At 40.3% G+C, this 288,358-nt stretch overlaps 4 protein-coding genes and 1 long non-coding RNA gene across 17 annotated transcripts in view; 2 read left to right on the top strand and 3 right to left on the bottom strand.

Moving 5' to 3' along the window:
- LOC308066821 (uncharacterized protein) overlaps nucleotides 1-26,505 on the top strand; it is a 26,632-nt gene extending 127 nt beyond the window's left edge. Inside the window, exons 1-6 of one of the 12 annotated variants that reach the window (XM_080394634.1) lie at nucleotides 1-9,225; nucleotides 10,275-10,345; nucleotides 11,043-11,096; nucleotides 12,923-12,982; nucleotides 13,184-13,729; nucleotides 26,383-26,505. The exon at nucleotides 1-9,225 is cut by the window's left edge and continues 127 nt beyond it. In XM_080394634.1, coding sequence (XP_080250760.1) covers nucleotides 9,120-9,225; nucleotides 10,275-10,345; nucleotides 11,043-11,096; nucleotides 12,923-12,982; nucleotides 13,184-13,723 — 831 coding nt within the window. In that variant the 5' untranslated portion in view covers nucleotides 1-9,119 and the 3' untranslated portion in view covers nucleotides 13,724-13,729; nucleotides 26,383-26,505. Of the gene's footprint in view, nucleotides 9,362-10,274; nucleotides 10,346-11,042; nucleotides 11,097-12,922; nucleotides 12,983-13,183; nucleotides 14,902-26,382 lie in introns of those variants that run through there. The other 11 variants (XM_080394633.1, XM_080394632.1, XM_080394630.1 and 8 more) reach the window with 11 other exon arrangements.
- Nucleotides 15,040-61,017, bottom strand: DYNC1H1 (dynein cytoplasmic 1 heavy chain 1). Its single transcript, XM_080394540.1, has 78 exons — nucleotides 60,650-61,017; nucleotides 57,930-58,017; nucleotides 57,196-57,369; nucleotides 56,721-56,976; nucleotides 55,637-55,823; nucleotides 55,187-55,458; nucleotides 54,822-55,049; nucleotides 53,263-54,339; nucleotides 52,796-52,975; nucleotides 52,034-52,183; nucleotides 51,637-51,783; nucleotides 51,349-51,489; nucleotides 51,032-51,208; nucleotides 50,813-50,923; nucleotides 50,611-50,730; nucleotides 50,155-50,394; nucleotides 49,481-49,636; nucleotides 49,009-49,122; nucleotides 48,491-48,601; nucleotides 48,201-48,410; nucleotides 47,655-47,801; nucleotides 47,266-47,432; nucleotides 46,415-46,588; nucleotides 45,501-45,666; nucleotides 45,230-45,418; nucleotides 44,951-45,145; nucleotides 43,383-43,665; nucleotides 43,005-43,105; nucleotides 41,324-41,483; nucleotides 40,873-41,116; nucleotides 40,508-40,691; nucleotides 39,819-40,031; nucleotides 39,400-39,638; nucleotides 39,135-39,291; nucleotides 38,510-38,737; nucleotides 37,977-38,207; nucleotides 37,708-37,848; nucleotides 37,219-37,452; nucleotides 36,430-36,636; nucleotides 36,216-36,337; nucleotides 35,669-35,834; nucleotides 35,280-35,443; nucleotides 34,859-34,988; nucleotides 33,963-34,096; nucleotides 33,582-33,696; nucleotides 33,295-33,456; nucleotides 33,004-33,218; nucleotides 32,713-32,917; nucleotides 32,400-32,573; nucleotides 32,180-32,299; nucleotides 31,913-32,033; nucleotides 31,100-31,295; nucleotides 30,333-30,450; nucleotides 29,230-29,445; nucleotides 28,460-28,672; nucleotides 28,161-28,288; nucleotides 27,586-27,739; nucleotides 26,646-26,792; nucleotides 26,414-26,564; nucleotides 25,955-26,208; nucleotides 25,649-25,783; nucleotides 25,463-25,557; nucleotides 25,195-25,369; nucleotides 23,719-23,794; nucleotides 22,124-22,284; nucleotides 21,741-21,852; nucleotides 21,603-21,663; nucleotides 21,099-21,222; nucleotides 20,652-20,765; nucleotides 20,206-20,376; nucleotides 19,778-19,995; nucleotides 19,491-19,594; nucleotides 18,874-19,085; nucleotides 17,865-18,018; nucleotides 16,921-17,063; nucleotides 16,344-16,512; nucleotides 15,872-15,999; nucleotides 15,040-15,424 (listed from the first exon to the last, which is right to left on the bottom strand). Exons 1-78 carry the CDS (start codon nucleotides 60,921-60,923, stop codon nucleotides 15,296-15,298), a joined length of 13,959 nt encoding a protein of 4,652 aa, XP_080250666.1. The 5' UTR covers nucleotides 60,924-61,017; the 3' UTR covers nucleotides 15,040-15,295.
- A 4,550-nt stretch (nucleotides 61,018-65,567) lies between these two features.
- Nucleotides 65,568-154,647, bottom strand: PPP2R5C (protein phosphatase 2 regulatory subunit B'gamma). 2 transcript variants are annotated; one of them, XM_080394589.1, is made up of 16 exons: nucleotides 154,516-154,647; nucleotides 152,841-152,906; nucleotides 137,417-137,576; nucleotides 99,125-99,324; nucleotides 90,611-90,721; nucleotides 89,895-89,987; nucleotides 89,668-89,798; nucleotides 87,258-87,317; nucleotides 84,252-84,360; nucleotides 82,057-82,110; nucleotides 79,337-79,507; nucleotides 78,121-78,248; nucleotides 76,485-76,586; nucleotides 74,176-74,248; nucleotides 71,740-71,856; nucleotides 65,568-68,510 (listed from the first exon to the last, which is right to left on the bottom strand). In XM_080394589.1, exons 1-16 carry the CDS (start codon nucleotides 154,540-154,542, stop codon nucleotides 68,379-68,381), a joined length of 1,734 nt encoding a protein of 577 aa, XP_080250715.1. In that variant the 5' UTR covers nucleotides 154,543-154,647; the 3' UTR covers nucleotides 65,568-68,378. The 2 variants fall into 2 exon arrangements, with proteins under 2 accessions (XP_080250715.1, XP_080250716.1); XM_080394590.1 differs by lacking the exons at nucleotides 137,417-137,576; nucleotides 152,841-152,906; nucleotides 154,516-154,647 and adding an exon at nucleotides 121,229-121,434.
- Nucleotides 154,648-155,139: 492 nt separating this feature from the next.
- On the top strand, nucleotides 155,140-207,492 carry LOC308066827. Its single transcript, XR_013929336.1, has 2 exons — nucleotides 155,140-178,776; nucleotides 203,541-207,492. It is a non-coding gene; the product is annotated as an uncharacterized lncRNA (long non-coding RNA).
- An 11,368-nt stretch (nucleotides 207,493-218,860) lies between these two features.
- Nucleotides 218,861-223,113, bottom strand: DIO3 (iodothyronine deiodinase 3). Its single transcript, XM_080394644.1, has one exon. It carries the CDS (start codon nucleotides 221,876-221,878, stop codon nucleotides 221,054-221,056), a length of 825 nt encoding a protein of 274 aa, XP_080250770.1. The 5' UTR covers nucleotides 221,879-223,113; the 3' UTR covers nucleotides 218,861-221,053.
- Between the last annotated feature and the right edge of the window lie 65,245 nt (nucleotides 223,114-288,358).

The following is a 288,358-nucleotide window of genomic DNA, read 5'->3' as shown; positions in this document are numbered from 1 at the left end:
GGTGGTCAGCACTACCTCACCAGGCGGTCAGGGGGCTCCTGGGCTGTCCTGTGTTCAGTGTTCCTTGGGCTTGATCTTCAAAGGACTAGTAAAGGGAGAGTTAGTAGCCAAGGTCAGCAACTTCCACTGCCTGCTGGGCACCTGGTGCCAATGAGATGGCCTGCAGTGACTTGGGGACAGTTAAAACATCTGCCTGGTACTTGGCAGCAAGCCTGAGTTTAATGAACATGTTGGGGAGGAGTGAGGGGGTAAAGGCAGGTTGAGCATCCTGTACTGTGCTTTTGTTGAGTCTTAATTTTCTTCCCCTTTCCATTTCTTTCCGTAACACAATTTGAGCTGTTTTCCAAGGTAAAGTACCTTGCATATGTTAATTGAACAATGACTTACAAAGTGGGTGTAATTTACTACATGGTGTTAAAGAGATGTACTAGCTCTGGGTTTGTAGCACCCACCTTGATGGTAAAAATGCTTTGGCTCTGTGTGAGATGGGCTCTTTGCATCCTGGGCAATGTCTTCCTGGGAGCCAACACTGGTGACTGGGGTTGTGTTAACCGGGTTACCCAGCCTCAGTAGGGAGATCCAGCAGTAACTGAAAATGGATGCTACTTGTCCTTGCTCAGTCGGCATCTCACCTTTAAGTAAGGAAACATGCTGTTCAAAAACAACCTCCTACAGCTCCCAGCGCTTTACACGCGCTGTTAGGTACCTGGAGTTTGTCAGCCTGTTCCAGCCCCTGGTGACCTAGAGGAGTTGCCTCATGGCACCTACAAATTAGCTCGGACTCCTGGCTCCCCGCGTGTGGGGCACTTGTCTTCCACACCTGCCATTCCATGTCCTTAAATGTCCAAAAGCAGGTCAAATTAAGGATGGCAGAAGAGATGGGTGCTTACCGTGTTGGTGACAGCAGGGAGCGAGGTGAGGTAAAGCAATGGCAAAACGTGGAAATCATTTACTCAGGCAGTGAGGGGAGAGATGTTCCCTCTGCACCACAGCTCGGGCTGGGCAAGATGAACTTCAGCATTGCTCTTGCTTGTTCCATTCCCGGCAGCAGGACTAGGGTGCAATGTCTTCATGTCCCATTACCCTGTACCATAGCAATGAATGTCGCCATGGTAATGAGGATGACATCGAAAGGGACGCAGGCTTCCAGCTTGTGACAGGAGTTGCACAGTTCAAACATGTCAGTACTGACTGGCAGTTGGTGTGCATGAACGAAGTGGTGGCCAGAAGGTAAATGCTTGTGTCTTACGCTGGTAATGCCCTGCTGGTGTGCTGCCTTTTTGTTGAGGTAGTAAGGACACCGTTACTGCAAGTTCTCTTGCTCGGCTACCTGTTGTAGCAGTTCAGAGTCTTTGGACAGTAGGTAAAGGTGTTGCAGAGCACCGCGGTGGCCTTGGGGAAAGGCTGGGTGCACTAATAACTTCTTTTCAGGGCTCTGTGTCCCTGCCAAGAGGCCCATGGTGCCATACTGTTCGGGGCTTACAAGGTCATTCTTCTAAGTAAGAAACACAACAAACTTCAGCAAAGGGTTGGGAACTGATCCTAAAATAAGTTTCTCCTTATTTGAGCTGCAGGACAGTGGAACTGTCCACTTGGAATTCCAAGTGATGACAACGTGGCACAGCTCGGGGGTACGCTCTCCTTGCCTCCCGGTTTAGAGCTTAGACTGCTGATGATCAGAGGTTTCATTAAAGCTCATCAGAAAATTTTTCCTGTTGATGGTCGTCTTTTGCAATCAGACCGGGGTTAAGGCATTAGGATCCTGAATGTGGAGGTACTTGATTCTACTGCTTTCTCTGGAGAGGAAGCCTATTCTCTGTTTGGTTTGGATTTTTGAAACTTGGGAGCTAACGTGCTGGTGCCTCCGTTGCTCTAATGAAAGGCTCCCACCACTGTGTGCCACACAGTCTAATAAATTTTGGATGGCAGCAGAAAGGGAAAAATAGCTTTCATTGTCCTAGAAATGGCGACAGTCAATTGAACCTGATGGATTTCCAAATATGACGAGGAAAGGAGCAGAAAAAAAATAACACTGGTAATTTCTGTGCTGTGATGAATGGGGGGGGCGGGGGGGGGCGACTGCATTTTTTTGTGAAACAAAAATGCATCTAGAACGCGGTACTCATAGCCCCTGTACATAAACGCTATAGCATTCATGGCCAAGGATGTGTCTTGCCCATGAGGAGTTTTTTCATGCATTTTGCATTCATTTACAGCTATGAAGTGTCTGTTCATTCATGTTCTTAGTTTGTTTCTGGAGGTCTTAATTTGGCAGTAGAAGCCTTGGCAAATAGGTCAGATGGTTCTGCCTGTGCATTGATTAATCAGTATTTGCTTAATAGTGAGGGCACCCTAAAGAAAGAGTAACTTTAATTTCAAATCTGTTTGTATGTTTGTGGCGCCTCATTATGTAGTGATCTCGCTTGATTGTTCCTTATTTTCAACAAAACAAACTTTACCTAGGAAACGTCTGAATAAGTCACACTGGACAATTAGAAGTAATCTCAGACAAAGATCTGGTTTTGTTCTAGGAAATTGTATAAAACACTGGATTTTTTTAAAAAATAAGGCTAAAAAAAGAACTGGTGAGTACCACACCCATCTGAAGTGTGGCTGGTGCAAGGAGGACCAGATGTATCCGAGGAGCATCCAGTATCCTTGGCAGCAGCAGTGGGAAGAGGACATGGAGACACGTGTTCTTTCCTATCAAGGTGCTGTTTCACAGGGTGAGGAGGAGGAGGGTGCAGGGCAGAGGGTGTTTGGCTTTACACTGCACACGGTTCTCCTGATTCAAACCATTAACCAAGCATTTAATTATTAGTGCTTTAAAATACACTTGTTTCCAAGTATATTTAACTATGTCGGTTTTTTCTTACCTATTTATGACTGATTGTAAATGATACTGTTGAGTTGCCCATCTATACTGGAAAAAAACATAGTCCATAATAGCTCCTAAAGCAAAAAAACCTCATTTTTCCCCTGAGGAGAGGCCTTTTCAGGTACTGTTCCACTAGTTTTTCCTGAAGCAGTACTTTCAAAAGCTGTTAACAGGCTTCTGTTGCAAAGTAGAAGTTACATCAAAAGATGCGCAGAGATTTCTGAAACGCTAACTGTGATAGTCTCTCCTGCAAAGTGCTACTGGGGCTTGTGCTCTTGCTTGCTAAAATGTTGTCCAGCATTCCTGCTTTGCTTTTGCTGGCCCCTGTGGGAGGCAGTTTTGCACGCTGGAAGTCTGGGAAACCTCCCACCCAGCTGCATCTCAGCGATTCCTTCGGTGGGAAACGGACCTGGCAGCACAGAACGTGCCTCGCTCATTTGGAGTAATTGTATTTTAGTTGTTACTTGCTTATGGTGGTTGCTCAGGAGATGCACCACGTCACGCAGATCGTGGTATGAGTTTTGCTAGCAGTAAGCATCAGAAAGGAGTTGATCCTCTACTGATGCACAGTGTGCTGGAGGCAGTAGAATTGGGAGATGTTTTCCCTTTAGAAGTTCCACAACTTACTCTTACACCTGGAAACAGCCCTGCCAGTTACAGAGTCCCACAGTGATACTTACATGGAGCCAGAAAATGGTTTTCAAACACCAATGGAAGTAACTGGAAAGGAGACAGCTGCTTTTCCATTAAAATTATTGGAATCATATGAACTGTCTTGGAAATCTAGAACTACTGCAGAGTTTGAATGGCCCCGGATGCTTCAATGCCCTTCACCCATGAGTACTGAGCCTTATAGATCTGTGGGATTTCTGGAGAACTCTTACTACAGCTGCTCTGCTACCAGAGTGGTGACGTGTGTGAACTAGAAGCAAACATTTCCAATTCTAGAATGTGCTGGTGAAAAATTAAGGGAAAAATCCCTTTGTGTGCCCTGAAGTAGGTATGGCTGCTGCTATACTAACACTAACACCAATAATAGTAACAATAGTAATAGTAGTAGTTGTAGTAATAGTAATATCGTTGTCATCATCATCATCTACAATACTTGGTCCTGTCATTAATGTACTGTGAAATGTCTGAAGTTATTCTAAGGTTCCTTTGTCCAGTGGTTTAAGTTGTGTAGTAGAATTAAAACTTCAAACCCATTGTTACAGATAGGGCTGGGTCTTGCTTACTTCGTGAAATCCCGTGGTAGATCCATGCCGAATCTAGGCAACTGCAACGAAAGGCCTTATCAGTTTTAGATGATTGAGAAGGACAAAGTCCATCTCACTGTCCCAATTATTGCTGTTTCTGTTAGAATCTTAAAAGAAGTGCTGGTTGATGGGGTTGGGAAGACAAGGCTTCGGGGAAGAGCCACCCCCTCCTTCAGATTTCTGGGTTTTTTCCAGGGAAACAAAAGCACAGGTACAGCTAGATAGGGAAATACTGTGGGTTTTTTTTCTTTCTTTCTTTCTTTCTTTTTTTTTAATTAAGAATAATGCAGTAGGTGACATGTTGAAGTATGACTGGGATGTTCTTGTTGCCTTCTCTCCCAGGTTGTTCCTGAGGCATTTGAGTGAGGCTGTACCTTTACAGCGTGCTGACCATGGCTCGCTTTCTTCAGGTTCTTCAGTGGATGAGCTGGAGAGTTTGCCATGCTAATCCCTTCTGGAGTTAATAACTTAAGTGCAATTGCTGCATTTTATCAGTTTGGTACAATAGATTATTTTAGTCGTTTTCTGGAAGTGTATATATTAATTTTGGTCAGAGCTTATGTATGCGAGGCAGATCTGAAAACGAAGCATTAAGGAATTAGGAATTACACCCTTTGGTCCCGTGGTGTGCTGTCCATGTGGTCATAAAAGGTATCTGGCATTTGACAGTGCCCTGAGAGGAGAGGCATCTTTTATTTTGCTACTGTAAGTTATGCAAATATGTCTGTATGCAGCATCTTCATTCCCAAGCCTGCAGAGCGCACTGAGAAATCAGCCCAGCAGCCAGACGGTGGCTTATCGGGTAGGTGGGATGGTGTGTGTCAGCCTTCAGTTCCACTTCACAGGCTGCTTCCTTCAGGTGATGCAATTCATGGTGGATCTGAGCTAAGAGAAGGAGCGTACAGAGGCCATTCAAAAGAAAAAAAGAAAAAAATAATCATCGTGTTAGTCACGTATAACTGGGGTTTTAAGAAAGGGAGGATGCATATATTCACACTCCGATCACCTTCCTGGCCTCCTCAGTGTCCTAATTACAAGATCCCAGTCTTGTACCCAAAGAAGTGGCTGAGGGAACAGAGGCAGCCAAAATGCCTTACTTCTACAGCCTCAAAAGAGGGGGTGTGGCTGCCCCAGGGACATCACTATAAAATACTTCATCTTCAGAACAGCATCGCCTGTCAAAGAAATCTATGGGTGACTCTTCAGTATTCATGAACAAACTTGGAAGTAAAACAGCAATGGTCCAGCCTCTCTAAATGCCAGCATGGCTTCCTGGGCTATTAATACTCTGCTACAGTGAGAAGTTTGGGGGTTTGCTGGGGATTTTTTTGAGAAAACGCAGTACCTTTCTTCCTTGGCCAGCTGTGATGTTGCAAAAGCAGAGTGAAGAAAACGGACATTGCAGCTACGTTTTGCAAATGGGGAAACAAGGTTTAAAAAGGGCTTTTTCCAGGGTCTATGATTCCATGCATCAAGACGCAAAGTCAAGAACTGAAGCTGTTGTTTTCTAACCTCCAGTTCAGGTCTCCAGGTGATGCTGTTCCTTACATGTGAGAGAAAACTAAGGATCTTAACAACTCCTTATGGTTTCTGTACCATGTAATACCCAGTATTTCGGATATGTTTCCTGGGGAACATTCAGAACAGCTGCCTCTGAATATAGCACTTCTGTACTCACAGACTGGAGGCACCAAGGACATTTGTCTCCCACACCCTTCTGTCGTGCATCGCAGGGAGAAGACTTCACGAAGGTAAGGATGGGATGTTATTATGTGGAAACAGCCATGAGTACAGGAATTCAAAGGCTGCCCTCTCTCTTCTTCTTTTTGTGAAGAATTAACAGCCATATATTGGCAATACTAGGTGCAGTAGCACTTTTTGAGGCAAACTGTGGGAATGAGGAGACTGCAGCAGCAGTTGTACTTTGGCCGTACCTCCAGTCATATACCGCACTGTATGTACAAATATATATGAAGTAAATGATAAAAGCCAATTTCTGTTCTGCAAAGCAGCTGTAAACTGTGCTTTTACTGTCTTTGCTCACAACTTGATTTTAATAGGAAGTGGAGTCTATAAGGTTTCCTACACTGGTCATAGGCAAAAACACACAGTGTGAGAGAGACCTTGCAGTTTCTGCAGCCTCTTGTTTCCAACTTCCCACAGCGCTCTCAGGCTTGACTGAAATGTTCTTGATCACTGTTTGGTGGTGGGTTGGCCATATGGCCAACCAGCTGCAGATCTTCATTCTCTGATCTGCACTTGCTTCATCTGATGAACTTAATTTGGATTAAGTGTCTTGTTTGGATTGCTCCCTATTGCAAATGAAGTAAAACCCCTTTTACCACAATACAGTCCCACCTTGCATTTAAAAAAAAAAACACAAACGTTGTGTGTGTGAAAGATGCAACTCCTAATATCTAAATAGCACAAGCAATACTGGTGTTGGGCTTCATTGCCAAACAGCAACTCCAACAGTATTTGAGAATTAACATTTAGAGATAGGCATTGCCCCCCAAAGACAACTCGTAGTAAGACGTGTGTGCTTCTGCCAAGCCCTCTGCCAAAATTAGTAGAAAGATCTCTGCTCATTCTGATCCTGCCTGTAGGTACCCTGAGAATAACCTTTCTTGTCTTTGGCTGGCAGCTGGAAGCGGACCAGCAGCAGGAGCAGATGAGTGCCGACAGCCACAGAGCCCCTGGGATGTGTGGGGGCTGTCCGGAGGCAGGGTGATGCTGGTCTGAGAGTAAAGGGAGAAAAAACCACTAGGAGGTGTCAACTGGGCTCTTTGGGCAGGGTGGAAAACTGTTATGGAAGGGCTGTGACTTTAATTCAAAAGGCTCATCTTGCTTCATCTTGACCTTCAGAGATTGGGAGTTCATTCAGTTTTGGGATTTTTTTCCTAAAAGTTCACCACCTTCTGTCCCCGTGCAGAAAAAGTATTATTTGCCTGATTGCTTTGGTTTCAGCCCCCAAACCCCAGCTGAAGCACCCAGGAGGCTGCAGAGTTGCACTTGGAAAGCCAAAAGCCCCAGTTTGTCCCCTACCCTTTGCATTTCTTATGGTGGGAGGTTTGGCTGGAACAAGATATCTGTGACTCAGATACGGTTCGCTGTGAATCAGTTCCCTGTTCACGGCTCGCAGATGCAATCTGCAGCTAAATGATAATCATTTCCATTGACTAATGGGAGATATTCGAGATTATCAATTAATAATTCAACATAAACTGCCACCTAAATCTGCTCCCGAAGACGGCAATCATGGCTGTTCTGCGGGCAGAAGGCGAGACATAGCCCTTCCCTGATGGACATGTGACCTCAGGCAGCCGCTGCTCCAGCTGTAGTGCTGGCTCTGCTGCCCCGGCCCCAGAGCTTTAAGGGGTTTTTTCATCTTGGACAAATGAGATTTTTACATTTTTTTCCTCTAGCACATTTCACAGCAGACAATCCAGTACATTTGGTCTCTATATGTAGAAGTCAATGGTATTTCAAATGGCAGGGGGATTAGTTTTTTAAGGAATTAGAGAGATGCAATTGTCATTTATTAGATGGAAGTTAAAACAGCGAGGCTGAACTGATCTGCTGAGAGAGGTTTCCACGGTGCTGGCCTCCGAGGGCACCCTGTGAAGCGGTGGGGGACAAGGAGCAATGACACCGTTGGGAACAAGAGAAGCATGTTACCTAAATTCCCAGCTGGCCAGAAAGCCTGGGCTCGGGGGAAATCAGAGCTACCTGGGGCTGGCGCAGGGTCTGTGCAACATCAAGTGCTTTTCCCAAGGTGACGAGGACAGCCAAAGCACCGAGCAGCCGTACAGCAACGAAGGGCTCCAGCAGGCATTTCTGTGCCTCTGAAACCCTCTGGCCACCCTTCTTGGACATACTGCACCAAGCAGGTACAGCTGAAAGCCGCCCCAGCTTGGTGACAGCATTGTGTGTGTGCTTTAAAAAGCAGAATCCCAAAACCTTCCTTGGAAATCTGTCACCTTCCCATAGCTCTACTGCCCGGCCCCTTACAGCCAGGTGTTGGCAGTGGGTTCCTCATGCACACCATGGCCTGGCCTCCACGTCACCGTCACAGTTCCATCTGCAATCCCTCACAGACCAGCAGTCCTCTTGAGCCCCAGGCGCTGGCGCCTGGTTACTCACAGCTGTTGCCCATAAAGCATCAGTAGCTACCGGTGGACAGGCTCTTGTGGGAGCAAGTACCCCAGGCCACCTGTGTGGATTAAGGATGACGATTGTAGGTGCTCATTCAGCTCAGGTGGCTCTGCAGGCACCACACAGTGCTTCTCAGCTCCCACCTTGGGGGCGTGTGGGATGTTTTTGGCTGCTGTGCTCTGCTTGGAAAGTGGCTGGAGAATCCAGAGAAGGGGGAAGAACCATCAGATGGTGCTGGCATGGGTAAAGAAGGTAAGGAGATGGAAAAGGAGGTGTCTGGGAAGAAAAGAGGCGTATGGGATAGGGCCCAGCTTAGCCGGAGGCAGAAATGGGGTGGAAGGCTTGTGGAGTCTGAGCTGCTCCCGCTGTCACCTCCCCAGGGACTTGTTCCTGGTGCCTTTTCAGAGCAACAACCCACTGCTGGCTTCAAAGTGAGATGCTTGTTTGACTAAGGCTTTTATAAGTATTTTAAAATTAATCTAAAAATATAGTACCTTCTGTGTTGTGTGGGAGGACTAAGAAAGCCAGATAGGAAGGAAATAATGGGAAGGACAGGACTCGATCTGAAAAAGTAAAAAGGATTAGTTCCTCATTTCCCTATAAAAGGGAGAAGGGAATGGATGGCCTTTAAGGGGTCAAATCAGATCTGTGTCTTTGTGAAAAATGGGCCTGATTCTTAGTTCTCTGGTCAATCTGAAAAAAAATTACTATACCTGGTATTTAAAAATAGCAAAATTGTTGTTCCTTTTCTCAGTGAGTGATGGCCAGTAAGGGTGGTGGTATCTAAGCCCTCCAAATCACACCTGATGGATTGTAAGTGATTAAGAGAGATGCTCAGAAAGCGTTGTGTGCCCAACTGCATCCATCTGTCCAGCAGACGGGAGGTCACCTGCTGCAGCACTCTCCGAGTAGCCCGGCTGCCTCTGGAGGGGCGGGGTGGGTGTCCCTCTGAGTACTGATATCTTCTGCCAGCCTGAAAGTTGCGTGAATGACACGGGGCTACAGGACATAAATCTGTGGGAGCAGAGGGGGAGCATCGCATCAGGCCTGGCAGGCTCAGCTGTAGATGGGTGTGCGTGTCTGTGTGTACATGTGCTCTCTCTATATATACACACATCACACCTAGAGAAATGTGGTGCCTGGAGGGCTCAAGCTGCCGTGCTGTTCCGTCTGCATTTCTGCTGTAGACCTCCATGCAGCTGGCTCTGCTGAGCGCGCTGTGAAGGGCCACCTGGAGCCTCCAGCAGTGGCCCCAAGTGCTGTCGCAGGAGGACTTCACTCCCTTTTTTGCCTTGTTTCACTCCCATCTTTTTCAAACGGGTGCAACCCCCAGGCTGAGGGAGCTGGGGTGGGGGCGGGGTGGCCGGGGCCAGAGCTATAAAGCTGGAGGCAGGTGAAGGTGCCGGGAGCAGGATGGCAGCAGCTGGGAGCAGGATGGCCACAGCTGAGAAGAGGCAGCAGCGGAGGAAGAGGCGTGGGGCTGGGCAGCCCATGGAGGGTAGGGGGCTGAAGGCAGAACCTGCAGCAGGATCCTGGAGGGGGGGTACACACACTGAATACCCAGGTGGGAGGGCTGGGATGGAGGGCTGATTCTCAGCATGGCTTTGCATTTGTCCCTCTCTGGTATGATTTGGTGTCCTGAGTAGAAATACCTGTCTGAAGAGTCAGAAAACTTGTAGTGCCTTTAACGAAAAAAGGGGAAATGAAAAAAAATTCCACTTTACAGAGTATAAGCTTCTTTTCTAAAAAAAATTAAATATTTATAACACTGTGCGAAGGGCCAGTGAATCAGGTCGTCGTTATGGTAGAGGCCAGCGGCTTTTTCCTGTTTGTTTTTTAAACAGAAACTGCTTGTTTGAGAACTTAACACAGACTTTGTAAAGGATTGAACAACCTTTCTAGCATGAAGGGAGTTACTATGTCCGGGCAATTTATCTACAAGAAGATTTTCTCTAATGTGCTCTCCTACCCTCTGCCTGTTTCAGTAGATGCTCAGGAGATGAAGGATTCTGTTAAAATCCCAGGCTACATAGAAAGACTGGCACATAAATACATGGTAACTTTTTTTTTTCTAATTGCTGCTTTTCTATCTCCCTGTTGAAATATAATTTAAAAAGTGTTAGTTGCTTTGCAATTAGCCTGATAGGGCAGCTAGGTCTGCTAGAAAGTATATGAATGTATATGCTAGAGTGTATGAAGAACAGGTGAGAATGGATTAATTCAAATGGTGTCACCTGCAAAGGAACAAAAAGGGAGGGAGGAAGTTATTCCACTTCTGTGCTACCACGGGGGGAATAAGGGTGAGGGGGGGGAGCTGCTTGTTTGTGCAAGGTCTCTGTAGTAAGAGCTTCAGAAAAAATGAGAATGTAGTTTTAATTCTTTATCTGCAGTTACATTTCTGAGACAGAGGCCCACCAAAGGCAAAGAAGCAAATCGAACCTCAGTGCAAATCAAAAAACACATTTCCTGAAGTTATTTACAAACACAAACTGTTCCTAGCAAACACAAGCCATGTTCTGGATAGCTTCCCATTGTATTTTTGGGGGGGGGCAGGACACTTCCATTTTTCCCTTATGTCTTACTTGCACAACCCACCAGCACAAGTGTGGGATATTTGGAAGGACAAGCTGGCTTCAGAGGGGAAAGCTTTGGAGAAACACAGCATCTACAGTTTGCGCTAGAACTTCAGCTTCAGCCCAAAGCTGTGGTTATGTCTACTTTGAGTAGCATTTCTTTCCCTTCCTCCCCTGCAGCAGAAGTGCGTGGTGGAGTCGAGCACAGAGTCCGAGTCTGAATCCAGCGTGGAGGTAAGGACCAGCTCTTTGAAGTGTTTTGATGGTGATGGGATTCCCTGATGGGCAACCAACTCCTCCTTCAGCCTTAGCAGAGGGAGGTCCCAAAGTGCGGTACCTGGGGTTGTTTGTTTTGTGACCCTAAAAGGAACAGCAGAAACCCCCCAACAAGGCCAAACCCAGCACCATTCTACCCATCAGGCTCTTCCTTACAACTGTGATTAATTTTAGCGAAATTGATTCTGGGGGGCTGAGGCAGGAAAGCGTCAGCGTTTCAGGTAGGCAAATGTAGCACAAGCGCTTCCCTGCTAAGGAGCGCTTAAAGCTGAACTGGGTTGTTCCTGGTGGTTAACGTTCAGCAGCTCCTGGTCTGGTGGGATTTCTACAGCTCTGGGTGGAGACCCTCTGCCTTCTGACTGTCTGTTTTGGGTGAGATTAAGAGAGCGTCTCTGTTGCTGTGGCAGTTAGTTATGAATATGGGTAACTTCCTGAACTTTGTTCTGTCAAACCAGTGTGTTTAATGTTGATGAAAAAAGACCCGATTCTGGAGTGGAGAACTAAATTTCTAGGTAAAAGTCTTCAGAACTGATGCTTGCTGTTAGTCCATGTGGATCGCTGCCCTCGGTGGCTTACAGAAGCCACTTTACCTTCCAGAAAGCACAGGGGAAAGTGGAGTTGTCCATGTTCTCCTGGGAGAAACAAGGCTGGAAGTCCAGCTGTCTGGCTGGGCTGGGTGGAAGAGGGGCTTGCAAAGGTGCCAGCCTGGATGAGGAGCTGGTTGCTTTCCCCGAGGGTGTTGAGGCAGGTGCCAGCTCGGGACTTAGGAGAAGCAGAAGCTGCTTTTCTTCACTGCCCAGCACTACCTGCTGGCTTTGTGGGGGTGTCTCTGTGTCCTTGAACTAGCGCAGGAATTGCAGATGGGCTTGGACTTCAGTTCCTCTGCTAAAGCCTTAGGTTCCTGTGGTGGGAAGTCCAGATTTGCCCAGCTCTATTTTGCCTCAGCTGTGCTCAGACTCTCCCTCTTCCCCACTGAAAGCAGGCATGGCAAGGACTGGGAGCTTGTTCTCCAAGCAGCTGTGCTGGCTCTTTCAAAAGGAGCACTTTCCTTGCATGGACCCTTTTTTCCCCTTTGTGTGAGTGCCTTGTACCTGTGGTTTGCTTTTAAAAGGCAGTCTCTCTACAGGGCACTGTTTGTTTTTTTGTTGGTTTTTTTTGTGTTTGTTTTTTTTTTTTTTTTTTTTTTTCTTTTTAATAGACCCAGACTAAAAGCACTGTTTCTGAATGATGTGGTTCTCAAGTGCAAATTCATGCAGAAAGTTCTTTGTCCAGGTTTGGACAAGTCCATGTTTAACCACATGGGGAAAAGAAGCCTGAAACCTCAGTGTTACAACAGCGATACTGAGACTGACCAAAAGGACTTGGTTTGTGTTAGTTACAGAACTCTCCAAAGGACAGCAGATTCGTAATCCAGCTAGTAAGGAATAATTTCAGATCATCCCTGTGTAAAAAGAACAAAAAGGAACCTGTGTTGGAGGGAAGCTCTCTAAACTCTGTAGCTTGTCTATTAGCTAAATGCCAATTTGGTTTACTTTTCTGGTAGTAAGGTATAAAATTACTAATTGTTCTCTTTATAGTGATGTTTTAAGTGTAGTAAGACTTGCCATAGCTCTCCTAAGTCCCTCTATTTTAGGCTGACTTTAAAAATTGGACTGAAATACACTATCTTTTAACAAAGGGGACAATCTGGCTTCCTCTTAAGATTTTTAGCTACTCTGGTTTTGCTTTGAGCAATAGTTCATAGGATGGTGCTTTATAAACCTATGTTAACCTCTCTTAAATAGGTTGTGCCTAGCCCACTTGCTGGAGGACTCAAGAAAGCAAGGGACCGCAGGGGACTGGAAGTAAGTGTGGCTGTGATGCAGCAGCCTTGTTCTCAGTGCAGCACCCAGAAATCAAAATATTAGGTGGGAATGTGTGTAAACCCAAAAATACCTATAGTAAGTCTGTGACTGATGTTGAAAGTGGTTTTGAAGTCTACTGTACGTTGGCTTTTTTAAAATGGAAAAATGAGCATCTGCCACATTTAGAGACCTTTATTTTAGTTTTTAGATCCTTATGATGGTGATTCAGAAGATGCATCCATTCATTCCGACTGTAGCTTGAATTCCTTAAATAGCAGAAAAGTCGCACCATGGGTGAACAGTACCCCAGGAGCAGTGGCTTTGGAGGATGCCGATACTTCAGAAGATGGAGAGTCCACCCCGAAACCTCCAGACTGGCTCTGCCCAGAAACAAGTGTCAGCAAAATTCAGGCAGTAAACGACTGTACAGCACCCCTGGAACTCCCTAGCCAAGAGAAGGATTTCCCCATAGGCCTGTTGCAATCATCTGAACTGCCTAGAGCCCCAGAAGCAGGTACCCCCATGTGGCTGACACCTGACTGCTCCTCACTGACCGGTATTAACCCTTCACCCTCCGCAGATCTCCTTGCAAGCCCAAGTGACAGTGCTCCACAATCCATACTAGCAGCTGACTGCGATGGCTCAATGGCCAAACAGCCCTTAATTAAAAGAAAACAAGGGATTCCCATTCCAGAGGCTGCTAGTGAAAAACTAAGAAGAAAGAAACTCCGTGCAACTTAATCTGAGGTATGAATAAATCGTTGGACAAACGTTTCTGAAGAATGAATCTGGTAGAGATTTTTTTTTGCAGATGGTACCTGAACTGAACAAGCTTTAAGCAAAAGTAGCTCAAGCCTGTTACAAATGCAGGGCGTATTTTATGTGAACTTTAAGTGAAAACTAGCTAAGGTATGTCCACAGAATCACAGCAAACTTCACACCTTTGATGCCCAGGGCCTCTTGAAGCATCAGCCTAACTCCTGTATCTAGTACAAGGAGGCACCTGCTCAGTTTCAGTGTAATTTCAAAACAAGCATTACAAGGGTTTGTTGAGGAGGGAAGGAAGAACGACTGTGTGGTTTCAATTAGTTTTTGATAGCTATAGCTTACCTCCCACCTGCTTCATGTCAGTGTTTGGTGTTTCATGTCCGACCTACTCTACTGCGCCAGAGGAGGGGAGCAGGTGTGAGGTGAGTATCTTACAGGTTTGGCTACAACCAACTGAACTGCATTAAGCTGAGCGGACTCAGTTCCTCAGAACTGGGTATGTGAACCACAAGCAGCTGAGAAAGATTACATGATGCACGGGTCTGGGATTCATTCTTCATAAGGTAATAAAACCAGCCAGGACAGTTCAACCTACAGAGATTAGCTATAGAAAACAGTATGGAGACAGCAAGAATTCTCTGTTTCAGTAACTAGTAGGCATCAGCTGAAACAAGTATGTGAGGTAGGCAGAGATGATAATTTTTCTTCCTACATGTGCCTGTGCTGTAGAACCACTTGCCACAGAAAAAATGAGTTAAAGAGTTGATGCAGGTTCAGAGAGTCACCGTGTTCGCTCCTGAGATTTGTTTTGCAATTGAAAGGCTGAGCACCTGTCTTATTCATATGCATCTTTGAACACTTGGTCTCTGTTACAGAGGACACTTCCGACAGCATGGTCAGAAGGGTAGAAACGCTTACCCCAGTGAATTTAGGCTCAAGAGAAAGCAAGCGAATACCCAAACCATTACAGCAACCCAAGCAACTAGCAGGAACTCCCAGCTCCCCTAATTTGGTAACAGTTAGTCACATACGAGTCTCTGAAATAATACTGTAATGTCTTGTTTAAGCATTTAATACTATCCTCCTGGGCATAAGCTTCCAGGAAGCACGCTAGCTTCTGAATGTATCGCAACAGCTGTCTAAACGCAGGTTACTTAAAAGCAAGGTTAACAATATATCTGACTACCAACTTATTGCTTGTTATTCTCTGTAAAGATCATGGGTACTGTTTTTCCAGACCAAAAAACCATTATCACTGTAAGAATTATATTTCCAGAAACAGTCAGAAGTCTTGCTATAGGTTTTATTTCATGTAACATGATCCATCAGATATCACACCTACCACTAACCATCTAAGAATCTCATCCAATTTTCTGCTGAAGAAATGTAGCCTATCAGCTTTCCAATGCACTGCCCCCTTTCTTTCTAGTCAACTTAACACAAATCCATCTGACAACCTAACCTAACCGGGTTACAAAAGTACAGGTGAATACTACATAGAAGACTGACAATTACTACAGTATTAACCAGTCAGAAAAAAACTTTTCACTCTGTGCAGAGGACTGCAACACCACGTTCATAGAAGCTACGGGGGTCTTCCTTGGTAGCTATTTCGAAGTCAACTGTGAAAATCAGATCAGCACGAGTGAAGTTCAGATAAACTGGTAAAGTAACCTGGGGAAAAACACAAATATAGAAAAAGTTATGTAAGGTAGCTGAAGAGTGTAAGGCGTTTCCATAATATATATATTACGGTGTTTAAGAGATGGGAATTTAGTCTCAGATAACTCAATACTCGGAATATGAGGAAAAAAACCCCAGGCTTAAAATTTACCTGAAGCACAGCCTTAGTTATAGGTATAAATTCAAGTTTTGGTCTAAACAACATTAGTACTTTTGGATGCCTCTCCTTACCTAACTACAAAGGAAAGACCTAGTCAGCACTAGTGCTGTTTGCTGCTAGCCTGGAATTTAGGTACTAACTGACACTGAGAATATTAGAAAAGAACAATTTGATTTATGGTACTAGATAAAAGCATCTGTAAAGCTTCAGGAAAAAAAATGCTAGGTCTATCTAATTATGAGAGTTATTTGTGTATAATTACCTTTATCGATACTTACAACATTTGCTTTTTTATCAGCATTTGTTTGCTTGATCCAGCGAAGCTGTGTAATGGGCAGTACAGTTGAAATAGCATTTGAAAGTGACAGCTTGTTGTTACTGCATGTAGCTCCCTGAAGCTTCAGGCCTGTAAATTGAAACACAATTTAGAGTTCCATGAGCTTTCATGTACCATTTATGGGCTAAGTCCACTAAATGAGAGGTATTTCATACAGCAAAACAAAGAGGTTGTAGCATATCAACTATGCAACACTGCTTAGATACCGAGCTGTGTCTGGAGATTTATTAGCATTGGAAGTACTTCCCTACTAACTAATCAAGCTAATCTTTAATACACACTTCCTGAAGTTGTTTAACTTTTGCAATGATACCGTCTTTTTCACTTGATAGTAAATAGGCTATATCAAAAGCTTCTGAGAACATTTTAGAGCAAGAACCCCTTCTGTAGGAGAGTGTGTTCAGTAAGTTTACCTGTGACTCCGAAACTGCATGCATCCAGTACTGCGTTCTGTGTAGTTGTAACGTTGACCTCAAGACAAAGTTCTTCGAGAGACCAACTGTTTGCTTGGGCAACATACTGTCTTGTAGCAGTAATATACGCCTCTGGTACAAAGAGGCCGCCAAGGCACACGTGGATGTTCTATTTGAGGGGGGGAAATTTTTAAAATAAATAAATCAAGCCGCAGTATTAATTAATAATTATCAATGTTTTTACTTCAGCAATCTATTTACATTAGAATTTTCCTGCTTCTACTGAAACGCTGTGTTTTTCACACAGAGGAAACAAGCTAAATGGCTTTTTGCTCTAAGGCTACGTCTTCTGTTACTCTGATATACTGTTTCCCTTTAACCTGTGTGAATGGTTAGCCCGCTAAGCCTCTCCACCTTGAGATCACGAGATACTCAACAGAATTTCCAAGCACATTTCAGAGAACATTGACTGAAGTTGTTTTCCCGAGGAACTATTCAGAAGCCTTGATGTGAAGACTCCATGAAGTAGTTACACAGGTCCACTGATAACCTCTAAAAGAAGATGGCATGGAGATACCTTTAGTTCTTTTGCTCCACCAGAAGCAGCAGCTTGGGAAATATTCTGCAGCTGTTTAATGCGCTCACTGAAGTCAGACACCCACTGAATAACAGTCATACCAGCTGGTACTGTGTAATGAGACCAGCTACGAGGCAAAATACCTATGAAAAATGTGATTAGAATTAAGTTTTGTTTGCATACAAGCTGGAATTACATGCAATTTTGACACTTAACTTTTTCTCCCAATATCCATTTGAGACCTGGACCAGGATATCAGCCTCCGTCTTAAAAAGTCTCCTTTGTAAGTAAAAGCACTTTCAAAGATTACAAAGCAGATGGCCTCCAGGTCTACTTTTTTATTCAAAATGCCTTCCAGTTACAGAAACCCCTCAACAGCAACTTCAGTTACACACAGCTATGTACTGCAGTAACTGATCTTCCAAGTTTTCATGAAGATCTGAGCTCTTCAGCAAAAACCTGAAGAGCTTAAATATCTGTTTCAGGAAAGGCTTTTGTTCAAAGCAGACGGCAGATCCTCACGTATTACTAGAAGCAGGATGTCTGTGAAAATTCCACATTTATGTAGAATCTTGAAACAGAAGTTTACAGAACCTGAATATTTTCTATGAGATTTCACAGCAGCAGTATTACTCGCTTTGTGGTGTAAATAACTGCTCCGTCACAATTCAGAGACTGAAAGAATTTAGTAAGATTTCAGCTTAGAAATTAAGCTGCTGATATAAACTGTACAAAAAAAGCCTAATATTAGCTACCTCAGCCTGAAATCCCAAACCAACTGGAATGTTATGCTTGACTCAGAAGTATTGCTTGTGTCAAACAGTAAAGTCTATCCCAATTTTCCTGCATTTTTTTTTTCTAAGCTGCTGAGCATAATAGCTTCTAAGTTACAGAGTGCAAGAGGCAAAGAGAGCACCGGGAGATGCTAATTTGAATTGCCATACCTTTCACCAGTTCATTTATAAGTGTACGCAAATAATTGGTTTGTTTCTTTTTTCCTTCGCACACTTGAACCACATCTGCAAGGTCCTGACGAACATCCTGGAGCAGCTTAGCTCCCATCTTCACCTCTCTCTCAAAAAATCGGAACAAAGGATCCTGATTGTCAAAACATTGAAAGTAAGTTGCAGATCAAAGTTCTTGCTGGAAAACTGCTACAAAAAGCAACCCCAAAATCCTGGATGGACTGACCAGCGACACTGTGACTACAAGCATCAAACGTGAAGATGCAGTCTGTGGTGCAGAAAGCAACTGTGGAGAGTGTTTTACAACCAACAATCTCCTCTCCCTTGGAGAAGCAAGGAAGTGGAAGTCCAGTTGAACAATTAATGCAGACTACCTGCTGCACTCCTTCCAATCAACTCTGGATTTCTTTCCATCAGCAACAAAAGGTTCTCACCTACTATCCCAGGGAAAGTCTTCAGAAGCAGTTAGGCACTCATGACCGCATAGTGGGGGAGCTTATTCCCCAGTTGGCGTTTAGGGTACTACTGTCCAGATCTCTAAAGTTTCCTCCAGCCCTTGCACTTTCTGTTCCCGGTCAGCAGAAACTGCTGCCCTATCCCCCTCACCGACCGCCACTAAACTTTAGTAGTAATTAATGCACACAGGCTGTAAAGGCACTACCACAAGTAGCAGTCAAGTGCTACAAGTACGACAGGAAGCACTTGTTTCTTGCTCACAGAGAAGCTTCAGAACTGGTACCCTTGATGATAAACAGTTTGCCATTGTATTTCTTCAAATAAGCCCCAGAAGACATAAGCCAACTTAAGACCATTTCAAGAAACCCAGCGGGGCGTTACATAGCTACGGCAGTCGGAGTCAGTACTGACACAGGTTCCACTGTCCCTCCCCAACAGTTAAATTAGTAATTGCAAATCACAACGCACTTGCTCCAATGCACCCCAGCTTACGCACTTTGTGTGCCCACATTAGATAACAATTAGTTCTTACCTTAATGTTTTCCACAGTCCGCTTCAGATGGTTTAGAGTTTGTGGGATAAGATGAAGCCAGTTAGAGGCTGTGGTATGCAGTGTTCTCATCCAGGCCGGGCGACCATCTGATGTGGAATCAGTTCTTGTCTTCTTCTCAGTTTCTGCATAAGCTAGATCATCCTCATCCTCTAGCATCTGCATTTTCAGCATTTTACTGATCATATCTATGCCTAAACCAGAAGATAGGCTGTTAGTCAGAGAAGCAGTAGCATCAAGATGAAAACATCCTACTACATGCAAGAACTAGGACTTTTCTTTTTCCCTAACCTGGAGTCTAGACCTAAGATTCAGAGCTGCCTAGCTGTAGGTGGCTCTGGAGCTGACAATAAAGCTTTCCAGAATCAAGATGAGAGCTTGAACTCTGGAAAGCTGAATGTAACTTTCCTTAATTCACAAGCTTCCCATCGGTTTTTGGATTACTCAACTGTCTTACTTTGCAGAAGTTAAAGCAACTATGTTGAGGGAGGAGGAGAAAGCCATTAACTCTTAAGCAGGATTTGTATTTCTTTTCTGCTTTTTAGTTAAAATGGTGGCCTGGTAATCTATGCTAGACACTGTTAAAGTTCTGGTTTTACCCTGTGTAGTGAGAAGAACCTTCTCTGCATTATTTGGCAGGCCCAGCCATGACGGCGTTTGTGTATCTGGTAGCATCTCAACCCACTGGACAAATTCTTCACGCCTGCAAGTCAGAATTTTAATAGTCATTAGAAGGCTTCCTCTAGTAGAATGGCAATGTAATTCTTTGCCTGAGACAAATGTTTACACAGCTAAATTCCAGCACAGAGATACAGGTTAGGGTTCTTTTTTAAATTTAAAAGAAGAGAAGCTGTACATAGAGATCAGGATAAGGAAAAAATTATACCTGATTCCATCCGGCATCTGAATATCTTTGTGCCCATCAACTTTGCAAGCCAGTTTGAATTCACTATCAAAACTTAAAGTAGTGAACAGACGTTCCAAGAAAGTGTTTAACAAACGCTGATCAAATTCATTATCAATACGACCTCCATAGATAGACTGTGCCATCAGTGTCTTCAACGCCGACCAGGGGATTTTATCAGGTGAAATGTTTTGGCGACCCTATAAATAACATACAATGTAACGAGCAGGAAACAATCCTTTTCACATCGCTGCTTGATTGAGGAATCAAATTCAAGAACTAAGTTAAATTGCCATCAGGTTATTTGTGCCTACTCATTTAATTTACTAAATGTTTCCAGAACAGACTGTTTTACTGAAGATCTTAAGTAATTAGGTATTACCTATACCTAAGTCCACAACACTACTTGCCTTTGCTGTATCATCCAACCATGTATCTACTGTGTCACAAGCAGATCTCAGATCAGATTCTCCAAATTCATACTTCTTGGACCAACCCAACGGAGCGTAGCGCAAGCGCTCTTGGATAATGGCATGGAACCAGGCAAGGAGGAAATACAAACGAGCACGCTCATTGGGAGACTAGGAAGAGGAGAGGAAAAAAAAATGCAACTGTTACTCCAGTGAACTTACAGCAACCAAAGCCTGCTAAAAAGGCTAGAAAGTATCAGGTTTAGTGCTAGATTGCTACCAAAACTGAGTATGTTCTACCAACAGAAGCAGCAAGTACTACTTTACTTCCATAAGAAAAAAAGAATTCTTCGTACATCTTAGAAGCTGAGCTTTTATCATTTAAGGTAGTATTTTAATGAACACATTCTTCCATTTTCTTTCATCTACATAAACCACAGCCTTACCTTGCACATTCTAGAAACTGGAATGCTACTGAAAGTCCTCAGCATATTTGCCTTTACGCCAGGAGGAGGTTCAAACACAAAGATACGGCCAGCACGCAGCAAATTCACTGGTACCTAGAAAAGAGCAATAAATTCAAACCCATCTCCTTTAGCCTTCACCAAATTAAATCCCTCTAAGGGCACAGTTTGCAATAGCTTTAAAACCTCATTGTGAGCACACACAGCCTTTCTTTTGGAGGGTAGGGGAAGCAGCAAAAGGAACGGTATGAAATTTCCAGCTACACTGAAGTTATCAGAAACCAAGGCTATTAACTATCGTGACAGGCATGTATTCTCCTTTTTCTTTACTGCAGAAAAGTAGTCAGGAGAAAACCTTCCCCAGGTAGCACTCTTGGCTCTGCAAGCTGGTTACTCTACCAAGAGAATCAGATTTCAAATCAGCGTTACCTTCGGATTAATCTCCATGGTAAGGAAGAGTCTGAAGCAAGCATGGGGCTGCAGGGAATGTAGCTTCTTTTCTAGCTGCATAAGCCAGCCAGGAGCCAGGTGAACGTTCTTCAGCATCACCCATCTGTGAAGTTTTGAAACAGAACAAGTGCTTTTTAGTGTACAGCTTATGGATCCTGGCTATAATCACCACAAAGAGTAACAAGTCATCTTATCAATACTACAGATCTTCCTCTTTTAAACCTGTCTTCTACATAGAATCAGTTACAGTTAGTACTGTAAATGGGCTAACTTTCCTCTTTTGCAGATATAACCTATTTTTCTTGAAAATACTTAAATTAGAAGTTGTAAACAGCTGTGCTGAAGTTACTACAATTTTAGTTCAGAAGATAGTCCCAATTATTTTTTTTTACTCACAGTTTTATCTATATAGCCAGAAGGTTACCTCCCTCCCTTCACCTTTCTGCTAGGTAGTATTCTAGCTAAAAGGGAGACAGAACTTACCTTCCAGATTTCACTGCTGTGTTTATTGCTTTATCTGCTTGGTTAAACCCTTCAGCAGAACCTAAAAGACAGGAGAGTTGCTAAAGCTCTTCCTGCTAAACATTTATGCTTCTGTGACGAAAGAAGGTATGCTCTTACCAATAGCAATAGAAGTAATCTGTGTATTCTGCTCGGCTGCAAGGTCTTCAACATGACCACTGGCATCATAACCAGGCACTGAGCACATCAGCACAGGGGTATTAGGTTTCACCTGTTGTCCAAGAAGTTTAAAAGGATACCAATCAGTCACTACAGGAATATGAGAACGCAGTAAGCTCAGTCTTTCTTCCCTCTAGCCAGCTGAAGACATCATGCTACTTTTAGTTTTATGTTAAAAAATGGGAAAATCCACTCCTCCTATCATGGGAAGAAGGGTAAGGGGAAGAAACGTCCTGGTGGATAGCTTTACTTGCTGTGGAACTCACCAAGGTGGCACTATGCATCACCTCAGGACTTTAGCCTTTCAAAAACAAGCAGGTTACCTCTGTATCTACGATGTGTGTCAGATCTAAAGGCTGCTCCATAATGGACATGAAAGATTCTCCAAGATTTGTTGAAACAAAGGTATGTGCCATTGCCAACAAACGATCTGGCCGGAAGGCCTGGATCAGAAGCAAGCGATGAATGGCCTGTCCAATAGGACCTGAAAAGAGGAAATAGGATTAGATGGACAGGTAGGAAAACCACCCTCAACACCGTCCTCTCTTTCAGTCTCCATTCAACTTTTCCCACCTTGTTCTCAGGACTAGTTATTTAGGAAGTTAATCATCCCTTTGAAAGATCTGTTGCAACGTTTTAATGGAATGCTTATATTCTGTCTTCACTTTGACAGTCAAAAGAAACTCACCATCTCCAGTTGGTAAGTTCTGTGACATTTTCTTTACCTGCTCAATTGGTCATGTTATGAGCCCTTTCAAAGCATACTTTGACATGATGCTTTTGGATTCTACCGAAATGCTACTGGTTTTAAAAAATCTACAGTCTTTAAGTATTGCCATGAAGTGATTTTAACTTCCAGGGACAACAGATCTCTCCACATCTTCTCACTCATTCAATAATCGGCCGTTCTGCTAGACTTCAAAGTATTATATACTTGTCTGGCATGGATAGGACACAAGGGAATGGGATGAAGTTGCGTCAGGGGAAGTTCAGATCGGACATGAGGAGAAAGTTCTTCACTGAGAGGGTGGTCAGTCACTGGAACAGGCTCCACAGGGCAGTGGTGACAGCACCAAGCCCGTCAATTCAAGGAGCATCTGCATGATGCTCTTAGTAAGAGGGTAAAGTTCTAGGTAGTCCTGCAGGGAGTAGGGAGTTGAACTTCATGATCAGTATGGGTCCCTTCCAACTTGAGACAGTCTGTGATTCTATGATAGGACAGATAACCTAGAGTTGCTTCAGGTAATGGTCAAGCAGCTTTACGGTAGCTAGTAAATACAAGCTTAGAATCCTTAATTTAGAAAACCACCTACAGGAATAAGCCCTGAACGATCACAGATGGCAAACGCTTCCTAATGTTACCTTTCAAAGACAGGGGAGGAACTGAAGGGCAACAGTTACCATAAGTTCTAACTCTTAACAAATTAGCACTAACAACTAATGCAGCATGAATTAAGACTTCATGCTCAGATAAAACTGCAGGAGGAAGCATTCCAGCAGACCAGTCCTGTCCTCAGAAAATCTGTGTCTTGGAACTTAAGAGTACTGAGCTCCTCCAGATTTGCATTGACTAAGGTTAATCCAAACTATTATGTAATTTAATGAGATTGTAGGAATACATTTAATGTTCAGTGGAAGACCAGATCACAGGTTAAGGTGCAGGAACTAGGTGTAGTAACTATTGCTTACAGAAGTTTGTTGGTTTTTGATTGTGGGGTTGTTCTTTTTTTCCTTTTCAAAACAAAAAACCTGAACAAACCACCAGACTTGAGGTTCTTCCCCAATCCCAACTTTGTGATTTTCCCAGTCATTAAGGTCCAAGTTAAAGTTCTACTTTAGAATTGCTTTAAAACCACTGTAATTCTACTTATGATTAGTAAAGTAGGATTGGTGTGGACAATTGCGCAACTTAACTTACTTGCAGGTTTTTCTTCAGTCCAAAGGTATGGTACAGTCTGCTCTGGTGAACTGCTATCCAGCCAGATACAGAATTGCTATATTGAAAGAAAATGCAAAAAACTTGAAATGGAGTTTCAATGGTGTCAAAAATCTGCTGCAAAGTGCAGGTCCTGTTCATGACGCAACAGAGATATTCGATCTCAGCCCTTCAAATCCAGAATTTAATGTACTGCAGAAGTGTTCAGCTACATGCCAGCTTTCAGTAGGAAACTAACAAATCTAAGGGCTGAACTTGGTACAGTCCAAGCTCTACTAGCCTTGGATTTGCAAACAAATCTTTAAAAAATTCTAAGTAGCAGCTAAATATTTAAACAATGAAATGCACAAGTTCACTAAATGGCAAAAATCTTAAGCTCCTATCTTATTCTCTATCTACAGAATAAAAATTTAGATTGAGTATTAGATGAAGCATTTGAGCTTCCATCTAAGTCTTGAGAAATAAAACCAGGCTAACACTGTTAAACAGAAATGCTATTCATATTAATGAAATAAAGTATAATGTTAAGCTTAGCTCCAAATATTGTCCAACATTCAACGCTGATTTTTTCCAAGGCTTCTAGATATGTGTGGCTTGAGTGGTTCATATATAAACGGTTTGACCCCTGAGCAAGGCTATAATTTGACCAGCACATTTAGTAAGTTCTTGACTTTTCTTTTTTACCCTCTATGTTCTGTTCTTGTTTCTTTTGAACAAAAGCCCACATGTAAACCTCAAGTTATGCTTTGTTTATTATGCTTTCTTTACATGTGTCCAAACACTTCACTGATACCCCCTAATTCTGCATTGCCTCCAGTACCCCTGATTCTACAGATCTCTACTGTAAAGTCCCAGCCAGAGCTATACGTTATTTTACCTGACGCTGAAGAGTGAGGAAAATTAGATGTAGCAAAGAGAATTCAACTTTTACTAGAAAAACCAGGCAGGGCAACAAAACAGGTACTATTTAAGATACGGACATATTTTGGAACATACAGTTTTTGCAATACTTCGGGCGTGAGAAGGAGCAAAGTGTTCAGCAGCTGAGAACTATCCAAGTTTATTCCAAATAGTAATGTCCAAGAGCCCACCATAATGATGTTATGTATGGCTAGGGCTGCTCCTTCTCTACCGCATAGCTATCCCACGCAATGATACAGACAGGCAGTAACAGACTTTCTGCTACCACAGGAAACAAAGCTGACCAAAAAGTCCAACGGAAGAAGCTGCTTCCAAGGCTGAGTGATGAAAAATGTTGCTATTTACAACTCAAAGTTTCATAGCTGGACTACAAATGAAGAAAGAACATTCATTTCCACAACAACTACAACTAGTTAATCTGTAAGGCTTCCCCTCATACTAGGAGGCCTTACTGTAAGCATGAAGCTCTTAAAGCAGACACCTAAAAAGCTTAACCAGGCGAGTTTAGCGCAGAAACAAACCCTAGCCAACATTTACCTCATCAGCTTGAACTTTTGAAACAAGGTCCTTAAATGCAGGAAGGCAGCTCAACCTCATCATTGCTTCAGTTTGCTCTACAGTCAAGCCATTGATTTTTGGGAGAGATGCAGTGTTCAGAACAATCTCTTTCCCTCTCAAGAAGTGCTGGAATTCTGCATCATATGTAGGCTCCCTAAAGTTAAAAGGAAAAGACTACTTTAGCTGGTGCCTTCAAGACATCCCTCCCATTTTTAACTAAAAGCGAAGCAAGAAAACAGATGTTTACCCAATAGTGCCTTTCAGTTTAATCCTGGCCAACAGCATAGCAAACGTTATATGATCTTGATGCAGCATGCCGCGTGCCACTCTGTTGAAAGCCACCTACCAACAAAACAGTGAAGTTAGTAAGCGTAAGAGGTCTCGAACTCTTACCCTTCAAAAATGATTAAAAAATTACATTAAAAAACTGAACCTGAAAGAGATCCTTTGTGATGATTGAGAGACGATGAGTATGGTCTGTAATTCCCTTCAGATTTGGGTTCTCATACAAGACATTGTGATAGATGTCCAAGAAAAACTGGAGAGAGTATTGGTACAGGAAATGTATCTGAAAGACAAAAGAGTTTGTTTTTTCTCTCTAGAGTCCCGCTGTTTGATAGTCAAGGGCTCATGCCTACCAAATTGCAATACGGCATCTAGGGCTGGAATTAGGCAGCGTCTATTTAGCTTTGAACAGTAAATAAATGAAACTTCTGGTAGGAAGAAAAACTCATCCTACCTGTTTTAGGGACTCCATAGTAAAGTAGATACTGCTGCATGCTGTAGAAAGAGGCAAGTACTGCTGAGAAACAGTCTCCACTTCTTGCATGACAATATCGGTCTCTTCGACTTTTCTGGTGACCTCTGCTGCTTCCTTCTTCAGGTTCTCAAGAGTAGTAATGATGGTGTCATCATCCAGGATACGTCCCTTCACTTCATTAAGCGCCTGTAGTAGGGATTTTTCTAACTGACGCAAGCGCAACTGAAATTCACCTTAATAAAAAGAAAAATTAGGTTACATACTGTATAATGTGTTTGTTTTTAAGAATTTTATGACATGTATACTTTGCCATTGGACATCCTGAAAAGGCAAGAATATTAACTGTAAAGATATTTCACTGAGTATTTCTACAGCTACAGTAATACCACTGTATTCTTTTAAAACAGGAGGAAGTTACTTTGATTTTGGTAAACATACCCTGAAGCTTGAGGAGGTCTGAGCGTTTTTCGTCAACATCTGGTCTTTCCGCTTTCAGGACTTCATTCAGACACTGGCTCTGTAAGCTGCTGCGAGTTACTGTAAAGTTCACAAATGTAACACGAGAGCAGAGGTCTGGTGGGAATTCAACCTACCACAGGAAACGTGAAAAACTCTATCAGCTCTCTGACATACCACTTCTACAAACAAGACAGCCTTTTGTTTTACTTACTGTTGGATCTCTGGTGGAGAGGAAGATAACGAAGGATGGTGACAAATCAATATCTTGGTCTCCCAGAGTAATGAGAACTCTGCCTCCAGTCCTCCGGACTTCACGATTCAGAACAGGATTCAGAACTGGGTCATAGCTCTCCACATCCTAGAAGCAGAGAGGTGTTAGGAGATTCTGTTGCTTTCAAGTGTCTCAAGCTAAAAACCTGATCTAGCTGGGGCTTAAAGCTCTGGTAAGAAATCAATTTGCAGTTGGTTTAGAATACGGATCACACTCAGAAGGTATTTCCACTTTACATTTGTAGTTGAGCTACACAAACACAGAGTTCAGGCTATTACTGTACAAAATCTGAGAAGGGGAGTATTACTAATGGTCATAATTGTGTTAGTTCTAGTGCATAATTAACCCTATTCTAAGCAGCACTAGCAGTTACTGTTCTCATCTGTGAGCTAATCCTTCAGTTTTGCCATTTCTATACTAAGAAACAAAAAGATATATCCATCTCAAGTGAAAGTCAACTATTGCTACAGTTGCCTGTTTCTCTGCATTACTGACACTTCCTACTGCTACTCAGAGTAGATTTAATTCTAGATAACTAGCCATATTAGGTGCTATTACCTATAACTAGAAATAGCTTATGGAAATAAAGAAACAGACAAGTTGCAAGTTGTTTTGTAGAGTAGAAGTAAAGAAAGACCATTTCAAGATAAAAGCATTTGATCTTGAAATGGTGGACAAAGGAAATACCTTCTTTTGATTGTGTATCTCACTAATCATATTCTTCTCAGGACTAAGACCTCACTCTGTATTAGTTTACTTGTTAAGTTGTGGTTCAAAAATAAAGTTGTTTGCATCTTACTAACAGAACAACTGCAAACTTTTCTAGTACACAGGGCAGAATTCAAGAATTGTGAAGTTCCTACTTGATCATGCAACTGACCTGGACGAGAAGTGGGTTACCAAATCTCAAGGCACTTTCCAAGTTCTTTCTGAAAGCGTCATCCAAGAAACTAGTACGAGTTATCTTACGGTCTTTATATTCATTCATGATAAACTCTGTAGCTTGCCCAGAGGGATCGATGATCAATGGATACCTAAGTCAGTAATAAAACTCTTTCATTACTTGGCTTTTGACTGCAGACAGCCTCTAAGCAGTTTTATGAACTTAGGTTGCACTGTTAGTCACAACTATAAAGCTTACACACTGAAGGAATAAGTCGGCCAGGTTCAAAGACTTATTTCGGTTCAGGGTTTTGAAAGGTAAGTCTGTGTTTGGGCAACAAAATAGCTTCAGTTTAAGCCAATTTATCTTAACAGCTAGGCGTGACAAAAATGACAAGCAAAGATGAGTGAGCCTTTACGTTTACACATGGTTGAGAAGCTTTTACAAACATCAGAAGTTCTCACAACAGCAAAACAGTGCTTTGAAAGAGTTACTGCGATTCTTTGACAGGTGCAAAATCCTGCCTGCTGTGAGAATGCTGCTTTAGAATTCTACACCTTAGAATGAATTACCTATTAAACCGCTTGAGCATGATGGCGTTCTCAGTGCACAGGTCGTCTGCCGGTAGAGAACTTGCTTGCCAACGAAGCCGCTCATCTGCATTGGAAAGGTACTCTGTCCTTGCAATATCTGTACGGAACTGCAAGAAGTACACACATGGTTAGTATTTGACCGGAAGACATTTAGTGTAAATGCAGCTCTACAAGGTATTCTTTTCCAATAGCTCCATTCTTTACTTGACAATCTTACCGCTTTTTTAACTGTTGCAGTAAACTGTTTTACAGTTAACTTAGCACAACTGTATCTTTACCTGGATATTTGCTTGCTGCAAATGGTGAGACCACGTAGTGAACAGATTCTGACGCATCTGCTGATCAAAGTAGCCAGCATAGGCAATAAAAGCTCCTGAAAGTAAGCAATCTCCTGCAATAGTGGACATCTGGTTCTTGAAAGTTTCACTTGTCTTCTCCCACCTTTCCCGTTCAGCAGACAGGCTCTTTAGAAGAGCTGTGCTACGGTTTACCTAGAAATAAGTGGTGTAGACTCTTTAGATGAATTGTTGTAGTATTACAAGTCTCTCAGGACACTTAAATATTGACTCAAGGCCCAAGTTAAATTTAAAAACTAATTTTGTGTTTCTCCACTTCAGTGTTAGTTTATTATGCTGTTTTTAACTTTATCTTGATGAACTCAGAAGTGCCAAGTACTAGCATCATAGCGACATGCTAATGATTAGATCAAGTATATAGGGAAATTCTTCCCCCACTGCCCTCCCACCTTCCAAAAGAAGTCCAGTTAAGACACTACAGTTACACCACATCCGTATCTGTTTCCAAAGGTTTTCTACTTATTTTAAGCCTTATGTTAACCGTCTTGTTAATCAACTAGCAACATGAGTTGGTATTTCTAACTCCAGTCAGGTTTCATTAGCTTAACAAGCTTTGTGACATCCAGAGACAAAACAGCTCAAATGCACCACAGGGAAGCAACCAAGTCCACACTCACAAGTTTGAGGAATGGTTCAATTTCTGACTGCCAAACTTTAAAGAACGGAGAATTATTGATATATAGAAGTCTTACTTTTGCTTCTACAGCAGCCAAGTCTGCCTTAATAGCTTGAGCCTCCGAAATCAGTACCGCATATTCTTCTTTGTAACGGGCAATACTGGCTTCAAGATCACGAATCATCTGCTCCACTTCATTGGCTTTCTGTTGGTTGTCTTTGGCATCATCCTCCAGCTTCTGCAGTTCATTGCGTAGAGGTTCCACTCTTTTCAACATATCAGCATAGTTCAGCTGTAAACAGCAAATAGGCCCTTTATACTTTCTGAAGTGACATGTATTAACAAGAACCACAGCATTCAGTTGTATACTACCAACTGCAGCTTATCAAACTTAGGTACTTGTAACCTGTGTAAGAATTAATAGCTACTTAACAAAAGCTTAGGATTGTTTATCAAGCCTTAAGACTCTAGTTTAAACCAAGCACAGACACATAAGTAATTGCTTTTTGCAAGAACCTTTTACTGCTCTGTAGATTTACAGGCAGTCACCTGAAAGGTTGAGACCACATTAAGTAGTGTACAGCACTGTTCTGCATAAATACTTGACTGGGGGTGTCCATGTCAGTATCGTGCTAATCTACCTTTATTAGTAAAGAACTGATTATAGCTAAGCAACACAACAATTAGGATGGGGCCTGGCAAGACCGAAGCTAAACAGTCTCTCCCCATCGGGCCATTCATAGCAGGCACACTTTTAACAAGCCAAGCATTCCTTTAGGAAACTAGTCAAGTATTTAGAAGTCCAGCTAGAAGACTCTGACAGAGCTGCCTGTGAGCATACTCCACTAAGGCAAGACAAAACTTAGGCAACCTCTATTAAGAGGATGGCATTTTCCACTTGAGAACTGTATTGTCCTGCAGAATGACGCTACATACAGAAAGGATCTGCTGTTGTTTACTGTAAACCTGAAGTTTCTCAGCACAACTGGCCATTAGTTTTCTAGCACAGTACTACAGAGCCCAGAAGCATTCATCTGAAACATCTACCCATTTCTTTGAAGCAAAATATCTTCCAATATTTAGTTGTATAGAGGCAAATTCAGAGCCTTTAGACACTGTATACGCCTTCAGGATCAGTCTTTCCACCTTGCATTTGCTTCCCTGCACTACTGACTTTACCTGTGCAATTGCCCATTTCACCATAGGTCCACAGGCCAGTGATGCTCTGTTTACAATTTCATAGTTGTAACTTGGATTTGACAGGTAATTTTTCTTCATCTTCTCCCGGATAGCATCACTGCAAGGGAAATGTTTTTAGAGATAGCATGAATACACTGTATGGCAGCACACAGGTGTTCAGCATCCCTTTATCTGGCCTGCCTCCCACAGCTGACATGAACATTTACTAGTAGTTTTGTTGACTGGTAGCTGGTATGTTTTAATTAGTTCAAGATGCTGTTTCAGAAATTACAGCTTACAGGTGATAAAAGGCATTTAACAATATTTTAAGATTATCCACTCACAAACTGCTTAACTCTGCTCAGAAAAATTTGGAGTTGGAAGGGAATTCAGGTGTCTTTAGCTTGACAGTCTCGCTCAGATTAAAAGCCAGCTAGGAAGTCAGCCTGGATAAAGCCATCAGCAAGCTGGTCTGCTGTTGCTACAAAACTACTTTCAATTAGTAATGTGGCTTTGGACAGCAACACACTGCTTTGCAACCACACCTTGAAGTTACTCAACAGCAGCTGTTTTGCCCCAGTTTGCATGACACACCTTTGCTTCAGCAGTACATTTCCTGTACCACCTACACATCCACTACATGCAGGAATAATTTAGTCTCAAAGTCAAGTGCTATCAAAGCAATCACACAGAGTAAAGTCCAATTAAGACCATCCATATCTTTGTAAATACTTTAGTCATATAAATAAATTACACTTGCACTTTACCTGATTTCCTCAGCAGAGAAGTTAACAATGGTTGGAATGAAGTTCTCTCTCATGATGATGGAACGTATTTGTTTCCAGTCAGTTGTACTTTCACCTAGTAGTAGGCAGATGGACTCCAGTGCTAGCTTAACTGCTGCAGGTGGATTAGCCATAGAACGGACCTCTACCAGGTGCTGTTTCTTTATTGACTTCACAGCTAGCCAGTGCCAGGAAGATGATGAGCGTTGATTGGGAAGAAAACAAACAGTTAGCAAAGCCCATTAAAGTACCCTGGATTTGTGAAAATGCTTCAAGATTCTCAAAAAGAATCTGAGGTTATTAGAGAAGCGGATACCAGTGGGTAACATTCAAACCACTGCTACATAAGACAGGCTTCTCTCTGTGAACAGTCAACTTGCCAGCTGGCCACAGGCAACTTCTGCTGCTGCCTAAAGTGATTCACTTAAAGCAGTAATTCCTCTATCCAGTTTAACGAGTGGACAGCTTGATTGTATGCTGTCTGTGCAGCGATAAGGCATCAGTGGTCTCTCTGATTATGACTTTTTATGAATACAAGCTGAATAACTAACTAGAGCTGTTCTGCCAGAAACAAAGCCACAAGCCATAAAAGGAGTACCAAGTATCAGGTCAGTACTACAAACAGCACAAAGGCACAACTCAGGGACCAGGTATTTCCTCAGCACTGTTCAGCTCCACGCTATGCATGCCCCTTCGTTAGACAGTACCAGCTTGGACTACAACAGAAGACATTCTCTCATAGACTTCAGTTTTAGATCCAAGCCCACAGTGTGATCTCTTCAGGTGCTAACATACCATTCTGAGCTTCAATGACAGCAGGCTCCACCTTGTCCAGATCTTCTTTCACACTCATCTGCTTGTCTGCAATGACCTCCTGCTGCTTGTGCAGCTGTTCCTGAATCTCCTGGCTCATGACCTAGAAGGAAATTTCAAACAAAATACTGCTTTTCAGAAGCAGGAACTTCTTCCCGTACTTGTTCTGCAGGCTCTGTTGTTTGTTTTTTTTTTTTTTTGGGGGGGGGGAGGAATTTACTATGCACAGAGATTAACAAAGTTTTTTACCTTTTTCTTCTCAGCTTCCTGCTGATCTTTCACCATCTTTTTTAACTTGTCGTTGGCTGCTGCATTCTTCACCTCCAGTTCCTGACTCTTTATTCTTAGGTCACGCCTCAATTCTTCCACCTAAGACAGATTGTAAGATGAGAGAGAGTACTTATATTAGGCATGGAGATCTATTTAACCACTTCAGCCTTATAAAGGGCGAAGTTTTAAAGGTATGTACCTGATCAACGGTTTCTTTGATTTTTCTAAGACCAACATTCAAATGCATTTGCTGTTCCTCCAATTCACTTCGTTTCTCATTGAACAAGTTGGCATAATGATTGATGAAGTCCAAATAGTGGCGAGGTGTGATTGCCATGGTTCTGCCTCCTCGTTTTGCCAGACGAGCATTAGCCTTTAGGGAAGAAGAAGTTGTAGATTATGCATTGTTTTTACATGTACTTGGATGCCAAAGATCATAGTTTTTAGGAAACTGGTGCACGATGCTGTGACCTAGAGATCAATGTAAGTTAAGCAGTGTAATAGCAACATACCTGATGAAGAGTCTGATGAACAAACACACAACTATTAACAATAGCTTCCCTGTGTGACGGTGGTTGTGGTAGCTTATCATACACAACTGGCATGTAATCGGGCACAATATAATTTGGTTTCTCAAGATCCATTTTACTTGTGAACTCTTTGCCCACTTGGTACAATGCCTCAGTTGACCAGTCTCCAAACCAGTTCAAAACACATCTGAAATACAAAGCATTTGTCAATGCTTCCCAAAGATTACTGTTTTAACAGTACTTGTAACACATGCTTGAATATACAGCGATTACCTGTTGAAGAGCGCAGGAGAGGTAGCTGCCCTGTCCTTCAGGCCCTCAGAAGATGGATTCATAGTGAACACAACATGGAGATTGCGAATAACTTGGCTGGTGAACCATTTGTAGAGTTCCTCATGTGAATCTAACATTAAACCTTCTTTCTGTGCTCCTTCTTTACATTGAGTCATGAGGGTAGCATATTCATCTCCTTCAAAGAGACCAGGAACCTAATTCAAAACATAGTTTTGTTGTAGCTTATAATTGTAAAAAGGTGCTTAAAGTATTTACTTAAAATCTTCTTACCTCTCCATTGGCTAGTAGAGTGTTCATTCTCTCCAGGAAACCAGAATCCAACACATTTGACTCATCCATTATAAAAGCTATTTTTTCATTTTTACAGCCAGAACGTCTCAATACTGTCCTAAGGTCTTCATCAAAATCTTCACCTGTATATTTTCTGTGAACCTAGTAAGATTTAACATTTGTTATGAACGTTTCAGTTTAGCTTTAATGGGGTTTTTTAGGGGTTGATATTTAACAAGTGTGAGTTTTGACTAACAGGCTTTTAAAAGGTAAACTAGCACACCAACCTTAATTTGGTAGACACTCAAGCCATTCATCCAGGCAACAAATCTTGAAAGGGTTGTTTTCCCTGCTCCACTGACTCCAATAAGCAGCAAGTGGCCCTGTGGCTGTCGGAAGATTCTGGAAAAGAACATAACCAAGTATGTTTGACAAGTGTCAGCAACTTACTGAGGCTCTTTCCTTGAACACCTAAACTTTCAAATTGGTACCAAAACTGACACACCTTTCCAGACAGAACCCTGCTAGCTGAAGGCCAGCGGTACATCATCTATGGACAACAATGCGGTCACACTCCATTCTGACTTACCCTGTACTCAGGCTACTCTGTTTTAGAAAAAAGTCTCTAAATACTATTTATACAAGCAGTAACTGAAGTCTGAACTTACCGGTCAATTCTTAACACATGATCCAAGACTTCATTGAACAGAACAAGTGGTACATCAAGTTCTTCTTCATAAAAGACTTTAAGCCTAGCTTTCACATAGTCTCTTAATTCTTCTTGATCCACTGGAATATAATCCTAGAAGAACCAGCATGGAATTTAAGACTAAGGGAATTTTTCTTAGGGATCAGTTTATGAGTAGATGAAAGCAGAACTATTAAAATACTTAAAGTAGCAATCCTCTACAAAAGCTTAAGAATGCTGTACTCAATTTAACTCACACAGGAAGATGTCCACAGCCTAGAGTTCCACAGATTGCAGCATGGGGTTTAAACAGTATCTATTGAACCTACCATAGGATGAGTCAGTGACGCCAGTCACAGCCAAATGACAGACTTACTCCCCCCCCCCCCGCTGCTGTATTTTAAACAGCCTTTTCTAGCCACTTGCCTTTGGTCATAAAGATGAGTAGCAGGCTACATGGACTTCTAACTTGACCCTGCAGGATTTCTATGGGTTGCCCAGCAGGATCACTTCAGATTGCAAAAGAGAGCCCACCACAAAATGTAGAATACTAGTATTGTTTAAGGGTCAACGCCTTATCCAAGAGATTCCATAAGCAGTAACTGTCAGCAACTTTCTGGGACTGTTACAGTGTTCTTCAGAAATATTATTTAATACTGCCTTTATGTACTGTGGTAGATCTTGCAATGGCATCCCTGGCATAACAGCTATTAAGTTTGTGGTAGAGTTCACTTCAGATAATCACAGTGAGAACTTCTTGGAGATCAGTTTAACGAAGTGATAAGCACCAATTATCATGTTAATATAGTTATAAGAGCTGCATCATTCAGTTGCTCCCTTAATTAAAAAAAAAAATTAAGCAAACTACTTATTTACCTTTGACAGCCAGTTGCTGTATAAGATAGGTCTGCTCATAGCTTTTTCTTTGTCAATATTGGGGAAGTGTTTCAGAGCAACCATATCAATGTTCTCATCAGTCCAGCGTCTCTCCTCATCTTCTACAAGTCTGGATAAAGAAACAAGTCAGTAACTACAACCCTCTGAAATGGGAGGATGTAATCACACCACATGGCAGTGCTATGACTAAAGTATGTTTCTGCTTTGCACAGATACTACTCCGAACAGTATCAAGTTAGAGCGAAGGGAAATATTCTCATTTGTATTCCAGCTATTTAACATAATGCACACTTCAGTTTGGTCTTCTAATGAAAGTTGGCAAGGAGTGGGGAAAATTAATTTTGAACCTTTTCTTTTTTTTAATTTTCTTTTTCCCCTCTCCATCTCACGTTTATTTTACCTGTCTTGGAAGAGACGTAAGGCTTCATGGGCCCAAATCCTGATAAGGCCTTCAACTGGTAAAGTTTCTAGCGGTCTTAATGCTTCAAATATACCTCTCACCCATCGAGTCATTTCACGAGGTGAATAGATGTAGTGTGGCTGGGTGTCTTGAGTGAATCTCTCCTAAAAATTTAAACTTTGTTAGTTACTTAATTCCAAAGTTGCACCGTACTTTTTGCAGGCCTTAGCACTGCAAGATACTACTTTGCGAGCGTCATTCAGTGGCTTTTGCCAGAATGCAAGTTCTTGTATATGTGTCATTTATGTGAAAGCCAAACAATGTATCTTAAATGATCCAGCATAAAAGGAAGACTTCTAATTAGCTTGGGGTTGTATTTAATAAGTTACCTGAGACATTGTGTAGAACTCTACCATAGCAGCAGTGAGAGGTTCTGCATACGTGCGAAGCGATGGGATCAGCCTTAGCATGGCACGATTGAATGTTCCATATATCTGAGTAAGTGAAGCTGGTCCAGGATAGTCCACATAAACCACAGGAACATGTCGTAAAAATCTGAAAGATTAGCATATGACACAGTACAGAAAGTCAAATTACAGTCTGTATTACTTTCACTATCTTTTGCCAAAATTAAATAACTGCTTGATTCAAAATTATCAGCAGTAACTGCAACTGGTTTGATTGCTCCTTAGCGACTTGGACTAAAAAGCATTCTGAAGTACCCACAGCATTTCAGACAGGTTATTCAAGAAGTGTAACAGTGAGTCCCCTGGCTGGCTGTCAGGGTAACAACCAACTAGCAGTTAGTTCAAAAGCAAGGAACACCATTTCAGCGCAGCTGGTGTTAAACAAGTGTATTAAGAACAGGTTACACAGTCAATGCTTCAATTTTGACCCCTATTCTGTTGCTGTATAGGAGTTTAGTAGATACATTACCTATGTGAAAGAGGTTTTCTTCCAGGATCAGTAGGTGGATTACATGCGCCAACAAACTGAATTCTCTCCAGCTTCACCCACGTCTGGTCTGATGTACGATAGAAACCTCCATGTTCCACCATCTGGGGGGGGGGGAGGGGGGAAGTATCAGTGGGACACTGTATTTCTCTGAAAATAACTGTTACAATATAGTTGATTACAAAGAAAAACAAACCTGTCTAATGAAGGATATGACTCTCTGTGTGCCATACTTATCCATATCTGGCAAGTTGATTTCATCGCAGAATAGCACCAGCCACTTCCCTAACTGCACAGGAGCCAGCACCACTCCATTAGGTGTACGCCTGTACTCACAGTAGTGATCAAAAGTTTTCAAGAGCAGTTCTGGAGTGGTAGCACTAGAAAAGTTGAGTCCAACCACCTTAAAAAGACAACAGTGAAAAGAAATAGCTTAAATGTATTGAGGCTTGAAAAGAGCACACATCAAGAGTCTTGAAAACAGGTAAGTTTGGCTTTCCACAGTGTAAGTACATATACCATCTGTATTTCAGGTTACTGTCTGTGTACTGTTTGCTGCCAGCTGCAGGTTCTCCATTTACCATGCAGCAACGCCTCCTGCCCAACCTTGTACTTAGAACATCACAGCTTCACGTTAAGTGTTACTCCACCTAAATACACCGAAAGATGAGAGCTTAAATATTACCACAGATTTTAAAATACTAAGTAGAGGAATCCTCCTGTATTACTGAAGTGGCAAAGGCAAGAAACAGCTTTTAGATTAAGGATCTTGAGACATAAATTTAGATGCTGCTCAATGTAATTTTTATTTTTTGCTGTGTATACACATGACTGACTGAGGTGGAGTATCACTGAATTCTGGCTAGCATATCATTTCCATGCTAAATCAAGACTGCTTTAATCTTTATGGATATTAGAGACTTGTTACTATTCCCTAATTCACACATGTGCACGTGCACACATACACACACATTCTCTTGTGTACCTCCATGTCAGGCAGAGCTCTGAGAGCACTGAAGAGGGTCATGGTCTTTCCAGAACCTGGTGGGCCACACAGTACTAGAGGTTTGTGTTCTGCCAACCAAGTATACAGCAATGCTTCATGGCGAACCGTATCTAGGGTTGGTACTACAACATCAGGAGCTGCGACTTTGTGTGTTTCAACCTCAATTTGAGGAACCTTGGATTGCCATGGCACCCATTCACCTGTAATGGACACCTAGGAGCACAAAACCAAGATCAATTCAGAAAAGGAATACAGCTCAACCTCAGTTAAAATTTTTTTTTAAACCACAGAATAGTTTGTGGCATCAAATTTGATTTGTTTATTTAAACAGGCAGCTTGTTCACTGAACTGTGAAGCTATAGAATTTAAGATAAGTCTAGCGTTTTATTTTCCAGTTTCATCTCCAAAATGTAAAGCAAGCTTCTAAGGACACAAGGGTGCAACTCTTCTAGCATAAGAAAGGTTTACCTCGTAGTCAATTATAGGTATGTTGGGTGCAGTCGGCAGTGGCACAGTGGTGATTCTCCTGATGTATTCTCCCAGCTCTGCTCTCATTTTCAAACGACTGTCTCCAGAAAGAGACCAGAGTATTGCATAGACCAGGTACCTCTGTAAGAAGCAGCGAAAGCAGCTCTTGGTTTTGCGAGTAATGGATCACAACTTAACAATAAATAAAACCCAGCTGGCTGCAGTGACACATCAAACACTGCAGTCACTTAGCAGCATTTTGTATTTACCTGGATGTAACGCTCTAGTTGATCTATCTGCATTGGAAAGTCTGGATGATTGGCATTGTACTGGGCTACGTTGCGGCAAGCTTGATGCAACATGGAGAACAGAGAACCAAGACAGCGCAAGCGGGTGAGATCCATAATATGCTCCAACTTGAAAGCATGTTCAAGTGCTTTAGTTACCAGGCCGTTAGATGTGAAATACGGCTGCATTATTGTTGCAGCATCTCTCTGAATCTGTTGGGGGAGACAAACACTGTTCAAAGCACTCGCTTCTCATTTGATTACCAGGCAGCGGGAAATAAATTTTGTTTAAGGTTTGAAGTGCCTCATATTTGAATATTCTTCTAATCATGGTTATTGGTTATAAAAATGGTTGTAAGGTTCTACAACATGGTTATAAAAGAAAAAAAAAAAGTAAATAGGTGGTCAGTTTTTCCATGACAGGCTGCCATAGATGTTAAGTACTCCATACTACTTCTGATATGAGCGTTCTTACTACATCATTACTACATTACATAATGTAATCTAAGTTATACCTGCAACATTGGGGATGCTGCTTCTTCTCCTTCATCTTCTTTGCCCTTTCGCCTTCGCTGAGCTTCCTCCTCACCTTCATCCAGAGGAATGCTTCTCAGTCTAGCCAGGAAGTTATTGAATATCATGTCTGTACTGAGAACATCCTCACTGAACCAGACCATGCCACACCTTGACACAGTAGCCAAAGTGGCATATTTCAGATCCTGTACCTCAAACATGATGCGCACCTGAAGAGCAGAGATTTAAAATAAAATAGTTTGAAGTAAAATCCCCCCAAACAAAAGTAAAACAAAACAAAAAACTATCCCCCAAAAGCCTTTAAAAATAAATTAACTTGTATTTAGCTTCTGAATAGTGAACAGCAGCATTTAACTATCCTAAGGTAAGTTCATCACTATTAACTGTTACCGTAGACTTTTACATAATCCACAAAGTTTGTCTTACAGGGTCAAAGTATAATGTGAAATGTCTGTTTTCGCAAAAGCTCTTAACTCCAGCAAACCACTACCTGAGATGAGCATTACTCTACTTGTAATAAGAAAGAGGGACAGCACTAGTATGTTTTAAGGTAAAAGCAACAAATTTATAGGACAGCAAGTAAACATGTAAAAGAAGTAGCATTACATTTGGTGGAAGGCTGAGACGTTCTCCATTTGGCAGAGTCAGTAGTTTGTTGTCATCCAAAACAGAGTTCAAGTTCTCAACCCATTCAGGGTCTACATCACCATCAAAGATTATCCACTGACGTTTTTGCAGTTCACCTCTCACATTGTCTATGATTCTATTAAAGAAAATATTTATTTCAGTGGAGAACAAAGACTTGGTAAGGCCAAATTATTAATGGCACTAATGTACTGTCTACTTCTCATTTGCACTATTTAAGACTCACTTTCTCAGGACATGCGTAAACAGGCCATCTGTCCATTCTCTGGTGTTTGGATCCAAAGTACCATAAAGGTGATCTTTGCTGATTGCTTTTGGATCTATAATATGAGCAACACCTTCCACACCCTCCAGCCGTTCAAGGGCTTTCAGAAGTACTCTCCAAGCCATACTCTTTCCACTTCCAGAGGGACCAACCATCATCAATCCATGATTTATCTGTGTAATCTGATACAGCTGAAGAACCTGTCACAGAAGAAATGATGTACCAATTAAGTCTTAACTTCAGCAGTCAATTTAAGCTTCTATGTGGTGCTCACTTCAGAGAAAGAAAAGAGGAAAAAGCTTTCTACCCTTTCATAACAAAAAAGGAAGTTTAGTCTTATGCATGAACTTCAATTCCACATTTTCAGTTTTATATTTTACCTTTTCAACCCACATGCCACCAACTTCTTCTCCATCACCATAGGTAAGGTACATTTCCTGACACACTTTCTTAAGCTCCTCTCGCAAGGCTGTCATCTCCCCACGATGATACTGTACTCCAGGGAATACATCAGAAAGGAGACTGAACAGCAATGGAATGTCTTCTGCAACCAGTTTTGGTACCATAGTTTCACACACGCTTTGGATCAGGATCTGCAGAGAAAGTCACGTTTTGGTTAAGCTTTTTTTCTTAAGTTTGCTTTACTGAACGCATCTGACAAGGAATACTTCAGTAAATACTGAGAAAGCACAAGACCAGGGTGGTCTTGGTATAAAGAATCATTAGTGGGGTTTCAACTTCGAAACCACACAATGATCTCCTATTGATTTTCAGTTTATACAACTGTAGTTTCTTACGTCTCTTCACCACACTTTGAGTATTAAATGCCGAGGAACTGAGCAGCAAATGAGTGTTATGAATATACTACTTCATAAGAACAAGTCTTTCACCATGATTCAGGACTCCTAAGACATGCTCAACTTGGTGCTTCTAAGGTACCAAATTCCTACCTTTTGTAACATTACCATTTAGTGTGAAGCCATGCAAGCAAAGTAAACACTGTAGGGTCATTTGCTTTGTTTAGTATGCTTCCTGTACTTTATCACAGCAGAGTTCACAAACACATTACCTCTTGTTCTGGTAAGTTCTCAGCAATTTCTCCCTCATCAACAACTTCACCACGCTCTTCTTTCTCCCGCTTTATCTTCTGAATCCTCTCCCTCTTCACATTACCTGCACTAACCAGCACACTCTTCAGTGCTCTCAAGCCAAAATCATAGTGACTTTGGGAGGACAGCTGTTCATCACAAAGCCTAAGAAGCAAAAGAGACAAAACACAATTTGATTCTCTATAGGGACCAACACAACACTCGGTAAATGCCACTATTTACTTGAAATGATTGCTGCACAACATGCTTAGTGAGTTGCACAGAGCATTACAGCTTTGAACAATAAGCTCTATTTTTACTGACTGGAGCCAAACTTGTTACTCACTTGAAGAATGGTACTATCTTATTGGCAAGCACTTCAGCTGTACGGAAACCTTGGGAGTACAACATGACCTGGGCAATCAACTGACGGTCTGGTTTTGTCATTGCCAAGCTACGGAACAATTTCTTCAAATTGTCAGGCAGATTTGATCTGCCTGCATAGCCAGGATTCATGGTGATGAAGATAGCCATGTCAGGGCTCACTTTGACTTGTTTGTTCAGCAGCTCACAAGTAATAGGTGTTGCAGCTGAAAAAGAGAATGCATTTAGTTACACCTGAGCCAGCAATCAATCGCCCTGAGAACAGAAGGCATACTTTCACTTCAAGGTTTTACATTTTGATAGAAAATGGCTTCTTCCTTGTATTGTTTGGGAGAAATATAACTGAGCAACAAAACAGCATGAAGGACATTAGAGATGCTGTACAACACTATTAGGAACAAACAATTACATACTCTTGTCATAGTTGGGGTTGGAATGCTCTCGCAAGGCTTCCTGGATGCACTGAACTTGCTGTGACACAGCAGAGAGCATACGCTCCTCCAGTCTGTTGAACTCATCAAAGCAGCCCCACGCACCTACTTGGCAAAGTCCCACAAAGATGCGTCCCATTGCCTGCACACACAGGGGGAAAATTCACTGAAGCTGCATGATCATTCTTGCCTGTGCATAGGCAAAGACAGCAGAACGGAGCACTTCATACAATGCATTCAAAGCAGGAAGGAGCTACATTTACATGCAGGTTACCACCTTTATAGTACTGTAAGAGTTATAAAAGGGTTCTAACTTTCAGATGTTCACTGCTTCACAGAATCACAAAATCACAAAAATGATCACAGCTTCCTATTACTACATACTGTACTGCCATGTATTCACAAAACAGTCAAGGTAAGTCCACTGCATAAGGTTTTGTTTGCTGATACTATTAATACCAAGTGCAGTTCTAGTCCTTCATGACAAGGAGGATACTAGGATCACAAAATATTTCAGAAGAACAAATTGGATGGCCACAGTATGATGAGGCTTCCACCAGAAGGAACAACCTTTAAGGTAGGATTCTGCAAAGGCGACATGAAGGAACGTGATGGAGGCCTAAAAGCCACTGGTTTAGGATAAATAGGAATCAACTGTTCACTGTCTTTTCCACTACAAGAAGTAAGGAGTCATTAAAAAAGACAAAAGAAGATGCTCCTTCATAAAATGCATAGTAATGCAGCAGAACTCTTTGGTAAAGAATGCTATAGAAGCAAGTGTGCATATGGATTTAAGGGGAAAAGTGAGTACCCAGAGGAAGATTCACTGGAGCATGAACAGAGTAACCCGTTTCAGCTTGGAATCTCTTGATCCTCACAACTATCAGAGGCAGGAAGGGAACTGGGGGCAAGGAAGGAGTATCATACACCATCTGCAACCTTAGTACTCCCTAGGTATTTTCTTACCGGTCACCACTACAGGCTTTGGCCCTAGGGCTGATCAAATGGACTCCTGGTCTGACTGAAATACAGCTGTACAGAAAAAAACCCAAACCAATGGGCAACCTGGCAGAGTCCATTAAGTATCATGATTCCTTGTCCAGGTTTTATATTATTTTTTATATATACACCTGACTCAGGTTTTTATTTTGACATGTTTGCTGTGTTAAGAGTTTACAGAAGCATTTCATCTGGTTCTCAGTTTGAAGATGTCATTAATTTTGAAATATCTGGGTAAGCTTTCTTAGTTTAGAAGAATCTTTCACATGCTGAGGCAAACTCCCGTTCTGTCGCAAAGGATAATTTGTGTTAGTCTCACACTCTCATTTGTTCTCCAGTAAATCAGTACTATCAATACAAACTGAGCAGTTTAAGTTCCTTTCCTAAGTCAGACAGTCTTAAGCCCCTGCCCTGCACTTCCTTTCCCTCCGTTTGCTGCTATAGAATTACCTGTTCTAAAAAACCAGAACCCCTCTCCCACCAGTGTTCTTCCACACTTTTGCTTTAGGCATTTTTGGCTACAGAGCGTTTATATGACCTATAGATACTGGCTCAGTTAAGGCTTACAGACAGTCATCTTGACCATAATCACTGCTGGTTGTCTCAGAGTTCTGAAGAGATTCCTATTGCTTGTTAGTAAGGACTAAATTTTTTAACAGCTTACCTGGAAGTCAAATGTTTCATCGCAGTTGAAAACCAACACAAAGCGACCAAGCTGATGTCCAAGAGCCTTAACAGATTCTGTTTTACCAGTACCAGCAGGACCTATTTTTGAAGTGAGACAGACACGCTTCAGTATTTACCATCTGAGGAGGTACCACTGCCTACTCATGTAACCTGCCAGCATGATGATTCTGATGGTCCCCAGCAAGAGGGTTCAGTGAAACCTAAAACTGTCTTAACTTCCCCCAGCAGGCTGTTTTGTTCCTCAGTATCTTAGCTGTAAGTGTTCTGCCTGTTTACATATAAAGCTATTCTCTCTAATATGTAAAGAGTTTATACACTTGTCTCAAGTTTTTACTGTGCTACAGTACAAACTTACCAAATGGTGATCCTCCAAGTCTTGCCTCCAGGGCTTGTGTCATTGTCAGGTAACAGCGGTCAGTAAGAGGAGTCTGTACTAGCTTATCTTGAACACCTAGGTACTCAAAACCATAGTTGAATTTGGCATTTGCCATCTGAATGGAGAGCTGTTGCAACACATCTGTCTGTTTTGGGTCAAAGTAGAACCGCATTTGGCTGAGCCACTCAAAGGATTTGGAGTTGTCGATCTTGCTTTTGATCAGTGATCTTGTAACATCTCTCTGGTGCACCAACTCAGTGATCTGGAGAACAAAGTAACTCTTTTGACCCCAGCAATACAAGCCACTGCTAATAAAACTAGGAATCCTACAGCTTCCCAGATTATCACTGTGAACTGCTACCACTTCAAAATCATGACCTACCAACAGTCTCTGCCTTAAAATCTGTTGCTACAGAAACAAAATGAACAATGTTGACTGCTCTTGTTAAGGACTTGCCTAGCTTTCAGTGAAGCACTCTGGGCCATTTACTCTGTAAATCCATTACACCACTGAACTAGGTATTTTACTTGCCAGAAACTACGAAGACAAGTACTCCTAACACAGACCAGGTATTTCCCTCTGAAAATCAAGAGAAGTAACCCGGGATGATTTTAAGTCACCCCACCCAATCCTTATCTACAAACAAAAGCATATAATAATTACAATAATGAGCAGCTTAATGAAGTATTTTACATTTGAATGAAAGTCAGTAATGTCTGTATTTGGAAGAGCTAGTCTGAAGATCAATTCAGTAAGCTAGCCTATAATATGCTACCATGCACTAAGCTAACTAGAGTGAAAAACTATCACCGCCTACAGAATCAGGGCTTGATGTAGTTGCTTAAATTGCATGTAACTTTTTCCTAGAGGAAAAATAAGTCTTTTCATTTGGCCTGGTTTTGGCTGGAATGGAGTGCATTTTCTTCTTAGTAGCTAGTGCAGTGCTGTGTTTTGGATTTGGTGCGAGAACAATGTTGACACCGGTAATACACTGATCTTTTCAGTTGCTGCTAGGTAAAGTTTATTCTAGGTCAAGGGCTTTTCACCTTCTCAGGCACTGCCAGTAAGCAGGCTGGAGAGGCACAAGAAGTTGGGAGGGGACACAGCCAGGGCAGCTGACCTGAACTAGCCAAAGGGATATTCCATACCATATGACATCAGGCTGGTATATATAAGCTGGGGGAAGAAGAAGGAAGGGGGGGACATTTGGCGTTATGGCGTTTGTTTTCCCAAGTAACTGTTACATGTGATGGAGCCCAGCTTTCCTGGAGATGGCTGAGCTGCCTGCCCATGGGAAGTAATGAGTAAACTCCTTGGTTTGCTTTGCTTATGTGTGCGGCTTTTGCTTTACCTATTAAACTGTCTTTATCTTAACCCATGAGTTTTCTCACTTTTACTCTTCTGATTCTCTCCCCCATCCCACCAAAGGGGGAGTGACCAAGCGGCTGTGTGGTGCTTGGTTGCTGGCTGGGGTTAAATCACATCACCGTTAAACTTCAAAAATCCTCACCTGCAAACCAAGAAGAGGAAAGGAAGTTTTACTTACCAAATGCTCCAGTTTCCTTCTGCGAAGAGGTGGCTGCTCCATGAGCACAGAGTCTGCCAGGACATTGAGTGTGACCTCAACATTAGCCAGCACAGAATGGAGAGGACTGTTGTCTCCAACTCCACCCATACCATTGAGGGCCGACTCAACATTCTCAGACCACGCAATCTGGGCTGACAGGACAACAAGCTGAGCCTGTGTAACAAAAATCCTTGTCAGACAGTTTTTCCTCACAGAAGTAACCAAGCTGCGGCGTGCTTAAGTGTTCCCTAATGATACCTGGTACTTGTCAATCCAAGAGATGTAGACTGCTGGGTCAATTGAAGTTGCTTTTCCAAAGATTTCGACTTCAGTAACAGATTCTGCAAGCAATTTAGCAAGGGTGACTCTCATTTCTTTTTCAACAAGAGTGAGCCACTCATTGATCTTGGGGTGTTCCGTGATGGAGACAGGTGTTTTGAACAGCACCTGCAAGTATTAGGTTTAAATCAGCCCACGTTCACTTATTTTCAGAACTTTATTTAAGAAGAAAGAAACACTGCAGCTGTACCTCCTCTCCTTCACGTGAGGATATCCCAAGAACCACAGAATTATCTTCATTGAGAATAATGCTAGAAACACCAGCAAACATCTTCTTGAAGTGTTTCTGCAGCTTAGCAACATTTTTGCTGTTTCCAATGATTTCAAGCAAGTCTTCATCACCAACAAAATAAAACCTAATAATTACATAAAATTAGATCTATATCAGAACTCCAACTATCACTTTTAATTTATTTATGCTTCAAAGATGGTCACTATATGGGAGTAACTAACACTCATTTCCCCAACACTGCAAGAACACACAAACCATCGATTTGCTGAAGTTATACTTAATTTCTAGGATTAAGTCTCAGTTCACAAGGTTCTGTACCACACAAAGTGTACACATGCTCTGTACTATGGATTATTTCCTTCACCTACCCATCCCTGAAATACCCACAGTAGAGCCTGGGATTGAATTAAGTCTATTAAGGCAGGGAGAAAGAACTCCCACTCAGTACCTCCCTCACCCTTTCTCTCTCATGTGAAGTGACAAACTAGTTGAGGACTACAGGTAAGTCAGAACCAATGCCTTGAACACTGGATTGTGACAGTTTAGACACTATCCTTAAATCCAATGCCAGAATTGAGCTGTTCCAAATAGAACCTGTAAGTTTACAGAAATCAGCTAGTGGTTCCCTAAGCAGTGTATGAATCCTAAAACCAGCCACAAATGAGCAAGTAAGGGAAGTTTTAGTCCCACTTCCTGAGAAGTAGCTAATAACTGAATTCTGTATTTAGACAACACAGATTTAAATGTTTGTAACATCTTACATATGTGCAGTACATAAAAACCGGCAGGGGCTTTACAAAACAGTACACCATTTCCTGCACAGAAACAGCCAACTACTTTACTTCAAGAGTCAATTAAAGTAAACTTCTTACCGAGGGAAAGAGGACCTCTCCCTTTCCAAGTATTCTCCCAGTGCCTTCTGTATCTTCCCAAGCAAGTCTGCCAGTCTCTCTAATGACCTCTGCACACCCTGAATGTTAAGAACGTCCATCACAAGCGGAGATTTGGACACCTTCTTCATGAGCGCCAAAAATTCAGTGCTGATGCTGCAAGTAAAATAGCACAGTACATAGTGCAAACTCAGTAACCACAGACCTGCAGGAACACCACAGTTACTTGTCTCTAAATGACCACTTCCTCTCTAATTGTTGTGGTTGCCCTAGGGAACACAAGGCTAAATTCCTCAAAATAGCTCTTCATCTACCTCAAGTCCACAACAACATAACCTAACTTCTTTGCAACATTTGATCAATGAATTCCACCCCTGAAGAGATGCATACGTCTCATTCTTTGACCTGACTGGAAGTGTGTGGAATGAATAAGGATGACCAGAGCAACTTAAAGCAGAGGAAGAAAATTACATTTGAAAGGTGATACTAAAGGCTGTGGCAACAGGAATCATTCTGCTTGTTGCAGCCACAATGCCAGAAAAATCCTTGAGATAGTTGACTGGAACTAATAAGAAAAAACATCTGAATTCCAATCACCTTCTAAAAATTTCACACCAGCCTTTTTGTGCCATAGTTGCCTACGTGCACCTCTTGCCATATTTGTTTGCTTGATGAACTTACACCTACAGCAGGGCTGTAATCCAGCCGGACGAGGTAAGAATACAGTTAGCATTTCAGCTTCGAGAGTGCCACATGGAAATCATCAAGTTGCAGGCCTGCTCACACAGTGCCCCATGAGGGGCAAGAATAGAGCAAGGCAATTAAAAAGTTACCTCTGGAACCGCTGGGTCTCCACAGGCAGCAAGTGCTTGATGTCTGCACTACCAGTAAAGATACCCTCCAGGTAGACCCATCGCCTTTGGACATCTATCCAGACATCAAAGAGTGCCATGATACGGTTCAGCTTATCTTCCCAGCTAAGGGCATCTTCCTCAAACACCTGAAGTTTAAATGTTGCATTAATATTCATTTTAATAGTATCAGGAGCCTGACTGCTAATTATTCGTGAAAACAGTTCTTTAAGAGTTACAAAGGACGCACCCACAAGTAATTGTCTGTCAACTTAAACAGTGAATACAGTCCCTGCTGGTAAGTATCTAAACTAAATAAGAAGGGAGGGTGAAATTAAATGAAGATTCTTTAGCTTTGTTCTCCGTTTTACCTTATAGTATGGTGACAGCTTCATAGCTGAGACGCTGTTAATGTGCTCTTTTACTTTGTTGAAAAGGTCATCCCATCCACGAATTAAACGACATTTGTTCTGGTAATTGACCAAATCCAGTTCGTAAGTGTTCCACACTTCTCTTATCTAAGAAAAAAACGTTTAAGGTACGACATCAATAATTTCTGCTCCAACATAGTTTCGAAGTAGTATTACAGTAATCAGATTTTACTTTTTGTACCCAAGTAACCCAGGTTTATGTTCAGGCTTTTGTTAAAAATATCGAGAACATGATGCAGTTAGGTAAAACTTACAATAAGGTGGTGTCTTTTCAAGTCATTATCAAGGACTGCTTTTCCCAAATTATCCAAGTTGCATCAGAGGAAGCTTACACAGCTTTAAGCTGTTCCCCAAAACAGCATGCCTTGGAGTCTCAGCACACGTAGCAACAGCTTAGACTGACAAATTTACTACACAAGTGTCAGCCACCCAACAGCAAGCCTTTGATATGTTATTATGAGCATACAAACAAAAGCTGATACTAGCCTGTTTCAAGAACTCTTCCAGAGCCATCTCTCCCTGAGCCACGAGCAGTACATCTTTGACGATTGCTTCATTCCTCTGTAAATCAACATCCCAGATCTGACCGAGCGTCAATTCTGAGACAACCCAGTTAACGTGAAGTCTTTTCATCAGTTGTTTCCAGTGACGATCTTTAAGTGCCTCGGATTTCAGTTCAATAACTAACATGTTTATCTATAGAAGACAAGAAAGCCAATTAGAACCTTCAACCTGAACTACCAAATACATGCATTTTAAAAGTTAGTATAACTTACCTTCATGTAGCCCTTCAAAAGTCTCTGAACATACTCATAGGAGGCATACTGTCGCAAGCGGGCAGGGAAGTTTTTCAGTTGGTTCAGTAGGCCATCCAAGTTTTGTCGAAGCTGTCAGTAACACAGAAGTAATGAAATCTTTCTCTGCAAGTGCTGTGCACACAGTTGTACCAGTTTAAAGTTGACTACTTTTAAAGAAATCTCTCACAAACAAGGTATTATCGACAGTACAGCTCTTTTAGTGTTGTATGCATTTGTGTGAGGCAGTCCAATCTCCATTTCGAAACTGCTGGAATTGCATAAATCTCCTGAAAAATTACTTAAGTTGTGACAAACCCTGTGAATTTTTCTTAGCTTAGCATGAGAAGAAACATGCTCACAAGATACTGAGAAAGATAGTTGCACACTGAAAACTATCTGGAACATGACAATCCAGCAGGTCTATCTCAAGGGGTCTAGTTCCTCATCTGCACATACTTGCCGTAGTTACATTGTTTATGTATAGAGAAGTGAAGTACCTTGCGAGGCTGTACTGAAACCCAGGGTTGCTCTTTCATTTGATCAATCTGTTCCCAGACCTTAGAGAGTTCAGACCAGACGCCTTTGAGATCCTGCAACTCTTCAAGGGCCACCTATAGTAAAGAATGTTATCAAACATCAGCAGTTATTCCTCACTTCTTCGAAGTCATTAAAGTGGGGGAGTTACACAGAATACTTAAGGTGTCAAAAACCTCTAGATAGTTTGCCAATTCAACACAACTACAATAGCAAGTGACCCAGAAGAGATTTTTGCATCTCAGGCCATGTAACAGCTTCACAAGACAGTCAAGGAGGAGATCACAGGCTCTTAAGGCTAGAACTGAAGAACTGTGGAAATTATGTTGTGACACTAGTACACTGCAGGGCTACAAGTCACCCTCTTAAGGGAGAGAGATGGAACTGAAATATTTTTATCTGAAACTGACAAGAAGTTGTGCGAGCAGTTTGTACCTGGACACGCTCTTCACTGCCACTGAGTAGTCCTGTATCTGTTAATTCCAGAGCTTCCTTGGCCTTTGCACACTTCTCACGATCATCCTTCAGCCTACCGAATTTTCCTTCATAAATGGTAAGAGCTTGAAGAGCCTCTTCTGGACGCAGGTTTCCCTAAAGTTTGCATGGGATACATCAATCTAAAATTCCTACAATCAAGCTGAAGCCAAATTAAAAACAAGTACTAAACACCCACTGTTGATTTGTCTCATTATTCTTCCATTTCCAGTTTGCTAGCAATAAGGCTACATACTAATCCATTACAAATCTCATCCCACTTCTTTGTGCAATTTTTAGCCTTATTAAATAGCACTTGGCGGGGAGTGGGGGTGGAAGGGCAAAAAAGCAGCTTGCTTCTGAATCCTCCTACATGTATGTCCCTCGTTTCAGCCAAAGTAACTTAAGCAATCTTGCATTCTGCACTTAAGAGGCCTGTATTTTAAAGGTAAATTTCCCTCTACCACTGCCCCCCTATCAACACACTGCCAAGTTATTATAGAACCCTCAAAAAGACTTTTACCATCATCTAAAATTAAAAACTGCAAAGCGGCATAAAAATAAACTGCCTACTACTTATTGAATGCAGAGAATCTACCTCGTCTGCTGAATGAGTATTAATCATCACTGCTTACTGTTACTGGCTTTGTTTTCTCCCAGTCTGTTAGCAAGTCAGTTGTTCGACTCTCCACTGCACGATCCTCTTGAACTATCTTCATCTGCAAATTTGCTACTTGTTGTTGAATGGCAGAATCCTTTCTACGCATTATGTCATTAAAGGCACCCCATTCTCCTTCAATGTTGTCAATATACAGCCAAGAGGATGGAAACTGGAACCTTTGCTTCTCAAGCAAGCGCTGACCATTGCGATAAAGCTACAAGAGACAGCAGTTGTAAGTTAAAAAGACGAAACTACTTACGTCGCAGGGTGAAATACTCAAAATATTTTAACAAGCACTCACTATAAAGCTCACAGGATTCCTCAGGATATGAAGTTCAAGTCTGCTCTCAGGAGAACTTGAATACCATGAAGCTGCATTTTAAGAGCTAAGCCTGACATTTCCAGAAGAAACCTTAACAAGACAACATACCTCAACTTGTTTTTCAAACTGCTTGATTTTACGTTTCAAGGACTGCACGTATGTGATGAATGTCACTGCATCTGATGTGCTGGCAGTGTCCACTGAATGCTGCTCCAGTTCTTGACGGGACTGTTTGGGGTACAAATTAATGTTTTAGAAGTCTAAAACAGTTGATCTGAAAGTGAAAAACTGGAATTTGGACTGGTCTTACCTTTGAAATTTGTGAATGAAACTCTGTCATATTCTGACCAAGCATTTGGCCAAATTTGCTGAGCACCTCCTTGTGCCAGGAGTCATACTTCAAGTTCACCTTTGATTGTACCTATAATTAAGTTACATAATAGTTATCTGTCGGCCTTCCTATTTTCTGTCATACACCCAATTCTGAAATTTAACACATCTACCACAAACAGTAATTACAATTTCTTACCTTGCCATAGTCTATGACAACAGGTCCAAATTCCTTTCTGGTTTCTGCATTGTCAAACGTTCCTCTTGCCTTTCTTATCTGAACCAAAAGGGCTTGCCACTTATTCAGGTCTTCTCCAAGTCGGTTGTATATGTTTTCAGCCTGCATATCCCACAGACACTGGTACTGCAGCCAAACCTAATTAGGGTATTTCACAAACAGTGTTCAGAATTTCTCCAGTACATTCCAAGAGACATGCATCCCCCCGACCCCCTGAAAACTGGGAGAAAAGCCCACATTCATTTTAGTTGTAGCATCACGTGGTGTCAGCCTCCTACCTTGACATACTGTTCCACTTCAGTCACAATTCCCATGACAGCAGAGTATGACTCCTCCAGAGCAGCGGGGCCATCTGGCATCCTTGTCAAAGCATTACGATAGAATTTCTCTTCCTCAGACAGCTCATAATGCACTCCGACCTAATAACCACAATTATGCATGTGATACACATTAATTTCTAGGGCACTCAGACTAATTCCTAGAGGAACACACTAAGATAATCAAGCACAATTAATTGCAAAGTGAAAATGATTGCTCTGACTTAGATACAGCTTCTTTATACTTACCTGGTATCTCTGACTTTGAATTCTTGGTAGTGACAGGATTACCATCTTCCAAGAAAACATTTCTTGATAAAGTTTGTATCTACACTCTTCAATTGGCGGATTCAAGTATATCACCTGATTAGTTATTCTTAGTTCATGCACAATGTTCTGCAGAAAAAGTAAACATACTCAAGTTTTACTGGCAGACACTACTGCATGTAAACAATTTTGGACTTCAGGAAGAAGCACACAGTTTTGAGGAACAAATGCGCACTTAAATGGGGCAAGGCAAGTATTCCTCCAAAACCAGATGCAGAAGAAATACTTATCTCCCATGTAAGTGCCAGGTGTAATTCTTGCGTTAAGTAATTGACAATAATGAAAAAACCCAACAAAATAACCCCGTAACAAAACTTACTTTGATCTTGGGTTCGCCACCAGGCTTATGGCTCACTTGAGGAGCATCTGTATCCATGTCAACTTCCGCTTTGTCATCTGCTTGTCCAAGAAGAACTTGGGTCCAGGCCCTCAATCCAGCTTGCAAACGAACACCCAGGATTCTTTCAATCTAAAGAAAGCAAGCCACATTAGAGGAAAAAGCTGCATATTCACTGCATAAAGATCTCTGCTACCGAAATACTCTGATACCAGGAAAACTACGAGGCCTCAAAAAACCAAGTGCACTTTTAGCACTTATTTGAAGAGGTTTAGGAGTTTTGATAAATTTAAACTGAGTATCAATTCAAAGCTGTTCCTGTCCCCATGGACTTCAATGGAATTAAAACATTTTTTAACTGCTTTGAAGTTGGCCTAGCCAATAACCTGACACTTATCTCAATAGGCAGAACCAAACAATATGAAGGCAGTAAGTCTTTGCTATCAGCATAGCAAATTTGCACCACCCTTTATCTACCTCAGTCCCCAGCACCTTTCTAGGCAGTCAATCTACAGCAAACTGTTTTCTTTAAAGGACAAAACTCCCCTTGAATTAATTGATCCCAAAAGTCAACAGCTAAAGACAAACAGGTCTTGAATCTTCTGCATACAGAAAACACTAAATTTTTCAGAGAATGGGGACAGAATTCTCCCTGGTGATTAAGAAGCGTATAATCAAAAGACATTCTGCACCCAACTAAAACGTTTCCTCTAAATACATACTACTCCTTGGTCTCAAACCTACCTCCATATCCAACTTATTAACCCAGATTGGCAAATTTGAATATGAATGAAGATTTAAGTCATCCACAGCTTTCTGAACCCTGTTCAAGATTTCAGAGAAAGTCTTGTGATCATACATGCATGTTTCTAATGATCTCACTTCCAGGTCTATTTTCTCTTCGATAATGAGCAGATCATCCACCTAAAATGGTTTAGGGAAGATGAGATGTTTAGTTTGACAGGTTAGACAGAGGCAACAATAATTACACAGTATGTTTAGTCATTTCTCTTTCTTCAAATGCATCAAGTCTATCAATTTTAATAGTACTAACAGCTCTATTTGGCTGGCCAATTTGTGCCAACTCCATCAGCTACTTCACCAAAGAGCTAAAGAACAAGTCATCTGCTACCCAATTCCACTTTTGGTTAACCACACATTACTGAAGCATAAATGTAACAATTTTTCAGAATTTTTAAGATAAAACAAACCTTTTCCTGGAAACTGAAGACCGTCTCGGCTAAGCGCTGTACGTATGGATCAAGTTTGTATGATTCCCACACAAGTGCAATTCCTTCTGCAATCAAAGCCTGCACCTCTTTCTTCAAGCCAGCAACCAGAAGTGAGATAGTATTGCGCTCTTCTACTTTCTCACATGTTCGTTCATATGTACGGACACTTTCAATGAGAGAAATAGCAAATGGATAGAGCTGGTTTGCTTGGTGAGCTTTGTTGACAATTGCTAGTGGAACACGGAAACCAAGCCACTTCAGGTTCCGAACTTCTTTTGAAAGTGTAATTATTTCTGGGAGGAAGTTGACTTTCAGTTTCAGGACGTTTCCAGTTCGACCTCTAACACGAGTGCTTTCAATGGTGAAAATCCGACCAGACACACCAAGGTTGCGTTGCTGAACTTTTCTTGCCCAGTCATCAAAGATCTCCTGAGTATTGAGCTTCATGCGAAAGCTATCTCCATCCTGCTTTAGCTTCTGACCTTCTACATGGTTCTCCCAGCCTTTGCCAAGGACATCCTCAACCCGCTTCATGTAAGCGGTGAGCTGTCTGTCAATCTGTTTTGCCCAAATTATAGACCCAGACACAGGAGGCAAGTCACGGACATGACTCATTTTACAAGCTTGACTTTGTGGGTATTGTACTTTAAATTTGTCATGAAGAGACTCAATATCATCTTTTACACGCTGGATCAATTGCGTTTGGTATTCACGAATGGCACCGCGAATGTGAGGTCTGACAAACAAGGCATTAAACCGAGAGAAGATTCTGAACATTTCATTGGCGTTCTTTGCTGTACCAAGCTGGTCTCTCAAACGGGCAGTTATTCGTGTTTCAACTCTATCAATTCTTTCATCATATCGTTTCATTGCTGCCTCCCAGGCTTCTGTACCTTCTTTGGAAACATCTAACCCATCTACTTCCTTAACATTCTCGTAAGCAAGATTGACTTCTTCAATCGCATTAGCATCAGCAGCATCAAAAAGGACTTCTGCTACTTTCATATCCTGTGGTTCAGGTACCTCTCCTTGATTTTGCTGGGCAACAGCAGTTACCTGCATTAGAATCACAGTTTAGCAAGTTCAAAATCTACCGACAAACAGCTACTGTTCTAACAAACATTGCAAAACCCCCTACGAATTAGTACCAAATCCTTAACAAACTTTCAGTCGTGTTTCAGATTTAAGTTTCTACTAGGAATGGGGCAACAGTTACTTCACAAACTTCCACTACTGTGCAGCATAATCTCATTTTCCATTGTGGTTTAGCCAAGCTTGAGTATTTACATGCTTATTAATCTCCATGTTATGTCTGGACTTGCTGTGTCTACTCACATGAGCATGGTCACGCAATAGGTCATGTACGTCAGAACAAAAGCTAAACCTATTGGCGAGGGTTCAAAACTAGACTGACTTTGTAATCAGACAGCAAATCCAAATGTAACATTAGTTTTGTGTCAGTAACTTTTTAAAGCAACAGTGAACACTCTTGAAGAAGCCACACAGATTTTCTGTGTGATGATGACCAAGAGCAGTACCTGAGGTCGCAAGACTCTCACAATAACTGCCCTCAGCTGCTCATGCTGACGCCTGAATTTCCTCATCTGATCAAGGCGACCTTGGAGTTTCCTATGAGCAGGATTGATACGCCACACCATCTTCAGGTTCTCTTCCCTTTTTCTTTTCACAATATCTCTCAGCAGAACTTGTAGCTTCTCATACTCATCATCCCAGGTTTGGAATACTTCAAAGCACGCAACCATTACCTGAAGAGAGTTTTAGAACAGGAACTTTAGCTCCCAAATTAAATGCTTCCTGAAAGTCACTATTCAATGCAAAAATACAGCTCCCAGTGCCACAATGCAAAAATACAGCCACCAGCGTTGCAAAACCATGAACATACCTTTTCAAATTCTTCATAGGCAACATGCATCAGTTTTCTGGTTCCCAACACTTTAAGAAGCTGAGAGCTCAGATCTCTAGAAATAGCCTCCACTAAACGCAATGCCCTCTGGATTGGGTATTTTGTGTTTCTGATTTTTCTCAAATGGGTAAATATTGCAACAAGGGCCTGCCTTATTTTGTCCAGCTCAGTAGCAGACAGCAAATCATTCAGTGGAAAGTCTTTCATCAGTGGATTATAGTCATTCACGGTTTCCAGAGCCTGTTTTAGACCTAAATGTAATAGAAAAGATTTTGAATATCACTTTCCATTTCATTAATCAAATCCGTAGCTTAACTAGACCAAGATTACTCTGAACAGCATTCTCCTTTGTACCACAATGTTCAAGTTTTGTAACAGCTCAACTTCTGTAGGACACTTGTGAAAAATTTTATTGAAGAGACATTTTACCTGTGTCTGTATCGAAGCTGACAGTTGCATGAAAACGTTTGCCATGTTTTAGAATATCCAGAGTCAGAAGAACTTCTGGGCTTTCACGTTTTTCCTGAATGCGATACAGAGCCCGTTCCAAATTTAACCAGAAGCTTATCTCCTGTAATGCAGTGCCTGATGCAGGATCTCGATCTAATTTGGTCACCTTAAAAGTAAGAGTAAGGATGGAGGAAAAGCATTTAATTTAAATACTTCAACTGTAAAAACTCATTCTGTTACTAAGTGTAATTGAAAAACATAACATCTAGGTTTTAATAAGCCAACCTCAAACAGTTTTGGCACTCATTCTGTGACAAGTGTAGGAACTGCAGTGCAACAAGAGTCAAAATTTAATTCCAGTGGTCCTCAAAGTTGGTTTTAGGACCCTCATGTAACATCTTCAGCATAGTCTAAAAAGGTTATTGGTCCATTTTCTTGATCACTACCTGCAGTCTGGTTAATGACAGATGAGCCAAGCCAGGAAACGAACGTTTTATGCTCTGGAGTAAGAAAAGCCACCACTGTTCCACGAGCAGTAGGTGTTTACTGTGCCCATGGAGGAAAAAAAGTCATAATAGTATCTGAGATGCTATTTCTGAGTAACTGCAGAACAGCAGAGTTCTTTTGAAAACAGGCAGGAGTACAAGACAGGACTGGAGCAACTGTACTGAAGTGGTTGTGGATGCACCTGAGGAACTGACAAAACAAATGAACAAGTCCCGTTTCTCTCAATCTGCTGTAAAGATTTGAAGAATAGTTAAAAAATTCACTATGTTACTGCCAGTTACTTGAGTCTATTACAATAGAGATAAAATAGTCATGCTCTCAGCTACTTGTAAAACAATTTAGACTGGCCTCTACATTAGGCTTAGTTTAGCCTATAGTTAGTCTAATTTAGACTAGCATCTCTGGTGACTCAGAAAACTGGTCTCAATTCTTCAGAGTAGCCTGCACAGAGCACTGTCCTAACAGTTAAAACTGTGAGGAAGACACACAGTACTACACAGAAGTTCTTATCACATAGTCTACCACTTGGTGGTTGGTTTTTTCTTCTTTCTTTTACCTTTTGTATTTCTCTAATCCAGCGGTTGACACCAGACTGTAGCTGATTCAGGAATAACGGATCCTCAGCCTTCTCACCAAAATCTGTAACCTTTGGTTTTTCTCCACGCTCGTAACACTGCTTGGCAACATTAGTAATGGTTGCATGAATTGGCAGGCTGATCTCTGGAATTTCAATATTCTGCTGCAGATGCAAGAGGCCCATTTCAAGTTCTGCAATCTTTTTCTCAACTGAAGGAGCCATCTTATCTCCGTCCCTGAAAAAGCACAGATGTTTTCACGTAAGAAGCCAAATCAAAAACCATACACAACACATTCAAAGCCACCTGAACTACTTCCCCATAGTCAGCAACAGCATCATATGCAACTGTGTACTTAAAACAATTCCACATGACTTGCTTTGAACAGTCACTGTTATATTTTTCATTAAACACTTAAATTAATTAGCTTGAAGTGCAGCATTTATACAGCATTACCTGTCTGCTTTGCCAGATTCTCTGATGTAGGACTTGAAAAATGGAGCAACAGCATTGCTAATGAAAGAGTGCAATGTTTCATATGGAGAATCTTCACTGAGAGTGAGCACCCTCAGCTGGGAAGACACTGGTTTGTCAGCATCAATCACTGGTGTACGCTTAATGAATGCCAGGCTGCAGAACAGAGAAAAGGGTTACCCACTCAACGTCTGGGAACTGAAGCGACAGTTAGAACAGCTTTAATCTGACTGCAGGTTTAGCTCACAGAAGTCAAATGCTAACCTGCACCATCACACTTCATAATCTTTCTTCTAAGAGACCTGAACACAAGTCTTCCCATAAATACATCTTCACACTTCAGTAATCAAACTTTGCTATCAAAAAGGACTCTGCAATATGGGCACACTTAAGAGGCACACATCTGATGCAGCTTCAGTCACATATGTATTAAGGTGATAAATATTTACGAGTCAGACATGACCAATGATTATCAAACCCAAGTTGTGTATGTCACATTTCAGAGCTAAAATCCTAAATCCATTTGCCTCAGCCTCGTGACACACCCTTGTTTTATCAGAGGTCCACCTTGACAAGCTATTACTCCACCTGAATAAAAACACTGCATGAAGCACTAGGTAAAACGGAGGTAAATTTGTAGGTAAAGTAGGTAAATCTGCTTGTGTAGGTTTTGCATCCATAGGGTAGAAATGTCAAGATCTATTTTACTAACTCACCTGTTTGATTTTATTCCATAATGAATGTCAGTGCTGATACTGTAGGAAATGAACTCTTTTTCCTCTTCTCCTTCATCTCCCACATCCTCTGCAAGAAATATGCCACGTAATAAATTTTTCTTTTTCCGCTCTCTTAACCATCTTCTGTTATTATCAGACTATTTTCTAACTTTTAATTTCTACACCAACCTTACTTAACTGAATGAAGTTAAATTTAGCTTTGTAATATCCCCCAGATTCAGATTGAGAGTGGGTTCACTGTTTTTTATCAAAACTCCATGAATTTTTCTAGGTTGCTATAAAAAATTATAAAACATTACAACAGGCAAATTATAATTCACATTCTGAAAGCCAAACCTTCTGCAATACAGAATGCACATCGACCTGTAGAGATATGCCAGGATAACTACACTTCAGTGAGACCTTTAGGCAACTGCTAAAGCTGTTTTCTTTTAAAGTTTGCTTTGTTTATTTTCAGACTTTTTCATTGGAAGTGATTTGGAAATTACATCTCTGGACAAAAAAATCTTCCGACAAAACAAAAACTCAAGCCGTGGGAAGTACTCAGGCATCACTCCAGCCAATGTATCACAGATGATGTAATTGCTGGGGATGCAGGCAGTTGTGCTGCAATGCAGTGATTCTGTGCAGGTTACTCCCTGCTGGGGGACACACTGACTGGGCACATTACAGTGGACTCTCATTCCTTTCATTTGGTGCTTCATAGAAGACACAACCTTAGGGTGTGACGTTTGTGATCCCGAGCACTGTAAGCCTGATCACAAAACAACACTGCACTAGACACCACAGGAACCCATAGGAAAGCTGTTGGCAGGCTTAGCTAGAATGACACCACATAGCAGTTTTTGTTACTCAGAAATATAGCTTCTGTTTTATTGTATTTGTAATCAACAATTTACTTCATATTATCTAGTCCATGCACAAATTGGTTTTAATAGTGTCAGAGAAAACTGCATCTCCATTGCCGCTGGAGGATCCGAATCTGTTAAGTCTGAAGACCGGTTGTCAATCAGAAAATCCACTCTTCCCAAATAACTGCTATTAAACCAAGACATTGATGGAAAACCCTTCTGCTGATAGTAAATTAGTACTCAGCTTTTAGAACATGTAGTATGTATCTCAATTAATTTTTTCCCAAATGACTGCTATTAAACCAAAAGACATTGATGGAGATCCCTTCTGCCAATAGTAAATTGTACTCTGCTTCTAGAACATGTAGTAAGTATCTCAATTCATTTTTAACCATACGTATATAACAATATCTATGTGACAAGCCTGGAGCTAACTGATCACCACTATCCTTCATTACTTCCAACCCAAACAAAGGACATCCGACCTCATGAGACTGACAAAAAGGAAATTTAGAAATCATCTCCACAACCCATTAGCATCCAATGGATTTTCTTTAATTTTTGTTAAAACCTGAAGAATGAATTCACACAGATTGTTGGGGTTTCCCCCCCCCCCCCAGGAAATTCTACTGATATCCCTGCAAAAAAAGATGTCTCATGCTTTGGAAGAGGAAGGAGAATAATCAGTGGAAATAAGCGTAAGATCAGCAAAGGGGTATTTTAAGCAACACTTTAAGTTCACAGTGAATAGACAGCGAGCGGAAGAACCTTCTTCATGTCCCCCTCAGTGTACAGCAACTGCAGGGCATGTCCCGTACCTTACCCTGGGGCTGCTCCCGTGTTAAATAATGCTGTATGAGGTGACGGTAGTAACACCTGATGTACATCCACCGGCACCGAACCAACAGTGCACCGGGGGCAGAGATCCAGAGGTTTATTAAAATTTTGCAAGCTCAGACCGGCAGAGCACATAGCCATATACAAGCTGCAGGTCTCGTTTTATAATAAGAGTCTGTTATTAATGAAATCTAGATATATTTTATTATTGTCCGTTAGGCTGGATCCCGTGACAGCAAGTGCCTGTTCAGCAAGGGATTTCTTGGCAGTATAAAGCCATTTTCGAAACGGACAGACTGGGTGACAGCGGCAGGTAAGTAGCAGAGATGTTTTTCCAGCCGGTGCCAGTTTCGCCGCAGTATTTCACGCAGCGTTTGAGGAGGTTTCCGAGCGCCGTGGCCACCCGGCCCCGCACACCCAACACAGCCGCCGCAGGGCCTACGCCCGCAGTTACGCCCTTCGCAGCCTCGCTAACTGGCCGTAGCGCAACGCCTTTTACCGGCCTATTCCGCTGGGGTTTGCGTTTGGTTTTTTTAAAATTTTCTCCAGGGTTTTGGGTGTTTTTTTTAAGTTTGTTGTGTTCCAGGCCGGCTGCCGGCCTTGCCAAGGCGGCCATTTCCGCAGCAGAACGGAGCCGCCGCAGGGAGCGCCTGCAGCCCCCTGACGGCGCGGCTACACTCGCGGCGCACGGAGCCCCCGCCCGCCGGACAACGCGCACCGGGCCCGCCGGGCCATGCGGGGCCGCCCGCTGATGCGGGCCCTCGCGGCCGCCGCCCTCGCCTAAGAGCGCGCCCCTCGGAGCGGCCGCCCGCGCAGTGCCCGCCCCGGGCCGTGCCGCAGCGCTGCGGGCCGGCGCCCCCCGAGCGAGGCCGTGCGTGAGGCGGGGGCCCCGCAGCCCCTCGGCCGGGCAGGGGAGCGCGGCGGCCCCTCCCACCCCGCGGCAGGGCGGCGGCTCGCGGCGGGCACCGCCGCCATCTTGGTAGCGCGGCCGCCGCCCGGCGCCGGCCTCACCTTTGAGGGTGGAGCGCTCCACCAGCACCGTGTGGACCTGCGGGTCGGAGAGGAACTTGCGCATATGCTCCACGGCGCCCTTCTCCTCCAGCGCCGCCTCCAGCACCGCCGGCGCTTCGCCGCCGTCCTCCAGCAGCAGCGGCACCAGCTTGCGCAGGTGCTTCTGCAGCACCGACACGTCGGCCACGTTCTGCACCGCCGAGCCCGACACCTCCATGCCGCCTTCCTCGCCGCCGGGGCCGCCGCCCCCGCCGCCGCCGCCGGAGTCGGACATACCGAGCAGGGACCGCAGCAGGCGTGCCGCGCTCCGCCCGCCCCGGCACTGGCCCGCCCGCCGCGCTGCGAGCGGCGCCGCGCCCCGCCGGGCAGCCTGGGAAGGGCGGCCCCGCCCCGCCCCGCCCCGGGGGCGGCTCCCGCGCCGGCCCTGCCCGCCGCCCGGCAGCTCCGCAATGCGGCCGCGGCGGCCCCGCCCGCCCGTGTGTGGCAGGGGGCTTGTTCCTGCCATCGCTGGCGGGAGGCGAGCGCGGCGGCTGAGCTCCTAGGGACACGGGAGAGAGAGGGACAAACCGCCCCCGCGTCGCTGCCCCCTGCGGCCTGGCAGCACAGCCCAGGCGAGGCCTCTCCTGCCACTGCAGGGCCTCACTCGTCCAAAGAAGAAAAACGCGTATTCCGTGTGAAAAATAAAGCCAGAAGCCATAAGAACAGGTAGCACAAATGACATTTTGCCCTTCAGAAAGAAAGCATCAGGCCTGCTCCCTCATCACCATCAGGGGCTGATGACACGGCTTCTCAGGGAAGGGCACCCCCCCCCTCCCTTTTGCCATGAGTGCTTTGTACACCCTTTGTACACCCAGCTCATCCCGCTCGCCACCCTGTTTACTTCGATGAATCCAGCACCCGAACCATTAACCCCAGTCTTCTGTGAGACCGTTTCCCAAAAGCCTAGGACATAAAGCACACAGAAGGGACTGAAAGCACAGTGCTGAGCAGCAGATTTTCCCTTCAACATCTTTCTTTTTAAAAAATCTTTAGATCTTTCATAGATGCCACATATGTGCCTGCTGTATCCCAGTGTATGCGTTTGATCTCAGCTCTCGGTTTAGCTCACTGCTGCCGAGATGGAGACTCTGTTCCCCCTTGACCACGCTGGTCCCCTCCCTCCCCCTGGTCCTGGCTGGTATTTGGATGTTTCTGGGAGAGGGGAGGCGGCAGGGAAGTTCCAGAGCAACTCCACTGACTCCCAAGAAGTACCCTGCTGCTGCTAAGGTGACCCACAGACTGAAAACTCCAGTTTTTGTTCATATGAAGGTGGAAAAGGAGTTGTCTCCCTAAAAATAAAAACAAGCAACCGAACCATACAGAACTGCCTCTGAACCCCACATCCATTTCCTCAGATGGATACGCAGGCAAACGCACAGAGACCCTCAGGCCCAGGGTCTGTTCAGAGATGCGCTGCACAAGACGCAAGGATGCTGGGGTAGGACACCCTGCCTGACAAGGAAGCCCTGACCTGTAAGCCACTACACACATGTAACTTGGCATTGAAGCGTGTTTGTCCAGCTACGATACCAGGAATCCAGAAAGCCCAGCCATATAGCCCAGCCCCTCTGTTTCTACCAGGAAAAAAGCATGCTTATGCTTAAGCAGGCTCCTAAGGGGTTTAGGAGTCTGGTTTAACTTTGAAAAACACGCTGATTTCTTAAGTAATACAAATCTCAAACCTTGTCTGTTCAGCAACCAAGTTTCAACCACAAGCACCAGAACTGATCAAGATTGTTCATAGAAAACTGATCAAAACCATTTCACTCCCATCCTAGCCTTGTTGGAAAGGCAAATTATTTTTTTTTAATGAAGAAAAATAGTGGTAGATACTCCTCTATTATATATACAGAATATAGTTACTGAGGCAGTGTTTAATACAACCCTCACCTATTTTTTCCCCAAAGTGTAGTTTGCTCACACACTATCATTCTTTTACACGCAAGTTGTATTTTAGGATTACATTTCATATGAAAAAAACAAAAGCGCTACCTTTGCTAGGCTGTCTGTATTCCACGAAGGCTACCCCATACCTGGTCCTGCCCGACTGCTTTCCAATGGAGGGAGAATTATCTACTTACATCCATGCAGTGTGTCTGTATAGGCCAAGCACCCCAAACCCCACAGGTTAAATGAACACCCTAGCCTTCAGGATGCTCATTAAAAGCACTGATAATGCTCTTAAGCAACCTAGATATGCCTTGAGTGTAACTCAGATTCTCTTAGGAGGTTAGCTCAAGCTGTGGTTCCATGGGCTAGCATGCTCATCCTTCTGAACAGCTGTCATCTGCTGCACCAAAGTGTCACAGAATCTGCGTAGCTTACAAAGCAAGATACAGCATTTATTACTGTAAAATGGCTGCCAGGAAAAAAACTATGAGCAAGGAAAGTAAGGAGAAGAAAGCAGAAGAGAGAGCAAATATGAATTCAAGTAATTATTTCTATACCACTGCTGCTGAATTGCAGAGAAAGTAAGGTCACAAACCCCCAAGTCTCATGTTACTGTAGGTTTTAAAAACAGAAATATTCCATGTGCAACAATACACTATGGTATAAAGAGTACGTCTAGGATTCTGATGTTTAAATGCCAGGCTACCTGCAACTAAAAGCCAATGTAGATAAGACACTGTATTCCTTTAACCACTTCCACCTCACCTACTGAGCCAAAGGGAGGGGAAGATGTAAATTAAGTTAAAGGAAATCAAAGCAAAGACAAGACAGACTAGCTTTTTGCAGTTCTCATGTTCACTTAAGACTACGGAGAGAGAAAAGGCTTTAGCTTGCTCAATCACGGTGAAAAATCATTTGCCTTGATCTACCTCTAGTTAACTATGAATGTCCTTTTCTTGGATACACAGAGGACCTGGCCCTTCTCATAAGTATGTGAGAAGCCACTGAAATCAGCCATCCAAAAGACAAGATTGCCAGTATGACACATTTCCCCTATAATTTAACTAAAAATGAGTACTTCAGCGAATCAGAGTAAGAACTAGCACTTGTCAAGACAGAAAAGATTTGCTCCTGGCAAATGCCATACAACATATGTAGACAGAAAACCTCTTGCATAAGTTATAAAAGAAACAACTTCATTAAAAAACAAACAGAAAAAAAGATAGTCTTTTTCCTATATTTAACAATGATTTGCAAGTATTTGAGACCAAAACCAAAGCAAATAACCCAAACAAGTAAAAATCAGAGCAAATCACTTGTTTTTCCATCTTTAATCCTCTTGCATCTCTAATTCTGCAGCCAGAGTACTAGAGAAATTACTATGGCAAGGGTTTTACACTTGCATGAACCCCCTTACTGTGGTCCTTTGGATCACAAAAAAGCCTAAAATAGCTTGGGGCAATTGTGAATACCCTTCTCAGAACAGTGGAGGCCCTCTCTCAACACCACAGGGCTGATGCTTATGAAACTTCATGTTTTGTGTGTGCAGTCCTCCACCCGTGCGGGAGCGAATGCAGTCCCAGTATGACTGGGTTCTGAGAAAGCCAGCTGCAGTCATGCTGCTCTTCAATTATGTGAGGAAGGAATAATGTATTATCTTCTTTAGCTCCACAGTAGATCTTCCCTTGGGGAATTTTTCATACAAAATTTTTAACTATATCAAAGTTTTATTTCATAAGGTAAAGACAGCCCAAGCCAAGTCTCACCATATAAAAGAAACCATAATCCAGAGAGATGGTGATATAGTAATCAGAATGGCAATTTCTTAATTAGCTACATGCAGTCAGAGTCTCCACAATCGTCCACAGTAAGGACAAGACTCAAGGAGCAGAAATGCTCCACTTTTAGGTGGGTGGTCCATAATGGCATCCAGAACAATGCTCGGAATAACCTGGAATCATAGCTCTCCCCTTTACGTACACTTGTACTAAAGTAGTTTCCATACAGCACACCAACAAACCTCCAAACACAAGCATACTTGTGCTACACTAGCACTTTCCTTTCCACTTAGAAAAAGCCAAATCAAGCAAGCAATGCCAAAAAAAGTTGCTGGTCAAAGCTCCTGAGCTTAATAACCTTAAAAAGAAAGGATTAAAGTTCACTTCCTGAACATGCTTGCAACTCTGCAAGGGATTATGTAGAAAAATATCACTACTGTCAGTACTTTAAATCATCGTATTTTGAGAGGCATTTGACCCTGATTTTGTAAACTGTATGACTGAACCCTCAGTTGTTCCAATATCTAGTTTTTGATTCACAATTCAGCTTAGGAGCTCATGTGATGAGTTTACTTCTGAGCTCATGTAGAAAACTATTTCTTTCAGCATGCAAAGGCTTGATTTATACCTCAAATCTTACATTTCTAACTCATCAGTAGTCAGATACTGACCACAGGCTTACAACTGCACTCCAACCCCCCACCCATCACCCACCCCCCCGCACCAAAACCCACCACTTACTGAAACTCAGCTTTATGTGAGTTAATTTCCTCAGTCTGTTTGAAGACTTTAATGGATTCCAGAAGGCTGACAATTCCTACTGAAGACTTTTTTTTCCTACACCCTTGCCACCTGACCGCATACCATCACCTACCACACTATAATCCTTGATTTTATGGCTACTTTGCTTGAAGCCTGACAATATAGAAGTGTTACAGGGGAAAATATTATGGTATGAAAGGTGCGCCTTTCATATTTGTAGATTGGAGATTTATCAGATTCCTTTCGGTACTGACACTTGTTCTAAAAGTGTTCTCCTTTTTTACTGAATATCCATTATTCCTGCTTTTTTTACTAATGGCCTTTCTATTTTTTTTGCTTTTGTGAAATTTATGGTGTTATTGTAATTTGTACAGAGGATTCTGCCAACAATGGCAATCTGAACACACCCCCAAATGCCCTGTGCTAGATTTAGTTTCATGATGAGCAAGTAAAATTCACATGTTCTTTATTTGTCCATATAATACACCATTTTTTTTTTCTAAAGTCTTAAAATTAGATAAAAGCATATTAAATGGCAGGTGTATGAAGTTCTTCAGAAACAATGCCAGAACAAAAAATTGAATTACAAAATGTTAAAAAATATGTAGGTACATTTGAACTTAACATTCCACTAACGCATAATGTTACAGATATTGTCTAATGAAAAATAATTGTGCCACTTACCTATTTTTGCTGTTTCTAGGAACTTTTTATTCTGTACATAGGACAATTCTGTACAAAATATGAAGTCTACATTTTTATTACTTATTACCATAAAACAAGGTACAATGTATGTACAATATTAAAATGAAGCCATACTAAAGCCACACTAAAAAGACACTTGTAATATTACTTTTGACATTCCTGATATACAGGTGTAATTTTGGAAAACAGGGGAAGGTGTCAGACAGAACTTTATGAAGAACAACAGTCACCAAAATTCTTTAATTTTTCTTTTTATTTTGGATGTATTAGTTTTAGAATGGTTTAGTACAGGATTATAAGTAGTATATAAATATTGACAATAAACATGCTAAACCATTAGTGGTGAAAGATTTTGGAATATTGCCTAAGCAAATGTTCAGTTGCCCAAAACTTCAAAGATGACTTTATGGTGAACTTTAAGCCTTTAAAAAATACTGCAATATTTCCCTTTTTGGTGAATGTTTATCTTCAATAAAGAACAGAAATAAAATCTAGACAGGGAAAGATGTTCTTATACGTTGAGCATCACACAATCAATCAAACATTGATATACAGTTCTTTTTTTTCCTTGGGTAACATAATTCCTTTCAGCAACCTCTTGCACAAACATACTGAACACCCAAAATCAAAGGTAACTGATAATCTACCAGCTAAAGATGGAAGTTCAAACAATGGTATATCAAAATACATAGACATTGCTTTACACAATTAAAAAAGCACCCTTTTTCCCTCAAAAGGAGAAGGCATCTTTAAACTGTTTTAATATAGTTTATCCTAATGGTAAAGCATATTCTTTTTCAAGTTTTACAGGAAATGTTTTCAGACACAGTGGACGTTCCACTTAAAGGTTGGGTTGGTCTTTAAATTTAGTTGTTGTAAGCCAATATTCACCACCCACAATTTTCTTCCAACAGACAACGTTAACAGTATCAGAAATTGAATGTTAAATGCAACCAACAAACAGCAGGCACTACATCTGCACAAGGTTACTACGAATGTCTGCTTTGCGCCATTTTTTTTTTAATGGATGCAGGAGACGTTTTACTTCCTTAAAAAGTAAAACAAAACTATTTTTAAAGAAGCCACATTTTTATCTCTTTTATGCATCAAGACATTAAACATTAAGTTATATCATGTTACTGCCAGAGACGAAAGAAACTAATCACCCATTTAGAATAGCAGAACACATTTCAAACAGCTTGTAAGCAGGATAAGTAAGTCAAAATACTGGCCACCCTGAGAGAAATCAAATATTGAAGACAAAGCACTATATTTGAAAAGAGATTTTCCTCCCGTGCTTTTCCATCTACAACAAAAAGCTCATTACATGCAAGTAATCTTGTGGAATATATAGCAGCATTTGAAGATATTCAGCAACTCAGATGCATTTTCAGTTCACTTGTGAGGTGTATTTGCAGCACATGTGCTCTTTACAACAACAACAAAAAATATTTTCACGGTAAAATTATGGTCACTATCTCCTCAGCTCTTAGACTCATTTCAAAAGAAGCAGAATGGAATTCAAGGATCTGTTCTTTTTTCCTATTTTAATAAGCTTGTGATGTTGTCTTTCCTGAAAGGTTATGTTCATTTCTCAGATAAAAACTGATGCAACTGAAATCACGCGTAATATCTGCCACAGAATATTGAACTCCTAGAGCCCAAGAAAAATGCTGAGTATTAAAAGCTCAGATAAGGGAGAAAACAGTGAAAGATTATTTTACTGACTTGAAAAAACTGAAAATGAAGTTTTATATTCAGTCTATTCCCAGTCATAGTAAACAAATTTTTATTTTAGGAAAAATTCTTCTACCAGTTTGTATCTGGAATACTGGTGCTGTATTATACACTAAAGACTGGAAAATATGGCTTTAAATATACATAAAGTATTAGGACATGGTATATATAGACATGTATCTTTATCCTAAGTAAAGGAGAAATAAATTTACAGAATTCTTAGAAAGGAATGATGATTAAGGATTGTCATGAAAGTTACCAGGTTGTAAGCCATGTTTTGTAATACGAAAGAATAACTGTATTTTCAAAACTGCTGGTATATTACAAGAGAGCAATAATGTGGAAACAACTGTAAAGTTGAGAAATCTTAGAAAAAGTTTAATATTTAAATTTTAAATACTTTTACTTTTGAAAACACACATTTATCATTAGTACCAACTATTGGTCACTCATTTATTTAGATGGAAAGAGTTCACAAAATGCTTTTCTCAAATATGACTATGAAACCTGCATGTTATCAGCCAGCTGGTACTATGATAACACCTCCAGGAAATTGTGTCCACTTGATTATAGTCAACCCAATATTCTGCATATGGAATTAGGTAATTTACCATTGTTTGAACTACTAATCTTGAGCTGCATACTCTATTAAGTTATTGCCTACAGAACTGGGTTGAAGAAAGCTTTGACTTTGTGGTAACTGATTGGTATGGCACAAAAAAGTAAGTTCTACTGTAGAACTGAGTCCAGAAAAAAAAAAACAAACAAAAAACCCACCAAAAAACTGTTCCTCCAAAATAATATTTCACTGCAATAGTTTATTGCCCGTCATGTGATATTAATTCATCAGCTCTGCAATGTGATTCCAAGGCTTTCATGGTATAGATATCCTGAGGCAGTTCTGACTTGCGTCGCACAAGAGGACGATCTTTTTTCTGATCTTTCTGTGCCTGAAATAATAGAACAAAGTTGGCCAAAAATATTAATTAATAAACAATTACTTAAAAATACTTCTTGCACATCAGTATGTTCACTTATGGGAAAAGAAATTAAAAACCTATGGGGAAAAAGTCTATAATTTCTCCTCTTTTTAACCCACCAGCTACCCAGTTCAAGTCTGGAAAGCATTTTTTTTGCTAAGAGGAAAAGTTAGAAACAACTTAGAAATTCTAAGCTATTAGCCATCATGACATTACTATCACGATTATCACTTGATATGATTTTTAAAAATAAAATTATCTTCTATCTTCTCACTTATTTTTCATTTCGTATGTCTCTACATGCAAGAGAAATGATTTTAAAGTTTCTCTGTGCTTCCAATTACCTGCATGAGTCACATACCTGAAAATTTAAGGTTCTGCTGTTATTTTTATCAATGCCCTCTCAAAAAAAGACTGTATTCCTATCAAAGTACCTCTGAACTAACTATATAAGGGTGTTTTTATATAGTTCCCATGTCTGTCTCACCTACTGTAATTTGCCTGTTAATTATGTTTATTCATGTTCTTCTATAAAAAAGTCCTTAGAAAAATTCATTGGCTTTTACTTAGCCATTGATTTACTAGCATGTTCAAAAAGTTAGCAAGTTACGGTGGTCAAATTTTATTGTAGCAAAGACTATTCACTATAATCACTCACATAGTCTGGTACAGAAAAAAAATCCTGGTCTACTTTCCTCAGTCATTCCACCACCTCTCCAGTATGAACACCCTGCTACATTGCTAACCTCTGGGATAAACCAGAGTTTTCACTGAAACTATAGATAACTTGACATAGTTCACTTCTGAAGTTTTATTTAAAAAGAAAATAAGCTGTCCTTTTGATTTGGCTATTTTTTTTTTTTCAAACCGCTAACTGTAAGACCTCTTCTTTTACCATCAATTTTCGATGGTACTTAGCAAGGGATATATAACTGTCTCTCCAGCATCCACTCAAAGACTGATGCAAGAATGCTACCTAGCTTTCCTTCTGCAATACCTTAATACGTAATCAATCAATCCTTTTCCTGCCTTGTGACCCAGATTTATCCATCTCCTTGCAAGCTTTATACTTCTCACAGATTTCTGTATGTTTTTCTAATAAGAATTCCTGCTTCAAAGCAATCTATAAGCTCTGCTAGGACAGGATCTCTATCTTTGAAAAACAGCCTTATAATCCTTCTAAAAATCTCACTTCTTGCATACTTTTTTAGCAAGGAGAAGTGGGAAAGCATGCACTTGGGAGAGATAGCTAAGGAATGCTTGAACAGTTCCAACACAAGTTGCAGAATTTTATTTGCTTTACAATTTGTTTATTTTCCATTAGCACAATTTTTTAATCCCCACCCCTATCTAAAAACTGGGGAGGGGTGGCAGAAATCAAGTTAATCCATAGGAGTGCGATGCACTCGTTTTCCAGCTGGAACACTATCAAATAAGCTATATATAGCCCCAACACCATAGCTCTTGAATTCTTTGTAGAAAAGAAGGTCAGACCTCGGTAGGCTCCTTGGTTTTAGTTTGGGTTGCCGTTACTGTTTGCACTGTGTGATACTGGCTGAAATCCCCAAACACTTGCAGCAGCTTGGACTGGGAACTTTTTTCTTAACTGCCTGCCCCAAATACTAGTATATAGTCATACTTCGGCTGCTCTTCTTCTGGAACTGATGTTAGAGCACTCAGAGTTGGGAGGTATTAGTTTTATTTCTCTTTGGCCAGGATGGAGAGTGAACCAAAGTCTCCTAAGTCTTGAGAAAATGGTTATGTGCTAGAAAATAGCATAGTAAGAGATGGACACTACCATCAACACAACTTTAAGATTAAGCAGTATGCTTTTTTGCCAATTATCTCGTATGTATCAAGTATCAATTATCTTGTACCTTTATCCACTAGGAACTGGTTCTGGGTTCTGGAGTAGTGAAAGGAGGCAACTCTCCCCATTTACCTGGGCCTGGCTAAGCAACCCAAAGTTTGAAGAAAGGCAGAGGTTTAGAAACTTCAATAAACCCAGTACTCCTCACTGACCAGCTCTAACCAGCGTTCGCGTTCAGGGGAACGCTACCCTCATTCATTGCCCTGGACAGGGTGTAATTCAGCCACCAAGATTTGTGTGTAATGCACAGGGTTCCATTCCAGAGATAAGTGTTTAAAAAACAGCAATCACTGAGCATATCTTGGTGGCATTCCAGAATTTCTTTTGATTTCGACCTTCATCCAAAATGCCATAGAACAAGTAATAAATAAAATATAATCTTGCGGAATGATGACCCTGGAATTTTAAGAAAGTAATGTAGGTTAGGTTGACCATATGCTTATTTTTATCAAATTTCTTGTCTGATACATTGGTTCAAATTAACTGACTTAATCTTTGATCTCAACCAGTTTTTCCAGCTCCAGATAATTTCTCTGGTCTTAAACATTGCTGGATTTAGAGATATTCATATTATTGATATTGCTACCAGACATCTTAGTGATACTGCAGTGCTCTCTGGCACCTCTCCATCTTCCATGAGCTCCAAGTTTAAATCTCAACTTTGAATGTCAGGATGCTAGTTCCACTTAACTGAAGTTAAATTAAAAAGCACCTGAAAATTACAAAGCATTAGCTAAAGATGAAAAGACTGGAATGACCTTAAGACTCCTTGCCCTGTAGCAGGTAGTGGACTGTTACAGAGGGTAGACTGAGGAAGAAGACTCTTGAGTGGGCAAGACAAATGCACACTTTACACATTTTTTTCAAAAAATAGTAGCTTTAGCCACTAAGAAGGCTCTGAATAACAAGCAAACAAAAATGTCATTACTAGACTTTGACTATATTTTATACAAGTTTTCCTTATGAAAAAACCTAAACTGTTATATAGAGAATAGAACATGATGTGGTAGATAATAGCCATATTTTTAACTGTCCTTAAAGAATATTCATTGTTCCCACTGTGACAGAAGAAGCTATTTCCAAGTGAAAAGAAAATTAGTTTCTATAGAATAAATTTCAAAAGAGAAGACACCAGAAATATAACACTTTATTCCTGGCTGCTACAGTACCACTTAAAAGTAGCAGCTCTAATTAAGTTTATTACTCTGTGATACATGGTTACAGGGCTGAAAATACAACCCAAGTTTATGTCTATGATTAAGCCATTTAAAGTACTCTAAATTATGAATTACTTTTTTTTTTTTTCTTTTACTCTTCATACGGCTTTACCTGACAAGCCTCTTCTTTCACTGTCTTTTTCAACATCTGCAAATCTTCAATTAAAGGCCCATCTGTTTCCATTGCAACAGGACTGTTCAGCAAACTCGTGTCACTGTACGTTGGGTACTAATAAAACGCAAAGTGTTAAAATAATCATTCGTAGCAGTAATACCTAAATATTAAGCGTGTATTTGAGCATTTGAATGGTATGATTAATCATTTGAGCTTAGCTTCAAATACCTTATGCTTCCAGGCACCAATTAATAAATTTAAAAATGGAACTCAAATTTCACTTGTAAGAAACGTCCTTTTGAAAAATACAGTCAGAATACATAAAATATGCTTTGATTATCTGAGACTGAATTTTAAAATATTCAGATTTTGCCAGTACTGAATGTCTACTATGGCACTCATTTATCTGAAACCTTATCAATACATTGTGTCATAATTTGTGAACAGTGTAGCAACTGAAACACAGTAATTTTACTTTCTGGTGTAATTTTGTGTTGCAAGAGAAAATATACTGTTAAAAGGCCAAATATGGTTAATGTACATTTAGAGTAATTTAAAACCAAAATATTACACTTTTCTGTCTTGAGGAAGTAAAACAGCCATTAAAGTCTTTCAGAAATTAAAAAAAATGATCTTGTAAAAACAGCCGTGTAGTCTCTAAAGCTTACTGTACAGCAATCTCTATTTTGAATTCTATTTTAATTCAGATGAGGTGTACATGGTCTTGAAATCAAAATTCATTTACAAATAAACACACATTTTTTCCATCCATTTTTCCTTATAATTTAGTATCTGAGTGTACCAATAACTTAATGCAGATGAGACAAAATAGAAAAAAGTGACAGAAAAGATCTAATTAATGCAATTATAATGATCCAAAATCTTAAAATGTATTTCTGTGTCATGCAGAGTCAGGAACATCTCTGAACAACAAGAATTGTCAGTTATTAGACAAATTAAAAGTTAATAGAAATTCCAGGGGAAAAAAAAACAACCACACCTTGAAAATCCATTATAAAGAGTGCTATAAGCATTTATATCCTTATATCAATTAAGTGAAGCACTCAGTGTTCAAATTATTTTAAATTGCTTCCAATTATTAGCTCTCTTCAAGCATACTATGCAGAACATACTGTATACACATTGTGTTAACCAGTTTCAGAGAACATAAGCAGTTACAAAAAATTACTTGGGAAGAAAAGGGTATATTTACACTGCAGAACTGTTTTTTACTGCTACAACTCAATCCTCTTATTTAGCCAGCCACGCAATAGTTCACCACTTTGTGACAGCAAATGACCATGTATATCAAGTGCTCTTCAAGCAAGGCTTTTTTTTGTATGGCTTATCTGATCAGAGGAATGTTTTGTCACTGAAAGTCCATTGCTGCTTGTATGAATGATTCTTTTTCAATTAAACTGACCTGTTGTCGATTGCCATTTTCTTTAACAAATTTTGAGTAGTTTACTAAATGTTCCCTAACAAATGCCACCAAAGAGAAAAAAAATTCCTCCTCCTTAGAAAAGATGACCCCATACTTTCTGTTTTAAAAGAGCACTGAGATCATAAAGTGTTCCACTTCTGTTTACAGAGTACCATTACTCCCTCTTCCAACACTTTAAACTCAGCTAGATGATGTTGGAAAGTTACAGTATAGAAAGTTTCTTGCTGCAGTATAGTAAAATTCTGGCTGCAAAGCAATTGAAACGCTTGGGGTTTTTTTTGCCCGTAGCAGCAATCAGTATAATTGAGAGAAAGGAAAATGGGCAGCATTTGCCAAGCAAATTAAATAGGGGGTGGGAGCCCAAGCCAAACCATCCCCTCCTCCCATAATTTCAAAATACAATGAATAGTCTAGTTTAAAGGACCTTTGTTTCTTTATCAAAATTTCAGTTACATCAAGTAATGCCTGACAGGATGTTTTCCTTTTTAGTAAGAACCTGAGGTGCAGGTTCACCGGAAGACTGGACCAATGCAAGTATGAGAATAAATGCAGCAGACAAGAACATACAAGATTACTTTAATCCATTTGACACAGAGGAAAACTAACCAGTCATAACTCAATAGTTTACAGAACGATCTCTTCTGTAATATATTGTTTGCAAAACAGCTTTTCAAGATAAACCAATTATGGCATCTCTGCATTTTCCATAATTTTGCACAATAACTTTTCAAACCGCAATAGAGTATATCTCCTATTGTAAGAAAAGGAAAAAGTACTTCATATCATACTTTTCAGAAAACCTTTTTTTAAAAAATAATTACTTGCACAAGAGAAAGGTTACAAATTTTAAAAGTACTTTTATTGTATGTCTTTCATAATACAATTAGTGAAATTGCTTTATTTCCATGATCAGTCAGACCTGTTTTCCCCACTTACACTTAACAAAACTAAAGTATTTAAACAGGAACATGTTAATCTTTTCTAAATACCTGGGGATTTGATTTGGCTAGATTTTCTATTTTAACCCATGCTTCTTCCCGTTCCTTCGATTTTAGCTTCTCTCTGGAAAAAAAAAACAACCCACCACTTAGAAGCAAAAATGGCAAAAGCAACTTGGTGAATCTTGCATCACAACTTGTATACTTTTTAAAAACATGAATATATTCTTCTGGTAAGAATTCAACAGAATAAATTATTTAGCTATGGCTTTCAGCCTACTGCCCAAAATATCACTTACTGTTGACAGGATAATTTGCATCATATCAATATCCCATGATCACAAAGCAACATTAAAAGGGAAAAAACCCGTATTTTCTCATGAAAGCAACAAACTAGCTGATACCAGTTTATCTTTAATACTGTACATTATTAAAGGGATTAAAATTAAAACAAAGAAGTCTTGATCTATGTTGAAAATGTGTTTGTGTTTTCACTTTATAATATTTGAATTCTATATTGAAATATAAGAAACTAGTATCTGACCATAGAAAAAGGGCAGAGATACTTAGATTCTTACTGCCTGTCCAATGGCTTCAGGTAAAGTTTAAAGGAAAGAGCCCAGAGACATTTTGAATTGGACACCAATGGGGAAGCCAAGAGGGATTACACAGGATGGTTTGGTCTGGTTTGTTTTGGTGGGGTTTTTTTTTGGTTGGTTTTTTTGTTTTTGTTTTTTTTGGGGGTTGGTTCACACAGGATGGTTTGGTCTGGTTTGTTTTGGTGGGTTTTTTTTTGGCTTGGTTTTTTGGGGGGGGGTTGGTTGTTTTTTTTTAAATTTAAGTAGGAAAGGTTTGTTTCTTTATGCCTAATGTATACAAAACGTTAAAGTCAAGGGGTTTTCTCCTTCCTTTCTTACAGATAAATAACTTAATGTAGAGACTAGAGTGAACAGCTGTCTTTGAAAGGTGGTAGAATTTCAAAGGGCTTTGAGCTTAAAAGTGCTAAAAAAGCTGTCAGGCTTCACTGCATACAGCAGATGATTCAAATGTAAAAAAAAAGTTATATTCAAGCAATACACAATTTTCCTCCAACTCTCTATTAAATGAAGAACTCTAACCAGCCCCTTTTAAGTTCTTGTGTGGTGGTGGATTTTTTTTTTGTTGTTTTCTTATTATGTCACTCAGCACCCTGCCTGCCTTAGTTCACACTCAAAATGCCGCTGCCCATCCCCCTAACCCCAAAATACGGAAGGTTGCTTTCCCATTTAAAAGGGATTCTACTTATTTGCTATGAGGCAAAACAAATTTACATAGTCTTTTTTTAAAAAGCCAATGTTCACATTTTGTTATCTATAAACACACATATTTAAAATTCATTATACTACAAGATCATTTCTACTTAAACTATATTAAGGAACTTCAAAACTTGTACAAATTCATCTACATTAAGAATTTGTACTACTTCCTGTATGCTGGTTCAAAACAGGTGTGTAATTTGAACCACTACTTGAAGGAATCCCTGTTCACTTTGAAATTAAAACTAAATTCAGATCCAGGTTATTTTCAGTACCCACTTTCTAATTATGCTCGCCAGCCTGTAAAATGAGAGCCAAGTCATTAATACTTTTGACTTCTCAATCTCCCTTTAGTATATTTAGAATATGAATATTTAAATAATTTATAAAAATATTGTAACACTATAAAATGATAGTATTATAAAAAATAGAGGAACAGAATATAAGTGACTATGATCTGCGTTTTTGGGAACAAACCAGAAAAATCTGGAATTCAGAAAAATTCCAAATCCCTGCTGTGTTCACTGGCCTATGCAAGAATATACTAAACTCAGCGGGATTCTTCTAACAAATGAAGTACAAATGCCCCTGTATTACAATCAAGTAACAACTTTATTTTGGGTAATTTTTAGAAAAACACACATATGTGCTAACACATAATGCAGTGCTGAAAAATACTGGGAAAGTTTTGGGAAGAACTAAGTGACATCATGAAAGAAAATAACACTGGGTAAACAAAGCATACTAAAATAAACAGGATGTAAACTAAACTGTTTAGCAAATCTTTTATACTGGCCTCCACGATCAGCAGTGTCCCTCTGAAAAAAATTGATTTTTAGGAAGCTGGTGACCCTCTGTAGTATTAGGTCAAAAACTACACAAAGAGTCCTATTCTTGAGATTTTACAGTTCATATATAACAAGAAGTTTCACCAAGTTGATTTTGAGACTGCTGTACTATAATCCAATGGGCAACTTCCCACTAAAGACACAGTAGTTTTTCAGAGCTAAAGCACTCTGAACAAATTATTCAAGAACAGACAGACACACTGACATGAAAACTTACTTCAGTTTTTCTGCTTTAAATTGCTGTGTGCAGTCATCGAACAGTTTTTGGTTCATCTCCATGAAGAGTTTCAGAGCATTGTATATCAAGCCATGTATTGTCCTATAAGTAAAACTTCTGGTTGAAACTCAGAGTACTTTAAACTTTGAAATCTATTTTTTCTGGTCAACAGTAGCCAATAGCCTACATAACTGGAAAATTACATCATTTCAGAATAAGTGGAAACAAAACTAGTTAGTGGAAGTTTCAGTTTACCCTCAAAAGGGCTAATACAAGTACTAAAATTACCAAATTTGAATGCAGGTTTTTTATTCTATAGTACTACTTGTCACTTACACTTTTGATGTTTGAACTTCATTTTTAATGTGTATCAATACAGGACTAGTTTTGAAATTTAGTAGCTGACACTAACCAAACTAGGGTTACTAGAGAAAATGCAAGATGACATTAAAGATCTTGAGATAAGTACCTTACTGGCAACTGACAGATTCAGGAAAAAAAAAATAGTTAGTGATTAAAAGGAGCCTAGGAAAGACCATTCATTCTGAAAACTGCCGCACAGCAACAACACTCACTTCAACACAATTATGCCAGGACTCTAGAAAAGTGTTAGAAAAGTGAAGTGGAAAGCATCAGAAAAGTTAAAGAAAAATTAATCTGCTTTATGAAGAACTTTTACAAAATAATTTACAGTTCCAGACTGTAATCTATTGCTGATCATTAAATCCAATATGCAATCAGTTATACAATTACTTCGTATCGTACGCGTGAGTTACAAGTAGAGTGCAGCTGTACTGGGTAGCATGACTTCTACTCAGAATAAAACGAATGCATGGCCTTGAAAGCCAGACAAAACCACCAACAGCAATCCACTTTTACTATGTACAATTGCACCACTGAAACAGAATTTTATTACCGAGTACATTATTTGTTACTGTTTACACCCAATGACAGTAACCAATCACTTTAACCTCCATTTCTTTTCCTGTGTTTAGTGGCAGATTGATTACTCATGCTTGGGCAACCCATCAGTCCTCAATTCATGGCCAGTGCTAGACTGTCGATACTTTCACTTTCCCAGCAGTTGCACAACTGCTCAAACAAAGAGGCACTTTACAATGGAACAGCCACAGAAAGGAGCTGACCAGGACTGTTTCCATGCGTAAGTACTAAGTTATTGGGGGGAAAAAAAGTGAAAACAGTCAATGGAGAAAGAAGAGAAAACAATAAATGGGAGGAAAAATGGAAAGGAAAAAAATGACCTTATCTACAACATATTCACTAGAATGCAGAAGAAAAGGAAATCAGCAAAGAGGTTAAAGATCAGAAATCAAAGTTAAGTCTTTAGAAGTATCTGAACTACGATAAATGCCAAATTTGCTTCATATTAATAAAAAATCATGGATTAGATGCACTAAAACACTGCTGCTTGTTTAATGAAAAAAGGAACAACTATCTCCTTCAATTCTTAGTATTTCCTACAAATTTTGACACTCCTTACCCAGCAACTTTAATGTCACAGAATAAACAGCTCAACAAATTGTTGTAACTAGCAATCAAAGATGTGAGCCACTTTTAAGCCTAAAACTAGACATAAGTGAAGTAGCAGAATTTTATTTGTACAAGTGTTTCTTACTTGTTCCAATGCGTCTTTGAATTCCGGTACAAGGATGGAAACATGATGGGTAAAATCTTTGCTGCATTATCACTAATTAAACTCATAATATATTCATTATTCCAGTAGTATAATGCTCGCTCTGCAACCTAAGATGACATGAAAAAAGAAAACACTTATTCAGAAAATCTCTTAAAGAGCAAATAATTGAAATGTTTGTCAAATACAGAATCAGAATCACTTAGGTTGGAAAAGACCCTTACATCAAGTCCAACCATTACCCCAGCACTGTCAAGTCCATCACTAAACCATTTCCCTAAGCATTGTATCTACGTGTCTTTTAAACATTTCCATGAACAGTGATTCCAGCACTTCCCTGGATAGCCTGTGTCAGTGCTTGACCACCCTTTCAGTGAAGAAATGTTTGCTGATATTCCATCTAAATTCCCCCTGACCCAACTTCACACTGTTTCCTCTTGTTCTATTGCTTGTTACCTGGGAGAAGAAACCAAACCTCACCTGTCTACTACCTCCTTCCACGTAGTTGTAGAGAGCAATAAGGTCCCCCCTGAGCCTCCTCCTCTCCAGGCTAAACACCCCCAGTTCCTCAGCTGCTCCTCACAGGACTTGTGCTCTGGGTCTTTCACCAGCCTCGTTGCCCTTCCCTGGACACGCTCCAGCACCTCTGTGTCCCTCTTGTACGGAGGGGCTCAAAACTGAACACAGTATTCAAGGTGTGGCCTCATCAGTAAGGTAAGAAAAGTTTCAACTCTAGGTTTGGAATTTTTCTAGTGCAAATGGCAGTCATGGAGCTGACTGAAAGAGAGATGGAAAAATTTTTCTTTGATAGGGACATGATTCAAACTGTAACCTATGAATGCTGAAATTCAAGCAAAACGTTCTCCCAAAGAAAAGAGTATTTGTAGAACTCTGTTACCATCAGTGAATGGAAACATTATGTACCAAAAGAGTTCAGGTACTTCTGAGAACAGCAAGCTTTTAAGCTTTTACGTCAAGCATAACGCTGAAGTCAATCACCCAATACGGATACATGTACAGCATTCTTAAAAGAAACAATGAAGCTAACATTTGGTTCCCTAACATTTGACACAGAATTGAGGACTTTTTTTTTGTGCAACAAATACAATTCATCATGGTGAGTAATAACATATCTTTAACATTGACAAGTCTGCTTTATAAAAATCCTCGTGTTAGCGTACATTCAGTAAGTACAGACCTGAAAGTGTGGACTGGACACGCATTTGGCTAGCTGTCTGAAAAGAGGCTCCATAACTTTTACAAATTCAGATGGTTCAATAACATCTAAAATTTCTTCTAGTTCATTTAAAAACATGACTTCTTTTGGACTGTGAGTCTTTGGCCAGTATTTCAGCAGTGCCATTACAACCTGTAGAGACAAAGTGAACATAATCTTCATGATAATTTGACTTTACTTTGCATTAAATTGCAACTCATTAAGAACTCTGGTATTTTAAACAGAACACAAAACTCAGATTTCTTTTCCCATGTGACAGCAGTGATCAGATATGGTTCATTGTCACAGAAATAACTGCTAATAGGTCTAAAAACACTTCTTCAGAAAACAAAGTCATACACGTAAAAGACATGTTCAAAAATAACAATTAGAAGACTACAGAAAGTAACCTGACATCTAACTTAACATGATCAAAGTGCAAATTTGCTACTATACTATCTGCTATTTCAGTGGTCACAGCTTTCAATCTCTAATTTCTTGGAGGCATACTCCAAAGCTCAAGAAATTTTATATCATATTTATAAAAAGAAATTTGCTCGAAATACTCAAATTGACAGGTGACCAACTATTCTAAGCATGCTGCTCTTAAACAGTGAGTTTATTTAATTGACTATATTACTATTTTCACAGCCTTAACTTTATTCATGATTATTAAATCGTTTACCTAGCTTGCTGAAGCAGTTTTTGCCTAGCAAACCACGAATGCTCGAAAGATGGGGGGGCAGAGGTGGGGTTGGGGGTGGGATCCATGAAAATCTCATCTACTGACTATATACGTTGAAGAATTTAACTCTGAAAAGTGATACTAGTCTAGCAGTTAAATATATCCAGACATTATATTTATTAGTGGAGTTACCAATTATATCATAATTTATTCAAGAATCTTCAAAAATGCACAATGTTATATTGAAGGAGTAACAACTCTTAGCAATTCTGATTTAAGGAAAATGTGAGTAGACACAAATGTTTTTGTTATGAAAGGATGATGATTTTTTCCCCAAAGATGTCAGTTTTAAAACCACAGTGTAAGATTTTTTTTTAAAAAACCATAAAAACTGTTTTCCATCTGTGGCAATTTGGTGCCAAACAGTATTCAAATAGGAAGACATTTTCCTTCATGACATTTAAAACATGTTAAATACTTAAAAATTACTACCGTAGCATTCAATCTTAAATTTAGGTATTTTTGATGAGAAATGAATACAACCTTGAACATATAAATTTATAATGCTTTTTTTCATCATTAAAGATTAAAAAGCCACATAAAAACCAAAAATATGACAGCGTCCGTCTAATCTTAGATGAAGGACTTGAGAAAAAACAAAACAAAAAACCAATGACAAAACAGTACAGACTCCCTGAAAACACTCTTTTAAGATAAAGTTTGTATTTGTCTTTTTGTGTAGTTTAAAAGTTACAACAGACCACTAGCCTTTCTCTCAGAGAATAATTTTTGTCTCTCATATATGAAAAAAAGCAGTCTTTTTGTTTTCCATAAAAATGTCCCCCATTTCAGAAGTCCAGCTTTTTATCTTTAAAAAGTATATGCAATATTTAATATTGCATGTTGACAAGACAATGCAGTAAGAAATCAGTGCATCTTTCATGTATGTATTATTTAATCATGAAAGACGACACTGTGTCCTCAATGAAGCCTTGGGAAATTTAAGCAGATTTTTTTAATAAGATGTCAGAAAGTCTCATATGACAATTATAAGGGGAAACAAAGCATTTTATTTTGCAATGACCAGAATTTTTGAAGGGGAACATAGTACTTCAGTGATGCATGTGCTAAGTTTTTAAAGAATGCTGTAATCATGTACTAATTTGGGATCAAAAAGGGAAGCAGAGCTGGATGCATATTAGTTCAGATTTGTACTAGGAAATATGTGACATCCTAGCTGATGTCTGAAAGAAAGCTAAGATTTCAAGATCTCATATAGCACAAATGACAGAATGTCTGAGATTTGATATTTTAACAAGTATTAAAAGCTCCAAGTAGAAGAGAGTTCTTGCTCAGCTGCGTACTTATTTTCTTTCCATTTCCAAGAATTCCAGTTTCCATTTTACAACACAAACAGTTATAATCTAATAATGTGCACTTTTGTTAGTAGCAATTTACTTAGTGATTAAACATATTAGTTCTTACCTACTTAATATTGGGTGTAATGAGGCAAACCGCTATATACTACCAAGGATAATTAAAAGCATTCATCTGTACAATTATGTGCAGCCAGACCAAGGTCTGGTTTTGTCTATGGTCCAAACTTGGTAGACAAGAACAGGATCTGACTCAAAAGCCTTGCATCAGTAGGTAGCTCTGTCTGCCAGAAATCTGTGTTCCATCATAAGATCAGTCTCTGAACAGAGCACAGTTCAGGCAAGCTAATTTCTGACTAAACTGCTTCTGGATCAACCATCTCATATCCAGTCAGGCAGAACAAAATAAACAGAATAAACTCTGGTCTGTCTGTAGGAGGTATATTCTTAACGTTTTAATTAATTTTAGACATTCCAAAAACTCTTGGAAAAACTGAATTTGATACATCAAAATAGTTAAACATTTGACTCTTCCTAACAATTATATATAAATACTTTGTTCCCAAAACCTCCTTAAACAGCCTACAGATGAGAGGGATATTAATATTCCAAAACACATAATAATAACACAATAAACTTACTGGTTCTGTAAGCGTGCTGTCCTTTTCTAAAAACTGAACTACACAGTATGCCAGCTACAGTAAAAGAAAAAGATTTTTATTAATGCTCACTGTGAAACTGAACACACTTTGAAATCACTAGCACAAGTGGAGAACATTACTTAATTCAAATAAAAACACAACAGGTTTTCTGTGATTATACAAAAATTATATGGCAGACAATTTAAAACAACAAAAGGGTAAATATGCTTTACCAATTTTTTCCAACCTTTGCAAGTCTGTCCCCACCTTTTTCTGGGTTATAATATAGACAAACACATAATTTGATGTTTTATTTTTAGACCTAGTACTTTGCATTTCAGCATACTTCATCTTTTCAAATACAGAATTAAAAATAATTTTAACATCATTATAAACAAATCATATTAACATCATATAAACAAAAAATAAACATTAACATTTTGGTGTCCCATGCTGATTTAATAAATATTTTCTGTTTCATAACCTAAGTTAGTTATAAATGCATCCAACAGTTTTAAGTCTTAGGATTTTCTATATATGAGAACTCATGATACCTAAGCGTATCCGTGCAAAGCTGACGCAAGCCGAGGCTGAATTACAGTATTTACCGTTTCTGAGAATGAGACAGTCTGTCTAAAACATGAACTATTACATCCCCTCCACTCGACAGGCCCATAGTCCTAAAGCAGGAGGATCACTGCACACCTCATGACCGGTTTAACTATTTTTCCGATGTCTCTCCGTTTAGGGAAGTTCAGCTGATGAGCCCAATTCCTCTCTTGTTTTTGATGATTGCCACCAAAAACGTCCCTAGGTAATCTGAGGAATGTACACAGACTTACACCTAGTGTTCTTCACTGTTCTAAAGCAAATTTGAATTGAATATAGAAACTAGCTTTCTTCATGTATATCTAGATTTGGCAGCAAATCCTTCTGAATATCTGCCACTGCTTCAATCTGAATTGTTGTGGTTTTACTCTGCTGTTTCACACACTAAGTTCACTTGAAGTGCTTTCCTATTTTATTCAGCAGGACATGAGAGGCATCCCTATGTCACGATCTTCTTTTTACTGATAGTAATGAGGAAAGTAAATCACCTAAAGGTTTTGGAGAATTAGTTTGTGAATTAAGGAAATAGAGCAACCTGTCTCAGATAGGTAGGAAGAAAAGGTGGCAATCACAGATGTCTGCACTAATTGAGATTATAAGAAAGGTCTGATTAGCCACAATCTGATTATGTTTATAACATTAGAAAAAAAAATAATCTTCTGAAATGGGAGCAACTCTAGCCTACAGCTTCAACAGGAACTGTTATGAGTCCCAGCAGGCAAGATCCAAATCAAATGCTTATAAGCATCTGTCCTCATTTCAGGTGGGATAGAGCTGATATTCTTCCTAGTAGCTGGTACAGTGGTAGAGAACTGTAATTATACAAATGGTGCTCTTAACACAAGTTGTTATTATTTGAAGAAATGCTACTGAAAACTTGGGAGTACTTGAACTTACGTAGAAAAACTTACAAATTAAAAAGCAAAGCTGTGTAACAACCTCAGAGAAAATTTCAGCACATCACAATAATACTGTATTTTCTCCAATATTGCATTATTTCCCACTCCTCTAGGAATTCTGAACGCAACTAAAGTCAGCAGAGAAAAGATACAGCTGGTTTAAAAGTACCATACTCTAAAAAAGATCTACTGAATTGAATAATGATGTCCTAGTAAATGCTCAATTCCTTTCAAAACATCAACAGTTTTAAGAAACTGAATTCAGCTGATATTCTCCATGTAGTTTAGAAAAACTGTTTATAGACAACATTCATTAAGACCATAATTTTCTGCAATTTTTGTGTATCTAAACATTACAGACAAGAACAAGATAAACAAAAAATGCTTTGTGCGGATAAATATCATGAAGTCTCACATTAACAAACTACTTCACGTGTTTCATCTATAAACAATACAGAGTGCTTTAAAAAATATTTATTTATGCACACACACATATATTTTCAAATTATTTTCCCCCCTCAACAAATGAAGCATTACAGGCACATATATTAAGCAGTTTCCCCAATGTCAGTTAGCAGGGGAAATGAAGCTTATAACAGAACCCACATCGGAACAACCAGAGTCCCTCTGACCTCTCAAGACAAACTTCCTTTTACACTAGTATGAAAAGTACCAAACAAAACCTACCTGTGGATGGTAGACACTGAGTGATTTCACTTTGTGCAATGGTAACAAAACCTTCAATAGGAATATTTTGTGCTCTTCTTTTAATGGTAAGGCAAATCCATTAATTATGCTGCCATGGAAAGATTTAAAAAGAAAAACCCGTAATTATACAAAATCTGCACAACTGTATAGGATATACCAAAATCTTTATTTTCAGCACTGTTTTTTTCCCCCATCTCCTGGAGAACATGATTCAACACAAAAATTTACAAATTAAGGATGCACCAGAGACTATTTAATTTTTGATCCAGTTCTCTAAAGATTAAAAATTAACAAAATAGTCAAATCAACCTCGGCCCATCCCTCACCCAAGTCTTTCGCTGGTCCTAAGTTTTTCTTTCAAGCAACATATATGACTATACCGACACTTCGGATTCCATTCACTATGAACTATTCACTGTCCTCAGAGCTTTTAATACATGCTTCTCCCAGTTTCTTCATGGTATTAAAGAATGAACCGGAGACTGGATGTGGAAGAGAGAAATCCAGCACCGCAGACAAGTGAAAACATGCCTTTTACTACAACGTTACTATTTCTGCAAGACCCTAGCATGTAACAAAACAGCACTCCAGCACATGACATCCCAGTTACAGGTGAGTGCACATGTGGCTCAGTACTGGGTCGACGGCACCTTTACCTAAGAACACACTACTAGAACAGCAGTTTGCGTTCCCTCACTTTGCTAGCATTAACATCAGTTAAAACTTCCAGAACCCAACTGCCTACTTACTATTTTAAATCCTGTTTTATTTATTCTAATGTTTTTCTCTTCACCCACAAGAACAGAAGGTACCCAGGCAAAAGGAACCTAACAAACCTACCTTAAAAAACCCCATACACATTAAAAAGTTCAAAGTTTCATATATTTCAGAGCTCAGAAATCAGATGATGACCCAGAATTTAAGCTTACTAAATAACACTTGTTCACCATTGCTAAAATATGCTTAAAATAATTTCTATTAGTAATGACTGTAGAAGTATTTTGAGGATATGAGGCTATTCCTCGTTAAGTCTTTCAGTGCATAATATCAAAACCCCATTTCTACATTAACATTTCTATAGCGTTCTTTCCACAACTTCCACATGCTCAACAAATACCTTTTAATTTCATTTAAAAAACCCAAAAAGTTTCTCCAAGATGTTTTAAGGGTTAAGCACAAAAAGGAGCAGAATTATAGGGCAAGTTTGGCCTTGATTGAGTGGGAAAAAATTCTGCAAACCTGTCAGATGTTTGTCAGAAAAAAAACGTAACCTCATTAGTAGTTCCTACTGTAAGTGTTCATATGTACGGTGCTGTACAGCATTTAGAAAAGGAAAAGAATGAAATCCAGTACTTTAGCAGGAAATTCCATTCCTCTTTACTTCTGACAAGTCAAAATCCAGGAACCCAACTGAAAACTGTTACTCCTAAGAAGCTCTGTGTCAACAGCATGCCGTGTGAAACTCCTTAATGGACTGGAAGAACAACCAATACAGAACAGTTACAGTTTGGAAGCCTCATTTAGCTACTGGAAATTTTGATTTGGAAGCCTGAGGGGAAAAAAAACCCAAACTAATCTTTTATATTTGTACACTTAAAGCTAATCTAAGAAAACCAAGAATGAAAGAGCCGGTGACTTTAAGTAACAGTTTTGTAGATTTAGCTTGGTATTCTAGTATCTAAGCTTTATGCAGTCTTCAGTATATCTTGATGAGTATTACTTGATTATAGTATGTTGAAGTAATAATGGATATGTAACTCCTTTCATAATTGAACATTTCATTGAAAATTAAAGAACTGTTCTGGACAGACACGTAGATCTAGAAAATTTTAAAACATTTTTCCGATTTCAACACTATTCCGGGCTGAATTAGGAACAGTGTTGTCAGTAGGTTGAGGGAGGCGATGCTTCACCTCTGCTCAGCCCTGGTGAGACACATGTGGAGTGCTGGGTCCAGTTCTGGGCTCCCCAGGACAAGAAGGATGTGGACACACTGGAGGGAGTCCAGCAAAGTGCCAGGAAGATAAAGAAAGGGCTGGAGCATCTGACATACAAAAAAAGGCTGAGAAAGCTGTTTAGCCTGGAGAAGGTTCAGGGGGATCTTACCCATGTGGACAAACACCTGAAGAGCTGGCATGAAGAAGAGAGTCAGACTCTTCTCAGTGGTGCCCCGTCAAAGGGCAAGAAGCAATGGGCACAAATTGCAACACAGGAAACTTCATTCAAACATAAGAAAAAAAACCCTTCTATTGTGAGTGTGGTCAAATGTGGAAACTCGTTGCCCAGAGACATTGTGGGGTCTCCATCCTTGGAGATATCCAAAGCCTGACCACAGACAAGCCTAAGCAACCTGCTCTCACTGACCTGGTATTTTTACGTGCAAAGATATGGAAACACCATAAAGTAAACCTAACTTAGCTTTTAAAGTGTATTAATGTATAAAAATCCCAAAGCTTGCACATGGATTAGAGAAATCAGAATATAAAAAGACTACTCTAGTTTTAATGAGGCTACCAGCTTTAAATTGTAAAATTTTAGTTTCAAAGGCTTTCAGATGCATCACTGAAGTTTGCAAAATAATGGGATTAACAAAAGGTTTCTGAAGTTTCATAACCTGTGCTTCCTTTCTTTATACTTGCTATGCATTTCGTGATGTTAGAAGAATTTTTTAATAAACTTAAAACTTCAACTCATGTTATCTGTACTTACTTTTTAACTGATATGAAATACGAGAACCCTAAGCTAGAAAATAAGACTTTAAAAATAAGAATTAAAAAATTGGCACATCCCAAAATCCTGCCACAAGGTTCAAGTTTTCACTGTGTTTCTGCAATCTTAAACAAAACTTATTCTCTTCATTACAGCTTTGACATGACACGGAGTTATTTTAATCACGTCTCAAAGCAATCTGTAATCCCCAACTCGATTTTTTTAAGTGTACTCTGAAGACTAAGCAAGTTTAATTAAACAAAACCTATAGCTTACCTTCCCAGTATTTCCAGTAATTCTGCTATGCCATTGTGATGTTCTGTTTCATAAATAAACCTAAATAAAAAGTGTTACTCAGTTACTGCTGAAGAGAGGTACAAATCTAACACCAAGATCCCCATATAACATTACAGGTAGCCTTGACCTCCCAGGTTTTGGTCACTTAGTAAAAAGAAAACAATACATAGTGGAAAAGAAATGTTGTAGAAACATAAATCAATAGCACATCAAGTTGCTTTCAACCTTCATGCTCGCTCTTTCCTCCCACAGTTAACAAAGCAGCATGCACTCGAGCTTTTTCCAATACTTATATTCCATGTCATTTTAATAATGCAAAGCTGAATAGAGCAAACAACACTTTAAATATTAAAATAATGCAAGAGCATCTGGCATAATTAAATGTCATGACTAAACCTTCTACAGCACATGCAAGCACAAGGTGTTCAGTTACTACTCATGGATCGAAAAATCTCTTTGGCATTACAGACTTCTGTGCATACAAAAGGCTCTGTAATAAACAGAGGAAGACAAATTTTCCTGAATTTTCTTTTGATAGAGCAATTTAATTTACTAGGCAATCACCTTTCCACCCTTCTTCCTAATTGCCTGAGTGTAAAGTTATTGAGAACATTCTTATGCAAAACTTCAGGTATTTTATGAATAGTTATAAAAATTGACACTTAGGAGAAAATAATTCCACCCATTAAAAAAATATTTTTTATTCAAAATTCTGTCAGGGGCAGACATATAAACAGCTACTTTTAATCCAGAATATTTGATGTGACTTTTTTTTTTTCTCCTTTAAAGACCCTTTCCATATATTTCAGGACAATTCCAAGTAAAACTAAAGACAATGATAGAAAAAGCTTTGGACTGAATTAACAGAAACATAAAGGTTTGATAATTCAAAAAATATATATTTTACATTAGGAAAAGTAAGATTAATGCACTATTAGGACAGAATTAATGCAATTCTGGTCAGCAACTAAAAGACAAAACCACAAATTTATTAGGTAAGCACAGTAACAAAGTGATGACTTGCAAGTAAAAGTATAAGAAAAGGAAGTATTTTGAAAAATTCTACACATACTTTAAGAGCTTATAATGCACAATCCACTAATTCAAGACAGAAGTTGAAACAACTTTCCTCCCTGGTGCTCAGTATTGCAGGAACACTAAAAATTTCACATCAAAATGTAAACTAAACTGTTAGCTCCTAAATATTATACAGCTAAGTCAGGTTTTCTGATTAATTTTCTTCCCCCTACAACTTGGTAGAGAAAGGTAGCCTCTACAGTCCGAATCATATAATGCCCCATATACATTTCTTAGTTTTTCAAAAGCACTGCACCAGAACGAAAGTGCAGAAAGTGGCAAATAAAAACACTGTTCAGAAGTGCATTACAATACACTGTGATGTTGTTGTATCATCCGTTTCAGGTAGTTTACAAAATTATGCATTTTGGAATTAATCAATCTATGCATGGGGAAAACAAATTACATCTTTGTTTGAAAGATAGACGTGTATTTTTCCTACGTCAAGAGCAAGCTGTCTGTAAGGCAGTGAAGGCTTACATATTTTTTTAAAGTAGCCCCTCTGTATCTCTTCTAAAGGCTTACTCATTAGCACAGACAAGGAAGATAAGCTCCCTCTACAGCTGGTACTGCTGGGTGCCATTCATGAGATGGCACAGAGTACGTGGCAGTGTTTTGCTACTTTCTTAAAGGGGTAGCATCATACATCAATTCTAGGATGAAAACCACAGTGGTAGAGAAAAAGGGAAGCACGATGGAAGGAGTGTAAAACTGATACAAAACATAATTATTTGTAGAAAAGAGAAGCATACCAAAACTAAAATACTGAAGAAAAAAAAAAAGGCACCATAATCTTGCATTCACCTTTGACATAATAGCAGTAAAAAACCACTTCAAGACCTTTGGTAATATGATGGATTAATTTCTCATCTTAGTTCTGTATCAGGGAAAATACCATAGTACATTCTATTGTAGTTAAAAGAATATTTCATGAGCTTTAAATCTCAGTTCTGAGGAAAGGAAGGAAATACCTTCCTTCAAGCAAATTCCAGATCTCTCAGTCATTTGATTTGAGCCCAACTTCTGCATTATAAAGAACTACATTTTAAGTCATGCTGTAATACCAATAGTACTATTCAGTAAGAAAAAAGGCCTCACAAAGATACCAAACCACTCACTGAATCACATACTAACTCAAATTTCAGTTGCCTATTTATGCTGTGTGCAAGACTACCCTAATTTAAATTTCTCAGACAGGTATTAAATGTTGTTAGATGTGGCAATATTTGGTATAAGTTTACGAAGAATTAAAAAAATTACTAGCAGTCTCTTGGAGTATTTTTAGTTGTATACCTGATCACATGCACCATACCTATAAAATATATTATTGATTTGTTTCCGGATGTAAGCTCTTAGGCCCAAGAATTTCCCATATATTCTGTGAAGAGTTGTTTTAAGAAAGTCTCTTTCACGAGGATCTTCACTGTCAAAGAGCTCTAAAAGCTGCAAAGAGGGAAAAGATGAGATGTACTTTACTTGAATCTAATGCACAGTAAAAATAATTTAGAGCTTTAAGTTAAAAATTCTGTTTTACCTCACCTGTAATACAAACTTCTGATCAATGTATTTCTTGGCTATATTAGGTTGAAAATCTGGAGATTCTAAAAACCTTAAGAAAAATTCATAAACAAGCTGAAAAAAAACACAACAAAAAATAGTATTAGTCTTTTAAACAAGGAACCATTTTATCAGCAGCACATTACCAAAAGTACCAATTAGTTGCTCAGAACCACACTATGTTTTTATTTATATACCACACAGTAAAAGCTTTGCTCTTGCTCTCTTGACAAAGTACAATAACTTAAGGTTCTTTAAACCACACCGAAATTCTGCTGAGCTCCATCACTAGATTTTACTCAAATGACATACAGTAATCTAATATTCATCATGCCCAGAAGTACGTGTTTTGAAAATTCTCTGTTCTCTGTCATGGTACCTGTGAAAGCTAGGGCTGTGCCCGAGTCACCTCAAAGCATTCACAGTGACAAATGGCATTCACAGTGACAAATGGAAGCACATTTAAAATTGCAGCAGTTACACCTGTCTTGCAAGGAACAATGAGCCTTTAACTTCTACGAAACCAAATTTTTAAAAGAAGTGTTATCAGTTTGAATTCAATAAATGTATTTAAAATACAGTAGAGAAATGTACTTGACTTGAGATAAATACATAACCTAAACAATTTTGAGTCAATGAACAAAGACTTCAGTGTCAAAATTCTGCTAGACTATGATGTCCTAGCCTTCATTAAATACCTGTAGGTGAGGCCATGCAGCTTCTAAGGTTGGTTCATCTTCCTCTGGATCAAATTCTGCTCCCGTTGGATTGGAAGATGGTGGTAATGTTCGAAACATATTAACTGCAAACTGAAAATCACATGTGCCTTTAAGAACTCTGAAACAAGTCCATGATCAAAAAAAGACTTCAAAGATGGTTTTGACTGTGAATTCTTTACATGAACTATTTTAATATTTGCAAAAATACAAGCTATATAACACAGCATTTTAAACCATGTGGTACATCCATTCCTCTTTAAAGATTTCTAACTTGGAGAACACTTTTCCATGCAGTACTCTTTAAAGCACAAACCTACTGTCAGGACGTGTTCTATGAGGATATTGGTCCAATGTCTTTACACATACATTTTAAAAGCCCAAGCAAATGTATATGAAATGTTTACACAAACATTTTTTATATATACACTTTACAAGGCCCTGCAACAACCTGCAAAAGTGGAAATCAGAAGCAGAGATGTAAAACAAAGATTACCCACAGCTGTTCTTCTCTGTAAAACGTTACAGTTCCATTTCACACCATGGGTATACACACACAGAAACGCTTCAAAACCAGATTCCTCCCCTGCTGCCCTCAGTGGTGTTTCTCTTAAACCATGTCCATCTACCTGACTTCACAGGAGCATTGAAGGGGGGAGAAGTACACATCCTAATGTTTTAATCTTTCACTTCACCTGAATTCGCAACTTCCTGAAGATTGTTTAGCATCCTCACAAAAGTGGAGCAGACTACAAAGATTAATTGCTTTTCAAGCTGTTGCTGTATAGACAGATAAGTTATTTTCGCGTTTCCAAGTGCTTATCTAGATGCACATTCATACTATGTATGAACCAAAGACTGCTCTTCACAAACCCCTTTAATGTGAGGAGAGTTTCAAAGTCCCTAACAAAGAAAAAAAACATTACTTGTGCCAGGGACAGAAACCTTTTGTATGAGGTCCTGTTCTAGGCAAAACTGCCTCATCATGAAATGCATGCAGCTTTTTTTTTTTTTTTTAAAAATAAAATCAGAAATAATGACATTTATATCAATTTACACAATGAATATAATCACAAATGCAAAGTAAAAAGTTGGCCAAAAAAGACAACCTTAATGATTTTTTGGGATAAATTTAGCACACGTTCTCAAGAGTAATCTTACCTAAAATGGTGCAAAGATCTAAAAAGTATGCAGTATCCTAAATTTTCCACCTGTTATGACAGCTAGCAAATCCAGCTGGCTTTTTATGTAAGAAAGGAACAGCTAGCTAGTGATTCAAACTGTTGTTCTCAAACCCTGAGGAGTTAACGATCAAAACTTTACAGAGCAAGTTGGAGGGATGTTTCTGTGCACACCAGTAAGAAAATCTGAGAAAGCCTTTATCTGTATACGCGATACAGCTATGGCTGTCACTACTGAAGAGAGACCAATTCCTCAATTCCACTTGTAATCTTGAGTATTACATAAACAGACATTGGTAGGAGACAACCAAATTGCCAAGTAGAAAACCATAATCTATTTATAGCCACGTAAGTGCACCCAATAGAGACTTTCTTGTTCTATTTTGTTGCTTACTCATTATCAAACCAGTACCAAGCAGCTTTAACTTATTTTTGTACAGAATAAAACCAAAACCAAACAAAAAGAATAAATTCAAATTAGTATATGGTCCCAGACTGCCTCCACTACTTCAAAATGATCCTTTGAGAGAAATGCCTCGGTCTCTCAGCATCTTGAATGCATTGCAGTAATGACGAGAAGACTGCCAAAATAAAACCACAGCAGTGTACTGTCCTAACCCTTCATAACGACCATGAGTATATTAGGCTTCAAAAAGGAATTTTCTTTGAGTCTATTCCTTCCTAGAATACTAAAGTAAATTCTGCTTTCAAATACACATATTATATTGTGCTTTATAAGAATACTAAGATATCTTAAAGTAAATTTTGGTAAATGTTTGCTCACAATGAGAATGATGCCTATGCTGAATGGAGAGCTACATCCTGAACAAAACTGACTTATCAATCAGCTGCAGCTGCCTGCATGCAGCTTCAGTGTAAGAAATACATACATTCATTCCATCCTAAATATGTACCACAAGTACCAAGAGTTAATGTATACACTGTTATTGATGCTTTATTGCTGTAACAGATTGGAGGCATCTTTTTGCAAGTATTTAGGGGAAAAAACCGAGAACACATTTCCTAAGTCTGGCAAAGTAAGAGACTACAGGGCAGAGCAGCTGATTTGCCAAGAAAAAGAAAATTCTTTGCAAAAGGCTACACCACTAGGAGCAGGAGAAACATTTACAGAGCCTTTTTAAGAAAGCCAATACTTGGCTCAACAAACATGCCAGTACAGGGCATCTCCAGGACCAGCTAGGTAAAAAAAGAAAAGAAAAGAAAAAAAGATTACTCCACCAGAATCTGCACTGAACTGAATGTCCTATTTGAGGATGCAAAAGAACATTTTACTTATTTCAACAGCTGGAAATTCCTACTTTCAACAAGTGTACCATAAACCCTATAAGTTTGCATTTACTTATACTGTAGCTATTCAGAATGCGAGGTCTACTCCAATATCACATTTAAAATCTATTCTTTATGCCACAATTTCAGTCTTTATTGTGTTCAAATTCCATCATGTGCCATACATATTTTTATTCTTTTCTCATGTTTTACTGAGGATTTTTTTCACCTGTTTAGTTCATTTGGGTTTGGGATTTTTTTTTGGTTGGTTTTGGTTTTGTATGGTTTTTTTTTAATACCATCAAAGCTTTCTTGTTGATCATATGAAGATTACTCAAAAGCTCTGAAAGATTGTCTTGGTTTAAAGCTACTTTGTGGAGGAATGCATTCTACCATCTTTGGTGGGATTCTGGGAAAAGCAACACAATGCCATGTTCCCCTCTTCACATACTGATGTTTTCTCATTAACACCTCCACTCACAATTTAAAATACTGCTGTGAATTACCTATTAACTGGCAGGGCTAAGCAGCATATGTATGTGCGGTCCTGCCATCTCACATCTGACAGATGGCAGAGCGGACAGTGGGAGGCAGTATCAAACTGCATCAGACAAAACTGCAAGACTTACATCATATTCCCATGAAGGAAAAGTCATCCTGATGCTCTATTTTTCTTTATAATACTCCTTCATTTCAGCAACTGAGACGTAGGACTGATCCAGACCAAGACTGGCATATCAGAGTAATCACTATTTCAGAGAATTACAAGTAAAGCTGAGATATCTTTATGTTCCCCTTTTTAAAAGCACTGACATGGAGCTACTAACCACCTCCAACCTTTGTTTACAAAAATACTGTGAAAATTTACAACGATCAGTCGTCTTCCAAGAAAAGAAACCCAGGAAGACTAGGCTTAAGCTAGAGTTGTTAAGCAAATGGAAGAACAATCAACTTTTTATAAGTGAAAAAGTCTCAGGGTCTCACTACAAAGAAGAAAAGCCAGGTCATGTAAGGCGTTAGGTACGATGTTTTGTAATTTTTATTTTGAGAATATTAGATGGAAAGAGTTAAACCCCAAAATCTGAATAACTTGTTCCAATTAGCAATGGAACCAATGAAACCCGATTTGATCTGTTTTGTGTTTCATATCCTTGACCAACATAAAAACCTGCTCAAATCAAGCTTCTCTTTCAGTGAAGACACAAACTTTACACTCTCAAGTCACCGAGATTCAGGAAAATTTACAATGAATTAATACCAGTGAGACCTTCACTCTTCTGTCCAATGGCTAATCTTTTTCCTAACTTCTCAGCCTTTTGACCAAACAGAACAAAACAATCTGCAAAGCCTAATTTCCTCTAAGGCCCATTTCCCACAGAAGTACTAAATAAACACAGTGTAACTTACACACCTCCCCTCAGCTCTTCCTGCCCCGCAACAAAACCCAAGTCCCCCTCAATTTATGAAATTTGAGCCTTTACGAGAACTGGGCTAGTGTGCCGAAATTCTACCTCTGCTATCAGCACTAACAATATTTGACTCCAAAGGACATAACTTAGGAGGATGGGGAAAAAAGGGAAGTCAATCAACCTGCATTTTTATCGCTTCACAGGTGTGTTTGCTGTATAGATTTGCACCCTATTTTTCTAGTGGCCCATTTTGTTTAACACCGGAGAACACTTTCAAGCAAGTAAGCATCAGAGATACCATTACACATTTTCTCCTCCCTTCTGGTGAGCAGCCTGAGTGAAGTAAGAACAGCTCTGAGTGACAGGCTATATAATCCAGAAGTCTGTGCCTTCAATATTCATGTGAATAAAGCCATCCTAATAGCTAAATAAAGCCACAAGTACTACACTTCTATTCACAGTAACGTTCTCTTACTCTAGGCCAAAGATCAGACTTAAACAACAAAGAGAAAGATCCACATCTGCAAATCCCACAAAAAAAAAATTCAACCTCCAATGGGTATAACTGAGGATGTAATTTAATTTTCATAATGCATGAAAAGTTGCAGTGAAAACGGCTTCAGTTGCTGAATAGAATCAGAACTGTTCCTATAAATTATCAATTTTTAAAACTAGTATTAGCCTATGCTCTTCACAAAAATGTTAAGTTACCGTTCACAAGTACTTCATCATCACCACCACCACTAAGGAAATTATTCTGGGAGCTACAGAAATAAGCGAGCCATATTTATACATGCTTTTGATCTCCTCCTTTCTCAGAACACTACAACCCTGGACCTCCACATCCAGTACTGCCCTAGCCTCCTCAGTCGTCCCCCTCCAACACCCTCTGGCTGCCTAGCTGGGGAAGTGAGTATTTGCATTAATGTTCACTTTCAGAGTCCCTCTTAAAAGAGACACAATCCAGATATTGCCCATCCTTCCCTGAGGTAGAAAGCAGCATTAATCTGGGTCTGTATTCTACATAGCTAGCAATTCTCACAAAGTTCTACAAAACAAACATCCTAACTGTCTGTGCTTCTGACAAACTAGTGCACAACAGAACATTCTCACAAATCTGTTTTCATCAAAAGCCAAGCTTAAAAAAAAAAAAAAATGCATGTATTGTATTCTAAATAAGAATCTAACAGATTTTTTTAACAAAAAAACCCTAAATTTATCATCTACAAGATCTGCTCAGATATCTGACTACATATCATAGTTTTGAGAAGAGGCAAACTCCTGCTCTAAAGCTAATCAATACAACCTTACTATACTGTACCTGAGAAATGGAACTTGTTATTCAAGTGTTTAATAACAACATTTCCTTTCCCACCACATCTTTGCTTAGAAATGTAAAAAGAACTTGAAGAACATGTCAGTTGGCTCTTTGAAGAAGAAAGGGAAGAAACTTTTGCATCCATTCTGGAGAACAATATTAAATCCATTTTAGAAATTTAATTTCTCTCCTATCTTTCGAAAATGACACCTTATGCTTAACATTAAATAATTGAACTAAGCCACTACATGAATATATAGCTTAAAGACAAGACCTTACTATATATTAGCCCAGGACCCTTGAAGCAAAACAGAGAAGGGTGAAGGTAGGGTGGATGGACAAGACAGAAGCACTAAAACGATAAAGAAGAACAAGGCGGTAAAGTAGATGCTTCTCTTGTCAGAGAGACAATTTATTATTATTAAAGACATAACTTCTGAAATTCATTGCCCTAAATAATATGGTAACAAACTGAAACAAAGATTAGAGACACATACATACACATAGATATGCATGTATATATATACTCATAAATAAATAACCTTCAAATTAAGATGAATAGGATGGCACCATAAAGTCCTAATTCCTATGCCAACTACCAACTCCACAAACTTTCCAGTCCAAGAACCACTCTCAAATCTAAATATTTCTTGATCACTCTCATAGTTTTACTGAAATCACTATTCCTTATTAATATAATTCAGTGGTAGTAGCAGCACACAACATATGAACATCTCTTGGAAAAAACTTAAATTACAAAGGCATTAGATTTATCTTCCTTAAAATCCACACAATCAACTCAAATCTACTGCTAGAACTTAGCAGAAATACACCTCAATCTACACATACATGCCTGCATGAAAGAAGCTGAAAATACTACTGCAGGAGAAATACAGTAGTTTCAGAAGTGAAGACCAAAAGAAAATTGTTCTATAAAAGCAGCCTAAAAAAGGTGCTAACTGAATTTAACCTCAAAATACTAGTCGAGGTGCTTTTACTGACACTGTCTATTGCAGTGCTGTGCAAGTCCTGTGCAAGGAAACTGTGTGCTCTTTCGAAACTTGCACATAAAAAGCACTTCAAACTCACTGAAAGAATTATCAAACAGATGCTCTGTGCTCCCGGCAACACTGGCTATTAATATAGCAGCCAAATTCTGCACCAAGATTTATTAAACTGACTGAAGTGCAGACTTTATCACCACCAGTTGCATCTGAAAGCAAAGAAAATATATATTCACTTCAGCCAAATGTATTCTGGCCATAACTGTTTGATGAAGGAAGATAACACAGGCACATAAGGCAAAAATTATGAAATTATGGGCAATTAAGCCTTCTTACATGGAGCAAACAATAATGTCTGACGTAGATGTTCAAGAAATCACCATGAACTCCATTTTGCCTAAATAACATCTCAGCAAGCTTATTCTCTTTTATAAGCTACCTTTCATCACTGTCAAGTATCCCAAAACAAAGTAATCAATTAGCAAAACACAGACATAAATAAACTCTCAAGACATGGGAAAAGCCATGATTCCACATCTCCTCATTAACCACCCTCAATGCTTCGCGTACATCTTTGACTTCTAGAATTATACGTAATCCTCATATGCTCAGAAGTTCTCATGTAAGTAACTTCTGTGTCAGTAAACACTTATGGCTGATTTAGGTAACAAGCAGTCATCAGAATAAGCAACATCTTTCATACTGTAAATCCTTAAAATCTTTGAAGAAGCTTCAAAGTCTCTGATTTCGGACCTCAAAAATCTGACTAAGGTCATGTTTATGTTAGAGATGCACTGTTTTGTCATCCTCCTGAAAATTCACCCCAAGCTATAAAGTCTCAGGAAAAAACATTGTGTCACACATGGTCAAGAGTTTCTTATAAGCTTATGTCGCAGTTTAACCCCAGATGGCAACTAAGCACCACACAGCTGCTCACTCCCTCCCCTCCCTGTCACCTGCAGCGGGATGGGGAGGAGAATTGGGGAAAAAGGTAGAACTCAAGGGATGAGATAAAAACAATTTAATAACTGAAATAAAATTAAAAATAACAATAATAATAATTATAATAAAAAGGAGAGAAAGGGAGATAGGAATAAAACCCAAAGGAAAAAAAAAACCCAACAAGTGATGCACAATACAACTGCTCACCGCCCGCTGACCGATGCCCAGCCAGTCCCCGAGCAGCGATCGGCAGGCCCCGGCCAGCTCCCCCAGTTTAGATACCAAGAATGACATCTGATGCTATGGAACATCCCTTTGGCTAGTTTGGGTCAGCTGTCCTGGCTGTGCTCCTCCCCAGTTTCTTGTGTACCTGATCACCAGCATGGCATGGGAAACTTGAGAAGTCCTGATTTAAAGCTAAACCAACCGGAACATCAGTGTGTTATCAACATTATTCTCATACTAAATACAAAACACAGCCTTGTACCAGCTACTAAGAAGAAAGTTATCTCTATCCCAGCTGAAACCAGGACAGATTAGTAGTCGGAGAATTTCAAAAGGTGCTTTCTGTTCTCAGTGTGTCGCAGACAACAGCTACAGACCCCAACCCAAATGCTACCTTCCAGGCAACCAACTGGTGTCTAGTTACCACAAGAGCTGAAAGACTCTCCTGTACTTTCATGGCCTCCTCCTCTGGAGTGGACTTAAGCATGACAGAAAAATAAAGTAGGTCTAGCTGGCTAGGATCTGGATAGTGAGAAGGGGAGGAAATGCAGTTCTGAACAGTTCATATAACTTGTTCCAGCAGAACCATCACCTGCCATCCTGCGTACCAGATAGTCTGAGTCTCATTTTCATCTCTGAATACAGAATATAATAAATTGCTGGTACTGAACAGGATTATACAAGATTAAGTGTCAAGTTTGCACAGATGATCCTTAATTCTAATCTTCTACATTTTTTTCAAATGTTCCGTTTTGCCATCTACATAGTTTCCTTAACAGCCAGATGTATCTAACTTTCCTCCCTACTTTTATAAACACCTATCCCAAAAAATATTTGTGGGGGAAAAAAAGCAGCCCGCTTTTTTTTTAATACAAGATTTCATTTTCATCAACTTAAACCACAATTTACTTCTGCTTCATATATGCGCGTAGTTTCTTTCTTACAAAGGAAACAACACTGGCAATGGGAATTAAAAGCACTGTTATATTACCATTTTGCAGATGTGCAAACGTAGTTGATCTTTTTTTGAAGATTTCAGTAAGATTTCTGAAGATAAACTGATACAGCTGAAGAAGCAACTGGGAATTAAAAAAATACATCCAAATAGTTCTCATTTTTAGGTCACTTACCATATGTACTACTTCAGGGTAAATAGGCTCTGTAATCACATTGCGATTGTGTGTGATATATTCTACCATTTCACTTAAAGCTGCGCGTTTTACTTCCTTCCACTTTAGGTCACTTAGTGGATCAGAAACAAAGTCAAAAAGTACACAACATTGTCGTAACTTCTGGATAAAAAGTTTTTCTTGATCAGCAGGAGGAACATCTGAAAAGTGAAAATAATTGGTTATAAGTTACATTGTAGCGGACTTTACTCTTCTCCACATTTTTACTTCCTGAGACACAGGCACAGCACTGTTTCAGACTACAAGCAAACTTTCTGTATCTTCAAACTTTCAGGAATAAAATGGTCCAGAGTATGAACGCCTGTTAAATACACTGTACATAACAGGATGATTTAACACAATTACAACAGTGATGCATACCTGCTGTTGCCTGAAATAGATACTTGAAAAAATGTCTCAAGGAATTCCCCAAACAGCTCAGTTTATGTAAATAATATTATACCACATTTGCAGAAATACTCCGTTTTTAATATTAGAGATAAATGGGTGGATGTTCAGTTTCAGCATTAGATTTAAGCCACAGTGACTTTTTAAATCTTTAAGCTGCCACCTCACAAAGTCCTTCCATTCTTATATCAAGCACCTCCTACAACACAACACGTTGCAGTAAGCACATCTAGGCACAGAAAAAGTACACAAGATTTTTTTTCAGACTTCAACGACACAAGAAATATTTAAAGAAACTGAAGACTATGCACTTAATATCTTCACCTATTTAGTCAATTTGTAACACTATTTTGAATGCTTGTTTCATGTGTACAAGAAATAGACTTGCATTATCAATTTATTTAAGCACTTGCAGAAGCCTGTTTGGTTAGCTGTGGCCAGCACTTCAAAATTAAACAGCACTGGGCTTCTAGAAAAGATCATGCTTATTCACCAAGATAAGTATGAAAAAAAATTAAGTTTAATACAAATGAAGCAAATAGTTTGATATTTACTCATTGTTTAATCATCACTCAAATGTAGCTGTTAAGAAACTATTTTGATTTCTCTCCTCAGTGGTATCTACCAAAAATATTTCACAGACTTCAGATATCCTGAGACCAGACTCCCTCATCTTCACTAAGAATTGTGAAAAAGAGAGAGAGAGAGAATAATATTTGTACTCTTTCGGTAACACTCTGTAATTCACGGCCTGTGTCATTGTTATATAGGCACTTAACGTTTTGAGACAAAGGCTGCCTTGCCTCACATGGTCTCCGTGCAGTGGTATTTTTATTGTTTGACAAGGACACCTAGGGTTATAAACCAAAAAGTTTTTACCTCCCAGTTTTCCTGCGCTTTACACCTTAATCCTCCCTACTGATCCTCTGTAATTATTTAGCACTTTTATGTAAAGCAAAATTAACACTGCACAGTTGAAACTTCATACACAGAATCAGTAAGCCAGCATTACTTTTGCCATCAGTATTTTTCAAAATAATGAACCTTCAAAAAATTATAAATATACTCACATCAACATAAACCCAATTATAATTTGAAACTAAAGTAAGCCTAAATCACCAAGTCCAAATATAGAGGTAGAAGTTTAACTTCACATTACAGTTAAGACTAACGCTAGACTGCTGTTTATAAACAGTCATATGTTGACAAATTAAAATACCTCCTATGGCTAACATTTCAACAGTTACACCTTTTAAATTCTACAAAGCTTTAGCCTCAATGTCACAAAATCCCACATGTGCTTTGTTTTTTGCTTTAGTAACCCCATGAGCAGTTAAGATGACTAATGTATGTGAAATTACAGATCATTATACAACACAGCAAGAACTTGCAGGATCAGGACTTTAACTTTCTATACTTAGGAAATACGAAAGTAACTGCCCAGAGGTAAAGAAAGCAGTACCGTATTTTGGCAGCAAAAATGCGCATCCAATTAAAATCGCCATGGATTACAGCACTAAGCTTAAGACAAGAAATGTGGACACACCACAGAAAGTCTATGTTAATTTACATTAATTAACACCATAACACATTTTATATTTCTGCATAATGACTTTTTTTACAATAGGTATGAACTGCTAGGATATTAATAGCATGTTAAAAAAGAGTAAGACTAGACTGCATTTGTAAATAGTTCCGCAGTTTACTCCCACTTACTCCAGTTGATGACTTCTCTTTTTCCTCAGAGTATCATAAAATGCTAACATTTTCTTAAACACAAGCAGCAAGAGCCACCATCAAAGTATTTCAGGTGGTACTACTGAATACAAGCATACACAGCCTAACATATGCATGTACAATCTCAAAACTGAATCACTAACAGATATCTGCAATCCAGTTGATTAGTTAAATACAGTGAGTTTCTCTCCTTTAAGTGCTTGACAAACTTCTCCTCGAGATAACAAAAGCTGCAGTAGCTCCTCCCTCCCCAAGATAAGTTGTTTTCAAAAGTACTTTTGTTATAATAAACCCAGAGGACATATTTGGTTAAAAAAATAAAGAAAATAGCAGCAGTTTTAAGTTACGTACATTGAATTGCTCTAAAGGTTAATCCCAGAAAAAAATCCTGTAAAATAATAGCTCTGAAGAACATACAGAATAACAATGTAGCATACATGAAAAAAAACATAACTAGTTACAGACTTCAGTGTCACCAAGACACCTAGGATAGTGAAGACTTTGAAAACTAGAAAGAAGGTGCTCAGACATGTGTCCCTAAACAGAGCAACAACCTTCTGGCAAAGAAACCAAAATAACTCGTTCAGTGTGGTAAATAAATTGAAGGTACTTTAAGCTGCACAAATTTTTTATCTGAACTGCATACTTTTGTCTATTTGGATTAATAACTATAGCAATGAATAATTTCTTCCGGAAAAATAATATTTAACCCAGTAGTTTGCATACTGAAAGCCAGCCAAATCTATCACCTCAATGTAAAAAGTCTCAGATATACATAGTGGTTGGAGTGGTAACTTTTCCCAATTAACTGTAAAAACAAAAGTGGTTGAACCTGAAGTGTAACAACACAATTTCACTTAGGGATACCGTGCTATGAAGGTATACTCCACAAAATCCAAAGCCTAAATAGAAACTATAATCGTACAGGTAATGGACAAACAATTACAGCGATTTGCAGTACATTAACCTGAAAGGAGAGGAAGCATTAAACCTGTAATCACTACTAATCTCGGAAGTTAAAGACTGACAACTAAGAGGGTCAAGAAACACCCTCAACAAGGCAAGCCACCTCCCTCACCATTTATTCTCAAGTGGCTTAACTATTTTAAGTACCTCAGTCATCCTTGTTATTCTAGCAGAGATGTTCTTTATACAGACTGAGAACCTCACTATTTCTAAGGAACTTCGTGTTTTCTCTGTTTGGCTTTTTTCTCCCCTTTAGGAGTGTTCATCAACAGCTTTCAAGTGTTCAGACCTCAAAACTCTTGCGGTACTTGTCTGGAGTACTTGCCATCAAATCAAGATCATCCCTACTTTTAAGGTTTGAAAGGATGATTTCAGTATGACAGAAAATAGAAGGTGGCTATGAAGCTGACTTGAGTAGACTGTAACTTTTGTGCAGGGAACACATGCACACCTGCAGAGCAACTCCAAGATGCCCCAAGAAGTCACACTGATCTTCAGCCACATGCCAAGGACCGTCTGGTTACGTTCTTTTAGTTAACTGCATGGTGACTGCATCACCTTCCACTTCAATGAAGCAATAATCCCTTACTTCCAAATTGCTGAAGTTAACTGGCATATCTGAAGAGTGCGCCGTTAGGTAAAAGTTTCCATCATTGAGCAGCTCTGGTGCTCCATTCCCCAGTGACCATGGGAAGGCCATGGTTATTCAGAAGCTACTCCTTACAATTATTCACAAACTGACAGTCAGAGCTGTCATCGAGCAATTTATTTATTTATTTTTTTTAAACCAAACCAAGCAACCTCTCCGATCATATCAAAACACAAAAACCATGCACCACCCCACCACACACCTCTATTTACTAGCCACTATTTACATCATTTTCACAGAATCTGTTCCTAAAAAGTAGCACTATTATAATCTTAAGATTCTTTATTCAGTCCAAACACTTATCCCTACCAGTAGCCATACTTCAAACGAGTACTATTTCTGGTCTTCTACTGGAACAGGAGCATAGTTTTTCAGAATCACAGAGAATTTCAGTCTTACATTTGGATTGAATGTCCAGCTATTTCTGACGCAGATTTACACAAACATTGTTTTATGCCTAATTCTGCATTATTTATCCTACTGTCCTTTTTGTAAGATAGAAAAATACACTAGAAAAAGTATCAAAAAAAATTAGGTACCATGAGAACAAGGTAAGCCTCTGGGCCTGAGGGATTAGCTTTTCGTCTTGTTCAGGTTTTTTCCTTCCGATCCCAGTATAACTGTTAGATCAACTGAAATGAACGGCCTACAGAGATGCAAGCTTTACCCCTTCTATTTTAACAGTACCGATACAGAAGTAGCTATTAATTTTAAAATCTTCATCATCATCTTTGACTGTGGCCTTACCACATAAGCTTGCTGATGAGTATGTGGTATGTTTCTTTCCACTGTACAATTTAGTAGTAAAAGCACAGATGGTATAAATTAACTATGAGTATCTCACACTGTCAAAGGCAGCACTTTCAGTCCATATCTCAGTTTGAAACAACCAGGGAAAGACCAGGTACTCAGCTACCAGCTGCCTCAGCAGAACACAGAAGGTTAGTTGTAAAAGCTAAAGTTTTTTCAACTTTGTATGAAAACGAGCTCCTTGGAAGCTTCAGGTTTGTCCTCAGCTGTTCTTACTGCAAGTTAAAGGTAAATGACTCACTGCAAATGAACTGTCTGCAATGGTAACTGCCCTCCCTCCATCCTTGCTTGCTTCTCAGCCAGGATGTGGCTTCATTCTGCACCCAGGAGCTACGAACAGACTACAGCACGCTGAGCAACCACCGTATTTTTGTTAAGGTACAGCATAGCTAACGAATTAAAACATAGCTATATTCTAACAAATCAAGATTTTTCCCGTCTTCATATTAAAACAAATCTTGCCTGGTTTAAGATGATGAGAAGTAGAAAAAGTAAAAATAAACCAGAGAACACTGAAGTTCAGTTTTAAAGTGCCTAAACATACACTCAATACTGTATGATACATGTATATTTTTGCCTTGTAGGACTGTAGAGAACTTGCTGTTCTCCGGATAACATTTTTTACGTTCCTTCAAATCTAAAAGTTAGATTTTTAGTTTTGTAGTGTAATTGGTCATCACTGGGCATTGATGATTAATCCATCCCCCATCTTTTCTACAGAAGCTCATTTTTCTACGACAACAGTGTAATTCAATAGTTGCTGAATGGAGGACAAAAGGCAAGGCAGGGTAAGTAGGTGACCCAAAGATGTCACACAAAACAGCTGTTTTCTAGTAGACTGGAACTGAAACAGAGCTTGAAGTGTAAAGTTTTTAGGTCCTGTTCTGACAGGAAGAACAGTTGATATAATTTCTACCACAAAACACGATTTGTGGTCAGTAGAACTCATTACATCACATCATTTTGAAAACAGAAAACAAGAAATATGGTTGATAATTTGCAGAAAATACATACAGAAGATGAAATTCATCTCAGTTCTGTGAGTACTTTCTTGCTCATATGTAAAGGCTCAGGGGTTCCAGTTTTGCTCACCTGATAGCTTCCCATTTCACAAGAAAAACAGCTTTTTTCTTTAAAACTACCAGATACCCATAGCTACCAATGAGACTATGTACACACACCTCAGTAAAAAGTTCCTCTCATTTTAAACGGGCAGCTAGATTTTTCCATACAGAAAGACACACGGAGGCTTAAGTCAAAGAATACACAGACCACCCCACAAAGGAAAAGCATGTGCAAAACAAATGTCATAGAAAAAAAGACTAACTAAAACCCACGTGCTAAAAGTAACTGCTTCTGTAGGACACGGGTGTAAGAGCAGATGTCCAAGTGTGTACAGCGATTTCTGCTTGCAAGCAGATGATACAGCTTATAAAATGTGTCTGCAGACCTACTGAAGAGCTAGGGTTTTAATGATAAATAGAAAGGAAAAACAACATTTAACTGTTAACTAGGGTGCTACCCAGAACATACCATCAAGCATATTGTTAACACAGTCCATTCTGCTGCTGGGAAAAGCAAGTATTGGTGTATTTCAAATTTGGTGTCCATCAGAGAAGCAAGCAGCATTAGAGCTTTAGTGAAGCTTTGTAATTTGCACTATATACTTGTACTTGAACAATGGGAGTCCAGTATCTTGCAATGCGTTCTTAGACATTTCAGGTGACAGTACCATGGCAGCAGTTTTTCAAAGAATGAGCAGAGTTCAAGATCTTGAGTGAGAGAAATGGAAATTGTCAGACATGAAGGCAGAGGGATTGCAAAGCATGGGGAAAAAGGACATAATCTGTTGAAACATGCATTTACCAGAATTAGCACTTTTTCCAGAACTAGTGATCAAGTTACTAAAAAGAGGAGGACATAAAACAATCACAGAAAACTAGAAAGAATATTACAAAATCCCGTCTAGCATTTGATAAAATTCCATTTAAAATATTTACCTTATTTTGAAATTGTTACATTACTATCCTAATCCAAAGCAAGGAATATTTTTCTGGGTTACAGAACTTAATTTTTATTGCATTTCTATTACTTGAGAAACAGAATTTTCACTGATTTTATTGAAATCATGATGACAATTAACATTAGATATGCCACTCCCCCAGTTAACAGTATTCTATCCTAATATATGATATTGGAAATAGGGCAGTGTCACAGGGAAAAAAACCACCTTCCAATTCACACATGGAAAAGTTTAATTAAAGCTATTATTTCTAGCAGCAGTTAAAAATAAGCTTGAGGAATAGAAGGAAGTACTATGACTACATACAACATGCAATATTTTATACTGTAACTAGAAACCCTGGGAGTGGGAGTTTGGCTGCAGATACCTCAAAGCAGGCATGATGTTGTTGTATGCATACCGTGGACTAGCAAGTACATAAAACATGCTGCTGTTTATATTGTTTTATTTGGAACATTATTTATCCTGTAGAAGCATTTCTTTGCCAACAGAAACACTTAAAACAAGAAAAATGACCACAGCGACCAAAGCCACAGGAACACTCATGGAAAAACAGAGTGCTTGTATTAGACTCAAGAGAGCATGATATATAAACATTTTAAGTGGCACAGAACAGGAACAAACTTCTGCTCTTTATCCCACTATTGAAGATAAAGGGATGCACATGTAAGCAATATAAAAACAAAAGAATGAGCTCTAAGTTATAAGATCCTTCTCTAATTACCATGTATTATACCTGTAAACACTCCTACAGAGAAGTTCTCAACAGCCTTTTTTTTTTTTTAAAAAAAAAAAAATAAAAAAAATACTTAACACATTTCCTGTCCTGTCAGAAACAGGACAGTAAAGATTAGACAGACTTTCAGTCTGAGCTACAACAACAAAGCTCACGATTCCCAATCAACTCCCGATTGATAGTTAAAAATATTTTATAGCTCCTCTGAACTTCAGAACACACTCACTATTCCTATCAGCTATTATCATAGTCAAGTTGTCTTGTTCAAGGCCAGTGAGAAGGTGAGCTAAGCATGGTGGCTGTATGCGTAGGGGAAGTTCCCCATCTCAAACAGTACTTGTACAGCAGAATGAAAGTGTGACCCTGTCTGCATCAGCTGCCTTTGTGCAGCACCATGATGCTCAGTAGCAGTCCAGGTATTCAGGAGAGGGGGAAAATGAGAATCAGCTGTCATTACAGGCTATATCCACTCCTCTGCTTTCAAGGAACTGAGCTGCTGCCAGGAATACCTTTTGGCTGTTCTTCAGATAACAAAGTTGTTATTGGAAATAAAAGCTGCTTTTCATTTCCCTGCATTTGGAGAAACTGCACTTTTCCAAACTCCTGCTGTTTCACATTCAGTAATGCACCTAAAAAAACAGGCACCCAAAATATGAGAACTACTTTCCCATACATTGGTAGAAAATAACGATGCTAAAGTCATACATGGCACATTTTCTACCTAAAATTCAAAAGCAAGCTGTATTTTTTTTTTTCAATTTCAAGTAGTTCAAATTTTTAGACGTTCAATTACTACAGTGGTCTTATTTAAAGAAGTCTTATTTCCAGCAAACAAACCCTGGTTACTAGTGAACATTCAACCTTTGCATTTTCAATAAAGCAATAGCACTGATATTGCTTCTACGCTGATCTGCAGTCTGGATAAAGCCCTAAACAAGATAAACAAGTTATTTCACTTATGACAGCTTGTATATGAAATTAATCTTAATCATGATACAGAAGGGGGAGAGGGGAGAGGCAGGTAGAAATTAAGTAGAAAGGTACACAATATTATACATTTTCAGTTCCTACATAAAGAAATCTCTTGCCTAAATTTTCAACAGCTTTTCATTGGATTATGAGACTTAAAGCAATAATTCTTCCATTTAATGCTAAAATAAGGGCTGTTAGAATCAAACAAGCCATTATCAAACAAATTAAACTGGGGGTGGGGGGGTGGGCGAAATAGACACCATCCCCCAAAAACACAGCTTGAGAGCCTGAAACAAATGAGAAGCACATGTTTTGTCAGCCCTGAAGTGAAGGTCAAAACAGGTGCTTCACCACACTAATCCCCTCTGAAAGCTGCAGTCCTTGGGGAACCCAGTGCTGAAGGCTATTGCCAGTGGCAGCTATCTCCTAACTACAAGATTACATGGTGGTTTTGAGGATAGAGAAACTAGGTAATGACATTAAACTGTCAAAGATTTAAGATGGGAGATTTTAAGGACTGACTGGTAATGAAGTAGGAAAAAAAGACTACTGTCATTTTATACTATTTGACATAATTTTTACACACCGAACAACCTGAAGCACCAAAATTACTTCCAATAATATCTTTTCCAGGTAGAGATCTTAAATCTGATGATGGTGAAAGTAGATCAACAGTGAACAATCTGTGCATTTAATTATCTAATGATTTTTCACAAGTGGACTAACACCACACTGGCACCTAAGCTCCTGCTTTATGAAGAGTTTTACTAGAAATCAACTATTTTCTTAGAAGCCATATGGAATTTTAAAAAACCTTGAGAACGTATTTGTAATAGTCTAAATCCCCTTACTTAAATACTATATTAAAATGTTTAAAAATAGAAAGTGAAGAGTAAGAGTGATAACTGTATAAATACTTTAAAGGCAATGTACCATAAAGAGGAAAACAGAAATGCTCATACAGGAAATGACAAGTGAAACAAGCTGAAATGGGCTTAAGCTAATGAAATAAAAATTCCACCTGAAAATTAGGGAGAAAAATGACAGGGAGGATAATCAAATAGACAATGGAAGAAAAAAACTGTCTTAAGGGAAGAGAGAAACCAAACAGATAAGGGACTCTCAGTAGTGCTTTCTGGCATACTAACAGTTAATATGACAGAAAAACTCATTTTAAAACATGAGGCACTTACTAGAAACCTATGAGAAAAATCCTCAATTTTCTAGCTGTTACAGTGTACTTGAAACCATTCTCATGGCATAACCCCAAACTTATTATACAACATCTTCAATTGCACTTGAAAACTTTAAAATTGTTTTTAAATATATATAACAGCCTCTAAAAAAATTAAGCGCTACTGTGGTAAGACCAGACTCCAGTTACATTACAGAACATAATTCAAGTGCATGGTGTAATGCAGAAGATTTCTATTAAGTAAACTGAAGAAACTCATGGCCCACTGAATAAACTGCCACTCTGGACGCTTGGTCGAAGTATCAGCTAACCCAGCCTAACCATCTGCTATAAGCAGAAGTGCCATTTCCTGAAATACACCCAAACTCCACGCACCAGCCTGTAATTTGACTCAGATACTGCTCAGGAGTCTATGTAATTTGCCAATCAATGTTACCTGTCACACACCTACAATAAATATAACTCAAGGAACAATCAACTGCCAGAATAACTTGGTTACTTCCCCAGAGCGTATCAGCCTGCTTCCTCATCTCCTCACTCCCTGTACGTACGCTAAACCCTGGGGCTTACTGCTTGCTTTCTAGCAGATGCTTCTGAATGTCAGAATAGAAGAATTTAATTATGACATTTTGTGTAATTATTAACAGATATCACAAGAATTCATTGAAGAATGTGGGGTCACATGTTGGCTTAGAACGAGATGACACAATAGATTAGAACGCATGAAGAAAAGCTCCCCCATGGTTTTCTACAGTCAAACTTACACATTTCACACCCTAATGCAACCGAAACCAAAAGCCCAGCCCTCATGCAAGAACTCTGGTTAAGTAAGAAGCACAACTGCATGCACTTTCCAGCTTGCCTGAAGCTAACATGTATTTTTAAATTAACAAAAACTTCCATAACTTTTCCTTGGTGACAACACTGAATCAGCTTACTACATTCTCCACTCTTCAAAATTAGAAATAAGATGGGGAATAGGGTAAGTCTTCTGAAAAGTCTGTTCAAAAGGAACAGCTTTAACAGCATAGGTTAACTGAGCTGAGATGCAAACTAAGGTCCTGAAAAACTGATCAACAATTAAAGTCATCCCAAATAACCACACAGCATTAACATTTCCATTATAAGATATGCAAAAGTATCACCAAATACCAACATGACTTTTTTGTGGTTTTTTGAGAGCAATTTCTTAATAAATTTTAAACAGACAGTAAGTCCCATCCCCTGTGGTTTGGGTTTTTTTCTTTGCTTGCTTGTTTTCTGGGGGTGGGGTTGGAGTTGGAGTATTTTTTGTGTTCCCTGAAAAACCCTACTTTCCAATGCAGTGCACAGTCATCCTCATTTTTTAGCGCAAGCAGTATTTAATAAGTCCCCTGTATGCCTGTGAAATTTACACGCCTGGTGTGATGCCACACAGATAAAAGAAATGGTCAAGCACAATAGCAACAATGTTTCAGAAAGAAGAAAAAGTAATTTTAGAGCTAGCTCAGTAACTTCCCTTAGCAGCCAATGCTGGCCATGTCAAATGCTGACAACAATTACTTAGAATGCTAACAGCAATGAACAGCAATTCCCTGATACGGAATAAAAATTACCTTTCAGCAAGGAAAGCTTTGACTCAAATATATTAGAAAGCCAACTATGCCTGTTTCAAAATGTACCAAAATCTGTGCTTTCAACATAATCATATTTCACAAAGGTCAAAGATAAAACAGGAATGAAATGCTTAATCACTTCCCATTTAACTCAAAAATCACTCTTGTACAATCCCACATTGTTTTCCTCATATCATATTTGTCTGAAAACATGTACATTTCCTCAAAACAGATGTCTTCAGTCTCTGGTCAAACTAATCTTCAGTCTCACAAATGAATTCTAGTAAGAACTGTACCCATTAACAAAGGTGTCTTAACAGAGCCTATTTCTTATCTGCCAGAAAAGCTGACATTCTGCTGAGAATTTGCACCAAATTTCCAGCCCTTTCACACTGCAGAAAGACTGGAGAATTTAGTTATGTAGAATTAGACTGGAACTTCCAACAAATCTGTAAATTTACAGGGCACAAACAAGTTGCTTGGCACTATTAGCTATGAATCCCAGACTGACCCACTACTGCATGTGTCCAGAACCCCTGGACAGGTTTAGACATCTCACTGCCAGCGTATTTCCCAAAATATTATTTTATTTACAATTTTATTTTTACACAGAAGAGGTGTAATGAAAGCAATTTATTTTAATTTCCTCCATTTAAAAATAAGCTTTATTATTCTTTATCCCTTAAGCTACATTAATGAATATTGGATTTCCAAGTAAGAGGGAGTGAGAAAAGTTACAGTGAAGTACGTGCTCAAAATTTCACTTTATGGAGGATGTGTTTGTTCTGATTCAAAGGTCAGTAAGATCTTAATTTCCTACAGGGACAAGAACAACACAGTTTTTACAGCATGGATATAGCTTTAACAAACAGTCCTCAAAAAAACCCTGTGCATAAATATTTGGCTTTTAAGATACTTTATATAGAAGGTTAGATGTAATGAGAAAAGATATAAAAATATTCTGGGAATAGGTAAGAAGAAAGATTCTTATGTTAAGACTAGTAAATAGTTTGGAAAATATTTTTGAAGGAAAATTTACTACACCCAAAGAACAGACTATATACTTTTTCTGTAAACAATGGGATTTCAGGCTTTGATCAATTTTGTTCAAGTTCTCTCTCCAACATGGCTTGAGTAAACATAGGACACCTTTGAAACATCACTGACATTATTATGCTTTCACTTTGAATACAAAAGCAATATGAGAATTTGGTTCCAGAGGCTGTGTGAAGTCACACAGCTGGTAGCTTTGATCCAAAAATGCAAATTAGAAACCTTCCATAAAACTCCTCAAAAAGTGTTTTCAAATTAGTAGACTGCTACAACTAGAAAAGTCCCAAATGAATAATTTTTTACTTCTTTACATTTCATGTATCACTTTTTCTTTGTGTAACTTCAAGAAAATATTTACTTCACAAAATACAGATCATTACCAGTAATAAGAACAATTATAGTAGTTGACATAAAACTTCCACGATGGCTAATAATCCAGAGTCAGAACCTACCCCTAATTTTAACTGCATTTTGAAAAAGAAAACTTACATGGCAAGTTATAGTAGAAATGGTACTGCATGATTTCTAGGTGTATTAAGCGGAATTGGTTAAAAGAGGTGCGGATGTGGCTTTAAAATATCATGCACTCAGAGCATCATTTAACTCACTTTAGTCATGAGAGACAAGAATTCGGGCAGAAGCCAAGCACCGGCTCTGCTAGGCTGACAAGACTGTACTTTCACTGGTATAGGGTGTTCACCTCCGGCAAAAAGATTAGAACATAAAACCACCTCTACCAGAGGAACATCTCTGCATGTGATGCAAATATTCCCGTATCTATTAAATATTGCTGGTGCTCACTTGATCTGTGTGGTTTACAATGCAGTTTCAGTAGCTAACAGTATTTGATAGCACATGGAGAGAATTAGCTGACTCTACAGAAGTTTCAGTTAATTATTAAAAGCTTTGAACAGAAATAGAAATTCTCCTCCAAAACAGATGATGCTGAATTTTGTTGCTAAAAAATATTTTGAGATTAATCATAAACCAGATGATTTACACCGATATAATTTTGCTTCCTTGAAAGAGCATGCAAATTACACCATAAAGTCAGTAAATGTAACTTAAAAATTCCAGCTGACTACCTTCCTATAATTTCATGGAATTTTCAGCTCAATAGAAAGTCCCCTCCAGAGATATTTTTACAGTCATACCCTTGAGAGATTTCAAGTGCAGTGTGAATACTTAACACCCTAATTGTTTCCAGCAGAAGTTATACATACACTTTTCACATGGGCAAAGGATCTATACAAAAGTAAAAGCAACTCAATAAAATGAAGCAAGAGGAATGACAGAACAGAGTAAAAGCAGCAACAAGGTAAAGTACATCCTCCAGCATAAAGTGATGCACAGTAAGTGAAGAGTTAATGAACGTGTCACCATGTTAAACGCAGCAGGAGCGATAACTAAGGAACCTAGTTCAAATCTGCTCTCAGTCAAGTATTAGAACACACTCCCCTTGAGTTGCTTCAGTACATACCAGTAAAAAACCATCAGTCTGTGTGTCTAGCTATGTACTGTGGCTATGCCTGGATGCCCTTACAAAAAATCTAGCAAAACCATACAACAGCCAATACAATAACACACCTGTACCAGTATCAATCATCTGAATTCTCAGAGGACTATCTAATACTAATTGATGAAACTCTTCAGTAAAGACTTCATAATCCTATAGATATGAGGGGCCTAGGTTCATTAAGAATAGAACTGCTACTTGTTCTTGAGGAAGATGGTCCTGTTTCTCCTTTTTGAGGCAATACTTGGGAGGAACAGTGGGTGACTTTCAAAGCTAATGATCCGGTGTACAACTGGTTAAGTGATATTCATGAGCATCAGTGACCGAGAACTTGCTATGAGGATACAGGAAACTTTTGGCAAGATGGATAACTATGAGCTCCAGGAGTCAGGTTGAGTACCAACAGTGTCTGAGTAGCTTCGTAGGAAGGCACAGGTATCAGCCCAAACATGCAGCGGGTTCTCACCTCTTCAGATTATCAAATTATAATTGGCTCATATGGGAGAAAAGGGAAGAACAAGCATTTTTATCTCCTTTAAATCTCTAGCTGAGGTTTATCCATTTGATCCAAAGCCAACAACAACTACGACCCACAAGCAGGACAGATGATATGTGCTGGCCATGGGAAATCCCATTTATTGGATTAGCAGGGGTAAAAAAACGTTGGAAGGTCTTTTGCACTGGAATATTTCCACAAAAGTAAAAACAAACATGTAATTTTACAAGTTACTGTAATTTTTTAAATTTAAATTCACTGAAAAAGAACTAGCACAATTTATTTCTGTCATGGAAGCACCTCTGAAGAAAATGATTAAGAGGTGTATTCCATGTAACTTTCTTCCTAGGAAGATTTTACTCACTTCTCACAACAGAGTCTCTATACCTTAAATGTTTACTGAATTTAAATATATTAAAGGAAATTAATATTTAGATAAACATACATGCTCAGACCAGTTAAGGTCATAATCCTTCAAAATACCCACTTAGGTGTAAAACGCAAGAGGTGTGTGAAGGTGAAAATTATCATTACACAAAACAGAAGGATGATTAATTTTCTACTGCAGTACACACTGACAGCAAAAACACAGTAACATGAAAGGTGACTTTCTGAGATTTTAAAGTATGCTTTCATAATCAGTATAGACCAGCTTCAGACGATAAAAAACATTAATACCCCCAAAAAGGCAAACTGAGCACGTATAAGGGATATTATGCTTTGTATTTATCAGGTTCTTGGAAAGTATTAGAAAGTTGAAAAATGGCAATTATCCCTGGATTCTTGACTTTTAACATTATGTCTTTATAATGCAGGAAGATTACCAGAAACATGTTGTAAGGCTCTGTGGTAGAAATTACACCATTAAACAATTTATGTTATAAACACCACAGAAAAGGAACAGTAAGCTTTGTTAATGCTGTATTCATTGTCTGTTTAAAGCTTGTTAAAATATGATACTGAGCAAGTGAATTCAACATATTAGATTTTTTACAAAAGCTCGTAAACGTTAAGAAATGTGGGTGAAATACCTGACTGTACATTCATAAGTTCTAGCTTATTCTAGAGTTGCAGATGTTGTATAAAAAGATTGTGGCATGTTTTTTTATAGTACTGCTGACTCCTAACAGATTATTAAGAAATGAACGAAACACCCTTTTAGTGTGCCAGTTTTTTAATCCTGCATGCAGTTCCAGTTGTTCATCTTTAACTGTTTGCAAAACAAAGTAAAAATCATTTAAAACACCATACCACCATAAACTGCGAGTTAACACAAGTAAGTAACTCCTAATAGGCATGCTAGCACCAAACATATTAAGAAGTCTGCCTTAATGACCAAAGCAGGAAAAAAAAAAAGGGGGGGGGTAGTGGTGGGATAGTTTACAATAAGAGTATTGCTGTTTGAATTTAAAAGGCTATGTTAAAATTGATATTGTAATATTTTAAGTGACGGTAAAGCCAGTCACTTTTTGGTCCAACATGCAACAAAATTACAGAACCACAGAAAACTATTTTTTTTCCTATTTCACCAAAAAGAGACCATTTCTGCTAGTCTAACCTCCCACTCAACGCAGGGTGAGCTAAACAAACCCAGCTGCTCATGGCATTGTCCAGTCAAGTTTAAAGTATCTCCAAGCACAGAGATTTCACAGGCCCTTTTGGAATCTTGTTCAGGGTTTAACCACTCCTATAGTGAAATTTTCTCCTCCTTGTATACAGTTGCAATCTACTGTATTGTAACTTGTATTGTTTTTTTCTCCCGCAATCACTGTGGACCTCTGAGAAGCCTGTTCTCTGTATCCTCCCACCAACTAGTTGAGGACAAGCTATCCCCTTAGCCTTCTCCTCCTCAGGCCAAACAAACTCTTTGAGCCTCCTTTTCTACATCATGATATTAATGGCTACTGTTCTGCTTCCTTCTGAAGCGTGAGGGTTTGGCCTCTGCTTCCCATTTAATTACAAAATGGATAATTTTGTTGGTGTTTTTTATTGTAGCTTCGAAACAATTCCTCCAAAGCAACAGCCTTCTTGATTTTAAGTATGGTTAGACAAAAGTATCTTCAGGTCAACTATGCTTCAAGAAAAAAAGAAACACATGCTGGGTTCTTTCTAAAACAAAAAAGAACTTTTCTCCTTTAAGAAATAAATTGCGTACTTCAGATTTAAACACAATATGCAGCTCACTTAAAAGTTGTTTCCTATGTTTACACATTGTCAAAAGGGCCTTGACCTTTCATAGTAAAGTATGAAAACATAAAAGTAAGTGGAAAAGCATCTTGCAATAGCTAGATATCACTTGGCTGCTTTAAGAGCCTGACAGTAGTTCATGGTTGTGGTGGATTGACCTTGGCTAGATACCAGGTACCCACCAAGCTGCTCTATCACTCCCTGCCTCGGCAGAACAGGAAGGGAAGAAAATACGATGAAAAAAATCCCACTTGTGGGTCAAGATAAAGGCAGTTTAATAAAGTAACAACAAAAGTCGTGTGCATGGAAGCAATGGAAAACAAAAGATGTTTTTCTCCTCTTCCCAGCAGCAGGCAATGTTTGGCCACTTCCTGGGACGCAGGGCTTCAGTACGTGTAGCAGTTGCTCCGGAAAACAAACGTCATAAATAACAAATGCCCGCTCTTCCTCCTCCTCTCTCTCAGCTTTTATAGCTGAGCACATGTCATATGGTGTGGAACATCCCTTGGGCGACTGTGGGTCGGCTGTCGTGACTGTGTCCCCTCCCAAGATCTGGCCCACCCCCACCCAGCCTACCGGTGAGGGGGGAATGTTGGAGAGACAGCCTTGGTGCTGTGTGAGCACTGCTCAGCAGTAGCCAGAACACTGGTGTGTTGTCACCACCTTTCTAGCTACCAAGCACAGCACTAGCAGGGTTGCTATGGGGCTCTGCCAGACCCAGTACAACGGTGATCGGGCAACCTTTCTGCTCCAGATCAAATGTGGCCTGAGCTCAGGGGAAACACCACAGACAGGTGCTTGATGCTGCGTTAGTACCCAACCCAACAGAACAATGATCTTTCAGCATGCTTCAACAAGTATGCAAATTTCTATCTATTGTCAGAAATTACATCACAAAAACATGACCAGTGGTATTTTTAGCCCCGTAGAAAAGGCCTATGTGAAGACGGAATATGAACTACCTTCCACAATCCCTCACTTAAGATTAATACATACGAGGAACACATAGAAAGAATGGACAAAGCTAACATCACTCGCATCTTTGAAAAAAGTCAAAGCATATTTCACATAAAGGAACTTAAATAATGACAAAGTCCAATCTGTCAAAAAAAAATTGCTGCTCTGGAAGGCAGAGGAGGAGGGTGGACAATGAGGCATTTCAAAGAGGTTATGGCCCACAGGAAGCATCAGTTTGAGTTAATGCAGTATCAGGGTGTTCTCACCCTCCTTCCCACACAACTTTCAGTATGTCTTGCAAAACATCTTGAAAATAATTTTTGAAAAGCATGAACAGGCATTACCAGTCCCAGCCAGTCAGCAATAAAGTAACTTCTATATTCTGCTAATTCTGCATCAGTAGATCAGAGCAAAGTTTTACCCATATTTTGTTCAAATATCTGTGCCTTGAGTTCATAAAAACACTAGTATTTGGACTACGGGTATGTACTGGTAAGACAGCATTAAGAGATATTTCTTAATAGCAGTGAACTGTATTCCTGATGAAAAACGTCTGCCTGTCCCGTTCCCCGCCCCCCCCCCCCCCCCCCCCCCGAATAAACATTTATAATCTGCCTACAGAGTTAATTACATTGATTTTCTGCCGCTAACAGCTCTCTTTACTACAGTTTTCAAGACAACTCAAAACAGTAAATATGAACTGGTAACCCAAGTCTAGTGACCGATGTTTACTATTTGTCCTAATCCAGGGTGCTCTTACAGCTGCTTTCTTTGCTTGAAGTGCTGAGCTCGAAATCAAAAGATCCCAGTGCTTTCCCCCAGGCCTCATCTACATGGATCCTCCTGTCAGGGACTTGAGTGCACTTCCATCACCCTAGGGGTTTTGCTGCCAGGACTCCATAAGGAGAAAGATGTATCTTGAAAACACCATCCAGCTCTGCTTCCTCCTTTTTATAAAAATGTTAAATTCTTAATAACTAATAATCCTCTTGTCTGTGCTGTCCTAATGTCATCTTCACAGTTAGTGACCTGTCTATGCATGCAGATCCTAAAAGGAGCTCTCCATGCAGATATGCCACGACCAGTCGCTTTGGCCACGTCATTTATTTCACAGTCAGCTACAAGCTCAAGTCTCTATCCAGGATCATAAACCACATTAGTTACTCCATGACCATACCAGCTGCTCAAACTGGAATTGTAGTTTTCTTGGAAGCTTTGGATCATTCCAATACAAGGGAAGTTGTCAGTTCACCATAACCAGTGACAAGCAGTTCAACTGACCATTATGCACCATCTTTGTATTCTAGAAAAAGGTCAATGCAGCGGCAGCATAACTCAGATCGCCTGGAAAGCCTGTTGCAGGTGGAATGACCAAGGGCTCATCACCCCAGCGGGCCAAACACTCTGACTGAGGCAGTGCTTTCAGCATAAGCAAATAACATAGAGCAATGGCTCCATGCCACTTGCATTCAGTGTGGATTATGATCTTTTGGTGCTTGGTATTTTCCAGCAATGGGTCCAAAGTCATCTTCTGCAGACCTGATTTCTACACATTGGTCTTGAACAACTGCCAGCAGTTGTGACAAAGGGCATAGTCTCACAGTACCTGAACAAATGAACGGAGAACAGGTGTACTCTCTGTGATCAGGGTCAGTCAACAGTCCAGTGGCTGCTGAACAATTCTACAGTGAAGAGGCACACCAAGCCAGGTAGTCAAAACATCAGGATCCACATCAGCGAGATACACGGCTGCACAACCACATAGTTGCAACCCAGCTGAGGCAATGGTCAAGGCCAAGCTAGAGCCTGAGCTTAAAGACAACTCCTGAGCAAAAGGGAAATCCTGATAAGACTTCTCACAGCTGTTTCCACAGCAGTCTGACTCAAGATTACATGGGTGGACCATATCCATGATGACCTTGAGCACTGTCAGCCAAATGAACTGCTGGAGAACAGGGTATTTGGGGCCCTGACACCACCTTATCCTACTGATAACTACTGCTCCTCCTTATAGGTGATGGTGCAGATACCAGCGTCAGCAACAGCAGTCAATAAAATTCTGACACCCTAATCTCCTATTCATAAGACTCATAACATCATTTTTAAAAACCATCTGCATCTGTTTTTCTAACTATGTTGTTTTGGCAAAGCTGCAAGTAGCCCAGACAATAAAGCTGTCTGCAGTTCTCGGAGGGGCAAAAGGAAGGGGAGCAAGCTCCCATCCCATGCCAGATCAGAAGTTCTCTTTTTTATTCTGCAAATATTACATGCTCCGTATGATCTAGGTACAGAAAGTGCTTTAGAATGAACTTTAAAAGGAAGACTGCAATTTTCATTTTCAACGTCCTGATAGTGCAGTCCACAAGGCTTCACAGATATTTTTTAAAAATAAGATTAAGGTAAAATATGGTAGCTACAATATAAGGGTAAAATAAAATACAATACACCATCTCAAAATTTTACATTAAAGATTATATGAAATTGGTGATAAAGCAGTATCTTCTTTATTACAACAAACTAGATCTACCAGAAACAACTGAGGGGCTTGTGCTCCCACCCCCCTGCTTTTGACATTGACATTGAAGTTTTAGCTCTTACAGCTGCAAAGAGGCGTACTTCTATAAAGTTAATCCTATACTGCAACAAATGATGTAAAAGGACAACTGTAAAAACAGCATGGATTTTGAGACAAACAGTAAAAATGTGTCATTAGGCTTCAAAGTTACCAGTTAATTTTTACTGTTATTAATTTTGGATGTATTGTTCTGACAGGCTTTATTTTAGAGGAGGATCAGCATTGGTAGCATCAGAACAGCTAGTGAGATAAGGTACACACAAAAAAACCAATGCAACTTCTGTATATATGTATGTATGTATGTATGTATAGAAGAGATGCTTTTCGTCTCCCAGTGTCAAGAAACTCCCTTGGGCTACAACACCAGGGTCATATCTTATTTCCTACCACCTGAAAAATGCAAAGCAATCTCCCCAGTTATTCCTTAACTGCTTACAAGAAAGTCCACCCCCAACATCCATTAAAAAAAAAAAAAAACACCACCACAAACAAACCAGAAAAACCCACACAAACAAAATACTCCCAACCCCCAAACCAAAACAAACCACAAAACTCCTTAACCTCTATTGTACTATCCAGTGCACCAAGAATTCAAGTCAAATTCAAGGAAACTGAAGGAAAGTCAATTTCAGAACAATTTCTTAAAATCTGTTGTTTCCACAATTATGTATTTGATTGGAGCAACAACAGGGATAATAAATTCACAAAAACCTTTTTATTGTATTGAGACAAAGGATTATTAAGGCTCATCATTACAACATTTCATCATTCTGATTCCAACTTTGGTTTGTTTTCCTAATGGGCACCTTGAAAAGATGGTGCTTCTCCCCTTCCAAAAGGCTGCACCTATCAGAGAATTAAGGTAATTTCTCTGGAGTGAAAAGCAAAGGCCTGTCTACAGGTCAGGCAGATGCATTTATATTCCCTTGACAACAAGCACAGTCCCTTATTCTAACTCAAGGGAATGTTATTGCATTCCCCCCGCCCCACTCACAGACCAAAATTAGTGTCTTCTAGAATACATCCAGTCCCACTTCAGACAGAGAAGGATATGGCTCTTTTAAAAGGTAAAGAGAAATCGTGATTTCTTTCGTGATGAAGACCAGTGCTACTGCTTAAGGCAGCAAGCTTCTTAACAGTTGGTTTTTTTTTTTTTAACTTTCAAAGCAAAATTTGTTTCAGTGTATGGAATATTAATAAAAAAATATACTCTTTTCACTACTAACATATAGCCTATACCAGTGAAAACTGAGAAGCAAAGGTAATTAAGAACAGTATCAGCTGTGTTTCTTGCATATAAATGCCATTGTTCAAGGTGTGCTGATCCCATCTAATGTATGTTCTGCTCTTGTAAGAAGTTCTAAACCAAAACCACCTTAAATAGATGCAAAAAAAACCTCGGAAAAGCTTTTGTTGGTTAACAGCTAGCCAAAAATATACACAAAACCCCCGTACAGCAATTCAAAATCTTACAAACTGCAAAAATACAGGAGATAGACGCTTAGTATTATGCAAAAGTGTCATACCAACATGTGTTTTTCCAATGAATTATATAAAACATGGATTTTCAATGCACTAATTCTATCAACCCGAAAGAATGCATTCTGTGAAGAAATTTAACATTCAGAACTGCACAAAGCGACAGGCACATAAGAGCTTGCTTGTTAAAGCCGAACCGCATCTCTTCTAGGAAATGCTTTCTGAATACATAAAGGATATTTTCACAATAAATGTCACGTCTCTTTCCCCCCCCCTTCCTCCCCCAACAACACTTGCAATTCTTTTACGCGCTGCAGCGGGTTTGGAAGGAGCTCTATCTGAACGATTCGCACAAAAAAGGCTTTGAAGCGCACCAACCGTTTGCCCTTATTCTATACAAACTGTACAGTGATAACTTGGCTCTTCCCTCCCCCCACTCAATACCTTTCTGGGTAGTGACTTCACATCCTTTGACATCAGCACAGCTTGAAAGGGGGATGGGAGAGTTACGGCTGAAAGCAGCAAAACCTGCTTTTAACTGTGTACGCAAACGCCCCGACGGATCCTTCAGCCTTCCCCGAACGCAATGAACAGGAGCGGGTTTGCCCCCCGCCGCGGCCGGGCCCGACCGTCCCCGTCCCCGTCCCCACAATGGCCATTTCCGAGCGGGTCGCAGGGTCGCGCCGCGCTCCCGCACGCACAATAACTCACCTCTAATATGCAAAAGGGCCACGGGCTGGAACGGCCCGTTGGAATTGGCTGCGTCAACCACCATCCTGCTGCCGGCTCTGTTACATGTCAACATCTAGGCTCCGGCAGGCACGGCGGTGTGTGCCTTAAGGCAAGGGACCGGCCTCCATTTTAGTTTAAAAAAAGACAGAAACTGAAGCGCTCTGCAGCTGGAGGGAACTGGCTGGTCTGTGATGTCAGCGGGCGGGAGGCGCCCCATTGGCTAACGGCAGCAACTTCAAATGACACCGAGGAGGCCGCAAATGAGCGGGGGCTGCTGCGGGGCTGTCACCGCGCCCGCGCCCCCCCCCGCGCCCCCGGCCCGGCGCGGCGGGGGAGCGGCAGCCGCAGCCTCCGCAGGTGACTGGGCTGTTGCGCCTGTTTGTTTGCTTCAAACCAGGATGATCTCACCGCTGCTCCAGTATCGCCCCCCGCCCCACCTCCCCTCAATATCCAGTGCGCACCTGCTCGCAGGAGCGCACGCATTCTGCTCCTGCCTCCTTCCAGCACTTACTACTCACTCCTTACTCCCTCCTTCCCCAAGGCTGCCAGGAATACCCACCGGGACTTAGCCCCCACAGCACTGAGGGCAACAGCCACAACTTCAGCTTTCAAGAGCTGTAATAAAAGGTAGTTCATAGTAAGGTACAGGTCCTTTAATTACTATTATTCTTAGTGATTTATAAACATAAAACCTCATAAGCATTCCCATGAGCTGTTTTATGACTGGGCCCTAACACGTTATGAATAAAAATATAGACATAGGACACTCAGGAGATGAAAACCCTCATGTTTCATGCTCATCCAAGTATTTCTTTCATTCCAGAAACGTACCTATCTCAAGTTTACCTTGATTGCTGTAAAACTTGGATAATGCAGAACTCTGGGTTTCCTTTCTAGAAATTTCTAGTAATTACAAATAACTTTTTTTTTAATTATTAAAAACTAAGATACTGCAGCACTAAGAACCAATATATAGGCATCTGAAAAAATTTTTGCTGCATAACCCCAGAAATTCAGAGTACAACCATTTCTAAACTTTAGTTAAATTACTTAAGGTATTTACAACAATTTCTATACTCTTTTTAGTTAAATTACTTCAGGTATTTGGAACAAAACTGCAAGCAACCTCTTCCTCATCACATGAGACCTGTGTGTCTATTTTCACAACAGGCTGTTTGAAGGACTGTTTTGTCTCCCAGGGACTGCAGCTCTGGGAATGATGCTCTAAGAAACAAGCAACGTTATATTTCCACTATCTCCAAATCTGTGCTTTTCCCCAAATGCTATTTGCACTTGTATGTCACCTTTAAATATTTAATTACTTGTTTTACAATGCTATCTTAACTTAGATCTTTTCAAAGAAGGAGTAAATAAAAAAAAGAGGAAGAGACTTTTCAATTAGGTAAGTTATAAGGCAATGAAAACGTGGAACAAAAATTACAGGGGATATGCATACCTGGTTGGAAAAATTATATGCCACTACATAAAATACCACACTATCAAAAGTGAGTTAGAGCTGTACTAAATATTACTGAATTGGAAGAAGGAAAAAGACTAACTGGAATATAAAAAAAGAAGAATATTACCCGTAAGGCACATGATAAAATCAATTGGATTTACTGATTCACAAGGCCTAACTTGAAGTAGTGCCTCCGGGATGTCACAGTTGAAGAAGGATGTAAACCTGGCGAGAAAGTGCAAAGATGACCAATCTAGAAAACATTACTTAGTTTAAAAAATACAGCTGCTCTGTTTGGTATGGTGTGGGTTGTTGGTGGCTTTTCTTTGGTTGGTTGGTTTGGTTGGGGTGGGTTTTGTTGTTTTTTTTGCTAGAAAGGCCCAGACTGACCAAGTCTTTTAAAGCATGATTATGGAGATTGAGTGCATTAGTTTTTCTACATTCACTACGCCCAGGAAATTCCTCCTACATCAAGGAAGATCAGGTTAGATACTCAATCAAATCCTCTCACAATAAGCATAGTGAAACTAAGTAGGAGACTGCAGACTTTCTAGCAATTTAAAAAATGGCCAAACATCATGAATGATACAAATGTAGCTGGATCCTGCTTTTGAGAACATCAAAATGGATTACATGAACTTCTGATGCCTTTTTTAACCTTTTTCCTAAGACTACAGAGCTTCAAGAAATTTGTTCTTCCAGTCCAGGCAAAAACAGAGGAGGTGTACTCCCAAAAAAAGTCTTTTTTTTTTTTTAAGTTAGTATGGAGTTTTGGTCTTATAAAACAAAAAGCTAGCATAGAGATATGCCTTTAACAAAACTAGATTAAAAAACAAACCCAAGACTGACCTCAAAGTTTTCGACAAGATCTTGATTAATTAAGGAGAAAACTAAAGAACTGAGACTTTTCTTGCAATATTTTCATATGCAGAATTTTGTGAGCAAAATCTCTTTCTTTTCCCCATTTAAATTACAATTAGGCTGTTCTATAGTTATAAGCTGCAGTGTGAAGTGGCACAAGTTAGGTTTAAAATTGTAGTTTATTTGGTAACCACATCTTTAAGAGGCAGCTGCTCTGTCTCTCCTTGTGCCTTTGCTTTTATGGTCAACTGCTGCTGTCTCTTTGATACTCCCTGAAAGATTAAAATGGCTATGCAGACTGCTGGTCCAATGGCATACAACTTAAGTACTGTACTGGAACACAACAGAACAAAAAAAGGAGCATCGCTTTAGTTACAGTGCCATTTCCTATTTTATACATAAGCATGACTTGAATAGCTGGAGGTTCATTAGCAAATTTTAGGTCATGGCTTAAGAGTCAACCCCCCCTACACTGTTCTTACCTAAAGAGAGTAAACGTGCTATTTGCAGCACTAGCGGTAGTATTGGCAGAACACTAAGTCACATTCACGTAAAGTTTTCTCTTGCAAGATAGACATTACCCTGTTCACATTTCTTCCTCTTTGCAGGACTGTTAGATCTGAGGCCACTGCTTGGTAAGCTACCATGAAACTGGTTTAATTCAGTATATTTCTGGTGTGCTTTTGACAGGATACTAGCGGAACTGAAGAATTCAATCTTTGTAAGACCTTTAGCTCATTAATCAAATCTGGTATCTTCTCACCAGTCATACAGATTGAGACATACATTCTGATCAGGAGGTTTGTATACCCTTCCTTTGTTTTAGCCTTAAGATATTTGATTTGCCACCAAAGGAAAATATTTAAAGTGAATTATTTTGAGCAACTTGGGGGGGGAGGGGGGCAGCGCAAAGAAAATTGAGTTAGGAATTGACTTACTAATGGGGAAGGAAAGAATATTAGCGCAAGTGGAACGGAGCTAACGAATATCAATGGGAGGAGGGGAGGAAGACTTTACTTGAACAAATTTATGAAGATGCTTCTGTTGCAAGAGAATCAAAAAACATACTAACTTTGGCTACCCATTTTTTAGAATTGAATAAATGAAAAAAATGTATTGACAGTATAGCAAAGCTGTAGCTATTACAGGTTTCCTGATGAACCCTGGTAATAATTTCTAACTTCCTGATGATGGGAATGAAGGAAAATCATATAAAGTTCTTAGGATATAATGAAATGTGTTACATTTAGGATCAAGCACTATAGCTGGTGAATTCTCTTTATACTGGGAGGCTGTGTAGTATGTCTTTCAAAACATCAATCCATTTGGTTGTCATTTAAAAAACAACCAACACACTGCAGCACCCCAACAACAAATTTCCCTGCCCAAAGGCTGCCTTTATTTCCATTCTGAAGTAGCTGCTATTCTGATAGCAACAGAATCAACAACATATGGTAATTAAAACTGGATGAACTTCTGTTTCCATGAAGACACCTTGGATCAAGTTAGTTACCTCTCAGACTTTATGAGGAGTTTTCATTTTTGGATTGCGGGAGGAGGGAGCTATTTAGTCTCAACTCTAAAGGTAACTAAAGGCGTAATTCCACAGCTGCTGAAGTTGCTATCCCTCAGCAACCTAAACCAGCCTAGTTACAGGCTGCTTCAGTTCCCTTCCTACAGTCCCCTCCTACTTTATTTTGCTCTCATCTGCTTCAGTGGTCATCAGACCCACAGCTCAGTTGGTTTAGTTCAGTAATCCAACAGAAAGCCACTTACTTTATTGTCAGACTGGTTTTCCGTTAACTTATTGTGTTCCACAGCAGCCTAAGGTAAGCTAAGTCTGTATGAGCTACTGCTGCAATCCCACCTCTTCTGAGGCACACCTCTCAACCTCTCTGAGGTGCAACCATCTGATATCGCTGTATGAGGGCTTGTGCAGCTGCATGGTTGAACCAGATTAGGAAACTGAGCGGAGTTAAAATAAGAAGGGAAAAGGATGAGTTTGAGCTACGCTGAGTCTATTATCTGGTTTACCAGACAGCTGCCCAAAAAAGGTACGGGAATAAAACACTATTTGCTTTTACTGCTAGGACCAACACAATTTTGCGCCTCCAATTATAGTCCAAGCACATTCTCATAAACAATGTCAGGCTACAGAAAACAAGGGTCTCTTCACAACCCTGAACAGTGAGTTACTCAAAGACAGTAACTTTGTTTTAGGGGAGAAAAGACACTGGATGCTACACATTCGGAGGAGAAATCACAGCAACAGGAAGGATACTGGACTTCTAAAAAGTCCCAACTCAATTTCAAAGGACAGCCAAGAGAAAATTCAAGGACACAGAGGCAATAAGCACGATGTTAACATCTAGCTATCAAATGAAATACACAGGTAAGAAAAAAAATCCTCACCTGGATGAATGAAACTGGTATGAACTATCATTTGGCTTCCTTAAAAAATTCCTATGACTGAAGCATGGCAAAAGATAGCATTCTACCTTCCAAGCTGAGAAACTGATAATATTTACTCCCCTTTTAGTACAGGAAAAAGTGATTAAATGTAGAATTGGCAAATACCTGCCCGTGATTGAAATGGTCTCTGTACTGGGTCTGGCAGAGCCCCATAGCAACCCTGCTAGTGCTGTGCTTGGTAGCTAGAAAGGTGGTGACAACACACCAGTGTTCTGGCTACTGCTGAGCAGTGCTCACACAGCACCAAGGCTGTCTCTCCAACATTCCCCCCTCACCGGTAGGCTGGGTGGGGGTGGGCCAGATCTTGGGAGGGGACACAGTCACGACAGCCGACCCACAGTCGCCCAAGGGATGTTCCACACCATATGACATGTGCTCAGCTATAAAAGCTGAGAGAGAGGAGGAGGAAGAGCGGGCATTTGTTATTTATGACGTTTGTTTTCCGGAGCAACTGCTACACGTACTGAAGCCCTGCATCCTCAGTACTCAGAACTCTCAGCCTCAGCAGGGACCCAAACTGCATCTGAGGACACCGTGGCCGAGATAGGGACACAAACAACAACTACAGTAATTGCCCCAATAGTGAAAAAGAAACAGTGGACAAGAACACTCTCCAAAGATCCAGAGGATGTTCTGCATGCAAGAGCCATGTGGAGGACGGTGATTCAAAGTGTCCCAATACCATATTCTAACAGCTTGGCAGTGATGCATTGCCCGAATACAGATAAACCAACTGTGGAGAAAGTGTCTTCTTGGCTCCAAAACTCTGAAGAAAATATCTGTACTTCCTCATCCCTACTGGTCAGCACCTTGGCTGTCAGGGACACTCCAAGAAATCAGTCCTCTCCTGGCCCAGAGGGAAAGGCAGCCCCAAGCACGTGCTGTGTGGTGCACTCCAGTTCTTCCTACATGTCCAGGGTGAGGACATGAGGAAATGGGATGGTGAACCCACCTTTAAGCTGGAAGCCCACTTAGGAGAACTGAGAGGGAAGACAGCTGTTAAAGAAGGGGTCACCCAAGAAGGCTGTCAGCATAGTGGCTGTAGAGACACAAGGCAGTAATTAACACTCTCCCAGATGTAGAACTGAAATCACCTCCCAGGTGACAGGACCAGCTGTGCAAAATGTACTCTACACTGCATCTGGGGAGCATGGTCTTACCTGGAGCCTCTGGCAGAAAACATCAGGAGAAACCTGAGGTTGACATTAGGGTTTGGAGCTGGGGGTACTGAGGATCAGAAGCCCACTACAGCCCAACCAAAAAAAGAGATACTAGCAGCATATGAGGGGGTTGGAGCCACTTCAGAAGTTGTTGGTACAGAAGCACAGCTGCTTTTGGCACCACGATTGCCTTTGTTAGACTGGATGTTCAAAGGAAACATCCCCTCTACACATCACGCAACCAGCGTTACATGGACTAAGTGGGTGGCATTATCATTCAACAAGCTTGACTGGGGAAATCCAGCTGCCCAGGAATCTTGGAAGAGATCATGGACTGGTCAGAAAGCAGAGATTTTGGAGCATTGCCTGAGGGGGTGGCTGAAGCCCAAGAGGCACCACCATATAATGAGTTATCAGACGATGAAAGGCATTATGCTTTGTTTACTGATGGATCCTGTCATGGGGTAGGAAACCATTGGAAGTGGAAAGGTGCTCTGCACAGTCCCACATGACAAGTCTCTGAGGCCACTGAAGGAGAAGAGGAGTCAAGTCAGTTTGCAGAAGTGGAAGCCATCCAACTAGGCCTAGAGATTGCTGGATGAGAAAAGTGGCTAGTACTCCATCTCTGTACTGACCCCTGGTTAATGCCCTATGAGGATGGCTACAATAATGGCAGACCACCAACTGGCAGTGCAGGGGTAAACCCATCTGCGCTGATGCACTGTGGCAAGAAATCCCTGCCTAGGTAAAGATAAAGATACTCTAAAGATACATCATGTAGATTCTCATATGCCCAAAAGCTGTGCCACTGAAGAACATTAAAACAAAAGCTATTTGTAGCTTGACAGGCCCACAAAACATTGGGACTTCTAGGGAGAGATGCTACGTACAGATGTGTTCATGATCAAAGGGTGGACCTGACCATGAACGCCATCACACAGGTCACTCTTGAATGTGAAATGTGCTGCAATCAAGCCAGCCACACAAGTGGAATCTCCCTGGAACAGAGGGCGGTGGCTGGTTTTTCGATACGGTGAGGCCTGGCAAATTGACTATATTGGACCACTGCCATGAACACGCCAAGGCAAGTGCTATATACTCACCATGGTGGAAGCAGTTATTGGGTGGCTACAAACATACCCTGTAAACCACGCCACTGCCTGGAACACATCTTAAGCTTTGAAAGACAAATTTTGTGGCAACATGGTACCCCAGATCAAATTGAATCAGACAATGGGACTCATCAGAAATAATCTTATAAACTCCTCAGCAATGAAACATGGCATTGAATGAATGTATCACATTCCCCATCACCCACAACCCCCTGGAAAGACTGAGAGGTGTAACGAACTGTTAAAGACTATGTTGAGAGCGTTAGGCAATGGGGCATGGAAGCACTGCGATACTAATTTAGCAGAAGCCACTTGGCTAGTTAATACCAGAGGATCTGCTAACTGTCCTGGTCCTGCCCAAACAAAACCCCTTCATGGTGGACATAGCCTGGACAGCTGACCCAAAGTGACCAAAGGGATATTCCATACCATATGACATCTGCTAAGCTATAAAAGCTAAGAGAAAGGGGGAGGAAGGGGCGGGGGACATTTGTTATTAATGATGTTTGTCTTCCAGAGCAACCGCTACACATACCGAAGCCCTGATTCCCAGGAACTGGCCTGCTAACGGGAAGTAGAGAATAACATCTTTTGTTTTCCATTGCTTCCATGCATGCAACCTTTGATATTGCTTTATCAAACTACCTTTATCTTGACCCACAAGTGGTTTTTTTCATTTTACGTTCTCCCCTCGCTGTTCTGCTGAGGAGAGCAGTGATAGAGCAGCTGGGTGGGTACCTGACATCCAGCCAAGTTCAACCCACCACAGTCTGTATCTGAATTTCCTAATATTTGCATGGTCACTGTAGCACACAGTCAACAGTGCCAAGTTTTCCTTCAGCCAATATTGTACACCCAAAAGGTTTTGTAAGTGGGGGATGGGGAGAGAAATCAGTAGATGTCTGTTGAGTTCAGAAAGCCGTATATTTTAAGAACTGCATCTAGTACAAAAACTTATTTCCCAGGCCAGACTGCAGAACCTCATTTCAGGTATTGGCACACTATTTTAATCAAGTGCAGTATAAAAGCTAACACATACGCCACCAAACTCACTCCTTTCTGCAGCCTTATTAGGTAGATCACACATGTCATTTTCAATAAACAAAGCTTAAAAAAATTATGTTTAAGAGTGAAACCTTGAGAGCATGCTAGTTATCCAGCAAACACTGACTTATATTTACATGTATAAATATTGCATTCAATGTTTGATCAGTAGAGGTCTTATGAAGGGAAAAGTTCAGTGTAGCAGCAAAAATGTCTGGGTCTGATTATAATGAAGATCTGTGCAATGGAACAAAATGTTCTTTTTGTAAATAAGGGCATAATAAAAGACGTTTCAAGAGAGATCTAAACTCTGAATTCAGAGACAGGTTAGAATCTAGAAAATAAGACAATACTACATTTTAAATCCTATTTTTATGGATTCTATCCAAGCTTCAGTAGAAACAAGTTTGGTAGGAAATGCTGCCAGTGACAGATGTAGAGCATTCTTCTAACACTTTCAGCTGCTGACTAATGAGTAGGTGTTTGATAGGGCAGTTGAAATGAAAAATAGCTCATTAATCCAAGCCTATGATTTCATGTAAAGCTAGCTAACAAAAACCCGCAAAACAACAACAAAAAAAATCACACACTCAAGCAAAGTATTCTCCTCTATAATCTTTTTTTGGTAGTTACACACTTACTATCATGTTTCTTAATCTTTAAACTGTAACGTAGTAATTCAGACTGTATAATTGCTAAATATTTTTTAAATTAATGATTTCATAATCATTAAATAATGAAGTATTTACTCATTTGATAGATCATATTTTCCCGTATGAACACCAAACAATTGTCAGTTTGTGCTTTAAGGAATGTATATGCTTACCACACATTTTAGTAATTCTTCTAAGCATTTAAAAGAAAAACACATACAAAAAATCCAGGAAAGTTTGTTTATGCAACACTATGGTCATGTTTTTAAGACAGAAGTTCAAAGACAAAGTTACTAAATTAACATGACAAGAAGTCTCTACAGTTCTTTCACATGATACAATACATATATTCACTGACACCTAACCATACCCACCCTGACAGAGGAAAGAGTGAGCTTCTGCAGTATTTTCCATTATGGACTTTTTGTTTCAATAAATTCAATACAATATTGAGCTGCCAAAAATAATACAAAGGCATGAACACAGCGAGGACCAGAACGATGAACTAACTCAGTATGCTGAGTGCTAATCTAGTGTGTGTACAAGGGAGAAGAGCATCATCTGCTTCACAAAACTGTATTCCTTGATGTTTTGCAGGAGAATGAATTTGCTTTGCCCCAGTGTTTTGCCTTTTAAATGCATTATGGATTAGGGCAAATTATCTTTTCTATTAGCATTATCTTGTTTAATCTGCCATCTTACTTTGCATAAAATACTTGTAGCTAAACAGTGGTGCTACCACCTTGCAGCTGGACAAAACTCCTTAATTGCCAGGCACACACACAAGAAGCATCATTCAACTGGAAAGGCCAAAGTACCACACCTTTGTTCTCTACCTAATTTGCAACTGGCACCAGTAGGTTTCTGTGATGAAAGTGACATTAAGTATTGAGACCTCCAGCCTCAACAGCTCCTAAGAAAAGTGCTCCTCAAAACCCCATAGTCCATTATTGCTATGATTCTCATAAATTCAATTATATTGCATATATCCAGTCAGTGCCTTTTGGATCATGAAAACAGACACTAGTTTTAAATGAACAGGTAACTCTGCTTAAGTTTGACCTTACCCTAATAATGAATTTGTGGAAATTTAACAGTATAGATTGCTAAATTTCTCTGCAGCACAGAGAACAATACTTGATTGCCTCTTAATTTATCTTTATACCATTTTGCTTACTTATCTGTACTCTACAGCTGAAACACACAACCACCATACATTTCTGATCTCTTGAGAAATTCTCACTTTCTCTTCCTTCCTCATGGTTACAACAGTTTTATCAATGAAAATTTGGTTCAGTTGTTTAAGTATCAGAATCTTAAAGAATCACCTCTTCTGCAATCTTGATTCATCAGACTTTAACATTGTACAGACTACAAAAACAGAGCTATCTCCTAGACAGCCATTTATGACTTAAAAACATTAGGAAAGCTTTAATAATGCTTGCCTTCCTATCAGAGTCCTGTATCACAGACAGACAAGTTGAGACACTACCCTGACGTTCTCTTGCACAGAACAGACTCAGAATTTGGCATAGCTCTAAAGTCTCTGCTTGGGGGTGTGTGTGGGGAAACAAACCAAAAAAAGAGACAAGAAATAAGAAACCATGCGGTCTGCATGAAATGTGCTCAGAAAAACAGCACCCTTATGCCTTGCTGTGTTCATTATTCCTTCCCCCCCCGACTTTTTTTTTTAAATAGATATGACTGATAGTATTTTTAATGTTGAAATCATGCTATGTCAGAAACAGACATCTCTACCAGAAGGTCAAAACCAGGACTGATCAACATGCACAGCAAGATCTTCAACAACTAAATACCAGAATCTGTTTAATGATATCACATGCAGTTATTCTACATTAAGAGAACAGCACTGTATTCCGTATCCTACACTTCTCAGCATTAAGAGTTTGTATATCCAGATCTGTCAATGTAGCTCATTTCTTCCTATCTTGATATGTAACTGTGGAAGAATATTGTATCCGCATTTTCAAGATCGTAAGTCCAACTCCAAGAGGTAAACAGTAACTCTGTAAATAAATTTGAAACCATACCTGAAAATAAAAGCTGAATTGCAATCACCACTTTTAGATTATATAAAACAATGTTCACTTTTATCTAAAAAAAACAACCCCAAAACCCATTCCCAAATCCATGAACAAAACCATGACACTTGTCATGATAGGAATCCTCTTTAAGACTATAAAAGGACTCTATCCAGCTTTAAAAATCATACAGAAATGCTGCCAAAAGGCATATTTTTGAATCATGCTCAAATTTACATATGCATGACTAATGTTCATTGGGAAATTTTGCAACACTTCAGAACATTAAGGAGAACTGACTTTTTATTTTTTCAAATTTGTTATTCTCTGACAGAGAAAGTTATCTTTTAATGAGTATTACTTGCAGGTTGAAGTAATATTTGTGACAATTATATTTGCCAGTGCACAACACCTTTTATCCCAGTCAGAGCATCTGCATACTGTAAAGAATTCTCACTGCAACATTCTTACATATTGTAGGGATTCAGACCACATCCTTAGAAATCTCACCATCTTCTACAACTGTTCTCTCCAAATGCTGCATGTTTACACAGTTTACCGAAATCTGCATTATCTTTGCAAAATATTGTGTACAAATCCAAGTACACTCACCTGTTTGTACTCTTAAAAATCCCTTGTAGCATATAAACTAAGTGTACAGAATGGACAAGGGAGCATCTTAGAAATACATAATTAGCAAGATTGTACCATAGGAAAAAACCAAACCATCAACCTGTAATGGAAGTATTACTAAAATGATAAATTCTTATTAATATAAATTCTCATTTTTAATAACATGTACATCTTTGAATCAGTAAGCCTCTTTCACTTTTCTGTATTAATAGTCCTGAATAGAAGCAAAACACATTAATGTTTGGGTTACTAGTTAACCAGTTATGAAATGCCACACTGCTGGCTGTTCTATTTTTTTTGTTTCTTTTTTTCTTTTTGATCTTGGTCAATTACTCAGCAAGTCCATCACTGTAGCAACCTTATTCTGAAGATGCTGACACCCACTATTCTCACATGGTAAGGGACAACTATAGTCTCAGTAAAATCAGAGAAGAAAACCAGAGTTTTATTTTTTAATTAAAAATAACTTAAACATTGCAGGCAAAATTCAGAAAACATCAAGTCTGATCTCCTAATGGTTTAGATAGCAAGCTAAGCTTATTGAATTTACAAATGTTTGTGTTGTTTTTTTAATATGCATGTAAGAGAAGGGTAAAAAAATGCAGCTAGATACAGAAATAAATGCAAATACCCCCCAAAATAGTAAGAGAATATATATATCCTTCCTTTCCCTCAGCATTAAATCCAAGTGATTTTTTTTGTTTCAAACTTTAGAAATTTGATCTGTATGACAGTCTTTGTATACTAACTCCATAGAAACTGAAGTGAAAAATGTATTACTGCAGCTGTCAAGCACACAAGCAACAAGCATGCAATTCATAACATATCATTACACTCTCAAAAGTTTCCTCTCAAAACTGAACAAATGCAACTAGATGAGTAGCACATACATATCACATCCAGGCTCTAGAGCTTTTTCCAGTATGTAATGTATTTGGGTGTCAGAAGTTCATAGAAGTAACCTAGACTCAAGAACCAAAGATCACCCATTAGCATCACCAGAAATAAATATCAGCACACAACTAAATCATTGACACTGTGGAATTATTCGCTGATTAACCATGAAAAAATCTATCTATAACGTTACAAGGAATTCAAGCTTCCTGCATTAAGTGGAAGGGGGTGGTTGTATAGACACAAAATACTTCAGTGTGTCAGTGGTCAGGTACATATAAGCTTGGATACAATACTTTTTTGTACAGTTTAATAAATATTCATATTGGACACTTTCTCTCAAACAGAACACATTCTTAAATTTGTAAATAATTTCAAGACATCTCAACATTACAAACCGTTTTCTTCAGAAAGGAAGAATGAAGAAATTTGTATGTTTCTGAAGGCTGAAAAACCCTTTGTCATTTATATTTGATATAGATAACCAAAGCATTCATCTGCAAGTTTTCAAATCCTAATAGAGCAAAACATACTTTAAGGTAAATAAGTAATTTTTTCCCAATAAACAACTGGGAAGGAAAAAAAAATCAGCTTTCTGTAACTGAAGTACTGTACTGCAAGTGTTAACTAACAGGGAGAACTGGATAAGCAGAAATTAACACAAAAGTTTGTTGGCATAGAATTTTTTTTTCTGTGAAAATAGGCAAGATCTTTTCAAAATGTTTGACACAGTTCTGAAGGTGCTTCTCCAGAGATACTTCTGGGTTATCTGTGGGCAGACAAGCTACCTATTGTACCCAAACTATATCAGGCTGCATTGCACTGCGCTGCAGAGAGCTTTGCTGGTTTGCAGCTTTACTAATACATAGATCTCAGTGCTCCACAAGCCAATTATATCAGAGACTTCTTTTCGATGTTCACCTCTATTCTTAGAGCCTCTTAACTCTCTTTTTTTTTTTTTTTTTTTGAGTTCTGAGCTATCCTGCTTCTCCATTTCCCAAATAAACTAAGGGTGTACAATGCTAATCAAACTGCTCCAATGAATATAAATCATACCACACTAATACCAGTCACCAGGGCAAATAGACTGGTATTTCCAGAAGCCTATTGTCAGCACTTCTGTGCAATGCCCAAGAGAAAGTTCACAGCATGCTTGAAGACCAAAAAGTATTTCCTAAATAAGAAGCCTTGATGAAAACGCACTTTGGCAGCTCCTCCTTTCCCTTCCCACTATTTCAAGTGATCCACTGACCTCAGCTCCAGCCCCATGGCACAGAAGGAAGGTGGTTATCTCCACAATACTGCAGGCCATTTAGAGTTTACCAGTTACAAGCTCTCACAGACCTTAAAGTAGGCAAGAACAACCCCATTCTACATGCTCTGCTTAAAATACAATCTCAGGTAAAAGTATCACAGTATGCAGTAGTCAATTCAACATTTATGAAGAAAATGCACAACTCTTGGTCTACTACAGATAGTAGAAAGGTTTCCCAGGTACTGTAGCCACAGAAATACAGCCACCTGTTACAAGTAACTGGTTTGAGTTTGAGAGCGGATTAAACACAGCTAACCTGAAAGAGCACTACATTCTTCCCATCTCTTCATGGAAGCTAAAGCTGCCTTAAACTCAGTCCTTTAAATTATAGCCTGCCAGTCCATTTAACTCCTGTCCAGACACAGACATTACAAAACACACTTAAACCTGTCAAAAAATTAAGTTTCCCAGCTTCACTTGACCCACTGAACACATATCAAGTCAAGTATCTACGTACACATTAGGAGTACTGGCCAATAGCATTCTTATCAACCCTAATAAGTGGGAATTAAATCATGACTGAGCTTGTGGAGTGAGCACAGCAATTATACAGACACCTGCTATAATCCATGAGACTGGCCATAGCTTTATTCATGAAGACAGTAATTACTACTCATCACTAAATCAGCAATTGCACTAGTGTTTCATAACAAAGTTTGGTCCTCGACAGCCTGGGGACACAGGTACACCATCAGACATCCACCAGAGATAAGCTCAAGATCTTTTCTTTTGTTTCACTTGAGAGTGGGGGTGTGACCACAGACTGAAAAGCAAGTATAATGCATATGCGCAATACTTATACCATTTCTGCACATCTAGGTGTGTTGCAACAAAAATGCTAAAATGCACTCAGAACATAGCTTATACAGTTTTTAAGACTTAACCTTTTTTTTTTGTATACCACACCACCACACACACACACCCTGCCAAGTCCAAGCAGGCTCTCTCCTGCCCTTCACTGGCCTACTAGTTCAAACTGAAATGGAGCCAAGGTGGAAAGAGAATCCACTGTAAGACTGATTACTTTCCCCTTGTCCCACCTGCAAGAATTTTTGTCATTTCCAGCTCACCATTCACTCTGCTTTTAACTGCATGCTCAGTTCTAGTCTCCCCGAGCTGACAATCCCAGGCACTACCAGAAACACAGTATTTAAAACAGGACAAAGCAAAGGTTCTAAACCAAGTAACAAATGTTTTTCTTTGTCACAGAGTCTTTAAACAAAAGGTTAAACGATGCTGTATGCATGACTTCATAAAAAAGAATAATCACTACTTTAATTCAGTGTCATTTGCTTATGTCAGACCTGGATGTGACAGCTTGCGCATGAACCTACTATGTCAGTTTAAAAGATAGGACATATTTATGAGTAATCTGTGGTGCTACATAGTCTTAGTTCCAAATTTAGTAAAAAAGATTGAAATACACTAAACTTTAAGCAGCACCTTGTATATAGACTTCTATACTAACATGATAGACAATATTTCCTTAAATGGTACCTCTGAAGAGAAGAACATTGCAGTCTAATTTGACTTGTATGAAAAGCAGTATAGTTAAAATTGGCCGAGAAGCTCAGTTTTTTATTTTCAAGAAATACTGATGCAGCATATCAAGAAAACACTGACTAGAGGAAAAAAAGTCTTATTCCTTGACATTTTCACATTGCCTACAGCAATACTACTCAATATTTCAGCAACCTGTTAGGCTTTCACTGCCACCTTTGAACATTAGAAAGCAGTATGCATCACACTTCAAAACAGCTTTTTTTTTTTAAATAAACCTTCAGAGCAAATCAGTTACTCATAAGCAACTAATCAGCAACTGATCAGTACATCTGACCACACATGGTAAATTCTACCCTAACACTACAAGCTACCATAAGCACACTTACACAAGTATGTATCTACACAACAGACAGTAGCTAAAATAAAGATAAAAGCTGTGTTAGTAAGAGAACACACATATATTATCATCTTTTCATCACAGATGGCTGTAAATACAATTCTAAAAGATCACAAAGCCTTAAAATTGACAAAGGAAAAATTAATATTCAGTAAAAAGATGCCACTCCGCTTGACCCATGCTCAGGAAAACAAGACCAGTAAATAGCAATAGACCATGTCTTCTCAGAATGCCAAGCCATTTTAGTACAAACAAAATACAGTCTGAGCATGCTGCACTGAGGACAGATGACTAATATTTTGCATAGAGTGCCCAAATATTCTGCTTTTATGTGAGATGAGTGAACATACTTTCACATAAAAATCTGGGCTGAAGAGACATAGATATTTCTTATACTGATGGCCAAGAAGGCAACACACTGGAAGCCCATATATAGGGACTGAAAGAAAAGAAATAATAAACATCCAGTGTGTTCAAGCATGCAAGTATGCACAAGTTTGCACACGTGTATACTTGATATATAATGCATGCTATACAGATGCAAGTAGTATGATAGTTAAGATGTTTCTCTGTCTCATGTCCATGATCCCTCCAAGAGCCATTCTGATTTAGAAAGACATACCTTTTAAAGCTGGCAGTTTTTGAAGCTCCCTGTTATTGCTAACATTAAACTTTGAAGAACTCTGCCGCTTTTCCTTCTTCAGTACTGTCTGTGGTGCTGGTACTTTTATTTTAGATAGTTGTGCTGGAGGAGGAGTGCTATTTGATTTTTTGTTTGACACCTGTTTAAAAAGAAATTACAGCAGTTAATTGCAGCTTAACTTAGAAAATCTTCTAAGAAATTATTTTTGTTACAGAAATAAAGCAAAATAAGCTTTTAAACAAATTACTCTATTAGTCATCCTCTGAATGCATAGTTATCTATTCTTCTGTTCCATCTTTTCAGTGTTTATTGCTGCACGACAGCCCTCATATAGATGGGAATAGATCACCCTGTTACATGCACTAGCCCATTTATTTGAAGTTACCAGCCAAATGAAAAGAAGTTTTGAAATAATGTAGTTCCTTAGCTACTCTGACCTTTTTCCTGAGAAGTGTAGGTCTCCAAGGTATCTGGGCTGTCTAACTTCAGCTTCAAAGGGATCACCAACCTTGTCTATTTACAAAAGATAAGCCTTTCACGACCTATTTGTACTGTGCCTCGCTGCTGGAGCCCTGAGCTTAGCTAGGGCATTCAGGCTTCGATACAAAGTTAAAGAAGCAAGTCTTATTACTGTAGTAGCTTCAGCAGCTTCTAAAACATCATCTGATCCAGCCGGGATAGAGTTAATTTTCTTCATTTAGTTGTTGCTAGGTAATGTTTATACTAAGTCAAGGACTTCTCAGGCCTTGCCAGTGAGAAGGGATGGAGGGGCACAAGAAATTGGGAGGGGGCAGCTGACCTGAACTAGCCAAAGGAGCATTCCACACCATAAACCTTCATGCTCAGTATCTAAACTGGAAGGAATCGGCCAGGGCCCACTGATCCCTGCACAGGGGCTGGCTGGGCATCGGTCAGAGGGAGGCGAGCAATTGCACCGTGCATCAAAGATCTGTGCACCATCAAGACTTGTAGCAGTGCACTGCCTACTCAGAGCAAGTTGCTTTTACTGTAATAATCCTTATTTGATTGGCACTGTACATAAACTTTGTAACACAAAACCAGACAAACAGTTCCCACCTATAGGTTTCCAGTTGCTGTTATTTCCCAGACTATACTTGACAGTGCTCTCTGCTCTCAAGCTGAGTAAAATGCATCATTAACAGAAGCCTGTCAGAACTTGTGATGCTGCCTTTCTCATTCCTTTTTTGAAGTAGGAAAAGCAGGTTTAAAGTAAGCAATGGTTAACTTTTTAAATATGAATAATTTCACGACATTCTTTATGAGAACGATAAAACATCTAGGAGTGACCTACACTAAAAATACAGGAACAGCTGAGCAGGAAATCTTACTGCAAGTACTGCAATTCATTTTACAGGACCTTAATTTGCTGTAGAAGCCTTTCAAATTTGCAAACTATTTTACACTAAAGAACACATATCTGAAAATACACCTTGGCACTTTTCTTTTTCAAGAAAGACTATAGTCTCCAATTTGAAAGTGTCCACTTGATAACAAATAGGAAAAAGAAGGGAATGGGATTCACAAAGGAAATCAAGTGGCAATGCTGCTACTTTGGCAGTTTGAATGGATTTAGTTAGAATTTTGTTAATTACAGTAGATACGAAAGCAGTGTTCATTCCTGCATGAAATAATATCAATGGCATTTTCATAGGGATATGGCTAAAATGACAGAAACCACTTTTCCTCATGTTCCAAAAAAGTTTCCAGAATAGCTTATTCATCAACAATTTCTGCATGGTCTGGGAGTATACACATTCAGCACACAGAGATGTTACCGTACATAAATTTATCTACTTTTAGAGTCTAAGACAGTAATTTTACTCAAATTATGTTCTAGTAACATAACTAGGAGAAAAATTTATATGGTTCAAGAACAGATTAACAATTGTGTTATATTAAGTACCGTGTGTATAATATTTCGAAGATATGACTGAAAGCAACATTTAATTTTCATTAAAGACATTTAACATGACCATGTTATAAATTAAATATTACAATAGCAAAACCCCTTACAGCCTTATAGAAGGAGAGAAAACACACTGAACACTGGAAATCTTAAGTTACCAAAATAGTCTAGAACTTGTTTCAGTAAAAATGGCATACATCAGGCAAATTAAAAGCATTTATGTACAAGTAATAACTATTACATTGCATTTTTCAGACTATTTCACTTTTTAATCCCAAACACTAAATGCTTAACAATCTTTTTGCTGAAATACAGTTATCTGCAGGGTAAACACTATCCATTAATTTGAGTTAAAAACAAGCAAACAATTTTCAAAATAAAAATATGAATAGACTAAGCAGAAAGAAAACAGCACTAAAAATTAGGAAGCAATGACTTACTATGCATTAAACAATAAAAGCTAATTAAGATCATTATAAACACTATTACTGCACAAGATTCTGTACTTTAAATACTGAGCTTCAGCCTAATGGTGTTTTTCTGAACTGGCTATCTTCCACTGCCACCTGTTTTTTGTTCATTACTTGGAACAGGAAAAACTGCTTTCCTGTTTCCTCTATTCCCAAACAAATTCTCAGTTTCAAATTAACAAGTGCTCGCATGTGCCTGCACACATGCGCACACTACAGTATCCTAAGGTAACACAGACCTCAGGGCGCCAAGTATTCTAAATCGCAGATAAATTCTAAAATTAGCCAAAAGTGGTTATTTAAGAGGATGGGTCACATTTCTAATTAGAAATGTTGAAAGCAAGCATTTTTTGTTGCTATGGCAACTTCCCATCCAGCAGCAATGACTCCAGTGCAATTCTAGCACTGAATCACCAGCCAATTTATCCAATGTATTTCCTCCTCCTTTCTACCATCAACCATTATCGTCCCTGCTTTTCAGTCATGCTCCAGTCACTCAGGCAGCACATACCCGAAAGCTGCCAAAATAGTTTCCAGTTCATTATTATCTGAATGCTGTGCTAGACACCTGTACCCAATGACCTCTGCAAGTGGCACTATGATGCTACCACAAGAGAACTGGCCTCCAGAGCTCGCAGACAACCAGCCACTGGATAGAAGGGCACCTGGAGAAAATGAGTTAAGTCAACTTGAACCACACAGCTCAGCAATTTTAACCACCCCTCTAAAAAGAAAAATACAGTCTAACAATTCCATGTATTCATTTGCTAAAGACTTCAAGTTAACAGATTTAACTTTGTATGAAGGTACAGTGCTCATTAATTCAGATCAAAGAGCCAAGCTTGGCTGCTTCTTCCCAGTGACAAATCAAACATTGTCAGAAACCACAACTCCTGAGAATAACTGATGGACGTTCTGCTACATCGGTGAACAATTCAACTTATCTGACACCAGAACAATCAAACTACAGATACAATTTATCAATTCTCCTCCTACAACTAAAATGGGAATATCTATCCTTCCCATTGTTCTGGAAAACAGTTTTGTCCTACCCAGATGTTTATATACTCAGGTACATTCAATTCCAAAAGTGCTGATAAACCCCTAAAAATGCATACAAATTACTCTGAAAAAATGTCAGATTGGAATGTATTTCTTCAGATCATAATTAAAGCACAACACTCAGGATTTTTGATCAATTTGATTTTTAAAAGCTAGAGCTTTACATACTTTTATGAACATCTAAGACTATTGGGAACCGTGTGATTCCAACTTTAGCTTCTGCTTTTAACAATTGAAAAAACAGAGCTTATGTTCCTTGAATAAGCTTAAAATTAATTCAAGAAAAACAGGGAAGAAAGAAGGAAGTTTCTTGCTAGTCATGACAGTTCAAGACACACAATCCTTGCATCCCTTCTTCCCTCGAGTCCTCCTACATCAAGCAGGATATGGAGCATTCCTTGTCTTAACATCACTGTTTTGAGCGAAGTTGGATCCTTCATCCCCCTGACTCGTACACAGGCAAGTATCAATCTGAGGACAACACTAAGTTTGTGACAAGGGAAAGATAGGAGTAGACCAAACACATCTACAGTTACAGCCAATTAAACTGACCGTCATCAGCCTACATAACTTTTACTTTCAGCCAACCATCTAAGACATAAGACAGAGAGAACACTGGGATCTGGAAGGAGCGTCCACCCTGTTCTTCCCTTTCTGACAGTCCCTCAAAAAACTGGCATTCAAGCTTCCTTGACCAAGAACTGGCAACCAGAAGAACTCTGTCTGACCTCACCTTTTAAGGCATACTCCCTAATAACTGAATTAGAGCAAAGCACACAAAGCCTTTGCTCCACAAAATCTAGAGCCTAGCCAAGCCAAGCCTATAACAATGCTGCAAGTTTTCATACTGCTTTATAAGATAAACTGGTCAGAGCAGGGTGAGGATTTGAAGATGACAACAAAAGCACCTGGATGCATCTGTCATTCAAGACTTAAAAAACCTGGGTGTCTTACTAGTGACAAAAATCAGACCATCTCCTAAGCACAAGGCAAAGAGAGATCCTCTGCCTGAAGAAAACACAGTGCCAAGCAGCACCCATGTGGTGTTCCCTGACACAGATGAGTCTCACACTAATCTGCTATTTTCTTCCCTCTAATGAGTATCACCACTGAATTCAAGTTTATATCGGTGTGTACACCACCCCAGGATGGCAGCAGCAAGCCACACTCCAGCCAGAACCTTGATAAAAATTCTAGACTACAAAATCTCGATAGGTGAAACTTGTACCAATTAACATATGATTAACACTCCCTGTGAAATGCAGGTATACAGAGTGAAAAGCACAGAACACTTTTTATGAGAATAAGTAGTTTGAATCTGAGAAAAGAGGAAGAATGCTTATATTAATGAAGAATTAATCCTTTCATTTCCTTTTGGTACAGTAGTAGCATCCACAGACATATTTTTCATGAAGCTAAACAGATCTGATCTATAGCACTCAGAAGAGCTCATTTCTTGCCAAGGCAGCCTCAGAACGGGCTACGAAAGCATTCTGGACTGTATCTAAAATATACTTACAATGAAACTGAAATAACTTACTGAAACTAAACAAAGAACACGAAAAAACATGAAAGGGACATTTACAACTTCTTTTTCAAAACCATGAGGGCCCAGTATGTAATCAAAATAATTTGGCTAAGAGGTTGAGGCCTAATACATAATCAATGTAATTAGGCTGAGAAGTTGAACTTAATTTAATCTCTTGAGAACTGAAATCAAAGATCAAGGAGTCCAGATGGGTGGAGAACAGTTAAGAGCCTTCCATGCAGGTTTTTTCCCTCTGCAGGAACTTCAAAGTAGCATGAAAATCTCTGAACACTCCAGGAATCTTGAACTCTGCCACACAGTTCTCTCCTTTGCAGATCTTAATTTACTGTTTTGGGGGTGGGAACTGGGACAGATCATACCTGGCATGTGTCCCAGTAGCCATCAATGTGGTAAATATATCCACAGCATACCTGCAGATGGTGGGCTGGTAGTGTTAGATTAGCAGCTTGGGACCAAGGCAGTGTTCAAGAGAGCATGCTACAAGGAGAGCAATACTTGTCAGCTCATTTCAACGCTGTGTTGTTAACACCACCAGTCCAACATGCCTTCCAACAGGACACCATCAGGATAAACTCTTATTATGGTATTAAAAATATGGCCCAACAGAGCTATCCAGACAGTCTGCAGTAGTTCTAGCTCATGCAAGTAGTGACCAATCACTGGTACATAGTTGTTATGGAACAACTAGCTACGATCTTTAATGCCAGTATTTTCAATCTGCAGACTCTGTGTAAACTATATATGGATTCTTAATCATCTGAACATGTAAAAAGGGGCATCGATCCATAAACAACCGAGTTAAAAAAAGCAGGGAAGCAACATGCTTGCTGGGTACCATTTTGGATGGCAAACTTTCTGAGGTTTTTACTCTGTTGCAGATTCTTGCTGCTGTGCCTTTATTGTTCACTAGTTTCACCACCACAATCTTGTCTGGACAGAAAACATATGGAGGAGTCTCTGGAGATGCAGCTTATGGTGCTGAAAGTTTTGGTTGGTTTCTCACAGACTGCAGTTTAGATTTCTATTGTTTCTCCTCAGCAAAATCATTCGCCAGAGTTATACCCTGATTGGTCTGGTAGAATTATCTTTGCAGCTGCCTTTCTAGCAGATATGTTTACTATCATTAGATTGTCTCAGTGGTTGAGATACAGTTGGATAGTCCAGTGGTAGTCTCAGCATAACTTACAATGTTTTTATTTGCTAAGACAGCAAAAGCTGCATCCTAAAGCTTTGAGGATCCATGTTGTTATAATGATAAACAAAAAGATTAACTTTTTGATAGGGTGGTGAAGACAACGTTTATATGTTTTAGCATACTGTAATTAGCACTCACTGATTTGTGTTGCAGTACTTGTTTAGCAACTGTGGTTTTGCATTTACATACATCAATGCTACTGCTGGCTATTCTTGATGTCTGACTACGGAGTTCCATTTGTGTTTTGTCAGAGAAAACACAGTTTGTTGAATTGCATCAGTGACTGGAAAGTTCCCTATGAGCAGCAAAGGTCATCTGTCCCTCTTCACTGTGGAGGGGTGCCCATGGCAAGGTACACAGTCATAGACCATTTTAGAAGACTGATCTACACCTTGCTAGAAGCTCTCCCACCTTTCTTGCCGGCTTTTATTTTTCACAGCACAAAGCATTGCCTGTATTTCCTGTTAGCTGCTTACACACAGGGCTCAAATTTTATCTTCTAAAGAATTGTATCATCACAGCTTTGTGCAACACACTTGACTTGCAACACATGAAACCAACCCTGACAATTGCCAAAGATGTCTCGACTCAGTTTACTGCATCCTTGACATTCTTGCACTGTAATTTTACATTTATAGTTAAATATCAGCAGCATAAGCCTTCGTTTCCATTTGCTCCTTGTAAAACTTATTTTTAACTAGTTTACTCCAGGAACAAATAGACATTTGATTCCTCTCAGTGACATATCAGATCTGCAGCCTGAGGCTGTAGAGTATTGGCAAAGGAGATGGGGTCCCCAGGCTCAGACCATAAGTGTTTTCATAAGTGCATCATGTTTTGCATTTGCTGGAACACCATCAGTGAGCACCTGGTACTTCACAAACATAGGCAGCAAAGCAACATTTGTTTCTTGATGCATCTTCTATAATAAAACTTCAAAGCAACAAATGCCCCCAAAAGAGTAACATTTGTTACCTGCAACCATCAGTTAGCTAATGAAGTATGACTAAAATGAGGTAATGTTCTAAGTATTATTTCAAGATATTTATATAAATACAGAGACAGAGAATCTGAATAAACGATGGCCTGGCTTAAATTACTTCAGTTCTTTATTTTCCTTTGCAATTTTCTCTCTGATCAACCTGAACCACCCTTTTACTTTAAAAAAAACCAACAAAAACTACTTTTGTGCATCTTTTTACCTCTCAATCTTCTACACACCCTATATACACACACACACACACATATATATGTAAGGTTCCCACATTTGAAGGAAAACACATACAGACTCATTTGCTTTAAGCCCCACTCTACTGTGCATTTTAATTATATAAAGCTACGAGAAGCTAAGGCTACTGTACATGTATCTCTACCAATGATGTTTGTATTCTTGTGCTCCCTAATCCACTCCTAATAGTTTCTCACTTCACATACTCATATTGAATTTTTTTTGCTTCATCCCCTGCCCACCGATTTGGTATTTGTATTAGATGCTATATGAGACAGTTACAGACCATGACAAGGTTCCGAGGCATTTCAGTCCTATAACAACCTTGACCACTTCTAAAGAAGTGCTATACCAAATCATTTCATCTTTGGCTCTTTTTATGCTTTTATTTTACATGCCACTAGAAAGTTTACTTTTCAATACTTTAGACTGCTAAACTGAGCAGTGATGAGGAATCATGTTAAATTATAGGCACTATAAAGGTGTAGCAAATGGTAACACTTGGTAGTCATCTTTCAAGAAGTATATTCAAGAACAGGGCAAGATTTTTTCCTATTTTTTTTTATTTTTTTAAGTTGTACCCCAAAGCCTGTTGAGGTGCAGGGAATCCAGGAAAAAAAAGCAAAGCCTACCAACCCACCTGTAAAACTACAAATTTATTCTAGCTTCAAATGAAATTGAGGGGAACCCCGCCCCCAAGATTTAATGGTTGTGAAGTCTGCAAACATACGGGTGGGATTCAACAGCTACCTAGTTTTTCTGTTTGTATTCTCTATGGGATAACTATATTAATAATTCTGTATTACACACACATTAATGAACACCTGAGTCCTCTCAAAGTTTAAGGAGCTATAGGCATAACTCTTACAAAAAAACCCCAACACACTTAAGAGAAACAATTTGAAACAAAGGATGTAAACTGAAGACATCCTTTCCCACCTGCTGACACCAATTTTTGTGGGCCACTTTGCTCCTTTGGATTAGAACAGCCTTTGCTTTCATTGCTGCATTTCCATTCTAAAAGGATTCAGAATTTAAAAGCATGATTAGAAGCAGATGATAGCAAGTACCGAAAAAACCTGACAAACCAAAGTCCTCACACATGTTATACCAGTAGTTGTCAGCCTCATGTAAGAGCTAGGAGGGCACAGGATCCTGTTTTCAGAAGCATCTCCTTTTAGGTAGCAAAATACTTGTATATAGCAGTGTTTGGTAGACTTCTTTAAGCAATTCTATTAGCTTTAAAGGCATAATATTAAAATTACATAACAAGCACTGTTAAAGTAACATCTTTCACTATTCCGTATTAAGGTATATTTGCTTCAGATGCAGAAAGAAATTCTAATTCCCCAAAAACAAAGACAGGCAAGATGTCAATAAAAATTGGAAATAAGTTACAGAAGTTAAAAGCAAAAAAAGCAACTCTGCATAGCTGCTTTACGAGTAACACACAGTACATCTTTCTAGTCAGCAAAGAGCACCTTACTTAGTACTAAGGGTATATTCACTTGCTACACTTAAGCATTTTCTGGTGGTTCTGTCAACCCATTAAAAAATCTTTCTAGGAAAGAAAATGAAAATTGGAAGCCATGAACAAAAATTAGTTTTTCAATTATATTTTTTAGAAAAGTTGGTACACCGGTTTAATGACAAACAAAAAACCCAAAACCAAAGCCCACAGACTATTTACACAGCTGATACAAGAGAAAATCCATTCTGATTTTATATATAGCTTTGGTTTAAAGTCCTGCTTCGCTAATGCTGTAAGTAAAATCCCAAACTAGTAGCCCTAGAAAGCCTCAGAAAACACAAGGTCCAGCACTATCCATTTATAGCCCTTCTGCAATTCAAACTTGAGAGGACTAGTAGTTCAAAATTTCAAACCTCTTTCATAACGCTAGTATCTCTTCCTCCAAATGAAAACCCACCTATTTCCAAACCAATTTTATCTAATGCATGGGGGTGACTCATGAAAAAGACTGGCTACTCCAGCTGTCAGTCTAGCTGGAACATATTACTGAACACATACTGAAGAAACAGCTGGGGTACAGCTAGGTTTGTTTTGCACCATACACACCAGACAAACATAGCTTATTGGTCTGGCCCACTGAAAACTTGGGAGTTTGGGGATGCTTTATTGCAGGATATCAGCCATTCCTGATCTCGATGGCTATATAACTGGCAACAAACTGACAGTATGGTAGGGAGTACTACCAAAACCCTTAAAACACTGTTTTATAAATAAATTAATACCTAACTTGAGGTGTCAATTAAGAGAGAAATCTGAGCTATGCTAAAACATAACTTTGTAAAAGATATCTGCTTCTATGAAGAACAACAAACACAAAAGAATCTTATAACCTCAAAGATGCTGAACTCAATGCATTAAAAAATGCTGTGCCACCGAGTGAAAGAGATTGCCTGTCAAACAATAATAACGGAAAAGAAGAGCTTAAATGGCAGCTGCTTTATACAAGTGACAATAAACACATATACACTGAATCACATGCAGGTACAAATTAGCATGCTAAACAGAACAGGATAATCTCAGCTGACTGTAAGAATGTTCTGTAGCAAGAAGGTTTTTCCAGAAATAATTTAGGGGCAGTTCTAATCCTAATGCATGTGAACAAGCTGGGGAAAACAACCCTGGAACCTTTGGAAAGGTGTTCTCCCCTCCTCTGCTATAGTCCCTAAGGAGTTGTCCAAGTAATACTTACCTGTGCTAAGCCTTTTGAGTATAACTTTAAATACTGTGAAGCTGAAAAATCTAGTCACAAGCTAGACGCTGTGTAACAGCCTCCACATACCACCTTCAAAACCAGATCAGGTACATTTGTTTTGCAGAGTTACCAATAACTGGTATAGCACCTTAAACAGCATTGTGATTTTAAAAAAGACGCAAAAAGGGAACATGAGAAAAACAAGTAACAGTACATAGAAAATATGGAGTCAACTTTCTAAATAACTTGCTGCTACTGATTACAGGAGCCTGTTAACACAAAAAATACTGGATTTTGTCTATTCCTAGTTTTAACATTAGGATACTTCTACATATGATCTCTTAAAGGAAACCCACACAAATCCATCAACGTCACTTATACTACCAACTTAATTTATGATTTTTAAGGAGCATGTTAGTCATACGTGCATATGTAACCAGGAATCAAAGTAGTAATGAGAATACTGAGCCTAATGTGCTAACTAATACTGGAAAGGTGATCACAGAAAACTGGATAGCCAGCTCTCAAGGTTCTTCCACAGAGATGAAAATCCCTACTTTTGCTGAAGCATTTAAAAGAATCTATTAAAGAGATTTCTGTAACTTCATTACCATGCCCAAAATACCATATTAACACTATGCTGAACAGCTTAAGAAATCAACTTTGAAATAAAAAAGGCTTCACAAAGCAGGGAAGAAAAGCAGTGTTAAGGTAACCTCTTTCCCTATTCAGTATTAAGGTATATTTGCTTTGGATGCAGAAGGAAATTCCAATTCCCTAAAACAAAAAGGCAAGATGTCAATAAAAACTGGAAATAGGAAATTACAGAAGTTAAAAGCAAACAAAGCCTGACAAAATTGCTGCACTGGAAGCTCTTACCAGTGTTTAATAAACCTACTGAAAAGCGATGGCTGCAGGACAGAAGCATGGGTCAGGGCTTAACAAATCTTGTTAAGATTTTTAAAAAAATTGGTTTCAACAGTGATTCTAGTCCAACTTAGCAACACATGCTAGCAATAAATCAAGCAGTTTCTTGCACAGCAAGAAAACTGGCTAATGCAGTTCGCATTTTGTTACATTTTGATTTGTCTGCATTAAAAAGCCCACACCTTTAAAGTAGAAAGAATCAACCAGGGCATCACATGGAAACAGTGAGATAACAGACAAAAACACACACTCTCGTCAACCCACATTAGTCTTTCATTTGCTATTCTGCATGGCAGAACAACTTGAAGAAAGAGTTATGATTTCTGTTCTTGTTTGTTGAAACTCACGAAGCCATTACTTTCTTAAATAAGAGAAGTAGTCTTTCCCGTCTATAGGCTACTCAGCATCTAGATTCAAAATGAATAGAATATAGATTTAGAAGTTTCATGCCTTCTTAAACCAGTCCAGCTAGACCTAGAGGATGCTATCACTTCCAATCACCAACAACTACTCCATCGCATGAAGGCAGCTACTTCTGACCCTTCCAACCCCCAGGTGAACCACAACAGTGAATTAATTGTCCAAGGGCTCCTAGACCATTTCAGAGACCAGCGAAAAGTAGAAGTTTTAGCACATACCTTCCCCACAGGGAAAACATACAGAAATGAGAGTATATAGGGTTAAAATTTTAACTTCCTTCCCTGTGACTGACTTGAAAACTACTGTTAAGATACTGTACTTTAATTTTTAGAAGTGTTAGGTTTTTGCTAGAGATAAAGATAATGTTTATCAACAGCCATTAACTATTACCAAGCTACCTCTTTCTAAAGAAATTAGACTGACCATGTTACCACTGCCTTAATTCCAAAGGAGACCTCCAGACCTCTGTGACAAAACAGAACCCTATAACAAAGCTTATCTGTGAGGAGGCAAGTAACTTCTGCAAAATTACCAAAGCCAGGTCACAGGGAGTATGTCCCCAAGTTTCCAAGTGTTGGCATAGGCAATCCCCACACCTGGACATCTTATTTTGTTATGTTTGTTCTGTGTAAATGTTTTGGGCACCAGTAATCATCAACCCCCACCACCCCCAAGTATTTTACCAGAGTAAAGATACTACTCCTACACAGAGGAAGGACAACACACAATAGATAAGCCTTCATTCACAAACTGAAGACACTAGAATCCTGGACTAATTAGTGAAGTAGGAGGTTATACTTAAAGGAATAGATTCAACTGTTCTGGCAACTATTTAGTCCAATGCATTAATGCTTACTAACAGGTTACAAACTAAAGTTAGATGGAAACTATCTAATATTAATCATATTAGCTCTTAGTTGTTTAGGAAGCAAACAATACATGCAACTGGAAACTGGAATAATTGCATTAGGGTTCAGAATGACAAGGTGTCTTCACCTCATACATATGTGCACTTCTGGTACCTCTATCAGAACACTGAAACAGAGGACAACGAAAGTAATTGAAGTCCTCTCACATAGAGATGAAGCAGGGCTTGGGGAAAAAAATCTAAACATTACAGTATAAAAAAGTCAAATAATTAATAATTCAAAACCAATTTTAGACAACACCTCAGCAATGCAACCTTCTAAGCTACACACTGGTTTAAAAAAAAAAAGCATACCAGGATGGAAGACCATACATATACTGTTTCTGAATCCCTCTTCTTGAGTATCAGCTACTGACCATGCAGCAAATAAGAGGTCCTTGTTGCTTCATACATTGCACAGTTCTTTTGGTATAGTATCAAGTAACCAAGGCACAGGTAACAATTATCATCTTGTATTCTTCCCCTTAAACATCTGCTTGGTGGGAATGCTGGAGACAGGAAAACAGACACAATGGAGCTTGCTTTCAAACAACTACAATGGGATTCTTTGATATTTGAATTATGATACGTTTACTTCACTAGGTCATCTGTGTACTGCAGATACTATTTAGTAATTCTGTACATGCTTATAGGCTACTGCTGCAATTTTCAAACGGAGACAGGCATCAGCTTAAGTCATTTTCACCCCCTTTCGGCACAGGCATCCTGACTCTGCATACTGAAAATCATTCAATCCCTTTTCAAACTTGCTGTACAGCTTCACTTAACTGAAATCTCATTTCCCTGACTACAAGACAGGAAAACACTTGTTCATTTTTGTAAATATTAAGATCTGTTGTACTTTATCTATAGAAGTCCAAGGCATCATGAATTTAGTTAAGTGCTATAAAAGTGTCTATAAATAAAGTATTTGTGGGATGATGCTGCTTGTGTTGTCCCTGTTCTTTGAATAGCAGACACCTTCTAGTCTTTACAAGCTGCCATTTGCATTACATGCATATGCATTACATGCATTTTGAGGGGGAAAAAAAAAGAAAAGAACCAGCATATTTCCAAATCTACTCATAGTGTAGAAGATTTTTTTTAAAAAGCCATGTTAACATACATGTACAAGGAAGGATGAGGAAAACCTTCAAAGGAAAAAAATATCCTAAAAACGTATTAACAGTGTGTTCCAGAATTATTCTACACTTGCTGATCTTCACTATTTAAGAAATAGCCTTTCTGCTCACATAAGCACCAGCTAACATACATCATGATTACAGCCAGCCACATTAAAATGCAAGCCTACACTACTATTTGTGTGCAATTACTCAATTAATTAAGTTAATGAGTCAAGCACTGAGGTGCTCAAAATTGTATGGAGACTAAATAATGCCCACTGGGAATGGCAGGCATATATGTACCAGTCACATTTCCAATCCCTTCCCCATTCTGTCCCTACTCACATATGATTGAAGTATCACTGATAAGTAAACTGTACTTTTCATTGGAAATTCTACCTGGAAGGACAATCGAAAAAGAGAAATGCACAAACACTACAACATGTTCTCCTACTGAGATTCATCGCTCACATTTTAAGTTAAAAAAAAAAGGCTAGCTCAGCAAACACAAACAGAGATAACAAAACTGCACACACATTTTCAGTTAAGATTTAAGCTCTCCACTAATTAACTACAGGGGCTTTACACTCTATCCTGAAGTACTGAGGAGGAATAAGAAAATCAGTTCTGGCCTCAGCAACTAGTCATTCAGAAGCCTGAGAAAATAAGCAGTCAATAAACGTACAGCAAAGATGCTGATAGTGACGAGCCTTGCAATTGCACAGGAACTAAAATTATAGCCGAGTAGTAATACTCTGTTTAGCATCACAGCGATTACTGTAAAGACAGGATGTATCACAATAAAGTACATCTATTTACGCCGTTATAAACACCTACACTGATACATTTCTTTCTTTCTATGAGCTTTCCTAGTAGCTAGGTTCCCTCCACCAAAACTCAAATCACGCTTTTATCTGAATTTGCCAAAATACTTCTACAGGTAGTTTAATAAACTTACTAATTTCTGAGAGAGTGTACATCTTTCTGCAAAACAAATAAATGAGAACTCATTGAAGTGCATCAGAAAGACTACGCTAAATATTCCCACCCACCTGCCCCCAACAGTCATTTCAGGGAAGGAAAATGGTAAATCTGGGTGACTATTTGGTTCTCAAACATTATCTTTCATTACCAAGACTGAAATACTAAGCTTTTCAGTGTAGCATTTTACACTCAGACTGGTATGAAAACTTTAAAGGAAATTTTACAATCCACCTAAACAGTGGTTTCCCAAATGAAGCAAATTATTAATTGAGTTTCTGAATTAACGTGGGAAGTGGAGTGATTAATGGCTTAATCAACTCCTTTCAAGTCAGTGCACCTTGCTGGTGGGCAAAACAGAGTAATGTAAAAGGAAAAAATAAAAACCAGCATCAACAACAGATTAATCACTCAAAAATGGAACACTCCATTGTATACCTGTAAAAAGAAATCAGCCAGCAAAACAACTGGCAGCCTTTGATTAAGCCTAAGGTCTCCTGACAGTATAACAGGCTACCAACGCTTAACTGACATAACAGCATCAACAGTTTGAGAGAAGAGAGCTCTGGCAATTACAATGAATGACGAAAACCGCAATGAGCAACTAAAAGACAAGCCCCAAAATCCCTCACAACAAGACTAGAAAATAAGATCAATGTATGCCTTATAACCAAAAAGGAAACAGATGAGTATTTAAGGCTGTAGCAAGCATTTTCTCTTCAGTCTTAAAACCACTTTTTGTCAAATAGCAGGGCAGTAGTTCCACAACCACCTTCCCGCAAAGCCACCTGTCATGTCAAAATTTTAACAACCTAGAAACACTTAAAATCACTCTTCAGATGTGATGACAGATTTGCCTGGAAAAGGCTGCATATTTTAGTAATATTTACCTCATGCTCTTGGTTATCTTGCCCATCTTTGCCACTTTTCCCACTCTTGACTGATTTTGCAGGTTCCTTAAAAAAAAAGTTCGCAGTCTCAGTTATTTTGAAAAGGACATCTAGATAGATTTTTCATGTCAAGAAATTAGGGGTTTTCAGACACTAAGAATATTAAATTTGATGATACAAAAAAAGATACTGTTTTATTGGAAGATCTTAATACCGAACTAACAGTCTCTACAACACTGTTTTAAACTGTTTTTATCTGCAGAAAGTTTCTAGAATTTTATTTATGCATCAAAATTCACCCATAAAGCACATAAAGATAAGTCTTCATGTAGGTAAGCAGGCAGCGGACAAAGAATGCAAGTGATCTGAACCATGTCTAAGAACTCGCCCTTACTGTCTCTGGTTTTTAGCTTCAGGAATATTTACATTTGTTTTAGGTCTGAAACTAGTATCAGTGCAGCACCTATTCTACACTTCATTATTTTTTCTGTTCTAAGGGCTAAAAGACCTAGTATTAGACTCGGGCGCACAACTCAAATTTCTCCCTCCCAGTTATTGTAGCCTTCACTCATTGCATGTTACAATTCGATATTCTCGGAAAAGTCTCAGTGTTTTTAGTATCAAAGGTAGCAAGTATATTGAGGAAAAGTTAAAACAAACAATCCCTCACAGACCACAACACCCAACCTCTCTACATCTCATTTTTTAAAACGATGTTGAAAAGACAAGAAGTTGCTAAAAAAAAAAAAAAAGGTCCGGACGAGGCAGACCGTATACCTCACCGTTCCTGACTTCCAGTCACAGGGCTAACGGCCTGTCACACAACACAAAGCCACCCCAGGTAACTTGCTGTTGAATTCAGAAGTTTTCTGCGACTGCCACTTGTGCAAGCCCCCCGCGCGGCTGCCAGGTAAACCGCTCCCGGCAGCGCCGGGAAAAACTGACGCAAAGCGGGGCCAGAGCGGAATCCTCCCCCGCTGCGGGGAAAAGGGGGTGAAAAGGTTTGGGGTGGCGACGAGCGCTCCCCCAGCGCCTGTGGCGATCCCCCAGGCAGAATTCCCAAGGCAGCCGCTGCCACGCAACGGTGGACCGTCCCGGGACGGGGACAGGGCAGGCAGCTGCGGGGGCTAGCACCCCCCAGCCCTGCCGCCATAAAAAACACGCCCCCCGAGCCGCCCCCAGAGTAAGACACCCCCACACACAACCCTCACCCTCCCGCCAGGCACGGCTGAGGCAGCGCGCCCCATCCCCTCCCTCCAGCACACCCCCGCACCCCGAAACCGCGGCCTCCCCCCACCGGCTGCCCCCAACTCCGTGCCCGCCCGCCACGGGCTCCGCGTCGCCGCTTCGGCAGGGCGGCCCCCGAGGCTCGGCGAGACGATACCAGGACCGCCCCCCGCCCCCACGGCACCCCCGGACTAGGCCACACCGGGAGCTGCCCCTTCCCCAGCGCCCCGCTCCCGGGGGAAGGCGGGGGGCCGGCACGCAGCAACAAGGGGAGGGAACTGCCTCTCGCCCAGCTCTCACCAGCGGCGGGGAGCGCCCCGCCACCCCCGTGCTCCGCTCGCCGCTGCCGCCCCCCGCGCTCTACCCCAAGCCCCTCCTCCCCGCAGGGCCCGCACCCCACAGCCTCCCCGCGGGGCCCGACCCCCCCGCACCCACCCCACCGACTCACTTTCTCCTTCTTGTTTTTATTCGGCATGGCCGCGCCGCGGAGGCGCAACCCCCGGCGGCCCCGCTCGGCGCTGCGCCCGCCCCCAACTGCCGCTCTCCCGTCCGCGGCAACGGCCTCAGCCCTCCCCCCACCCCCGACGTCATGCAGCCGCTGCCGCCCCATTGGCCGCCCGCGTCACGTGAACCGCAGTTCTCGTAGCGTCACCTCGTAGGCGGGGCGCGCGGCGGGTTCCCGCCTCCGACGCTGCCAAGCGGCGGCCGTCGGTGGGGCCCGGCCCGGCTCGGCTCGGGGCTCCTCCCGCTCCGCCCGGGCTGTGGGGCGGGCCCCGCGGCGCCAGCCACGCCTCGAGGTGGGCCTGGCGGGCTGAGCTGTTCCGCCCCCGCAGCCCGAGCCCGAGCTGAGGGCAAGCGGCGGGGCGGCTGGAGTTCCCTACAGCGCCCCGGGCCTCCGGCGGCATCTCCCTCAGCCGGGTGGCGCCCCGTAGGAAGCGGCCGCCCCTGCAGTCCCCCGAGCCTGAGCTGCCTCCCGGAGCCCGCTCCCGAGTGAGGGGGACGGGCTCCGCCGCTGGGGATGCAGGGAAAGGTGGGACCGCCGGGCGGGGTCCGGGAGACGGTCGCTGGAGAGCGGCAAGTGTTTTAAGGAAGAAAAAAAATAAACCCGTGCAAGGGCATAGCTGAAGCATGCTGGCCCTCTCGTACAAATCCGGTGTGGCCATCATCAGTTTGAGGACTTCAATATATGCTTGCAGTATATGGATAAGGAAAAGGTGAGCTTTGCATAGTTGCAGCCTGGTTTTATAGCAGTATCTTTATTCCTTGTTTATTTTTAAAAGCCTGGGTGCAGGTGCGCTTTTTTTCACAATGCCCACCTAGAGCAGAGGTTATTTTTTTCCCCAAACAAATCGCTTTTTAATCTTTCAAAGCCAGAATGCAAAAATCGGAACAATCCTCTTGGGGGGGGAAAAGGAGTAAGGTGCATATACTTCTCCTGGAAAATTTACAAACATGGCCAGATTAAGCCCCAAATTGCTGTTAGCTGAGGAAAAAGCACGGGGATACTAATAATTATAATAGTGCCAAGACATAAAGCATTTAAGTTGGACATTCTTTTCAAGCCATAATTGTGCTGTGCTACTAAAGGACAGAAAAAATTCCAGCCTGAAAAATACGAGCATAAAAGTGAAACTGATCTCTCTTACTTCCTTATCCAAGTTTATCAAAACCAGCATGAGCAGGCAGCTGTGCTCTCATTTTTAGGAACTGGGATTTCTAATAACCACTTGTGTCTCATGTGATGGTATCTAACATCAGCTTACATCCATTATATTTGAACACTTTGCTTTTGCTGTGGTGAAAGGACAGAAACTTTCCCTTTTCCAGGCACTGCAAAGAAGACTACTGACTATGGAGAGCTGCTTCCTCTTGCTTTAGTCCTCTTGCTTTCCTACTTCTTAAGTGCTAGAAAACAAATTATGTCTGCCTCTTATCCTTTCCCTAATCTTCTCTAGTTTGAGGATTTAGAAACAAAGTACAGTTATCACCATCGTGCTTCTGAGCCAGTCATGAATGAGTTACTACTAATAAACGAGACTTCTGACCAACAGAAAAATACAGATTTTGAACAATGTAAGAGACAGTAAGGGAAAGAAGTCACCTCCATCTGTAGTCTGGAGTTTGATCTGTGTATGAAGGGGTTTGTACAGCTGAGGCTAAATGAGGGCTTCCAGTTCTTTGATACGTTTCGGTTTCATAGAAACTTAAACTACTTTTAATTCCCAGCCGTTATGCTCCTGTCTCCCTCCTCTGCACTGGTGCTGATACTGTGCAGCTCCATAAACCAGTTCACAGAATTGATCAGGTTGAAAACTCACCACCCAAAGTGATGTGTTGTTTGGTGGGTTTTTTTTTCCCCTTGAACTGGCGCACCACCACCTGCTTCTGTAAACACTAGCATTGGCTGAAGGAAGGGGGTGGAAATATGTGGCGGGGGCGGGATGTGACCTCAACAGCCTAGATTTAGATCAGTTTAAGCAGCTTAATGAGTTTCTCATTGGCTCTTGGCCTCCTTTGTGCTTGCTAGTGCTCGTAGTTTTTCCAAATAATGGAAAAACTCTGTCAGCATCGTTACCCAAGTACATCTGAATAGCAGCAGTGAAAATTGTCTGTCCTTATTTTGCTGTTGGTTGGGAAACATTGAATCAATATGTCAGACCGAATACACATTCAAAAGATGGCACTGACTCAGTTAACATTTAGGAGGTTTTCTTTGTGACCACAGATGTAGAAACTCTTGCGAAAACTTGACTCCCCCTCACCTCACTTGCTGGGGAGTCTTATTCACCAGTAACAGAAAGCAATTGTGTTTCTCAAGGCCTGCTGTATTATATGAAATAATCAGTGGGTGGAGGTGATTTGCAAGAAAAATAGTTCCATCTGTATACTCTAGTGTCTTCACAAAATATGAGAATAAGACAACTGACTTCCATCTTCATGTGGTGCTAAGACGAAATCTTATTTTTGCTACAGTGGTATGTCACTGAAAGCCTAATTATACTGCTACAGAGTAGGATTATGTAAATAAGGTGATGTAATATGAGCGTGAATAGGACTATATTAATATTTGCATTAACATATGAACATGTCTCATGCAAACTAGATGATTTCAAAAACCAGAACAGATTCAGGCTGATTAGGCTATCTCTGTAATTAAAATAGCAAAAACTAATGCATGTAGCATAGCTACCAATTTGCGGTTTTTACTGTATTGATTAAATTGTCTAAACTTGCAAAAGTTGGATCACCAAATAATTTCAAGTCTTGTGTAAAACGCCTGGATAATATTTAATAGCTTGAAACTGGGCCACATGTCCACTGTGCCACTGAAAAGGGAATATTTACAGTTAGTCCTTTCCAGCTGTATTGAATATTCTTTTTTTTCTCTTTTTTTTAAAATCCCTTTAAACAGTGGTTGAGCAGTCACACTCTGGCCTGAATTTATTGAATAGATCACAGTCACTGTGATAGGGATAACGTCTTCCATCCCCAGCTGTATGATTTTACTGCTTTCCATGCACTCTCTCTAGTTTAATTAGGTGATATGCTTGTTTAACTTGTGAAAATAGCAGAAAACTAACTGAGCAGGGAAGACAATGAGACCTTTTGCTAGCAAGCTGTTAACTTGGCTCAAGTGAAGCTGTGCAACTGTGCTTGTGGACAAGGTTTGAGAAGCCAGTGAACTGTCATCATCATACATAATTGTCAAACATTGGCAGCCTGTTTCTCAAAACACTTTTTATTGACTAAAGCAGATCTCTTCTGTTTTCTGGCACTCTTGTGTCAGATGTAAAGAGAGAACTGAAAACTGAAGCACCACTGGCAGTAAAGAGGCTGGAATAGATGGGTTGAGATTTAAGAATTTTTTCCATGCTTGTGCATGCCAAACTACTAGTTAAGGTAACTTTCCTGTCAGGATTAGTGAAACTGCCGGATTATGTCTGAAGAAACTGAGGGAATAAACTGCTTCATCAGCCCCTGCAATAGACTCTGCTTCTATGCAACCTAGCATCAAAAGCTGCAAAGCCAGTATATTCAACTTCACAAAAAACCTTAAACATCTTTCAGAGACCTTCTCCGCTACCATGGATTTATTCTGCCTATCCTGAATTACATTAAAGAATTCTTGGGCTGTTCTCAAGCTAAAATGTGAGGCTTTAATTTTCCTCAGTTCTTTTAATATCCCTGCGTGCTGGACACCCTGCTGTCATGATCTGCTGTGTTGTAAAGGTTACAAAAAATTTTATTCAAAACTGTATTTAATTCAGACTCTTTTGAAGTGATGAGTAACATGTCAAATTTTAGAACTTACGTGCATGTAAACAACATGATATTTCAGCCCTGTGTGTGACCACAAAGTTACAAATGGTGATTATTGGCATCACTTAACACAGACCCAGAGGTACACGTTCAGAACCACAATCATACATACATGTAGTAGTGTCAGTATTGGATACCTTCTAGCTGTAATATCTAAATCTCAGCTTTAAGAATTTTCAGTGACTATGTGAAAGCATTGCATTGAAATACAGATGTTTCAGTTTTGTCTGTTCTTCAACCTTTTCATTCTTTCTTGCCTCTTAAGTTTAAAAAATTGGTAAGATTTTATTTTTAATTTAGCGAATAACATCAGTTATTTAGGCAATTATAGCATTATAGAAAATGTTTGCTAGGAGTTTTCACTTCTGTTAAAAATTCAGGACTCTCCTTCCTTCAGGTAAGTACTGAAAGCTCATGTTACATCCCCTTTTCAGTAAGCTCCTACAGGCTTATCGGCAAAGCCAGATGTCAGCTTACTTATGAGTCTTCTATTGGGGAGCAGCAAGAGTGGAGCTGCTCCATAAGAGAGAAAGAACTGGGAGTGGAGAGTGGCTGCAGCAAAGGCAGGGCCTTTCTGGGCAGGGTACCATCCCAGTGGGGTCAGCATGGTGATAGTCACGAGTCTGAGACCAGGCAGGATAACAAGTCAGGGGTCCGTCCAAGAAGTCCAATCAGGAACAACAGGAAACAGGGCCAAAGACCAGAATAGAGACAAGACTATCCATAATGCAAGTCCAGGCTTACAGGAGACAAGCCCAGAGAGAGGACTACTTATAACATAGGTGTAATGTTCATCCAGGAGACCAGAGCTAGAGACAAGACTACCTCCCATGTATGCCTGAGGACCATTTAGGAAGCTCAGTCAGGAAGTCATGCTGGAAGGAGACTGGGCTGGATACAGATATAACTCTGACAAAGCCGGCCAGGTTTGGGTGCTCAAGCCAGAGCTTAAATGGAGCCCCTGGACCAGTTGGAAATGTTTTCACATATGACTGGTAACTGGCCCAGTATTAGATGTTGTCAGTAGCTACTGTCCATATTCATTAGCACATTGATTCTGGATTTCGGTTTAGGCCAGCTTAATTTCAAAATGAGCATGAAAAACAGAAATGATGAGCATGGAGAACTCACACAATGTTACTGAGGCATTGTACTGGTTTTGACTGGGATAGAGTTACATTTCCTCATAGTAGCTTGTATGGGGCTAGCTATGTTTTGGATTTGTGATGAAAACAATGTTAATAACAAGGATGTCTTAGTTATTGTTGAGCAGTGTTTGCACAACCTCAAGGCATTTTCTGCTCCTCACGCTAACCCGTCAGCAAGTAGGTTGGGGGTGCACAAGAAGCTGAGAGGGGAGATATCTGGGACAGCTGACCCCAATGGACCAAAGGGGTATTCCATACCACGTGATGTCATGCTCAGCAATAAAACTGGATAGAGGGGTGGCGAGGGTGGTGAGGGCTGCCATTGCTTGGGGACTGGCTGGGCATTGTTTGTTGTTTGTTTTTTTTTTTAATTATTATTAAACTGTCATTATCTGAACCTATGAAATTTCACAGTTTTACCTTTTCAGTTCTCTCCACTATCCCACTGGGGGTGAGTGAGCAGCTGTGTGGTTCTTAGCTGCCTACTGGAGTTAAACCACAACAGGCATCATTACTGATATTCAATAATGTTCTGGACAAGTAATATATAACAAAAATATCTAATAACATCTAATGATAGCTAAAACATTTTACATGTTTGTGGCCAGAGTTTGCACAGTGCTTATTAAGTATTAAAATGACCTACATGTAGGAATTCAAATGATGGTCAAAGTAAAAGACAGGCTATTAAGCCAGATGAGCCATTTGTTTTATCTGGAATGCCAGTTCCTATCAAAGTGCACTTGTGTGCTGGTACACAAATTCCATAGAGATGGGAATTACAAAAATAATAACATTAAAACATTTTGTGCAAATCACTTGATGTTCTTCTGCCTCAGTGAAACAAATAAAAAGATCAAAAAAGCAAGATTTTCCTGCATGTCATATAGTTGAATCTTTCCAGGAAAATAAACTCAAAGAGGTGCAACTCTGCTGGTAACATATGTGAAATTAGGATGTCTGTTTTTATGTTTCCACTGTTTTTTGTGGGCTTACTTTTCGTATTTACAATGAGAGAGACTTTAAAATATAATACTATAATCTGTTTAAAATGTATTGGATGTGCCCAGTATTCAGAGGGTATAAGGGACAAGTTTATTTTTGATTGTTCACCTCTCTTTTGTATACAATTTGAGTGTTATTACGGTGTGTTTTGGTGCAATTTTTAGCAGTCTTTGTTGATTACAGTTTTTGCTGCATTAAGTGCAATGTTCCTATTCATATACTACCATTCCCTCTTCCCACGTGATACCAAAGGGAAGATTAATTTTGTATCAGATGAGTGAGACTAGTAACAAAAAGGTGACTGCAGCTAAGTCTCCTACATTTTCTTTTTTATCTTACTTAAGTTGGTATTTATAGAACGAATGAAGAGATCCAATTAACTGTACCTCCTGTTGATGCCATACAAGATTTTCTCTTTCAACACTTCATACTTTTTTCTGCCTTTTTTAGGATTTGTCATAGCTAATATAGCTATGTATTTTTATCTCAGTGTGGGAAGAGTTGAAAGACATACTCGGAAGGCATACTCAGGACTTAACCCTGCAAGTACCATAAGTTTGTAGATGCGTGAGGATCTGCTTCCGAGTATGCTAGGAAGTGGCCACCTTCTCAGATGATGCATCCACTGGATTTCTGATCTGCTTCAGGAGCAATCCCTGCTTCCTGGTCAGAACGTAAGGAGTAGCTTCCATCAACACAGCTTTTGACATGCTCCCCCGAGGGCTGCCTGCCTGCGTCTATGCTGTGCGGTGTTCAGAGCGACCTCATAGTCTTCTGCAGGCCTTTCCTCAGCCTTGTACATACGCAGCACAAATACCACTCCTCTGCTGTGCTCACCCAGTGATCGTGCCAGTTCTTACTGTGTACCTTAAGATGGATAAAGTTTGTTTTTAGTTATCGTTGCCTGGGACTCTACTGCAATCCCTCAGCATCGAGCTGCCCTACCACGTCTCTTTCGGTGGTCAGGGTGTTTCCTGCAGTCAGGGTTCCCCTTTCTTCAAGAGCTGTGATAGTCTGGAATCCTCTGCCACACTGACTTCCTCTGCCACCTTGAAGTCTATCTTTGCACAGGAGACATCTGAACAATTTAAACAATTCTTTAGTAATGAATACCCTTTTTTTGTTTGTCCAAGATAAGCAGTATGATGCAAGCATTGGTTTTTTTATCTGCTTCTTTTATCTGCTGCTATGACATGTTACCAGAGAGGCATGTTACAGGGGCATGCTAGGTAAAAGGCTTGCAAGGATGATGTTGGAGGATTGGACCAAGTGGAGGGAGACTTTGTACTCAAACCATTTCCTAGAGCTATCTAGCTTTATCTAGCTACTGAATGGCTTCTAGGTTTTGTCTGAGAGGAAGCCTTGTTATTTTGCTTCAAAGGAATAATCAAGCGTGCGCAGACAGGGTGAATGCTAATGAAGAGGGCTTTGGAGCAAAACAGGTGATGATTCAAACTGATGGTATAGATGCACTCAGAATCTCCTTATGTGTTATCTTGGGAGCCTTGGTCTGTAATTCAGCTGTAGATTCTACTGGATGGCAAAAATCCCGAGGCCATCATTCTAGGTTGAGTTTTTCAACATAAGAGTCATAAGAATTTGTCAACTTCAGCAAACCAGAATATTTTTGTTTAGTCACATTTTAGAAGGTGTCAGCTCCATTTTTACTGAAGGTTTTTAAAAAAACAGATACCCTAAAAGAATTTAGACTAAGCAATTAAACATTGGCAAAGTTTATAAGCATTTCAAACTAGAACCTTATAATAGGAAGTGTTAGGCAAACTTAACTACAGATTTCTCTTCCATCTGTATTTATATCGTGCTGTGTACTAACTGTCTGGTATGCCTGTACAGACTTTGCCCCAAAGTTAACTTTGTCTGCATCTTGCATTCAGTATTTATTTTAAAAATTCTGCATAGGTATGAGCTGTATATCATTTCATTATATCATTTCTTAGGCATATTAGGATTTTTTTGGAACACCAGGCAGGTGAATAAAAGTACTGAGAGAAAATACATGGGAAGACAATTACTAGGAAGTCAAAACCCAAGGCCTTTGACACAGATTTTTTGCCTGCATGCCTTCCGCAGAAGCATGATGCATAATTGTTATACTTGATACATTCCTTTCGAAAAGAGGTTCAGGGTTTTTTTAACTTTATGCTCTTCTTTTGCTGTCCACAGTTTTTTCCTATCCATGAAAATGCCATTTATTGACGTGAGCAGAGCTGATTACTCACAGCTGTTCTTACAGATTTTAATTTCCACAAAACAGTTCGTGTCTCCAGCATGCTGTATGTCTCTGCTTTTGCTTTTATTGCTATCCTACATGTTTCTTTCCAATTTTATCAGAAGACTCTCTGTTCATATGTTTCTTGGCTGTTTAGAGAAATATTCCATATACATGTAACATTGATTAAGGAATCAATTGTGAGAGCTGTTTTTCCCTTCCTTTCACAGGGGCTGCCAAGATAATTTTGTGGGCAGCCTTTTGCCTATCTTGTGTTGTTTAATCTATAGAATAAATGCCCAGATTACTTCCTGGACTCCTTTATTTTTGTTTCAGAGAAAAAATTAGCAGACATTTGATCTAAAGTTAACTGCTTTTCAATATACATTGAAATGGAAAATCTCTGTTATTAGCATATAAAAGAAGCAGATTGGCAACTGCCTGTCCATAATCTCCATGGCACTTTAAGGCCTCTTTCATATATGTAAAGAGGATAATGATAATAAGGTAAATAAAGTATGTAAATAAATGAGACAAGGTATGTATTTCCCCATCCCTGGAAACATTCAAGGTCAGGTTGGAAGGGGCTCTGAGCAACCTGATCTAGTTGAAAATGTCTCTGCATAACGCAGGGGGACTAGGTGAACTTTAAATGTCCCTTCCCATGCAAACCATTCAATGCTTCTATGCAAGATATATAAATAAAAGATTCTTTACATATATTTATGTAGAAATCCTACTCCTCACCCCAAGTTAAGTGGATTTTTGCAACTTACTTTACTAAGTTAAATTTGAATTTTAGTTCTGCTAAATATCTTAAGGCATTTTAATATTTATCTAAAATGTTACAAATGAGATGAGCTAATAGCTAATCTTTTAAGACTGGTGTTTGTTTTTGATTATTTTTTTTTAATTTACTTGTATTATGTAACCAACCAGAGGTTTTAACTCTGGACTGAAGTATCATGGCATTGTATGTGAAATGCTGGTAAGGAAATGTCCTTTTCACAGAAAGGTCTGGTTTTGCTATATACTTCCCTAACAGTATGCTTCATAAATAGTATTATTCAATTAAATGCTAGATCAGCTAAATGCATAAGTTGTAGGCTTGAAGCCAGAATGAGAGGAAAATGATCAAAAGCTGTATGATTAAAAAGAAGATTCACTATGTATACATTACTTATGAGATGCAAAGGCTCAGTAGTCATTCAAGCTTTGACTGTACATTTCCAGGCTGCTCAGCTGTATATGGGTCCTAGTGTCATTTGAGGTTGATCATTTATGATGTTGACCATTGCGTTCCTGCGTGCTGTTTGCTGCAGAAGCTGGTATGCTATATACAGCTACCTAACAGGCTGTTGTTGTCTTGAGTAAACCTTGAATATGTGTGGTACAGCAGGTACATTCACGAGTCTCTGAGCCAACTTTTTGGTTGTTCTGTAAATGTTACAGAGGAAGTAGATTTTTGAGAAGTGGTAAGTTTATTTGCTTTGTGTTTAAAAGGTCTTTTTATAGTCTAACATTAATTGCTACTGATAAACACTGATGGCTAACAAAAATATCTTAGAAAAAGCCCAGGGGAACACTGTGTGAACTCAGCAAAGGACAGGAGTTTGGAAGATCTGGATTCTATTCTTAATTTGACCACTGATTTGCAGTGTGATTTTGGCAAGTTAGTCTCTGTGTTTCTGTTTCTTTTTCATATCTTTTATATCTCTTGTCTATCTTCACTGCAATTTGTCTCTACAATGCCTAGAATAAAGAGGGAGGCAATCTTGGCTGTGATTCTAAGAACAGTGATTACAAATATTAAATACAAAGTTCCAGTCATTCTATTGAAGTATGATTGTAATGGGATTGTATAGGTATAAAGTGATAGAGATTTGTTACATGTTCAGCCATATCTAACCTAAAGGGTTGAATCCTGTCTTTAAGATCTGTCTGCACGTTCTTCACTGAGCTGAGAGAAGTTAGACTTGAAGATAATGTCCATGGATACCAAGGAAATAAGATAGTTGTATTTATAACAATTCTGATTCAACAGCTCAATGACCTAGAGCTAAATGTCTTCAGCTCTTTTCCACATACATTCCCTTTCATGCCTAATACATTTTCCAAAAAAACTCATTAAAAACACTTTCATATGATACTGACCTTATGTTTGAAAACAACTGATTAATTATTTCTCAGATGAGTATTGCTAGGCTTTGTCCAAATATACCCTGATAGTATTTTTCTTTTGAAAGGAAAAATGCTTCTATATTATGACCAATTTTTCTGTCAGATTCCAGGTGATATAGGCAGCCTTTGCATCTGGTTTGAAACCCTACTAATTTCAGTTGGGTTCCATGAAAACGTAAGTGTCATTCTGTTCAGTAAACATGAAAAAACCCTATAATAAATTAAATTCTCATGGAGACCACTGAACATGGCAAGTTTTATTGCAAAAGGTAGCTGCCAGCCTTCTCTAGGCTTCCTGCAAAAGGGAGTTACAATCACTTGATTTTTATCAATTTATTAATGCTTTTTTGACAATACAGATACTTTGTATCACTACTGAAAATTCTTGTTTCTTGCGTGTACAAAAGAACATGTCCTTCATGCCGAGCTTTGTGAAAGCAATAGTCTGTCTCATTACATTGTTTTTTCCTTTCATCTCAGGTTGATTCTCTTCTCTTTGTTTTTTGGTTTTTGTTGGTTTTTTTTTTTGTTTAAAAGTTAATTTAGTCATTATAAAAATACCTAATAGACACCGATGGAAACCAACCACTGAACAAATGTAATATGGGTAGTAAATCCATTGTCCCACTTGCATCTGGGTTTCAAACTTGTTTTGAAGGGCTGAACCTTTAGACATGAAAGGATAACCAAGTCTTCTGGCCTACTCAATTCTGAGTTTGAAAACAGCATGCCAGCTTTGTTAACCAGATTGCACAAGAAAAGCTAGACTAAACCTGTTATTACATATTGGCTATTGAATACCTGTCAAATAGTTACGATCACCATGAGGCAGATCTGGAGAGATGCTTTCAGATGAAAAGCAGTGTATCCCATTACCAGTCACTTGAGCCTTTCAGTGTCCATCTGCTGATTTGAGAAGAAAACATTGTTAATAATGTATTCACTGATTGTGCTCTGGCTTTTATGTTGCTATTAGTTCTTCCAGCATGAGCTATCTCAACATTATCTAGCTTCTGAGCTCTAACGTCTCCTTAGTAGCCATGGCAAATTGCTTGGTATTTTCTGGTTTAGGGAATAAAAAGAAGTAAAATGTGTGATGTGACATTAAAATTGATCCATAGGTATGAGGTTACATGCTTAAGAATCTATACTACATTAATATATTGTATCACTGCTTCAAAATACTATTACAAAAGAGGGAGTCTGAGCAAAAAAAGTAGCTTCTATCATAATTTATTACAACTAACACAATGACACTAATGTAGCTGATAATATAAATCACTTAATACTATGAAATGAGTGAGATACTGTTTTGGGTTTAGGGGAGCTGAATGCTGCTATAAATTGGTGCAGCTCTATCAATGTCAGTGGAAATGTCAATGCCAGAAAAATGGCCAAAAATATTTAGAGAATTTTGTTTGGTTTGGACAGTGTTTTAACATTTTTGATTAACAGTTCCACCAGGCACAGTAAAATTATTGCATTAGAACTTAAGCCATTCAAACCCATAATTTACAGTCTTATCATTTAGGGGAGATGTTTGGGGTTTTTTTAAATTACTGAACAATATGTCCTGAAAAGTGGTCTGAATTAAAGCCTGCAGACAAAACAAGACAGTTTTTACTGTTAAGTTCTTACTGTCTCTGAAAGTCTCACTCTTTCGAAGTACTGATCTTTTTTTTTTCCTTAGAATGGGAAGTTTGTATACACTGGGAAAATAATTATGAACCTGGGAGAAAATGGCATGCAGTCCTTGATCCAAGGCATTTGCAAAATAAAAGTTCTTTTTAATTTATGGTTTTAATTTTTTTTTAAATATAAGATAGTATGGCTGGCCAAAACACCCAAAGGCTTGGCTGTTTATCTCTGGTACAGATCTCCGCAGTTTTCATGCCTTTGTGGCTTCAAGATTGTATTACTGCAGTACGCAGGGACCGAGGAGCTATAGCTATGGCAACCAACCTGATAGGTAGCTGACAGTATGAATTACAGAATCTCTAAGGATTTGCTGCAGACTGGCCTCCCTGATGGTCTGACTGCTCTTTTTTTCTTTTTTTTTCTTTTTTTTCTGACCTTCAGGACCAGGACCAGCATCAAGGCCTTGTATGTTCTAGTATTCATCCTTCTGTAAGAAACTTTAAAGAGTTTGTACCGATAAACAGGTACAGATGGATCTTAAACTGGTTTAGGAGGGAATTTTTTTGTAGTGATATTTATTGTAAATCTTAAGCGAGTCAAACTGTGTCTCATTTTTATCAGTATCAGTATTGCTGCATCTACTGTAGCACTTTTACCAACAGAACTAGCTCATTCAGAAAGGTTTTTTACGCTATCCTGACTAACTTAGTGGTTTAAGTAAATCCTGAAGCCAATCTCAATCTCAGACATGCCCTTTGTATTAAAGATGAGGTGGGGAATAAGCTAGGATATGAAACGTTCTTGGTTTTATTCCTTACGTTATGTGAAGAGTGTCTGAATTAGGAAAGCTAGTTGCAGCCCTGACATTAAAAATCCAGGTCCTCCATAGCTGCTGGCAATTGGAGTACGTTTCATAGCAGTATCACAAAGGTGAGACTGAAAGGTGAAATACAGGACAAAATAATTTGCATTCTTGCTTTTCTTAATACCTCTTCAACTTGCTGATTAAATTGTAGGAAAAATTCAACTCATACACCTGGTTAATATGTGGGTAGTCGTGCTTCAGAACCTGAAATCAGTTTCAGGTCTCCTCACACACACAAAAAGACAGAAAGAAAAAAAAGGAAAAAAAAAGCCTCAATGCTAATTAAAATATTTCATAGATCAGAGTTTAATGTCTCTGTTGACAATGTATTTGTACTTCTTTTTATGAAAGCTGTTGGCCATTTCTGTAAAGATCATCTGCCAATAGTTATCTATTCACTGTTGCTTAATAATGTACATTTAAAAACAAAACTGAACGTGCCTGTACAGTTATGCCTTCAGCCAAGTATCTTGTTAGTGCAGATATAATAATATTATGCAGTAATAATAATAACAGTGATTTAATTGTACCATCCAGGGCACATGTTCTGATATTACAACAGCTATTTAATTGCATATAAAGGTTTCAAAGAAAATGAAATTTGTAAGAAAATGAGAAATACAACTTGGAACAAGTTTCAACAGTCATAGGAAAAAAAAGCCTTATCTGAATGAAACAATTCATGGTATAGAAGATCTGATAGATTTTATGGATTTCTTTAGTGTGTAGAGATCATATGCAGAATTTTATTGCTTAAATATCATCTGCAAACAGTAAACTATTCTTAACATGCTGCAAAAATCTACTAAAACAAGAGTAAGATGCTTTTACAAAACCAATGACAGTAAGGTGATTTTATCTCCGCAAACCTAAGGCATAAAGAAGGAGTTCGCAGGGAAAAATCCCTGTACAATGTTGTTGGAATTTGCTGGGTTCAAAATTACTCAGATTCACTTCATTTTAAAATAAGGTGACCTAATGAAGTTTAAGACAGTTATAAACCCAACTGAATTTAAATCACTGTATTTGGAAGACTCATGTAATGCTTCAGTTGTGGTGTGGCAAAGCTGGAGAATTTGATCTTTTTTTTTAGTAACTACTAGTTATTTTTTCTCGTGACTGCTTTCAGCGCTGTGAACAAATTTTCAGAAATTGTTACGAGAGTTCCCAAGGTTGAGTGTTGCCTGGTGTTATTGATGAACTGATAGTTAAGGAGAGATAAGAGAATTATTTACACATTGATCATTTACGTGGTGATCTGTGCACCAAAGCATAGAGGAAGTGTGCTAAGTGTATCTGTTTGTAACTAGAAGAAAAATCCAAGAAAGGTGACAGATTTTTTCTTAATTATTGATAGCTTTTGTATATACCTAGTTCAGATCCCGTTTCCTAAAAATGTCATATTATTATTACTAATAACACAAGTGAACCTGTTTGATGCAATACCATTTTCCCAGTTTTTACTGATTTTAGTAAGATTGTAAATAAGTAGAGATTTTTGTCTCGCACCAGTTTAGGATCATAAAAGAATTATAAATATATAGGGAAAGGTGAAGTATGCATGAAGAGATAATCCAGGATAACCTATAGCTCTTGTCATATTTATTTTTCTTTCCTAAATAATCTGACAAGCACATTTAAATTTACTGAAAAACCTTTGGTAAAGAAGGTTTTACAGTCTTCCTAGTAGGTCTGTAGCTTGGCTTCCCATCCACTGAAGAATTACTATAATGTATGTTCTAATTCTTCTCATTGTAAGATTTAATTAGTATCTCCTGTGCTTCTTCCAGTCCTTCTTCTAGTGGATACATTGAGCAGTAGACGATCATCTTTTAGTAACTACCTTTCATGTATCAAAAGAATTATCAAGTCCTGTACTCTTTCAGATTCCTCATCTCTCTCGTAGGTCTCATTTTCTAAGCCACTTTTAGTTTCCTTCTCTGGATGGAGCTTTTCTATGAATACTAACAATTGCTAAACCTATTGACTTTTTAAATGAAAGCAAAACAAAATAACGGAGTAAGTACACACGCTAATTATTGTCATGTTAGTAATATAAACATGTATGGTGAACACATAATAGACATTAAGGAAAAATGCCCTCTAGTTCTGAACAGTATAATGTTCAGTGTGTCAAGCATAGGTCTAAATGAATTGACTGTGATCCACTGTAGATGTCAGTTGCTGAAAACAAGTGTGTAAAATATGTTCTGCCCTTCTATTGAAAATGAATGCCCACATCATCACCAGACTAAATTTGGATTTTTATTTTTTTCTAGAAATTAGAATTCTTACTCTGAACATGGAGAAATTTACAGCTGTATTGCATCAGGCAGAGCTGCAGGGGATGGCTGGGACAGTTTCTCCTCCTTTCTTATTCCTGATGACAGCAACTTGCTATGGCTTTTTATTTGACACAGCATAGTTCTCAAACTTGTGCAAGTTTTTTTTTCTAAGTTTGGTCTGCATGTTTTAATTGAAGGCTTCATCTGGTTTATCTCTGCTTTGTCCAAGTGAAGGTGTAAGCAACGTATTACAGGAGTAAATTTCGTATTCCCTGTTATTGCCATTTGCCATAAGTGAGTATACCTGAGCTTGGCCTGATCTGGTTCCTAGTCCTCAGTAGACTGTCAGTCAGTTTTTGAGTCTGATACCTCTAATCCTCGCCAATAGCCTCACTTTTCATCGAGCAAATGAAATTATTTTAATACTGCAACAAAGTGGGAACTTTCTAAACCAATCAAAACAAAGACACTTTGAACAGCACAGAATCCCACAGACATTTCATGCAGATGTACGTTGCATCTTCTGAGAGGTAGGCTTCTTCAAGAACCCTTTTTAATATATGACGCCTGTCAGAAGGATCTATATCTGCTTTTGGAGTCGATATTTCTGTAATAAATTTTAAATTAAATAAAAAATGAATTGTTTCCATCTGTTTATTAATTAACTATATTAACTACAGCAGAAATTTATGGATTTTTTTAAACAGAGAAGCACTTTTTCTAGACTCTGATTACAAAACAGTTTTATTTGAAACAGCTTTGGTGCTACACATTGCCAGGGCAGTGTATTCTTGCACTTTGTCTGTTCTGAGCGCTACCTGTTTGATCACAGCGAGTCAGTTTAGAGAGCTAAAATGGCAGAAAATTCACTAAAGCATGTGCTGAAAGGATCAGTACAGAGCAAGGGAGAATGCAGGATGAGAGAGCAGAGATGTAGCAGCAAGTAGACCAGCTTAGGTTGCCATGATCTGCATCACATTTCACAGACATCTCAGAAATAAATCATGTTTCCAGCACAACTACAATAAAATTCACTTATCTGCTGCATGTCAGACCACTGCACAAGGGCTGTCTCCTTCCAAGAGATTCCCGGGTAGCACACTCTGCCTGAGTTAAATTCATTTTGCTTGCTCGAAAACAAATAGCGTACTAAATAGTTACTAAATACAAGCTAATAAGCAATTATGCCATGTGATTTTTATCTCTAATTTTTATTTTTAAAAAGGCTTCAGAGTTTGTCAGGAAAAAAATCCTTAACTGGGCTACAAATGTTCTTTTTCTTTTTTTCTTCTTCCTTTTTTTCCCTTCCCCCCCCCCCTCGCTTTAGAAAATAAGGAACTTGAACTTTACAGTAATTTCATGTCCTTAATGTGGGTGCACAGTAATATGACAACACTGCCCTCTAGTGGCAGTATGTGTTAACACAAGTCTCAACCTACATCAGTGTGAATTGGTCAATGGGTGTTGAAAAGAAGGTGTGTTGGCCACGTTATTATTTCTAAATTCAGTTTTGTTTTACATAACATAACAAGGAATAATTAACCAAATGCTGCATACAATGTTGTGATAATATAAGCTTCACCCACCAGCATCAGCTGCACTATGTATATTTTATGTGACTATAAACCAGAATATATATATGATTTCTTGTGATTTTCCAGACTGTCAAACATATGTAGCTGTATTCTGTACATGTAGTTTTATATCTGTATATGGTAGGTTTTTCATAGGTATGTCGTTTAACATGGTAGGATCACTAATTGGTTTTTAGTCTACTATTGAACTCTGGCATTAAAATCTAACCCTTATGGTGACAGTGTTTCTAGACACTGGTATCCACAAGCACATAAAATATCCTTAATGTCTTTTTTCAGTTTGAAATTTTAAAAATCCAGTTTATAGCTTAAGAGAAAATAAGGAAAGGCAAGATTTTGTGTAAGAAAATAAACTCTGACATTTCAATACATCAGTTTTTCAAACTTATCCACTAAAAAGGCTAGTCTACATTGAAGGTGTATTTGCTTACTGTGAAGACAGATGTTACAAAAAATTACATGGTTTCTCACTCGTCCTCTAAAAAACTTCCTGCTTTGGAAGTTTGAAAATTTAACCACCTGTGTAAAAAATCCTGTGAGGCTCATCTTTTTTTGGTGTTCTTTTGTTTTTGTTTTTTTTTTTTGTTTGTTTGTTTGTTTGTTCTTTTAATATTCTGACACGTTTTGGAGAAATTCTAACTAAATATTTCATGATGTGTTTTGGGAATAAAGAGGTTATGATGCTTCCCATTCATGCATGCCCCATATAAATCCAAGGTAAAGTGGAAGCAGGAAACAGAAGACCCAGTTAAAGACACATCTTTAGCTTTTTGTATGGAGTTATTTCTGCAAGTGATGAGCAGAACAGATGAGAATGAACGTGTTGATGCTCTATTGTTCTGATTTTACCTTCAAAGACCATTTGGCATACAGCCAGCTCACATGTATCAGGTGCAGTTAGAGGACTGCATAGCTAGCTTAACAATGCTTTCATTTCCCTTCTTCATACACAGACAGTTAGCAAGTATGTTTTAGGAGATGGGATTGCACCTTTTGAAAGTTACCACTTAATGCACCAAAAATACAGCCAGTGGATACTAAAGAAGTGTCATGGTTTAACCCTGGCCAGCAACCAAGCACTACGCAGCTGCTTGCTCGCTCCCCCCTCAGTGGGATGGGGGAGAAGATTGGAAGAGTGAAAGTGAGAGAACTGGTGGGTTGAGCTAAGGATGGTTTAATAGGTAAAGCAAAAGCTGCTCATGCAAGCAAAGCAAGGAATTCATTCACCACTTCCCATGGTCAGGCAGGTATTCAGCCATCTCCAGGAAAGCAGGGCTCCATCACACGTAACGGTTACGTGGGAAGACAAATGCCATAACACCGAATATCCTCTCTCCCTTCCTTCTTCTTTCCCCAGCTTATATGCTGAGCATGATACCATATGGTATGGAATATCCCTTTGGCTAGTTCACATCAGCTGCCCTGGCTGTGTCCCCTCCCAATTGCTCGTGCCCTTCCAGCCTTCTCGCTGGCAGGGCCTGGAAAACGAAAAAGTCTTTAAATTAGTACAAACACTACCCAGCAACAACCAAACCCATCATTGTGCCATCAACGTTGTTCTCACACTAAATCCAAAACACAGCACTGCACCAGCTACTAAGAAGAAAATTAACCCTATCCCAGCTGAAACCAGGACAAGAGGTTATATTGATGTTGGTACATACCATAGATTAATAAAATTAATTTTAATTTTTAAACTTATTTTAATTCACAAGTACATTTGTTGCTTTTGTGCAAAGTTATTTTTCTGATATCTGTACAAGAATTCAAGGTAAATATTTTCTTAATTTTCATGTGAATTGTCCTTAAAAACCAAAATCAAAAGTAAAACCATAAAAATGCAGTATTCTTTTTCCTAACATTCGATTTATACTGCAAGATACTTGTGTTACATTTTTTTTCCTCTGAGGTCTGCGCTTGGACCAAAAGAGATACTTGATCTGGACAGTTGATGTGCACAGTGAAAAGCCATTGTCTTGTGGTCTTTGTTCCACAATCCCCTCGAGCAGGGTTTGCTATAATGATATAAACTGTGGTGGAAAACTGCAATGTGAAAACATGAAATTTGCAACAACGTAATTGTAGCCAAAGAACGATAATTAGTCAAGAAACAATTCTCTTGAATAAGACAACAGCTATTTTTAAAGTGTCGATAAAAACTATTAGTAGTATAAGCAGTGCCCCCCTAAGGGTCAGATGTAAGTATGCAATGAGCTGTGTTATTTTAAAAATGTCATGTGAAGAGTTTAGATGTTATTACACTTGGAAGATGTTATGCAGGGGCTTCTAAGTTAGGGATGTTTGCTTCTGATTCATGAGTTTAACTCCAGTTCACATCGCTATCGACAAAAAATGGCAGATCATAGCACGGTGCCTCTTGAATCAATCATATGTTAATATAGCTAGAAGTTTACATTGCAGATTGGCTAACTATGGAAAACACCATCTGGCAATTTTATTGGCAGTGTTTGTTACTGAGGTTTGAATGGCCAGTGAATGCAGTTCACTAGGGCAGGTGTTCTTCAGCGTGAATAAGGGTGTCTTCTTGCCCTGAATAAGGCAGCAGCATCCTATTGCATTGGCTAAAAAATGGCACAGGCAAAACGTCTCTCTTTTTCTGGTAGTTGACTGAAAACATAAGAAAGAAAAATTCAGTATGTAACAGGGGGCAGAAGAAAAAAATATATTGAAGAGATTGACTTTGATATGTGGAGGCTGCTTTTTCACTACAATTTCACTTATGCCGGTGGGAAGTATGCCTTCTCTTTCTCCCTGCTGACACTATCCCATACATCTGGAAGCAATCACTCTTAAAAAGGGCCCTGACATCTTAAGTTAGAGAAAGCAGACCAACTGGATGTGTCAGAGCTATGACAACAAATCTGAAAATCTGTCTTCACTGATTTCAGTTACTGTCATGTTTGATTTGATGCAAAACTTGCAGTATCAGCTCGCTCTTAACGGGTATTACTGTCCGAGCTAAATACCTGGAAGGTATTAAGAAGTACTTTTTAATATAAATTGAACAGACAGATCATACAAGCATGTGCTGAGAAAATATTTGAGTTGAATAGGATGCATAAGAGCCTTAAAAATTTTAAAAAGTAAAGTACAGTGAAGTATAGCTATAAAGTAGTCTTTATAGTGTAGAATATATAGAGCAGAATCCTCTGATGAGTTAAACTCCTTGTCAGCTGATTAACCTTTCTGGAATAAAAGAGCCTTGTGATTTCCCATAATACAAAGTTAGAATAAAATTTGTGTACTAAGAAAAGCTAGAGAGAAGAAATTTTATAACTAAATACTGTATTTTATATGATGGTATATTTTTCATATTGATCCATTTGCTATGATTTTTTAAAATGAAACTGTTTTCAATGTACACGATCATGTAATTTGCAAGGAAAAAATACCACAAAATATTTTCACTTTGCAATATGTCCCTACATATAATATAAATTAGAATTTGACTTGTGAAAGGGATAGCTCCTCCTTGGATTCAACACAGACATACAGTACAGGCTGATATATTCTGGTGAAAAGTTTTCAAACCTTATATCAGGAAAAGAGAAGTCGACTGGTGATACTGAAAAAGAAGCTATGTCCCTATTTTTCGTTTTTTTAATAATATTGCATATTGTCAGTAGTATGAAATGACAAATCCACTAGTTTGTTACCAAGTAGAACAGAAGAACAGAACATGGCCACTTAAATAAAAAAAATATTTATTTTTTTATTTAATTAAATAAATTTAATTGGGTCTATGTAAGAGTAAGTACTCACAATCATTAAAAAAGAAAATCATTCATAATCTGGCTCTTGGAGCCATTTGCTATTAAATTTCATGCTTTATGTTTTAAATTGAGAACCTTTAGAAATGAGGGGGGAGTTGTTTCTTCAAGTTGCAAGTGACATGATTTCTAGGTCCACATTCCTTTCCTGGCTTTCTCTAATAAATACACCCTCAGCCCTCCCCCCCCACCCCCCACCCCTTTACCCCCCAAATTAAAAGAGTTAGAAATGTTTTGGTCAAAATATTGTGTAACAAAAATGCTATCAGGGAGAGGAGTCACACAGCTTTTCCAGTGAGTGCCTTTTACTGCTTTTAAGCAGCTCTCTCCTGGGAAAGAGTGCTACAAAAAATACCTGTAACAGAGTATGACAAGACTAAGTGCTTTAAGAATAATACGTATTAAGAATAATACGCATTTTGCATAAACCAAATAGTGCTGTAGTTTTATAATAGTGTAACATAATATTAGTTGTTAAATTTTCTGAGTAATTACGTCAGTCCCTGTTCTCTTCAGGACAGAATACCTATTCTTCATTGACATATCTTCAAAAAACAATAATTAAATCCTACATTCTTCTTTACGGCTTGAGAATATAAACGTGTATAGAGGAATTAGCAATGTTAGTCAAATGTTGTACTTTCAAAAATATTTAACTAAGTAATAATCTTATATGGTATGTGTTTGCTTGTTTAATTAGGTTCTAAAACAAACTCATTGCTACTAGTATTTTTTAATGAGATTTAAAAAAACCCCACAGGATTCTACAATCTAACCATTGTTTCATTAATTGTCTATTGTTTATAACATCACTTTTCTAAGTAATTTGCTACTCAAAAGAAATAAGTTAAGTATGTACTTTGAGAAACGTATCATGCAGGGAGTTTATTACTAACCATATTTCTTTTAAGGAATGAAGAACATGGCACTAATGTCATTCTGTCTGTTAATCACAACACTCCTCAGTTTCTTCATTACCTTCCAAAGTGTTTCCTATGCCTAGACCCACCCACTGTGAAATTATTTTACCCTCAGAAGTGTCTTAGACAATTTTCTTGCCAAATAAATGTTTTTAGCACCTTAAATTCTGTTCTTTAAAAGTATCAAAGAGGGTGAGCTACTAAGCCAAATTCCCCTCAGGATTTGAGAATGTGACTCCGTAATCTTGTGTAAAGAGGCATTAACGATATTAGTCACAGTACTCTGCTTTTTCCATATTCCTGACTAGTTCCTGATGTGGCCATTCTTGCAGAATTCTCATTAGCATTAACAGATTTATCAAGTAATTCCCCAAAAATACTGAGATTTGTAGAACAGTTCTCCTGTTACTTACAGAAACAGCATGATTTACTTTTATTTACTAATGCATGTGAGAGTTGCACAAAAACAACATTGGAATTGTGAATCAGCAATATAGTAGGGGATGCCTGGGTAGGGACCAAGGGGAGGATTTTAGGCATCTGGGTTTTAATACTGTAAATAACCAAATGTATTTGTAATCACTGCCTGTGTAAGAATTGCATGATAAAACCATTAAAACCATGATTCACAACATGTAATAATGCAGTAATTCTTGTAGCAAAGGACCAGTAGGGAGATACTTAGAACTTTCAGATTCTAAATTCAATTTTACACCAGCCCTTGCAACATTACAAAAAGGGTACCACTCGAACTCCTCACTCTAGTTACGATCCACATAAGGCAGTCCACCAGCTGGAATTGTTTTGTCCATGTTCTGTGCTTGCTTCCCAGTTTATAGAATTATAGAATGGTTTGAGTTGGAAGGGACCTTAAAGATCATCTAGTTACTAACTTAGACTGTAGGAACTGGTTATATTAGACCCCAGACAGATGGCAGTGATTTTTGTGATCAAGGAATTCTATCTAGAGAGAAGTATCCAGTCTTTTTTTGATGTTCAAGCAATGTAGCAAGAGAAGACTGGACCACAAAATGTGACCCCCAAAGTGTCTTACAGTAACTGTAAGAATGGAATATCTGTTCCATTCAGTTTCATCAGCAGAATAAAACACCTGAATAAGCAGTCCAAGCTCTGGTCCTTACTGTGCTTTCGTTACCCTTTCTTTCCTTGTTTTGTTATCTTTGTGAATTTTGAGTACATACAACTAGTCAGCAAGTGAAGAATTGGGTGGTTTTTGGATTATTAGTTACAACACCTGTTTTTCCTGTGAATATTGATATTTTAACTTCCCTTAATATTTATTTAACTGCTTAAAAATTTTATTAGTTTTAATCAGTTTAATATAATTTGAAGATGATGTAAATGCATAGGGTGGTTTTTGCCCCTCAATTGTCTCTTCATTGCTTGAATTCCTTACTGATTTCACTGAAACACAAAAAATTATTTCATGTCACGAGAAGAATTCTGAAAACTGAGTGGCATCAAGAATGAGGGAAGTTCTATGGATTATATAATATCTGCTTTTAAAATCGAGCCACCTAATAACCTTATGTATTCTGGGTATGTGTTCCTATAACTTATGTACACTATGGTTTTTGTTCCAGATCTAAGTAATTTTATTTTTATTTTCTTGTGATTGCTTTCAGATAATTTTTTGTGTGTTTGAGTACGAAAATAGCCTTTTGTTTGGAAACTGATTCTATTTAAATGCTGTAAATCTGGTTGACAGATATGCGACTCTTTTTTTGTGTGGTGTATATTAAAAAGTACTTTTTTATTGAGTTGGATCAGTAGTATGTTTTGAGATCAGAAATAGTGCAACAATATAAAATTTGAGAAGAGAGTGCTCAGCATTTTTAGGATTCGTATCACTGATTTATTGGAAGGAATGAGCTGTGGAGTATGTTAAAATGCAGTTCCTACGTAGGATAAGAACATTAATTTGTTGATTAAAAAGAACCATTAGACCATTTAGGCTTACTGTTTGCCTCAAAGGTACTGTTAGTTCCAAAGATCTATAATGATCATAAATAGTATCTGTCTTTTAAGTCTTTTTAAACAGATTGTAGAATTCTAGGTCTTAAAATGTACTTAAAAATAGAAAATGTTGTTGTAGTACAAAAGAGAGATTTTTGGGAAGGTAGTGCTTATACAGGATATTGCAACTCATCTATTTTAGTTCCTATTCTAGAGTGCATTTGATACAATGTACTGGAATACTGTAATATCATCCCACTTCTGTAAGGTATAATTTGGTGCACACATTATAACTTTTTCTGACAAGTTAATATAAAAATACATCCTGATTTATGAATGCATTAATACTAATGAAGCACTAGTTATAGGTTATAGTGTAAATATCAATAGTATGGGCTTGTTAAAATGTTCCATTTCTATGTTGATATGTGGGTAATGTTTTAATTTTCTCACTGAAAATCTATTTGGGGTTAAACCATGACAGCTAACAAACTACCTCATGAAACTTGTTAAATAAGGAGTCTGCAAGTTATATGCAGTATTTTTATTTATTTAGTGCCAATAATCTAAGAATGTGTAAGCACTTAACAAATATTAATAAAGTAAACACCTGAATATTCTGACAAGAATATTATATCTCTTTTATAGATGACTAACCAGAGGCCTGCAAAGGAGATGTGACTGTCAAACACTGCACGGAAGATCTGTTAAAGAAGTGGGGATGTGTTAACCTGAGTGGCAAATAATACAGTAGGTGTGTTCTTACCTGTCTCGTTGACCGCTTTCTTTCCGTAGCCGCTGATGGACTTGTAGAAAGACGTGAAATCTCAATACCTATTTCATTTACTTGGAAACAAAACACAAAGTGATTATACTCATGTAAACAGTAAAAAACTCAAAAGTTTTAAACAGCCTATGTCTTTGAAAATGGGGAAGACTTTTTCTTCCTTTTACTTGACTCCTTGGAATTAGGAATTTTCTGGTTAACAAGCCAGTAATGAAAAATACTTCTGCACTGCTGTTTCCACAATACAGATTCCAATTGGATAATCTTCCACCCCGACTCACTCTAAAACTGTATGGGAAATTTATTGATTACTACTTTAATAACAGATATTTTAAGGAAATAATAAGCTGAGTGTTTAGATAGTTAAATGCAGTATGATCTCTAAAGAATATAAACTCCAAAATATTTGAACTAATATTTTCAAGCATAGGTGCTAAAATGTGGTTCCTAAACATCCTTATAGACTCACAATCAATCAAATTGCTGACTGTCTTCCAAAAAGTTCAAGTTACTTTTATTTTGGAATCTAAATATGCATTTAGGAATGCAGCTTTCAGGCACTAATGGCCGATTTTCAGTAAATTTTAATAGTTTATTTGATGATCCATAAATGAAGTCCAGAAGGATCATGAATTTTCTAAGTCCTCATTACCACTAAATTTATAGAACTGCTGTATGTAAACTGTTGTGTTCTACTATGGTATCCGTGGACTTCTGGATATAGACATGCATCCTAAGTGTCAGAACAAGATCTAGCTGTATATCATTCCTGTTTTCCCATCGATCTAATGCTGTCATTTGTGTTGAATGGGAATCTAAAAATACAGGCAGAAAGTTTTCAGTTTGGACAGTTTTCCAGTCTGAACAAAGTCAGGGGAGCTGGATGACAAGGGTGAACTCTGCTCCACATTTTAAATAGAGATCTTACAGACTACAATAGAATAATATCTCAAGGAAAAATTAAGACTTTATTTACTGAATAAGTTTCCAATCGTGCACATTTTAGTGAAAATGTTATTGTCCTATTTTTCAGAATTATCTTAATTTCAAAAATTGATGATATAGAATGTAGAAACTACATTTAGTAACTTGGGGATATAGACTGTATAACACTTCAAGGAAAGATGATAGTAGGCGTCCGTGGTTTTTGGACAGTATTTTTTGTTGCAGAGGAACATTATTAGTAGAACTGTCAAAAAGAGAACTAAGCAAGTATATGGGGGCAAATAAGGATAAAGGGCCACATCCTGCAAAGTGCTGAACATGTTTTGTGGCGCTGGCTGCCTTTAACTCCTGTTGACTTCTGCATGCAAGGAGGGTGGGTTGAAAGAATGTGTGTATGTGCATGTGTGTGGAATCAAAGAACCTTACTTGAACCTGTCTTTGGGTTATAGCCAGGTACTTTAAGTCAAGACAATAGTCAGATGCTTGGGCTATGAAGTTACTTAATGCAAAAGAAAAAAAAGAGTATAGCTGCTTTGGTTTTGATCTTGCTCATGTGATGAAAGTTCCAATAGCTTCCTATCCTACTGGCAGGTCCAAAGACCTTCTCTAATTATATTTAAATAAATGTTAATAACTATTTCAGTATTATTAACGATGGCAAGATTTGAACTCATTAAAGGTGGGAAATTGGTGGGATTAATCTCCTCCAACTTTTATTTGCCAAGAGAGCATTTTCCCAGCATTATTCTTTCTCCATATATTTTAACTTTGTAATTGTGGATCAAAGCCTACTCAGCTTTGGTTGTATTAAGTGAATCTTACTGAAATAGAAACTCAGAAAGGCATTTTCTGCCAAAAAATGTAACTGGAGAAGTCACGATTGAGTTCAGCTTATTAAATCTGTTTACTCAGTGTGCCTAAGTCTTTCTGGAATTTAAAAAAAAAATAAAACATGGGTATGCTTGGGTATTGGGACATGACAAGTAGTACATTTTAAAAGAAATATTCCTGGGAAATAGATTTGAGAAACATGGACAATACAGAACAATAAACAAGACCTCATAAATGTATTGCCTGGAATATGTGGCTCTGTGAAATGAAAATTATTCAGAAATCTTGAAAAATCAGAACTTCAAAGACTTGCACTTCATGTTCATCTGAATATAAGAATTCCATCTGGTTCTGTATCCTGTTTCTGAAAATTGCCAATACATTTGTGCTTTCAAAAGAAGGTGTAAGAATTTTACAGGAAACTGCCGTGGCTGGTCTTTTGCTGAACTCTAACTGCTAATATGCTTCAACTTTTAGTAGCTCTTTCCATAAAATGGATAAAAATAATTATAAGAATAGTGAACATCCACTGTATTTGTATTATTTTGATATGAATATTTACATATAAGTTCTTGGCCAAATTTACTTCATGTAATTTAGAATGTAAGATCGGCCACATAAAATGAGGCCAAATGTCTATCTAACTTAATATTGCCGCCTCTCACCTGCTATGTGAGAATTTTGTTTGGTGAGGCTTATTATTTGCAGAGTAAAAAATAACAGATTATTATTCTCTGTTGCCTGTCTTAATTTCATTAATGGTGTTAATCATCTCAACATCGGCATTAGTCATCTTTTGCTTTCAGTCTTCTGGGTGTTTTTTGCTTAAGTGAAGCATCTTGGTGTGTTTTGTTTCTCTTTTGTGAAGCTGTTCCATACTTCTTTTTCTCTTTGAAACTCCTATAGTTTCATAGAAGCTGTAGTTTTTTAGAAACTAAAATTATAGTTTTATAGGGTAGGTTTTTTTCTGAGATGGAATGTCAGAACTGCATACTTTGTAGATGTTGGGAACATGGTAGGTTTATATTGTCTCAGAATTATTTCTGTCTCTTTCCTAGTAGTTTATGTTGCTTGCTGTTTTGAATCCTCTTGCATATTGTACTGCTGTTTTCAAAGAATCATCCGTAATGACTCCAAGACCACCTCTCATTATGATAATAGTCGATATAATCTTTTTACCTGTTTTCCCCTTATGTTTTATGCTGCCTTTATTGATTTTATGCATCCATCATCCATTTTAAGAACATTAGAATAATCATATTAGGTTTGACCAAAGGTTACTGTAGGCCCGTTTCCTCTCTCCAGCACTAGATAAAATAAAATGCTGTTGAAAAAAGAACATTAGAACAGGGTAATCATGTATTGTTACTTTGTTAGAATATTCTCCTCAGCTCCAGCAGTTTGTAGTTCAGGAAATTCCAGAGTCAGAGATACTGTCTTTGTAGTTAATGAATTTTATTTCCTGTTGCTCAGTACTGCAGATGCTAGCAGTAAGTTTTAGATTTTACTGTCCTGACTAATTTTTATCACCAATAATACTTCCTCCTATTCTCTCCATGTGCTGTTAGTCTTAATTGAAGTAATTAAGCCAATTAGTGTTTATCAAACTTTTAACTTCATGTAGACGCTCAGTCAGTTGATCATTCTACTTTTTTTGTCAGATCAAATGCAGTTTATTCTTTTTCCAATCCTTTGTTAAATCCCAAACTGTTTAATTTCCTACTTTGTCATGTTGCTAATTGTTTTCACAAAAGGTAGAAAGCACTTATCTGAGGAAGGAAGAGATGAACAGAATTTGAGCTATCCTTTGTTTAAATCAAAGCATGCTGCTGATGAAACTGTAGAACTTCATGGTTATTCCAAATGCATTTTGTACCAGCTGCAACTGTTTAAGTAATTCACTATTTTTTGAGGTGTTATGATATGAATAGGGATACAAGCAGGAAGAACTGATAAGTGTTTTGATTTAATATCTTTCTGCTTAACCCCTTTATTATGTTCACACAGGATTTTTGCAAAAATATTGTCCTTAAGCAAATGATCTTTTGACTAAAGATCTGCCTGAAAATATGACAGTCTCTTGCTAGTGTTACATGTAGGATTAGATCCTGCATTATTAAAATTAATAAGAGTTTCTGCATTAAGCTTGGTTATAAGTAGCAGGACCTTGAATCCCAATGTGCAGCTGGACACACTGAAAGATAAAAAGTTATCTGGGGTGGGTTTTGTGTGATCGAGTACAGAGATAAGAACTCTGGCACTATTTATATTTTCAGTGCTATTTAAGTGCTGAATTCCTAATATATACTGACATTGCACAGTTTTAAGGACGACATTAATGTGCAGCCAGAGAGAAATGTGTCATTCCTTTGAATTTTATTTTATAATAAATATATAATTTTATAATAAATATATAATTATAAATAATATTAATTTATAATTTTATTTTATAATATATAATATTTTAGGTATGGCGTGTTGGTTGTGGCTTACAGAAAGAACAGACATGCAGTTTACCTTGTGGGGAAAGGAATCAGCTGCAGTAGTTTATGCTTTTCTCCTGGTATTTCCCTATTATCCAATAATCTCTTTGATGAGGAACAGTCCCCTCTTTTCTGTTCTCCCCTCTAAGTCTGGCACCTGCAGACTTAAATCTTTATTTATTTGGAGAAAGAGGCTCCCCCAAAATGCCTCTCATATTTAGCACTGCTGTTTCCATTTACTGCCTGATCAACCTTTTAGAGGCTGTACTCTTTACCTCAAAGGTTATTGTTGCTGGGGAAAAAAAGCTAAAAAGCTAAGTCCTAGATATGCCTTCTGGTCTTAACCAATATCTGTCCCTGAACCACAAGTTTTTTAAATAGGTCTATGTTCGCTGTTGCAATGGGTTTGCTATGGCTCAGGCATTCAAGATACAAAATTTTGTCTTTGCAATATTAGTGGAGATGCGCTGTTGCTCCTTTCCTTGCTACGCAGCATATGGCATATAAGGAATTTATTTTATTGAAAGGGAATGCTTTGCAGATGTTTTGCAGTTAATATATTGTCTTTTACTTCTCCTGCATTGAGGATTTAGTCCAAAGCCTCATTTCAGTTGTGCAGAACATGTGAAGGTTATGTCCCATGGTCAAGCCTATATGCAGGATACCTTGATTTTCTCAATTAGGGCCAAGTTTCTCAGGGGCATTCTATTTGCTGGTTGTTCAAAATGCAAACACTGTGCAAAAAGCAGCTAGACTCCAAAGTTTTCTTCTCAGATTAATGAAGAAGGCTTTTGCTTTTTCATTTTCCCCTGAGCGTGCCACCAGAGCCAAAATTTCTTGTGCCATTCGGGTAGGTACATAGGCTAATCGTATGGGTGATGTGTTCACCGTAGCACCAGGGATGTTGCATGTCCTAGGGATTTACTCTGTAAAGTCTATGGAGAGAATGCTGGATGTTCACACAGTGCTTCTATCCTACAGCATCAATCTGCTGGGGAGCTGTATCAGCTTTGGCAACATCCACAGAGCACAGTAGGACTGTATCCATGTTGGCTCATTCACTACTGCTTCCTGACTGTTTCTGACCTGGTGGCTTTGCTTCTTGCGTCCTTTAGACTGTTAAGGCTACACTGGCTACCATCAGCACTATTGACATTGTCCTGCCTGCATGGTCCAACTTCCTGAAATCTCCTCCTTGATGTTTAAAATCTCTTCAGCTATCCCTGGCAGGAGGAGTGTCATTTGTTTGCTACTCAGGGATCTAAACTATTCTGCTAGAAGGAATGGTGAGAAAATACGTTTTTGTCTGATCATTAAAAGAAGAGCTCATGCCAGAGAGTCTAAACTATCAATGTCAGTATGCAGTGGTATGTATGTGTTTTACTCCAAAGGTGTCTGCTTCTTGAACTGGCTAATGGGGATCAACCCCCTTTCTCATCAGTCTAAGTGGGCTTGCTTATTTCTCAACATCATTGCAGTGCTAGTTGCTGAACTATTTGGTTTGGTTTTCTAGACATAGATTCAAACGGCTCGACAGGTTGCTTCTCTGTGTTCTTGTTTTACTCTTTTCTCTTTTATACTTTTTTATACTTTTTACTTTTATACTTTTCTCTTTTTAATGGAGGCCAGGTGGGTTCTCACACATCACATCACTCCAGACTGTTCATGTGGCAGATGTAAGTTCCCATTCTATTGCATTACCTGTTCAACAGTGGTGGTTTTCATAGCTACAGAGCACTGCCCCCTTTAAGACATGCGATACTCATTGAAAATTTGCTGTCTAATCATTCCTTAATTTTTATTTCCAGAATTAAATTCCGCTGCACTGTCTTAAGAATTCTTAGACCAGTTCTGTTTGCCATGAGTCTTCTGTTGCAAAGGGAACAGTGTTTTAATAATTACTGATATTAGATGGTCTGTGCCTCCACAGTCTTTGAAGATTGTAAGCCTTGATAATGTGTTTTAGGTCCCTGATTTATGTTTAATCCCAGTCAGGGACCATGCAATAGATATGGGATCCCTCTATTTTCTACATTCTGTATTCAGTTTTCTGGTGGAGTATCTGCCTATGGAAGGAGATTGTTGAAACAGGTGGTGAGCTAGGCATTCTGGCTTGGACACATCTAGCAGTACAAGTACTCGAGAGAGGAAGTCAACCAGTATTTTGGAATGAAAAGATGGTCTTTTACCAGAGTTAATTTATTACTGAAAGTGATAGATGGTAGTGCCTAATGGCAGTATTCTGTATGATGACATTACCATTAACCCTTAGAAAACACTTCTTCAAGGCACATGATCTTGTCTTTTAAACATAATGGGATCTCTGTATAATGTCTCTGCCCTAGGCAGTGCTAAGACATGCATGTAAGTTCCCATCTAAGCCTCCACAACTTTGCTGCATATCCACTGACTTGCATTTTGATTTCACCATGGTCTCAAGCTTTATGCAAACTTTAAACTGACTAGTTATTTTATTTTATTGGAATCTAAATATTGTAAGGGTGTTGTTTCCAGACAATCCTTGTTTATTGAATGCTGCAACTATGGTCTTGATCCAGAGTATTTAGCTAGGATTTAGTAAGGTGTCAGTGTGAATTACAGAAGAGGCTTCTGTACAACACTTCCCTAGAAGTCTAATCCTCAGAAGAATTACTGATTCCAGACCGCTTTGCTGAATAAATTTTAGTATGTGTGTCTTGTAAACAAAAAGGACAATAATTGCATGTTTGGGTGCCTTATCTTTTCCTTTTACTGAATTACAGAATAGCAGTATTTCTTCATTACTAGACAAGTCTATGAGTTGTAGTGATAAACAGTTTATCTATTCCAGAATATTTATCGGACCATTGTCTATTAAAAATAAACATCACTCCAAGGGGGAAACAGTGTACATAATGAAAAGTGATTGTTTAATGATTAATTGGGAATGTGAAATTCTAAGAGGCAATAAAGCCTTCAGAACATACTGGTACTCAGTTTAAAACTGTGGAATGAAAATCATAATGATTAATTTTAAGAATTAGTCTATGCTCACGAGCAGATGGAGCTGGGAATATCAGATTGCTAACAGGTAAATATCTTCACATTGGAAAAATACATCAATATTCACCTCAATATTTTCAGAAAAAAAGTTTGGCTTTTCTTTATTTGCTTAAGGCTTTCTAAATACTTTTCTATATATCATTTCTGAAACCAGGGCATTTAAACTTGTGGTATAAAAATAATCCAAAATTCATTGATACTGTTTTGTTTTCAGAGTTTGGTTTTCCCTAGAAAATAATAAAACCCAAAAGGTTTTATTTGCTATGTAGCTTCAATTAAAATTTGGCTAAAAGTTGGAGGTTTTGTTCATTGGAAATGTTAGTCCCTATTTCCATTCCAGCTGCAGGCTAACATCCATGCATTGGGATAAATAGCAATGAGCCTTCTCACAGTTTCTGAGAAGCTCTTTAAATAAACAATAATTGTTTATTATAGGTAGCAACGCCATTACAACCTGTTGATGTCAGAAGTTCTTTTTAAGAGGCATTCAGTCTCTACTTCGTGGATCAATAACTCTTCTCCAGATGATGTTTAACAATCGCTAAAATATATGTCTACTAATGACATAGTATGAAATTCTATGAGAAAGAGCTATAACAAGTGACATCATGATTTCCACAGTGTATTGGTGAGTAGCTAAATAGTGCTAGTATTCTGTCACTGGTATTGCAGGCTAGAAAAAAGCCTGTACTTAGGAGGCATCACCTGTGCCGATGAAGAGGTAGACCTTGAGCTGCAACTGGGATGTATTGGGGGGCTGCCATAAGGTAAAGGGAAGAAAGTTCTGTTCTCAGATAGTAAAAGAGCGCTCTGAGTTGGTCTAAGTCCCAGGTATGCTACCTGGGAATGGCCCCCAGTGGGCTGATCCAACAGCCACTGGAAAAATCTCATTTTGTGCCTTTTAGTTATGCCCAGTGTCTCATTAGTGATGGATAAATGAGATAGAGGGCATTATACTGGCGTTGCACCATGGGAAAAAATCCTTCTCACTGCATTTTTCTTAGAGAACTGCAGGTGTCACTAAAAATCACAAAGACAAATCCATTTTCTGGAAGCCAGGACCCTGGGGTAATCTGGGGAAGTGGTGAAAAAGACAAATCAGATTCCAGTTGTGAAGTCTGATAAGCCAACTGATAAGCACCAGAAAACCTTTCTGTTGTTTTTTGTTGTTGTTCGTGGTGGTGGTTTTTTTGGTGTTAGATCTGTCTCAGTGCTTTATGCATGTATGTCCTTAAAAAGTGCTAATTGTGGCTATAATTGTAGTTAGTAAATTCTCCAAGTAGTCATTATGGTAAGAACAGTCTTAAAGATGTTCAATTTCCATCTGTTACCAGATCCATGGCTTGAATAGCAAAATGATTATATTTTTTTTTCTTAAAATTGGCTTTGTTTCTTGTCTTACGCTTGTTTGTCACTATGATCAGTATGTGAAAGATAAATACATGTCACTGTAAAATCTTTCTAAAATTATTTTGAACTGCTTTTTCCTGTATAGTTGTAGGACTTCGGATGGTCACCATTTCTAGTCCTTTCTCTAGATTCTTAAGTGGTGAATATTGCTTATTTAAGTGATTTCTTTCCATAACTCCTTCAGTTTGGCTTTCCTTATTATTTAGGAGGTCCTGCTTTCTTAGGTCATCTCATAGAGCATACGGTTACATCCACTTAGTGAAAAGATACAGAAAATATCTTGATAAGCATGTTTTAATTGATATGATACTGAACACTGTGGAGAACGTAAGAGAGCCTTGCAATAGTTCTCCATTCAGTCTGCATCTTTTAGTTTTCTGCCTTTCAATTTGGACATGAAGTAACGTGTTAAGTTTCATCCTTGCCTGGGAGACAAAAAAGTCTGGGAGTATTTGCAGTCAATGATGTGTCATGGTGTCAAACAGTGTATCAATAATTTAATAAGACAATTACCTACAGACCATAGTTTTTCTGAAACAATGGAAAATGATTGCTGCTAGCTTTTAACAATAAACAATCATATTGCCGCCTTTCTACTAGTAATGGATATCAAAGACATCATTAAATACCTGCTTAAGGGGAAAAAAGCGGGCAGGAAATCTAGAATGAGAAGGACAAACAGACAGATAGCAGCAGGCTGAATGTGAAAGGTCAGTGTGCCTCTCCTATTGTACAGTTTGGTGCAGTCTTGTTGGGCTAGGGACTGTTGACTTCTGCCTCTGAATGGCCGTTAAATGGCGATTATTTTAGAAAAGCTGTCTTTCCAGCATCAAACCGCTGCTGGTTGCCTTAACTTCCGATTTCAGGACAAGTATAATTTGTATGTAGTGATGTGACTGCCATATCCACTTCCAGAGTTGGAGGAAACACAGATCATTGATGCATATGCAGAAGCAGTGTGAGGGCTAACTTTGAAACTGATTTGAGGAAGCTGTGTGATGGCCATAGTGGAAAGTGCAATTACTTTTCCCAAACATCTGTGGCAAATATGAATTAAGATCTTGTGAAATGTGATAAAACACATGCAGAATTTATTATTTTGCTGTTTTAAATCCTGCTCTTGGCACAGCAAGTGCAAGGGCTTAATTCCAGAAATATTTCATATCTTTGTCTTGCTGACTTTCTCAACCATCGGGGGTCTCTGGTAGCCTCTTCTTGGAGAGTCTATCCTAGGTAGTCCAGTAATGGATTTGGAAAGTTAATCCCATAGTTGAGTTCAGTTTCCAGAGGAAACGGCATTGATAATGTAAAGTGTACTTTTCCAATTGAATTTCCATTGTTCCAAAATTCTCTGTACCTTGTTTAAACATCTTCAGCACGTCTGAAGGACTAATACTTTCTAATTTTTTAGTTTTTTCAAAAATACTTCAATTTTCTCCAATCATATTTATTGTTCTAAAGCAATAAGATATTATGCAATATCATGCACATCTGTCTGTCTTCCTCTACCCAAAAAAAGCTCTACCCAGAGCTTTCCCACTTTCATTTTGCACTTTGTCTTTATTGGCTGAAAATCAAACGCCTTCTTGTTTACTTTGTCAGGCTGTTGAAGGCTATGACTGAGGCCCTCCATTTTCATAGAATCATAGAATCGTTTAGTTTGGAAAAGGCCTTTAAGATCAAGTCCAACCATTAAACCAGCACTGCCAAGCCCACCACTAAACCATGTCCTGAAGCACCACATCTACACGTCTTTTAAATACCTCCAGGTTGGTGACTCAACCACTTCCCTCAGCAGCCTGTGCCAGAGCTTGATAACTCTTTTGATGAAGAAATTTTTCCTAATATCCAATCTAAGCCTGACTTGGAGCAACTTGAGGCCATTCTATTGGTTGTTACTTGGGAGAGGAGAATGACACCCATCTCACTACAACCTCCTTTCAGGCAGCTGTAGAGAGTGATAAAGTCCTCCCTCAGCCTCCTGTTCTCCAGGCTAAACAAGCCCAGTTCCCTCAGCTCCTTCTTGTAAGACCTGTGCTCCAGACCCTTCACCAGCTTTGTTGCTCTTCCCTGGACATGCTCCAGCCCCTCAGTGTCTTTCTTGTAGCGAGGGGCCCAAAACTGAAGTTGGGATTCCAGGTGCGGCCTCACCAGTGCCAACTGTAGGGGGATGATCCATTACCTTGTCCTGCTGGCCACACTGTTTCTGATACAAGCCAGGATGCCACTTACCTTTTTTGGCCACCTGGGCACATTGAGCTGATATCGACCAATATCCCAAGGTCCTTTTCCGCTAGATTTTCTTTCTTTGTTACATTTGCAGTAGTGATCAGAAACACGAGGCTTCCTTTGTGTTTCTTTGCTGTGAAACAACACTGCAGACATAACTGTTCTTGGCACTTACTGCCAAAATTTGATTATCTGTTGCCTGTGTCTTATTAACACTTACTCATTTCAGTCTCTTCTTATAATAGGGTCATATTGTGCCTTTAACCACATTTTCATTACCTGTGTTTGACACTTTTCTCTTTCAGCTAAACATCTTTTGAAGATGAGTTGAACACAATATTCAAAGATTCATTGAACCATCAGTAACTGTTACACAATTTATATAGTTTTTCAGCTTTTTTCTCTGCTGTACTAGATTCTCAGTTTGATGACCTTCTGTGTAAGTTGTGAAGCTCATTTGTTTTCCAAAAGATATCAGTGGGGTTTGCATCAGACTTGCTCTAAAACCAACAAAATTTCTATTTCTCAGTTTCAGTATTTGGGTTTGGGGTTTTCTAGTTTGTCATAATAATGGACTGTGAGGGCTTTCTGTATCTAGTTCATGTCACTGTGGTGCTTTAAGATTATTACACTGTTAGGTTTCTAATGCAGCAAATGAATGATCAGATTTCATATAGATTTAATGAAAATGTTACTATTACATGAGAAGTACTAGATATCATAGCCTAAAAATCTTTTGAGAATTAAGTAAAAAAATTCAATAAACCACAAATACGTTCCTTGTACATGAATGGTTTTAATTGACTGACAACTACATTTTGTTCTTTTCATGTAATAGTGTTTGCAAGTACCAAGCTGTTTAAGAATTTGTTGTGCTACTTGGAATATTGGAAAATTTTATGTATGTACTCATATTCACTTGTATAATATGCATAAGTACTTGCTATATTATCTTGTTATGTGAGAAATATCTATGCGTATAATATATATAAGTAATTGAGGCAAATTAAGACCTCACAATTACCTCTTTGGACAAAATGTACCACTGTATGTAGAATGTAGAAATACCACCTAGAGCTGCATTTTACAAACCTGAATTGCTGGCAACTTCTCCCATCCCCATGCAGCACCACAGGAGTGGCTTGTTGCCTTAAGGAAACACAAAAGAACAAGTGAAGGGGAAAGTCACTAAATACTAATGAGAAGAACCACAACATTAAAAAAGGATGGAAAATAAAATATTCACAATTTCATAATGAACTGAAAATCAAATGGAAGTCAAACCAAAGAAAATAATAAAGTATAAATTAAAACATACAGAATAACGTACACATGTAGAGTGAGATATATTCAAAAGCAGAAATAAAGTAAGTAGTGATCAAAACTTTTAGATTTCTGCCATAAACTCTTATCTTTGTGAGATTTTGGCCATCTTCCTATGAGAAGGCAAGGCTTTTAGAAAGCGTGGAATTCTCACAGATGAAAAGAGACTTTAATGTTGGCACACAGATGCTCCATTGGCTTCTTAAGTTGTTGATCTGGAAACATTTCTTATTCCAGTGAAAGAATATATGGTAGCACTGCAGACTGTGGAGCATCTCCACTTTCTCCTGCAAGAGAAAAGGCTTCAGGAGACTGAATTGTCTTGGGAATGCAGAGCCGTAGGAGAGGGTTCTTCTCCTTGAGCCTGCCAGGGAGAGGAAGGCAAAAATGGTCAATTAGTCTCAATTCAGTGCCATTGGTTTAGTATAGAGGATGCTTTGGTTCTATGCCTGAATATATTTTTTGGTGTCTTTAAGAAATCTTAAAGAGATACAGAATTTGTGATCAGTAATGATTCCCAAGTACTTTTTATAAGTGCTAAGCAGGCTGCTTTGCCCACATTCGGCTTTGCGGGCTAGCTTCATTTTGTGCCCTATCACTATTAAACAGTTCCAAGTGTCATCCCAGAAATGGTTGTACTTCATCGAGATAAGGTGAGCCTTAAATATAAAGTTCTGTCCTGATATATATATATATGTCTTATGTGCCTGCAAATTATATTGACCTGACTGGAAATTTGGAGTCCGTGTAAGAGAAGTTTGGAGAACAGCAAGTTCATTTTTATAAAATCATTGCCTTATTTTCCTTTGGGGCTGACTCCTGAACTACCCTGCAATGCAGTTCATTGTCTAGTATTTTCCTTAGCAGTCTGTCTTAGCTTATCCCAGAGCCAGCATCTGTGTTCTTCTTTAAATCCTCATTTGAGGGACACTGGCTCACTTGGCAGGCAGAGTTACTGGGACGAACATAACTGGACCCCTATGTAATTCCCTCATGGGCAGATGTAGGCTGACTTTTTGCTACTGCTTGTTGTTTGGCAGAAGGTAGTCTCTTGCAAGGCCAGGTTGGGTGTTGGTGAGATTATAAAGCATATATACAGTGGAAAACAGTAGAAATACATGAAGCCTGAAAAATGAAGAATCCATCATGGCTTTGCATCTGTGATTTCCCATTGGTTTGGGACATAACCATTTGATTTTGGCATTGTACTCGTTTACGTGTCAATAAGATAGCTAAACCTCCAGGGAATTACTGTCTCTTAATCAAGCCCATCATTAAAGTGTGTACACAGAAATGGGCCTAGAGACTGGAGTTCCTGCCAAAACCCCAGAAGCCAAAAAAGAACATCAAGATTTTAAAAAACATTCCTGTAAGACATTTACCAATGTTTATGCAATTCTTAGTCCATCTCTTCCACTGCTGCTTTTTGTTGACTGAGAGCATAAGGTGCTGTGTTCCCTGTAAGTCAAGGGAAGCTTCTGGAGAAGCAGATAGGAGCAATGCCTTTTTTCCACCTTGGCGTCATTATAGTCTTAGTTTTACTCGAGGGTTCTCTTGGGTGCCTCTCTGGGTTTCTGTAGTCTGAAGAGCCCTGATTAAGCAAGGCTCACCTGATTTTTAGTGGTCTCAGATTTCTCCCTGTGAGTGCCACAGCATTTTTAGAGGGCCTGTGGACATGAAGATTTTAAATTGTCTGAAATGTGTTTATTAGATGTGCATAGACTGAAATGTGTTTATTAGATGTGCATAGAATGCACATATTTATAGAAATGTTTAATGTATGTATAAACTTTTTGTTGCTTTTACTTGTTGCTAAGAACTGTTCAGTCTAATTTGTACGCATATTGTAAGAATACATGCAAACAAACACATTGTCTTAGCAGTATTAGCATAAACCTAATGGGAGCATCTACTTCACGGTCTGGATCTGCCAGGTATTTACCATCACATGGTCATTAGGTTTCAAACAGATTGTGTGTGTCTTACATGCACATACAAACACACTGTCAGCTGCAAGGATCTAACATCAGACCTTGAATCTTATGGTTTTTGTATTTTCAGATTTTCTCCACTTCCCTCAGTAATGTGAACAAACTTTGAAATTAAATTGTCATCTTTGAAATTAAATAAACTGCAGAACATAGTAATTAGGTATGAATCTTCTTTTTAACTCTTGTAAGAAATGTGAACCTATAATCAACAGCGCCGAGGGCAAAGAAGAATAGCTCAGGAGTTAAACTGACCTGAAGTGCATTCTTTTTACTGACTTCTATGTCTTTCCCGAATGAAAAATAACAAACAAACAAAGCTCAACAAACAATCCACACAATTGGTGCACAGATGGTACAGAGCAGAACCAGATTCCTCTGCAGAACTGCAAAGCTTTCATCCCATGCAACACTGATACAGAATTTACCCATCCATCTGAGCTGTTAAGTTTTTGTGCACTGAGTGTGAGACTCATAGATTTGGCTCCTGCATCGATGCACCCCCACAGATAGGGACACGTCTTACATACTTTTCTAGCACAGTGCCAGAATCTTTCTCCTACTCCATGACCTGATATACCAGCTGCAGGTGGCTGACAGCAACTCTCGTCCCCTGCTTCCTAGTGCAGTGGACTGTGGAGTAGGACAGTTTGCTGGGCTACATGTCCACCAGTTCTTAATGAGATGTTGGTCTCCAAGGAACCTGCTTGCTGGCCCATTCCCTTGTTGCAGCACAGGAATGCTGACTTCTTCCCCAGCACCAAGATATTGCTCCTGCACAGGACCAGTCCACAGTTTTGTCTTATTCACTGGAAAAGAAGAAACGTGAGAGGACTGAGCCATTTGTAAATGGAGTTATGCAAAGCTACAGTCAGTTTTGTTTGCCAGAGCTTGATGATTTGAAAAATTTGTTCGCATATTTCTTCCAGTCTGTATCAAACATTCTGGAAAGTCATCTGCTTCTTCAAACATCTTTTTGGTCCTCTATTGTATCTGGATAAATGAGTCTGAGGACTCATGCTTTAGTGGACCTCTACTTTTGTATTGATAATTCACAAAATTGCCAATATTTTTCAGACAAAAAAAAATTAATATTTAATTTGTTGCTTCATAGCTGATTCAACTAGTGTGGTTTGTTAAATTTTTGCTTATTTCAGGTCTGGCTCAGCCATATTTCATCAGGCAAAGATGCCACCAAAGCTTGATGGGGAATTTGTCCAAGTAAAGGCTCTAGGTTTTGACATATATTATTTTGCTGTGTCTTTGTGCTGTTACTGTCTTTCATTTGAATTGGAACATAGATAATTATATTCTAGATTTAAAACAACAACTTTGGGTTTTTTTATAAATATTTGTTTTACTATCCAAAGCCTGGAAACACCTTCAAAGAGGTGATTTTAGTATCTTATAATTTTCTGTACACCATAAATGGTTACTTGGAATGTGCTTCTAGTTGTCTGCCCTAAAAGGAAAAAAATACCGACCAAAAGAATTTAAAGTGCTTAAGAGTTTTAACCACAAAGGATACACAGAGAGGCTAGAATGGCACATGGTGCTGAGCCTGTCAGATTCTTAAAATACCAACAATTTGGTGGTCTATAATCCTGTCACTCTCTGTGTATCTGAAAAAAAAATGCTTAACATCATTAATTGAACCTAGAGCTCTCAGGCAAGAGATGTGATTTTTCCAATATCAGTGTTATAAAATCAAGGAGAATTTAGAGTATATGCATAGGGGTCTACTTTCTAAGAAAACCTCCTGAAGTTTTATAAAAAGATTTTGCAAAGCAGACTACTGAGAAATGTTCTCGTGTGTCATGTTATCCATAATTTCTCTTTTCCCATTTGTATTGTTGAGGAATTTCTTTACAATCTTCATGTTTTAAAATCCATGTGCTCCTTTTTCTTCCTACCCATGTGAATTAATCCTTTATTTGTGACTTCATTCCACTACCATTTTTGTGATGTCACAAAAGAACAGATCCAGAGAAAACCTAAGAATTTGTCAGTAGAAGTTAGTGCTCAGGATTTCACAGGATTGAGCCCACTGAAAGAATTACAGTCATGTTGGGGCATGATTTTCTAGCAAAAGCCAATGAACTTTTCATGTGAAGTGGTCCAAAAAATATATGAAGCATAAGCATGAATGTTTTGAAATAAAATGTTTTCCAACATTTTCTGTGAAGGGTCAGCTGTAGAATTCCAAAAAAAATAATTATTCTTGTTTTAAAGTCTAAGAATAGAAAGATTTTAACAGAAATAAAGGTACTAAATAGCACATAATCTACTGTGTACAAACATAAAGACATTCTACAATGAAGTAGAGCTTTATTATTTTTATTGTAATCATATTACAATTATATATTCCAAGACATCTATTCAGGGATGTCTGCTTGTCTTCTCCCTTTTCTTATCTATGTCTTACAAGCAAAAAATATATAGAGGTGGTCTGGACCAATGAAACAGGAAATTGCAAAGCCTGCTGAATCTTATTTGTTGAGCCACACTGGCTGGTGTTGGAGTTTGGGGTTTTAGGGGGTTGGGTGTTGGGTTTTTTTTTTTTGGTGAGAAATAAAGTTTTCCTCTCCTCAGCAGCAACAGGAGTGAAAACAGAGAAGGACCAAGTCGTTCTGAACTGCAGTAGGTGGATTAGGCTGCCATAGCTTTTCAATACAATCAGTCTATTCTTTATGCAAACCATTCTTGGCTTCTTTCACTGCATAAATGGAGACAGTTTGTGGGCAGAAGCCTAGATGGGGCAAACTACCTTTATCATTTGTTTATGTTGTTCTCCTGATACATAGCACATGCTTATGGATGTCCTTATCCAGCTCTCCGCAATAAGGTTGTAGGGAAATAACTGCTGAGGATAGGTAGCTTGAGAATTTATAGCATGCATGCTGAGTCCATTTGATCTTGAGAATAAGATCAGACCTTCATTTTACTGAGGTATATGTATATTCTTAGAAATTTTCTCCATCTGACAGCAGCAAGGTATATAGGAGAATGAAAGTGAGCATCCTTCCACTAAAGAGGAAGAAGGAAATCCTTGGTTTAGCACAAGATATTCCTGTAGAGAGGGAAAGATGGAATCTTAAAAGGCCCTGCTGACCTTCACCACTAAAATGAGAAGGGGACCAAATCACAAATGTAACACTTGCCTCGTATTGAAATCTGACCATAAGTTTCTATATGCAAACCATTTGTGCATTTCATCTTGGCAGATACTAGCAGACTTGTATCTGGGAGAAGAGCTGAGAAATTAGTGTTTTCTCAAACAGGATGATTACCTTTAGTGTTGTGTTTTTACTTGATGCTTGTCACATTGTAAATTCCATACAAACAACCTGCCTGCGCTGTGATATGATATCCCTGTGACTTCTGCTCCCTAACTGGATGGAATGGGTTGTTTTCTTCTCTTTCTACTTTCTATTTTAATTTCTAGACTAATAAGCTTTTAGAAAAGCTGCAATCTTGTAACAGGGTTCATAAGCTCTTGTCATGTATCATATGTTACACAAAGTCTCCTAGGTATTCTTTGATTTCCAGGTTTTCCAAACATCTCTCTCCCAGATACTTTTTGAATGATTATTTCCTTCAGCTTGCGTTTTTCCAGAATGACTCTCATTTTGGGTGATATCCAAAGCCCATTGAGGTCAGAAGAATGTCTCCTATTGACTTCAGTAGGCTTTGGATTTGTTCCTTTATTTCCTATATCCAGGAGCCAAATTCTGCACACCTTACTGTTTTAATGGGAATTATGTATAAGCAAGGCAAGCAGTATTGGCTTCCATGACATGATATTTTCAAACTCCTTTGCACTGTATTTCACTCTTTTCACTAGCATTCATAATGGTACAGTATAATTTACAAATATAAGTGCTGTTGATCTATCACCATGGATAGCTTATGGAAATCTTAAGTAATACTGAATGAACTCTGTTGTGTCTGCTACCACCTCTTTCCAGACTTGATATATGTTCTTCCATTACCTTTTGTCTTTTAATTACTTTGCAGTTCATAAGGTTTTGTCAGTGTTTAGGAAAATATGAATAATTTGTGGGTAAAGTTTTGAAAGGCACTGTAATCAGGCATAAAGTCCAGTTACAGGTTAGATTCAGAAAAGCACTTTAACATGTGCTTGAGTCTATCCCTCTTAAGAAATGCAAGTAGATTTTTAAATTTAATTGTTTTAAGTGGGACTTTGGCCTCAATAAAAGTTAAGAAAAGCTTTATAGTCATTCCTGAATAGGGAGATCTTTTCAAATTGTGTCTTTTATATACCAGTTCTCTAAGATGAAGGATTCCAACTATTCAACCAAGTTGGTACCTGTAAGGGCTATTCACCACTAGAGTATGAGTATCTCTGAAGTGAGGATTCATCATCTAAATTTAAAACTGGAGTGTGTTTAGCAGAGGGCCACCAAGATGATTGGGCGATGAAGGATTTGCTGTAGTAGGAGAAGCTGAGGCTTGTTCAATGTGAAGAAGATAACGGCTTTTGGGCAACTTTGTAGTAGGAGGTCACCAAGAGAATGGAACCAGGCTATTCACCATGTTGTGTGGTGGGAGAACAAGAGATAACAGGCAGAAGCTGAAACAAGACAAGTTCAGACTGGGTGTAAGGAAGAGGTTTTTTTATAGTGAAGGTGGTCTAACACTGGAACAGATTGCTCAGAGAAGTTGTGCAGTCCTTGAAGGTTTTCAAGACCAAACTGCATATGAGTAAGTTGGTCAAATCTCACCGCTGACCCTACTTTGAGGCAGAAGCTGGAGTAGTTGAACTCCAGAGGTACCTTCCATCCTAGCAGTTATGCTCTTGGCCCCTCTCTGTGTTCATACATTTTTTTATAATAGCATTTATTCAATTATTTTTCTGGAAGGAGAAGAAAGAGATACTGGAAAGTAAGTGCTAGAATTCCCTGGACTTCCATAGGAAAAGTGTTAATCCATATTTCCCTTTCCGTTTCTCAGTACCTGCTCCTTCTGGCATACCAATTTAATTGTCTGTGGCTCATAAATTAACTAGCTAATTCCTTTGTGATCTGGGGATGCATATGCTCTCCTTCTGGTTTATATTTTTTCCTAGCTGTTTTATTAAGTACTTGTTATAAATAAATGTACCAGAAAGATTCTGCTGCTCTAGTTGCTCAGGCATCTTTTCCTTAGTTTTCTTGTTAAAGACTATTTTCTTTATTATTATTATTCCTCTATTCTTTCATTCTCTCTCCTTAATCTTGTATCAATTTGAGTAATATTTCACAGAATCACACATCACAGAATGCTTGGGGTTGGAGGGGACCTCTGGAGGTCCAACCCCCCTGCTCAAGCAGGGCCACTGGAGCTGGTTGCCCAGGACCAAGTCCAGAGGGCTTTTAAATATCTCCACAGATGGACACTCCACAAGCTCCCTGGGCAACCTGTACCAGTGCTCTGGTACTCTCACACTGAGAAGTGTTTCCTGATGTTCAGATGGAAACCCCCATGGTTTTTGTCCTGTCACTGGGCACCACTGAAAAGAGTCTGGCTCCATCTTCTGTACACCATCCCTTCAGGTATTTATATACACTAAGGACATGCCCCTTCTCCAGGCTATACAGTCCGAGCTCTCTCAGCTTTTCCTCATGTGAAGCACTTTAGTCAGTCATTTCAGTGGCCCTTTGCTGGACTTTTACCAATAGTTGTGCATCTCGCTTGTACTGGGGAGCCCGGAACTGGACACAGTGCTCCAGGTGTGGCTTTACCAGTGCTGAGTAGAGGGGAAGGATCAAATTCCTCAACCTACGCACAACATTCCTCCTAATGTAGCTCAGGATGACTTTGGGCTTCTTCAAAGCAAGGGCATATCACTGGCTTATGTTCAGCTTGGTGTCCACCAGGATTCCAGGTTCTTTTCTGCAGAACTGCTTTCCAGTTGGTCATCTCCCAGCATTTATTGGTGCATGGGGTTATTTTAACACATTTTGATTTCATACTTAACAGAAGGTCTGCAAGGGTAAAGACCAGCAGCTGAAGAAATCTAAAAAGGCACAAGCAGTTACCTAATGCAATCTATTAATACGCATAGAGCCTTAGTTGGGCTTTATGTAGTATTACAGATTGACTAAGCAGGTGAAGCCTATCATTTCAGATCATAGTTCAGTGCTGTTGCTATCACAGACTTTAAAATTTATATCAACTTCTCTATTACAATTAGGTAATTTTTTGCAGTTTTTTTCCTTATCTTCCAGAATAATCTTTAGTTTAAGCCTAGGGGCAGTTTCAGTCTGGGGCAGGACACTTTTGTTTTGGTATTCCCTGCACGCATACAAACCTCTCACAGGATGGTTCAGGGAATGTTAATCATCAGGGACCTACTCTGTATCCAGAAAGTTTAATCTATGAAGAGATGCTACTAGACAGATGTTTCTGTGCAGAAGATGTAAAAATTCCTCAGAGGTAGTTCTTGTGGTGTTGTCAACTCATGGCATGTAATGGATAAACAGATCTAGTAAGGGAATGAACTCTTTCATTTCTCTTTCTCAAAAAAATAGAGGCTTTGTAAAAGAAAATCATCCCAGGTGGGAACAAAAAGAGAAATTGTTGAACATCTTCAGGAAAAAAGATTCAAATTAATACATCTTTGGGTCATTTGATTGTAGTGTTTGGCTAAAATTGTAATGTGAAAATTGGAACCTTTCTTTTCCAGAAACGTCTGGTTGAAATATATCTACTTGACAAAGTTTTCCACTTTGTCAAGAAAAGCTTAAATTAAATTTCATTTCTTTTAGGAAAAGATTCAATGGAAATGACAGTTTTCTAGCAGAGAGTTGCTCAACACATTTTTAGCACTTTGTGCAAATCATTTAACTGAAATACCTCGGTTTCCATCCCTTGTGAGAGGAGAGTTATGTAGTGTATTGACCTCATAGAGTGTTAGGAGAAATATTTTGTGTTTATTAAACACTTGTAAAGACAGAGAAGACCAATCCCCAAATGGAATTATAAAAAATACTGTGGTAGTCTAAATGCCACCAACTTTTAATGAAATTAAAAGGCTCTATCAGGAATACTCTGAATCACTGGTGTGGATTAATTAAAAGAAATTGTTTCATTAAATCATTAAACTCTCTGTAGACTTTGTTGCCCAGAGTTGCATCAGACAGCCATTATGTGCAAAAATGTGTACAGATCTTTTTTCCAAACTTGGAAGTGGCATTTAATTTCATCTGTCACCTTACCAGCTACTCATTTGGTACTGTGAGATGCTTCTATACCTTTCCTCAAACAGCTTTAGTTTTGACTGTCCTGAGTAATTCCATATCATCAGCAGGATGTATAAAGTTTCTATTTACTCTGTATTTGAGATTACTTATAAGTATGGTGAACATCACGGATTCCAGCAGAGACCTTGTAATGCCTTGCAAGTAACCTTCCTCCCTTCTGACAACTGGCTGTTAGTCCTTCCAAACTTGGAAAAAGCTAATAATACACAAGAGGACTGTTCTTCTTGTGCCATGGTAGCTTCACTCTTTTAAAGACCTGTCAATTTTCCCAAAGCTTTATGGAAATCCAAGTCGTACGCACCCAAGTATCCAAGTATAGATTTGCAACGCTGCAGTTACCAGGTCATCTTTACCCACCTTTAGACAAGGCTAATACATTTTTTGAGGCGTGACTTCCATCTGCAAATCTGCATTGATTCTTCCTCAGTTAAAATCTGTGCCACAGCTGTAACTCTCATCTTATTGCTGTGCTAGGATAGGTTTCTTAAAATATGTAGTCTTTATCTTCTAAATTATTTGGATGCTTACCCTTTAAATACCCGACATATTACTTTGCTTTTTTTCATAAATGATGTTGAGGGGACACTTTATAGAAAAAGAAGGTAAGAGTGAACAAAATAACACTTATTTTTGTAAGTAAATAGTTAACATTGTGGAGTTCATTAAAGAATGGTTATAAAGAAAAAATGAATTCTGAAAGTATATTTCGTGCAAGAGAAAAACAAAACAAAAAATCCTTCAAGGTGAGTCAGTTCCTGAACGTGTGCTAACTGGTTACTGACTTGTGACTGATTAAGTATTATTTTCTTTATGAGTTCTCTGATAAATATTTTTTTGTGTTTTCATTTTCAGATACATATTTAGGCAACTTTTATAGGAAGTGGATTAATCTAGGCTTTGGCTTTCATTCAGCTATGTCTGGCATATACAAATCTAAGATCTGTAATAGTCTGTTTTAGAGACACACATTCACATCAGGATCCTGTGTTTCTAAATTTTACAGTAGTCTTAATTTTCAGAGCTTCATACTTTGTACATGCTGGATTTCGCTGTTGTGTCAATTGGGTTTTCTTTCTGTGAAGCACTGCAAAAAGCGTGTGTGAATTCAGATGAAAATTGCCTGTGCTGTTGACATTTTCTGCTGTTGAAAATGTAGCAACTCAATTCTGATTTTCAGCTTGCTTTAAACTTACAGAAATAGTGCAACTGCCACCTGTTTCTAATTATTCCTGAAAAGCCAGTAAGAGGTAGTACAAAGGCCACTCAGGAGAATGATTCAGAGTAATCTGGAAATTTTAGCTATTGATCTTTGACTGATGACGTTCTCTTTGCTAAGCCTGACGTGTGCTGCCCAGACCAGAGGTTGTTTGTAGTGTGCCTTGCATCCTGTTCTGTCCGAGGCATGAAATCACAGTGATGGAGGTTCGGAGGAGATGATGATATTCTTTTTCTTAGAAGTAGTGCAAAAGACTGAAACAGAAGGGGCTTAAAGAGGTGCTTTTTTGGTAATGATAGCTTCAGTGAAAAATTGAAATCTCTGCAGCTGATCAATGACATCAGCAGTTACCGAAGGTCTTAGCCCATCACTGCTATAGTCTTATGACAAATGTTCAAAACTGGATGTCTGTATTTAAGTAGGGTCCTGCATCTATAATGGTAATGCGTTTATAGATAGTTTGATCTTTAGCCGGGTTGTATCTCATAGCCATTCAGTGAGATTTGTGGATATCTGTCACTGAGGTATAACAATTTTACTGACACTAGGGAGACTAAATATGGATTGAAAATCTTAACATTAGGCAACTGTGCGAATATTTTGCCCCTGTTTCCTAGAAAATGGTATTTTTCTTTTTAACCTTAAAAAACACACAGTGAGTAAAGCAATTTTTAAACAGCTTGGCCTGTTTAAACAGTAGTTACAGCATCCTTCAAAAGCTTAGGACTGGTACAATCAAGTTAAAAAAAATGGCCAAGATTTCTTAAAGATACATAAAGTGGGAACAAAATCCTACTTTTGTGAAGGCAAGTTTATCGCTTTTCCACATTCCTGGGTATGAGGCCATGTGACAGAAAAGCCCTGTATGAGCTGGATGTAAAATACGCAGTTTCAGTATGATTGTGGTTTATTTTATGTAGACAAATAAACATGTGCATGTGTGTGTATAAAATCCCTCACCTAACTTTGATTCTTCAGGAGTCCTGATCACTCATAGCTTCCTGGCTTACTGCATTAATACTATTTAATATAGATTCTTTTCTATTTCACTTAACACTCTTCTCGCCTTTTCTTAAGCAAATCTCACTCATCCTACCTCCATTTCTCAATGATGTGTTTATTTTCACAGTTCTCTCAACCATCTCTTGCACAGACAAGCTCACTGACCATTTTTCAGTAGCTTTTGAGACCCAGGAATGTACTTTCCTCATATGATCAGCTGGTAATTTGAAATCTAGGTCTCCTCATCCTCTTATTTCCTGGCAGCTTTTTTTAAAGACTATCATGGGGCAGCCAGTCATCCTTGAATGCTTCATGCAAGAAGCTGATCTCTACAGAAGCTCAGATAACTGTGGTCTTAAGGAACCTTCTTTACTGAATGCCTGTTGTCCAGTGTTATGTGCTTACCTTGAGGTATATTTATTCAGAGTGTCACATGAGCATCTGCAGAGCAGATAACAGCAATTTGTGGAACTTCTGTCCTAAGCTGCAAATAACTCTTCTGTAATACAAGCTGCCTCATCCGTCATGCACAAGAAAAAGGAGAAAGCATTGAAACATACAATGAAAATGAAGTGATAACTTCACCATAGCTTACTAATGTTTCTTTTTTTCTCGTTAAAATGGAAAGCTTTTCAAATAGTAGAATAAAGATTTATATTTTTATTATCAGGGACAGTATTTAGAGCTACAGCTCCTAAAGATAACCAGCTCCTCTCTTAAAAGACTTTTTTGGAAGTGACTGCAAGGAGCAGGCAGGAATTCTCTCCTTCCTATGTTCACTGTTTGCACCAGTGAATTCTGTGCTGCCTCCGACATGCCAGACACATGGCATTGCTAGTATGCAGATACGATGAATTACGGCTCAGACCTGATGTATCTGTTAGTTTTATGGTATAGTATAGACTTCATTTATTAAAGTATAAACCCTAATAAAACTCTTACGTAAAGAAAGCTCTCAAACGGTCATAAGCTTAATGTCCCTCCATCCTTTTTACAGGAAGAAAAATGACTAAAACTTGAAGTCAGACTCTGGCATGCTTGAATACCATATGCCTGCGTTATTGAAAGACTGGAGCAGAGTATCTGGAGAAAGATGAGAGAGTGTGGGTGGCAATAGAAAAAACAACCACGACTGTAAGTTAGCAAGATAATATCCTTACTTTCTTCTGTGGGTCTCAAGAGTGATTAAAAAAACATTGGTGTTTTAAAAATATTGCTGAAGACTACAGTGTGACTCATAATGCTTCAGAGAATGGAATTCTTGGAAGTTTCACTGTAATGCCAGATTTTAGAATGGAGGGCAGCAGAGCTGCAGAGAAGTAACACGAGGCTATGTTGACAGAGAAAGAACATCTCTGAGGAAATGCAGGCGAGCGAGAAAGAAAGGAAAGAGAATGAGCCTGGGGAGAGATGACAAGACAATTATTTATACTGAGAACTGTTGCTTGCACTGATGGGAATGTTTCATTGCTTTTTGAGATTTTATTGGCCAGCATGCCTGCCTACAAAATGCTTGGTCATATGCACAGCAGGGGAAGATCTGTAAACAGGTCAACCAATCAGACAATGAAGGCAGTTATATGTGACTCCAAAAGTTGCATCCTAGACCTGGCCTGAAACTTTCAAGTCAAACTTTTTTTGGGGTGGAGGAGTAAATTTCTGGTAAATTGAGCAATTTTATAAGGGAATATGTTGGCTAAGAAGGTTTCTCAAGTCAGAAAAGTCTTTCTGGTCAAAAACTAAAAGGAGAATTAACTACCTGGAATTAAATAGTAGCCTCACATGGCATGGACCCAATATTTTGCTTGATACTGTAACCTACCTGTTTTATGTACTAAATAAGTACCTTTGCTAGAAGAGTGAGCAGTCTTTCTCTCACCATCCCCCACAAGTGCTGATCCATACCTGTTCCCCTAAAGTTCCAAGGAAGTGGTTTGTGTATTTCACAGGCTGTGACATTGGCAGGGATATGGAAATTTCAGGTTCAGATCCATGAGCATGGGTTGGGCTTGTACCAGAACCTTCTCCTTTAGGTGAGTGTCCTAACTATCTGGCAGCCGAGGTGTGACTGAATATTCATGATTAGTTACAGGGGAAAAATATATTGTTTATACTGGAAGCCTAAATACAGAAATATAGGCTTTTTTTAATTATTACTTTTTAAGAGCATTCTTATTATCTAGTGCCTCCTAGAAACTATTTCTATAGTTTGTGCATATGATTAAATAAAACATTGGTTCAAAGCACTGAAAATACGTTGATGGCTTAAAGGTGGATAATACTGCTGTCTAGATTTGTATATCTTTTAAACATTTAATGAGTATTCATCTGAAAATTCACATCTGAGATATGTCATGACTTTATACTTGGCAATTCCTCTCTGAAAAAAAAAGTAAATCATATATCCAGCAGGGGACCAAATATGACACCATTCATATGGGTGATGGTCATATATCACAGTTACATAAATACCCTAAGTGAACAATTAGTTGATATGTTCTTGGCTGAAATTTGTTCATGTAATTTGATCAATGAAGTGTGTGGATAAAGAATAGATTAACAGGTCATAACCAGTTCATGAATGATTCATGAACAGGAAGAAGGACTACAGAGCAGGGAATTTGAATGATGTATATTTCATTCCACTTGTATAACAGGAAAACATAGATTTTTGAGTTGGCCAAAAGGGAAAATGAAACTTTTCTTTTTTTGTTTTATGTATTTTTTCTGGAAAATCAAATCTAGTTATATTTAGAAATGAAACAAATTAAAAAGGCGGTCTATTATGAAAATATGAATATAGATTTTTTTAGGTTTTGCTTTTAATGTTTTTATGTTTTAATGAATTCTTGTTGGAATAATTTTGCAGTTTTCAGGTGGATGGCACATGGATTTTAGCCAGGCTGAACTGACACTTGGGTGGATAAAACCTTTGACAAAAAAATTGTCCAGCTTTCCTGGGCTTATGATCTACCAATTCTGTTGTTTCCCAAAGCAGTGAATTGAGAAATGTTTATCCGTTACAGGATTAGTGCAACTAATTTGCTCTCATATTGCTTATCATCCTGTAGTTTTCATAATACGTGAATGCAGCCAGATTGTTATGATCCCAGAGTCAGCAGTAGAATCTACAATGCATGATGATAGCAGGTTCTCAAATAAAACAGGATCTTGGACAGAGTGAAAAAATGCACCAAAAAATTTGAGTAAACAACAACAAGACAATCTGCATCTTCTCGGTTTGTGTAGGAGATAAGTTGAAGCTTGGAAACATTTTCTGATATGCCCATTAATGGATGTACAACTCATCCAATCACTCAGGAGCTAATACGGCACTTTTCTGTTCTGTGCATAAAAAATGTCATGCCAAATGACTCTGAGTGGTATCCTTAATGATGAATTTACAACCATCAGTAAGGAGCCTTCTTCGATTGTCTGCATTAAAGCAGCAGATGATTATAACCCCATCCAGTGATGCTTTTCCTTGGCCTTATTAAAAAGAACAGCATACAAAGCAATCATACCCTTGGGTGTCTTTTGACTTGCTCATAAGTATGGCCTAAGTGTTGATTTCTTTTCCAAAAGAAGCCGAATTCCATTTTACAATGATGACAAATCCATCACCTAAAAACAAATGATAGGGGAATGACAATGAATGCCCTGATTGCTCACCTGAGACTAAAAATAATACCAGGTTTCACAGACAATGTTTAACTGGGTATATCTGTCAACTGTCAGTGCAGTGCATGGGAAATAGACAACGGACTCCAACTTTTCATCATCCCACAGTTTGGGGCTTATCTCATGTATTTGTAATGCAGTGCTGCAGTCTCTCTTGGAGACCCTATATGCTTGATGGCTTATTCCCCATCCTCTGGCCCATGAACCACGCGGTCCTACTGCATTGAGCAAGAGAAGCTTGACGTATCTGGAAAATAATTGTGAGTCAATGGGCACATATAATACCTGGAAAGATAAAGTCTGATTTCCCTTTTTGTCAAGTCACTTTTCTAAGGATTAGTTTTATTAACCAAGCAAAGGATTCCAGAACGGGACCACAGTAACACAGAATATGTGGTAAAAGACAGATCTTTCTAGCTTCCAGCAGTGCCTGCAGGAAGTGCTAATGTGCATCTCCTCTGTTTAGCTTCCTAACCAACTGTAGGAAACATGGATGTATTTCTATAGTACATACCAATCTCATGGATTCATGGAATCATAGAATCATTTAGGTTGATATTTCAGTTTTATAGTAAATCACTACTGAGTTTCTCCACACCTCCCTTTTGTGTTCCTAAGAATGCAGCTGAAGTCTTTAAAGTTCAGTCAGTAAAAAAATGAAAAGCAAGATCAATGGCATTTCTTCCTCAGTCTGCTTTTTTTTTCCCCTTCCATTCTGTTCCTCCCAGTAGATAATTTCTGGAAATTATTTCAGCCGACTGAATCAAGTGAAGACATCTCATGGCAATAGAGGAGGTCTTGCAGGTTAGTTCTGGGGAATGATCGCATGTATTACAGATTCTGTTTTTGTTTTTTTCTTTCTACACCTTTGGTGCTCTGATCAGGTAGATGGACCTATTGACTTAGTTTGATGTTGTGGTGAATTATTTAGTATCAGAGATACATCAGTCAGCTAAACACTAACTAAAAAAACTATAGATATTTATGAGCATCAGAAAAACTAGAGCTCAGCGTAATAATTTCAGTGGTATGCATTCTAGAGAAGGCAATATACAGTTAAAAGAAAAAAGAAAAAAAAGAAAATGGAGAAAACAAGACAACTGAGTTCCATCTAATATTTTCCATTTCCTCAGAACTGTTCATTATTCACTGACATACAGGCAATGGTTGTGTTCCACTTAAGAGTGAGAAGAAATAGAAATTAACTTGGTAATTTGCTTAAATTTTTGTATAATTGTCACTTTTTGAAATAAATAATTCATTCTATACTCCCTGCCTCTCCCTTTCCAATGTGCCAAAAACACTTTGGACTAATTCTGATCTGTTTGCAATTGTATGCATGTGTCTGTGTGTTAATAGCACAGTATGTTCTCTATGTCCATGTGCTGCAAATCCGGTTAACAGCAGCCTTGCGTCCTATTCTTTCCTGGTTGTACTTCATCACAAATGGTAAGTGATGAAATAACTAAAAATATTATTTATTTTTGCATTGAATTGTACAACTTCCAGAATTTCTTCATCCCAGTCCCATAGTTTTTATAAGGGTCACTTTCCTTTTAACAACTTTAAAGGGTCATAACATATACCTTTAAACTGTATTTATGACTTAATAAAATATAATTTCTTGTGAACATATGTTTTAAAATTTATCCTTAGGTTATGTAATGGTTTTTATTTTTAGAAATTATTTCCATTATCAGGTCTTTGGTACTAACTTTACCTTTGGCATAATTATGTTTATGAAGTTACATGAGCTCTAAGAAAGCTCCAGAAGATGTTTCAACCCAAATTTTTTCAAGTTTATGATACTTGAAGTGAAGTTCTGTGCTGTGAGATCTTGTTTAAATTCCACAATGTGGCACATAATTTGAGGATTTGCACCTGATAACCAAGAGTGATTAAATAAGTATACTGAATTTCGGCTGCTGCAAGGACTGTACATCATGACTGACTCTTCAGGCAAGAAAAGCAAGACCCATCGAGGAAATAGAAATACAACCCTAAAAATCTCACCCAGGCTGCCTTGGAATGAATGTGAGAGTCTGGTTAAATGCAGACCGCTCAAACACTTGTTGTTTTATGAGCCTAAAGAGGTGAGAGGGAGAAGATGGACAGAAGAGATAGAAAGCTTTGCCATGGTCCTTGCCCTCATTGCTAGGAGTTTCAGTAAAATTTAAACCTGTTTATAATTTATTACAGTGCCCATTACTTTATAATGGGTAATGAAATCCCCTTCTGCCCGTGTTGTCTCAAAAGTGAGAATACAAGACACGGCTTTTAATACAAAGCAGCGCCAGTTTGGGTGCCAGGTGAACTAGCACACCTTGGTAGTTTCCACAATCAATTTTATACATGATTGCATGAAGATTAATTTGTTAACTTCCAACCCTCTAAGACTGATTGGATGGTCATCTACATAACGGTTAGACAATCTTACCGGTTAACTCGCATCATGCTCATTGAGGAAGGGTCTCTGTGGGCTGAGGTATCTGGTGTAAGGGGTGTGATTTTTAGTGTTATAATGAAGGTAGTTAATGCTTAAGGACACATCTTTGGCTGTCCGTCCAACTAGTATCAGATCTGTCTTGATTGCAAGACTCTTGTGTTGCCAGCTTTCCAGGATGTAATGTTCTTCAAAGTCGCCTTGTCCTAAGCAGCACTTACTTCAGCTAATCATCCCTGATAGTTCTTTGTGTGGACATCCCGAGCTGAAGTAAGGTGTGCATTCTGTTTCTTCAAGGATATGTGCAGACTGTTAAACAAAACCATATGTCCCTACAGTATTTGCTAGTTAGCTTATACATTCTGGTTACAAAATTTGATAACAAATCACCCCCTTTGAGACTTACTTAAATATTAATACTAGATTAGTCTACTTTTCCTCACATTTTACTAGCTAATAATGAGCATCCTTTACACTGCACTGCATTAGAACATTAATGCAAACAAATGCTATTAATCCCGAACGGCATAGACTAATACTTTTTGTTATCCGTAATTTCAAATCAAGAAAGCAGGAAGTTAACCACAGCCAAATTTCCTGAAATCTGTATGTGGTGTCATCCTTCTGTATTTCATGTAAAATTTTTGTTTGGTTCTAGACTTCTTTTAAATCAGTGGCAACACAACTGCTTTGATCTATGTACACCCAACAGCTAGAGTTACAAACTGTATACAACCCTCCTTGTGAGGCTGATGTCATATCCAATGCCATTCCATTATGTAGCATAGTTTTAGTCAAATCAGAAATTTCTTCTTGCATAGCTTGTATAGCATTGTAAGTTTCATTCCCAACAGTTTTTACTATGGCTGAGATATTCACTATTGTTTTTTCTAGTTCACTAACCCCTAACCAGGGAATAAACCACCTTACAAATGAACGGAATGCTGTAGGTCTCTCAGTTAAGAGGTTTGTTCATTTTAGTCTCGGCATATATGAGTGAATCCATCCATTAGATTGCAGTTGATTTATTATAGTAATGGTAGGAATTAAAAGCTCCTGGAACGCAGGGAACAGCCCTATTTGAAGGTAAGATCTTTCTGTCTTGATTTCCACATACTCAATACCGTCCTTTCCCATAGTGGGCTTTCCATCCGATATGCCTCCTGTCACAAACTGCATCTCCTAATTTTACTATAATAGTGCAATATGGATAATTTCCAATTTTGACTGCATATTTACAGATTAGATCACATCCAAAAAGATTGGGTCTGGATTTAATACATCTTTGAATGCATCTCCCATATTTTGTTAGATTTAGTTTACTAATTTCTACATCCCAAATTTGTCTTTCACCTGTCTTTGGGAAGATAGATGCACTATTATTTGGGAATACAGGAGTCCAACTTGCATTTCCAGGCAATAGTACTGCTAGCAGAGACAATCTTTGTTGTGAATGTTCAGGGAATTGTGTATAAATCCAAAATTTGATCTATTAGCAATTTGAGCTGTTCTCTGGATTAGTTTTAGATGTGGTTTGTGATTCTAAGTTCCTGATTTGAACATATTATGCCACGTATTAGGAAAAGACCAATTATTATACCACCCATTTTTACACAAAAAATCTTATTTTAAAAGTGTTTGCTATTATCAAAATTAAATAAAACATCACCTCTCCTCGGATAAAAATGATCTCTATGTATGATTCAAATTCAGACCATGTGCAATTCATGAAACCTTTTTCAGTTTTAATTTAAAAGAGTCATTTTCTTCAACAGGCAAATTAATGTCTGTACTTCTTTTCACTTGAGTGTAATGTAGCCATGAATCAATCCCTGAAACCTTAACTGCAGTGTTCATTATCCATAATACCACGTAAGGTCCTTTTCAGTTCTCCTTCAAGGGTTCTTTCCTCCATGTCCAGATGTACACTTGGTCTCCAGGCTGAAATGGATGAACTGGAGCATCTAAGGGGATAGGTGCTCTCTGGTGAACATACCTATATAGGGAAGAAAGTGTTCTAGACAAAGACAGAAGATATTCCTGAATCATTTGTTTTCCACTAATATGAATCTGTTCACTTTTTCCTGTAAGGTTTATAGCATAATATCTTCCATATAGTATCTCAAAGGGGCTTACCCCTTCCTGAGTGTTATGCAAATATGCATTAGAGCTATGGGGAGTAGGTCTACCCATTTTCTTGGGTTTCTTGACCTAATTTATCGAGTTGTCTTTCTAATGTCTGATTCATTCTTTCTACTTTTCCACTAGACTGTATCTCCATGGAGTATGGAGTTCCCATTTTATTTTAAGAAATACAGGGACCCAATGAAGTGTTTCAGTTACAAAATGAGGGCCTCTATTTGACAATATTCCCTCTGAAACTCCAAATCTAGGAGTCACTTCTTTCAAAAGTATTCTCACTACCTCCTTAGATTTGTTGGTGTGACCCAGGAAAGCTTCAGGCCAACCTGAAAAGGTATCTCCCATTACCAAAAGATACCTATACCCATAAGCCTTGGGTAATTCAGAAAAATCTATTAGCCAGTGTTCCCTGGGAATAGAACCCCTTTTTACCTCTCCAGGTGGAGGTATTTTCTCAATTTTTGGATTATTTTTAAGACAAATTGAACATTGTTTGACAAGTCCTACAGCAAATTGTTGCATCCATGGTCCTATGGCATATCTTTTGATGTTCAGAACCAATGCATCTGCTCCCATATGAATGTCTTCATGAGTTCACTGTAATAATTCTCTCATAATCAGAGTATTTACTATACATTGTCTACTAGGTGTAATCCACCAACCATCATTATTCTATTTGCACTGCAGTAGTTTGGCCAACTTATCTTGCTTTGCTGAATACTGGGGTGCAGGCATTGTTAATTCAGAAGCAGGAATTAGTGCCCAGATCATCTTAAATGATACTTGTTTGGTTGCTTCATCTGCCCTTTGGTTTCCTTGAGCAATATTTCTCTGACCAGATTGATGATCTTGACAATGCATTACTGCCACCTCCTTTGGTTCATTAATCGCTGTTAATAATTTCAGAATTTCCTTACCATATTTAATTGGAGTTTCCTGTGATGATAAAAGTCCTCTTTCCTTCCAGATAGGTCCATGAGCATGGAGTACACCAAATATGTACTTAGAGTTGGTATACATATTGACCCATTTGTTCTTAAGAAAACATTTCAAATGCAAAACTGTAACATAAACATCCTTTTCAGAGGCATTAGGCAACAACATATATGAATTAGGAACCACTGGGTGTACATCCAAACAATTTGGCTGATTGCTGGTGAATCTTGAACCAATCTGTGTTCCTGTAAATGAAGCTTCTTCACTGGAGGATAGGGGTATTATATTTGGAACTACATTTGTATAACAGTCCTTATCATAAGAAATTATTTATCAATGGTTCAAGGCCCATTCCTGTTTCCAGTTTTATGGTATTTTTTTTTCTTACTGGTTTCACATGAGGCTTCAGCTCTACCTTAACTGGAGTTACATTCTTAGCTCTTCCAGGTTGTTGGGTGGCCCATACCTTGGGAACCACTGCATCCAGAATTTCTTCAGGTATGTCTTCATTCATCTTGCCATCAGCATCCTGTAGTAAACATAACTGTGCTTTCCAAGCATTGTCTTGTGGAATGTGAATTTAAATCTTATTTTTGACAAAGGTTATTTGAGCTCCCAGTTTACTTAATAAGTCTCAACCTAGGATTGACATGGGACATTCTGGCATACATGAAATTTCATGTGTTAAAATTCTATTTCTGATTTTACACTTCATAGGAAGTAAGAAAGGTTTTACCTCTTGCTTTCCCATGGCCCCAGTCACTGATATATGAAATTTACTTACTGGTCCTTTGCAGCTTGTTACTAAGGAATATGTTGCTCCTGTATCTACCAAAAAGTTTATAGTCTCATTCCCCAGGTGAATTGGAACCAGTGGAACTGCTGGGGAGATATCTATTCTATCCCCTGATCCTCTTTACTCTGAGTCATAAGTTCCCATCATCAACAAATCAACCTCAGGCACCTGCCTCTGAGGTGTTTGACCATCCTCTGCCCTAATTTTGGACATTCATTTCTCCAGTGTCCTCTTTTCCTGCAATAAACACGTTTTGAACCTTTCTGTCTTTCTGTTTCTCCTGTTGTATTTCTGCTTTTTCCCCGCTTCCTCTCTATCGTTGTAAACTTCATAGGTAATTTCTGTTAACTGAGAAATGGACATTCCTCCTGCTCCATACACTTTCTGTAGTTTTTTTCTGGATATGTGGGGCTGACTGTCTGATAAATAACATATTAAACGTAGTTTTATTTTCTTCTACTTCTGGGTCTAAATTAGTATGGTTTTGTGCAGTTTCACATAATCTTTCATAAAATGCAGAAGGATTTTCATTTGCCTCTTGTTTTACATTGTGTAACTTAGAGACATTTCTTTGCTTTGGAACTCCACATTGTATCCCATACAAAATACGTTGTTGATATTGTTTTATTGTAGAGGAATGAAGGCAGTGGGTTGATTAGCATTGATAATATGCAGCTGTGCCCTTGCCTCGAAGGCAGTGGGTTGATTGACATGGATGATGTGCAGCTGTAGCTCGTTCCTGCTAAGCAGTAAAATAGCCCTGAGGATTGTGTGAGAGGTGGTCTGACTTCTGGAGAAAGGTGAAACAGCATGGACAGCAGAATCTGGCTGATGATAAGAGCTTTGTTGCAGCCTGATAATTTGTTTGTGCTGCAACAATTGGTGCCCCGTGTGAGGTGAACTGAGTTGGGCTCTTACTACAACAACTGGTGCCCAATGTAACTGAGGCAAGCAGGAGAACCTGCGACCCATAACAGACACTGTGAGAGGTGAGCTGTTGATGACTAATTGATATGGGTGTATTGCAATATTTGTTGTCCATCTTAACTTGAATTGCAACTTTTGGTGCCTGACATAGATGGAGACTAATTTATATGAGTGCAGAAGAAGAAAATTCTATGTTAATGATGCTTATAGATATATTTGAAAAAAGAAGCATCGAGTACAACAAGAAGGCAATAAGAAGTTTGCTAGGGTGGTGCAAAGTAAATGATGTGCTAGTTACGCCAAAAAATTGTCTCCAGCATTCAGACATGGCAAAACACTGGAGAATTTCTTTTTAAGGCTGCCTTGAGGGAGGATAAAATTGCAATATCACTAACAACATGGAGATTAGTCTTAGACTTACTAGAACAATCAAAAGTGGACAGGGAGACAAATACTATATTTGCAATGCTTATGGATATGTTTGAAAAAAGAGGTGTAAAATATGATAAAATGGCAATAAGAATTCTGCTAGTGTGGTGTAAAAAGTATGATTTTCCAGTCACAGTGAAAAAGGTTTTCAGCATTCAGACATGGCAAAGTGTTGGAAAGATAGTTCTTGAGGCTGCCTTGAGGGGGGACAAAATTGCTATAGCCTTGTTAAAATCATGGAGGTTGATCATAATTCGCTAGAACAATCAGAAGTGGACAGAGAGACAAACCCTATATTAACAATGCTAATTAACCCACTGTCTTCATTCCTCTACATCTTATCATTGCTCTTCCAAGAGGCAAATTTGGATCCCAATCTGCTTCTGCTTTTGGCATAAACCTAGCAGGATTATCCCAAGAATTTTGTCTTTTGTTCTCCTCTTTGGTTTTTTGAAAAACTAATCTCTTTTCCTCTGGCGTAAAGAAGGTATTTAAGTGTCTGAATGTCTCCCCATGTAGGGTTATGATTGATTGTTATAGTTTGTCCCAGCCTATATGTTTTATCTGGATTATCTATATGATCCCACTGACTCCTTCCAATTAAGGAAATCTGAGGTAGTGAATGGAACATGTACAAAGACGGGAATTCCTTCAGGACCCACTGCCTGCCACAGTGGAGCCTGAATGATGGCCTGTTGCAAACTTGTTCTTCCTGAAGTAGGACTGAAAGTATCTGACTCTTGAGTTCTTTCCACTCCTCCCTTTAACTCTTTACTATTACTCTTCATATATTTTGCTGTGCCACTAAAGCTTGCAAATCTTCGTCATTCCCCCCTCCTTAATATGACCCTGCCTGATTTCACGTGCTGGACAACATTTTTCCTGCTGTTTTTTCTACAAGCTTTCTGCCAGTATCAAAATGTCTCCCTTGCCCAACAATTTACATTTATTCCTAATACCATGATCATCCTTTAGAAAAACAAATCTACATATGGAACTTCATTGCATTTGTCCTGTCATCCACAGAACAACACTAGCTACAATATAGTATTATAATTCAAAGTTCCATTTTCTGACTAGTTTTCAACATCATCTGATTTGTACATTGGCCACCATTGATTACAATATATTTCAATTTATCTTCTGTCAAAGGATCCCCACCAAACTTATTCCAGTGTTTTAGGTTGCATCCCAAAGGAGAGCAAGGGTGGATCTTGATAGAGGAATGTGTAACCCATATTTCCTAGGAAAATTTGTCATAACAAAGGTATCATATATTAAGCTCGAGCTCTCTCACAATGTGATTTTTTTTTTTTACTCATCGACTTACACCAAGATATTTCTCACAAAATTACCCAAACTAACAAAGACACAATCACAATAAATTAACAAAAATACAATTAATGTGGCGTTCAACGGTTCCTCTGTCAAAAGAAAACCCACCCCCCCCTTAGCTTATACAAGATCTTCGTTCTTTTTTGCACTGTTACGTTGCTTGTTTACAACTGAGCAGGGGAGAGGAATGGATGGAATCCCTGAAGAATCAGTTCAGTACGTGCTGGAGTCCACTCGGTCGTCTCCTCCTCTGGCTGAATCAAGTCAACCTGGGCAGCGTGCTTTCAGCACAGTCCCATCTGGGTCGCCAAAGCTGTCCTCTCAAAAGTGAATTTGTTACACTGTGTGCAAAATCAAAGAACAAGTCTAAGAGCATGAGATACTGCTTTTAATACAAAGCAGCGCCAGTTTGGGTGCCAGGTGAACTAGCACACCTTGGTAATTTCCACAATCAATTTTATACACGATTGCATGAAGATTAATTTGTTAACTTCCAACCCTCTAAGACTGATTGGATGGTCATCTACATAACGGTTAGACAATCTTACCGGTTAACTCGCATCATGCTCATTGAGGAAGGGTCTCTGTGGGCTGAGGTATCTGGTGTAAGGGGTGTGATTTTTAGTGTTATAATGAAGGTAGTTAATGCTTAAGGACACATCTTTGGCTGTCCGTCCAACTAGTATCAGATCTGTCTTGATTGCAAGACTCTTGTGTTGCCAGCTTTCCAGGATGTAATGTTCTTCAAAGTCGCCTTGTCCTAAGCAGCACTTACTTCAGCTAATCATCCCTGATAGTTCTTTGTGTGGACATCCCGAGCTGAAGTAAGGTGTGCATTCTGTTTCTTCAAGGATATGTGCAGACTGTTAAACAAAACCATATGTCCCTACAGTATTTGCTAGTTAGCTTATGTATTCTGGTTACAAAATTTGATAACACCAGGGGCTGTGTACCAATTAATCCTTAAATGTCTCTGGTAAGAATTGCAGATCTTAGGTGTTGTCTTCATCAGACGTTCAGGGATAGCCTCTGTGTTGGGGTAATTCTGGGCACTTGGGAAGCGATGTGTAGGAGGCTGAACTACCTTACCCCATCTGGCCATGTCCTAAAGGTCCTTTCATGACGGAGGACATTTATTACTTGAAAGGAAATGGAAGCAAATGTTTCCATGAGCAAAGTCAGGAAGGAGCTATTAACTTGAGAAAGAGAGAGGAAACATCAGATTTTCAGAGTTAGATGGGCACAGGAACTCCATGGACCTGACTGAGGGATCCGTACTTTTGTGAGCATAAGCATTACGCCCTGAGAAGAATTCTTACACAAAACTTATCAGCTGAAGGATTTTAACCTTGTCCTGTAATGTATTTTCACACAGGAAATACTGAATGCTACTTACTGTTCTAGTTAAAATGTTCTTGGCTGTTGATTGTTAGTGCTTTTACCACTGTAAACCACTTAAAATCTCTGAAGAAGCAGGTGGAAGGCCAAGAAGATGAGAAATACTTGGAGTAGTCAATTAAGCGGAGGTCATAAATGAACCCCTTTTCAAGAGGCATCATCAAGAATTTGTCTGAAAAGAGACATTTCCAAAGAAGGAAGCAGGTGTCAAATTCCTTTTGGCAGCTGGATGCTTAAAGGCATTTAAAGTGAAAAGCTACCTGATCTACCAAGACACTGAGGGTATGTGCCTTAACAAGTGGAAGGGAACACCTATCGATGTTGGGGTTTACAACTTGCACACTGTAAGGAGGGTGCAGAATGGTGAGGAAAAGTGCTTGATGTGACCATGTTCTGCAGGATTTAGGGCACTGGCACTGTCAGTGAGGAGGAACTTGAAAATTATTTTTTGAGCTCTGTATTCAAACAGCTGTCTGTCTTCTGCAGTATGCAGTAGAAAAAGAGGTTTTGAGCCATTAGAAAAGCAAAGGAAGTGCAATAGCCCAGATTTTGATCATAATTACACCCAGGTGGTTCTGAAGTGACTACACCCGTGTCATTGAAGTTACACCAGTGCAAAACTTGTGTGAGAACTGAATCAAGCCCTTTTGTTTTCTTGCATTTGTGTACCAAAAGAGCACTCTAACAGCTCTTAGTAAATAATAAATTAATAATGATGTGATAATCTCCCTTATGACTGGAAGAAGTACAGAAAAATTAGTGTCAGAGTAAGAACTGGCTTGTAGGATTCTTTGAATGTGTAATTTCTAGATCTGTATTGGATATGAGGCTTTTCTGGACTGATTTTAATTTTTATTTCAAACAGCAGGACCATCAAATTCAGTCAAGTTAGTATGTGGTGAACAGTACAAAACCTACAACATATACCTTATAGATCAAATCAGTAAAACCTCTGCTCTGTTCATCATAAAACACCTTTAAATCCCCAGATAAAGTTGTAGTGAAAACTAATGAAAGCAGGTGCTTTTGCTGTCTTCCTGCTGTAAAGCAAATAATATTGTAGTAGTCGGTTTTGTTTGGGTTTCCCTGTTTGTGCCTCAGAATACACCAGATTGCAAGCTTACATCACATTTTCAATGACTGGAACCACGTCCTGAGATCCCCCTCCGACCACACCACAACTTCCTTCTTTCTTTTCCCCTCCCGGCCAGAGGACTGTATGTAATTATGCCGAGGACATAATTCAATTAAATATTGACAGAACATGTAATCACCACTCAGATCTCCCTCTGATAAATCTCTTTGCTGCTCTCTGACTTCTGTTTGTGGAAAGGCAGTAGAAATGCGTTTGGAAGATAAATTTCTCAATATTCTGTATCAGCCGGAGAGGCTCCTGCCTGATGCCCTGGGCTGTTCAGGTGTAAACCGTGCGGTTCTCGTCGGTGCTAAACAAAGCTCGGTGGGATGGAGGCTTGTGCTTCATGTGAAGCGGAGGATGCAAGAGGAGCAGATAACTTTTGATTTGTGCAAAGGAAAAGTGTGATCTCTTTCAGGGATTCCGGGCATTCAACAGCAAATTTTTCTTCTGCTGCTGATTAAAGAGAAAGTGATAAGTAAGAGCCCCACGTTCCCTTTCAAGGACGAATGTAGTTTTAGAAAGCGGACTTAATGGAGAGGAAAAAAATGTTAAAATCCTGACCTTAGATAGCCTTTGACGAAAATCAAAGTGGCAGAAAGTAAAGACGAGGCTGTTTCTGCAACTATTAAAACCCAAGTGAGGACAGTGATCATTTCTGTCCATACGACCGGAAAATGTCCCGGGGGGTGGGGACGGGCCCGGGGGTTGCCCGTAACTTGGGATTACAACTAAAGCATGCCAAAAGCGGATCAGAAAAATAGATAAGGAGGTGAGAGAGGAAAGAAGGGCTTTATTGTAAAGTAAGGAAAACTAAGCTGTGGGGAGGAAAAAAAAAATGGTAATCGTGGTGACAGAGGCTGCCCCTGTAGCCGACTGGGAGCGGACCCGCTGCGCGGGTGTGCGAGGGCTCCTCCGCCGTTGGTCCTCAGGGCAGGACGCGGTGGGGCCGGAGAGGCCCTGCGGGGACAGGGTCAGGGCTGCGGGGGGCGGCGGGCTGTCCCCGCAGCGGCACCTTCCCCGGCCCGGCGTGGGCGCCCGCCCCGCCGCCTGTCCCCTCCCGGGCTGTGCCGGCGTGACTTCTGCTCCGTGCCGGCAACAGCGTCCGAAGGGAGCGGGGCGCCGCCGTCCTTAGCGAGGGGCAGCCCGGTTTGCGGATGCTTGGGAGCGGGGAAGCGCGCTCGTTCGTCCCGCTGGGGTCGGGGGAGGGAACCGAGGCTGATGCGCCAGGCGACAGGGACAGGCACGGGCGGTGGCTGGAGGCGGCTCGGGCAGGGACACCTCCACCGTGCCCGGGAGGCGCTGCCCGCCGGGCGGAGCGGGGTGATGTCCGGCCGCAGCCCGCCCCGCTAAGGGCATCCGCGGGGCTCCCCCTCCGCTCCGGGGCTTCGTCGGGGGAAGCGACGCTCAGCCCGCCGCCCCAGCATCACCGGCGGGGCATTTTGACGTGCTGAGCGTTTTGGGGACCAGCAGAGCAGGCTGAGCGGCCCGGCGGGCATCTGAGCCGGGTCTTTTTGACACCTCAGCCAAAGTGATCCGATTTCCAGGGGCGCTGCGCTTCCGCCGCGGGCAAGGACTGCGGGGGGCGGAGGGGACCGAAGGCTGGGGTAGGAGCCGCTGCTTCAGCTGTGAGGGACCACCCGGTGCCGCTCGCCTGGCGGGAGCGGTTACACGGGCCGATCTACACCGTGAATGTTGAGGGGGAGGGACGTTGTGGGGGCAGAGGAACATTGTCATGGACGAGAGAGGGGCTGAACGCCCTTACAAACAGCTTTCCGCCGGTGTAGCTTAGCACTGCGAGCGCGACTCTGTCCTCCAGCTGCCGAGAGCGGCGTCCCCCGCCTGCCTTACCTTCGGGCGGTAACACCCTCCCCAAAACACAGCCCGGGGCTGGACAGCCCGGGCGCCCCGTCCCGCTGCTGTCAAGGCCAAGGAGGCGTTCAGAGGCACAGCGGGAGGTGCTTCAAGACCCGCTGTTTCTGGGCGGCTTTGCACAGCTCCTGCGGGGTTTAGGAGATGCTCTGCGCGCTCGGCTTCACCTGCCGGGCTCCGGGGGAGCCAGCGCCGGCACCCCGCACCCTTTGAACCGCGGCTGCCGGCCCCGGGCAGGGAGAACGCGGCTCGCACCACCGGGCTGGGCGCTGCCCTCCCGCCCGAGCCCCGCACCGCCGTGGCACCGCGGGGCCGGCCCGGCCTCGCCGCAGGTGCGGGTCGCGCTGCCCCTGGCCGGGCTTCGGCTCCGGCACCGCCCGCGACGGGGCGTCCCCGGGGGGGGCGGCTCTCCCGGCTTTCCCCCGCCTGCTCTTTTGGCCGGGATTTGCTTTGACTGCACGGCGCCGGCCAGCCCTGCACCTTCGCCCTCCCAGGGCTCAGCCCTGGGGGCGGCTGGCCGCGGTCAGAGAGGGAGCGCACAGCCCTCCCGGCGGTGGCTAGGACCACCGAGGTGCTGCCTCCCCCGGGAGCCCCGGAGGTTTGCATTTCCCCCTGGGGGTGCCCAGTGCCCCCCCTCCTCCCTTCTCCCTCGCCTGCCGCAGCCGAGCGAGAGCCCGTCGCGGCAGCTGCTCGCCGCCCCCGAGGCCCCAGCAGCGCATCCTCTGCCGCTTCCCCTTCCCCTCCTCGGCTGCCGGGAGGGTATGGCGAGGCAGGCAAAAGGGAACTGCGGTCTGAAAGTAGAGGGAGGCAGTCAAGGTTAGACGTGTATTTACTCAACCTTTATTATTTAAAAAAATTCATTAAAAAAAAAAAAGGTGAACAAACGTCTTACAAAACCCCCCCACATAAATAGGACATTCCGTACAGCTCTGGCTATTGGCAGTTCTAGTACTTGACAACATCAGACGCGATTTCCTGGCATTAGAGAAACCCATTTCAAAATCGGTCATCACAAAGAAATACTAGAAATCCCACTTAGCACTTGCTAGGCAGCACGGAGCACTTGTACACAACTTTTCAGACACACACCCGCGCACACACGCAGCTGGGAACAGATCCCGTAGGAAGAGAGCCTCCTTAAAAAATAGTAAACGCTTCTCAAAAAAAAAAAAAAAAGTTATTTACAAAACGCACATGGAAATACAGTATTGACAGAGCGTGGCTGGCAAATCAACATGATTTGAATAGAGAAAGGACTATGGCACATCTTGCTCGAAAGCTCGCACAGCAGCCTCCTTCGAGTGTCCCCGGGGAAAGATAGCTCCTGCCATCCGCCTCGCAGCGCCTTCTCCCTCCCCACCTCCCCTCCCGCCCTCCCCTCGCCTCTCCACCCCTGCACTTCTTGCCAGGTCCTTTTTACACTTGGATGACCACCGTGCTGGGGCTCTGGAGCCGGGTTTTGTACTGGTCTAGCCAGCTCCTCAGCTCCGAGATCTTGTAGCCCTCTGGTCCTCTGCCTCCCTGGTACATCACCTTCTCCTCCTGGATGATGTAGAGCCTCTCGAAGTAGGCACCGTAGGCGGCGCTGGAAGCATTGTCCATGGTGTCCACGGCCAGGGGGCAATCGGGCGCCCCTTCCCGCATCAGCTGAGCTGCCCGCAGCCTGTCCTGGAGGCACTGGTGCTTGGGGATGTTGTAGGCTGCGTCCGAGCTGACCCAGCCGTCGGAGGGGTGTGCTTCTTCGATGTACACCAGCAGGAAGTCAGCAATGTCCACGAAGTGCGCGGCCAGGCGCTGGAAGGACCTCAGGCGGGCCATGAACGGGGGTCAGGTGCAGCTGCCGAAGTTGAGGATGAGGGGTCTCTTGCCGCGGGCGAAGTCCAGGATGCGGAGCTTCTTCTGCCCGTCCAGTTGGATCACCTCGGGGTTGGGGGCTAAGGAACCCACGTGCGCCGACTTGAAGAAGTCCAGCTTCTGCCCGTGCCACACGGCTTTCAGCGATTCCAGCGTGAACATGCGGTTGGAGTCGGACACGCAGACCGGGGGGTCGTCGGGGGGCGGCCCCTCGCTGGCGCTGGCCGCCTCCTCCGCCGTGGGCATCGTCAGCATCTTCTTCCTAATGCACAGAAAATCCAGGAGCCAGAGCATCACGGCGGTGAGCAGGAAGCGGGGGAAGAGGAGGATGCAGGCGGCCGCCTGGGTGAGCAGCTGCAAGGTGTGAACGCCAAGGGAGTGGAGCATCGCAGCGGCTTGTGCTGCAGGGCGCTGGCTGCCGGGGGTCCCCCACGCACCCTGCTTGCCGGGGTCTGTGCAGCACAGCTGAGATCCCGCTTCTCTTTAAGCCCATTTTATAGTCAGGGATTTAAATGAAAAGTGACTCCACCTCCGGCCAGAACCCGCCCCTCTGGAACTTGAGCCTGGGGATTACCTACCCCTCCACTCTAATGACCTAAAAATACACAGACAAAAGGGGAGAGAGCCCCGGCGGGAGCTGCGAGGGACGTGCAACCAAGCAGGCAGCCGCCGCTATCAGGCGCAGGCAGAGAGTCCGAGACAGGGCACCGCCGGGGTCCCCGGCCGCAGATAGCGGCAGGCGCTCACAAACAGCCCCGCCAAGGACAATGCAACAGGCGCGGCCCGGCCTGGCCCGGCCCCGCACGGGCTGTGCGAGCGCGGGGCCGCGGCGGGAGCGGGGGCCGGGGCCGTCCCAGCGGCGGTGCCTGCAGGTGACAGGGACGGGCCGCTCGTGCCGCGTCCCTCCCCGCGCCTCCGTCCCCTCCCCGCCCCGCCAGCTCCGGCGCCCCTGGGCACGGCCTCCGCCCCGCCACACGCCTCGGCGCCGCGGGGGCGCCCGGGGCTCGAACCCGCGGACTTGCCGCGCCCGCATCCTCCCCGCCGCGGCGGCGGGGCGGCAGGCGGCTCGCTGACCGGCCTGCGGGCGCCCCTCGCCTCGCCGCGGGCGGACCCGGGCCCCGGCGGGCCCCGGCGGGCCCCGGCGGGCCCCGGCCCCGGGGGGGTGCCAGGTGGGCGCGGGCCGGCGGGCGCTGCCCCGCGGCGGAGGAGGGGCGCGGGGCGGCGCTCCGGCCGCTAGGGGTAGCTGTTGCCCGAGAAGCCGCGGCGGCGGCGGGGAGCCGCGGGGCCCTGCCGCCCCCCCGGCCCAGCGGGGTCCGCGCCCCCGCCGCCTTTGCCTGGCCCCCGAGCCGGAAGAGGCGGCACCCCGCCGGCGGGCGGCCCCGGGCCGCGGGGGTCGCCGGCCTCCCCGAGGGAGCGAGGGTCACCGCGGGGAGCCCCGGGGCCGCGGCGGGGGGGGGGGGGGGGGCGCGCCGGGGCGTGAAGGCGGGGCCGGGCCGTGCGGCGGAGGCGGCCTGCGGGCGCGCTCGACGCCGTCCGGGCCGGGCCGGGCCCTGCGCCCCAGGGGAGGGTCACCACGTCCCGCGCCGGGGCCGCGCCCGGGGGCCAGTTCCGCAGGGAGGTGCCCCGCGCTCCGTCACGGCAGCGCCAGCGCGGGGGGCGGCAGGAGCGGCCGTGTGCCGGTGCCGGGGGTATACCTGCACCCCCCTCCCGGGGTTGGCCCGGCAGGGCCCGCAGGCAGGTGACCGAGCTGTCCCATCGGGGACACGTGCTGGGACCTGGCAGGGCGCCGTTTGTGTCGGTAGCACCGTGCTGGCAGCGCAGGGCACAGCTCAGGCCAGCTGTCTTCGGCCTTCCCCCGGGCAGGAGGCGTTTATGGCCTCGACGTTCCCTCTCGCTGACCTGGATGGGGACCTGGCCCTGGGCTACGGAGCTTAAATCAGATTCGGCCTGTGGACACAGCCCTGGGCACAACGCGCCAGCTGTGCTCCCAGCCTTGCCACCCCACCGATGCGGGGCCGCACCTTGCTTCCTCACCAGCTGCATCAGGAAGGGATAGTGTCCAAAATCCTGAGCGCTGCCCTCTGCTATGCAAACGCAACTTGTGCATCCCTGAGCTGCTGCTACAGCTGCCGCTCGCCCAGGTACCTGCCACGCTGGCGCTGGGGACGTGCGACCCATGTGTTCGATGTGCATATGGCCCCTGAGTGCCCCGTTCCTGCCCCTGGCCAACACCAGGGCTCTGGCTGCAGATTCCCAGGGACCCTGCGGACCTGCGACTCTCCCTGGGTGCAGCCCACACTTCTCCAAATGTGACTCTGTGCATCTCCGTCCTTCCCGTCTAACATGTGCAAAATGGAAAAATTAATGCTGAGCCTCCTCATGGGAGTCTAGGCGGCTTCATTTTTATGTAACTTACTACGAGAACTCTGAATAAAAGGCAACATTAAAATATCTTTTTTTTTTTCCTTTATCTGGTTCCGAATAGGCTGCTTTAGAGCAATCTAATCAGGCACCTGGTTTGCAGCCCCCACCCTGTGCATCATCTTTAGTTGGTATCAACAGCAAGTGAAGGGATTTAAGCATTTTAGCATCTGAATGGAAATGTATGCTCCAGTCCTCATAAAGCCACATTCATACACTAGCCTGATTAATAACTTTTTTGGCATTCCATGGTGCTCAGTCCAGGGAAAATTACTGAGTAGATATTTACTATATTGTCAAACTTATTTTGAACTCTTCATGTGGGCCTCTCACCACCTCTCTGTGCAGTTATGCAATCTTGAAAACCACAAATTAAAGCCTCTAAACAGACGCAATAACAAATTGTGGTAGCTCTGAAGAAACCCCCGGGAAAAAAAATTGATCTCTCAAAGCGACCTCTTCAAACTATGCTGACAGACAAAAGCCTGAGTAAACAGATGGGTTTGCAACCCTGAATATCAACAAACTTTGCTCTACTAGATCAGCGAGAGATATTCAGAGGTAAAAAAAGTATTTGGTCTTATAAAGCGTATTTGTAGATGGATAGGGACTTTGGAAATTACTTTTTCTCCATGCCTTTTGCTTTATTTTTATAGTTTGAAGGAAACTTGTGAGTTGGGGTGTCCTGTTCAGCTGTGGACAGAGCAAAGAACCAAAGCATTTTGCTCCAGCGGCCCACTGCTACACTTTCCTGCCACAGTAAAATTCAAGTAGAACCTGAGACGTGCTGTTTCCTAGCGAAACGGTGGCTCTACACGGCTCTACAAGCCACGCACCGATGCGTTCAGTTGACGTACAGGGCTTGTGTATTTAGACAAAACTCCGTGGGAAAGGGTGGAATTCCTTCTGCAGCCCTTTGGTTCTCAGGAGGTTTGAAGTGACATGTCACTGCTGTTCTCACTTCTGTGTTATGCTGGACCGTTTTCAAAGCCGTGTGTTTTCACTCCGGTAAACCCTCTCTCTACTTCACAGGGGCCATACCTCCCAGCCAGATCTTGGATTATTTTTAGATCTGTGGAGGTAGTTGGTCTTTCTAGGAATCCATATTGCTGCTACTAACAGCGTGGGAACTTATGTCTTCCTGTGCACTGAGGTTTTCATAGAATATATCCTAAACTATGCGATTTTCAGTGGCGCATCTGGTTATGGGTGGTTTTTACTCTTCTGCATGTGGTCTGTAGCTCAGCAGTCACTAACTTAAATATATATATGTTTGTGTGTAGATGTGTCCCCACATGTGTGCACATACAGGATTCATGTTATTTCCTTTTTTTGAGAACTTTGTAGTTTTTCTTCATTTGATAAATGTAATTTGTAACTTTTAAAGTTCTTTTCATAAGCAGGAGCTAGAAAATAAATTCAGCAACTTACAAAAACAAAACCTCAAGAAGCTGAAATTCAAGCCATCAGGTCTGCTTTGATGTAGAGGATGTGTTGAAATGGTATATTTACATATTTGTATTCTATTTTATAATTTTCTGCGCAAAGGCATGCAATACTTTCTGACAGGAAACTAAATGTGTTTTGGAATAGTTCCACCTCTCGTGTCATCTAAGCTACATGTCATTGATGTGTTAGAACAGAGCTTTATGTCAGGGAAACAAAAAAGACTTAGCTGAAGTTTGGATCTGTCCCTGAAATAAGAGCTGGACAATTTCTCCCCGTGTGAGTGGCTACCCAGTGACTACAGAGAAGTGCAGCAGTGCAGTGGTAAATTACTCACCTGTCTGGTATCTGTTAGAAGTGGGTAAATGTTGTATTGCTGAAACTGGAGGTGGATAAACTTCATTTGCAGTTGTTTGCTCTTAGTGACACCTCTGGAAAAAAGTTACTGTAAGCTGGAGTCTGTGCATGGGTCTGGCTGTCTCTGGACCTACATCCCTCTTAATCTTTCACCACTTTTAGGTGATACCTGTTTTGCTTTTCCTCCCTCCTGTTTGTGGTTTGTTTCTTTTTTTAAATATGTATATGAATCAGAAAAAAACATGCAAAGTCAAGCACCTAGCTAATGTTTTGAATAGGTTTGAGAACTGAAAGAAAAAAAGTGCCATGCCGCAGATTGGTCTACAAAATCACTAGCAGAGCCACGGACTTTGACTCTCATAGCCACCCGGGTGTTCTTACCTTTGAATACATGATAAGTACGCTGTATATGAAAAAAAGGTTCCCTGCACTGAGGCTTTTTGACATTTCCCCCTCCCACACTTCTTGCTGACTCAGGGTTGAACTAGGAAGGAATTGTTTAATTTGGAGGGAGGACTGATGCCACAACAGGTCTGTTACTGCAACACTCAGGTCTCAGCCTGAGTAAGCAGAAAACAACGTTTTCTTGAGTCTGTGAGCCACCTACCAATGCTTTGCAGCGTGACCAAGTGTACAGTTCCCCTGACGCGTTAGTGGGTTTCTGCACCTGCCTCCACACTACTGCTCGCTAGTGGCCCTGTTGTGCTAGCAGCCTGTCAGTCTGTGGTAGAAACCAGATAACCAAAAGGTTCTCAATTAAAGAACTCTGGTTCTAAACTCAGATGATTTTGCTGACGGGGTTTACTGTAGGACCACTAAAATAGTGTGTAATAGCACAGCTTATGGTTCGACTTGATGAATGCCAAACAGTGAAACTTCCCACCCCATTAATCCTTCCTCACTCCTGCTTGCACCGTGTCCTGCAGTGACCTGGTTCGGGGACTAAGGAGGCAGAAAAGCTCGGCTTTAGAAAAATGAATTATTTCCTGACAGGTTAGTTCCCTAAACTGGCTCATGGCAAAAAAAGAGGTGATCACATGTGATGCAGAGAATGCACAAGAGAAATGGCCACAGCATGTGGCCAAGGCAGGGGTAGGTAACAGGACCATCCCCTCAGACTGCCTTAGCAATGTTATCGAACTGCCCCCAGGTGGAACTGCATAGTGAGAATGTGTCAAGAGCAGAAATTTCCTGAACAAGCTTCACTGCAAGGAAAATGTACGTAGTCTTACCCTTTTGTGTAGTGGAAGAGCATAGGAGATGTACAGGAGATGACAGTGGCTGTCACAAGGTCCTGCTGGGCAATGTAGCCCAATGGGGTGCACAGTCGGCTTCTGGGGGGAGCCAGCAATGTCATCTTCAGCAGCAGCTGCTAACATGCTTCCTCCAGCAGTAGGAAATCAGATTATCCAGAACCCCCCCGTGCCAAACACATCTTTGCTACCCATCGAGCAAACTGCTCAAAAGCTGCCTTGGCTCAAGAGCTCAGGCTGGACCCCCTGGTAGTACGGTATAATTATAGTCATCTGAATAGTTTGTTCTGCAGCAAAGACAACAGTCTAGTCCAGAAGTGGAACCCCATAGAGTTATACTGAAGTGGCAACTTTATACGCATTGAATACTGATGAAGTCCTTGGCAGAAAGAAAAAATACTTTTTCTATTGTCTTTTTTTGTACCAGTTTCAGGTGTGATGCACAGGAGGATGGGGAGATGCAATTTGCTTGAATCTAAATCTCCTCTAAGAATGTGGTAACAAAATGCACCATGTGCAGAGTTTTATAACAAAGTTTCAGCATATGACATCAAATTTCAATACATTAACACCGTTTAGAGAGATAAGAACAGCAGGCTGATAACTAAGGTCAGGTTTTGATCTTTTAAATGGCAGCACGGCAAGGGTGTTTTCTCAAAATATTAAGGGAATACTTTTGAGGTGACAGACGGGGTCCAGGCTTTGTTGAGGTAAAGGGAACACTGCTCCTTTGAGCAGCCTTGCCATGGGGACGTGTCACAGCAGACTGCCAGTCTTTGCTGCAGGCGGCTTCTCAGCGCCCTGAGGTCTGTGTGGTGAAAGCCATGAGCAAGCAGTGGCAGAACTACCAGCACCTTCCTTGTGATCAGGATGTTGCCCAAGCCGTGAGGCATGATAACAGACAGGAGGAGGGCTGAAGGCCCAGAGTGTGGTTTCCATCTTCTCACTTTCCCTAGCAAGTGCAGTAAAATATAAAGAATTTAAAAATAATTTCATTTAATAATTCTCAGGTTTTCAGGCAATTGCGTGCGCCCGGCTTGAGCTGATACACATGTTTGAATTGTCAATCTGTGACAGACTCAGATGGGAAGGCAGGAAAAATAGCATTTAAAAAAAAACATTTATTCAAGAAAAATCTTTAGGGATCATGTCTAGGATAATCTTTTTCAGGGTGACCCTCATTTCCTACAATACAATGGTTTTACCCAGCAGTGGTTTAACCGTTTTGAATAAGCTGTAGAGTGGAGAAACAAATATTTTATCAAGAATGGAGAAGTTTACCTAGAAAGGCAGGAGTATCAACCCACTTTAGAATATACAACAGGGATGATTAATCTACTGACCTTTTAACCCCAACATCACAAAAATGTGTATTACATCCATAACGTGGTCTGGTTTTGTGTAAATGATGGCTTTACGCATGACAGACCCGTTCAAAGCAAGCGGCATGCCAAAGAGGAAGCTAGAAGTGCATCACTGTGCACTTAGGCTCTCATCAAATAACTCACTTGCTTCAAGTCTTTTCTTTGAATATAAATGTTTATGAAGTTTTCCAGTGATTTTTTTTCTCCTGGCATTTGCCTCACGACTCATTATTTTTAGCCATGTAAAATGGCATTATGCAATTGCTGAAATTTGTCTCTTTCAGCCCATGATGATTTATAAGTCTTAATTTCCAGGATACTCCCTTGAAGTTACCTTCTCTTTGTGACCTCAGGATTTCTCTTCCCAGACCTTTGGTATTTATTTTTACTATTTCTGTGGTCAGGGTTTGGCAATGTTGTTTTGGATTAATGACAAACATACATAAGAACTGGAAGGAATGCACATCTTAATCTCCTAATTTAATGCATGGCTTGTTTATCAATAGTAGAAATAAATTTCTGGACAGGTTTGACACATCTTAATAACAGGCCTCTGCAGCCAGATAGAAAGATTTTGATGTATCTGAACTGCATGGATGCAATTTGCTTATTTTATATTGCAATGCAGTATTTCTTTCTCAAACTTTGCCCAGAAAGAATTGGAAGTGGAAGTCAGTTAATTTGGACAAGTATGCATTGTTTATATGGAATATTGTAATTGACATAAAATTGTGTAAACCTGCTAACTTCTCTGCTTTTGGATGAAGAAAAGATCTTTGGCATAACAAGGGCCTGAATTTCTGTTCTATTTTTTCCTTTTATGCAGGAAACTGCAAATAATTTAATGCTCAGATGAAATTACTCAGCGTTTTACTCAATTGTTGAATTTTCCTCGTAAACGGTGTGTTTTGCTTTCATCATATATCCAGTACTTTTTTAACTGGCGTTTTCTGATGATCTTTTTACTTTCTCTGTGTATTATTTACCTTCATTGCTTGCTTAGTTAGGCTTGATTCCTTTCCTACACAGCCTACTGTGAATAAAACTCTCCTCTGAAAATGATTAATTTTGCACTTTGTTTACAGAATAGTCTTGCAATGTTATATCTGATAGTCATTAACAGGGAAGCAGAAATAAAAGGAGAAACATTAGTTCTTGCCACAAATAATTTTTAATTCACTGGGGTCAGGATCTGGGCCAAAATGTTTAGGTTAGCTCAACAGCTCAAGTTCATTTGAAGGGTCTCAATGTTTATGCCTAACAGCGCGTCCTCCTATGACTTTTTATTTTTAGCTGCTCAACAGTTCTTACTTTCTGTGAATTTTAAAGTTATTCTTAGACTAAGCAATACAGTCTCTTCACAGGGAAAAACTGTGACAAGCATAGCTATGTGATACAGCTCATCATTTCATAGGGGCCATCGTTTCCACCTGAAGCTCTGGCAGAAAAAAAACAACCAAAGATTAAATTATTGCTTTAAAAATAGATACTAAATTTTGGGTTCCAGTTCACTTTTCTCAGTGTGTGAATCGTTGTGGATAGCTGGAGAGGTCCACCACCCTGCGTGAAACTTAAATTAAGGGCCACAGTTATCTATGAATATTAACATAGGTGCAAACCCGCTTCCTGGGATCCAACTATACGTTTTTTTCTGACATTTTAATAAAATTGATTTTATAAGAGTACTAATCCCTTGCTACCAGTTCTTACCTGAAACCAAGTCTGAATTTCTTGAAACAAGAAAATGGTGCTTTTTTAGAAAAAAGTATTAATAACCCCCTTTTTATATGGGAATTACATACTTCTATAAAGTGGGGAAAACATACATGAATAAAATGGATCAAAGCGATCTAAGCCCACTAGTAGAAAGGGGAAGGAGTTCTGAAATGCATATTTATTTATTGCAAAGAAACCCTGGATTTACTAGGTACCGAGGGAACATTTTTTTAAGAACAATTATGTTGTATTTGGAAAAACTGACATTTTCTTTCTTAACTAATTTTAATTGGCATTATGCTCCCACTGAGCCAAAAAAAAAAAAAAAGGAAGACAGCAGCAAAATATAAATTAAAGTAGGAGTTAGCTGATGAAAGCATAGACAAAAGGCTCTGAAACCTTTCTTACAAATACCTTCTTCAAAGTGGGGTGGTCCCGAGGCATTGGTGGCCTGTGCCTGTTCCTTGGCCTCTTTTACAGTCATCGATGTTGCGCTGCCAATGAAGCAGCTGTCACTTTTTACCAGCGTAATGCCTGCCAGCAGCCGGCTCAGAGTGCTGCTTTTAATTAAATTTCTGATTTCCATTGGATTTTGGTTTGCAGTTCACAGCTAACGGAGATTTTCAGGATGGGATCTTACAGGGCATCTAGGAGTATTTCAGACACCTCTGCATTACAGAGATCTGTTCAGAGACATCAAGCATCACCTTAAAAGTAGATACGTTTTTGCTTCCATTACTTGCAAGAGCTCTTCCAGGATCTCGCTGCCGTAATGGCTAGAATCATTCGTATTTCCAGCCTAAATGTATCTATGGTAGATTTTACACCGTTTGCTCGTGTGCCAACATTATCTCTTTGCTGAGACAGTTTTTCTGCCTCCCCTTTATGTGTTAAAGAATCAGAGGATCATTTAGGTTGGAAAGAACCTTTAAGATCATCAAGGGCAGTGCTGTCCCCTTAGGCACCACTCCACTGGAGCTAATAACCCGAACTCTTGTGGGGCACGTCAGCGCTGGTGGGGACAGGCAGATTCAGGCTCTCTCGACTAATGATCTGAGTGAGCTGGGATGTGAATTGGCCCTCTCCTGGTGCCTATAGGGCTGTGGCAGTGTAATGCTAAGCCTGAGCTGGCGAGTTCTGCTGGAGACTTCATTAGCACCGTGCTAATTCAGGCTATATGGATTCTGGGCCAGTACGAGGCCGACTGAGGCTCACATTGGTCTGCACCTGTTTGTTCAGATGTGCTCACAGTCTCTTCTCGTGAGATGGATTTTCCATTTCTCTGATCCTCCTAGAAGCAGTCTTCGACACCTGTTTCATGTCAAGTCCATTTTCCTGCATCGTATAGGAAGAGATTAATTGGAGAACAAGAGATGGCTCTACCCTCTCCTCCTTTTCCTTGCATTAGCATTGCCTGGCACAGCATACGGTCGCTGGTTCAGCACAATCATTCTCATCAGTCTGGTTGATGTCTGGAAGTCAAGGACAAACACAGATGCAGCTTGACAGCTGAACACCTGGGCGATGAGCATGGCATATCAGGGACACGCTGGGTGTACCCTACATGTGCTGTGTTATCTGATCAGAGCTGTGCAATACAGCTGGGACCTACCTAAAACCCAAAGGACAAATGAAAAGTTTATATACAGCAGTTCTGGAGCCTTTCTGTTGTATCAGCCAACGCACCGTAGTCAACCCACATTGGTGAGCCCAGTGCAACTGGAGGGCATGGGGTGGATGGTGCACTCGCTGGCCATCTGTGTCGTTCACGTTTCCCACAGGCTGGATTTCCTGCTCACGCAGTGCATGGCATGGGATTTCCCAGACACAAACATGGGAGCCCAGGCACATGCTCGGGGGCCGTGTGACAGGGCTGTGGCTGTGGATCTCCCCCATATGGAGCACAGCTGTGTCTGCCCTTGAAAGGAATGACCTAAATTTCACACAGTACTCCAGTGACGTATGACCGGCACAACCCTCACTGCTGGAAATACCCTGTGTGGTTTTGAATTGTACTTGTTTACCATGGCTGCCTCTCTTTAGGAGCTCATGCTAACCCTGAATTTGACTGAACCATCTAGATTTTTCTCCTCCACGTGCAGCTGGCAAGTGCCCAGTTTATAGTGACATTTTTTGCTGCCAGCTTCATAAAACTGAGCTAGGCAGTTCTGGATTTCATCCTGTTTGTACTGCTTCAGTCCTTGAAGTCATTCAGGTCTTGCAGTGAAGTAGCCCAGTCCTGCTCTGTACACTCACAGATTTCATAAACTCATTCCCAATTTTTTCACCCTGGTTTTCTACATCGTCTCTGCTGACCATATTCTTGTGATGATGTTTGATCACGATAATCAGCAGACAGCAGGTAACCTTAGCTGGTGTAAACTGTCACAGCTTTTGCTATCAAAATAGTGCTGGTAATGTTTCCAGCTTAGGTTCTGCCAGTATGTAATTAGAAATGTACCTTTAAAATGCGATATTTCTTTAATGACTGTAAACATCTTTTAAAAGGATTCAGAAGGCTTTGCTTAAAAATATTACCATGCATATGAAATAGTTGCTCCTAGACAAAATTCACACTAAGAGTGTATCATAATATTAAAGGTGTTTCAGTATTAAAGGTTTATATGTTTATGTTATTAGGAATATTCCCAGCTGTTTAACTCTGCTGTAACTGTGTTTTCTGTATACAAATGACCCCAGCTACTGCGACAAAGCACCATCCCCTTTCTTGAGGGAGTTGCCGGAGAGATATTGCAACACGCACTTGCTTGGCATGACATCAGTCCATTTCAACAGTGGCCTTGGAGCTGGCCTTTCAAGCAGTTTTGTTCTGTTATCTGAAGAACTGGGCATTATGTTGCTATCTTATTTTTTCTATGCCACAAGGGCTGTCTTAGTCCCATCCCCTCTCTCCAGCTTCATGGCTGTGAAGAAAACCTAAGAAACACAAACCAAACACAATAGCGCATCTGAAAGCAGCGTAGCTAACAACTGCAAGAGATACAAACTGGGCCACATCTCGCATATGTTCAGTACTGGTGACTTAAGTGTTGACATTGTCATGGTGACAATTAAGAAGCAAGAAGGGGAGGATCCTAGATCTGTGAGTCACCTCTCGTAACGAACCACCCAAGCTCAGGCCTAGCGGGCTGCATGGGTATGACCCCATCTTGGGGGGTAACCAAGCTGGAAGAGCATGTGTGTACACTAAGGAAACAGGAACAGGTCCTGTAATGAGCAGTCCTGTTTGCAGTGAGCGGTATCTCGTCTGGGGAACTGGGATAGATGTTGCTTAACTAGTGGGTACTGCCATCACTTTGGCCATTTGGTCTTTGATAGAGGATGATCACATTTGTGTGTGTGGCAATAGAAGGCAGCAATGCAGCCACCAGCATTTAATGAATCACTTTTGAAGGTGTTTGTAACTTTTTCTCTTTCCAAGCTATAATCGGTCAGAGAAGGACTCTATTAAATATTATCCTCCATTCTATGTGTAAAAATTATTTACTTTATTTAGTGTTTGAGGCATTATTTTTTCCATTAGGAAAGCAAGCTGTAATCTGTTAAACACCTGCATGGAAGTGTCCCAAAATGACCTGATATGATGAATACTGTTATAGACTGTAGTTGAATAGGTGCTTCTTTCCCAGCTGTGGGAACTATGGAAACTGAAAATATTATTTCTGAAAAGTTCTGGAATCAACTTTTTCTCTTGCAGAGAGCTTTCTAGTATAGAATTAATGTTGCTTAAGTACATCTCCTTGCAATGAATGTTCCAAAAATAACAAGAGATGGTAAATAAGGTGACATTTATATTTGTGCAGTGCTCATTGCCATCAAATTCCACAACCACAGCCCTTTTGTATAGATATTCAATTTAACAATACATCACCTTTGATTCACAGCTCTGAATAGCTGAAAAATCCTCTTGTAATGCTTGCCCTTGGCCCCCAGTAACATGCCGTTTGCTTGAATTACATATGATGAGTAAGCACTTGAAGCAGTGTACATCTGTACATGTCAGTAATGTTTGTGGAAGGTTTAATTTAGCACCATATATTATATTGCAGTCTTCACTTTCTGGGAAAGGTGATGTGAGGAAATTGTTTTGCTAAGTAAAGACTGCAAAATTCATTACTTACTGTATGTTATTTTGATGTACTATATTTTAATTCTGGATGGATTTTTGCCATTTGAGGGCTGAACAATGTAAATGTTGAAGTTCAGTCTGTGCATTTGTGTCCTGAAGTACATGAGGATGACAGTACTAAAGAGGTTACTAGCACCTTTCTGCCAGTTCAGCTATGTTGTATGTTGGGGGTGAAGTCACTCCCTTCCGTGTAAGACAGAGCTGCTTGTGTGCGGCATTTCTCTCCCTGTGTGCATTTGAAGTGTGGGGTACAAATTTTTACTTCCTCTTCTGCTCTAATTGAGCTGTGTAAAACTGCCCTAGAATTGCCATAGTTGTAACTGCATAGTACTATAAATGTATGTGCAGGTGCCCAAAATGTAACTTTTCTCTTTAAAATATGTTTGGGATTTTTTTTTTTTTTTTGCTGTTTTGTTTTTTGGGTTGGTTGTTGTTTGGTTTTTTTTTAAGTGGGAAAAATGAAATGCATTAAATTTGTTCAGCTGGCCTATTTGATCTCATCCAACCTGGTATCATACATAACATGAACATCAAAATATTGTGGGAAACTGTGAGTAATCTGAGTCACTCAAGGTCTGACTAAGGCAAATTTTCAAGGCGATACTGAGAAACATACCTTTTAAAAGACTGTTGGATGTCCTGGTCCAAGCTGGCATACCTGTGGTGTTAGGAATGGTACATTAGACACTGCAGAAACTAATGTAAAGCATGTGGTTCTCTTTTCGTCTCTGTTGCCACACTTCTTTAAAAGGTTATCAACATCATTTCTAACTTTAGCAGCATCTCAGCCTCCATCTTTGAGTCCTGCACTTCTTCCTGTTACACATTCTTCCCATGAGTTAATTTAATTTCTCCAAAGTGGCATTCCTTCAAACCATACTATAATAAGCATGGGTAGATGTACATCTACTTGTGGACCACTGGAGACCAGTCTTCGCCCAGATGTAACTGCAGACCTACTCAAAGACAATTCCATTAATTGCCACAGATCCATAGTTGCTGAGTGTCTTATGTGCTTGTCCAAAAGGAATTCACTGAGGCTATCAATGAACTTCACTCAATAACCACAAGTTCATAACAAATTTTGACTCTTACTAATACAGTACAATACAAATGAATGTGTTAACAGTGCAGTTGTTGTTTGAAAACAGCAGTGTTGCTTATGAGAGAAGAGTTTCTATTTTCCTAGTGCAATTTTCACACATTACTATTCATTTAAAGTGAAACAGAAATGAATAGCCACCCAGGCTTTGTAATCTAGATATTTAATGTCTGTTATACATCTATTCTTTTATTGTAACTTCTTCACTGTGTGTTTTTCAACTCTTACTCTGTCCCCATTAATTGCCTTCAGAAATGATTGTTTTTTTTGAAATATAACTTCAAAAGAGAAATGAAATTTTCCCAGCATGTTAAAATCTTGGGTAGTGTACAATGTTGTCACTAGTCATATAATTTAAAATTAACACCATTGACAAATGCTACTTTAAAGCTTCTATTGAAAAATCATAGTATGTAAGTGCAGTAGGGCTTTTTGCTGATCTGGATTTATATTTGTATAATGTACAGTTAATAACTGGAGAGATCTTGTTAGAGATTGGTTACTCTTCTTCAGTGTGTCCCTTGTTTTGTATCCCATTATTCACTCAAAGGGCTTAATTAAATGAATCTGAGTATAAGCACATATTTGCTGCAACAATCGCAATTCCCCATAGATAATTTTCTTTGGCTTGTCTTGCTGGGATTTCCAGGAAAGTTCCCAGAAACCGTTTCACAGAATAGAGGGATTTCTCTTTTTAAACCCCTTTTTTGGTGTTACACAAATTTGAGCCCAGAAGAGTCTATTTTTGAGAAATAACCATGAATACTATATGCATGTGTGCCTTTATAATAACAAAATCTTCAGAATAATTTGAGTTTAAGTCGAATCTTATTTGATTTCTGTGGTTGGCTTTGGAAACATTTGGTAGTTATTTTCCATTGAAATTTGCACCCGCTTGGGGCAGCAATATGTTTAAGTGGTTCTCCTGTTATTTCTGCTCTGTAATCTTAATTTTAAAGCTAGTTTTCCATTTTTTTTCTTCTTGTTCTGTGTGTATTTATCTTTTACATGGCAATATATAATTCTGCATTTGCTGTTGGTGGTCTTGATCTTAGTGTGTATGCATATATGTTGAAGGGGTACAACATACAGCCCTATAAAGACCATAGTTCTTTAATTTTGAGAAAGGGAGAAGGAGGGATTTTAATTTACATCCATATTGCTGAAATAAAAATGTAGCCTCTCCATTCAAGAATGTGGCTGTGATTTTTCAAAATGACTTGTAAGGCTTAGAGGATTCCATTTATGGGTGGCTAGCCTGGGATGTTTTTAAGAAACAAGTTTTTAGAGAAGGTTCAACATTACAGAAATTTTAACAGGACAAGCTGGCCCCAAAGAACCAGCAAAACTCTTAACTGCTGACCATGAGTGCAGTGCCATTCTCTGGGTCTCTGTTGCATCTGTTGGGTCAAGGTGCTTTATTCTGTATTAGACATTAAATAAAGGTGAATCATGCCTTAGTGTACTGACAGTCTGATGACAGGCACTAAAGAGATGAGGCACATGGAATGAGTCAAAAAGGAGAAGTTGTTCTGTTATTCCGGGATTTATTTTTTTTTTTTTGCTTATTAACTTAGAGATCAATTAAAGACATTTCTATGAGAGCAGGATAAAACTTCCTCTGAGCACACAGCAGACTGACAAGGTACAAGTCAGCTTGAATCCAGAAGCTGTATCACAGTGTCAGCATGCCATGACTTAGTGGGAAGTACTAGCTTGGGCAAAGTAATCTGTTCACAGTTTTGCCCAATGTTTGTGCTAATGCTGGCTGGCTTCTTGCCAGCTTGGGTAACTTAAAGGGAAGAGTGGCTCTGACTTCTCACACATTCACACACATGCATCCATTTTTGTGAGTATCAAAGGCTTGTTCTGAGGGTTCCCAAATCAGCGGAGGCATACTGGTCATCTCTAAGGGTATTTACATCAAACCCCAAGAGCTCTAACTGGCATTAGCTGTGGTCAAGAGTTATACCTTAGAGCTCCATCTTATATGTGGTTTCATATGGCAAATACAAGAAAGAGATTCTGCTTCCAAAGCTTCAGCCTGAATTGAGAGGAAGCTTAGATGGAAATGATCATCCAGCCTAATCCCTTGCCAAAGCAAGATTAGATCCTGCAGGCTGTTTTCTAGCATTTGCCAATTTGGCTATAAAAGCACCAAACAAATAGGATCCATTACTGCAAAGAGTCTGGGAAACTGTTCCATTGTTTAAAAGATGTCATGACAGTGCATTGTCTTCTGAAATTAACTATATATTTTTTTCTTATCTTAATTACATCTTATCCTTGGTTGTGTTCTGAGGTACCAAATTAAAATCTGACATTCTTAAAGGCTGTGTAGTTGTTGGCTATTGCAATTCACCTTTGTGTCCTCAAGCTGACCAACCTGGGGTGCTGGTCAGCCCAAGGGAAAGGGCTACACATCTGTGTGACCATAATTAGTCTGTGTCACAGGGACCAGGGCAAATGATGGCTATAAAACTCCTTTTGCCTTCTTCATGTATCTGACCTGCTCTTCCCTAATACATCAGTTCCTCCATCCCATCACAACTTTTGCTGTTCTTCAATGAACGTTTGCCAGCAGCTATATCTACTTTAGTAAGTAGTGTGGCCTAGTAAGAGTGTGAGGTTAATGCAAAACAGGACCTGTAGAGTAAAATGGGTGGTGCTGAGGGCTTAAGATCCAGAATCATGCATGCTTTAAGGTTTTAGAATAGTTCTGGGCTGGTCCCTCAAACTGCATGAGTGTACTGGTTGGAGATGATTAGATGCACTCCTGGAACACACTTTTGGATTTATTTTTTTCTGAAAGCCTTGTGAATCTGAGACTGCTTTATGGTGTGAAACAGAGCATGATGAGTAGGGGTGAACTAAAATGATAATGTAGATACAATCCAGATCTTTTTGGGAATGTATTGTCCAGAGCTGAATGCAATGTTATTTAGTAGTAAGAGAGATTTGAGTCAGACTTCAGGAAAATGTAATGATAAGGGCAGCAAAGCGCTATGGAAGTTGAATAAAATCTACGATGAGAGGTTTTTAAGAAAAGGCTAAACAAAACAGAATTTGGGGATAAGATCAATATAGTTGTTCCTGCACAGAGAAACAGGAATGGATTCAGTCAGTTTATGACATCTCTTCAAGCCAGATTTCCTGTATGATTCCAAAGTGCACCACCATATCTCTTCTGGAGTAAGGACATTTGCATAGACTACTCCAAAGGGCTTTGTTTTCTTGCTCTGTGATGGTGCAGTGCCTCATGCTATACTAGTGATTTCTTTCAGTACTGGACCTCCTTGTATTTCTTCCAGCTGATGAATGTGGAATGCCAGGGAATGCCAGGGAAGGTTGTGGAGCAGATCATCCTGAGTGCCATCATGCAGCACATACAGGACAGCCAGGTGATAAAGCCCAGCAAGCATGGGTTGATGAAAAGACAGGTCCTGCGTGTCTAACCTGATCTCCTTCTATGACAAGGTGACCCGCTGAGTGGATGAGGGAAAGGCTGTGGATGTTGTCTACGCAGACCTTAGTAAAGCCTTTGACGCCGTTTCCCACAGCGTTCTGCTGGAGAAAGTGGCTGCTGAGGGCTTGGCTGGGCGCAGGCTGGCTGGGTGAAAAGCTGGCTGGCTGGCCCAGCCCAGAGCGCGGTGGTGCGTGGAGTTACATCCCGCTGGCGGCCGGTCACACGTGGTGTTCCCCAGGGCTCAGCGCTGGGGCCAGTCCTGTTTGATTCTTTATCGACGATGCGGCCGAGGGGATGGAGGGCAGCCTCAGTCGGTTTGCAGAGGCCACCGGGCTGGGCAGGAGCGCTGCCCCGCTGGAGGGCAGGAGGCTCTGCAGGGGGATGGGGACAGGCTGGATCCACGGGCCAAGGCCAGTTGTAGGAGGTTCCACCCGGCTCCGTGCGGGTCCTGCACGGTCACACCAGCCCCAGGCAGCGCTGCGGGCTGGGGCAGAGGCTGGGAAGCTGCCCGGTGGAAAGGGGCCTCAGGGTGCTGGGTGATGGCTGGACATGAGCCAGCACCGTGCCCAGGTGGCCAAGGCGGCCAACAGCATCCTGGCTTGTGTCAGACACAGTGTGGCCAGCGGGGCCGGGGCAGTGACCGTCCCCCTGCACTCGGCACCGGTGAGGCCGCACCTGGAATCCTGTGTCCAGTTTGGCCCCTGGCCGCAGGAAAGACACGGGGGGGCTGGAGCATGTCCAGGGAAGGGCAACGGGGCTGGGGAAGGGTTTTGTCCTGGTTTCGGTTGGGACAGCGTAGATTTTTTCTTAGTAGCTGGTACAAGGCTGTGTTTTGGATTTAGTATGAGAACAATGTTGATAACACACTGATGTTTTTAGTTGTTGCTAAGTCGTGTTTATCCTGAGTCAAGGACTTTTTGGTTCCTTAGGCCCTGCCAGCGAGAGGGCTGGAGGGGCACGGGAAACAGAGGGGGGACACAGCCAGGGCAGCTGACCCGAACTAGCCAAAGGGATATTCCATACCACGGGACGTCATGCTCAGTGTCTAAACTGGGGAGTGTCCGGTGCCCTCTGGTCGCTGCTCGGGGACCTGCTGGGCATCGGTCAGCAGGGCGTGAGCAGTTGCATTGTGCATCACTTGTTTGTTTTTTTCCTTTTGGGTTTTATTCCTCTCTCTCCGCCCTTTTTCATTCCAATTGTTATTATATTCTATTTCAATTATTAATTTGTCCTTATCTTAACCCACGGGTTTTACTTTTTTCCCCAGCTGCCCTCGCCATCCGCTGGTAGGGCCGGGGGGAGTCAGTGGGTGAGTGGCTGCGCGGTGCTCAGTTGGCAGCTGGGTTAAACCACGACAGGTCTGGAGCACAAGTCTTGTGAGGAGCAGCTGAGGGACCTGGGCTTGTTTCACCTGGAGAAAAGGAGGCTCAGGGGGGACCTTACTGCTCTCTACAACTACCTGGAAGGAGGTTGTAGCGAGGTGGGGGTCAGCCTCTTCTACCACGTAACCAGCGACAGGACAAGATGAAATGGCCTTAGGTTGCTCCAGGGGAGCTTTAGATTGGATGTTAGGGACAATGTCTTCACCGAAAGAGTGGTCAAGCACTGGCACAGGCTTCCCAGAGAAGAGGTGGCATCACCATCCCTGGAGGTATTTAAAGGACACATAGATGTGGTGCTTAGGGACATGGTTCAGTGGTGGAATTGTCAATGCTGGGTTAATGGTTGGACTTGGTAATCTTAAAGGTCTTGTCCAACCTAAATAATTCTATGATTCTGTAATGTATGTCCCTTATACTTATGCATATCAGTTTCAATTTTTCCAGTTTTAATTTTCTGTCCTTCCTCCTGCTGTTTAATATTTTTTTTTTTTTATCTTCCTTGGCTGCTGTTTAGAACTTCTCCTAGTTTAGCTACAACTACATTGGTGGCAATTTACTCTCCCAGATACTGAAAGTTTTCAATAAAGTTGAATGAAAAATGGTGTCTACGAAGCAATCTACATTGCCGGCGGTAATCTCCTGTTGTCCAGATTTCAAAACATGTAACTGATTCTCTTCAGGTCAGTTTAAAATCAGGTTCAGCGTGAAATAATAGCAAATGCTTTACTAAAATGGTGGCAAATGATTGTTTCCTGCTATTAACTTGTAATTTGGTCAAGCAAAAAACTTCAAATTAATAAAACTGCAGCCATTCTCTTCCTCTATATTGTACATCATTGTGAATTATTAAATTTATTGAAATAGAAATGCTGCCCACAAAATACACAGTACTGAACCAAAACCCAAACAAGTCTCACTTCTAAGCTTCAGATTACTCAAAAAGAGCCTCAGTAAATTCGGGCTTCTTTGCCCTTGAATTTACATGGATGTTAAGACCTTAAGTCAGTAAGGTTCTTTTTAAAACACTTCTTTCTGTATGATTTATTGCTTCATGCATTTTCTGCTGTAGCTTATGAAGATCACAGTGTCCCAAGAGGACTGACCTTTTCAGTGGATGGTACAGGTGTCCAGTTTCAACACAGAGGACCAGTCTAGCCTTGCCTCTTGGCTGCTGTTTAATCCAGTCTCTGGGAAAATGAAGTAGCCTCAAACCTACCCTACTAATGTGTTTTAAAATCCAGGTCACTCATCTCCCAATAATTTATCTTAACACTGACTCCTGCTCAAAAGATAACAAAAATTTAGAGCACCAAGAACATTTCATGTGTGTGCTTTTTTTGCTTTATGATGAATTTTAATTAGAAAAATATATATATATATTCCTTTCTCAGATATTTCCATTTCGCTAGGATAAATAGTATTCAGAAAGATTTTTGTTGATGTCCAAAATTATCTGTATACCCCCATCAATTTCTGATACTGATTTTAGTAATGTTAAAAAAGAACAATAAAGGGAAAATGTTTTGATACAAACATCAGCTTTGGAATGAAAACATTTTCAGCTATGAGGCTCCATTAGTTCTGCAGTTAGCAAATACTTCAATTGACACTGTTGTCAAACCAAGGACATAAGACTGAGAGTGTGATACGTTATCTGCTGCCAATTACGTAAGTTCATGATGCATAAGTTATTGCAAAAAATAAGGTCATGGCTCCTAAACCAACTCCTTTTGAAGTTGTAGTTCTTCATAAAACCTCCCACATATTTGTATATTTTAGTTGGTTAACTCTTAACTGAATTTATGTAAGTGCTTATGAAAATGAAGTATTATATGACGTTAAAGAAAAAGCAGAACCTTGTATGGTCTACAGGATTACCAACATGCTGATATCAAATGCTTGTAGAGAGGTGAATCTGTCTAAAACACAGATTTTAGTTCCGAATCAAAGAGCTTAATCAAAGTTCCTTATCAAAGAGCTGTTTGAAAATAAATGTTTTTGACCACCGAACATAAACATTAAAGTTATTACAGAACATTATATAGTGGGTAGGTAAGAGGATTAGGACTCAACCTCCTCAGTTCTTGTCTTACCTTTTATATAGTCTTTTATGGTAACCTTACACTAATCACTGAATTTTTCGATTGCCTTCATTTATCTTTCTGTATGACTAAATATGACTAAATGTCCTGTTTGTCATATGAAGATAGTATGTAAGTAATAGACTTAAGCCTTCATTTGAAAAATGCCCGCAAAGCTGCGAAGAGCATCAGAGGAACAAATCATTCCAGTCAGAACTGGAACAGTGAGGTCCTTTATCATGTCTGGGGCAGAGGTTTCAGAAACTTTAAGAATTGTTTGGGTACAGGACTTTTATTTTTTCACTTCAGAAAAAAAAGTACGACTTTTAAATATTCTCTCTTTTCAACATTTGATGGAAGCATGACCTTTGCAGATGATTTGACAAAGCCTCCCCTGGAACAGCTAGTAGTCATTGTTCTGCCTCATTTAGGTCAAGGACTGAAAAACAGGTTTTTATAGTCTACTAAATAACTTTACTGTAGGTCTTCGGGGTTTTTTTCTTGAGTTTTTGGGGGGCCTCCCTCAGCTACCTCTGTTGCTTTGCAACTTACCAAGTTTGTACAAGTAGTTACCTATTCACTGGCCTGGAGAAAGACCAATGCAATAGTCCAATGGGCAGTCTGAGTTCAAGTCCTTGCTCCAATTAATGTTTAATTATTTATACAAAGAGAAACAGGTCCAACAGGAGAGACGGAAGAGGCTGTTCTTCAGAATAACTGATAGTTTGGTAGCCTGAAAGCTTGCCTGGGATGCAGGATTCTGACGTTCAGACATCTTGCAGAACAGAAACTTGAAATTTGGACTTCTGTGCCACCAGTCAGTGCCTTGATCATAGGATGATTATCTGGGAGGGGTGACAGTTTTCTTGCTCTTTGATGTATTTCAAGTCTCATCCTAGGCATGAGAATCTATCCCAGGTAAGAGCTTCATAAGAACTGGTGAGTACCTGCAAAAAGTTATGGTGTCAACAGAATATAATTTGTCAGTGAAAAAATGCATCACTGTAAACTCTGATGGGGGCATGACTGGAGTTTTCACAACCATGTAGGTCCAGAGTGGTTTGGCCATTGTGATGATCCCTCAAAGCCACTGTGTTTGAAGGAGAGGTCAACAAGCAGCGCTGGAGGGCACGAGTCTCAGGAAGCCTGTAGAATGCCAAAGCATATGTCTGCATAAGTGTCAAACTTGTAAATTAGCTGTTGTTACAAAAGTTTAACAATGGGGAAATGGTCACATACAAACATTGGTTTGGGCATTAGGCTTTTGAGTCTTGCTGTTTTTAAACACTTCAGCTGACGTTGATATGAAACTGGGGCATAAAACCAGGAGCCGGACATGTGATCTGTTGCCAGTTGCCTTCAAACTACCACGTGATGAGGAAAAAAAGAGAGGAAGTGGATGGAGAAATGGGACAGGTCATCTGGACTCTGATAATTAATGTTCCTTAGAAAATAAAAGTTTTGAAACTTTCCTGGAAATGAGGTTTTATGATCTGCTACAATGGCCCACAGGGGGAATGCTGCAACCTACACATATTGACAATTGTGGTATTACCAGGCAGTTCATTTTTATGAGTAATTTCCAGAGCAACCCTCAACCATGCAGTCATGCATACAGTGCGACAGTGTGCCATAGAAGAAAGACTCAGCTAGAGGCCAAAGATTATACAGATTTATTAATATTTGGGAAAAAGATCCTAACAGCAGAAAGCAAATTGAGCAACAGAGAGGGGAAGAAAGAATGGACTTGACAACAAAGCGAGCTCTGTAAGGATGTGATCCAGAGCACAGTGAACTCAATAGAAAGATTTCCATTGATTTCTTAAGATCTTGGATAGATCTCAAGGGAACAGAGACACTCTGTCTTATACCTTTCCCCCTTCTTTCTCCAGCTGAATTGAAAATACATTCTTTCTGGTTCACAACTAGTATCATTTAGTAACCAAGCATCACAATCAAAATGTTGATCATACTTGGGATGTTAGAGCCAAGAATCCTTACCTAAGCAGCCACAGAAATGGCTTGGCTTTTCCAAGGGCTGAGCAATTTGCAAATTCTCTCTAACAGTACCTTCAACATTTTATTAGATTCAGAGTAGTCTTATCGCATACTTAACTTTGCAAACCCACTCTGATTTCTCCTTTACAAAACTTTGCAAACGCACTCTGCTTTCTCCTTTACAACACAGAGACTAGCAGAGCAGTTGGATCTGTAATCTTGTTTCTCTTAAATCCTTCTCCATAAACACTTTTCTTGTAAAGGTAATGACCCGTTTAGTTGTCTTCTCTTTATGTCTGGTTTAAGTAGTTATAGCTGTTACTTTTAAATAGCTATTAAATACTTCAGTAGTTCTTAAACCATGCCAAAGAATACTTGGAATAAGAGAACAATGAACACAGATGACTGAAAATGAAGTTGTAGAAATGAATTTGATTATATATTATTCAGAAGAAAAAAACAGTTTTTTTGAAGTCCCTGTTAAGGGCTGTTAGAGAAAGCAATATACTTTGCACTGAGTGAGGCTACATAGATCATGAACCCTGGCCTCAAGTAATATATCTCCAAGATCAGCTCAGTTATCTGCTTTCAAAATCTTTCCTTCTATGGGAACAAAGGTTTGCTGCATAATGTAAGCAGTGTTTGACAAACTCATCCTGCTGTGATAGCAACTTGTATTTCATCCTACACACTGAAGAACATAATTTATCTTAACACTAGGCATTGAGCAAGGCTAGCTGTGGGGAAGTAGAACTACTAGGGTTTCCTTTTACTACTGAACTCAATTGAAATCTGCAGTTAAGCCAAGCCTGGTTTAAGTACTCTGTTAATTATTTTCTTTAACATGGTGTGAAAGACCAAGGCTGCTTTGTCGCAATAGGTGGGTAAGTTACCAGCGAGATGTGCTGAGTTGAGGAGCTGGTGACAACAGACAGAAAGAGGAATCCGCATTACTCCCCATCAGTTTGGAGATATAAGAATAAACTTCCTTATAGAGAAACCCAGAACATTTTCAGTGCAGAACATTCAACAGATAGTCCTACTGTCTGATAGATCACAGCCTTCTCAGTGACCTGGAGTTCAGGAGTGAACCCTTCCAGGTCCCTAAGAACAAACCCCTCACTTTGCCCAGGCTGTATGTGGTTGGAGTGCCTGCTCCTCGTCTTCCTCTCCACCGGGATGCCAGCTGTGTCAGAAAGCCCAGATTCCATGATCTGAGGATTTACCCATTCCCTTCACTAGCACAGAAGCTACTGGCTTTGGCAGTTCACTCTGTGATGTTTCCTGTAAGACCCCGTAAGGCAGCATCAGTGGAGAGACAGTTGTCCTTCCCCTGGCCTAAACACGTGCACACACACACTAACAGCAGGCATTAGCAAGTCCTCCTGTAAGGTGGTTCTGACCTAAGGGGCACAGTGCCAGCACTATCTCAAGCTCTGCAACAGAGCAGAAAAAATGCAGTAGAAACGGTTTAAAAGAACATAAATGAATAAAAACCGGTGGTTCTCTGCTATTACAGCACTGGACACCGAACATCAATTCCAGTCTAAAGTCTAAAATGATGAAGCACAGAGCATGTGGAGTTTTCAGTTTAACTTCTGACCCAGACCTCCCTGAGGACAGTGGGAATCCCTCTGGGTTTGATAAGGCACAGTAGGGGCTCTTTTCTCAAGGACAGGTAAACACATAGTGATTAACAGGTCATAAAGGAGAACTGATCTTACTTCAAGGACTTGTTTTCTCAGATTCAACCTGCACTATCATCGGTGAAGATCCCCTGGGGGTCCTGCAGTTTTCCCTCTTTGGCTTGCTCTCAGGATTTGTTTTAGTGAGTCCCCTGTCCACAAAGAGGTGTGACAGACTGATGCTTGAAAACCTGGTTCTGTTCACTCTGTCTGTGTCACAATAGATCTAATTTGTCTACCAGGAAGCCCCTTACGACCTGAGGAATAAAGGGGACACAGACTTTATTTGTAGAAGGTATTTTAAAAACTTGGCATTGTTGCCACAAATAATGTTCAGATGGAAAATCCTGATTCATAAACCAGGATACAAAGGTATGAGTTTGTTGGCCAGAAACAATTACTTATTCCATGCTGTGGAACAATAAGCCCACTAGCATACTGAGCTTGGTTATATGCAGAAGTGATGATGATGGTAAATATGATATAGTTCTATGTCTATGACAAAATTAATAGATTTTTCTATGGACCCAGTGCAAATGCTATTGGAGTCCCCAGAAAAAAAACGACAAAAAACCCCCCAAACAAAAATCAAAAGGTGCTTTTCTGTGTTTGCATATGTAAGAAGATGAATGTCGGTTTGGATTTCAAAAACATGAGTCTCAGGATGTATCCAGACACATCCAACACATGACTACACAGCTGATGTGTACATTTCTCCTTTTTTCCACTCTCACCATAACGTTCATCAAAGCAGTGGAGATGTTTGATATTCCTGGTGAGATGAGGTCAGTGCCCCTCTCTTGGAGCTGAATCATGTGAAGTGGAAGCTGAAAGAGGACAGAGGGCATGGGAGAGAATAGGTACTATTTTTAGTACAGGGGCATTCTTCAGTAGCCCTGGTATCATAGGGATCTGCAAGGAGAAGTCTCTGTTGGGGACGTGATTCATGAAATAATATACAAGAAGGTATGTGGTGACCTGCAAGTAGCAGGCTCCTCTACAGTCATGTCATTGACACCTCTTTGCAATTTGATTTTACCATAAATGTGTGCTAATATTTCAGACATGATTTTTTCCCTTCGTCTTTTAGAGGGTAGCACAGATGGTGACTTCTCTTGTGCATTTTGCCCTTTACGCTTGTTTCTAGAGACCACCTGAGTGTCTCCATTGTGGCTCTGTTCTTTTCAGAGTGCTATTGATTACATACTGCACTTCGTGGGAATCCGGTGTAAAGGGACAGCTTTATAAGCCATCACGGGCTCCAGGTATCTATTTTTATCAACCTGAGAAGCTGTTGCTTAGAAAAAGAGACCCCTACTTCCCAGGCCACGTGTGGCTGACCTCGGTTAGTCCGAACTCCTTTGACCTCAGCGCAGCTTAAGCGATATGACAGCCGAGTCAGCCCCTTTAATTCCAGTCTTTGTGAGGCTCATGTGATAATCATGCACTTGCTCTGTCAGAGGAGCCGGCAAAGCGCAATTCTGTCTGTACGTGCTCCCTGCAGCAGACCTCTTTTCTTGCCTTCTCTCTTCCACCAGATTCCTTTCATTTTGTTGGTTCTATTCAGGAACAAAGAGGACTTTGTTGGATTGCCTTTGCGGTTTATTTTCCTGAGCCTTGGAAGATAGCAGACTTTTGCCACTGTTTTATCCAGCCCTTTATCACATGCACAATACCCTGAATGCTTGATGGAGGCTAGTGTGAGTTAGCCTAACTCTCTGCTGCTTTTTTTTTTTTTTTTTCAGGTTGGAAGCCAGGGCTGACTTTTGGATGCCAAGTTAGGAATAATTGCCTGAGTAAAAACTCAGGGAGGAGTCTGTCCACACAGCTGCCATAAAGGCTGCAGTCAGAGGAGCTACAGTTGTCGGTAGATTTCGTCTTGTTTTTCATGTTCTCTGGCCTTATCAGGTCCCTGTGTCTACACAGATACGTGTTTATTTACAGATGTAGAACACATCCTCATCAAACAATTTTTGGGCACATGTTCAAAAAGAGGTAAAAAATGCATTGACTGGCCACTACAGCTAATACTTAGTAGCTTTTATCTAAACGTGTAAAAGTGTTTTGACATGATAAACTGCTACAGTTTTCACAGATGTGGAAAGGCAGTTGCAGAAGAGTTAGATGAAGGACTCTGGTTGGTAGACTTTAACATAAAAGACTCCTCCAACTCTCTGAACAAGTCAGTAGCGTGGAGAAGACTAAAAAGAGGAGCTGACTCTAATCCTTTGCCCTAACCACTGTCCCAGCTGCTTTTCACATGACCTGCCACTTTACCTATTCCTAACACAAAGCTCCCAACGTGTTTCCTTTATTTAATGCATCAAAACATCTTTTTTAAATAATGGAAAATGTGGCCCTTACTCAAGGCTGCCCCTGAGTGATAGCTTTATCTATTTTGTCAATTGCCAGAAGGACACAGTGTGGTCCTGGAGAGTCTCTGGACAAGGTAATAACAGAGAGTTGCTTCATCAAAGCTCTTCCCATGAGGGACGAGATCTGTAACTTTGTTTTTAGTGGAACAAGCTAACATCTCCAAAGGCGCAGTAGGCATCAAAATACAGTGCTTCTGAGCTCTGTATGCAAAAGGTCAGGCAGTGTTTAATCCTGAGGGTGACCTCATGGACCTCGAGGGAATTTCATCAAGGATGTAGTTAGTCTGTATTTTGCAATAATCTGTAGGAAATAAGCTTGGCATTTCAGAGATAAAACTCGCAAGCAGTACCATTCCAGTCACCCAAAGTACTTTGTAGACGGGATTTCTGTGACTGTTTATTTCTAAAAAAGTCTCATGTTCTAAACTGAAACTTTCAGCCCTTACTCAGGCAAAAATTGCACAGAAACCAGTAGGAATACTGCCTAGAGCAGAGTGAAATAAAAGCTGGAGAATCTGGTGCTGTGTTATTTGGCTCATGCTGCAAAACTTCAGCAAATTTGTCTCTCACAAGCAGAGTGAGCAGTTTTGACAGCTTTTATTATATTGAATTACAATGACAAATAGGGGCATTGGTTTGTAGAACATTTGAAAGCGTGATAAACACAGTCCTAATGAGAAAGATGTTTCTTTTTATTTGAAAGAACACCACTGTTTTTTCTCATGCATACTCTAGGTGCACCAACAAAAATAGAAGACCTGGTTATCTAAGGCAAAATTCCTGAAATATCATTCTCTAAATCTCTAAGCTTTCACTTATTACTTTTTATTCCCAGAAGTATTTGATGATTTTATTGTCCACAAAAACTGTGACAGTAATAAAAGAAAATAAAATTCTTAGTGCAAACATAGAGTACCTCAGTGTTTTCTTATGAATTCAAGAACGAATGTAAAATCAAACATGCTTTTCAACATTAAAAATCTTACTGTCCAGAGGATAAACGGTGCTTACAGTAAGCGGGTTGCTCTTGTATCTCTTATGCAGTTACAGTTCTTGGATTGTTTAACTCCAGTTTTACCCACCGTGGCACTTTTTGATCTTTGAAGACTACAGTGAGTAACTTGTACTATAAAAGAAAATAATTTTACATCCACATGCACATAAAAGCAGTAGCAGGCTCTTTGGAGAATGATCTGTTTGGAAAGGAGCTAGTATGTTATGGGTGCTGCCATAAGTAGCAACAATAGCAAGATAATTTTGCTTACCCACCAGTAAAACTTGCAAGTGAAGGCATCTTGCCACAGCTGTTAGGAATTCGATCACTTCTAACAAAGTGTTTAGGCCAGGATGCGGGCATTTTACACGAGTGTCGATTTTGCTGAAAACAGTTTAGTGCTTCTGTCTCTTGCATTTCTAAACTTGCCTCGATGTCTACCTAATACCATCTTTAAATGTGGAGAGTTGCACTGAGCCTGTGCAGGTTCATTCTGTTATGCCAGCTCCCTGACACAGACCCACGTATTTCATCACCTGCATTACTTTTGACATGGCATTAAAATGGAACTGGGAGGTTACCGCTGTTCACACAAGTGTAATCATGTGTCCAGAGCCTCCCCACAGGTACACATGTATATGCATGCCCTTCACACACACATGCATGTCCCTGTGAGCCCACGTGCTCCTTTGGCATTGTCAATTTTTTCTAAATTTCTGAGGAATTCTCAGGAGACTCAGCTCAGCTGTGTCTCTGCTGGCTGACCCTTTTTGCTTACTTCTTTCTTACTTTTCACTTGCCCATTTCTCTTTATTCTCCCTGCATGCCTGCCTCAAACGCTGTTGCAGCCTGCTGAGATCAAGCCCAGGAGCTGCCCAGAACAGAGACGCTTCTCCTAGTGCATCCTGGCAGCATTGCCTGTTCTCTGCAAGTTCATCACTCCAGGAACTTGCTCTGTGTGCACAAATGCAGTGGGGTGCAGGACCAGATGAGAGGAAGCAGCCAAGAAAGGCACAGGAGCAGAATGCAGATGGAAATGATGCAAGATACGACAGACAAATGTATATTCCTAGTTTAGGTGGATGCACAAGAAACAGCTGCTGCTGGGGCAGCCTCAGATCATCCAAACTGTGCTGAGAAGGGGCACAGCTAAAGGATTTTTTTATATGTTGTCTCATCCTCAAGGCGTGTTTCTCAGAGTGCAGAAATGCTTTTTATTGCATTAGAAGCCACCTGCTGCACATTTACAATTTTTAAATCATCCTTACTTAGATTCAGCAGAGTTAGGGATAGGGAACTCCTATTGGATCCCATTATCATTTGAACTACCAGAGCAGTATTGTTCTATATGTTAATTTGCCAAGCACTCTGCTCATGTTTAAATAACTGGATGTAATAGCCATGTAACTATTGTCTGTGCCTCTTAATACATATTCATAAGTTTGAAAAAAGTTTTAAAATCTTTCTCTTAGAGTTCAAACACCTTCCTGCCTCTTTTTAACCCTTTAAACCACTCCTCCTCGTCAAGAAGATCATGTTGACTTAATTTTATAGATGGGGCAGTGGAGGGAGGACGAATCTACACTGACGACTTACGCTCTATTTCCTTTTACCAGATTGCTTTTAGACTCTCTTTTGAATGAACCGATTCCCTTAAAAACAAAACCCAAGAGGAGGGTTTGCTCCCGGAACCTCTCCAGAAGCACAATGAAAAAGGAAATGCCAAGTTTGACTCCTTGCACCCGACACAGACTATCCCCAGTGGCTGCTCAAAGTGATGTTTGGGAGGGTACATGTCCCCACATGAGCTTCAGCCCTTGGAGTGGCAGAATTGCTGGGAACCAGCTAGCACGACAGGCAGAGGTGGAGTTTATTTGGCTGAGATGGTGCTATCCCAACACATCTACTCCCATGCCCTCTTGCTGTCCAGCAGCCTGGTCTCTCGGCTCACAGCCTCACAGCCCCAGCCCACTGGAGGATGCCTTCCCCTCTGCCAGCCTGCCCGCCCCATCCAGGCACAGCCTGGCAGCCTCCTTACTCTATGGCCAGGGTTTCTGGAGAGCTGTGTATGCTGGCATCGCATGGGGCAGCTCTGGGATGTCGGGGCTGCAGGCAGCACTGCTGGGTTCCCAGAGCAGCAGGGCTGCACCTTCCCTCTGCAGGAGGGTTTCTGCCGGGCCACGCTCAGGCCTTCCCCCATGACAGACCTGAAATGCAGAGGTGTATGCCCAAAAGTACGAGGCCTTGTCACCAGGGAATTTGCCTGGTGTAGGAAAAACACCTAAGGCTGGTGAGGATGCTGGCCTGAGCCTATAGGCAACTGGGCGGACACCTTCTACTCCCGAGTGAGAAAGACTGTGTTGCTCTGGGAGCAGAAAGCAAATTCCTAGGAGAAGGACTGACAGCTCTCATTGACACCATGGCAACACCCCGCCATGTTGACACCAGTGTCCTCAGCGCTCCAGGCAGCGAGGCCCTTCTCCAGCTCCTGCCTTAACTGCAGGGGAGCAGCCACTGAGGCACCAGCCCTGCCAGGGGACCCTGCAGCCCTCCTCAGGACACAGCTGTGAAGGAGATGGGGTGTAAGTCTGCCTTTATGTTTTTCATGCTTACTACCACTCAGGCTTTTGTATGCCAAATACTGTATTTGTATATGCTAAGTGCCTGGTCCTGCACGGTCACACCAGCCCCAGGCAGTGCCGCGGGCTGGGGCAGAGGCTGGGAAGCTGCCCGGTGGAAAGGGGCCTCAGGGTGCTGGGTGATGGCTGGACATGAGCCAGCACCGTGCCCAGGTGGCCAAGGCGGCCAACAGCATCCTGGCTTGTGTCAGACACAGTGTGGCCAGCGGGGCCGGGGCAGTGACCGTCCCCCTGCACTTGGCACCGGTGAGGCCGCACCTGGAATCCTGTGTCCAGTTTGGCCCCTGGCCGCAGGAAAGACACGGGGGGGCTGGAGCATGTCCAGGGAAGGGCAACGGGGCTGGGGAAGGGTTTTGTCCTGGTTTCGGTTGGGACAGCGTAGATTTTTTCTTAGTAGCTGGTACAAGGCTGTGTTTTGGATTTAGTATGAGAACAATGTTGATAACACACTGATGTTTTTAGTTGTTGCTAAGTCGTGTTTATCCTGAGTCAAGGACTTTTTGGTTCCTTAGGCCCTGCCAGCGAGAGGGCTGGAGGGGCACGGGAAACAGAGGGGGGACACAGCCAGGGCAGCTGACCCGAACTAGCCAAAGGGATATTCCATACCACGGGACGTCATGCTCAGTGTCTAAACTGGGGAGTGTCCGGTGCCCTCTGGTCGCTGCTCGGGGACCTGCTGGGCATCGGTCAGCAGGGCGTGAGCAGTTGCATTGTGCATCACTTGTTTGTTTTTTTCCTTTTGGGTTTTATTCCTCTCTCTCCGCCCTTTTTCATTCCAATTGTTATTATATTCTATTTCAATTATTAATTTGTCCTTATCTTAACCCACGGGTTTTACTTTTTTCCCCAGCTGCCCTCGCCATCTGCTGGTAGGGCCGGGGGGAGTCAGTGGGTGAGTGGCTGCGCGGTGCTCAGTTGGCAGCTGGGTTAAACCACGACAGGTCTGGAGCACAAGTCTTGTGAGGAGCAGCTGAGGGACCTGGGCTTGTTTCACCTGGAGAGGAGGAGGCTCAGGGGGGACCTTACTGCTCTCTACAACTACCTGGAAGGAGGTTGTAGCGAGGTGGGGGTCAGCCTCTTCTACCACGTAACCAGCGACAGGACAAGATGAAATGGCCTTAGGTTGCTCCAGGGGAGCTTTAGATTGGATGTTAGGGACAATGTCTTCACCGAAAGAGTGGTCAAGCACTGGCACAGTGTAGAGGAATGCAGGCAGTGGGTTGATTAGCATTCATAATATGCAGCTGTGGCTTTGCCTCGAAGGCTGTGGGTTGATTGACATGGATGATGTGCAGCTGTAGCTGTGTGGAGGAGGAGGGGGGGTGGTCTCACCTCTGGAGGAGGGAGAAACAGCATGGACAGTAGAATCTGACTGACGTTAAAAGCCTTGTTGCAGCCTGTCAGTTTGTTTGTGCTGCAACAATTGGTGCCCTGTGTGAGGCTGACTGAGTTTGACTACAACAGCACAGGCTGCCCAGAGAAGAGGTGGCATCACTATCCTTGCAGGTATTTAAAGGACAGATGTATTTAAAGGTGTAGATGTGGTGCTTAGGGACATGATTCAGTGGTGGTCTTGGCAATGCTGGGTTAATGGTTGAATTTTATGATCTTCAAGTCTTGTCCAACCTAAGTAATTCTATGATTTTGATAGTATAGGTGGTGTGCAACAGCACCATGTTAATGGGATATCCAGGGCCTGTTGTATGTAAGTTGAAACTCTCTGCAGGGTGGTGGGTGGGAAGTTCTCTTTACAATGATGGTTAAAAAAGAGGCAAAAGATATGGAGTCATGCTTCAGAGAAGCAGATGAGGAGGTAGAAAAGAAGAAAGTGGGGGAGAAAAAGCCTTCTGGAGACATACAAATATACTTGGTAACCTTGGGGCTATCTCCCTGATGTGGAGAGGGGCTGAAGCTCCTGGTGACTGGAAGGGAAGCAGAAAGAAATCTCTGTGCATCCTGTGGGATTGGCAGTGGTGCTGGAAAGGGACACTGTCTGTGAGGGATACGTGGGGAAAGGGGGGAAAGACACACACTGACAGCATGGAATTATTGGTGACCTGGCTTATGGGTGGCTTACTGGTCACCTGGCACAGGTTATGCAAGAGGCAGCTATGGCCTGTCCAGCCTGTCTCACCAGGTTTCTCATGCTGAGGTCAGCTAGCTGAACACATGCTCTGCTGAGAGCTCCCAGGCAGTCATACCCATGCTTGTCTTGATATGGTGTCATCACTGTAGGAGATCGTAAGTAGAATTTGCCCAGGTACCAGAAAGCATTTAGTTGCCAGTGAGTGAGGTAGGAAGGGAAACCCAGCTCCCATGGCACAAAGCAGTTTTAGATAGCTGCCCTTTTGCAGTTGTCTGGTATAGCTGGTGGTTCTACTCTGAGCCTTCTGCGCAGGGCTCGGAAAAGTGAAAAGTGGCCGTCTGTCTCTTTGGTTGAGGTATTTGTGGAGGATATTAAAGAGTTTCATTAGTTTGCCTGGTGCACGTTGGGCAAGTACCTGTACTAGCCTCCTGGTATTTTCCGTGCAGATGTTGCTTGAGCAGACAAGCTGCCTCATCTCACAGACCTCTGTCATAATCGTGCCCATGCTGGTAATAGCCAGCCTTGAACTGGTTGCCATCAGCTGGTGAGAGCTGGGAACGATAAAATGATTGCAAAAGTTTTCTCTTTTACTATGGGTTTCTAGAAGGGGAACTGCTGATGCAGGGAGCCTTGAAGCTGGTCTGGTGTATATGGAAGTGTTGCCTCTATTAAGGGTAATCCTAGGTGCACAGCACAAACTAGTCTTCCAGGGGAAAAATGGTCTCTAGATCCAACATCTTTGAGCATGGAGAGACTGGCATGGAGAGCAGATGATGCTGTGTCCCGTGTTGGTGCCATCAACGTGAGAGAGCTTCCCTTTGGCATCAGTCTTGTCTATGCCTTGGAGGTCCTTGAGGAACAAGTCTGTCCATCTGACACAATGCCTTGGGAGAATGGACTTTTTTTTTTAAGAAGGTGGATCTATTGATAAGTGTGAAATAGCAGCAAGGGCTGTAGGGATGAACACAAGGAACTTGTTCACTTCAGTGAAACAAGTGGGGGCAGTGGTGATCATGCTGCTGCCTGCATGTTGGATGACAGCTACCAGAAAGCTTAGAGCATGGCCCACTTCTAATGTGCTTGCTAGTCCTTTGGAGCAAACAAGGCTTGAGCATGATGTGGAGCTGTGCGTGGGTAGGTTCAGGTGTGGGGCTGGGGGTCGCTCCAGTTGCTGTTTGGTGCGAGTGAGACATGAGCTTTCTGATTTACTTGTCCCAGGTATTTGAGACAATGAGAGTATAACTCTCCTGTTACGTTAACAGGGAATGGATTTGGACTTCCTCAGTCCCAGTGTTTCTGTTAGACCCTACTGCAACTCCAGCATTTGGATCTGTTTCTTTTATTGTACATTAGTTTCCTTTGGGGAATCCCTCTTTCTCTATATGAGAAACATGAAGCACAAACCATAACAGGCTCTATTAAATTATCCAAGAGATGTTGTGCTGGAGAGCATCCCTGGAAGTCATCCCGTTGCTCTGAGGCAAGATCACACTTAGCTAGATGGTCCCTGAGAGAAATTCCTGTAACTCTTCCTCGACACCTCCAGCGATGTGGCATCCACTACAAACTGAGGTTGTGATGCTTCACTTGCCTTGCACTTCATTTATTTTTTTCCTCTTGACCTCAATGTATCTTTACTGCAAGTCAAGCTCACAATTTCTTGTCCAACTCTTGCTGCATACGGGAAAGCTTTCTTTTTGTAACAGCCTTTCCTTCATATTGGACAACCCTTTGGAGGCCTCTTTCTCTCTATCAAGGCTCCCCTTTCCCAAAGCACTTAATCTTCCTGCTGTGCTCTGCTGGCCTCTCTCTGGCTTCCCTGCACTGCTCTTCTGGTGTGAGCTTTGTGTCCCTGCTGACCTTGTTAGCAATTTAGGTCTAGCATTCAATGTGTAACACAAACCTAGGAGTGAGGCGACTTGCTCCAAAGACCAGGACCCTGGCTGAATTCTAGCATGTGATTCTCCTAAAGGATAATAACTCTATGGGGATTTGGTGACCCCTCTGTATGTCCTGGGGAGGAGAGTGCTGGCCAAGGCCTGGGGAGTTCTGTGGCATGTTGGCCCTCCCTGCTCCATCTGCTTTCTATTGCGCTTGAAAAGGAAATTAACTGAGCTAAATGATTTCAAAGTGACATTCTCCACACTGCACTCTAATTCCATAATTGCCAGCTCCGTGCAGTTCCCAGTACTAAAATGTTTAAAATAATAGCCTTCAAAAAGAGCCAAGGCTTCGAAAGGGCCACGCACCACCTCTGCTGGAGCAGTAAAATGGTGGCAGAATAATTTCCATATGCAGTGGATGGGTGTTTGGTTATTTGGGGGTCAAGCACAGTTTCTTCCTTTGCCAGGAATTTCTCTAAGCCAGGAGTCAAAATTACATTTTTCCTTTGTGAACTCTTAAAATGCTGTGTTGACTGATATATCGGCTGTGGTTTGGTCTACAGTTGACCGCTCAAGCTTGCTGGTGCAAATTTTTGAACAGACAAAAGAAACTTTCTTGTTTTTAACATGGGCTACTCTGTATCTCCATATAGATAGAAGGATGGAGTAAATTTTTACTCTTAGACCTTTGATCTGGTTCATTTCCCATGTGCAGTTCTGTAAATGCCTCAGTGGCAATGATAGCAGTGGCTCGGTTTTGTCTGACATGCGTTAACTACATCTTCAGTGTGGTGTAACATCTGGGACAAGAAAGACAATGCTCATCCGGCTGACAGCAGGCAGCCACCAGAGATTTGTTGGCCAGTGGTGGTTTGTACATCACAGCTCAGAACTGCTGGCTTTGAGGCTTCAGCGTGCAAACCTGCAAGACTAATTTTGTTTTTTACTAAACCATTTGCTGGTTTGTGTTGCATTCATTCCCTAACACTATCTCCATTTGCTCCATGCACACCTCATTTTTCCTTCCCCTTATTTTTTTGGTCAAGTGTTTTATTTCTTGAAATCTACCTCTGAAACCGTTCTGCGCTTTTGGCATAACATATCTACCAGTATGATTGACTTTGCTATATAGTATTGAGTCCGCTTCTGGAACTCATCAAGTTATTGTAAAGGCTATTGTATGTATTCCATTAAATGAATATGTATCTTGCCATACCTTTAAACAAGCTTTCTGTTGGTTTTGACAGAGAGAATTCAGCTTTTTCCTTAAAGTAGAAAATAACCAGAATAAAAATAGCAAGTAATCTCTCCAGCAACGAGCAGTCAGAATTTATGTTCTCAGTGTGCATGGCTCTGAAGATGTGATGATTTCCATTCAGCTGAGCATCAGAAAGATCAAAAGACTTTACTGAAGTGTAGCTGTCACTTTGATCAGAAAGCTGTATTGGAAACTTAATGAAAATTAGTGTTTTCTTTTGACAGTTGCGGTTCTTCCTATTTCTAGTTGTGGTGTTGGTACTATGGGAAAATAACCTGACTCTGTTGGGTCCAGACACTGCGGTTGGGTTTTGGGTGAGAGATTAGATCAGGCTTTCCTCCCCTACCACACCCCCCTGCCCAAAAATATAATTGCCTTGAATTTTGGCTCCATCCAGCTGATTTCTGAAGGTGGATTTCTTTTTCTTTTTCCTGATCACAAGTTATTTCATTCATTCCAGATTTTCCAGCTTTCTCAATTCCTGAACTGGATGCTCTTGCCTACTCTGGGCAGGAAAAATGATCTGATGGCTGAGGCCATAGACTGAGACTTAGAAAGTTTTGGTAGAACTGTGTGGAAAAAGCTGGCCATATTTTTGGGGTGAGTTCAATGACCTGAAGTTTGGTTTTGTTGCAATTCCATTGTGCTTGACTTTACAGAGATCACAGTGGAGGCTAGAGAAGACTGCAGGAGGAAGGTTTGGGAGGTTGACTGCTGGGATGGTGGCAGAGAATGAGTCAGGAATGAACAATGCAGGTCATCCCATGGGAAACTTTTTGACTGAGCTCTCCTTTGCATTCTCTCACTCAGGTGGTGACTGAATATGGCTTTGAAGTGATTTGCATTTATATTTATATTTAGCTGGGGGCAAAGCAACCTGTTTTCCTCAGCTTTGTTCTGAAGTTATCTAGAAAACTCTTGGTTCAGTGTATTCTGCATTCTTTCTTGGACTGGGATCTTAGTTTCTCTGGAAAAAGCAATTTTTCTTCTTTTGCTATTGGTTTTCTATTTTTTAAATCCCCCTAAAAAAATTCTCAAATTTAAAGTTGGAGCATTAATTTCCGTAAGTATTTTACTTTGTGGTCTAATCCTTAGAGCATTAGCATATTAAACAGTTGGATGTTGATCTCAGCTGTTTAAAAAAATAAGATCTGTGAGTTAATTCCAGTGCTGGACCCTAAATAAGTGCCTGCAGATAAGGCACTCCAAAAGCTCTTGTTTCTCTCTGTAACCAGCTTCTACAAATACCAGCTGTAGTCATGTTCAGAGGTTAAACTGACTAGATCTGGGACAAATTAACATATTTAATTTGGATGCCCAGCTCTGAACTTTATAGGGTTCAAAGTGTTTATCACATGGTGGATTTGAAGCCTGATGGTGACCAGACCACAGCTTTGCATCACTGTAATTCTGCTGCTCCAGACACAGGGACCATCTTCAGAGTGGATGGTGGAAACCAGGCAGAGATGTCCTTACACGCCCCTACCCTTAGAAGAGATGGCAGGAGCACTTGGCCTCAATTTCTATTTTTTCATCAGAAGTCAGCTGGCAATTTTGCTGGTGTTGGCTCTTTGGTGATGCAGAGCCGTCTGCCTCATCTAGAGCTTGAGCTGTCCCTGGGTCCTCTGCAGAACCAGCTTTGTGGGGAAATGGGCATGTTTTTTTTTCCACAAAGTGACCGCTTCCAACAATGGTTGGTGCCAGCTTGCTTGGAAAAATTAAGCGGGTGGTTAAAGATTAGCCTGTGGCCTGAAGGCTGTGGCCTTTTGAAAGAATCTTGTTTAAAAAAACAGACAGAAAAACAAACAGGAGGGGTTGTTCTCAGTTGTCTTCAGTAAAAGGAGCAGTTGATAACAGAATGGCATGTTTCTTCAGTGACACCTTGTGTCCCGCCCAATGAATATATCTAAATTCTTCCTTCCTGAACCCTGGAGAGGAGTCAAGCATCCAGAGAGAGTGTCTTTGCTCATGGGTTCAAGACTTCTGTGTTCAGCACGCTGGGCAGACACTTTGTCTCCGCTTTCCTCAGGAGCGTGTTGCCAGAGCCTGCCTGGCTGCTTCTGACAGCCAATATTTCCCACTGCAGAGCCGGCTGCTGCCTCCTCCCTGGGTCTATCGGCCACCTGGAAAGCCCAGCAGACAGCTTGGACCCTGCCATTCCCAAGCGGTATGCACTGGCCCATATGCAATGTGGGCCGTAATCCCAGTTGCTAAACAAGAGAGAATATAGATGTTCCTGCATTTAGCCTGGGCAGCTGTCAGCCATGCTCCCCACGGCCTCGCTGAGGCTGTGCGACTGCCTGGCCTCCACCATCATAGCAGTGGGGATGAGCCGTGAAGTTTTCCTCCTAATTCTTAGGTTGCTTTATGCCCTGAAGCTTAAAAGCATAAAGCTTTCCAAAGCACTTGGCTTTATAAAATGCTTGTAATTCTGCGTATTTTTATTACCCGTGTGAAGGCTTCCACCAGTGTAACTTCATGGATTTCTAGTAGAATTAGTCTTGATTTCTGTCCATGTGAGAAGAGGATCATATTCCAGGACTTTTCAGCCTGGGACAATTATATTTTCAATTGGAAGCATCATTTTGTCTATAGACATTTCCAAACCTAAATCTTTGAGTTCCACCGATTTATTTCATTGATATTTTGATGTCTTGGCCTGGTTTAGGATGGAAATGAAGGTTGAAATAACAGGATTCCCTCCAGAGTGGAAATTCTGATTTTTGAGCAGGTCTTGCGCAGTATATATGTTTATATACATCTCTCTGCAATGAGCACCTTGGGACCCCAAATAAAAGTTCATTACAGTTGTGTGTTTCTTGCAACAGCATTTGGCAATTTACCGATAAATGGAGAAATGTCCAATTTTAATCCAGCAGGAATTGTCTAGTAATTTCATGGATAAGCTTCGTATTGTTCAACTTTTAAAACTAGGAAGGAATACAATAAATACTTGAGAATAGAAAACTCGTGGTGAAGAAGAGAAGAAAACCCATGATACCCAGGTCAGTCTAATGTCCTTGAGATTTTTCTGTGTGGGAATTTGGCACAAGCAGATCTACTATGGCAAAATTAGTGTTTTGAGAATGCAGAGCATCCCTTTTAAGCTCCCCCAGCAGCTGTTTAACACTCCCCTCTTCTCCCTGCATGCCTCCTCTTCATCTCTGATGTTTGAAGCTGTTGCTCTGCTGACCTTCACCTTTCTCAAACCAACTTCTCTGCCTTGCAGACCTTTCTTTAAACAAAAACCTACCTATCTGTAAACATTTGTTTCAAAACCTTTGTTTCACATTCTTATCTTCCATCTTCCCTCTTTCCTCTCTATCACGTCTTCTCAGGACTGGCACCTGCTTTGGGGAAGACACCTTAGAGCGAGACAGGGAGGGCAAGAGGGCATCTTTGTGGCTAGGAACACACAAGGGAAAGTAATTTTACTTTTTCATCTTCCTCCTCCTAATACCAGAGGCTTTCTGTTTCTGGATGGAGACAAAATGAAATTTCCTCTTGTGGTGTTTTTTTGGTTGCATGACAGCTTAGATGTTCCTGTTCCCTGGGGATCAGTGGGGACAACGGGTGTTGAGCACCTCTGAAAATCCCTCTTCTTAGGAAGCCCTGCCTCAAAAGGCTGGGCTAGGTCAGGCTTGGCCCCACATGGCTACAGATTGACTCTGAATTGGGCCTGGATGCACCTGACATATGCCGACCCAATGGCTCAGCTTGTCTTTTGCTATTTTTGTCTTTTCTTCAGGGAGACAGCTTGACTGCTTATCACAGTGCTTAATTCTCAGGTCACGATCTCTCTCTCTTGAGGTCATAGGGGAATTTTGGCTTGCCAAGTGTTAAACCTTCTGTGTTTATAAGCATTAAACTTAATGTGGTTACTGCTTGCTGCTCTGTTTTGTTTCAGTCTTGTGAAGACTATGACATATAGCTTAAGGACACTGCAGACAGTAACTCAAGCTCTGTTTAAGACATCACAGCTAAAAATGTTTCATGCTAATAACACATTATGGTAATGTGGGACAGACACTTTACGCTGTGTAAATATAAAACTTGCATGTTACGAGAATGAGATTTTATATTTTCTTGCCAAGGGAAATATTTACTTAATTTTTTTATAATATTGATTTTTACATCATTAAAAAACCACCATATTTTGTTAGCTTTTGTGTGAATTAGGGGATGGAATCTTAAAGTTATTTTAAAAATAGAAACCACATCATGCAACCATTTCTACATGATGTGGGAGTGCTGACCTCTTTAGTCACTTAAAAAACACAGTGTGGCTGAGTAGGGATGTCTGGTTGGCTTTTCCAATTGCTGCAGCTCCAACAGCCTGCAGGTGAATGACATGGTGGGAGGACTCTCTCTCTTCAGTCTTCTCACCTTCTTACTTATTTCTCTGATAGCTTTGGATCAGCACAAAATTCTTGTCCCACTGAGCATCTGCTGACCTCAGTGATCTGCTGAAGTCAATCAGCCTCTGCTGACCTCAGTGATTTCCCTAAGAACTATCATGTATATAGAGGCTTTCCTGTCCTTAAGACCTATATTTTAAGACCCTGTCCCAAAACTCACTGAGTCAATGGCAAGCCTTTAACTGACCTAAATAGGCTTTAAATTGAGTCTTAGTTCAGAATTTGCTAGTGGAATACAATGAGGATTTTGTGTCCCAGCATGTTTTGAGCAGAAGTACCTTTCTGCTTCTGGATAAAGAGGGTAAAGCTCTATTTGTGTGGGGCAGGGGATCAGTTCCTGATGTGGCTCCAGGGAAGTACTCTTATGTAAGAGGCCATGAACAACTCTTCTGCAAGCATTGAGAATTGTTTAAAGAGCCACTTGGCAGCTTTTTAATCTAGTTAGAAAAATGTGTGCAAATCTTATTTCAAGGTAAGTGAAAAAAACCAAAACCAAAACAAACGCTAGCGCTATTAAATTTAATCTCTGTCCAGAGCATTGTAATAAATAAAGAAAGAAGAAAGTACCTACTTACCAAAGAACCATGCAAACATACTAGGTCTTGTAAGTTTGTGTTTGCCTGGACCCCAACCAATGCCTGGCTGCACACTGTAAATTTGCAGGTGGTATTTTTGTTTGATTTCATTCAGTCCTCCAGAGCTACCTCTTCTCTAGGTGGAGGTTGTGTATAGATGTTACTTTACTCAGCTGTATGAGAAGGTCTTACACATACTTGGATGAGGTCTCACTATAAAAACCAGTAATTATTTTGCCTTGTATGTACTGGTTAAGGGACAAGACCTATATATAACAAGATACCTTGCTCTTCTATTGCTATGGAACAATTGCTGGCACATTACAATGTGCTATTATAGGAAGCCAAATTCTGATCTCATTTGTAAATATGCAACCTTTATAGAATACGAGAGGCTCAGATGCATGTAAATGAGGGCAGGAGTTTACTTCATTCTTTAGAAATTTAAAGCAAAGTACAATCATACAAAAACAGAGGTGAAAGAGTCCTCAGCAGATCCTCAATCACTGGTGTGGATCAAGATAGGACCAATTATGTTTATCATTCCTATCAGCTGTTCATTTGCATTGTACTAGAAGATAATCCAGCATGGGAAACTCCACTCCTTTCCCACATGATATATATCAACAATTCACAGTTAGGTTTTCCTTATGTCAAACCTGAATCTTCCCTACCGCAATCTTAATCCAGTTCCTTTTTGTCAGATCTACCATGTAATATTGCACTCCTGGTTTTTATATTGCTAGGAATATTCTCCTGTGTTTTCTCCCTGGAGGTGTTCACAGACATGTTTTCCAACAGGACAATTGTAGTTTAATTAAGGTGTTGTGGGGCAACAAGAATAGAAACTATTGCATCTACTGACAACAGTCATAGTTCTGCTTATCAGCATAATAGAAAAACAATTTAATTAAATGCCTCTGCTTAGTCAAGTGGGTTTGCAGTCTGAGTTTTCCATTCCTGTTAATGGAGCCAAATTTGTTTATTTTTGGGAATTCCAGAAATTCATGTAACCATTTTCCAAGAATGGCTGTTGTCAGCAGGCTGATAGTAATGTTGAATCATTTGTGCTGGGTTGTGACGAGGATTTTCGTTCCTGAAGAGACAGCAATTGAAAGGCAGGAGTATGTGTAGTTACAAACTGTGGTGGGCATGTACAGTGATGAATATGAAGAGGACAGAGGAGCTTTAAAAAGACCGGCCAGCCAACAGAGAGAAGGGGATTCAAGGTAGGGAACTATGGACTTGGCAAAGGAGATGAAAACTTTGTCCCTGTAAAGGAAACTTCCTAAAAATGCCTCACTGTTGGCTCCGCTCTACTTATATTAGTGAGGCTAGAAGACTTAGTAATAGCCTAAAGGATTAAAAGCATAAGTGGGAGTTCTCTGCTTTGCCATACTGGTGGAACTGGAGAAGTGCTCACAACAGTGGGAAATTCTTAGCAAATATCCCTGGTGTAGACAGGGCCCCATAGAGCCTTTAGGAGTTAAATCTGCAGGAAATAAAAAGAGGGGGAGGGAGTGTGAGAGATGCAGTACAGACCGTTCCTAATAGGAGTAAAACTGCACATAGTCCAGAATACAATATATGGAATATAATTGAAAAGGTGTTTTGAATGAACAATAACCTTTAAATTCTTTAGTGTGTGTTCTCTGAGCTGTAGAACGTTCTGATTGTTAAGGCAATTAGCTTTTAAAATAGTTATTTTTTTGATTTTAATTACATGCTGCATTTTGCCTTTGTTATTAGATGGGGTCAGTAAGGTTACTGAAGTAATTATTGCGCTCTGCTTGGCACTGGTTAAAGCATAACTGGAGTAACCGCATTCAATTCTGTATGAAAAAACGTGGACAAATTGAAGAATTTAGAGGAGTGGAAGAAAGATGGTAAGAAGTTTGGCATTCAGATCTAAGAGGAAAGGTTAAGATAACTTGGCACCTTTAGCCTAAAGGCAAAAGAAGAGTGTGGGGAACATAATAACGGGAGACATAAAGGAATGTTATAAAGAGGACAAGGATCAGTTATTCTCATTAGTCGACAAGGATGGGACAAATAATAATTGGCTGAAGCAGAAGGGAAGTTTTAGGTTAAATATTAGGCAAAACTGTAGAAGAACTGTTCAGCAGTTGGACAAGCTGCCAAGAGCCGTTGGACAATCACTGTCGTTGGAGTTATTCAAGGCCAGACACCCATCTACAGGAACAGTTATAGAATAATTAAATCAATCCTGCCACAGGCAGAAGGGTGGGCAAGGGGTCCTTCTGGCCTCAGTGACCAAGATTTTGCTATGGATCTACTTTTCCAGGATTCACGCCCACCCCCCTATTCTGTAAACTAGGGAGTCTGCTTTAGCATCCACTAAAATCAAGGAGGAGAGTAACAGTTTAAAGCTGCTCTTCAAAGGATCAGAAAACATGTGAGACATAAAATTATCCCATCGTCTGTGTCCATGCATTTCTTTTTACAGTTTCTTAGAATCAGACTTCCTCTCCTCTGGGTGTCTCTGCTTTGTCCTTTTGAAAATGAGTTCCGGGAGAATAAAGTAGTAGCCAAAACAGAGTAGAATGGCTTTGGACTTACTCATTGCTATTCACTACTTTATGGCAGCTTTTAGAAGTTGAATTGTAAATAACCTCTGTGTTTTATTGACAATATGCTCCTCATCTTCTCTACTACTTATACGGAAGAAACTGATCATGCAGAGTGCAAATTCTGCCTTCCTGGTGTCAGCAGACCTCTTTCCATGGATTCTTTGAGATGCTGAAAACAAAGCAAACTTGGAGTAACTCTACAACAAGTTGTTTTGGTACACAGTGATTACCAGCTGGACACAGTCTGAAGGTTGGCCTGGACAGGTTCTGCTTTCATCTGCATGGTGAATGTCAAGGGATGGCTCCAGATATTGGTCACTGTATTTCCAAGCAGAGCAGATCATTTTTAGAGGTACATCACTGGTTTTGGCACATCAGATTAGAATCTGGTTGCCTGATGAACAATTTTTGCTTACTGCTTACGTGTTCTCTGAGTGACACTACAGAGGTGATATAAAGGGCAGAGCTAATTTGTATTACTATAGTGGTCTTAAAGTGGTAATTACATATGCAATTATAAACCATGAGCCCAGCCTGTTCCCCTCCCCCCCTGTAGTGCTAATGAAAAACAAAGTAGTCTTAGTATTTTGTAAGATCCCAAATGCAGTGCAAGCAATCATTCGGCTGACTAACTGGAAGGCAGAGGCACAGTATGACTTTGCTTGAGTTAAACAAAAAAAACAAACACCAAAAACAAAACCAAAAAGTGCTGGTGGCAAAGATTTTAAATCCCCAGAATAAGGACAGAGTCATACAAAATCCTTGTATTTGCTAAGCCTGAAAACACTGAGCAACCCCTAGTGTCTGGAATGCCCTCTCCGGCCGTGGTCTGCCCGCTTCTAGCCAGTAAGATTATCTCAAAGATACAGGGGTATGTCTGCTGTGGATCTGCTGAATCAAGAGACCAGAAAACAGTCACAGAGCAGAAGATGCCATTGCAGTGATGTGCAACGCCACATGCAAACTAAACAGCCCCATGACTATAACAATGAGATGCCTTCACTAAGCTCCATTGCTTGCTTTTTTTTTTTTCCCCTCCCCTCCTGTTTCCCTTGACATAAAGCAAAAGGTGCTGGGATGCTTTGAGGCAGGCTGCATAGCAGAGCTCCCCTGGGAAGGCTGAGCTGGGAAAAGTCACCCCTGGGTAGAGGGGGACCTGCAGCATGTCTGTGTGCTGGATCGATACTTCCAGCCAGAGAGTAGGAAGGGCTGATAGTCGCCCATCTTGCTCCCCATCATGGCCCTTGTACACCTGGGAGCTCCATGAGGAACCACAGCTGTCTCATCTCCAGGCTTCACTGTCTCTTTACTCCAAGGATGCTCAGACCATCTTCTGCAAAGCATGGAAAGAGAAAGGGGGGATGTTTTACTCGGGCCTGTTTTTCTGCTCTTGTGGAGTCAAAAGACACATTTCATAGCATTAAGTGTGTTTCTTTTATAAAAGCAGATTGTACTTTTGATGAATAATTTATATTTAACATCCATTAAAACCAAGCAAACAATGGTCTTTGAATTTAGTTATCCTTGGCAAATATTATTGATATGTATATATCTAATGGGTCATGCATCTAAGCAGGAGGGGAATGAACATTTTCTTCTGTAATGTCTATTAATGAGTCTACGTGCAAAACTTCATCCAATGGTTTTTTGGAACTATAAACCCTTCCTTTCTTGGCTTAGTTCTTCAGGCTCTGCTAACTCTTTCTTTTTTTTCTTCTTTTTTTTTCTTTTTTTTTTTTCTTTTTCCCCTGTTGTCTCATCCTGGACTAATTCACATGTGAATGTGAGGGGGAAGAGTACCTTCACCACCCCTTCGGTGCTGAATCAAAGCAGTCTGGAGGGCCAAGAAGCCAGGCACTTCTACTTACAGAAGTGGCTGATGTATTAGTGTGGAGGGCAACACAGTCCTAACAACACCAGTACTTAATAACTCAAAGCTGCTTGGTGTGGCCGTGCTTTTCCTGCTTGTGGGTCTCCTTGCTTGCTAGCACCACTTTGTAACCTCGGGCACCCTCGAGTCCCAACCCCCTCACTTTCAATTCACTGGGGAACTTGTGACCTAACCGCATTAAGGCTCTGCCTGCTCTGGTTTTTTCTATGATGGGGGTGTTTTAAAGAAGATTCCTTCTACAAAGTTGAAAGAGTGGAGAAAGAAAAGTCGGCATGACTTTGGGGTAGTGCAAGCGACTCATAGGAAACTCACTCTAGAGATATCTCCAGAGACTAGTCAAGACAAAAGTTACAGCACAAGCATTTGGAAGGGGGCCACTGCAAACAATTTGTCCTCATTCCAGTTGAGCAACTGTAAGCAGGGACATTTTCAACACAGGCCATTTAGGGACAGAAGGAAAGATTGGATGGCACTAAAAGAAACTACACAAATACATGGTGATAGGATGACTCGGCCACCCGCCACACATACTCTACTGTTTCATTGTTCTTTCTCCTATCATCCTGACATCTGAAAAGGTCCCACCCCGGCACAGTGGCATGGTACAGCAAAGACCGGCATAAATTAACTCCAGGTGACAAAATCACCTTCCTTGGCTAGCTTGCATTAGGCAAGGAGGGAGGGCAGGGGTCGTATGTGTGGCAGGAGTTGAAGACAACAGGGTAAAAAAGGATTTTGCTTGTTGAAGTGAGCAATACAGCAAACAGAATTAAAGATGCTTTGCTCTGATGTGGCATATTTTGCTCTGAAAGTCTTGGGTTTAAAAGGCTGCAGTCAACCTGTTTTTTGAGGAAATCCTTGGATATGGTTACCCCAATTTATTTAATCCTTCTCTTCCCCCTAACTCACAAGCTGTTCTTGCTCTTCTATTTCCCCCAGCCTGTCAAAGGCACCATACCTTTCTGTGGAAAGTTTCTGTCACCCTCTCTGATTTTGTATTCATGCTGCATAAATAAGAACAAGACCTCCCTCCAGCACCTTGGCATGGGGTGGGGAGTTGCATGGGAGGATGGTGCATGATAGAAATATTATGTAAGCAAGGTCTGAATGTCTGCAGTCCTAGCTCTAGACAGCCATTGTCCACAGATATTTTAAAGTGGCTTTTTTTCCACCCCCTCCTGAGCACTGCGTCACAATACAGTTCCATTCAGTGAAGAGCTGGCATTTGGGGGCTGGATGGCTCTGCTGGCCCATTTTGGGATGGGGCGCCTTTCATCTGTAGGTCACTGCTTTGAATTCTGCCCACATTTTTGGCAGCCGGGAGCCCTTCTCTTCTGATGGCAATGTGGCAGCATATGCAAAATTGCTAGGAAGTCTCCGATCCTAGACACCATGTCTAGATCGTAAAAGCTACCGTAACAATCGAGTCTAAATGGCACCCTTCTTGGCAGCTGAGGCAGAGGCCAAGCAATAAAAGGGCTATGGAGAATGGGCTACTGTCTAGCATCCATAAGCTAATAGTGAAGAATACTGGTGAGGGAGTGTGAGAAAGTATGCACAGCCCATGAAGGCTCTTTTGGGTGAAAAGAGAGGATTTCAGTCTCCTAGGCTGAAAGGCCAACACCTTTCAATAGCAGAAGAATCATTTACAAATGTGAGAACAAAACCATTGTTAGTCCTCGTGCCTTTAACAATGCTGCTTCCTGTTGGCATCTTCTGCTTACTAATAACACAGTCCCACAATTTGTATCTTCACAGTGCTGCACGAGCACTAACTAATTAATCCTTTCTCACCCCTTGGAGGCAAGTAGTTTTTGCTTTTAATGGTCTGTAGTGGAGATGTCTTCCTTAAAACTGTTGCAGATATGTTTATAAAGGCTACATAATACTGCCTACATAGCGTATGCTAACCTTAGGATTTCTGCTCTTGGTACAGCTATTCCAGTTCAGGTAGGCTACACCCAGTTATATGTTTTGCTGAACTGAGGTCTTAATTAAAATAAATGAGGACTAATTCTTGAGAAAAAACCTCAGAGCAGGGTAGGGTTTCAGCATAATGATACAAAACAAACAAACAGCCCCTCCTTTCTACCCTCCAAACAAATCAACTCCCCTTCACTGGAATAATCTCTGGCTGGCTGACCTTATTTATTCAGATGCTGACATGAATCATCATCTGAGCAAGTATTCCCTCCTACACCTGCAGTACTTGGGGTTATAGTTCTCCTGGTTTTCTGCGGCAATAAGAGCTTAGTGTTACTTGGAGCCATCTCCATCTGGCAGGCCATGAAGTCCACAAAAGCACAGAGGTCTTTCTGTAAAAATGGAGACAGCCCAGATTGCTTTCTCTTTACACAACATCTCAGGAGGACTCCAGACTTCTCTCTTTTGCAGTTATAGTCAAGTGTGCAGTCTCTTTCCCTCCTATCTACTTTTTGTGTGATGACCTCTTCTTGGGGTAAAGAACTGCGTGGGTGAGTTTGGGGGGAGGGGTTGTTCTTCTCGGGAAAGCCAAATTGCAGGATGCAGCACATCTTGAGCTTGGCAGCCTTTCACGCTTCCCCAAGAGGCAGCTGAAGGGCCCAAGCAGGGGTAAGACGTTATCAGCTCACTTCTAGCATGCCAGAGCATATCCCTACACAAAGATAGTGACACACTCTGCACCACAGTTGACCTTCACAAACTAAAGGAGATCCTTCAGTGGTGGCTAAGGGAATATCTCATGTCATCTGTACGTTGTTACAAGGCTGAGTACTTAACAAACGAGTAGCTCTGCAGCATTAGCCATAAAGCGTGTACAAATGTGAAGGCAGAAGTTAAACATTATGTTATCTGCCAGTCATTCATTGTTTGAAGGGACTATCCCAAAAGTATGGCTGAGCGTTGGTGTCGTAAAGATCTATACATTGCTGTTGGAACGGGGTCATTTGTCACCATCTGGGATTATACCACTAGCAGTATACGAGCATATTCAGAGTATTTTGCAGCTCCAGGTTTCAGCCATATGGAAAAAGTGTAATATAGTGAGAAATTCAATCCTTTAATAGAATCCAGAGCACCCTCCAGAATGTTTTCCTTAGTTTTAGTTCTTTGCAATGCAGACTTAATAACCATTGATGTAGCATTTAAATTGGAAGAGATGCGACATCTAGATAAGCTGGGAGATCTGCTGATACCAACTGCCTTCTGATAGGAAAATCCCTTGCTGTTTCACTGGAAAAACCCACCAGGCTCACTAGAGCCAGAGGAAGGGTATGGCACAGCTGTGGCATGCATTAACCTCTTTTGACTTTTGTCTCTACAGACACCCAGAAGGGCTCCCTTATGCCAGAAGAAATATTCTTAAGTAATTTTCATTCTGGAAATTGTCTTTGCACTCAACTCTTTCACGCATTGCACATGTTCACGCATTACACATGCAATATGTTAAAAGCAGAAAAGAATTCTGACGTGTGACAGGATGCTGGTGGTGCACAAGAAAACAGGAGTCCTTCTGTCCTTCCCTGTCATCTACCCCTCTTTAAGACCATATCTGTGCTAGACTAGTCATGTGGATATGACCTCACTCCTTGTAGGAGACAAGGTTGGTCTGTGCAAATCCATCAGTGACTGTGAGACACCAAAATGGTCATAGTGATGACCTTTATAATCTTGCCTGGTGGTGTCAGACCAGCTTCCCCAATGGCAGATAGAGTACATGAAACCGGATGCTATGTTGTTAAGGATTTGGAGTGGTGGTGAAACTGGGAGGAGTTCCTGTAAGAAATTAGCTTAATTGATTGAGAAATAATGATGCCTGGACCAGACTCTGCTGCTGGCTGAGCATCGACAGGAGTGTCTGAAGGAATTTGATGTAATTCTGAGCTCGAGGTATCCAAAAAAAGGCTGTTCCTGAGACATGTACCTAGCATGGCATTATAGCCTAATGCCAGAGAAATGCAAATTTTCCCTGAAAAAATGGTGGGGTTTTCTGAGGCCAGGAGCAAATAATATATGTTGCTGTCTGGGAAAGGTACAAATAGCTACAGCTCAGTGCAAAAAACTACATTATGGCTATATCTGGCTTAAGTGCTACATAGTTCTGTGGGCTGTTAACAGATGTTGCCAGAGCAACTTGTTATGACAAGCTGTGTTGTATTTCTGAACCCAGTAATGTTACTGGCACCACCTCCCCCATCTCCCAGATGGGAGTTACCTCTGGTTGAGATAGGTTCACAGCCCGTCCCAAACAAATACCCTTGAAGCTCCACATGAGGAACTAATGAGGCTCTGAGCTAAGTTCAATGTGTGTGACGAACAGTCCTCTGATAGCCAGGTCTTCCTTGCCACTATACAGGTCCATAGAGTGAGTCGTGATATTTTAAGGAGCTACATTTTTAGAGCTAGACCAGGTGAGGAGATGACAGTGGGGAGAGAGTATAGATTGGCAGAAAATAGGGAAAGAAGGCTGGAGAGAGGCAGAGAAGCTCTGCAGAACAGCTGGCATCTAAGGTATTCATGTGGCAGTCCCATGCCTATGTCTATATTCTAAATCAGACAAAGAATTTGTACCCAGGTGGATAGCCAAGTTGCAGTGCAATTGGATTTGGTTGGGTAGATTCTTCTGTGTCTTGTTTTTTGTAAAAAAGGTTAAACTCATCTTAATGAGTCACGGGAAAATTTTTTTAGAAAACTCCGTTTTTTTTTAATATCAGTCAAGTTACAGGTCTCGCAGCCAGGTTGGTTTATCTCCTTAAGAAAACCCTGCAAGTAAACTTTTTGAGAAAGTGTATGCATGGTACAGTACATGATCTCTCAGTGAACCTGGCTAGCATAGGATGAGCTTTTCACACTGTGAAACAGATAAATCGGTGGCAGTGATGTAGCGCAGTAGGAAAGTCTGTGGAGGAAAAAAACACCCCAAAACCTTAGCATTTTGTAAGTCAGATGAAAAAAAACCCTGTATTGTGTTGCTTAGTTACTTTTCTTTCCTAGTGATGCAGAAGATCACCTCGAAGAAGATTCCCACTTCATTGGCATTTCCTGGTGAGTAGCCAGAAATGAGGAAAAATGAACAAAGGTTCCTTCCGAGGGACAGCAGTGGGAATGGGTGCAGCGCATGACAGCCACCATTGACCCATCTTTCTTGGTTTCTGTGAGTCAAAGCAAAGTGTAATTGTGATGTAGCCCTTCATCTCTTGCTTACTTGACAGAACAATAATACTGAAAAGATAAATGAAGTGATAAAATAAACAAATCCTCTAAAGCTTTTATAATCTAACTGATTCTTGTCTCCCAAGCACAGCCTGCCCACTGGCAAGATGGGGAGTCGTAGTTTGTCAAAACCAACAGTCTACTGAGCCTGGAGAGAGAAATGCTTTGAGCAAGAGGAAACGCATTTCTATCACTTTGCAAAAAGCAGGCCCTTAGTCTCACTGCGTATTTGATATGCTAAAAATAACTGTGTGACATGGTCTGTGATCAGGAGCTGTGCTGATCACAGCTGGTCAAAGCCAGCAAGAAATGTCTTGGGCCATTACAGCCAAGAGGATGGGCTGATACAGACCACAACTGGCTTATTCCAAAAAGCAAATAACCCTGAGGGTCTGATCTGCAAAAGTGCTGAAGTAAGTGGGAGTTGTGGTTGCTCAGCACTTCCACGGATCAGGCTGCACTGTCCTCATTAGCCCTGCTGCTGCTAACTCCTATAAACCCTGCAATTGCTTTTCATGCAGATAAGTTATCGTGCAGGAGTATCCCAACACCTGGGCTCTGCTGATATCCTGCCACCTTCCAGATGAGCTCCAGCCCCAGTCCTGGCTCAGGAGCTGCCCCAGCTGCTCTTAGAAAAAAGAAGGGTCTTAAAAGGCAGCTTCTGCACTGGGGTGGGGAGAAAAGGCTCTCCACCTTGGCAAATCCCACAGTGTCTCACAGAATGAAAGCCCCTGAAATACTTCCATGGCATTGGTATTCATTTTTGGTAGCCTAACATCTGTGGATGCCTAATTTTACTAATCCCGCCTGTGACTAGCTCAGGCAGGCTGGCTGATGCATTCGCAGAAAGATGGAGCTAACATGTGCAAGATCAGGAAAAAAGCCAAACCCTCAACAGACCAATGAATTCAAACAAGCAGGTTTCTGGGATTTGGACATGTCATGTCTGCCATCTAGTTACCAGTCAGGGCTTGTTCCATGTAGAAAATGAACAGTAAATAATCCAGCACCACATAAAAGGGGAATAAATTTACTGGGACTTTTGACAAATGAGAGAAAGACTTTCAATGGTATTTTAATTGAGGTGCTTGGAAAATAATATGATTAATAATTAAAATAAAAACATGTGAATTCCTGAACTTATTTTATTTGGCTGTAAAAGTAATTGTATATGCTAAACTAATAGGCAGGAATACAAGCAATGAAGTGTTACTGCAATAATGGAGTTGCAAGCTCTGGGTCCCACTCTCAAATACAATGAGGTTGTTAGCATGAGGTCCTCTTGGCATGAGACGTGATCTGGTAAAAGTTTGACCAGTGAAGTGGAAGCCAGGACATCAGAAGTTCTGTGCTGTTTTGTTCTTTGATTGATTGGGTAAGGCACAAATTGGCACAAAGAACCACTTTCAGTCTCAGTTTACCCATCTGTAAATGGAGACATATATCACAGTGATGTTACCAGACTTAAATATGTTAATGCATTTAAGCTTCTCAGGTGTAAGGTAATACAGAAAAATGAAAAGTTTATTGTTCTTAATCTAAAGTACTATATGAGATTTACAGTATTTGTAATCCTGTATTTAATCTGCAACTTTATCTGTGAATAATGTTTTGCTTTTATATGCGCAAACATGTTCTAGGTGAAAAACAGCATTTTCTTTGCTTTCTAACAAAACTTACTGTAGTGTGCTTTGACATTCAGAAATAAGGCTGCAGTTCTGTTGAGCATTGATTTAGTTTAAATCTTCAATTTAGTTAATTGTTCTGAGCCATGTAAGATGTTGATTTGCAGATAGTTATAGAACTGCTAAAATACTGCTTAAAGATGTAATACTGGCAAACAGTTTATTTGCAATGTAAAAGACCCCTCAACTTTACAAGCCAGAGTTGTTTGTTATAATGAGCACTACATTTTTGCACAGAAAACATTCACTTTATTTTTAGCTTTTTGTACATAAAAGAGGTTGCCCACAGCTAGAGAAGTACCAGTGTTTGCTATGCATAAAGGGAAGAATGAGTTAAGGGTCTTTTGCTGAACATGCTAGTGTTTTTGAAATACTGTGGCTGTCTCAATAGAACAAGATACTCCGTTTGTGTAAAAAGATATAAAAGGGCTGTATGATGATACTGTTAGTCCCTCTGAGCTCAGAAGCTCGAAGTACTCATTGAATAGGGTAGGACATAGTTCTGTTGGCCTCAGAGTCTGGCTCAGTTTCCAGTTTCTGGTGTTAGAGCAATGCTCCCTGACTTACTGTCAGATGATACCCTGGAGGGGACCTTACATTCGCAATGGGATGCCATTCCGAGGGCTGTCCCGGGTGGTGCTGAGTCAGCGGGTGACTCGTGGCAGTGCCCTGCAGTTGGGTCAGGAACTTGGTGGCAGTAAGGGTGATATGGCAGGGCAGTGCACAGGCTGAGCATTTCATCCTGTTGTAGTGGGGAATGTGACATGCCTAAGAAGGAGCAGAGCTGATACTGGACTGAGAGATTTGCATTCTCACCAAAGGTCAAATAACATATATGAATAACATGTGATAACACACTGAAGAAAAACTTGTCTGAATACCCTGCACTGAATACAGGGAATTAGTAGCCAATGCCAGAAGCAGCCAATGCACCTCTGCTGAGGGCAGCTGTGTTTGCCAGGGAGACAGGAAAAGTGTCAAAAAGAGATCTGCCCTGGTTTCAGCTGGGATAGAGTTCATTTACTTCTCAGTAGCTGGTACAATGTGTGTTTTGGATTTAGTATGAGAATAAAGTTGATAACACACTGATGTTTAGCTGTTGTTAAGTAGCGCTTACTCTAAACCAAGGACTGTTCAAGTTTCCCATGCTCTGCCAGTGAGCAGGTGCACAAGTAGCTGGGGGGGACACCGCCAGGACAGCTGACCCACGCTAGCCAAAGGGATGTTCCATACCATCGGATGTCATGCTTGGTATCTAAACTGGGGGAGCTGCTCGGGAACTGGCTGGGCATCGGTCAGCGGGCGGTGAGCAATTGTGCTGTGTGTGCTGCATCACTTTTTTTTTTTCTTTCGGGTTTTATTCCTCTCTCCCTTTCATTACAATTGTTATTGATGTTGTTATTATTATCACCATCATTGTATTTTATTTCAATTATGAAATTTTTCTTATCTCAGCCCTCAAGTTTTACCTTTTTGCCCAGTTCTCCTCCCCATCCTGCTGTGGGGGGCAGGGAGGGGAGGGAGTGAATGGCTGTGTGGTGCTTAGTTGCCATCTGGGGTTAAACATGACGAGACCATCTCTCCAGGATATTCACCACAACCTGTGTGTCAGCTCCCTGGCCAGGCAAACTGGCTAAAAGCAGCCCTGTACCTTGGCCTGGGATTGACCAAGGTGTGTTAGCGTCACAGTAAAATTCAAGGACCTGATCTTCCCTGTGGCTCCTTTGGGGTGGTCCCATATACTTGGGTTGTCTCCGATCCCAACCCCCCAAGCTTTTTTCACCCTGAGCAAAGCTGCCGCAAGGTATGTGACAGAAGGGCTGCTGCATTACCCGGCAGAGCTGGGTTCTCTGCAAGCACAGCTGGTTGGGGCTGCCTTCATCTCAGATGGACGGGGTTGGGGACAGGTGACAGCTTCTTCCCTTTCACTGCTTGGAGAGGTCCTTTTTAGGCCTAATTCTCCCCTCACTAATTTTAGTCTTATGTAATTCAATTACTTTAGCGAAGTTGCCTCCTGATTTATGTTGGTGCAAGTGATCAGAGTATCAGCCCTTGAGCCTTTTACTGAAGTATGATGTTACACTATTTCTGGACATCATCATGTGCTGGTTGTGCAACAGATAAGAATAATGCTCAGTAAGTCATTAGTACTTCAGTTCAATTTGTGCTAAAATAATCAGCTACATCCCATTTAGTTTCTAAAGCTTCCTCATTATTGCAGCAAACATCAGACCCATGACCTGCTTTCCACTCTGAGAGAGAGGGATAAGTGAATTTAATGTGATCTCTGCATCACAAAAAGTCTGCTGCTGCTCCCTTGCAGTCAGGTGGTGTCTTATCATTGACTTCAGTGAAGGGAGGATCAGGTCCAAATTTCAAACATTTAATTTTCCAGCAGAAGAGAGTCAGGCTTAAACTGCTGCACTTCTCTGGCAAATAATGAATGGGACCTCATTATCTCCATTGGGACGTGACTTTACAGATGACTACATGCTGAAAGTATGCCACCGATAGACTATCTCTGTCCTGAACTGTGAAACTTGCTCAGAGAATCAAAGACTGCTAACTTGCAAGACACTTCATTCATTCTCATATCATGAATGGTTTTGTCTATGAATGAGACTACTGACCTTGATGATCTGGTATCAGTGTTTCCTGCTAGGTACAAGCGCACAGTGATGCTGTGACTACTGAGCATTATCCCTGAATTTTCTTGAGATGAAAAGTCATGCATAGTAGCATTTACCGGTATTTCTTTCCTTGTAAGATATTACTGTGACCTTGTTCATTTACAAAGAATTTGATGTCTCTTTTGAAAATGATATACAGATTAATAATCAAAGGAGTTGCTCCACAAGTTTGACATAAAAGATCTTGGTCTGGCTTTCTGAATGTATATTTGCTAAACTGTTATAAAGCCAGAAATTATAAAATGCACTTGATTAACTTTATCCTTATCACATATTAGAGATGAAATACAAATAGCGCGGAAATAGAAATGATTTGACCATGATGGATGTTTTTGCTCCTGCCACATATTCCCTGAATTCTACTTTTTAGAGGTATTATGGGGCTAAAATCAGTAGTAGTCCATGCGTGCTTCTCGAGAGTATCTATGGTGGGTGCTGCATAGAAAGCTTGTTGAGACTACGTAAGAGACTTAATGATTTATGGATTTATTTTTACAAAACTTTTCTGACTCAGATAAATACTGTTATTACTGTTCTGCAGATGGGTAAATTGAGGGACTGAAAGCTTAAGTAGCACGCACAAGATCACCCAGTGAGTCTAGAGAAAATAGGCTGGAACCAGAATGTTTTATTTCTATTTTCATATTCTGTAAGTGTTAGATCATCTTTCTCCCATGTTTAGCTGCTATTCTGGCATGAACTCAGGACCATTATGATAGAGCTATTTTTCATACAATGGGATGAGACTGCCATGGCTTTAATTACAAGCATGTGTTCACTCTTTTATGGCATTGTGATTGTTATGTAAGGTGATGTGTAAAATTAATGAATTTTAAATTAGGAGTTTACATTACAAACCCTTTGGGTTAGGGAAAATTTTCTTTCTCTCCATCCATACAACACTTATTAACTTGGAGACCTAGTTAATGACTGGACCTTGGAACTAGTACCCCAATGCAAGACTAAAAGTAATTATCAATTATTTCTTTTCAAGATAGCAGTTATTCTAAATAAATGGGGAGGAAATCCCACCTTCAGGAATTTGCAGAAAAGACTCAAGTGCTTACTGCTGGCTGAACACATTTTTCATAGAATTTACAACTGATGGGACACATACTCTTAAACTTGAGTTCAGGAGTAGGGGCATCCTAAATGTGTGGCCCTCAACATATGCTCCTAAATTTTGTAAATTTAACTCAACCCTTTTGGAGGACAATGTGATGGTTTCAGAAATGAATAAATAATGGTACATTTATAGACTCTTTTCAAAGAAAAGAAAGGTAGCCAATCCTTATGACTAATAACTATTATTTAAAGTACAATCTGAGTTGCTTCTTGTAAAATTTCAGCCAGAGTCCTGGCACGACTTAGTGTGCCCAAGAAAAGGATATCTATATTGGGAATCAGCTGCTCTTACACAATCTTTGTGATGATTTGGAACCACTTAAAAACAAGTAGTTGATGATATAATACATTTTTTGGATTGAAGATATTCCTGCTTTGAATTAAGAGAATATATTGGTGGTTTAGTTAAATGTCTTTTAGTCAAGATTATATGTTTTTATCTTGCAATTGAAGCCAGATCCTTCTCTTACTGTAAAAAAAATACAGGTGTGAAGAACTTTCAGCTGCTTTAAGCATGAGGTCATTTCTACATTGTAGTGGATTTCAAACGGTGGTGTATAGACCACCGAGGACCTGGGGAGTGTCTCCTGGAGATCTGTGGAGGAGCTGGCTAGTCAGATGGGATCTTTTTCTCCAACAGATTAATGGTGTTACAAGTAGCTAAAAATGCATTAAATAGTTTCCAGCTAGCACTTTTAGATGTTAACAGTTGTTCTTGCCTCAGGACAGTTATTCAGCCACCAAAACCAGGATGTAGCCTGTGTGATCAGAAAGCAGGGGTGAGTCTCAAAGATGAAATTTGTAAAGATGGTGTCTGTAGTCTGAAACTCTTTAGCGATCTCTAGCCTATGCCATGCTTTAAAACCCATTGGTGAATGCAAACATCTGACTTCACTGAGTGACTGAGGTGTATTTATATCATTGTGAGAATGCAAACAGGGCTCTAATGAATTGTAATGATTTTTTCTGATGTGGTACTGTCAGTATACAAGTTATTCAGAGGACTTACTGCTCGTAACATGCCCTACAATCACTAGTGATCAGCATACTGAGGACAAGTAAAACTATCTATTTCTTTAACCTTGAATAACCAAATAATAAAATAAAGATCACTTAAAAGAACACCCAATCTATTTTTTTAATCTGAAAAGCTTATAAAGGATACAAGACAGCAAAGCTAGTTGTAGTAATATAATACATACTCCGCATTTGGTTAATAATTGTAAACACATGATGAGTCCAAAGGCTAGCCTACATTTTGCTCCTTTGAGACTCCATTTAGTGTGTGCCTCAGGTGGCAGAGAAATAACCCGAAGTAAAATTTAGCCACCCATATGTGTGGCATTTCTAGAGCTGGTGTTCAGGAAAGACTGCTGTTGAAGGCGCTATTTTCCCACTAAATCTAGAAGGCAGAACACTGTTTCACTTGTGTTTTCTTTCTGAGGCAGGAAGCTGGCCACAGCAGTGAGAAGCATGGGTTATCAAAATATTTTTTGCTATGGAATATGCTTATAAATCACAGATTTCACAATGCTACTTATACAGAGTTTATGATGGCAATTGTCTGTCCGTTAAAACTGGGACTACTAAAAGGATTTGTCACTGAAATTCTTGAGGCGAGAATAATCTTTGGCCATTTTTAGACTGATGCAATACAAAATTACAAAGGAAAATAAAATGCAGTTAAACCCTGGTCAAAGAAATCGACACAACTCAGGGAGTCCACTCTAGGTCACTTGCCTAAATGAAGAAATTGATTTCAACAGCCATAGTAGATCAATTACGAATTGCTGAAATAATTAGTTAAAGCCATTACTTGGAAATCAATAGAAAAGAAACTGTATCCGTTTGCTCAATCCAGCAATTTAAATTTCCCAGGGTGCCATGAATAAACTGTGAAATGTATCTTTAAAATAAAGTTTTTAATTAGAACTAGCAGTTCTGAACCTGCTGTTGGCAGGAGCCAACCTCCAGAAAAAGAGCCCAATGCAATAGACTGTGAAGTGTCTGCTCACTGCTTTAGCATTTAAGAATTAAAAAAAAAAAATCAATCAATCTTTAAAACTGAAAGTTGTGTTTCAACATCAACATGGGAAGATTTTTTTCTTCTGTGTGGCTAAAGCAGTTTGCAATTGTCAACTGTCATTTTTTACAATAGGTGACAAATACAGCTGGTTTCCTGAAGGATGAAACTTGGTTTACAGGAACACACACACACACCAAAGAAAAAAGAAAAAAAAAAGGTAAAATGCACCTGCAGTAGTAGACTCGGCAATCTAAATACTATCCACTAAATACTAAATCCACTGCTGGACTGCTGGTGTGGGCAATCCTTCATCAGTTGTGACCCAATTCAAGCAGTCAAGCAAGCACATGCTGAATTACAGTTTGCTTGAATTGCATTGTCTTTGTCAGGACTTAAGCACGTGTTTGAAGTTGAATATCTGTGTCTTAAATCGGGATTATATATGACCTATTATACATATACCTGCTTGGCAGACATTTCTTGTCAAATATACCTTACTGCTGTTCCTGAGAATGAGAAGTGGTGATGCTTTTAAAACTCCCATCCCAGGCTGAGTAAAATAGGTGAATTTGTTGTTTTTGTGAACATTCATGGGAAAAAAATAAAAGCTTATGTTAAGGGCCAAAAGGTTAGGTGAATAAAAAAGCAGTGTCCCATGCCACCTGTCTCTGCTCCTTCTTCCAAGAATCATGAGTCTGACTCCACTTCCCTTCTGCCTGTGGTTTAGGAGTCTTGGTGACCTCTACATTCCTCTTCTTTCTTTGCTCTAACTGTGCTGCCCTTTAGCAGAATCCATTTTTTCTGTAGTCCAAGCCCAGTAACCCTTGTCGCTGACCTCACCAGCCATGTACTCAGCCTGAGCATGACTCACAGTAGTGATGAAAAATCCTTATTCTCCCTAATCTAGCCTTCTCAAGGAATGGGGGCTGGTGGTGGTGGAGAGGGGTTGGGGGAGATTCTGGTATTTCCAAACTTCCTTGCTGGAAGTGTTGTGTCAGTTACGATAATTTGGTGTAGCACATAAATCCTTAGGCTGACTTGCGATTCCCAGCACACCCCTTGTAGTCTAATTAAGGAATTGCATTTCTGTCAGTCACACACTCTGGTGGAAATGCAAGAATGTGAGAAACAATAGAAGCAGGCTAGTACTGAGTCAAAACAGATAAAGCCAAATTGCTTGTTGGACTGAAAGATGGGAGCAAGCAGATGAGAAGCAAGTTGGTCAGAAACCCATTGCTGCTGCTGATAGCTGCATGGCCGTGCGGACGGCGCACTCGCTTCGCCTGTGAGCAAAGGGGGAAGGCAGGCAAACCAGCTGGAATGCGGTTAATCTTTTCTTTATGAAAGAGGAAAGATAAGGGCATCAAAATAATACAGTCTGCTACAGCCTGCTGCTGGATTTCAGAGTGAGGAGAGCATCTTACAGATAGATCAGGAGGAAAAAAATAGCTGGCATAAAATAACCCCACGAGTGGGTTGGGTATGAAGCGAGTGGTGCAGGGGCTGCGCGGGAGCCAGGGCGGGCGGTGCTGCTCGCAGGCTGCTGGCTGCAGGCAACGCTCTGAATCAGTTCAAGATGGCTACCCAGGGGGAGCACATGGTGGGCCTCTTTCTCCTCTGGAGACTTCTGTTTGTTCTCCCTTTCTTGGTGATTTTCTCTAATCTGAAGAACAAGATGTCCTCAATGAAAACAGATGTTTTGCTCCCTTGCATATGGAAAGAAAAATAATTCCCCCAAAATAGAATAAACCCAAAGAATGCTGAGACCAGGGATGAGTTTCCACAAAGTCAGGAGAACAAACCTCTTCATTAACGCTCTGACCTGGCCGCTCGTTTCCCACTGACACGCCGTGGAAGCTGTTGATGCAAAGATCCATGGGAAGACCTGGGTCTAAGAGCGGGCGAGCTGTGTGCCTCTGTAAAGCGTAAACACCACACTGAGCTGGCTCGCAGCTTTCCTCATCCACGGTCTCCCACTGCGAGATCCTGGTCAATGGCAGTTTTTGCATTGGCTTCAGCGTAACTAGGAATTGGTCCCAGTATTTAATTTAAAGCACAGCACATAAAAACCCAAAATCATAACATCCCTGCTACATTTATAGAGCTGCATAAGCCACCGATTAACTAATGGATGAGATACTGAACTTTGCTTTACCATCTGTCTTTAATTACATAAAATAACTTGAAGCAATTAGCAAGAAAGAAACACTGTGACACAAATAAATAAATCCTATTGATAGAAACAGATGAGGGAATACTTAGGATATTTGAATATATGGATGAAAGTCACTAAAGCTGTATAATCCACACCCAATGATATTACAGGAATTATCTGACAGATGTACACCAACATTGCCAATTATTTTTAAAAATAATAGTTACCTGTGGAGATGGCAGAGAAACGAAAAGAAAGCTCTGTGTGGGTGACTAGAAAAGAAAATGTGTGGTCCATCCAGCAGCCGTGATGCCTAAGTTTTGTCTTTCACAGAGAAGAGAAACTAATATCAACAGAAAAATATACAAAGCATGAGGTTTCATAACTGCAGACCCAAACCCAGTCACATAAGTCTGCATGCTTCTCAAAGTTTAGGCACCAGTGGAGATTAGGCTCTTTAACACTTTGCAGGATTTAGGGTCTAAGTCTATTTTTTCAGTGTTCAAATACACTTCTGCTGTACAATAGCTGCTGAGTGATTGCTGTAGCTGATAGATGTCAAAAAATAGCTGTCAGCCCCAAATGGAAGCTCTGCAGTCACTTTGCAGAAATGGGTGTTACACCTGGAAGGCAACAGAATTGTCCTTAATGGCTGAGAGGCAAGTAGATCCCTAGTGAAAAAATGCTTAGTAAATCAGGGAGGAAATTAAAGTTGGTGGAATGATAAATAAATTATGAAGACAGCACAGACCAAATTCAGTGAGCGGGGCCTCTGCAAACGAGACAAATTTTATGTCATGCGCTAACAGTGGCTGTATTGATGCACTAGAAATCCATATCGCAAGGGTGGTGCTTGAAAAGACTTTGGTATCATTGTGGGGAAGCAACTGGATGCAGGACTTGGTCTGACGGTGTGAAAGAGGATTAATGTCGACTTTGAGCAGACATACAAGCGGAGTGTAATGCTGGCTATATGGCAGTGGTGTGGGTGCTAGAAATCTGAAAAAGGGTAGGAGAAAAGGCATAAGAATTGCTTGTAGATTGAAGAATATGCTTCATTTCCCTTATCAAAATGAGATGACTGGATTACAGTGTATAATTACCTTCACAACAAGAAAAAATGTGTCTTGCATCAGACGAACGTATTACAAGAATCAGTGGGTGGAAATGTAAGCCAAGGAAATTTAAGCAAGCAATGAGGTTTGTATTTGTAGCAGTAAGTGTGATGAACTGCTGAAACAAACTGCCCAAGAAAGCGATAGCGTGCATATCAAAACTTGATCCCTTTCTGGAAAATATGTGTCAGCCAAACAGAAATTATTGGGCTCAGTATACTCAGTATATGGGGAACGGGGCAATGCTATAGCCTGTGACACAGAAGACAGGATGAGGTAATGGTCCTTTCTGGCCTCAAAATCATAAATAAAGTAAAATGGCTTAAACATTTTAGGCCAAATTCTTCTTATTTCATACAGCTAAGTCATCCACTAAACCCAAGGAAACACTGAGGCAAACAGTATCGGGAGCAGCAAGTGGTATGGTCTTGGAAAGGATAAAGCATAATAAATGTACCTTTCGTTTAATATGCAGCATTATACATTCTTTATGTTATAGATTTGGGGACCAAGGTTGTAGGCTACAGTCAGCTTGTTCAAAGTCGGCACTCAGCAAGCCAGGCAGTGTGCGCAGCAAGTGAACGGCCAGAGAAACGGACTGGGTGGGAGTGTAAGCGAGTGGATACGGGGAGCACTGAATATGTCATTTGTTACAGTTTCAAGTGTTCATGTCGAGAGAAAGATCTTTAATTGTTTTGGTGGGGAATACTGCTGTGTATGCTGAAATGGGAGGAAGAATGTAAACAAAGGGCAATGATCAATTGCTATGTTATCATAGCTCATAGAAATGTCTTGTGGGTCACGGCAGGGACTTTTGACAGACATTGTTCTATTTAATATGTCTATGGTGATTTCAAAGTAGAGATAAACAGCACACTAGTAAACGTGTTGATGATACTAAACCCAGAAGGAATGCAAACAGGAGACAGCAGATAAATTATATCAAATGACCAGCAGATATTAGAAAGCTGGGTACAAAATCTCCCAAACAACTCACAACAACAACAACAACAAAAAAAAAGAAAAAAAGATATAGTGGAATGTATATGGCCTGGCCATCAATATTGCTGATAGAGTTTCAACGTATAGGGGACAGCAGATCAGACGGGAGAGAGATATGAGTTTGCATAGCGATAAAGGCTATGCACATACAGACGTGTTACAAAGCAGGGAGGCAACAGTTCACATGTAAAGCTCTATGCTATTACATTCAGCTCTGTGCTCCATATTGCCAGCCACTGACTGACTGGAAGGAGTTGGAAGAAATCCCACAACGATTCAAAGGCTGGAAAAATCACTTCGGGGGAAAGACTGAGGCTCAAACCCAGCATCTCATTAAACATAAACTTAACTTAAAGTGCATGAGCTGCACTGCTGATTTGCAACTCCCTTTATAGCCTTGCTAGGTGGCTTTAACAAAGGAACTACATATCAAATTAAGCAGTGTGTATGTTTAAGCACTTTGTTAAGCTGGAGCAGAAGGGACTTGGTGAGACCTGTGAGGAAACATGACAAAAGTCTGTGAGCCCTTGGCCATTGAAAGGTGCATATTGGCTGCATCGAAATCAGCAGGCAGGCAGTTATTTCCAGAAGGCTGGGCTGCTGCATTCTTATGCACAGAACAAAGGGCTGCAAAGGCTTAAACCAGACAACATTATATAACGGAAAGGCAGGAAGGCAGCAGAATCAGGCCTTTTCAGTGTAAGTTTTGTTAAGGTGAAAATTGGAAGGCTGTCAGATGGTCTTTCAAGGGAGGTTCATGTTGCTGAGGGTCTTAGGATAGGTTTGAATAAAGCACTGGCAAATGCTTATAAAGCACAGCTTTATGTCTTTACATTGGAAGGCTGGGAGTTCTTCCCTGTCCCAAGAATTCCTGATCATAAGGAGTCACCACAAAAGCTCCACAACTCAAGGTGGGATGAACGGTTCCCTTCTGAGCTCTGAAATCATCTCTGTGACTGTTCGTAAGAGTTCCTGTGAGGCTGAATTCCTATCGCTGATTTTCAAACCAAGGAAAATTAATCTTTAAAGACTAGTGCTGTGAAATGCTGAACTGGGATCACAAATATGGTGGGACTCTCTCTTCTATATAACCATTTATTGTGCTTATAACAGAATTATCTGAAGTAGAGAGCAGTTTATTCTCTGAGGCTGACATTTGGGGGAGTTAGTACTCGATTCTTTTTGAAAGTCAAGAGAAGGTGAATACCCAGCCCCTTAGACTCTTTTAATCATTGCCACAGATTCAGATTTTATTTTGAATTTTGCTCAGAAACAGTAGAAAATAACTAAAAATAAACACTTCAGTGTTTCACCTAATAATTCTAGACTTATCATGCAATAAGTATTGCATGATTTTATAATTAGTATTAGCAAATGACTGTGTAAAAGAACATGTAATATTTAATTTTATCTTTCAGAAATTTAATAGTGAAAATAAAAGTGTTGACTTTGGCAGGGATTTAGTCTTGGGAAGTCAGCAGGCACTCTCCTGGGCTTGACTAGTCAATACCCATAAGAATTTAATAAACCCCCTGCGCAGATCATGAAAAAAGCAATAGGGAAAGACCAAGGCAATGATGACTGGGGGTAGAGCTTCCCTTTACAAATCTTGATTGAACAAATACTTGAAAGTCATGTTTGTCATCACAGGATGGAAGCCAGGATATGGGGTTAAATTATTCACATGAGTGAATATCTACAGATCCTTCTCCTTTTTCTTCTTTCTCATTGCCCTTTATAGTCCAGTTTTACAGTGGAGTGCTTCATTCATTCCCTAGTGCTTTTCCTCTCCCAGCAGGATGTCTCTATAAGCTAGTTCGAGTGCCTAACTCGCAACTTATTGCTCTCCTCATACAGTTACTTAGTCCTAACATTCAGCACTCAGTCCCCTTTGGATGCTGAGTTGCTACAGCAGTTGTTAAAATTTTTATGTGTAGTACAGTACAAAAGCTACCAAAAGAGGGCAACATATGAGCCAACAATAAGAAATGTATCCTGACAAGTTTATGGTTGTGTATTTGTGACACCCTCCCCCTTTTCTTTTTGATAGAGCAAGAAATTTTAGCAGAGCTGGTCAGGAAACAGAATTTCCATTCTATGGGAAATTCCAACACTTAGGGAAAAAGTGAAGGTGCTGAAGTTTTCATGGACTTAAAACTCAGAGAAAATATATTTGGCATGATGGAAGTGTTCCATAAGTGTCAAATCATTCTCACACCAGAAAGCCCAAAAGTTATAATGACATTAAAATATTCAATTTGGTAGGAAAAATGTTAAATATATGAATGCTATAAAGTTCAAAACAAAATTAAATGAAGCAAGGAACCACTTAAACACTTTCACTTTACAGAAAACGATACTTTAAATATTATTGAATGTAAATATTAATTTGTCTCTATTAAAAATGTTGTCAAAATAAGTATGGTCTCAAAAAAGCAAGCTGATTAAGACCAAGCTGTATTTCCTGAAAGAATGTATTTCGTCTGAACATTGTTTAATTACAATTTTTTTGCAGTGAAATGCCTGAGAGAATTTCAAAATACTTTTAATAATCCTGCAAAAGACTAAGGTAAGTGGGCCACGTTCCAGGACCGTCCCCGATGCTGTGTTTGTGAAGCTAGACAAAGTACTATCCCAAACACCAGGCATGTAAGCTCAGGAACTGCTATACCCTGGACAACACCAAATGTGCACTCGTTGGCAAACAGTTTATTATAAACAAAGGTTTTTTTCCAAAGTATTCACCAGTACTCCAAGGAGTTAGACAGTGTTGAACACATGCCAGCATGGCAATGGATACAGTAAGCAAATATAATCTACCTCACTTAGGGTAAATATTTGGCTACAAATGTATTGAAAGCTCTTTAATTCTTTGTACACTTCTATGATGGGAACCAGAGGAAAGACAGTGGAGATGTAAAGACTGGAGGGTGATTTTTTTTCTTCTCTTATCAGCTGCCCAGATAGGCTAGCTGCCAGTCAAATTAAAAACCTCACTGGAGGAAATGAATGAAGGCCTGTAGGTGTAGAAATCCACTGTTTATACAGCTGCACCAAGTTCTGCTAATGATCAACCAGCATCAGCCACGTCTTTATGGAGATATGCAAAATTCTGTGGCAGTGTCCCAGAGGCTGACTATGGAATTTAGGGCATCCTCAGGGCTGTTTCCACACCGCACCCCGCCCCCCTCTTTATTTGTCTCATCTCTTTTTTCGAGACTAACTTCTGCTTTCTTCTCGCTTCTATTATAGCTTAAAATGCTAGAAAGTATCTGGGAAGGAAACGGGGCAGATCTATGATCTATCTGGAGTGCAATGAAACATTTGGAAAGTTTGGAAGTACTCACCCATCTCGAAGACAGGATATTCTGCTTGCAGGAGCAATACCTTATCTTCTCTCATTGATCCATGTCCTGATTTTGCATCTGTATTCCTGTGGATTCCAAAAGAAGGAAATATTTATTCTTCTTAGCCAGAAACAAGTAGAGATACCTGTCTGGAGGGTTTCTCCATTGTCTGATCTACCCCATGAACAATGACTTTACAACATTCACCTGATGAAGGGCTGCAGAATCACAGGATATTAAATAAGATGTTCAGTATAGGAATGACAGCTCTGCACACTGTCTGTGTGGCTGGATCGAGTGTATTGACTCTAATCACAATGTTTTCAGACAGCTCCTGTATTCTGGATATGCAGGAAGCTATTTATATTCATCTGCTTGGCCTTCATTTCTTGTACTGCTCGTCTAATTTTGATTAATGTCTTGATACTCCCTCCCAGGCAATGATGCTACTTTTGGGAGACAAATGAGGAACAGTTACAGAATATAATGTATTTATTTTAATGGCACTGGAAAGTGTGGTTCATTATCTGGTTGTGTTTATTTGTAGGAAAAAAGGTAAATTGCACCCTTAAAAATTCTTGCCTCATGGGTATGAGCCTGCACAAGTCTGACTGCCATCTTAACATTGCCACATTACCCAGAAGTCCAGGCACTGGTGTTTATTCAGGAAAGAATTGGCCCATGCACACAGACACACTGATTCTCACAAGTGGTTCTGTGTATGCCTTTGCTCCTTGGCTTCTGCCAAATTCAAGCCTAAATTCTAGGAAGCAACAATAACACTAACAGGAGTCACGTCAGACTTGAAAGCAATTGCCTTAGTTCTGTGGACACAAACTGGACTTCTTTTTCTTCCTTAGAAATGATTTTTAAACATGCCTTGGCTTCCCTGAGCTAGCACAGTTTTACCCTGCGAGTCAGGTTACGAAGAGGGGTCTATTACTCCCTTTGCAGATGTGGTACGTGAGCCTAGTTACATCACATTTTGAGGCAGATGGATCTCTGAAGGGAACTGCAGTATCCAATCATGTGTTTTCTGCCCCTTGCTATTGATTCTTGTGGTTAGTCTGTTTCTGATTTTATTTCTCTGTGTAGTTTAAGGGCAAGTCTGTGGTTTGCCCCATGTGCCCAAGTGAGGGAGCAAGGGTGCAGAAGACTGCCTGAAAATAAATAAATCAGAAACAGATAGAGTAATTGCAAGGACAAATGCCAAGGGATGGAGAACACACAGCATCCTCATGACCAGATACGCCTGGCCCGTTGGAGGAGGGATGGATGTTTCACCATGTGACATAACTCTGTACCACATTGGAGAAGAGAGCCAGAACATCCTCTTCCTCGCCTGGCTGAGCAAAACCCTCTCGTGTGGTTTGCCCACGCGCCATGTCCCAGCACGGG

Source organism: Falco punctatus, assembly GCF_963210335.1.
Source record: "Falco punctatus genome assembly, chromosome: 7".
NCBI lineage: Eukaryota > Metazoa > Chordata > Aves > Falconiformes > Falconidae > Falco > Falco punctatus.
Note: the sequence above shows the minus strand (reverse complement) of the source record. Positions and strands in the feature narration are given on the sequence as shown.

Coding starts and splice junctions, on each gene's coding strand:
- DYNC1H1 (XM_080394540.1), bottom strand. CDS start 60,923: ATGTCCGACTCCGGCGGCGGCGGCGGGGGCGGCGGCCCCGGCGGCGAG. Junction 45,419..45,500: donor CCTCACGTGAAGGAGAGGAG/GTACAGCTGCAG, acceptor TAATACTTGCAG/GTGCTGTTCAAAACACCTGT. Junction 33,219..33,294: donor CTCTACTAGCCAATGGAGAG/GTAAGAAGATTT, acceptor GTTTTGAATTAG/GTTCCTGGTCTCTTTGAAGG.
- PPP2R5C (XM_080394589.1), bottom strand. CDS start 154,542: ATGCCGAATAAAAACAAGAAGGAGAAA. Junction 137,577..152,840: donor AAGATAACCAAGAGCATGAG/GTAAATATTACT, acceptor CTTTTTAAACAG/GTGTCAAACAAAAAATCAAA. Junction 78,249..79,336: donor TGTCCAGTCCACACTTTCAG/GTCTGTACTTAC, acceptor ATGTCATCTTAG/GTTGCAGAGCGAGCATTATA.